Raw genomic sequence first — 288,358 nt, 5'->3', positions numbered from 1 at the left:
AAAGATCAGTCTACATCCCAATACCAAAGAAGGGCAGTGCCAAAGAATGCTCCAAGTACTATACAATTGCACTCATTTCACATGCTAGCAACGTTATGTTCAAAATCCTAAAAGGTAGGCTTCAGCAGTATGTGGACCAAGAACTCCCAGAAGTACAAGCTGGATTTTGAAGGAGCAGAGGAACTCGAGACCAAATTGCTAACATGCACTGGATTATGGAGAAAGCCAGAGAGTTCCAGATAAACATCTACTTCTGTTTAATTCACTATGCAAAAGCCTTTGACTGTGTGGACCACAACAAACTATGGCAAGTCCTTAAAGAAATGGGAGGGCCTGACCACTTTTTCTATCTCCTGAGAAATCTCTATGTGGGACAGGAAGCAACAGTTAGAAGTGGATATGGAACAACTGATTCGTTCAAAATTGGGAAATGAGTACGACAAGGCTGTATATTGTCTCCCTGCTTATTTAACTTATATACAGAATACATCATGCAAAAGGCTGGACTGGATGAATCCCAAAATGGAATTAAGATTGCTGAAACAAATGTCAACAACCTCAGATATGCAGATGATACCACTCTGATGGCAGAAAGTGAGGAGGAATTAAAGAACCTCTTAATGAGGGTGAAAGAGGAGAGCGCAAAAAATGTCTGAAGGTCAATATAAAAAAAAAACGAAGATCATGGCCACTGGCCCCATCACCTCCTGGCAAATAGAAGGGGAAGATATGGAGGCAGTGACAGATTTTACTTTCTTGGGCTCCATGATCACTGCAGATGGTAACAGCAGCCAGGAAATTAAAAACACCTGCTTCTTGGGAGGAAAGCGATGACAAACCTAGATAGCATCTTCAAAAGCAGAGACATCACCTTGCCGACAAAGGTCCGCATAGTTAAAGCTATGGTTTTTCTAGTAGTGATGTATGGAAGTGAGAGCTGGACCATAAAGAAGGCTGACCACCGAAGAATTGATGCTTTTGAATTGTAGTGCTCGAGGAGATTCTTGAGAGTCCTCTAGACTGCAAAGAGAACAAACCTATCCATATTGAAGGAAATCAACCCTGAGTTCTCAGATCCTGAAGCTGAGGATCCAATACTTTGGCCATCTCATGAGAAGAGAAGACTCCCTGGAAAAGACCCTGATGTTAGGAAAGAGTGAAGGCAAGAGGAGAAGGGAATACAGAGGACCAGATGGTTGGACAGTGTCACTAAAGCTACCAACATGAATTTGACCCAATTCCGGGAGGCAGTGGAAGACAGGAGGGCCTGGCATGCTCTGGGCCAGGGGTCAAGAAGAGTCGGGCATGACTTAACGACTCAACAACAGCAATATGAGATACAATGGCATCAGATTTTTGAAAAATTTATTCCTTTGAGAACTTCTCCTAAAATTCCCTAGTCAACATGGTCAATAGTAATGCTGGCTGGGGGTCTTCCAGGAATTATAGAGAGAAAAATGTAACTTTTGCAAGCTCTAGAAAAACATTGTATGGCCATTGTACTCACACTGTCACATTCTTTTTGGAACTCTATCTGTTTTAGAAGACCACTAAATTCCAGATCTGTTTTTCAGGGGGAACATCAGCCTGTAGCAGCTGAGTAGCTAAAACAAGCAGGCAGACAAAAGGTTAAATAAACTTTTGAGTGTAAGTAGAAGCTCTGCTCACAGCTATTTTGGATTCTGTTATTTATTTTACTCATTTAGGCAGGCAGAATTAAATGGTTGTCATCCAAGGGGGCTTTTAACTTGCTTCTTATGTTTCAGTATAAACATGAGAGCGGCACAATCTAATTTGTTAAGCTCTTCTAATGAACAAGAGGTAGCTAGTTCCAAGAATCCAAGGATAGATATTAGTGAAATCTACCCTATCGAATAAGATAATAGGTGTGATACTGCTAAGATAAAATTTGAGGTTTGAAATTACCTTGGCCTCTCTCCTGTTAACAATAGGAAGACATAATGCAAGCATGCTTTTTATAATAAACAAAACACTGAAATGTTGCTTGACAGTCAAACTTGCAAAAAATACTGAGTGCCAGTCTAAAAGAATCTGTGTATGTGTGTCTTTCTGCCTTTCTCACTCACCAGATTATGAATCTTGGTCATGGTTAGAAAAAGCAATGAGAAAAATGCTGTTTTACTCAAAACATCTGCCTTAAAGTGTTTTATATACCGTATTCACACCCCATCAGAACATATATGCCTGTTTAGAAATATTAACCCTGTTGTTGCCAATTGGCTGCCCTTCCAATTTTATCTTACAGCTCCATGTTGGCAAGGAAGAAAGGGAATTATAGTCAAACACACTTGCAAAATTCCAGGTTGAAGAAAGTTTGATTAGTTCATTTCCTGAAGATGGCTGGCTAATTAAGTACTCTTAGGATACATTTTATGCACCAACCACCAATACTGAAGAGGCTGAAATTAACCAATTCTATGAAGACTTACAACACCCTCTAGAACTGACACCAAAGAAAGATGCTCTTCTCATTATAGGGGACTGGCAAGTTAAAGTAGGGAGTCAAGAGATAAAAGGAACAACAGGGAAGTTTGGCCTTGGAGTTCAAAACAAAGCAGGACAAAGGCTAATACAGTTTTGTCAAGAGAACAAGCTGGTCATCACAAACACTCTTTCCCAACAACACAAGAGGCGACTCTACACATGGAAATCACCAGATGGCAATATTGAAAACAGATTGATTATATTCTCTGCAGCCAAAGATGGAGAAGCTCTATACAGTCAGCAAAAACAAGCTGATTGTGGCTCTGATCATCAGATTCTTATAGCAAAACTCAAGCTTAAACTGAAGAAAGTAGGAAACACCACTGGGTTAGTCAGGTATAATCTAAACCAAATCCCACACAGTGGAAGTGAAGAAACAAATTTAAGGAACTAGATTTGGTGGACAGAGTGCCTGAAGAACTGTGACTGGAGGCTTGTAACTTTGTACAGGAGGCAGCAACAAAAACCATCCCAAAGTAAAGGATATGTAAGAAAGCAAAGTGGCTGTCCAACGAGGCCTTACAAATAGCAGAGAAGAGAAAGGAAAGAAAATGCAAGAATAGAAATGGAAAAACCAGAGATCTGTTCAAATAAATTGCAGCTATTAAAGGAGCCTTTTGTGCAAAGATGGACATGATAATGAACAAAAATAGTAGGGACCTCACAGAACCAGAAGACATCAAGAAAAGGTGGCAAGAATACATAGAGGAATTATACCAGAAAGATCTGGATGTTCCAGATAGTGTGGTGGCTGACCTTGAGCCAGACATCCTGGAGAGTAAAGTCAAGTGGGCCTTAGAAAGCATGGCTAGAAACAAGGCCAGTGTAGGTGATGGCATTCCAATTGAACTGTTTAAAATGTTAAAAGATGACACTGTTAAGGTGCTACACTCAATATGCCAGCAACTTTAGAAAAATCAGCAGTGTCCAGAGGATTGGAAAAAATCATTCTACATCCCAATACCAAAGAAGGGCAGTGCCAAAGAATGCTCCAACTATCGTACAATTGCGCTCATTTCACATGCCAGCAAGGTTATGCTCAAAATCCTCCAAGGTAGGCTTCAGCAGTATGTGGACCGAACACTCCCAGAAGTACAAGCTGGATTTTGAAGGAGCAGAGGAACTAGAGACCAAATTGCTAACATGCGCTGGATTATGGAGAAAGCCAAAGAGTTCCAGAAAAACATATACTTCTGCTTTATTGACTATGCAAAAGCCTTTGACTGTGTGGACCACAACAAACTATGGCAAGTCCTTAGGGAAATGGGAGTGCCTTGTCAGCAAACACGGGTTCGAAAACACACGTGTAAGCCTGGACAGAGAGCAATCAGGAGTTTGCACATGCTAAAATGGGCTGAGTGAGTCCAAACTCAGCTAGCCATGATACAACACTCCTTCTCACAGGTCTGCCCACATAAGAACACCCTGGTACTCTCAGATATTATTATGAAAAGGTCAAGTGGGCTTTGTAGTCCTTAGACTTAACTTGCACCACTGACAGGACTCTAAGTAAGCTAGGCCGAGGCAGCACTCTCAGATGACCCTATGACAAGTGTACTGTTCAGGAAACCAATTGAGTTTTATAATCTTTATTTTATTAAAGAACAAGCATGTTACTAGGTATCAAAGCCAAATAAAACCAAAGCAAATAAACTAGCATTGTGCTGGTTAGTTACAAAGATGTAGTGAGGCAAAGAAAACATGAAAAATAGAAAAGTGTTCAAAAACCTTACAAAAACACAAAAAGCCATTAAAAAGAATAAAAACAGTTCCAGTCCAGGAAATCATTAGTAAAAACAAAATAATCCAAGTAGGATATAAAAAGGCTATAGTCCTCAGTGATACTGTAGAACAAAAATCCTGTACTAAAAAGAGAAATTCAGTAAAAGTCCCATTATCCTTAGAAAAGTCCAAGAGTATAGTCCATATGGAGTATCCCAAGACAAGAAGTCCATAAAGAATATTCCATAGGTAACAGTCCATAGAAAATAGTCCATGCATAGTCCTTAGGAAAAAGCCCATAAATCCATAGGTAATCCAGTATAGTAAAGGTTAGTCCCATGTGTCACGAATGAATGAAGAGTCGGTCTTGAAAGACAATGTCCATAGGCAAAAAGTTCTTTTTTCAAGAGTAACTGGCAAGGGCTTATCGCACCTTCCCACGATGTCATCCAATCAGAGTTCGTTACTAGGCAAACAGTCCTGTTACACCACATGACTTCTTTCCCATACACAGCAGATGTTATTTGGGTTTACTGTGGTTTATCAAAGAGTCACAACAATTCCCATCTAATCATACCGAGTCCTTTTCTCAGGCTATCAGAATAACATTCTTTCTGCTCGCCTAGAAAACAACTTGTCAGCATAGCAAAGATACTTTATACAAAGAAACAATGGAACCTCTCTGGCTCATTTCTTAATTACAAAACCCATATGCCTTAAAAGATTTTAACTCAAAATCCCATCTCATCACATGCCTGACCACCTCATCTATCTCCTGAGAAATCTCTGTGTGGGACAGGAAGCAACAGTTAGAAGTGGATATGGAACAACTGATTCGTTCAAAATTGGGAAATGAGTACGACAAGGCTGTATATTGTCTCCCTGCTTATTTAACTTATATACAGAATACATCATGCAAAAGGCTGGACTGGATGAATCCCAAAATGGAATTAAGATTGCTGAAACAAATATCAACAACCTCAGATATGCAGATGATACCACTCTGATGGCGGAAAGTGAGGAGGAATTAAAGAACCTTGTAATGAGGGTGAAAGACGAGAGTGCAAAAAACGGTCTGAAACTCAACATCAAAAAAACTAAGATCATGGCCACTGGTCCCATCACCTCCTGGCAAATAGAAGGGGAAGATATGGAGATAGTGACAGATTTTACTTTCTTGGGCTCCATGATCATTGCAGATGGTGACAGCAGCCATGAAATTAAGCGACGCCTGCTTCTTTGGAGGAAAGCAATGACAAACCTAGACAGCATCTTATAAAGCAGAGACATCACCTTGCTGACAAAGGACTGCATAGTCAAAGCTATGGTTTTTTATGGAGAGCCTGCCGTCCATGAGGTCACGAAGAGTCAGACACAACTTAATGAGTAAACAGCGAACAAAGAATATATTACTATTTTTACATTTCTAGAAGTAAATCCCACAAGACTCCATAGGATATACTTCTGAGTTAGGAATGCACAAAATCGCACTGCAAATGGCTCAGTGTAATTCTGCTTTAAATGTTATGCCTTGAGTGTTTTACTCTCTTGTATGATGAAAAAATCCAAAGATTATCTGAAGCATGTGTGACGAGTGGGGTTACACTGTCACCTGTGGGAAGCCGAACAGTCCCGGAGAGCCACCAGAAGGAGAAACTAGTAAACCAGTTTATATTTTGAAAACTCTGGGAGGATTGTTGTAAGTTGGAATTGGTTTGAGAGCCAATAATTATTTAATGAACTTCTTCTTATCTTTGAGCTGTTGATAATCTGTGGGAAATGGAGGCTGCTGGGTCTATTTTAAGGACCTCTGCCCTTTTCTGCCTAGACAAAGTCACACTAGAGTGCAGAGATAGCTAATATTCTTCCCAATTGATTCTAGAAACAGGTATCCTGCATAATGCTGTTGATCTAGTTAATTTAATTTAATTGATACTTTTCTCTCCATAAGGGGCCCAAGACAGCTCACAATAAATTAAAGCACTCTCCCAATCTAACTGATATCTCAGTACTTTAGAAGTTTTCTTTAGTAAGGGTGATTTCAGTGAGAAAAAGTTCTTTTTCGGATACTCTTCTGCCATTAAATATAACACTTACCATGGGAGAGATGCACTATTATAAGGAATGAGAGAAAAAAAGACTGCACCTTGAGTTATGTAATGGCCTCCCAAACTGGTCTGTGCCTGAATAAGAACACACAGAATGCTGCCTGCCCTGCCCAATGCCCTTTTGGAGACATTCTGACCTGATCCCTCTCTGTCAGTATTTGTATGTTTTTGGACCTCCGGTGGGAGGTCAATGTGGGAACAAAGCCTGTATGCCCAGGTCATAGATGATGTACTGCACTAGGCCTGCACCAGACTTCAGAGTTTTGGGAGCCCCCTCAGGTCCAGGCAGGGCAGAAAAACTTCTGGACAGGGCAGTCACAGTTTGCAAAGATGGATTCTCTGTTTCATTTTCCCTTTTCTTTTTACCAGACTCTGGGAGAAAGCCCTGATCTCACCAGACAACATACTGTAGATGCTTTCTAAGGCAGCGAAGGGAAGGGAGTGAGGGAGGGACTTTAAAAAGGCAATGGGCATGGCCCTCTCTCATTCCTTCTTAAAACAGCAATGCATGGAGCCTACTCTACTTTCATACTACCTAGGATTTCACCTCATTCTTCCACATCTCAAGTCTTCCCTTCCACCATCTGTCAGTACAATAAATAGGTTTATCTGAGGGAGGAAACAGTTTGTTTTTGTTGAAAAAAGAAAAGAAAAGTGGAAGAAACCTCTTAGTCCTCTTTCTACACGTGCCATCCTTTCTTTCCCCGCTATTTTCTTCTTCCTCTTCCTAGAATCTGAAATTAATTTTCCCCCTCCTCTGCCCATTGCAGCGCTGTGTCTGTTAGGATGCAGGATGTTGGATGGATACAGGAAGAAAAAAAAATCTCTAAACAGTATAGGCTGTGATAACTTAATCACTGACTTGATAGCAGGAAAGACAAAGAAGGTTCATTTCCAAGCCACACAGTCCTCTGATCCTGTCATTAATTATGTACCTACAGTTGCTGCTATGGGCTTTATAAGCATGTAAATGGGCCTGTGCAATTGATGATATAATTTTTATTGCTTTAAAAAACAGTTACCCATTAAAAGGTAAGTGTCACATATCTGGTGTTGCACTACAGGCAAGAGTGTTACCCTTTCTGCAGAATATAAAACAGCAATTCATTGGATTGAATTTGGGAACACACATTTAGTCCTTCTGGAATTGGAAGACGATCAGATGGAAATATAGCTCACATTTTGAACCATTTCTGTCACAGTCCAGTGTGAGCTTTTTTCTGGTGATCAGACAACATACAGGAAATCTTGAACCAATCCACACCTCTTTGGTCCAGTGTCAGGGTTGCTTTTATTTATTTATATATATATTTTAGCTAGGCTTTCGCAATTCCTGTGTTCATGGAAGAGTTGCTTTAAGAGAGATTGCTCCCAGCAAAGTGACTCTTTCTAGTGTGATCAAACATGATCCTGTGTCACTGTCTGATTTGCACCCTTACTCTCCCTACAAAATGTTCTTTGTGTATCCCCATTAGAAGCCTGAAACAGTGCTGTTCTATGTGTGAGTGGCTGGAACTTACTGGCAAACATTGCTTTCCTGTGGTATAACAGCCAGAACAGGAGCTGGAGCTAGGGCTGGGTACAGGTCTAATGGGGGACCCGCTTTCCTTTGAGCATCATTGTACAAATAATGGTAAGATATTGATTGCATTCTAAACTTCTGTTTCACAAGAAAGACTGGTTCATATTCTTTCCCTGATTGCAGTGCTAGCAAATTGTCCACTTAGTTCATCATCTCTTGTGTTGTTATTATCACCATTATTTGATATTCATCTGCACTGGAGTCTTTGACTTGTGGAAGTCTGTGGTTAGACGAAACAAAATATTTCAAAGTACAGCTGCAAATGAATGGCTTTCTTGCCATTACCAAAAGACGCTACATATTTATAGAGCTCTGAATGAATATAGCTTATTTCCAAACACCATATACATTCTTCTGGAAATCTGTAGAAAAATCTTGTCAGATATGCCCAGGGCCAGCTTGTGAACCAAGATGGTGGTGCACCTCACCTCAACATTTCCTCAAGGTTAAATCCAACAAAAATTGTGCTTACTGGAAGAACTTTCACATAGAGACCTGGCTGGCACTATGATGCCGACTTTTAAGAAACAGAAAGCTTGTATTCAACACGTATTTTCTTCCAAAGAGTTCAAGGAGGTCTGTGCCTCTTGAACTGTGTTCCAGCTTTCGTATTTTAATTTCACCGCAGTACTGTGTGGTAAGTTAGACCAAGAAACAATGACTTGTTCTTGTTCATCACAGATTCAACTCCAAGGTTACCTGCTCTATCTTCAACACTGCATCGATTATCCTACAATCTGGTTACAGCACCACCCTAAAAATCCAATCTGAGATTTCTCAATTCTTATGTACCCTTTGGATGGCTCAGTTTAATTAAGTGGATTCAGCTGTTTTGGGAAGAGCTAATAAGGCAAAAGAAAAAGAGACCAATGTCCACAAGAAACAAAGTGGAAGTGAGGAAGCTGCAGTCTTCAGCAGGAATAAATAAATAAATACATTATATTTATGAAACTACAAAGGCATGGGGTGTGTGCCAGCTGTTTTCTTTCTTTCATAGATCAAAGGCAGCAACCTTTCTGCTTAGTATTTGACATGACAGCTTGGAGAGGAAGTTATTCCCTAAGGATTGCTAAGAGTTTGTCCAGGAGGCAAAGAACAGCTTGTGGACACACCTAGTGGCAAGCGCCATATGTAGTGTTTGTCCGGGTGCTCTGGGAAACTTCAACGTGTGACAGTTCACAGCATTTTTGTTTAGGTGTGGCAGAATACTCTCAAGCTTCCCAAACAAGACTTTGCTGGCCCTGACAAAATTGTGCTTTGCAGGTACCAGAGGAAAGTCCTAGATTACTAAACTTTAAAAAAAAATAGTATATTCTTATTCTGCAAGAAGAATAAGATGAAAACTCTTGATGGGGCTGAGGAAAGACATTGCTTATTGAAGGTTGTATTGCAAAGCAGCCTTCCCTAACCTCCTGGTGTTTGGAGTTACACATTTCATCGTATTTGGCCATGAGCTATGCTGGCTAGGCCTGATGAGAGTTGAGGCTGGGGAAATCTGCTCTGAATCTTTACTACTTGGAGAAAATCAAGGCTTGCTATTGGAAATAACTGTGATTGAATGGATCTACTACACAACAAATTGAAATGAAAATGAAGTGGAAGGGTCACAAAATGGTAGAAAGGATTGTGATTCCTTTTCAGGTCTCCTGAAAGATTTATAGGTCTGATGTCATATTGTGTAGTATCCTGTTGCCTCTTACTCAAAATTATTTATTTTGGTTTTATGATGAAATTAAGACACACAGATAGCTCTGAGAGCTTTGTTAGTACATTAAAATTCAAAATATAAACATATGAATGAATGAATGTATTTATTACGGTCAGGTGACCAGCTCATAAAACATATTTATGGCCAAAATATACAAAATGCATTAAAAATGTACTGTATAGTCAGTTCAAAAAACATATGTGGTTAAAATATACAAAATGTAATTTAAAAAGTGTACAACAAATAATTAATTGTGTACTGGTTGTAAAATATGGGGAGAATAAAATGCAGCATTTTTATAGCTATCCTTTGAGCCATTGTCCCTTTGGTTGGGACCACAACATTTCTCTACGCTAGACAATAAACCACCCTCATGCTAAAACCAGTCAACCTGTGAACTCAGGAGACTCTTCCCAATTTGAAGAGACACTTGTACAGCAGACCGAGGCAAAGAGGCAGTCCCGAAACAAGCAAAACCAGAGAGCTGGACAGGGAACAGATTGGATTTGTCTCCAATGTGGAAGGGATTGTCACTCTCGAATTGGCCTTCTCAGCCACACAAGACACTGTTCCAAGACCTCCATACAGAGCACGATACCATAGTCTCTCGAGACTGAAGGATGCCTACACACCATAAGGGAGTGCTGTGCCATTGATCCTGCACAAAATTTTGCTGCAGAGCATGTAATAAGGGAGTCTTGATCAGAAAGCAGTAGCTTGATGTAAAATTCATCAGGTCTCCCTGGATATCTGAGTATGATTGGGCTCAGGAGGTTGGTGTGCGGATCTCTATAGAAAAGGCAGTACAGTAAAACATGACCCATGGTTTCCACTTGACCATCATTACATGGACACAATGTTGCCTCTTACAATGACTTGTGCCCATGAGGGTTTTGCTAGCAGTGCACCAGGGCCAGGCAAACAAAATTGATATGTGAAGGAGCTGAGACAGGGGTCAAATTGCTGCACGTCCCTCATTCATCTCAGCAGGACTGGCCCCTTTAAGAAGCATTTGAATGTTCCCTTAGAAAAAGAATGCACAGCGTGACCCCAACCCCCAGTAGAAAACTAGCATAACATCGAGAGGGCTGGACAAGGACGTTACTTCTGATGTCCTAGTCTCGCTGTGATGGCCTGCCATAAGAGGATTCAGGCTGCCCGCTGCAAAGATGGCTGCTGCAGCTTCCCTGCCCTAAAAGAAGTCTCAGCCACCATCTTTACAAAGGGAAGCCAGTGTCCCTTATGGCAGGCTGTGGCTGTGGAGGCCACTGCAGGGGGAGGCAATGGATGGCAGTGGTAGTGGGCAGCAATGGGTGATGGTGGTGCCAGGCAGTGGCAGACGGTGGCAGTTGCTAAGGTGGGGAGGGGAAAGGGGTGGGGGATAGGCTGTGGGAGTAGGTGGCTGTGGGGCTGTCTGGCTGCCTATTGGCCCACCAATCACCTGATCAGCAGGCCCATAGGCAGAATGAGAAGGCCATGGGTTAGCCTTCCCTCTCTTTGTGTGGGGGCAAATAAAATGGACAAATATTCATTCTTTTGTATTTGTCTCGGTCTCTGGAACTCATGAATACAAAGGGACAAGTATTTAATGAATCAGTGATTTTTTACAAATATCGCAATTTTTTTTTCAATTTGTCCCCATGTCTAATCATGAGGTTAATGCCTTACAAAATGAACAGCACTTTTGCTTTTCTTTTACATGCTTATCAATTAACAAACTGCATAAAATAATATTCTTTTTTTTTCTCCTTTTACAATATTCTGAAACACTATTTTACGATATACAGTATTAATATTCTCATTTGTTTAATACAGGTTTTCACTTCTATTTTGTGTTATTTATTTGTTAATTTACATTATAGGTAAACAATGCATTGAACACTATTGTAGGTTTGGCTGTCTTTCTCACATCCATGTAAATGCTGTGGTTGTGTTTTCCTGATATTTCTTTGCAATATCATCTTTACCTGGAGTACAATGAGCAAGGAACTTTGATTTTATATTTCACCCTTGTTCCATATACTAATTTTACAATGGCTTTATTTTTTCCCAACTTGCGTTTTAACTTTAATTGAACTCTTTTACGTTTTTATGTTCTGCTCTCTTTTTTTTCTTGGATGTGTTTATGTTCCTGTTTGGTACTGTTTTAAGGCCCTGTTTTATCTTACTTTATCCTAATTGTATTATTATAGTTTTAATTTGTTACTTTTAGTCCACAAACCACTGAAATAATGTTTTGCTGTAGGGAGTTTTAAATAACAAGTACTGAGCAATGTAAGCTAAATGGCTTTCAGGACTGTGAGTGTAACGCAAGGCAGGGTGAAGTTACTGTGACACAGTTCATTTTAGAAATTAAGCTAACCTTCCCATCTTTATGGAGAAGAAATGAAGCGGGGATCATGCTTTGTAATGTATCGACCAGAATGGGAGTATGAACAGGACAGGTGACACAGATTTAGGACACAGGCTGTACTATAAGTGAGTGGAAAAACAACAATATTTAAATGTCTATAAGCTTCTCTATGAGCACTCAAGGTGGCTTCACTCATTGGCTGCGTACACGGAAAGGCACGTTTTTTTCTCACAATACAATTGGCTCAAGCTTCATGTTTTGCCTTATTATCTCTAGATCTAGAGACGTACCCTTTTTTATATAATGAAAAGCTTAGTATCTAAGTCAACTAATGGACTGAAAGAAGAACTAGACGGTATGCATAAAATCCATGCAAAACCCAACCAACCAGGTAATATAACTTCCCTAAGCTTCACAGAGCTAGCTGCATAGCTCACTGAGTGAGGTATGAGCCAAGCTTTGGGAGTCTGATTCCCCACAATGTATCTCAGGAGAAGAATCAGCCTGTGTAGGCTTGGGGAACCTGCACAGTCCCAGGATGCCCTCCCAGAAGAAGGGAATGGTAAACCAAGCCTGAGTACTCTCTACTTAGAAAACCCTGGAAAGGATTGCCATACTGTTGACACACAGTTGTTATTATTATTAAGCTTCATAGATTTTACCATCTGGCTACCTCCAAATCTACATAGCTATATTGGCTGACCTGGCAGATTTCGGAGTGCAATGCCCAATGGACAATTCAGTATCTCACTTTGGACATTTTGCTATAGGAACAAAGTATTATGTTCTAAGAGCACTTGACTAATTTAATTTAGTAACTAGTCAGAGTAAGAAATTAAACATTGCAAGCAGAATGGCTTCTTATCCTGGCTTCTCACTCAATGTAGTGAACCAGAAGGTTAGCTGTGCAATAATAATCATGCACCAGCACAGATTTACTGGACCTGGTGTTCTCCAGATATACTGGAGTGCAAGTTCTATCATCCCCAGCCAGCGTAGTAGCTATGTTTTCTGAGGATGAGGACGGTTTTAGTCCAACCCATCTAAAAAATAAGCCAGAGAAGATTGTACTTCATCCATGTCTGCTAGCAAATCAGACACCTAAATGTGAAGAATCTCTCAAGCATATATGTGCCTTTTCCTTGTAAGGGCAATGTGAAAATACAGTTATCAACAGCAGCCTAGAAACTGTGGTCTTGATTTAATGTAATTATAGGTCAGAAGCCCATTCTTGGGAATATATACTCAGCAGTGCACAAGGAAACAATGACTAGGTTTAACTTATTTGAATACCACACCGTATATAATGTTTGCTATTTATGTTAATTGTATGTATAGTACTTTAAATGATCTAATGAGAAATTTTCTCTCTTTTCCCCCATCTATCTTTCTGCGATCTGATTCTCAGCAGCGACCAGTCAAGCAGTCTTTGAGTTCCTCCATGTGCCGAGACTCCCAATGGAAGTGCCTCCTCCTCTCCATTCTTATGTATGGCTGCCTGGGGGCCGTAGCTTGGTGCCAAATCGCACAAGAAACTAAGCTCAGCTTTGATAGTTCTTTCAAAGGCAAAACTATGATTTACCATGACAGCCCTTGCTCTGATGGATACATCTATATCCCGTTAGCATTTCTCGCTATGCTTTATGTGGTCTACTTGGTGGAGTGTTGGCATTGCCGTGCCAAAAGTGAACTTCAGTACAAGGCTGACGTTGAAAGTGTTTACGACCGGATCGCCAAAATGAAGCAGGCTACGCCATGTATATGGTGGAAGGCCATAAGCTACCACTTTGTCCGACGAACCAGACAGGTGACTCGATATCGCAATGGCGATGCTTATACAACTACCCAGGTCTACCATGAAAGAGTGAACACCCATGTGGCTGAAGCTGAGTTTGACTACTCTCACTGCGGATTCAAGGATATCTCTAAGGAGCTGATGGGCTTGGAATTGTTTTCAGCTACAAAACTAAAATTCACCAAATGTTTCAGTTTTGCTAACACAGAGTCTGAGAACTCTTACCTGACACAGAGGGCTCATTTCTTCACCGAGATTGAAGGGCTGGATGACTACATGGAGATCAGAGAAGGAATGAAACTCAAGAATGTAGACTTCAAAGAACTCATGATGGCATACGGGGACCCAGATGATCTCCCATGGTATATATCCCATTATGCTTTCTGGGTGGCTGCTTTGATGATGATCTCGTGGCCACTGAGAGTTTTCATAGAGTATCGGACTGCGTATGTACACTACCATGTAGAGAAACTTCTTGGGGTGGAGTACAGAGTGCCTACTGTAGCAGAGGAGCCTTTGTTCCGATATCGCATACCCAGGGTTAGCACTCAGGATAGCACAGAACTTGAGTGGCACATCTGCACCAATCGCCAGTTGATTCCCAGCTACTCAGAGGCTGTGCTCATGGACCTGGCAAATTCTTCTATATGCAACGGTTACTCTATATGCAGATCCAGTGAGATCACTCGTGGCTGTGAGCATTGCCACCATGCCTCTAGTACCTCTTCGATCTTCTCTCGCCATGCCTTCCACAGCTGCAGTGGAAATTCGCAGCTCTCCCTTAATACCAGTCGCTTCTCCCTGTGTCGAATTCATGGCTCTCACAGGACAGGCCTCTGGAGGAGTCACAGCAGCAACATCACTGACCGCGGCTGCCAGGATGACCAGTGCTGTTCTCATTCTAGCCAACTGGCCATCAATGAAAATCCGCCTACTTATCACGATGCTCGTTTTTTCCCTGTGCTAATTGTGCATCGGCCAGAAGGGCAGGAAGGAAGGCGCTTCTATTTGCGCCGTGCATCCTGCCTGGAAACCTCCTTATGAAAGTGCTTCCTGTCACACAGTTACAAAAGCCTGACTATCTGAAAGTTGTTTGACAGTTAGAACAACATCATGTCATGCAACAGATTAAAATCCCCAGCTATTTGTTCCTCCTGCTAGGAATCATTTCCATCAGGAAACCTAAGGGTCAATTCTAAATCAAACAATTAACATGTTTATGAGTTTCTTTATTTCACTAATACCCTGCGATTTCTCAAAATACAGTCTTCATGAAGTTATCTTGTCTTACAACATTAACTTTATTATCAGGTCTAAGGTGAGATGGCTGACGATATCGCCAATCAAAGTCCCAAATATTATATGTTATACTACACCACACTCGCAGTAATACCTTTTTAGTTATGAGGTTGTAGAACCCAAATACTCTGTATGGCTTCTTCAACGTGGTTCTCCATGAATCCACACTAATGGGTTAAGTCAGCACTTGTGCTGGCCTCTCGGAATCTTCTAGAGCTGCAATAGAAAAGTAACAATGTTCAGGTTGCCCTGCACTGAGCATGCTCAGCCCGCCAACGGCTCAGTTCCTTTTTTCCGCTTGTGAAAGTTGGAACCTCTCGGATAGAGCTCCTGTTTTTGGCTGATTTCTTCTGTATTTCTTCGTCTTCTTGAAATTGGACTGGATTTTGACCTTTCTCTAGCTTCTGGCGTTTTTCTTCAGGCCAATTTGGCCTAATTGGCCTATTAGGCCTCCTGCTGAGGCGCCACGCGCCAACCGGACTTGTTCGATTGCCGCTGATTGACCTCCTACTGTGAGGCGCGCTGAACACATTTCTTCACTTCTGACTCCTGGTCTACCGGGCTTTCTATTCCTGTGGAAGTCTGGTCTACTGCGACTTAGAGGTTTCGTCTACCGCCCTATGCCTCCGAAGGAAAAGCCATCTCCCAGGAGAGGACCTTTCCGTCTCTGCACCGCGTGCTCTAGAAAGCTACCCTTTCAGGACGGGCATTCGCTTTGTTTGTACTGCCTGGGCGAATCGCATTTGGTATCCCAGTGCAGACACTGTAAACAATTCACCAAAGTTACCCTGAAAGCCCGTCAACAGCGGTTGAAGTATTCACTGTGGAAACAAACTCTTTCGGCCTCTCAACCATCTGCTATGGAGGTAGCGCCTTCCTCTTCGGCTGTACGTTCAGAGATCCGGGTAGTCCCGTCTACCTCGGCTACCACTCCGGACAAGCCCTCTAAGAAGATCTCTAAGGGCAAGTCTAAGAAGAAGTCTTCTTCCAAGACCATGGTTTCATCGGCTTCAACTGATACCGCAGTCCCATCGACGTCGGAACACCAGAAAAAGAGGAAAGAGTCGGTTAAAACGGGGACGAAGTCGAAGGAGATTACCTTGGTGGTCCCACCTATCTCCACTTCGTTGCCCTCACCGATCTTGGAAGACTCATCCCGCGATCGGGAATCCATGTCGGAGCCGGGAGCCTCTCTTCCACACCGACAGGAACCGCTGGTCGTTGTCGAGAGGTCTCCTACGGTCAGCCAGATTGGAAGAATTATCTCTGGCCTGACCGACCAGCCCGACAGCCCTATTCTAACCGGACGGGCATCTCGATCCCGGTCGTCTACACCGGGATCGCCGACCGCTAAGTCGCCCGTGTCCTCCCCAAGGAGACCGGTGAAGCCCGTCGAGTCCGATCCTCCTCGACGACCGGACCCTCCTCGACGCCCGGACCCTCCTCGACGCCCGGTGTCAGAGCCTGAGGACGAACCACCGGCGAAAAAGAACAAGCGCCATCGTAAGCGCAAGCGGGCTTCCGACGCCGATAGGCGTAAAAAGCACCGACGCCGGGATTACTCCACATCGGACTCTGATGATAGTAGGGAGAGGCGACGGTCGAGACGGCGACATCGACGTCGGAGGGATTACTCTACCGACTCCTCCTCGACATCGAGGGATGGAAAGAGACGCCGGAAGAGGACCTATTATTCCTCTTCTTCTTCGTCCTCCGCTTCGCCGCCGAAAAAGCGACGACATCGGAGACCGGTGCCCCGTAACGAAGATCGAGCTTTATCTCCGGAGGGGCAGTCTACTAAATCGGTGCCTTCGACACCGTCGGCGCCGGAGAAGCCTGTGGCTCCCCCTCCTGTTCCTGGTAGACCACCCCTCCCTAAACCTTCGAAGCCTGCAGGAGGGTCTCTACCTTCGCCCACACCTCGGTCTTCTGAGGATGACGAGGAACAAGATTCTCGCCCCTCTTCCGACCAAGAGGATGGTGATGCGTCTGATGCTTCCCTTGACACCCCTGTGCCAGGGGAACCACTCCCATCTGATGCAGCAGACATTCATCCATCGTCTCCATCCGAGGACTTCTCATCCTATCCACAGATGGTTTCCAGGATGGCATCAACTCTACGCATGGAGGTTGAGAAGTCTCCTTCCAGGGAGGATGACCTCATTTTTGGAGACATTCATAAGGACAGGTCTCGTCCGGTTAGCTTGTCCTATGTACCAGAGCTAATGGACCTTATCACTGGATATTGGGAACATCCAGCTGATTCACCGACTTTCTCCAGAAGGACTGAAAACATGTATAGAGTGCATGGACCAAAGACTGAGTGTCTTTTGAAACATCCTGCTCCTAACTCTCTCGTGGTAGAGTCCAGTGCAGGACGTTTACCTGCTAAGGGTCATCCAACCCCTACCAATAAAGAGGGTAGGGACTTGGAAGTGTTGGGGAGAAGGTTATATTCTATGACGACCTTTGCCCTCAGGGCCCTCAACTACCTTGTTGCTATGGGGGCTTATCAGAAACAGTTATGGGCTAGAGTACTCCCAGCACTTCAGGTAGCGCCAGAAGACATAAGGCAGACATGCCTTGATGCCCACGCTGAGGCTCAGACCGTCTCCAAACATCAGCGGTTAGCCTCACGTCATGTGGCGGATGCTAATGCCAGGAACTTGGCATCCATCATCACACTGAGAAGACATGCTTGGCTGCGCTCAGCAGACATAATGGAGGACATCAAATCCAGGATCAGAAATCTGCCCTTTGATGCCTCGGGTTTGTTTAGTGAGAAAACGGACGAGAACCTAGAGAACTTGCATAAGAGTAAGAAGACGGCCAAGTCTTATGCTGTACATCAGCAACCACGACCTTCTAAGTTCCACTGGCGGTCTAAGGTACAACAACAACCTTACCAGCAGGCGACATCCTCTACATTTCGCCAGTTTAAGCCTCCACCACTTGCAAGATCATCTCAGGCCTCTTCTTCAGCCTCCAGCTTCAGGCCACAGAGCAACAAGCGTCAATCCTTTAAGCCCCCCGGCCGGAAGTCAAGACAATACCTTTGACTTCCCAATGAGCATCCAGGCCACCCACCATTCTACTCGCCTGTCTCCTTACCTCCAGAGCTGGTGCAAGATCACTCGAGACAACTGGGTCTTGAAAATTATCAGCTCAGGCTACCGCCTGGAGTTTACAGAATTGCCTCCTCTAGGATGGGTCAGGCATACATCCTTCGACCCCATCCTAGAAGAAGAGATTCTCACTCTACTTCAGAAGCAGGCTATTCAGAAAGTGCCTTACAGAGACGTCCTGAACGGGTTTTACTCCCGGTACTTCACTGTACCCAAAAAGGACGGCGGTCTTCGACCCATACTGGACTTGAGGGATCTCAACACCTATCTCGATGTTCGGAGGTTCAGGATGGTCACTCTGGAAGGCATCATTCACCTGCTAAAGGAAGGAGATTGGTTTGTGGTGGTGGATCTGAAGGATGCTTACTTTCACGTGACGATCCACGAGTCCCACAGGAAGTACCTTCGCTTGATATTCAAGGACACTGTTTACCAATTCGTGGCTCTCCCCTTCGGCCTTTCCACAGCTCCTCGGACCTTCACCAAGTGTATGGCTCCGGTGGCAGCTTATCTTCGTCTGCAAGGGATCCAGATCTACCCTTATATCGACGATTGGCTGATTGTGTCCACGTCCGAGCAGCAGGCACATCGAGACACTCAACAAGTTCTACACACACTTCGGGCTTTGGGCCTATCCATCAATCACGAGAAGTCACATTTGCACCCCTCTCAGGTGATGGATTATATAGGCGCCAGACTGGATGCGGTACAAGTTCGCATGTTCACACTTCCAGAACGCATCAAGAAAATAAGGAGAGCAGTCCTGAAGTTCACATCACGCAGGACAGTTTCGGCAAAACTAGCACAACATCTGTTGGGACTCATGGCCTCAACAACGGCCACTCTGCCCCATGCGAGGCTCAAAATGCGTTCTCTCCAGTCGTGGCTACTAGCCTTGTTCAATCCGGCAATAGACAGTCAACACAAGCGCCTCAGGGTCACCCCAGAACTTGCGGCCCAACTCCAGTGGTGGTTGTTTCATCCGCACTTGTCGATCGGCAGACCCTTTCGCCCCCTGCAACTTACCATACAAGTGACAACGGACGCCAGCCCAGTGGGATGGGGGGCACATTGTTTACAACACCAGGTTCATGCTCTGTGGCCACCCCAAGAAGCATCTCTACATATCAACCATCTGGAGATGCTCGCAGTAATAAAGGCGTTCAGAGCCTTTCTCCCTCTCTTACAAGGCAAAGCTGTGCAGGTTGTGACGGACAATACCACCACGATGTATTACCTGAACAAGCAAGGGGGCACAAGGTCGAAGTCCCTTCTGTTTCTGGCAGTACACTTCTGGGAATGGTGCTACCAGAGGCACATATTCCCAGTAGCCATCCATGTTGCCACATCAGACAATCAGTTGGCAGACGAGCTCAGTCGCCGTCCTTTTCAATCTCACGAATGGCAGCTGGACCAGACGGTCTTCAACGCCCTTTGTCAGCGATGGGGTCCTCCACTGGTGGACATGTTTGCCACACAACACAACAGGAAGTGTCCACAATATGCTTCTCGGGCCGGCAGGGGAAAAGACTCCCTAGGGGATGCTTTTATGATACCCTGGGACAGAGACCCCATCTACCTTTACCCTCCTCTTCCACTCCTGCAGAGGGTCATAGTCAGACTGTCGCAGACGAGGGCAGAGGCCATCCTGATTGCCCCTTGGTGGCCGCGTCGACCTTGGTTTTCCACGCTGTTTCAAATGTCAGTGGACAGAGTAGCACTACCATCACTTCCCACCTTACTCACTCAGAGCGGAGGGAATGTCCTTCACCCGGAACCGGAGACACTCCACTTAACAGCGTGGAGGATTTTCCAGCGTTGACAGAGGTCATTGACAAGGCACGGAAACCTGCAACCAAGTTGCTTTATGGTTACAAGTGGAGGAACTTTCTTCGCTTTGCTAAGGAACGTGGCTTGCAGTCTTCCCCTGTTTCCTTATCATCTCTTCTGCTGTATCTGAGACATCTCTTTGATCTAGGTCTGTCTCTGTCAACACTAAAGGTTTATACGGCGGCTATTGTAGCGTTTCAACCGTCTGGTTCGGAGTCATCCCGGTGGTTCTCTCACCCAACCTTCAAGGCCTTCCTCAAAGGACTTTCCAATATGAGACCCCCGGCTAAGAAACCAGTGCCTCAGTGGTCTCTGCAGACTGTCTTGCATTGTTTGACCAGGCATCCTTTCGAGCCTATGGCTTCTTGTGACTTGAAGTTTTTATCCTTCAAGACTCTATTTTTGGTGGCCATTACTTCGGCCAGGAGGGCAAGCGAGTTAGCTGCCCTCCGCGCTGACCCCCCTTATTTGCAATTCTTTAAAGATAAGGTTGTTCTCCATCCAGACGTTACGTTTTTGCCCAAAGTCGTTTCAGATTTCCACGTTAACCAACCTTTGATTTTACCGACCCTTTTTCCTAACGCTGTTACAGAAGTTGAGCGCATGCTCCATTCTTTGGATGTTCGTAGGGCCCTGGCCTATTATGTTACCAGGTCTAAAGACTTCAGACAGACCCACAGACTGTTTCTTTGCTTTTATGGGCCCCGTAAAGGTTCTCCAGCTTCCTCCTCTTCCCTCTCCAGGTGGCTAGTCTCTACTATTTCTCTGGCATATGAACTGCTGCAGAAACCTGTGCCGGACGGTCTCAAAGCCCATTCCACCAGGGCCATGGCTACATCTACGGCCCTGCTAAGAGGAATCGACATCCAAGAGATTTGTCGGTCTGCTACTTGGTCCAATGCTTCTACCTTTGTTACCCACTACAAGTTGGACCTTCGGGCTAAAGCAGAGACCAAATTTGGAAGGGCTGTTTTGACTTCACTGCTTCAGTGACGGCCCACCATCCTGTAAGTGTGCTTGCTAGTCACCCATTAGTGTGGATTCATGGAGAACCACGTTGAAGAAGGACAGGTTACTTACCTGTAAACATGGTTCTTCAAGTGGATTCTCCATGAATACACACGTCCCGCCCGGCCTCCCCACATGTTCGTCACTGGTGGATGTAAGACGTTGCAACTTTCACATGGCGGACATGTGGAACTGAGCCGTTGGCGGGCTGAGCATGCTCAGTGCAGGGCAACCTGAACATTGTTACTTTTCTATTGCAGCTCTAGAAGATTCCGAGAGGCCAGCACAAGTGCTGACTTAACCCATTAGTGTGTATTCATGGAGAATCCACTTGAAGAACCATGTTTACAGGTAAGTAACCTGTCCTTCTTTATTATCCCATCTCTGTACAGAAGCACTGTTGTGGATGGCTCTGCAGACAGAATAGAAGCATATCTGAAACCTCCTTCATTTTCTTTTCTCTCCATTCACTTAACCTTCCTCCTGCAATTTCCTTTCCCTTTTATTCCCCATATGCTATTTCTTTCTAACATTTCCCCCTCTTTTTTTTGCAGTCCCAAAAGCATATTAATTTGAGGGCACACAATTACTTAGGAAAAATATAGCATGTTTGACATCTTCCATCCATCATAAAGAGAAGAGAATCAGTGCCATGGGGGGGGGGGTGGAGGGTGGAAATCATTTGTTTCTAAAACCATGCATTTAGGATAGGATCTCTATCATGTCACATACTAAAAATAAAAGCTGGGATTAAAAGCAGACAGGTGAATGGGTGTTCACCCTCTTTTACCCTGTATTTAGTAGAAAAACTACTTCACTTCCCAGTCTATACTGATGGAAATATATAGTCAAAGCAGGTTTAACTGTTATGCTGAGTACACAATAGTTGTCCAGCCTAGCCAACATTTCTGCTAGAGTATTGTTATCTAAGCATGCCTATTAAAAAGCACACCTAACGTGGCGCCTGCCCCCACTTCACTCTTGAAAATTCCTAGTGTTTGTAAGGAAACAATTTTCTTTTCAAATGACAAGGGAACTGTGGTCATTTTCACAATTGTCTGGAAATTTATGAGGTCTTCCTCATCGCATGAAGAATAGTATAGCAATAATCTATTACTTGCATTCATTTTCAGGAACAGGAAAAAGAGAAAGAGCTCCTAATCTATTTTTGTGTCGTTAAAACAGATACGAGTAGCATAAATGTGGTCAGTTCCCTCTAAGACTCAACCTAATAGCTGAAATCAGTCATACTAGATTGAGTCTGTTGAATCAGTGGAGATTTGATGAGTCAATTCCTCCATAAGTTCCATCGATTCAAACCAGCCTACTCTAGTCACAACTGATTATGCTAAAGTAAGTCACAACTACAGTAGACCCATTGGAATAAATGTAATTTATAGTGGAATTGACTCACCAAATCCCCACTGATTCAATGAGCCTATTGTTACATGGTTTACTATGCCAAGCAATAGGATTTCAGCCAATGCCTTTCAATCTTACCCTTCCATATCCTTGTCTTCTCTTACCAGAGTTTTGTGCTATTATTCCCGTTTTAAAATGTAAAATAAACCCTGTTTCTTCTATTCCTTCATCAACGTTCCATTCCACTTTTCATATTTGAATCCATCAAGTGTCTTTGCTCCTTCCAGCATTATAATATATGAACACCTGTGAGTTAGACCAAGTGCTCTTTATCATTTTCAGGATATCATCAGCCAGTATTGCTTCAACAGTTACAATTCAGCATGCATTTCAATGGGCCTATGAGGCAAATACTGTAGGTTGAATACAAATTAGTGTTAGCAATAATTTATTCTACTGCACATTCAGTCTTGTGCTGCCCAACTTTGCACAACATGCAAAAAACTTGCTCAACTCATGCTGTTCTTATTACATGCCATCATGTTGCTTCCACCATTTGGCAATCTTATGAGTTAATAACCTCCGTAAGGTCGTACTATTCAGATCTTGCAGGATGCTACATATAGCTGCCATAGACAAAATGAGGCTCTATAACTGATTTGGGTGCTGATTGCATCATTGAAATAGCTTCTACAGAATACCAGAACAAAACTATACATTGTTCCTTTGTGTCAGTGCTGGGATGAATCCATTCTTATTATACATGATTTCTATGCTACTTCTAGTGAGCAAAATGCTTTACACATTTCCTGTCTTTTGACCACAGAAGACTCCAAGAAGGAGTAATTGAAATGGGTAATTCTAATTCCTATATTTGCAAGCTGAAGTTTCATTCACACATGTCTTTTTTTAATTACCAAACATTTAGGGAGTTGTGATCAAATATATGGATTGTTTCCACTGACAAACATTGCATTTAAGTTGACAGTAGGTAAGATAAAGAATACTTCTGTAGTGATTAAGCTGTGAGAGCTCACTCATTAGTGCAAGTCTGTTCTTGAAGTTTCAGTCAATAAGTAGCAAACACGAATGCATGAATCAGCCTTGACTTGTCCAGGACTACCCAGTGCTGAGCAGGGAATTCACCTCAGGCCATTATCCAATACTTTACCAATAACACCATACCAGTACCTTGCTTTGTTCATGCAGTGGCTCATATGTAGAGTCAAGTAGTTAACAAATAGGCAAGGCTTTTGTTTCTGTAATGTGAAAGCATAGCTGTCCATACTTTTCTTTGTATACATGGGGCGGGAGAGATCAGCTATCAACAGCAGATAGAAACAGGACGTACTGCGAGCTGTTTCATCATGCACACCTTATCGCAGCATAACATCCATGACAATCAATAAGAACGTGGGAATCTTCCATGCTGCAAAAAACAAACAAAAAACAAACAAACAAAATACCCAGCAAGATGTGTAGCTAGAGGGAAACATGAGGTGGGTTTTTTAAAAGCTTTTTTGAAACACAGAAGAAACTGTGTGACCAATGAGGGCAGTGGTGAAAGTGTCCCTTCATTCTACTGAGACTAGATTTCTGCTTTCATTTGCCCTTGTATTCCTGTTTAAGAAAAGACCTACAATCCGTCTCCAATGTGGTAAGAAGCACTATCTAGATTCCCTCACACTCTTTAGATTTGTTGAGTGGCACTATTGGAAACACTAATAACTTACATTTTTGTGAAATGTTGTTGACAGAAATGCAGTGTAATTAAGGAGGAATATCCAAATGCTCTCTTTCTACACATTGTGTTTAAAATCCACTTAATTCTAAGCATCTTTTAGTACTAATCAGGAGCTGATTTAGAATCCTGCATTAGAGCAGCACTGGGCATTTTAAGTTGTGCTTTCTTCTTGTCTTCCAAAACACAGAAAGCTGCATTTTAAACAAGACAGTATATGGCTGGCTACAGAGGAGTTTATCCTGCTCTCTAGCCCCCTGCTGGAACAGTTGGGGGTGCATTAAAAAAGGTTGACTGCTCAATGTTCTTGTTAGAGTGTTCCAACCCATCCCTAATGGAGACCAATCCACCTCAGATTGGTCTTGGACTGGAGCCGACAGTTTAATTGGAATAATTAGGATTGGTCCAAATAAACACCATTTTCTTGCTGTGCAATTACCTAGATCACTCCAGTGTGGCACACTGATGATGATGTGTAGAGGTGGGTGTGATCTGGCTGTGACGACAATAGCACCTTCCATCTTATTGAAATGAAATGAAAAAAGGCATTTTGTTTTAATTTTTAAATTGTTATTAAAATACTTTTCCACTATAGTGGTGCATTACTTAAGACATAAGACATAAAAAATTTATTTGTCATTGCACTCACAAGTGCGTGCAACGAAATGAGGTGCTCTTCCCCAAGGTAAAACCGGACAACACCACTACAAAAAAAGTTAAAATATACGCAACACTCACCATACAAATACAGATACCGTTTCTCCCAGCAATTAAAATTCCACCACCAGGTGCTATATCATCTTCACCTGGAGTACAATGAGCAAGGAACTTTGATTTTATATTTCACCCTTGTTCCATATACTAATTTTACAATGGCTTTATTTTTTTCTGTAGTGGGATTTTCACATATGTTTTGTACAGCTCCAATTGTCTTACAGAGGAGGGACAGAATATCTTTCTCAATCTTCCCAGAGTGCAGGTCGCATAATAATAGGATCAAGTTATAGGAAGGCAGCTTTCAGTTGAATATCTGGAAAAACATCCTAACTGTGAGAGCAGTAGAACAGTGGAACCAATCACCTCACTGAGTGCTTCAACACTGGAGGAATTCAAGAGAACATGAGGCAACAATCTGTCAGATATACTTTGATTCTAGATTCTGGCATTGGGCAAGGGGTTGGATTCAATGGCCTTATAGACCCCTTCCATTATTCTATGATTAATCTTTGGAGGGTTGTTTTAACTGCTCTGATTATTTATGTAAACACAAAATTGGTGCCTCCATTTATATTTCCCCCTGGATATGATGTGAAGAGAGAGAAGGAACAAGGGCGATTTAGATATGGGCCGAATAGAAATAAACAATGGCAGGAAAGTATCAGAGAAATAATGGCAGGAAGATCAAGCAATGAGAAGGAGCAAGTAGAGGGAGGGAAATGGGAACTAGAGAAGCAGAATGTAAAATGTGCGAATATAGTTAAGCAAGAGTACGACAGACTTAAGAATAGCTCATAGATGCAATGGAGATTATGAAAACAGAGTAGTATGAAGCCTATGTGTACTTGTATTCTACTTTAGGATTGCAGTTCTTGAACTTAAGCATCAAGGGCATGCTCCTCTTTTTTTTTTCACTTGCAGGCTTTGACCAGTGTCATCATCAGAGATGATACTCTTTGATTATAGACAAGTATATTTGCCAGAGCTCATGTCAGTGATGACCTCTATTAAAATTCCTAATATTTCTCTCTCTCCATTTATACTGCCTTGTTGGTCCATGCAATATTTTTTTTATCAACAAAGTATTCTGTGCCTTCTTAGAGAATGGTGGCAAACATACAGTAAGATGCTTCATTACCAAAGTCAAAGAACAAAATGGTGCCTCTCTCGTTCCATTATGATGACAATAATACCAGAAATTCCAGTTCTAAAGCTGCTGTTCCAGTAGACTTATAACAATGGGGCCACACTGGCAAGTTAAATAATCCTCCTGAAACAAGAGGCTTCACACCAGAAGTGGTAAACAAATGATGATTGATGCAAGTGAAAGTATTTTATTAGCATGCTCATTAACTTCTAACGATTTGTTCTCAGAAACTCTTTTATCAGTTTTGGGAGGTAAAAATCATTTGTTCCTCATATGTAGCAAACCTGACATAAAGTCCTGTTGCACTTCATGCTGATAGATAGGGGAGATTTAAGTTATTATATTCTGCTAAAAATAACAGTAATTGATATTGTGCTTGCAGTGGGAATCCGTTTCAGGTATGGGAAATGGAAGTTCCATTGTTTCAAGTAAAATGGATTTTTTTTCAAATCTGCTGGCCTAGTTTTTGAAATAGTTTTTAAAAATCCTGAACCAATAAGGCCTTATGTTCCAATGCTGCTTAACAATTCAAGTAGTGAAAAAACACATGGATTCAGATCATAAATTCTCACATGTCTTTCCAGTATATGGCTCATATGGTGAAAGTCTTATTGGTTGCCAAACTTAATGCAGTAAAGGAATTATTTATTTCAAAGATAACTATCTGACAAGCATGATTTGAAGTTGGCTCCAGCCTCATTTCATATTATTCTGAATTGGCTGTTTTAAAGAGTTAACAGAGATTTCCAAAGGATTTCTTCATTATTTCCAGAGTGGTTTGAAATCTGGTCTTGTGGGGATTACACTCCCCTGGAAGGATCAGTCCTGCAGTTTGGAGGTACTTCTGGACCCAGCACTTTATTTAGAGGTTCAAATATCGGCTGTGGCTAAGAGTGTCTTTTATAAACTTCAGTTGATTGCCCCTACCGGGATAAGAAATGCCTAGTAACAAGGGCCCACACATCGGTAATCTCAAAAATAGACTAATGTCTCTCTTCATACGACTGCCCTTGAGACCAGTAGGGAAACTTCAGCAGATCTAAAATGTGATGGCCAGACTCATTTCTGAGACTAGTAAGTTCAATCATATATCTCCAGCCTTGGCTCCCTGTCAGTTTCTGTGCTCAATTCAAGATGCTGGTTATCACCTTAAAAGCCCTTAACAGTTTAGAACCTTGATACTTATCAGAATGTCTCTCTCGGAAAATCTACCCATGGCCGCACCGAGGAAGGCCAAAAAGGCAACAACAAGGAATTATACCTTTTAGGTAGTGGCCCCCCAATTTGTGGAATAATCTCCCAGCTGGGGGACACCAAAATTCTTCTCTACTATCATTCAGGAAATTAGTGAAGACAGAGCTGTATAAAACTGCCTTTAGTAATGTATCTCCCAGATGTTGTTAATATTAATTTTAAATATATTTTCTTGTGCCTTTTTGTTTTGTTTTGTTCTAATTTTAGATTTAGATTGTCGTACCACCATATTGATGTACTGTATCACTATTGAGACTCTGTGGGGTTCAGAGTTTTTAAATAGTAAACTGCCCAGAGTAGCGTGTTCACTAGAGGAGTGGTATATACATCAAATAAATAAATAAATCTCAGGCAAGATTATTTGGAGAACTACCCAAAAGCAGACCTGGCATCTCCATGACTCAGATTATGGAGTCCCAGTTTAATGGGGTTCTGCTGTGAGTACAGGGTAGGTTGACTATATAAAATATGTAGCATAAGAATAAGTTAACATTTCAATGTGGATATGATGATTACATTTCAACACTGCAATGCAGCCTAGATTCAGAACCAGCTTTGATCATGTGTAATAAACCCTTTCTGCAGCTACCATTGGATGACTTGCAATGCTACAGGCTCGCCATATTTCCTTCACATATCCATGTAACTTATAGAAGGCAGAAATTACATTTGGGTCTTCTGTTAAAATATGTAATGATTGTATATACTTTCACTCAGTTTTCTTGTATACCATGCAATTATACTCTTCTATATATTTTCTGTATTAATTAATCATGAAGGCAGAATTAATAACCAGAGCTAATATTCAGATATTGCCTTAAAAAACAGTTTCAACTGGGTACTTCAAAGAAAAGCTGCTAGCTCATTTGAACAGCAATGGGACATTATGGAGCCATCTGTTTTTTTAAAAAAAGGTTGTTCTGCACCAATCAACAGCATAATAGACAGAGGAATTGCTGAAAAGACTCTTTGCTTGAGGTACTGCCAGCCCATATTGGTCTAATTGATCATGAAGCACAACGTAAAGCAACTTCACAGTGTACAAGCCATAGAGTTAAAATGTACCCAGGGATCAGCAAAACTACATATGTATTCTGTAAATATATAGTACATGCGTCAGAAAACAAGTCAGAACACAAACTTTGGTCTCAGCTGTTTGAATACTAACGATAGTACTGGATAGAGTCATTCTGAATGCACGCAAGTGTGATCACTTCCCAGCCCTAAGGTTCCTTGAGGCTGCAACGACACTGGCAAGCCAAATCGGAGCAATTCAGCTTTGCTGCAATTTGAATTATAGCCTATCTTACATTACAGTCTCGTGTTGGTGATCATACAGCGCTGCGGATTAGTTTGATTAGTGTCCATACATGGATGGAGTGCAATTGCATTTCAGCACTCAGCACACAGCTCTCCTTCCTTCCTTCCTTCCTTCCTTCCTTCCTTCCTTCCTCTGTTTTTGCCTCTGCTGAGCCTTTTAGGGTTTATTCCCAAGCCATTTAATTCTTAAAGGGTTGCACAGCATTATGGAAAATGCGGCACCTTTCCAAAGTTCTTCTTCATAACATACAAAGAAACACATACAACAGGAGTATTTCATCAGGAGTATTTCTATTTCTTAGCATTTTTTTAAAATTCTGTTTTTCAGACATGGAGGCAGTCTACCATTAAATTAGTGTATCAGTGCAATGACTCAGTGCTAGACTTATTTATTCAATCAAAAACCAAAACAAAACACAGGGATACCAGGGGGAAAGATTATGGGGGTGGGTGTTCCTGCAGTCCCTAAACATCATGCTCGATTTGCCTATAACACCACAACAACACCCAGCCCTATTGCAGAAAGAAACAATAATCACACAGGGGAAAGTATGTTTGAACCATTCTGGCTTGAAAAAAAGGAGACGCCCTCTGCGTCTGAGAAAAAACTCCATGTTGGAGGCAAAACAGGGCTGGACTGATGTGAATTGGCCTTTGTGTCATGTGATCAGATTTTATAAAATATGGATTTGGCCATTTTATAATATCCTGCAATATTTGATTGTGCAGTTGCAGCCTGAATCAGACACTGACAGAAGGTAGTCTGGGCTTTTTGGTGGATTTCCATGAAGTATGCAGAAGGTCAGCAAGGGTGTCTGACTCTGAGTGCTTTAACAAGAATAAAAATGCAATACATTCTGTGAGAGGCTACCCTTGAAGATGACACAGATGCTGCAGCAAATGTAGTATGAAGCAGCTAGACTGCTAACAGGAACATCTTTCATGACCTATGTGACACCAGTTCTAAAGGATTTGCACTGGCTGCCAGTCTGAGTTCAAGGTGTTGATGGTGACACACACAAAAAAACCCTAAATGGCTTGAGACCTGGATATTTGAAAGAGCTCCCCTCCCTATATTAACAAACCGGATCACTAAGATCTGCTGAGGAGGCCCTCCTCTCTGTGTGTCTCACTATTGAGAACAGTTCGTTTTGTGGAGACCTGGGAGAGAGCTTTCTTGGCTGTAGCCCCCCAAAGTGTGGAATGCTCTCCCTTCAGAGGTTCAATTACAGTCAACAATGACATCGTTTTCGGGCCAAAGCAAAACATACTCATTTATTGGAGGTCTGTGGTGCTGAGTGTTGCAGTCTGCATATATTTTACAATGGTTTCAGCATTATAAATGTTTTGATTTTGCTTTAAAGTGTTTTATCTTAAATTGTTTTTAAAATCTTCCGCTTTTAAAATCATTTTATATGGTTCAGTAACCCGCCCTTTCATCCTGTGACATAGGGCAGGTTATCCCATATACCAGGCTGGGAATCCAAATCATACGTTAGGAATTCAGAAAACTTGGGGTTGTCAGGCATAGACATATTTATGAAAAAAAGTGTGAGTACTGTTCAGTTTTAGGGCTGATTAATATTAGTATTAATAAGAAAATAGGAAGATAAGTGCTGAGCTAAATTAAAGATCTCTCTAGCCCAACATTCTGTTCCCACTGTAGCTAATCCACACCTGCAAGCCACCCTTTCCCACTTATAATTCCAAAAAGTGGTATCCAGGGGTAAGCTGCTTTTGATCATGCAGGTAGGATATAGCCATCATAGCTAAAAAGCAATTGATAATTCATTATTATGTTTCATAAAATCATTTCTGACATTCTGTGACTCCCACATCCAAGACTAAAATACTCAGAGGTGGTTCCTTCTGCTGGTGCTCTGGGACCTTGATGCTTGTCCAAGATAATACACAGGACACCCTCAGCCACACATGCTACGGATTATCCTGGCTGGCCCCTTTCCTGCAAGATGCAAGGATGATTCAAACTCCTGTCTCCAGCTCTATAGCCAAGCATTCCAATCCATGGATCTACACCAATTCTGATTTGATAGTTTTAGCTCCTATGAATTTGTCTAAACCCCCCTCTATTAAAGCCATCTGGTTTGTGGCCATTGCTATATCTTGTGAAAGCAAATGCCATTGTTTTAAACATCCACTGTGTAAAGAAGTACATACAGTACTGATTTTTATCTGTCTGAATGGTTGACTATTCAGCTGCAGTCAATGGCCCCAGGTTCCAGTAATGTGACATAGCAAAAAACTTTCTTCACACTCTGTATAACTTTATACAACCTGATGACATCTCTCCCAACTTGCTTTTTAACTTTAATTGAACTCTTTTACGTTTTTATGTTCTGCTCTCTTTTTTTTCTTGGATGTGTTTATGTTCCTGTTTGGCACTGTTTTAAGGCCCTGTTTTATCTTACTTTATCCTAATTGTATTATTATAGTTTTAATTTGTTACTTTTATTCCACAAACCACTGAAATAATGTTTTGCTGTAGGGAGTTTTAAATAACAAGTACTGAGCAATGTAAGCTAAATGGCTTTCAGGACTGTGAGTGTAACGCAAGGCAGGGCGAAGTTACTGTGACACAGTTCATTTTAGAAATTAAGCTAACCTTCCCATCTTTATGGAGAAGAAATGAAGCGGGGATCATGCTTTGTAATGTATCGACCAGAATGGGAGTATGAACAGGACAGGTGACACAGATTTAGGACACAGGCTGTACTATAAGTGAGTGGAAAAACAACAATATTTAAATGTCTATAAGCTTCTCTATGAGCACTCAAGGTGGCTTCACTCATTGGCTGCTTACACGGAAAGGCACGTTTTTTTCTCACAATTGGCTCAAGCTTCATGTTTTGCCTTATTATCTCTAGATCTAGAGACGTACCCTTTTTTATATAATGAAAAGCTTAGTATCTAAGTCAACTAATGGACTGAAAGAAGAACTAGGCGGTATGCATAAAATCCATGCAAAACCCAACCAACCAGGTAATATAACTTCCCTAAGCTTCACAGAGCTAGCTGGATAGCTCACTGAGTGAGGTATGAGCCAAGCTTTGGGAGTTTGATTCCCCACAATGTATCTCAGGAGAAGAATCAGCCTGTGTAGGCTTGGGGAACCTGCACAGTCCCAGGATGCCCTCCCAGAAGAAGGGAATGGTAAACCAAGCCTGAGTACTCTCTACTTAGAAAACCCTGGAAAGGATTGCCATACTGTTGACACACAGTTGTTATTATTATTAAGCTTCATAGATTTTACCATCTGGCTACCTCCAAATCTACATAGCTATATTGGCTGACCTGGCAGATTTCGGAGTGCAATGCCCAATGGACAATTCAGTATCTCACTTTGGACATTTTGCTGTGGGAACAAAGTATTATGTTCTAAGAGCACTTGACTAATTTAATTTAGTAACTAGTCAGAGTTAGAAATTAAACATTGCAAGCAGAATGACTTCTTATCCTGGCTTCTCACTCAATGTAGTGAACCAGAAGGTTAGCTGTACAATAATAATCATGCACCAGCACAGATTTACTGGACCTGGTGTTCTCCAGATATACTGGAGTGCAAGTTCTATCATTCCCCAGACAGCGTAGTAGCTATGTTTTCTGAGGATGAGGACGGTTTTAGTCCAACCCATCTAAAAAATAAGCCAGAGAAGATTGTACTTCATCCATGTCTGCTAGCAAATCAGACACCTAAATGTGAAGAATCTCTCAAGCATATATGTGCCTTTTCCTTGTAAGGGCAATGTGAAAATACAGTTATCAACAGCAGCCTAGAAACTGTGGTCTTGATTTAATGTAATTATAGCTCAGAAGCCCATTCTTGGGAATATATACTCAGCAGTGCACAAGGAAACAATGACTAGGTTTAACTTATTTGAATACCACACCGTATATAATGTTTGCTATTTATGTTAATTGTATGTATAGTACTTTAAATGATCTAATGAGAAATTTTCTCTCTTTTCCCCCTATCTATCTTTCTGCGATCTGATTCTCAGCAGCGACCAGTCAAGCAGTCTTTGAGTTCCTCCATGTGCCGAGACTCCCAATGGAAGTGCCTCCTCCTCTCCATTCTTATGTATGGCTGCCTGGGGGCCGTAGCTTGGTGCCAAATCACACAAGTAACTAAGCTCAGCTTTGATAGTTCTTTCAAAGGCAAAACTATGATTTACCATGACAGCCCTTGCTCTGATGGATACATCTATATCCCGTTAGCATTTCTCGCTATGCTTTATGTGGTCTACTTGGTGGAGTGTTGGCATTGCCGTGCCAAAAGTGAACTTCAGTACAAGGCTGACGTTGAAAGTGTTTACGACCGGATCGCCAAAATGAAGCAGGCTACGCCATGTATATGGTGGAAGGCCATAAGCTACCACTTTGTCCGACGAACCAGACAGGTGACTCGATATCGCAATGGCGATGCTTATACAACTACCCAGGTCTACCATGAAAGAGTGAACACCCATGTGGCTGAAGCTGAGTTTGACTACTCTCACTGCGGATTCAAGGATATCTCTAAGGAGCTGATGGGCTTGGAATTGTTTTCAGCTACAAAACTAAAATTCACCAAATGTTTCAGTTTTGCTAACACAGAGTCTGAGAACTCTTACCTGACACAGAGGGCTCATTTCTTCACCGAGATTGAAGGGCTGGATGACTACATGGAGATCAGAGAAGGAATGAAACTCAAGAATGTAGACTTCAAAGAACTCATGATGGCATACGGGGACCCAGATCATCTCCCATGGTATATATCCCATTATGCTTTTTGGGTGGCTGCTTTGATGATGATCTCGTGGCCACTGAGAGTTTTCATAGAGTATCGGACTGCGTATGTACACTACCATGTAGAGAAACTTCTTGGGGTGGAGTACAGAGTGCCTACTGTAGCAGAGGAGCCTTTGTTCCGATATCGCATACCCAGGGTTAGCACTCAGGATAGCACAGAACTTGAGTGGCACATCTGCACCAATCGCCAGTTGATTCCCAGCTACTCAGAGGCTGTGCTCATGGACCTGGCAAATTCTTCTATATGCAACGGTTACTCTATATGCAGATCCAGTGAGATCACTCGTGGCTGTGAGCATTGCCACCATGCCTCTAGTACCTCTTCGATCTTCTCTCGCCATGCCTTCCACAGCTGCAGTGGAAATTCGCAGCTCTCCCTTAATACCAGTCGCTTCTCCCTGTGTCGAATTCATGGCTCTCACAGGACAGGCCTCTGGAGGAGTCACAGCAGCAACATCACTGACCGCGGCTGCCAGGATGACCAGTGCTGTTCTCATTCTAGCCAACTGGCCATCAATGAAAATCCGCCTACTTATCACGATGCTCGTTTTTTCCCTGTGCTAATTGTGCATCGGCCAGAAGGGCAGGAAGGAAGGCGCTTCTATTTGCGCCGTGCATCCTGCCTGGAAACCTCCTTATGAAAGTGCTTCCTGTCACACAGTTACAAAAGCCTGACTATCTGAAAGTTGTTTGACAGTTAGAACAACATCATGTCATGCAACAGATTAAAATCCCCAGCTATTTGTTCCTCCTGCTAGGAATCATTTCCATCAGGAAACCTAAGGGTCAATTCTAAATCAAACAATTAACATGTTTATGAGTTTCTTTATTTCACTAATACCCTGCGATTTCTCAAAATACAGTCTTCATGAAGTTATCTTGTCTTACAACATTAACTTTATTATCAGGTCTAAGGTGAGATTGCTGACGATATCGCCAATCAAAGTCCCAAATATTATATGTTATACTACACCACACTCGCAGTAATACCTTTTTAGTTATGAGGTTGTAGAACCCAAATACTCTGTATGGCTTCTTTATTATCCCATCTCTGTACGGAAGCACTGTTGTGGATGGCTCTGCAGACAGAATAGAAGCATATCTGAAACCTCCTTCATTTTCTTTTCTCTCCATTCACTTAACCTTCCTCCTGCAATTTCCTTTTCCTTTTATTCCCCATATGCTATTTCTTTCTAACATTTCCCCCTCTTTTTTTTGCAGTCCCAAAAGCATATTAATTTGAGGGCACACAATTACTTAGGAAAAAAATAGCATGTTTGACATCTTCCATCCATCATAAAGAGAAGAGAATCAGTGCCATGGGGGGGGGGGTGGAGGGTGGAAATCATTTGTTTCTAAAACCATGCATTTAGGATAGGATCTCTATCATGTCACATACTAAAAATAAAAGCTGGGATTAAAAGCAGACAGGTGAATGGGTGTTCACCCTCTTTTACCCTGTATTTAGTAGAAAAACTACTTCACTTCCCAGTCTATACTGATGGAAATATATAGTCAAAGCAGGTTTAACTGTTATGCTGAGTACACAATAGTTGTCCAGCCTAGCCAACATTTCTGCTAGAGTATTGTTATCTAAGCATGCCTATTAAAAAGCACACCTAACGTGGCGCCTGCCCCCACTTCACTCTTGAAAATTCCTAGTGTTTGTAAGGAAACAATTTTCTTTTCAAATGACAAGGGAACTGTGGTCATTTTCACAATTGTCTGGAAATTTATGAGGTCTTCCTCATCGCATGAAGAATAGTATAGCAATAATCCATTACTTGCATTCATTTTCAGGAACAGGAAAAAGAGAAAGAGCTCCTAATCTATTTTTGTGTCGTTAAAACAGATACGAGTAGCATAAATGTGGTCAGTTCCCTCTAAGACTCAACCTAATAGCTGAAATCAGTCATACTAGATTGAGTCTGTTGAATCAGTGGAGATTTGATGAGTCAATTCCTCCATAAGTTCCATCGATTCAAACCAGCCTACTCTAGTCACAACTGATTATGCTAAAGTAAGTCACAACTACAGTAGACCCATTGGAATAAATGTAATTTATAGTGGAATTGACTCACCAAATCGCCACTGATTCAATGAGCCTATTGTTACATGGTTTACTATGCCAAGCAATAGGATTTCAGCCAATGCCTTTCAATCTTACCCTTCCATATCCTTGTCTTCTCTTACCAGAGTTTTGTGCTATTATTCCCCTGTTTTAAAATGTAAAATAAACCCTGTTTCTTCTATTCCTTCATCAACGTTCTATTCCACTTTTCATATTTGAATCCATCAAGTGTCTTTGCTCCTTCCAGCATTATAATATATGAACACCTGTGAGTTAGACCAAGTGCTCTTTATCATTTTCAGGATATCATCAGCCAGTATTGCTTCAACTGTTACAATTCAGCATGCATTTCAATGGGCCTATGAGGCAAATACTGTAGGTTGAATACAAATTAGTGTTAGCAATAATTTATTCTACTGCACATTCAGTCTTGTGCTGCCCAACTTTGCACAACATGCAAAAAACTTGCTCAACTCATGCTGTTCTTATTACATGCCATCATGTTGCTTCCACCATTTGGCAATCTTATGAGTTAATAACCTCCGTAAGGTCGTACTATTCAGATCTTGCAGGATGCTACATATAGCTGCCATAGACAAAATGAGGCTCTATAACTGATTTGGGTGCTGATTGCATCATTGAAATAGCTTCTACAGAATACCAGAACAAAACTATACATTGTTCCTTTGTGTCAGTGCTGGGATGAATCCATTCTTATTATACATGATTTCTATGCTACTTCTAGTGAGCAAAATGCTTTACACATTTCCTGTCTTTTGACCACGGAAGACTCCAAGAAGGAGTAATTGAAATGGGTAATTCTAATTCCTATATTTGCAAGCTGAAGTTTCATTCACACATGTCTTTTTTTAATTACCAAACATTTAGGGAGTTGTGATCAAATATATGGATTGTTTCCACCGACAAACATTGCATTTAAGTTGACAGTAGGTAAGATAAAGAATACTTCTGTAGTGATTAAGCTGTGAGAGCTCACTCATTAGTGCAAGTCTGTTCTTGAAGTTTCAGTCAATAAATAGCAAACACGAATGCATGAATCAGCCTTGACTTGTCCAGGACTACCCAGTGCTGAGCAGGGAATTCACCTCAGGCCATTATCCAATACTTTACCAATAACACCATACCAGTACCTTGCTTTGTTCATGCAGTGGCTCATATGTAGAGTCAAGTAGTTAACAAACAGGCAAGGCTTTTGTTTCTGTAATGTGAAAGCATAGCTGTCCATACTTTTCTTTGTATACATGCGGCGGGAGAGATCAGCTATCAACAGCAGATAGAAACAGGACATACTGCGAGCTGTTTCATCATGCACACCTTATCGCAGCATAACATCCATGACAATCAATAAGAACGTGGGAATCTTCCATGCTGCAAAAAACAAACAAAAAACAAACAAACAAAATACCCAGCAAGATGTGTAGCTAGAGGGAAACACGAGGTGGGTTTTTTAAAAGCTTTTTTGAAACACAGGAGAAACTGTGTGATCAATGAGGGCAGTGGTGAAAGTGTCCATTCTACTGAGACTAGATTTCTGCTTTCATTTGCCCTTGTATTCCTGTTTAAGAAAAGACCTACAATCCGTCTCCAATGTGGTAAGAAGCACTATCTAGATTCCCTCACGCTCTTTAGATTTGTTGAGTGGCACTATTGGAAACTCTAATAACTTACATTTTTGTGAAATGTTGTTGACAGAAATGCAGTGTAATTAAGGAGGAATATCCAAATGCTCTCTTTCTACACATTGTGTTTAAAATCCACTTAATTCTAAGCATCTTTTAGTACTAATCAGGAGCTGATTTAGAATCCTGCATTAGAGCAGCACTGGGCATTTTAAGTTGTGCTTTCTTCTTGTCTTCCAAAACACAGAAAGCTGCATTTTAAACAAGACAGTATATGGCTGGCTACAGAGGAGTTTATCTTGCTCTCTAGCCCCCTGCTGGAACAGTTGGGGTTGCATTAAAAAAGGTTGACTGCTCAATGTTCTTGTTAGAGTGTTCCAACCCATCCCTAATGGAGACCAATCCACCTCAGATTGGTCTTGGACTGGACTGTTTAATTGGAATAATTAGGATTGGTCCAAATAAACACCATTTTCTTGCTGTGCAATTACCTAGATCACTCCAGTGTGGCACATTGATGATGATGTGTAGAGGTGGGTGTGATCTGGCTGTGACGACAATAGCACCTTCCATCTTATTGAAATGAAATGAAAAAAGGCATTTTGTTTTAATTTTTAAATTGTTATTAAAATACTTTTCCACTATAGTGGTGCATTACTTAAGACATAAGACATAAGACATAAAAAATTTATTTGTCATTGCACTCACAAGTGGGTGCAACGAAATGAGGTGCTCTTCCCCAAGGTAAAACCGGACAACACCACTACAAAAAAAGTTAAAATATACGCAACACTCACCATACAAATATAGATACCGTTTCTCCCAGCAATTAAAATTCCACCACCAGGTGCTATATCATCTTTACCTGGAGTACAATGAGCAAGGAACTTTGATTTTATATTTCACCCTTGTTCCATATACTAATTTTACAATGGCTTTATTTTTTTCTGTAGTGGGATTTTCACATATGTTTTGTACAGCTCCAATTGTCTTACAGAGGAAGGACAGAATATCTTTCTCAATCTTCCCAGAGTGCAGGTCACATAATAATAGGATCAAGTTATAGGAAGGCAGCTTTCAGTTGAATATCTGGAAAAACGTCCTAACTGTGAGAGCAGTAGAACAGTGGAACCAATCACCTCACTGAGTCCTTCAACACTGGAGGAATTCAAGAGAACATGAGGCAACAATCTGTCAGATATACTTTGATTCTAGATTCTGGCATTGGGCAAGGGGTTGGATTCAATGGCCTTATAGACCCCTTCCATTATTCTATGATTAATCTTTGGAGGGTTGTTTTAACTCCTCTGATTATTTATGTAAACACAAAATTGGTGCCTCCATTTATATTTCCCCCTGGATATGATGTGAAGAGAGAGAAGGAACAAGGGCGATTTAGATATGGGCTGAATAGAAATAAACAATGGCAGGAAAGTATCAGAGAAATAATGGCAGGAAGATCAAGCAATGAGAAGGAGCAAGTAGAGGGAGGGAAATGGGAACTAGAGAAGCAGAATGTAAAATGTGCGAATATAGTTAAGCAAGAGTACGACAGACTTAAGAATAGCTCATAGATGCAATGGAGATTATGAAAACAGAGTAGTATGAAGCCTATGTGTACTTGTATTCTACTTTAGGATTGCAGTTCTTGAACTTAAGCATCAAGGGCATACTCCTCTTTTTTTTTTTTCACTTGCAGGCTTTGACCAGTGTCATCATCAGAGATGATACTCTTTGATTATAGACAAGTATATTTGCCAGAGCTCATGTCAGTGATGACCTGTATTAAAATTCCTAATATTTCTCTCTCTCCATTTATACTGCCTTGTTGGTCCATGCAATATTTTTTTTATCAACAAAGTATTCTGTGCCTTCTGAGAGAATGGTGGCAAACATACAGTAAGATGCTTCATTACCAAAGTCAAAGAACAAAATGGTGCCTCTCTCGTTCCATTATGATGACAATAATACCAGAAATTCCAGTTCTAAAGCTGCTGTTCCAGTAGACTTATAACAATGGGGCCACACTGGCAAGTTAAATAATCCTCCTGAAACAAGAGGCTTCACACCAGAAGTGGTAAACAAATGATGACTGATGCAAGTGAAAGTATTTTATTAGCATGCTCATTAACTTCTAAGATTTGTTCTCAGAAACTCTTTTATCAGTTTTGGGAGGTGAAAATCATTTGTTCCTCATATGTAGCAAACCTGACATAGAGTCCTGTTGCACTTCATGCTGATAGATAGGGGAGATTTAAGTTATTCTGCTAAAAATAACAGTAGTTGATATTGTGCTTGCAGTGGGAATCCGTTTCAGGTATCGGAAATGGAAGTTCCATTGTTTCAAGTAAAATGGATTTTTTTCAAATCTGCTGGCCTAGTTTTTGAAATAGTTTTTAAAAATCCTGAACCAATAAGGCCTTATGTTCCAATGCTGCTTAACAATTCAAGTAGTGAAAAAACACATGGATTCAGATCATAAATTCTCACATGTCTTTCCAGTATATGGCTCATATGGTGAAAGTCTTATTGGTTGCCAAACTTAATGCAGTAAAGGAATTATTTATTTCAAAGATAACTATCTGACAAGCATGGTTTGAAGTTGGCTCTAGCCTCATTTCATATTATTCTGAATTGGCTGTTTTAAAGAGTTAACAGAGATTTCCAAAGGATTTCTTCATTATTTCCAGAGTGATTTGAAATCTGGTCTTGTGGGGATTACACTCCCCTGGAAGGATCAGTCCTGCAGTTTGGAGGTACTTCTGGACCCAGCACTTTATTTAGAGGTTCAAATATCGGCTGTGGCTAAGAGTGTCTTTTATAAACTTCAGTTGATTGCCCCTACCGGGATAAGAAATGCCTAGTAACAAGGGCCCACACATCGGTAATCTCAAAAATAGACTATTGTCTCTCTTCATACGACTGCCCTTGAGACCAGTAGGGAAACTTCAGCAGATCTAAAATGTGATGGCCAGACTCATTTCTGAGACTAGTAAGTTCAATCCTATATCTCCAGCCTTGGCTCCCTGTCAGTTTCTGTGCTCAATTCAAGATGCTGGTTATCACCTTAAAAGCCCTTAACAGTTTAGAACCTTGATACTTATCAGAATGTCTCTCTTGGAAAATCTACCCATGGCCACGCCGAGGAAGGCCAAAAAGGCAACAACAAGGAATTATACCTTTTAGGTAGTGGCCCCCCCAATTTGTGGAATAATCTCCCAGCTGGGGGACACCAGAATTCTTCTCTACTATCATTCAGGAAATTAGTGAAGACAGAGCTGTATAAAACTGCCTTTAGTAATGTATCTCCCAGATGTTGTTAATATTAATTTTAAATATATTTTCTTGTGCCTTTTTGTTTTGTTTTGTTCTAATTTTAGATTTAGATTGTCGTACCACCATATTGATGTATTGTATCACTATTGAGACTCTGTGGGGTTCAGAGTTTTTAAATAGTAAACTGCCCAGAGTAGCGTGTTCACTAGAGGAGTGGTATATACATCAAATAAATAAATAAATCTCAGGCAAGATTATTTGGAGAACTACCCAAAAGCAGACCTGGCATCTCCATGACTCAGATTATGGAGTCCCAGTTTAATGGGGTTCTGCTGTGAGTACAGGGTAGGTTGACTATATAAAACATGTAGCCTAAGAATAAGTTAACATTTCAATGTGGATATGATGATTACATTTCAACACTGCAATGCAGCCTAGATTCAGAACCAGCTTTGATCATGTGTAATAAACCCTTTCTGCAGCTACATTGGATGACTTGAAATGCTACAGGCTCGCCATATTTCCTTCACATATCCATGTAACTTATAGAAGGCAGAAATTACATTTGGGTCTTCTGTTAAAATATGTAATGATTGTATATACTTTCACTCAGTTTTCTTGTATACCATGCAATTATACTCTTCTATATATTTTCTGTATTAATTAATCATGAAGGCAGAATTAATAACCAGAGCTAATATTCAGATATTGCCTTAAAAAACAGTTTCAACTGGGTACTTCAAAGAAAAACTGCTAGCTCATTTGAACAGCAGTGGGACATTATGGAGCCATCTGTTTTTTAAAAAAGGTTGTTCTGCACCAATCAACAGCATAATAGACAGAGGAATTGCTGAAAAGACTCTTTGCTTGAGGTACTGCCAGCCCATATTGGTCTAATTGATCATGAAGCACAACGTAAAGCAACTTCGCAGTGTACAAGCCATAGAGTTAAAATGTACCCAGGGATCAGCAAAACTACATATGTATTCTGTACATATACAGTACATGCGTCAGAAAACAAGTCAGAACACAAACTTTGGTCTCAGCTGTTTGAATACTAACGACAGTACTGGATAGAGTCATTCTGAATGCACGCAAGTGTGATCACTTCCCAGCCCTAAGGTTCCTTGAGGCTGCAACGACACTGGCAAGCCAAATCGGAGCAATTCAGCTTTGCTGCAATTTGAATTATAGCCTATCTTACATTACAGTCTCCTGTTGGTGATCATACAGCGCTGCGGATTAGTTTGATTAGTGTCCATACATGGATGGAGTGCAATTGCATTTCAGCACTCAGCTCTCCTTCCTTCCTTCCTTCCTTCCTTCCTTCCTTCCTTCCTTCCTTCCTTCCTTCCTTCCTTCCTTCCTTCCTTCCTTCCTTCCTTCCTTCCTTCCTTCCTTCCTTCCTCTGTTTTTGCCTCTGCTGAGCCTTTTAGGGTTTATTCCCAAGCCATTTAATTCTTAAAGGGTTGCACAGCATTATGGAAAATGCGGCACCTTTCCAAAGTTCTTCTTCATAACATACAAAGAAACACATACAACAGGAGTATTTCATCAGGAGTATTTCTATTTCTTAGCATTTTTTAAAAATTCTGTTTTTCAGACATGGAGGCAGTCTACCATTAAATTAGTGTATCAGTGCAATGACTCAGTGCTAGACTTATTTATTCAATCAAAAACCAAAACAAAACACAGGGATACCTGGGGGAAAGATTATGGGGGTGGGTGTTCCTGCAGTCCCTAAACATCATGCTCGATTTGCCTATAACACCACAACAACACCCAGCCCTATTGCAGAAAGAAACAATAATCACACAGGGGAAAGTATGTTTGAACCATTCTGGCTTGAAAAAAAGGAGACGCCCCCTGCGTCTGAGAAAAAACTCCATGTTGGGAGCGAAACAGGGCTGGACTGATGTGAATTGGCCTTTGTGTCATGTGATCAGATTTTATAAAATATGGATTTGGCCATTTTATAATATCCTGCAATATTTGATTGTGCAGTTGCAGCCTGAATCAGACACTGACAGAAGGTAGTCTGGGCTTTTTGGTGGATTTCCATGAAGTATGCAGAAGGTCAGCAAGGGTGTCTGACTCTGAGTGCTTTAACAAGAATAAAAATGTGATACACTCTGTGAGAGGCTACCCTTGAAGATGACACAGATGCTGCAGCAAATGTAGTATGAAGCAGCTAGACTGCCAACAGGAACATCTTTCATGACCTATGTGACACCAGTTCTAAAGGATTTGCACTGCTGCCAGTCTGAGTTCAAGGTGTTGATGGTGACCAAAAACAAAAAACAAAACCCTAAATGGCTTGAGACCTGGATATTTGAAAGAGCCCCCCTCCCTATATTAACATACCAGATCACTAAGATCTGCTGAGGAGGCCCTCCTCTCTGTGTGTCTCACTATTGAGAACAGTTCGTTTTGTGGAGACCTGGGAGAGAGCTTTCTTGGCTGTAGCCCCCCCAAGTGTGGAATGCTCTCCCTTCAGAGGTTCAATTAGAGTCAACAATGACATCGTTTTGGGGCCAAAGCAAAACATACTCATTTATTGGAGGTCTGTGGTGCTGAGTGTTGCAGTCTGCATATATTTTACAATGGTTTCAGCATTATAAATGTTTTGATTTTGCTTTAAAGTGTTTTATCTTAAATTGTTTTTAAAATCTTCTGCTTTTAAAATCATTTTATATGGTTCAGTAACCGGCCCTTTCATCCTGTGACATAGGGCAGGTTATCCTATATATCAGGCTGGGAATCCAAATCATACGTTAGGAATTCAGAAAACTTGGGGTTGTCAGGCATAGACATATTTATGAAAAAAAGTGTGAGTACTGTTCAGTTTTAGGGCTGATTAATATTAGTATTAATAAGAAAATAGGAAGATAAGTGCTGAGCTAAATTAAAGATCTCTCTAGCCCAACATTCTGTTCCCACTGTAGCTAATCCACACCTGCAAGCCACCCTTTCCCACTTATAATTCCCAACAAGTGGTATCCAGGGGTAAGCTGCTTTTGATCATGCAGGTAGGATATAGCCATCATAGCTAAAAAGCTATTGATAACTCATTATTATGTTTCATAAAATCATTTCAGACATTCTGTGACTCCCACTCCAAGACTAAAATACTCAGAAGTGGTTCCTTCTGCTGGACCTTGATGCTTGTCCAAGATAATACACAGGACACCCTCAGCCACACATGCTACGGATTATCCTGGCTGGCCCCTTTCCTGCAAGATGCAAGGATGATTCAAACTCCTGTCTCCAGCTCTACAGCCAAGCATTCCAATCCATGGATCTACACCAATTCTGATTTGATAGTTTTAGCTCCTATGAATTTGTCTAAACCCCCCTCCATTAAAGCCATCTGGTTTGTGGCCATTGCTATATCTTGTGAAAGCAAATGCCATTGTTTTAAACATCCACTGTGTAAAGAAGTACATACAGTACTTATTTTTATCTGTCTGAATGGTTGACTATTCAGCTGCAGTCAATGGCCCCAGGTTCCAGTAATGGGACATAGCAAAAAACTTTCTTCACACTCTGTATAACTTTATACAACCTGATGACATCTCTCCCAACTTGCTTTTTAACTTTAATTGAACTCTTTTACGTTTTTATGTTCTGCTCTCTTTTTTTTTCTTGGATGTGTTTATGTTCCTGTTTGGCACTGTTTTAAGGCCCTGTTTTATCTTACTTTATCCTAATTGTATTATTATAGTTTTAATTTGTTACTTTTATTCCACAAACCACTGAAATAATGTTTTGCTGTAGGGAGTTTTAAATAACAAGTACTGAGCAATGTAAGCTAAATGGCTTTCAGGACTGTGAGTGTAATGCAAGGCAGGGTGAAGTTACTGTGACACAGTTCATTTTAGAAAGTAAGCCAACCTTCCCATCTTTACGGATAAGAAATGAAGCGGGGATCATGCTTTGTAATGTATCGACCAGAATGGGAGTATGAACAGGACAGGTGACACAGATTTAGGACACAGGCTGTACTATAAGTGAGTGGAAAAACAACAATATTTAAATGTCTATAACACAGGTGTCAAAAGCAAGGCCCGCGGGCCAGATCCGGCCCGCCAGACCTCGTCTGATGGCCCGTGGAGCCGCCGCCAGCCTTGCAGCCTCCCCCCCTTTTTTTTTCAATGAATTTACTCCATGCCTGCACGGAGTAAATTCATTGAAAAAATGGCTCAAGTTAACAAGGCTACGTCCTCCTTCCGATTGGCTGTGGCGCTGTCACTCCTTTCCTCTCCCTCCACCCCCTGCTCCCCCTCCCTCCCGTGCCTGTTCCTCGCTCGCTCTCAGCCTGAGGCGAGAGCCGTTCCCAAGGCCGCGCGAGGAGGGGGCTCCGCGCCGCCTCTGTCACCCCTGAGGGGAAGGGAAGGGGAGCGGTGGGAGTTCCTGGCCAGGCTCCGAGGCGGAGGGAGGTGATGCTGGGGGGATGCGGGAGGCAGCGGCCAGCGTGGCCCTGAGGAGAGGGAGAGAAGAGGGAACGCGGAGCGATGCGCGGGCCCGGTTGGGTAACGTCGGAGGCAGCCGTTCGACCCAGCCGCGGAGAGAAGGGAGGGAGGGCGGGAGGGCTGGCTGGTTGCTCGCTTCCCTTCCCTTCCCGGATGTTCCGTTCTCTCTCTTGCTCGAAAAAGGCCTGATTTCTGTGAGGGGCCAGCGGGCGACATTCCTTGGCAGCAGCTTTTCCGCCCCCGCAGGGAGGTTAAAGGGAAATGGAGTGGGAATGTCTCTCTCTCTCTCTCTCTCTCTCACACACACACACACACAGAGAGAGAGAGAGAGAGAGAGAGAGAGAGAGACCCCGGCACTTTCCCTTCTTCACACACACATACACATTCTCTTCCTTCCTGTAACTCTCTCTGTCTCTCTCTGTCTCTCTCTCTCACACACACAGAACCTGTCACTTTCTCTTCCTTCACACACACACACACACACACACACGTTCTCTTCCTTCCTGTATCTCTCTCTCACACAGAAACACACACACACACAGAGACCCCGGCACTTTCTCTTCCTTCACACACACACACACACACACACACACACGTTCTCTTCCTGTATCTCTCTCACACACACACACACACTTTCTCTTCCTTCACACACACACACACACACACACACACACACACACACACACACACACACACACACACACACATACACACACACACACACATATTCTCTTCCTGTATCTCTCTTTCTCTCTCACACACACACAGGCACTTTCTCTTCCTTCCTTTTCCCACCAAGCCGGATGGGGTCCTTGCAAGGCCATCAGTACAGATACAACCGGCCCTTTGATGGGGACCAAACTGCTGATGCGGCCCCCGATGAATTTGAGTTTGACACCCCTGGTCTATAAGCTTCTCCATGAGCACTCAAGGTGGCTTCACTCATTGGCTGCTTACACGGAAAGGCACGTTTTTTTCTCACAATTGGCTCAAGCTTCATGTTTTGCCTTATTATCTCTAGATCTAGAGACGTACCCTTTTTTATATAATGAAAAGCTTAGTATCTAAGTCAACTAATGGACTGAAAGAAGAACTAGGCGGTATGCATAAAATCCATGCAAAACCCAATCAACCGGGTAATATAACTTCCCTAAGCTTCACAGAGCTAGCTGGATAGCTCACTGAGTGAGGTATGAGCCAAGCTTTGGGAGTCTGATTCCCCACAATGTATCTCAGGAGAAGAATCAGCCTGTGTAGGCTTGGGGAACCTGCACAGTCCCAGGATGCCCTCCCAGAAGAAGGGAATGGTAAACCAAGCCTGAGTACTCTCTACTTAGAAAACCCTGGAAAGGATTGCCATACTGTTGACACACAGTTGTTATTATTATTAAGCTTCATAGATTTTACCATCTGGCTACCTCCAAATCTACATAGCTATATTGGCTGACCTGGCAGATTTCGGAGTGTAATGCCCAATGGACAATTCAGTATCTCACTTTGGACATTTTGCTATGGGAACAAAGTATTATGTTCTAAGAGCACTTGACTAATTTAATTTAGTAACTAGTCAGAGTTAGAAATTAAACATTGCAAGCAGAATGGCTTCTTATCCTGGCTTCTCACTCAATGTAGTGAACCAGAAGGTTAGCTGTGCAATAATAATCATGCACCAGCACAGATTTACTGGACCTGGTGTTCTCCAGATATACTGGAGTGCAAGTTCTATCATTCCCCAGACAGCGTAGTAGCTATGTTTTCTGAGGATGAGGACGGTTTTAGTCCAACCCATCTAAAAAATAAGCCAGAGAAGATTGTACTTCATCCATGTCTGCTAGCAAATCAGACACCTAAATGTGAAGAATCTCTCAAGCATATATGTGCCTTTTCCTTGTAAGGGCAATGTGAAAATACAGTTATCAACAGCAGCCTAGAAACTTTGGTCTTGATTTAATGTAATTATAGCTCAGAAGCCCATTCTTGGGAATATATACTCAGCAGTGCACAAGGAAACAATGACTAGGTTTAACTTATTTGAATACCACACCGTATATAATGTTTGCTATTTATGTTAATTGTATGTATAGTACTTTAAATGATCTAATGAGAAATTTTCTCTCTTTTCCCCCTATCTATCTTTCTGCGATCTGATTATCAGCAGCGACCAGTCAAGCAGTCTTTGAGTTCCTCCATATGCCGAGACTCCCAATGGAAGTGCCTCCTCCTCTCCATTCTTATGTATGGCTGCCTGGGGGCCGTAGCTTGGTGCCAAATCACACAAGTAACTAAGCTCAGCTTTGATAGTTCTTTCAAAGGCAAAACTATGATTTACCATGACAGCCCTTGCTCTGATGGATACATCTATATCCCGTTAGCATTTCTCGCTATGCTTTATGTGGTCTACTTGGTGGAGTGTTGGCATTGCCGTGCCAAAAGTGAACTTCAGTACAAGGCTGACGTTGAAAGTGTTTACGACCGGATCGCCAAAATGAAGCAGGCTACGCCATGTATATGGTGGAAGGCCATAAGCTACCACTTTGTCCGACGAACCAGACAGGTGACTCGATATCGCAATGGCGATGCTTATACAACTACCCAGGTCTACCATGAAAGAGTGAACACCCATGTGGCTGAAGCTGAGTTTGACTACTCTCACTGCGGATTCAAGGATATCTCTAAGGAGCTGATGGGCTTGGAATTGTTTTCAGCTACAAAACTAAAATTCACCAAATGTTTCAGTTTTGCTAACACAGAGTCTGAGAACTCTTACCTGACACAGAGGGCTCATTTCTTCACCGAGATTGAAGGGCTGGATGACTACATGGAGATCAGAGAAGGAATGAAACTCAAGAATGTAGACTTCAAAGAACTCATGATGGCATACGGGGACGCAGATGATCGCCCATGCTAAATATCCCATTATGCTTTCTGGGTGGCTGCTTTGATGATGATCTCGTGGCCACTGAGAGTTTTCATAGAGTATCGGACTGCGTATGTACACTACCATGTAGAGAAACTTCTTGGGGTGGAGTACAGAGTGCCTACTGTAGCAGAGGAGCCTTTGTTCCGATATCGCATACCCAGGGTTAGCACTCAGGATAGCACAGAACTTGAGTGGCACATCTGCACCAATCGCCAGTTGATTCCCAGCTACTCAGAGGCTGTGCTCATGGACCTGGCAAATTCTTCTATATGCAACGGTTACTCTATATGCAGATCCAATTAACATGTTTATGAGTTTCTTTATTTCACTAATACCCTGCGATTTCTCAAAATTATTCAGTAAAGTCTTCATGAAGTTATCTTGTCTTACAACATTAACTTTATTATCAGGTCTAAGTTGAGATGGATGACGATATCGCCAATCAAAGTCCCGAATATTATATGTTATACTACACCACACTCGCAGTAATACCTTTTTAGTTATGAGGTTGTAGAACCCAAATACTCTGTATCCCATCTCTGTACGGAAGCACTGTTGTGGATGGCTCTGCAGACAGAATAGAAGCATATCTGAAACCTCCTTCATTTTCTTTTCTCTCCATTCACCTAACCTTCCTCCTGCAATTTCCTTTCCCTTTTATTCCCCATATGCTATTTCTTTCTAACATTTCCCCCTCTTTTTTTGCAGTCCCAAAAGCATATTAATTTGAGGGCACACAATTACTTAGGAAAAAAATAGCATGTTTGACATCTTCCATCCATCATAAAGAGAAGAGAATCAGTGCCATGGGGGGGGTGGAGGGTGGAAATCATTTGTTTCTAAAACCATGCATTTAGGATAGGATCTCTATCATGTCACATACTAAAAATAAAAGCTGGGATTAAAAGCAGACAGGTGAATGGGTGTTCACCCTCTTTTACCCTGTATTTAGTAGAAAAACTACTTCACTTCCCAGTCTATACTGATGGAAATATATAGTCAAAGCAGGTTTAACTGTTATGCTGAGTACACAATAGTTGTCCAGCCTAGCCAACATTTCTGCTAGAGTATTGTTATCTAAGCATGCCTATTAAAAAGCACACCTAACGTGGTGCCTGCCCCCACTTCACTCTTGAAAATTCCTAGTGTTTGTAAGGAAACAATTTTCTTTTCAAATGACAAGGGAACTGTGGTTATTTTCACAGTTGTCTGGAAATTTATGAGGTCTTCCTCATCGCATGAAGAATAGTATAGCAATAATCTATTACTTGCATTCATTTTCAGGAACAGGAAAAAGAGAAAGAGCTCCTAATCTATTTTTGTGTCATTAAAACAGATACGAATAGCATAAATGTGGTCAGTTCCCTCTAAGACTCAACCTAATAGCTGAAATCAGTCGTACTAGATTGAGTCTGTTGAATCAGTGGAGATTTGATGAGTCAATTCCTCCATAAGTTCCATCGATTCAAACCAGCCTACTCTAGTCACAACTGATTATGCTAAAGTAAGTCACAACTACAGTAGACCCATTGGAATAAATGTAATTTATAGTGGAACTGACTCACCAAATCCCCACTGATTCAATGAGCCTATTGTTACATGGTTTACTATGCCAAGCAATAGGATTTCAGCCAATGCCTTTCAATCTTACCCTTCCATATCCTTGTCTTCTCTTACCAGAGTTTTGTGCTATTATTCCCCTGTTTTAAAATGTAAAATAAACCCTGTTTCTTCTATTCCTTCATCAACGTTCCATTCCACTTTTCATATTTGAATCCATCAAGTGTCTTTGCTCCTTCCAGCATTAAAATATATGAACACCTGTGAGTTAGACCAAGTGCTCTTTATCATTTTCAGGATATCATCAGCCAGTATTGCTTCAACAGTTACAATTCAGCATGCATTTCAATGGGCCTATGAGGCAAATACTGTAGGTTGAATACAAATTAGTGTTAGCAATAATTTATTCTACTGCACATTCAGTCTTGTGCTGCCCAACTTTGCACAACATGCAAAAAACTTGCTCACCCCATGCTGTTCTTATTACATGCCATCACGTTGCTTCCACCATTTGGCAATCTTATGAGTTAATAACCTCCGTAAGGTCGTACTATTGAGATCTTGCAGGATGCTACATATAGCTGCCATAGACAAAATGAGGCTCTATAACTGATTTGGGTGCTGATTGCATCATTGAAATAGCTTCTACAGAATACCAGAACAAAACTATACATTGTTCCTTTGTGTCAGTGCTGGGATGAATCCATTCTTATTATACATGATTTCTATGCTACTTCTAGTGAGCAAAATGCTTTACACATTTCCTGTCTTTTGACCACGGAAGACTCCAAGAAGGAGTAATTGAAATGGGTAAGTCTAATTCCTATATTTGCAAGCTGAAGTTTCATTCACACATGTCTTTTTTTTTTTAACAAACATTTAGGGAGTTGTGATCAAATATATGGATTGTTTCCACTGACAAACATTGCATTTAAGTTGACAGTAGGTAAGATAAAGAATACTTCTGTAGTGATTAAGCTGTGAGAGCTCACTCATTAGTGCAAGTCTGTTCTTGAAATTTCAGTCAATAAGTAGCAAACACGAATGCATGAATCAGCCTTGACTTGTCCAGGACTACCCAGTGCTGAGCAGGGAATTCACCTCAGGCCATTATCCAATACTTTACCAATAACACCATACCAGTACCTTGCTTTGTTCATGCAGTAGCTCATATGTAGAGTCAAGTAGTTAACAAATAGGCAAGGCTTTTGTTTCTGTAATGTGAAAGCATAGCTGTCCATACTTTTCTTTGTATACATGGGGCGGGAGAGATCAGCTATCAACAGCAGATAGAAACAGGACGTACTGCGAGCTGTTTCATCATGCACACCTTATCGCAGCATAACATCCATGACAATCAATAAGAACGTGGGAATCTTCCATGCTGCAAAAAACAAACAAAAAACAAACAAACAAAATACCCAGCAAGATGTGTAGCTAGAGGGAAACATGAGGTGGGTTTTTTAAAAGCTTTTTTGAAACACAGGAGAAACTGTGTGACCAATGAGGGCAGTGGTGAAAGTGTCCCTTCATTCTACTGAGACTAGATTTCTGCTTTCATTTGCCCTTGTATTCCTGTTTAAGAAAAGACCTACAATCCGTCTCCAATGTGGTAAGAAGCACTATCTAGATTCCTTCACGCTCTTTAGATTTGTTGAGTGGCACTATTGGAAACACTAATAACTTACATTTTTGTGAAATGTTGTTGACAGAAATGCAGTGTAATTAAGGAGGAATATCCAAATGCTCTCTTTCTACACATTGTGTTTAAAATCCACTTAATTCTAAGCATCTTTTAGTACTAATCAGGAGCTGATTTAGAATCCTGCATTAGAGCAGCACTGGGCATTTTAAGTTGTGCTTTCTTCTTGTCTTCCAAAACACAGAAAGCTGTATTTTAACCAACACAGTATATGGCTGGCTACAGAGGAGTTTATCCTGCTCTCTAGCCCCCTGCTGGAACAGTTGGGGTTGCATTAAAAAAGGTTGACTGCTCAATGTTTGTTAAGGGAGTGTGCGTCTGTGACTTTATCTTGTCTCTCGCAGAGTAAAGAGCAGATAAACGCACACAACAGCTTCTTCTTTTCAGCAGTGTATTTACAAAATATATACAGGATATACATACATACAGCACTTCAGTATTCAGTATTCAAACCGGCAGCATGACATGCAGACATCAGTGCACAGGAGAAGAGAAAGACTGTACAGAGTTCATTTCTTAAATACAGTTCTGGCATCAGTCTGGTCCAATCACGTCTAAGGTGACTTCATGCACACAGGTGTGGCAATCTTCATATTGCAGAGAAATTGCATCAGCCAGGGATGAAGGAATGATGTCATCTCTATCTTGTTCTGCACACACACATATTATGTTCAGGCCATATAAAAATTATATACCTTAACACTCCTCCTAATTTTTAAATTGCCTGAACCCATTACACATTCCCAATGCATCTATACACTTTTCATGCTTTTGAGCACACAACGGTTTAGTCAAAATGTCTGCAATATTTTCTTCAGTCTTACAATATTCTAATTCAATTAGTTTTCCTTTTACAGCTTCCCTTACGTTATGATATTTAATATCAACATGTTTGCTCCTGTTTTTTACTCTCTCTGTTTTGGCCATTTGTATACAAGTGGTATTATCTTCCATTACTTTTATTGCATTATCTGTTTTACACTTTAAGTCTTTTGTTAATTGTTTATACCAAATTAATTCAGAGCATAAATCTGACAAGGCAGCAAACTCTGCTTCAGAAGTTGAGATTGCTACAGAATTTTGCTTTCGTGATTTCCAACCAACTATATTACTTCCAAATTTTATGACAAATCCAGTCATAGATTTTCTGTCTTTTTCATCGTTGGCCCAGTCACTATCCACATAAGCTGACAGTTTTAAATTTTTTGATGGTTGCAAAGTTAAACGATAATTATATGTTCCCTTTAGGTATCTAAAAATCCTTTTTAATCCTTGCCAGTGTTTTTCACTAGGTTTTTCTATATATCTACTGAGTATGTTTACTGACGCCGCTATGTCCGGGCGCGTCCAGTTCGCTAGATACATTAGGCTCCCTATTGCTGAGTGATATAAATCTTTATTTTCAAAATCTTTACTTATTTCATCTTCCTTTTGAAAATCCACTGTCATGGGAGTACTCACATTCTTGCACTCTCCCATACAATACTTTTCTAACATTTGTTTTATTTTGTGTTCTTGACTTAATTCAAGTCCATGTTCTGTTTTCTTTATTTGTACACCCAGATAATTTTGTATTGGTCCTAGATTTTTAAATTTGAATTCCTTTTTTAATTGTTTTTCAAACAACTCTACTTGGCTCTGATCTTTTGCTATAAAACATAGGTCATCAACATACGCCAGAAGAATATTTAAATCATTCCCAACTTTCTTGGTATATAAACAAGGGTCTGCTAGACCGTTCTTGTATCCTAGTTTCATCAAAACTTGGTGTAAACAATCATTCCAATTTTTAGCAGATTGTTTCAAACCATAAATTGCCTTGTTTAGTCTGTACACTAGTTCTGGTTTAGTACCCTCAAAACCTGGTGCTTTTGCCATATATAACTCTTCCTTTAAGTCTGCATTTAAGTATGCAGTTGTTATATCGTAGTGGTAAATTACATAATTTTTACTGACAGCAAAGGCAAGCGTTGTTCTCAATGTTTCAGACCTAACTGTCGGGGAAAATATCTCATCATAATGTATAAACCTTTTCTGTGTAAAACCTTGTGCAACCAACCTTGCTTTATATCTGTAGTTTCCGTCATTTTGCAATTTTCTTTTGAACACCCACTTACTACCTATTACCTTATGCTCTGGTGGTAGTTTGGTTTCAGTAAACACGTGATGTTCCTTCATGGAATTCATCTCCTCTTCCATGGCCTCTAACCACTTATTCTTCTCATAATCAGGAAGCTTCAAAACATCTTTATAGTTTCTGGGCTCAATATAAACATTACACACTATAATACCCACTCCATATCTATTGGGTGGCACACCCTTATTTGCTCTCTGGGACCTCCTGGGACCATGTGAATTTGTGTGTGTTTCTATCTGACTACTAGTATGTGCTTCCTCCTCTTCGTGTCCTTCCTCATCACTACCTTCTTTTTCTTCTTCTTCTTCTTCATCTGTAGTAGCTCCTCCTTCTTCATCATCAGCACAGGACTCCACGCCATGCTTAAGTGTTCCTGTCTGTCTTAATTGACTTTTTCTTTCGTGTAGAGGGATGTATAACTGTGAGTTTGCATGTACTTGGTCCCAGTTTTCCCCTTCATTAAAACTGGCTGACCTAGAGATTATCACATTTCTATCCCCATCAAAAAACCGGTATGCCTTTGAATTGGGTTCATACCCTACAAATGTCATTTTTCTTGTTTTATTTTTACCTTTTCTTCTGAGTTGTTTCGGGATATGCACCCAAGCCGTGCATCCAAACACCCTCAAATATTTTAAACATGGTTTCTTACCGTATAACAAGAAATATGGTGTGTCATCTATCGAGGAAGAATAAATTCTGTTAACCAAAAAGTTAGAGGTTAGTATCGCTTCACTCCACAGACCATGACGCAACCCAGAGTCTGCCAACAATGCATTTTTCATCTCTTGTAACACTCTGTTGCGTCTCTCAGCAACACCATTCTGAAATGGGCTATATGGGCTCGTTTTTCTATGTCTAATTCCCAGACTTTCTAACCATCTTTGAAACCTAGTGTTTGTAAACTCTGTACCTCTATCCGTTTGCAACTGCGCCACCTTGTGGTCAAACCTTCTCTCTACTGAAAATAACCATTTTCTAAATGTATCAAATACTTCTGCTTTAGATCTTAGTGTATAACAATAAGAAAACCTTGTAAAATCATCCACTAGAACCATTGCATATTTCGCTCCTCCTAATGATGGAGGAAATGGTCCCATTAAATCTGCATGAACTAATTCAAATGGCCTGGTTGTGACTCTGTCACTTTTCCTCCCTTTTGGGGCCACATTTGTCTTGCTACTTTTACAGACATTACAGTCCAAGTAATTTTTGCATTCCTTTATGTTTACATCCCTGGCAAAATGTTCCATTTTCTGTAATGATCTAAAATTTACATGACCCAGCCTCCTATGCAATAAATGTATACAGTTATCATGTTGTGGTTTGTTTGTATGTATCACATGTGCACTTTCATGTGTCTGGCTCTTTAACATGTACAAATTATTTTCTTGCTTCACTTTTGCAACTATTTTACCATTTTTCTTAATTATACACTCCTGTTTCTCAAAAGTGACAGTGAACCCTTGCTCAGCCAACGCTGATACACTTATTATATTAAACGACAATTCAGGAGCGTAAAATACCCCACTTATCTCAGTATTCAACGAAGGAATGTAAACAGTTCCTTGTCCTTCAACGGCCGTCTCTTGTGAATTTGCCATCATCACACTTCTGAGGCTGGTTTCATCTAAAAGACAAAAGAGATCCTTATTATTTGTCAAATGTACGACAGCGCCCGAGTCAATGAGCCACGCCTCAAATGTGTGGCTGCCGGGAACCTTGTCCCTCGTTCCTCTGGTAACCAAGGAGACCGGCCTCATGTCGTTTCTTTGTTGAAACCTTTTGGAGACCTTCTTTCTTCCTTCTCTGTTCCTTGGAGGACTTCCGCTTTTGTCACAGTTCCGTTGCAGGTGATTGGTGGATCCGCAGAGGAAACAGGCTTTCGTCATCATCACTCTTCCTGTTTGTTCTCCGTCTGCCCGCCTCCTGCGCACGCTGCCATCAGCGTAACTCTGTCTCTCATGGTCAGCACGCACGTGGTTTGCCTTTTTGTTCAGCATTCTCTGTTTTAAATGCTGTTCCTCCTGGAGAATTCTGTTTGTCACATATTCTTCTGAAAGCTCTGTTTCTGGCATGCTTTCCAAACTTGTTACTAGCATGGAGTAATCGTCATTCAGAGAACTTAGCAAAATATAAACGCGCTGTTCCTGAGGGAAGACAACATTCATTAATTGCAGTTGATTAAACATGTCCTTCATATTTTTTAAGTGTTCCGAAGCACATTCATCCAGTTTCATCCTGCATTGGAACAACCTCCTGGTAAGAGAAATCTTTGTGCCTGTCGTCTCCCTCTGATAAATGCCTTTTAGTTTATCCCAGACTGCTTTTGCTGTTGTCAGTCCTTGAATGTGGGTTAGAAGCGAATCTTCAATGGCCAAAATGATCGTGGCTAGAGCTCTCTCATGCTCTGCCTCTTCCTCCTCACTGGGCTGCACTGGGGGGGCTGTAATGTAACGAAAAAGACCCTCCTTTCTCAACAACATCTCCGCTTTAATTGCCCACGTTCTATAATTATTTTCATTCAGTCTATTTATGGCCAGGCCACCTATATTTCCTCCCGTGCTGTATGCCATCCTTGCAGCTCTCTGTATCCTTCCCTTCCCCGGGTTTACAGACGAACTGGTTTCACTATCACTGCTGCTTGGGCTCTCCTCCTCTTTCATTTACTCATTTACTCACGTTTGCAGCGCAGCGGAACGTTGCTGGGCCCATAACCTCTGTTAAGGGAGTGTGCGTCTGTGACTTTATCTTGTCTCTCGCAGAGTAAAGAGCAGATAAACGCACACAACAGCTTCTTCTTTTCAGCAGTGTATTTACAAAATATATACAGGATATACATACATACAGCACTTCAGTATTCAGTATTCAAACCGGCAGCATGACATGCAGACATCAGTGCACAGGAGAAGAGAAAGACTGTACAGAGTTCATTTCTTAAATACAGTTCTGGCATCAGTCTGGTCCAATCACGTCTAAGGTGACTTCATGCACACAGGTGTGGCAATCTTCATATTGCAGAGAAATTGCATCAGCCAGGGATGAAGGAATGATGTCATCTCTATCTTGTTCTGCACACACACATATTATGTTCAGGCCATATAAAAATTATATACCTTAACAATGTTCTTGTTAGAGTGTTCCAACCCATCCCTAATGGAGACCAATCCACCTCAGATTGGTCTTGGACTGGAGCCGACAGTTTAATTGGAATAATTAGGATTGGTCCAAATAAACACCATTTTCTTGCTGTGCAATTACCTAGATCACTCCAGTGTGGCACATTGATGATGATGTGTAGAGGTGGGTGTGATCTGGCTGTGACGACAATAGCACCTTCCATCTTATTGAAATGAAATGAAAAAAGGCATTTTGTTTTAATTTTTAAATTGTTATTAAAATACTTTTCCACTATAGTGGTGCATTACTTAAGACATAAGACATAAGACATAAAAAATTTATTTGTCATTGCACTCACAAGTGGGTGCAACGAAATGAGGTGCTCTTCCCCAAGGTAAAACCGGACAACACCACTACAAAAAAAGTTAAAATATACGCAACACTCACCATACAAATATAGATACCGTTTCTCCCAGCAATTAAAATTCCACCACCAGGTGCTATAAATTATAGGGCTGAAGGTGATATCCTGGCTATGCAGCTTTACCTTTGCACACATTTATTGCCTGCCAATTTTGCAAAGTTGATGTTGCTTAACATCTGTCAATGAAGACTACATAACACAATAGTACAATAGGCAGTAATGTTTATTTTTTATTTTTAAAGATGGAAATGTATTTCAGAAATGAAGAGAGCTGAAGCTTACTTGGGGTGCTTCAGTGATGAAACAATACAGAGCTATGCCACTAATTTTTTTAAAAGGTGAAAAGGAGAAACATGGGACTCAAACATGGCACTCAGTACTTTACCCCTTTGTGTACATAAAACCCCAGCATCAATGCCCACCTGCAAGAAAACAGAAGCAAGCTGTTTCCTAACCAGCTGACAGCTATTGCAAAAGAGAAGGTGAGGAGCCAGAAGGGAAGGGCCATGTAGGAACCACACAGACCAAAATGGAGTGATCTAATGGCAACATATGATTGGACAGATCACAACTACTGGGGCTTCAAGGATGATTTCCATGCGAATGGAAGAAACAATCTAATTAAGCCCTGCCATTCCAAACTATTCCAAAGCAACCCAGACTAGATTCTTCCCTGTTGCTAGCCATTCTCTCTTCCTGGTTCACAATGTCCAGCCCATTTATCTTGCAAGGACTCTTCTGAGTACTGCTGCGGTTCCTTTTCTAATCTAATCTCAGGCACAGATATGGATATATGTACTTTAAGACACAAATTCCCTTCCAGTCAGCATACTGTACTGTACTTCATACACAGGAAAATTAACCTTGGGAAGCTATTTGCTTCTGCACCATAAATCATAGAAATATAGCGCTGGGAAGGACTTTAAAGAAACTCGCTTCTAACTTCTGTTCAAAATAGGCTCTGTCATAAAGAATGGAGCTACAGCATGGTGGAGTGTAATTGGACTTCTGCTTAAATAACTCCAGAGAAGAAAATGCATCCACCTCCAGAGAAAGTCGGTTTCACTAACTGTCAAACAGTTCTTTCTGCTAGATAGTTTCTCCCAATGTTCCAATAAAAATTCAGTTCCCTGCAATTGCTAGCCATTCATTATAGTCTTCCTCCATCTCCAGCATGACAGCCTTTCAGATATCTAAAGACTGCTATCACCTGTAGACTTAAGACTTTTCTCCCAGCTAAATACAGCCAGCACTTTCATCTGTTCCTCAAAGGTGTTGCTTCTGAGATAACTTCTATCCTGGTTGCTATTCTCCGGACCACATTTAATGCATCTCTATCCTTTTTTAAAAATTGGGTACCCAAATCTGTCCACAGTAGTCAAAATATGTCCTATGTAGGACAGAGCAGCACTATAGCTATCTATAATCTAGATACTATGCTTCTTAATACAGGCTGTGTTAGATTTCTTATCTGACACAGCCCTTTAAGCTGATGATCCCCTATAATAGAAAGATCCTTCTAACATTTACTGTGGCAAAACCATACTTTCCCCATTCTATATTTGGGTCTTTTGTTTTGTGTACTGTGTACTGTAAGTGGAGTTTCCTACATGCAGGAGAATGCCTGCATGCTTGCCACTTGGAGGATGATAAGAGAAAAAAGAGATGCTTTGTATCAACAAAGCAAAAGGAGCAAAAAAAGAGAGAGAGAGAGAGAGAGAGAGAGAGAAAGAAACGAGAAGAGATGCAAGGCTTGCCCTGAATGCCGAAGAACTTCACAAATCAAGTTAGTGGTAAAGAACAATCACTTTAGGCCTCAAAGCCCCCTCCCACTTATACCCAGTGTTACTGCATGCAAGGTTGCTGTTATCTCAACAGGACAGTATTTGTGTCTGGGCTGATTTTTAAGCACTAGTCCCTCACTGTCCAAAGTCTGGAGTCTAGCCCCAACAACCCAAAATGATGGCTAGCAGTACCAGGCCAATGAGGGTCCTCCCACAGGAACTGGTTTTCTCTTTCCTGGGACAAATGCAGTGTTATCATCACTGCCTCCAGCACCTCTTTGGGGTCATTGTGGGCTTTCCCAATTGAGGGCCAGTTGGATTGTTCAGCTGCTGTCAGAAGAGAAAGAAGATGGGCACTCCCTCATGGTGGTCCCTCCAGGAACAAAGTTGAGCCACTCTCCTGTCCAGGGGTCTTGGACGAGCAGTGGCTGGTCCTCCCTAAGGAGACAGAAACCTGGTGGCAGCTCTTCTTACACATCCAACCAGTCTTCCGATTCCAGTGACCCTCCTCTCTCCTCCTTTATCCCTGTCTCCTGCCACCCAAACCCACCTGTGGCTGTTCTCCCCCCACCCTCACTCCCACCTAGGTGCCCTATTATGCCATCCTCATCCCTGTGCAGCCCCGTTGCCAGCTCCCCCCCCCCCGTCCTCCTTACAGCTACAGAAACAGCAGTTCACACAGGAAAACTGTTCAGAAATTGTGCCGCTCCCACAAGCTGTAAGGTGAGGCTATCAATGGAGGGTTAAAGGGTGTTGATATTACAGATATTAAATGAATGTAATTAAAATATCCACTTCCCAGAAACTAACAAACAAGGGAGAACAGAAAGGTTTTAGATGTCTTGTATTTACTTATTGATAATATCAGGGTGCTGTAAAACAATTCAAAGTAAAACAGTTAAAAGTAAAGGTAAAGGTTCCCCTTGACATTTTCAGTCCAGTTGTGTCTCACTTTAGGGGGCGGTGCTCATCCCGTCTTCAAGCCGTAGAGCCAGCGCTTGTCCGAAGACAGTTTCCATTGTCACATGGCCAGCATGACTAGGGAACACCGGTTTACCTTCCCACCAAGGTGGTACCTATTTATCTACTTGCATTTGCATGCCTTCGAACTGCTAGATTGGCGAGGAGCTGGGACAAAGTGACACAAGCTCACTCCGTTGTGTGGATTCAATCTTATGACTGCTGGTCTTCTGACCCTGCAGCACAGGCTTCTGCGGTTTAGCCCACACCACCACCACGTCCCATAAAACAGTTAACAACATTCCAAATATATGAATTAGTAATAATACAATTTTAAAACATCTAAAAGAACATTAAACCACTAAAAGCAATTTAAAGACCAGATTGAAAATATGTGTCTTCTGAATGTTTGTTGGGAACAACAACAATGCAAGAGCTCTGAGGTGAATCACATCACGGTCAAAGAACATTCCATATCTTGGGATCAGAGCCCCAGTCATCTTTCTATGTCTGATAAATGCACCTCTGCAAATGAGGGTGTCTGCAAAACAGTGTCTCCTGTAGATTGTAATAACAAGATAGGTTCATTTTTTAAAATAGTTAGGGCTTCCATGGTTGAAACTGGTAACTAGGATTGAGCCCTGAAAACAATTGGCAACGGAGTGCAGATTTTCAGGACTGGGGTTAACGTTATCTCAGTACCATGCACGTGATCAGCTCAGCTGCCACAGGGTACAGCAACGTAAGCTTCTTCTAGATATCAATCAAAAGGAGCCCAGCACTGAGCACATTACAAGAACCCACAAGAAATGTTACCAAGACATGAATAAGGTAAAGGTTCCCCTTGACAATTTTTGTCCAGTCATGTTCGACTCTAGGGGGCGGTGCTCATTCCCGTTTCCAAGCCATAGAGACAGCGCTTTTGTCCGAAGACAATCTCCCATGGTCACATGGCCAGTGCGACTTAGACACGGAACGCTGTTACCTTCCCACTGAGGTGGTCCCTATTTATCTACTTGCATTTGCATGCTTTCGAACCACTAGGTTGGCGGGAGCTGGGACAAGTGATGGGCACTCACTCCGTCGCGTGGATTCGATCTTACGACTGCTTGGTCTTTTGACCCTGCGGCACAGAGGCTTCTGCGGTTTAGCCCGCAGCGCCACCACGTCCCTAAGACATGAATAATTATTGCCAAATAAGAACAATTCAGAGAAGACTACAGAGCTGGTGCAGAAAGTGTAATTGTATAAGTGCGCTCTTAGCCCTTGTTGCTACCATCTGATAATCTAGAGGCAGCAGAGAATCAAGAAGTTATGAACCTGAACTTTCGGTGTGAATCAAACCCCTCCCAGTCTCCAGCCATATAGTCTACTGATCAACAAGGGTGGCCAATTCTTCAAACCAAAAAGGAGGACATGGAGGACATGAAACAGTAAAAAAAGAGGATATTCTTAACAAAAAAGATTTGTTTTCATTAAATTTGCTAATTTAAACTAATACTGTATATGTGAATGCCTTCACAATTAGACATTGTTACGGTAATGTAAGTGTAAATACTAACATGTTACCAAAGAGGAGGTCATGCATCACCAAAGAGGAGAACAGCTCTTCAAATGGGGGACAATATGCCCTAAAGGAAGGCATATAGTCCAACAGCACCTCTAATTTATCTTCAAAGTATAAATGTTTTCATAGTATAAAAGTATAGCTAAAATATAAAATTGTGCATAAGCCACAGGGATTCCCAGTGTGGGTGTAGTGGACAGAGTGATCGACTAGGACTCTGGGGAAGAAGGTTCAAATCCCCACTTGGCCATGGAAACTCACTAGGAGGAGTGGAATTGATAAAAACCACTCCTTAAATATCTCACTTACCTTGAAAACCATATTAAGGTTGCTGTAAGTTGGTTCCAACTTGACAGCATAGAACACACAAACAAGCCACAATCAATATAGGTAGCTTGGTTACAGTATACTTGTAGCACAAATAACACTGATGGACAGCTTCAATGTTTCTGCTTTCCCTTATGCTCCACAACTGTTAAATTGGACTTGGACTAGACAGGTCTTTTAATAGAGGATGATTTCACACAAAAACTGTTTCCTAACGGTCCTTCAAATGGGACTCTCTTTCATAAATTAAGATATATAGCCACAGTTGGGGGGGTTTAATTCCATCTCCAAGTTTTAGGTGGGGCTCCTGTTAATGGATATCTAGTGAACGTGGACCACCTGTTACATCAGCGCTTCCCCTGATGGCATTTATTGTTGATGATGGTAGAAGCAGTAATATTACTCCTGTACACCTAGCATTCAGCATTTTAATTTATGACAGTGGTCTGGAGGAACATTATGCTAGTGGTAATTAATGGAAATTTAAATGGTGCCTGGCACCAGTGGAAATTGTTGTGGAGGAGCAGGAGAAAGCCAACTGTTTCCAGCTGACTTTGACAATACACCCACAACAAGACACACTAATCACCCATCTACAGAAAAAGACAAAAGCCCATCTCACAGCCATAAACACTCCACTCCCAAGCCAACTACACCAGAGCACAGAGTGCTGTCCTCTGAAAATGCCGGCCACAAAGACTGGAGAAACGTTAAGAAGAACAATCTTCAGAACACGGCCAAAGAGCTCAAAAAACCCACAACAACCATTAGATCCTGGCCGTGAAAGCCTTTGCAAATACAGTAATGAGTGCCTTTGTAATTATGGGAAAAGGGGACCAGAGCCACCCAGTGGTGAAGGCAAGGAAAAGTTGGGCAAAGGCAAAAGGACAGGGTGAGTAAGAGAGAAAAGGAAGACCAACACCCATCCTGTCAGAACTTTAGTGAGATAGAACACCAGAAGGCAGAAGAATAAAAAACAGACCCCCACCTCTATTCCAGATGGCTTCAGATTCTGGATGGTCCAAAGGGCTGAGATGCCTGTGAGCAGGAGAAGTACATTGAGCATGAGAATGTGCCTGGTGGATGCATGATAAGAGAGGATGAACCTCAGGGCCGGGGGATTCTGGTACAGGTGGATGGAGTAGAGAACATGGTCCTGGTGGACACAAACTGCAGCCATATGTTAACACAGCAATCCTGTGCAGACTCCTACCCAAGTTCTTGTTATATATCAATGATGATATGAAGCCCTATGTTACTTATTGGGCATAGACAGAAGTGGGCAGTGATAAAAGAGAGGGTCTGTATCATCCTTGTCCTGATTAAAGAAGTAGTGGGTAATGACTAGCTAAACCTAGAGAGGTTGACTGTCTGGGAAAGGAATGGGGAAGCCCAGGTAGCCGAGGTGGAATCCCACTTCCAGGTAGTGAAGGTATCAAGGGAGCAGTTGCTGGTGTGCCAGCAGGAAGATCCTTTTCTTACACAGATTCTGGCATCTGCCAAGCTTGAGGAGGGTAAAAGCAGCCCTAGGCTCATTTTTTCACGACGAGAGGTAGCCTTCCCGTACTATATCGGGTGACCCTCATGGGGAAAGTCACCAGGGCTGGACTCAGTTGGTCATCCTGCAAACCTTAGAGAACAGATAATGTATTTAGCTGGTGACTCCCTGATTGCTAGCCAGTTGTCTAAAGAGAAAACCCTAGAGAGGATTTTGCCATGTTTCTATGGCCAGGAGCTCCAAAACAAGCAGATTAATTCTGCATCGAAGGCTCTAACTGCTAAAGGAGCAAGGAGAAGACACCTTTATGGGGCAAAGGTGTAAATAAAGTTGAGAACTTTGATCACTGTCTCCTGCTTTCGATATGTCTGTCCCACTGGGTCAGGTATGGCATCGCACTGCACAGGGAGGGCATTGGGGGAGTCACACTAATACAAAGCATATTTTTATAGAGAAATCAATATCAATGCTGGAGACAGAGAGAGGGACATTTTTCATGTCTCAGATCACTTTGACCGAGGAAAATCCCTAAAGATGCAAGTCTTAAGCTCTAGGCTCCACCAACCATTCAATTTTCACTTCTGCAAACTCTTTGTTTGTAAGAAAGAAGGACTACCTACTGCTTACTCTGCTTGAAGACGTGTGTGAAATCCCAGAATGTAATTGGAAATCGAGTTTCTCATCTGTAACAAATGTTAATTTAGAAGCGCTTTGGAAAGTCTTGGGGATGTGCAAATAAAGACAGATTTCCAAAATAGTCGTACAACTAAAGTTCAGTGAACCCAGATGTGGCTTACTCCACAAATCAAAACTATCTCAATTCCCTTAAAATCCATCATAACAATAAAATGATCTCACCAGCATGTTGGCATGGATGCAGACATATTAGTACCTTCCACACCTGTGAGTTCATAACTCAGTAGTTTCTGTTTCCTGAGTGAAGTACTGTACCATACTTCATGTTTTGCATGAGCATTTAACTTTTAAGCAGCGCTGAATACATTCATGTTTTTGCAACACAGGATATGGAGCAGGGGATTTGTATTTAGGGGTACCTATTAGAGGAGCACGTTTCAAAGGAGTACATTTGTGTTTAGCTCAGTCAAGGGAAGTTTGCCTTTTCATCTTTGATAGTTTTCCTTGATTATGTCGCTAATGAGAACTTATCTCTGTGTGCTCCCTATAGAGGAACTGAAATTTTGGAAAACAAGTTTTAAAGGTTCTTGGAGGTACCTGTTTTAACAAATATGAATTGCTGCTTGGGCTGTATGGCTTTGTTTTATAGTGGTGCTGTTTTGATTACTGTTATTTTTAAATAAAATAAAAAGTAACTGCTGATCTTCTCTCAGAAAATATGTGATATAACCACAAGACTGGCCTCTGTAGTAGAAGACTGGAGTGTGGTCAGTGCAATACAAACGGTTTAAAATAGGAATCCTGTAGTCATGCAAAAATTATAGGCTGGTTAGTTTAAATGATGGAAAGCTTATTTTATCTTTCCAGGGGAGTAGCCGTGTTTAGTCTATAGTCTGCTGCATCAAGAACAAGAAGTTTCTTGTGGCATCTTAAAAAGTAACAAGCTTTTGTGGGCTGCAGCCATTGTATATGAAGAATCAGACTGTATGCCTGTAAAGCTTGACACAGGTTTGTTAGTCTTTAAGGCACCATAAGACTCTGTTACTTTATCTTATTAAAGATAACATTACCAAGGATACCGAAAATAATCAACATGATTTCCCCAAATGCAGGTTCTGTTTCACTAAACTTTTAGATGTCTTCAAGAGTGTCAATAAAACATGTGGATAAGATAATCCAGCAGATTTTGCTTCCTTGGACTTTAGAAAGGAGTTTGAAATTGTCTCTCACTGAAGATTCCGAAGCAAACTTAAGAGTCATGGGGGAGAAGAGATCCTCTACTGGATCAGTAAGTGGTTATAGAACAGAAAGCAAGGAACAGACAATGCAATCTTCCAATGGTGGGAGAATAAATAGTAGAATCTATGTATATCAGAGCCATTGTTTTTCAGCTTGCTAATAAATCACTTAGAGTCTGGAGTCAGAACGTGACCAGGTTTGCTGAGTCTATCAAATTATTTAGGATGGGTAAAACAAAACAGATTGCAAAGAATTCTAATAGTCTGCCTCAAAAGAGGGAATGGCATTAAAGGAAGTATAAAGTAATGTATGCAAGGGCAAAAATTTGCAACTTCACATATACCACTGATGGGAGCTACTGATGACTCACCAAGAAACCAATCTTGGAGCTGAGGTGGTTAATTTGCAATATTGGCTGACTGATGTTAGGTCAGAATCCATTCTTGGTTGCCGATAGCACCCGGGGTGGTCCTTTCAGAGTATCTATCACAGTTCATCGAAAGGAAAAAAGCTATGTGGTCCTTATACACAATCCTAAGGCAATGAGGGATGAATGTGAACAGAATGCTCAGCTAAATAGTGCTTTCATCTGATATAGCACGTCTCTTCTTAGATTCTTGTATGCAAATATACAGTCACGTCTATAGCTACTTCCCATAAGGAAGTTCTACTTTCATCTTATTTAGGATTTCCACCAATAGGTTGGCAAACTATGTCCTTGTTATTAAGACAGGATGTTGTAAATTGACAGGCTGCTGAAACAGGTTCTTTGATTTTTATCGGTGGCCAGAATTCTAAATATTTACAAAGTCATACAGTTGGCACAGAAATGGGAATTCAGCTTTGAACTAATTAATTAGCGGCTAGTCATTGCTCCATGTTATGCCATACCACTTACACCTGCATAAATATTCAATCATTTTCTGGCCAAAGTGCTTTAAATTGCTTTTAATACAGTTCTGTTTTAATATGATAATTTAATAATGTATTTACCATTATAGTTTCTGTGTTTTTAAAACATCTGTACCTACTTTTAATCTTGGGAGACAATCTGAATTCTGGTCAAGAGGGTTAGATTTAGGTCAGATAGATGGACGGATGGCTATATATTTCTGGCAGATTTTTTTGAAGTAAATAGGCTTATAAGATTTCCTGGCTTTCATAAAATATACAAAGTTTGAAGTCTTATTGCACAATTACACAAAGAGCATAACTTTTAGAGGTGAACTGCCATAATTTAAGAAATCTCTGTAGACCTTATTTGTTGCATACAGAGCCATGCGGCTCAGATGCCTATGGAGATTTCTTAAATTATGACAATTTGCTTCCAAAGGTTATATTATTTCAGCCAATGACCAAGAAAAACAGCATTAAATTAAGTACAAGAGCATGCTGTATTTAAATAATTGGTTCACTATCGGTCATTTCACAGACTTATAACAAATATATGCAACTCCTTAATAACCTGAGAGAGTGCCTGAGAAGACTGCGCTTCTTATTTGGACATTTAAAAGGATAACATGTTTCAAGGAAACAGGACATTTTCATTGTCTCACACAGACATGATTTATCAATCTCTCTTATGTGACTCCTTATTGAACAGCAGCAGAAGAAACATATTGTCATTCAATTCATGGAACTTGCTTGGCATTGCTCCAAGGAGTCTTAAAGGAAATGAGTAATATACTGTGACTGCAGAACAGTGTTATTGGGGGTTTGCAGACCAATCTCAGCAACTAGAAGAGCAAAATATTTCTAATCATGCTTCAGTTTCTTCCTTTGGAGGGACAGCATTCTAGAATTTGTCATTTCTGCAAAGAGCTTTTAAAGGCTGATGTCAACTAACTGCTTTAGAAAAAAGACAGCCTTTAACTGCCACAAATTCTCATGGTGTCAGAATGGCAATCTGCTGTCATTACTATATGAAAAGCATCATTCTTTGCTTTCAAGTGTTGAGGCCTTTGACTTAACTGCTATAAGACTAAGTCAGGCAACACTCCATAGATTATACAGTATACTGAAAATCACAAACGCAAATTAGTGTAATGGCTTTTATTCTCAATCATGATGATCTTGTGAGAAACCTAAGACTCAAGAGGCATTGCATTTTTTTAATTAGTCTTCCTGCTACACATGCTGAGCCAATTCCCTTTAAAAAGCCAACAGCTCACAAAAAAAGGTAGTAATTGTTGTTACCACTCCAAATTGGCCCTTGATAACCCACATTTAAAAGCCAATATTTTCTACTTCCCCTTCAGAAACATGGAAGCATTGGTAACCCTGAAAAGAAAAACCTAGGCTGTTTGTCAATATTAGACAACACATGGAGGCATTTTACAGACACAGGGGTTTAAATCCATAGACACAGTAATGTAGCAAAAAGAAAACAAGCTTAATGTTTGAAAAATTGACTTGTAAGGATAGGCTGTAGTTCAGCACTGAAGTACATGCTTCACATATAGAAGGATGCATGTTCAACTATTGGTATTTCTAGACAGGGATAGGGAAGGGTCTTGGTGGAAACTTTGTAGAGGTTCTACCAGCCAGTGTTAACAATACTCGGCTTGATGAACGAATGGTCTGACTCTGTATAAGGAAGCTGTCTATGTTCCTATATGGCATGAAAGGGAAAGAAAAACATCAAAATTTGCTTTCATCCTGGGATGATATGAGAGAAACAATATTTATCCTTGAAGATGTAGAAGATTCTCAGAATTGGAAGGGTACATGTAGAAGGGTGACAGAACTGGAAATGGAAAGATGGAGGTATGGTGCTCCCCACACCAATCTATGAGATAAGTCTGAGAATCTTAAGCTAATGAGAGGGTTGTTCTCTTTATGAATGATGCAGTGTTGAACTCCCTTTAAGTGTTGAGTAGCTAGACAGAGCTGCTTAATCACCCTAAGAACCACTCTGACAGAAATTAGGTAATTCTTCCAAAGCATTTATAAGGCATTCATGGTCTATGGTCTTGGCAAAAACAAGGAGGAAAAAAACTTGGTTCTTGTTGTCATAGCAACCAACAAGAAATACACATGAGAAATACAACAGACTAGTATAGTTAGCTATCCTAAAATTAGATTTGGATCTTGTTAACAATGGAGGTCAGAATGTCAGTCTTCATTATTGTGTCCAGTATAGTTTGTTCACTACAAGCCTAACTTCAAGTCACATAGAAACTTATGTAAATGTAGTTTAACATCTTCTTTAAAACATCTTAAAATATGGCAGCAGGATTTATCATGGAGAAAAGGTAGAGAAGAAGTATCTCTCCTTTACCCTGCCTATCACATCTCTGCTCCTGAGCTCCCCAGGCAGCTTCTTCCATGCATTATGAAAGGTTCCAACATGCACGGGACTCTCAAAGCAGTTTTGAAAAACCACTGTATAAAGTGGAATCTTTCATTAGAAAATGGGTTTATTCTCTCTCGCGATTAATTTCTCTACTTCCAAATTTAGTTTGAATTGTAGGTGGAAAGACTGAGAGCTCTCCATAAAATTTACAAGCCTCATCTCCTCATTCTCCACAAGTACATATTAGCTATATTCTGGTCATGTTCTATAGCTGTGGTTCCCAATCTTGAGTAACCCAGGTGTTCTTTGGCTGCAATTCCCAGAAGCCTTCACCACCAGCTGTGTTCACTAGGATTCTGAGATTTGCAGTCCAAGAACACATGGATTATACAAAGTTGGGAACCACTGGAACTACAGCTTCTTCAAAATGATAGCAAAGTGAACTCTCATATAGAATGAGGGGAACAATACTCTTCTGTTTTTCTATAATTGGAACACTATTCTTCATCTCCATACTGGAACTTTGCTACATGTTTGTTTGTGTACAATGTCTGTAATAATCTACCTTCAAAAACTCTTTTTCACATTCTTCACCAAGAAACTCTTGCATACTTTCAGCTCTGCAGTTTTAAGATTAAGATTATTATTATAATACCTGTCATGGGATCTCATTATTGGCAGTAGATCCTGCATGGCATGTTTAACCTATGGCATACATTTCTTAAATACATGTATGGTTACCTAGTTGAAAGTGCAAAAGGAAGTACAACAGTATCCTGGGACCTGGGTTGCTATTATTAAGTACGTATCACATGGTTGTATGAGAAGCTGAAGTGTCCTCTCCAGAGCACGAAGCCTGGGTAAAATAATATGGAGGATAGGCTGTTACCCAAGCAGCAAATCCCCCCTCTCCACATCGCTGAAATAGTCCAATGGGAAGGCAAGACCCAATACACTGGTTCCAGCGACGTCGCAGGAGTTGCCAGAACAACATGAACTGCCTCTGGGTCTCTGGATTTTGCCTCGAGGTTAACTCCAGATTCCAAAAGATCTTCTGTATGGAGAATTAGTGCAGGGAAAGTGCCCCAGAGGGAGACCACAGCTGTGATACAAGGAACTTTGCAAGTGGGATCTGAAGCCCTTAAGAATGGACCTCAACAGATGGGAAACCTTGACATCCGAGCATTCAACCTGGAGGCAGCCTGGAGGCAGGCATCATGGCCTCTCCCAATTTGAAGAGACCCTTGTCCAGCAGGCTGAGACAAAGAGGCAGTCCCGAAACCAGCCAAATCAGGGAGCTGGACAGGGGACAGATTGTATTTGTCTTCGGTGTGGAAGGGATTGTCACTCTCGAATTGGCCTTCTCAGACACACTAGATGCTGTTCCAAGTCCTCCATTCAGAGCACGTTACCATAGTCTCTCGAGACTGAAGGATGCCTAATCAATCACATGGTTGTATGTATTTATGCACATAAATGCAGCCAAAAGGTTGCAATGCGTCCAATCTAGGAATTGAAAGCAGTAAGGAAGATGGAATGTCTCCAGGTAGTAGAAAACTAGAATCTGATTGTTTAGAAATTTAAAACAGAGATGGTAGATTCTAATAAGAAAAAACTGGAAAATTCAGTACTCCTTGAACAACAGATTTACAGTACATTTATATTTGATTACATGGAGATATTTCCCATGAAATTCAATTGTGCATACATTGCATTCTTATGAAAATTATATCTACATAAGTTTGTGTGTTGCCTGAACTAGGAAAAAATATGTATTTGAATCAATTCCTGATATAGATGTACAACAGTGAACATATCTGAGTTTTGACAATTGTTTCACCTAGTTTTAATAAATCAGAATGTTACTTAATTCTCAACTATTTCAACAATATTGGTGTAAAAATTTTCATCTTTACAAAAAAGAATGGAATCAATTCTTTGTTGAATCAACCACACCTAAGCTGAAAATATCAGGGGTGAGAAGAAGTCAAGAAGAGGTATTGTTATTGTTATCAATAAACAGTTATCTGTCAAACAGCATGGGCTGGCTATACTGTCAGACAAAATGAGGTGACCTGCCTTAATCAGCTGATTTGGGGTAACATGAAAGAATAGGATACTGTTATTTATTGTGATTTTTTTTAACTGTCAGGAGAGTGGCTTGTGTGTTTCAGATGCTACAATATCTTGGTTAGCCTTGGACACTGTACACTTGTACTGGGTTGTTGCACAAGCATACAGGATACAAATTGCACAATGTCTTAGGCAGTTCCTGTTTGGGGGCTGTGCAAAAGTACATATGAGTATCCGAAAAGAAAAAAATGCACCTCTATTGCTTCTTCTTTAACAAGTGCACCATCTCATAAGTGTATTATCCCCCTTTTCTAGAAATAGAGAAGGGCAGCATTTGGAGTATGTTTGGAACATAAATAATTATGCACCACTGCAAATATTTTAAAAATACATTATGTAGTTTTACATTTCTTGAATTAGACTTCCTCATCTGGATCAGGAGCTTATACCTCAACAGAAATGTAGTAAGCTTGAGTGCAATTCTTTTTCCAAAGTACAAAAATGTGTAACTGGGCCTTAGGCTTCAATCTGTTACAGATATATATTTACAGTATATGGAAAGTTCATGGAGCATTGTGGAACTATCAGGTAAATGTATATAGGGTTGGACTATTAATTTATCTCGTACATTTTAGCCCCACCAATATTTTATTTGGTACTTGTTAATACCCCTCTTCCAACATTCTTTCTGTGGCTTTCTTCTCCAGAGAAAACAACTGGTCACCTATATCTGTGCTAGGAACCCTCTGTAAGCAGTGGAGAAAATGTGAGCCTCTCCACCTTTTTTCACTTTCTCTCATAGGGAAACATGACCCATAAACTCCATTCCAGCCATTACAAATAAAAGTGGGGAACAGCTACAATACAACATGCTGTGCACACAGTCGCTTTATTGGCCAAAGTAAAAAGGGACACGTGAACAATAAGAGGGCTTGGGGGTGAAAGGATTGACTCCTCTTACTTATCCCAGCCAGTGTAAATCCATCCAAGTCTCTGCAGCAAATTGCCACTACTTACAAAGTTGACAGTTGTGCTTCCTGTTGCTTATCAGACTTGGCAAGAAGTGCTGATGCCAATTTCTTAACTACTGGCTATTCATCCCTGAAATACACTACAGTATTTGTTTTGTTTGGAACCACACCAGTTATTCAATGGATTCTGGCCAGTGAATATTTGCTGAATGAAATGGATACTCAAGGTAACAAGCCAGTACTGATGTCATGACAGGGGTGACCCAAGGTATTCTACCCAAGGTGAAAAAAATGGTGTCCTTTTCCATATACTGAAACTAACTATGGTAAAGGTAAAGGTTCCCCTTGAAAACTTGTCCAGTCGTGTCCCACTCGAGGGGGAGGTGCTCATCTCTGTTTCCAACCCATAGAGCTAGCGTTTGTCCGCAGACAATCCTCCATGGTCACGTGGCCAGCGTGAGTACAGTGGGGTCTCTACTTAAGAACGTCTCTACTTAAGAACAATCCAACTTAAGAACAGCTCCATTTGCTAAATTTTGCTTCTACTTGAGAACAGAAATCCAAGATAAGAACAGGAAAAAAAACCTTTCCTGCTCTTTTTTTAACCTTAGGTCATCTTAGGTTTAAAAAAAATTCTCCCCCTAGTGGTAGAGTACGTATTAACCAGCTTTGCATTAGTTCCTATGGGAACTAATGCTTCAATGTACGAACACACCTCTACATAACAAAAAAACAGCCAGAACGGATTAATTGGTTTTCAGTCCATTCCTATGGGAAATTTTGCTTCAACTTAAGAACGTTTCAACTTAAGAACACCATTCCAAAATGGATTAAGTTCTTAAGTAGAGGTTCCACTGTAGTTTCTATGGATGGAAAAGAGCAGATACGGATTAAATGGTTTTCAATGCATTCCTATGGGAAATGCAGATTCAACATAAGAACTTTTCAACCTGAGAACCACCTTCCAATACGGATTAAGTTCTTAAGTAGAGACCCCACTGTAGACACCAAATCTTACTTCAACTCTGAGGTCAAAGCCATGTACTCCCTTGTATTGAAGGCACCAGGCTAGTTTAATGAACACAGGCCGGAACAAGGGCTCTGAGTGCCCTTTTTGTCTCTACTGCAGGCCAGGATCTGCCACCTGAATTTGCAGCCTCACTTTGGTTAATGGTAAAACTAGCTCTCCTCCATAGGGCTTCTCCAGCAACTTGGAAGAAACTCTTGAAAAGGACTGAATGAAATTCATGTGGATTTTATCAGAAATGGAGTGGTTTTTTGTTTGTTTGCAAAATCCACATGGTACTACCTGTTGTTTGTTGTTTTTACATGCATGCATTCCTGCATAACCTGTGGAGAGGGGGCGGGATCGCCAAAACATAGTTACTCTTGGTAACTGGCTTGCTTCGGTAACTTATTATTATTATTAAGTCTGGGCCCATTCATTTTTGGGGTGTCAGGCCCGTGATTCCTGTGGGAAGAACTAATCGGCTGGTTTGAGCCCCGGAAACGGCGCGCGGGGGCGCCCCTCTGCTCGTGCAACAGTCGGTTCGCGCGCATTTCTTCTCACCTTAACCCCCCCCCCCATCTCTCTCCCCCGTCCCCGGGAACCACACGCGTCCCTCCCAGGCTTGTTATTTCCCAGGAGGTGGGTGTGGGGGTGGTGGGGAAAGTTCCACTAAAATAAGAAACAGGTATGATCAATATTCATGAGGCCTGTGATGTCATGAGGAGGGTTGCTCCGGCCTCCCGAAAGCGCCATTTCCTGGAGGAGGAGGACAGAGAGCGAAGAAGCCAAGAGGACCTCGCTCGAGGAAAGGGCAGCCGCGAGCGGGAGCGGGAGCTCAGAGCCCGGCCGAGCCCGGCAGCAGCTCTTCTGGTCGACGATCCGTTCTGCCCTCCTTCCCGCCCCGCCTCCGGTGGACTCGCTGCACTGAAGGAGGGAGGCCAGCAGGGGGGGGACCTGCTTCTCAGCTCAGCTGGAGAAGGACTTGGGAGCTCAGGGAAGAGGCGGAGAGAAGTAAGGCGACCGAGCCGTGAGCGGCGGTGTGTGGTGGTTCCGGACTCTGCCACCTCCGCTTTTCTCCCTTTCCTTGCCCGTTTGGATCGGCGGTGAGGGAAGAGCCTCCGCTCTACCAGCCCTTGACTCTCCGACGGGAATTCCTTGCTTAAAGGAGATCGCCGGTTCAGCCTTTTTTCCCCCCCTCCCACCCGCCCCCGTTTCCCCCCCCCTCGCTTCGCCCGCCGCCCATCCTGTTTTTCCTCCTCCTCCTCTTCCTTAACAACAACAACAAAGGTTTTGTGGTGTGTGGGGTTTTTTGGGGGGGGGAGAGGGGAAGCGAGCTGAGGCAGCCGGCTTGAAGGGAGCGGAGAGGATGGTGATAAAGATGATGATGTGGAAGCGATGGAGATGAAGCAGACTATGCAGATCCGGGGACTCCTGTTGCTGCTGCCGGCGCTATGGGCTCTCTTCCTGCGGGACATCGCGGCTGTAACCGGTAAGGTTGCTCAGCTCACGAATCATCCTCCCCCCCCCTTCTTCTTATTCTTCGCGGGGAAGGGGCGAAAGGAAGGCGCCTCTTTCTCTTTCCGACCGGAGGGAGGTGAAGGCAAGGCGGCTGAACTACTGTATTCATTTGAGGGCTCTCCTCCTCCTCCTTCGCTCCCATCCCGACTTTGGCGTTGGCTTTTTAATGCTTTCCAAGTTTGGCCCCGGGGAGACTCCCGGACTTGTCGTGTCGCTGCTCGGCTGTTTACTCGGTTCGGTTCTTCTGTGGTTGATTGGAACAAAAATTGTTTCTTATTTCTGCGAGCCCTTTCGTGGGCTTCCTGTTCAATCTGTTAAAAACAAACCAGCTGCTGCTGAGAATTTACTTCTTGGGAAAAGGACTCCCCCCGACGAAGTTAGGGCTCTCCTGGTGCCCTTAGGAGCTGTAATCACCGTTTCCTTCTTATTCATTTCAGCATGTTGTGAAACTGACCTAAATCTTTTCTTAATTGCTCATTGGAACTAGAAGAATTTACAAAACTTAATTAAGGGATATTTTTATTTAAAAATATATCCCTGGGTCATCTATAACTAGTGATTGGTCATGTTCTTAGTGTTACATTATCATCATCATCTTTGTTTCATATAAATGAATGGCATGTGGAATACAGTCAATAGTTTGTTACCAGTTGTATTATCTGGATTTGACTCTGTCCCCTATCTCCTCCTTGTCTGCAATGGCAGGGGGAAGTAGGTCTCTTTCAGAAGAAGAAACATTCTGTTCTTGGAATAGTCCAGCTCTATTATTGATATTGTGATATATATGATCCTCCTCACCTACGTACCTTGTCGATGAGATGAATGGGTCTGTTTTAAAGTGTCTAGCATAATAAGCTTTTATAGGTCCACTCTAAGCACTTCAGTAGGTGGCCTCCTTACGTTTGCAGATCTGGTAAGTGAGGATGTAGAAGTACTTGATAGCCTCAGGTGCTCCTCTCTATGCTTGTCACACTGGGTGGTTGTGGGAATAACAACATCCAGGTATGGATCTATACACTCAAAAATACGGATGAGCAACCTGTAGTTTTTAAGCTGTTGCCAAACTCCACCCTCAATTATCCCTAGGAAGCCTGGCCAGCCAGAATAATATCTGGAGAACTCCTGCATTCTTTGATTCTTGTGTGAAAGCACATTTTAACAGCTAGACCATGGAGTGTGTTTGCTTTAAGAGGCTTGCCTTTAAGACAACACATGATGCTAGAATTATAGTCATTAGGAGTTCTGACACCGTTGCTTACAAGGGCCCAGCGCTTAAAATGTGTTAAAGGACCTAAGTAGTTTTTATTTATGTTTCTGTTTTGAATATTTACATCAGCTTAGGAAGAGTCCTTCATCCCTATGTGATTTGATACCAAATATTCATCACTGAGTGCTCACTGGAAGGACAGATCCTGAAGCTGAGGCTCCAATACTTTGGCCATCTCATGAGAAGAGAAGACTCCTTGGAAAAGACCTTGATGTTAGGAAAGTGTGAAGGCAAGAGGAGAAGGGGATGACCGAGGATGAGATGGCTGGACAGTGTCACCGAAGCTACCAACATGAATTTGACCCAACTCCGGGAGGCAGTGGAAGACAGGAGGGCCTGGCGTGCTCTGGTCCATACGGTCACGAAGAGTTGGACACGACTAAATAACTAAACAACAACAGCATTCATCACTGTGGCAGGACAGTTGTGAAGCCAACATACATGTGTTTGAAACAGTGATAAATGTATAATTGTTTATACTGGCTTCAAGGAATCCAAGCCTTGGGGAATCTGGATTTACATCTGTAAATCTTTATGCATTCATTTAAGATTTTTAGAATAAATATTCCGAAATATTTATTAACACACGAGAAAGGGGCAATCTAGTGTATTAGTACATTGCATTTACAAAACTTTTGAGTTTAAATTTCCTACTTTAATTTACATTGATAAGGAATGTAAATTACAAGCGAGACCTACTTTTGTATAAACATGAAGAAGATTTTATTGGTAGTGTAAGGTCAATCTATGTCTATCCTCTAAGTTCCTAGCCATTAAAAAGATGCAGCTAAGACTTTCTACACTTGCTTCAACATTTTACAGTGAGAAAATAAATACTTGTCCTTCTGTCAAATTATGCTTGTTGTTGTTGTTTAGTTGTTAAGTTGTGTCTGACTCTTTGTGACCCCATGGACCAGAGCACGCCAGGCCCTCCTGTCTTCCACTGAGTTGGGTCGAATTCATGTTGGTAGCTTTGATGACACTGTCCAACCATCTCGTCCTCTGTCGTCCCCTTCTCCTCTTGCCTTCACACTTTCTCAACATCAGGGTCTTTAAGCTAGCAAATTATGCTAGCTTAAATAAAATACTTTTATACAAAATGAAAATTAATATATAATGGTATAATGTCCCAAGGTGTAGGTTGTCAGTAATCTGTTAAGGAAGGAAACATCTGCATAGGAACGCTGTTGACTATCCCAGTTAGTTCAGGTTACCAATTCCAGACCAGAGGAGAAAATCTGATGACTCCAGTGTTCGTGCTGTGATGATCCATTTGTCTAGTATAGCATCAGAATGAGCATCTTTGTTTCTAAATAATTGATGAATTGAGTCAGAAGTATTATCTTCTGAAGTTTCTTCATTGCATCCCTCTGGAACCAGTTTGCAAGGATAAATGGTTTCTGTGGTAGAGAGGATAAAGCCTGGAGTCGATTTTGAATCAAAGTCATCTATAGACAGAAGGCAAAGAACAGATGCCAGTTGACGAAAAGGAACAGATAAGAAAAGAGAAAGGTAGCCCTGACTCATTGGCATAAGGTTTATAGCTCTGTGTCATACAAGGCTAACAGATCCTTGTGGTATCAGGCAGACAAGACATAGTGACCAAGAGTAGGAGGACTAACTAAGTCTTGCTCCTATCAGGGCATTGTCTCACTGCTACCATACCTGCTCATATTTTAATATCGTGTTTCAGTATCGGAGCACACATATAGCATGTGCTAAGTTCTAGGTTCAACCCCTAGCACCTTCAGGTTGAATATTCCTAGTCTGAAACTCCGGGGAGCCACTGCCAAAAAGTGCCAACAATAATGAGCCAAATGGACCAGTGGTCCCACTCAATAAAAGGCATTGTTTTGTATTCTGAACTCTTGAGAACACTATAGATTTTGGGGATTAAGGATCATGGCTTTAACAGACTCTACTGCAATTATTTTTAAGATCTGCAGCTCTTTATGTTTTAAAAGTACTTAATTGTTTCATATTGCTTTTATTATTGTACTTTACCATGAAATCTCAGGATGTATGGTGGAATATAAATGCCTTAAGTAAACCAACAAAACCGATCAGGATCTACAAAAACAGAAATATGTGCCTTGTAAGACACATCTTGCTAGGCTGTGTGATTTTGGGATGTTACGTGGTCATTTCTGAGTACTCTAATGCTAAGAAAACCCTAAAAAGCCATAATCAGCTTGATGAAAACAACAAAAAATATTATGATTAAGAAAAATCTTTGGATTCTCAGAGTTTGCATGCTGTATAATGGCTGATTCAGTCACGATATAGCTGAACACAAGCTGCTGGAAATGCCACCAGTAAGATTCTACCTGTGTGACAGTTGAAGCATGTTGCTGTTGCTTTGACAGCTTCCACATTGCTACCAGCTCCTATCCATGATAGTACAGTGGAATCTCTCCATACTGAGAGGAGTATGGTCAACATAATGAATGTTTATCATGTGATCACAGATTAGAACCGTCAACTCCGAAATACCATCAGGATCCAAAGAACCTATTCTAGTCTTTTATATCTGACTTCTGAGATAACAGCTTTCTAGGGACTCAGTGACAGCTCTTCATGAAGCTACCTCTCTCTCTGTTTTTTTCCTAAAATGCATTTTAATGTTTTTTTGCCAGCAGTCAAAACATTTTATTGAAACTGGATGTTAAGAAGTTGTGATGCAAAAGTCTCTAACAATACTTAATTGTAATCAAAGCTAGCAGTTCATTTGTACGGTAATAAAATACTAATTCCTAATTGGTTAGCGAAGAAGTGCCTTACCAGCAGTAGGGACCCTTAGGAACATGGCATGGCAGTGCAACTAGGAGAGAGTCTTTAGTGTTGTGCTACTTTTTGCTGATTAGTTTTCCAAAAGGAAGAATACCATACTGAATATCTCCTACCTGATTTTGTCTGTTCCTTTTGTTGTTGGCAAGATACACTTCTCAGCTGGGCAGGCATGTTGAAGGGGGAAAAGAGAATCTACCTCCTGCTCAGAGCCAGAGAGGACCCAGTAGGTGAACTCGACCCTTTCTCATGAATATAGGAGCTCAGATAACTTTCTGTGCTGCCTACCGATCAGGGGGATGTGGTGCCACTGTGGGCTAAACCAGTGGTTCTTAACCTTTGTTACTCAGATGCTTTTGAACTGCAACTTCCAGAAACCCCGGCCAGCACAGCTGGTGGTGAAGGCTTCTGGGAGTTGCAGTCCAAAACTCCTCTAAGTAACCCAAGGTTAAGAACCAGTGGGCTAAACCACAGAAGCCTGTGCTGCAAGGTCAGAAGACCAGCAGTTGTAAGATCGAATCCACGCGACGGAGTGAGCTCCCGTCACTTTGTCCCAGCTGCTCGCCAGCCTAGCAGTTCGAAAGCATGCAAATGCGAGTAGATAAATAGGTACCACCTCGGTGGGAAGGTAAAACGGCATTCCCTACTCACGCTGGCCACATGACAACGGAAACTGTCTTTGGACAAGCACTGGCTCTACAGCTTGAAAATGGGATGAGCACCGCCCCCCTAGAGTCGGACACGACTGGACTAAAAATGTCAAGGGGGGAACCTTTACCTTTACCAGTCAGCTAGCAAACAACATATTATTTATTCACAGAAATAGTAAAATATCTATTATTTCTTTGATGCATAGTTACATAATCAATGTGATTTCTTTATACACTTTCCACCTGCTAATTAAAGTATATAAACAGCCACACTTCTTTTTGAGTGCAGATTCATTAGGATAGTTCAGCTGCTCCACTTAACTGAGCCACTTCTTATGATTCCCATTACCTTTATGTAGTAAAGAGCGATTACTGACTAGGTTTTAATTTCCTCTGTGAGTAAGGGTTTAATAAGTAAGTTATAGCTAGAAATTGGATAAATATGCATATGTATATAGTTTGTGTGGGCGTGTATACATTGTGTACGTGCAAGTAATATATATGTTAATATTAGCTTCTGATCTTTCCAAACCTAGCTGTTTCTTAAGCAACCATTTGTTTCCTTTTATCAGGAGCCAAAAGTGTATCCGCTTGGTCCCATGAAAATCTCTGCTGTTTCATTGTCTTGAAGTTCTTGTACTTTATTCAGTACTGTCCTTTAAATGTGACCTGAGCTTTAGAACCTCAGCAAGGGTGCAGAGCTAAATCTTAAAGTTTCCTCCAAATATATCATTTTTGTTTGTTATTTAATTGGTTTAGTCAAGTGGATTGTTGGAATCTGAGCAGGTGTGGGTTTTTTTTTGTTTGATTGTTTTTTGCTACTAACAAAAAAATTCATAAACTCGCCAGCCTGTCACTGGATGCATGGATTTTATATATAGCATATATATTTATTGTTGTTGGGCTAAGGAATTAATCACACCAATGAGAAACATGCTCTAACCTCTTATTACTTAATTTAGAAATGGCACATTTGTGTGTGTGTGTGTCAGAACACACCCTCCCTCCCATAATGCATAATACCAAAGTAGCAGTTCTTCACAACTTACATAACTAGTCATATATAGGTTAGAGCATGTTTCTCATTAGTGTGATTAATTCCTTAGCCCAACAACAATAAAACATTGTGTCTAAATGCAAACTATCACTTTGCTAGCTTCACTGCTCTTGGCAATTTCTCTTAAGTTAACAAGTACAACAAAAGAGTGAAATACTTAGGGTTTGACATGGGAATTTGTAAATTAATAAGCAGTAAATCCTATAGAAATCCAAGAAAAGCTTAAAATGCTTTTCTATTACAGAGGTTGAGTGTCGCTGATGTTGCACGGATTTATTCTGTTTATTTATTTTCAGTATTTGTGTATTGCCCAGTAATCAAAATGTTCTGTGCAATTTTCAGTAAAAATGTAAAATCATATGAAGAAGTGAAATAGTAAAAAAAAAAAATGATGATGAAGAAGTGTTATCTGCCCTTGCCTTTGTGTAGTGAAGAACAGGGAGGTTAGCTACAAAATTCTTGGGGTTTCTTTCATACAAGAAAACTAAATCAGAGCGAAATCAGGAATATTATAAAATTCAATTCAGATTAAATATTTTAAGATTCAAAAGTGGTGAAAAGACTATAAGGCAGACCCTAGGAGTATTTCTCTCAAAGGGGCATTAAATAGTGGAGCATGTTCTGATAAATGAGCTGCATTATTTGTTTATTCATTTATGCTATATTTATTTGTATCTTTGTTTAATTTATGCCTAGCCCCCAGAAGGTGCTTGAGGTGCCTTCTGGAGGCCAGATGTCCTTCTGCTCTGGACTTCTGCTTTTGGAAAGGGCCCTTTCTATCACCTCCTTCCACTCAGAGTCCCATTCCCTTCAGAATCTTCGCTGGAGGGATTCTTTGCCTTCCAGAGCAGATGTGAAGAGAGGAGAGGATGGAGGGAGAGAGGAGAAATCTTGTCCATTTGTGTTGTGCAATTGGATTTCAAGCACTTTTTAATTCTTGCTCAGCAAAAACTTGCCTAGTCACTTTTGCTGTATTGTGAGGCATTATCAGCAACTGCCAATTTGTCGATGTGATTATAATGCAATTTGATGGCCAAGCAGTGATGTTATGCTGGACAGATACTATGTATGCCTGTGTCTCAGTGACAATAAATCTGTGCCTTTGGTTGTACGAGTACACACTGCTTAGATATTTGAACACTTCCTCCAAGGAAAAAACTCCTACTCACATAGAAAACTAGATGCCAGTTTGCTTAGCTTCCTAACACACCATTTTCAAAGAGAAGAAGCATTGTTCAACCATGCCAGTACACCCCTCCCCCATTTTGAAGTGGTATTGCTCAGATACTAGTGTTGCTGCTTCAGTAGCTAATAGCCAGTAGTCAAAACACTCTGTTAAAACAGTAGTACAGCTAGTATTACAGCAATATTACATGGATAGCTTATTGGAAAGACTGGAAAATGGCCAAATGTCACTTGAATCACTAACCAGGATATGTTGACTTTCCATAGGAAGTGTGTCGATACCCATGAGACCATAGCCAAGCAAGTACTGTTTGATGCTGGCCCTAGAATGGGCCATTTAGTAATGTTGTCAGAGGCATCAGCAACACCATGCCACTATCTCCTTCCATTGGGCCTGGACAGAGTTTTATGGAAGAGTATTACTAGCAGAGTTCATTTTGAAAGCTTCACAACGGAACTGAGTTGTCAATCTTTTTGACTCTGCAAAATTTGTCTGCCCTTGTAAGCAGCATCATAGAGGTTGGAACACATTCAGTGTTCTGTATGACAGCATTTCCATTTGGAATAGGATGGCTATTGTTACATTCTTGTTTTCTGGAAAGGCAAATGAGCCCTGGAGAGGATAGTGGTGACAAGTGAACAAAGATATAACCAGCTTTGTATTAATCACTACTGCTATAGATTTTACTTCACTTACAGTCTTCACTCTGCTTCAAACTGGGAGTGGTGAACATACTTCTGTGCACAGTGAATGGCTGCTGGTTGCTTATGGAAAAACAGGAAGAAAATAAGGAGTAACTGATGCAAGATATTTTCACTTGCATAGGGCTCATTAGGATTTGTTGACTGAACAAAGGGGAAAAAGTGTTAGCACCTTCATTCTTTTCCATCCCTCAGCCTACCTCCTCCCTCTCCCCATAGCGGTTTTGTTGTTGTTGTGTGCTGTCAAGTCACCTTTGTTTATGAATGAGTGACCTCCAAAATGTCGTTGTTACAGTCTGCTCTGATGTCACCTGTCCTTCAAGGGTTTGGAGGGAAAGTTATCATCCAATAGTGGTCGGGAGGCGGGACATCAGGGGGGAGGAGCTGTGTTGTATATATAGAAAGTGGATGTTTGAGGAGAGAGAGCAGGAGTTGGGTTCTGTGTGCCAGAACCTGTATAAGCTTGAGCCTTTCGTTACCTGATTACATGATATTTGTGTTTTACCAATCCATGTGTACCAATCAATAAACATTTAGTTCTTTTATTTTTAAATCCATTCCAGTCTGTGTGACTCAATTCAGGGAATGGTTGGTGGCAGACTACCGGAGGTGTAGAAGTGTGGTGACGTAGCGACCTTCCTTTGATGAGGTGGAAGGAGGACGTTACAGTCGTGTCTTCAACAGCCCTGCTCAGCTCTTGTAAACTCAACCCAGTGGCTTCCTTTGTGGAGTTAATCCATCTCTTACTTGGTCTTTTCCTTTTCCTGCTGCCTTCAACATTTCCCCGCATTATTGTCTTTCCCAAGCAAATCTTACCTTCTCACAATGTTCCCAAAGCAGGACTGCCTCAGTTTCAGAGATCTCTGTTTTTGGAGCATCCCTTATTAGGAAGGAAAATGTAGTCTATACAACAGAATCTCATTCAACTGAGTTAGGTATAGTCCAGATTTCTCCTTCAAATGTGAATGTCATATACTGTAGGTTCTGTTTGTTTTAGTCCATTTGCCTTGGCGCCGCTCCTGCAAATAATAAGCACAAATGTTTGGCCAGCCAGGGCAAGAGCTGGAATTTAATTCCTGGTTGTTGTTCCTGCAAAGACATGGGTGTTTAGGTGTGTGTATGCCCTGTCCCTGCCTCCGCCCAAGTTCCTGCATGCACCACCCTGCTCTCTTGATCTCTAAACTCAGAGCAAATATCTTAAATGATAATCTGGCATATTCAAGTGGACACACTTAGAATTGCTCGTTAGACCTTTGAACATGAATGGACTTTGAGGGCATACTTTATGTGTAACATTCTGCTATCTTTTTCACCTGCTTGCAAAAAATTGCTGCAGCACAATATTAAAAGAGGGTACAGGGAATTTGTGTCACACTTTGAAACTTATTATTTGTTAACATTTGCCATTAGTTGCAATGGGGATAAGCAAGGAAGCTTGTTCTTCTCTTGAAACCGGCCATTAATGGTTATCTTCTACTCTGATGCATATTTACCATGTTATGTTCTTTCTTGCCACATATGTTCATCTTATCTCCTAACTGTGCATAAAGCCTGCTGCAGTATCTACTTCCCAAGGGTTCATCTCTTGTGGAAGCAACTGCTCTCCACCCACCCACTTAAATTCCTTTGAGCACCTTGAAGCACATTCTGAATGCATTTGTCCCTAAGGAAATCTGAGAAAACACCAGACCTGCAATTAACAGTGATAGCCACCCAAATGGGGGATGAGATCAGAATTTGGCATTGAAGACCTGAGTTTGGGGGTTGCCTGGCTACTGAAGTAATCCCACGCTGCTGCACGTTAGAGAGAGAAAGAGAGAGAATCCACCCTGCTCAAAAAATCTATTCTGTAAACTGTTAGCTTCTTTTCATAGCAAAGCTCTCAATCAGTCTTTATTTCCACTGTGTTTTCCTAGTTTTTGGGAACTTTTCCAATAAAGAGAAAGTGCACAGTGAATAGCCCCTGCATGAACGACTTTCTAAAATGTCAGCTCTTTTCATAGCCGTAGATCAAAAGCTGTGATTTCATGAGACCACATGAATATTTCCTAGTAATTGTGGGGGGTGGGCGGGGAAGGAATTTTGGGTGGTACTGCACATGTGTTCAGAGAATAACACCTTCAAAACCATTGCCAAGGCTTTATTGCAAGGATGCTCTCTGCATCTGTCTCCCCCATTGACAGATTGCTACTGTGTGGATTTCACTCTGTTGATCTCCAAATTGGTAAGTTTTGGAGGAAGTCTTGCGTGGGGGATTTAGCCTCCATTGTTATTTCCTAATGGGAATTTCAGCGTTCCTGTTCTATAATCTTACGACAAATATAATAAGGCTCTGATGAAGTGTTTAGTTGGCTGTACTTTTTGTTCTTTAACTGTATTGCTCTGCAGGCTACCACCAACCACAATTAATTTGCTGTACTCCCAACCTCCTCGCTCCCCTTTTGTGGGTGTGGAGAGGAGGGAGGTTGCTTTCTTTCAGGAAAAAAGGTTTCTGGAATGCCAATCAAACTGAAGGTGTCTCAGGGGCAGCCTGTGAAACTGAACTGCAGCTTAGAGGGAATGGAAGATCCAGAGATGTTATGGATCAAAGATGGAGCAGTGGTGCAGAGTGTAGACCAAGTGTACATTCCGGTAGATGAAGAACACTGGATTGGTTTTCTCAGGTATGAGTGGTGTACAGTACAAGGGATGCCAGATCATACTGTTAGCTGTTTTATTGTGTTTTTCAACTGCTTCCTGCCTCAGTCACCTCTCCATTTTATCCTTGAAACAATTAAAAACTGGATGAAAGATGGAAACTGATCTGATGTCATTTAATGAACTGTGCAAACATAAAATTCTCCCTGAAATCAACCCAGTTTTTTTTATTTGTTTAAAATCTTAGGCACATAAACAATTCATGCTGATATTTCAGGGCTGTAGGAAAGCCCTTCTAAATCTTTCCTCATTTTTCTAGTTTTTAATGCTTAACATATACATGTATGGCACTTTTAAGTGTAAAATCTAGTTCTCTAACGCTTACAACAATCTGAGAACTATTAGTATTATTATCCCTGTACTGCAGAAGGGGGTATTGAGGGTCATTGTTTTGTCAAAGGCAAGTTAGAAAGTTCATGGCAGAGACAGGTTTTAAACAAGAAATCTCCTGAACCTTAGTGCAGTCTATTGGCCAAACTAGCCAATAGTACTAAACTAACTTTTCAGTTGGGGAGAAAGGCACGGCAGCAGTCTAGTAAAATATCAAGATTCAGAGATGATTTAGCCAGGGGGCAAATTTAGTGGACTGCTCTCGTTCCATAAGATAGTTGTCCCCCCCCCCCCCAAGATCTAATCACAATCTCAGTTACTTTCATGTCTGACTTCTCCAAAAGGTTAGGGGGGGCAGGGGGTGCTAGTGTCTTAAGACTGATTCCCCATAAAGTTGATGAGTTGAAAAAAAAGGAATTCTGTTGTAGTTAAAGGCTGATAAAGAAGGAGGAGAGGAGGAGAAGCAGCCCAAATTCTAAGACCCAGGAACTGCCTGGATTGCTTTGCTGGGCTTTGAGAGCTTTGCTGTAGATCAACAGTGGAGAATCGGGGCCCTCCAGATGTTAAAAGTCAGCATGGCCAGTGGTAAGGTATGAAAGGAAAAGGAACACCTAGAGCAGTGGTTCCCAACTTTGGGTAACCCAGGTGTTCTCAGACTACATATCTCAGAAACCCCAGCTAGTTGTTCAGGCTTCTGGGAGTTGTGGTCCGAAAACATCTGGGTTACCCAAGGTTGAGAACCCACTGAACTTGAGGATCGTACGTTCACCACCCTTTCTGTTGGTGGAAATGCTGAGGTAAGCTGAAGATTGATAGGGGAGAAAGGGAGAAAGAGAAGGGGAAAGCTGAGGCAGAGAACAAAGCTAGCTGAACAATAAACTTCTAGTTCTTCTATCACTGTGTAATATTGATGTGCTGCCTATTTTAGGTAGAATTGGATATGCTTTGAATGTAATTTTAAATGTAATATCGAAGAGCTTTGAGCTTCTATCCCATAATAACACGACTGGAATAATTATAAGGGATGTTTCTTCAGAGGTCTGTAGAGATTCCAGAGTCAGGCAAGTGAGAATGGGAGACAAAAATGAGATTTTGTGATGCTCAGGATATGAGCATGGTATCCCAGCACTCTTGTCTGGTTTGCACCAAGTTCTTTATTAAGGATAATGTAGCAGCCTTATCCAGAGAGTTAGAAGAGGGATATTTATCCTTTGGAGGGTGCCTCATTATGTTATACCTGCAGACAGTTTAGAGCTTTCAGGTCCAAGAATTTGCAGTGCAAGTAGACAACTGGTAGCTGAAGCTTCCTTTGCTAAGGAGAATTCCCATTTGACCTGACATGAAATGGTATTCACTAATTTCTCAATTAGTGCCAGCCATTCCAGATCTTATTATCATAGAATCATAAAATAATTGAGTTGGAAGGGGTGTATAAGGCCATTGAGTACAACCCCATGCACAGTGCAATAATCCAAATCAAAGTACATCTGACAGATGGTTGTCTAATTTTCTCTTGAATCCCTGCAACGTTGCTCACTACCTCCTAAGGTGATTGGTTCCATTGTTGTACTGCTCTAACAATTTAGAAGTTTTTCATGATATTCAGCTAAAGTCTGGTTTCCTGTAATTTGAACCCTTTATTACGTGTCCTGCACTCTGGGGTGATTGAGAACAGATCCTGTCCCTCCTCTGTATGGTTATCTTTCAGGTATTTAAAAAGTGCAGACAGAATCCTATCTAGAGCCAGGCTTAGAAACAGGAAGATATTTTTACAAATAATTACATTGATAAGATTTTAAACCTTGCACCATTTCTAGCTGGACATCATATGTTTCCTCCATCAAGGATTTTGGACATGTAATATGGGAATCACCTTTCAAAGAAAAAAAGGGAGGAAAAATCCATGGAACTGCCATGAGATGATTTGTTGTAAAAAATAATAATGCAGAATTATCTTCTCATACATATTTATTTCTACTATTTATAGGTCTCATATTTATATTTCAACAAACAAGTGAACAATAAATAAAATGACTAACATAATGGATGATGCAGCATTATAGCAAGAACCATTCAAATCCCATGTATAACAACTTTCCAGTAAATTGACACCTGAACTGGCCAGACCAACATTTTATCACAGTTCGGAGCATTATTAGCAGAGGGGACCCAGAAGGTCTATTCAGCTTTTTAATTCCTCAGTGTGATGCCATAGGACCAGGGCTAAGCAGAATTGGCAGCATGCATTGTATTAGCTGCCACCACTGCTTTCTGCTCATCCTGTATCTATCATTTTAATACAGGGAGATTTTCTCTCTCCTAGCCTCTCCATTTATAACATCTTTTCTGAAAGAAAAAAGAAAAGAAAAAGCTTTCCTGTTTGTTCCAATATGCTCTGCAGCAAAATGGGAGGATTAGATTCTGAAATGTACTTAAACATTTCCTTTTACTCATTTATTCCAACCATATCCTTTTCTTGCTGTCTCCGATGAAAAAGAGATGCCCTAATTAAAATCAGACTTCTGAGACCAGATTTGAATCCTGTTGGGAGAGGAGGATGTGTCATACAAACCAAGGCTTAGTCATCCCCCCACAAGAGATGTTCCAGCACATTTACTCCGTCATTTAGATCAAGCCAAGCATATTACACTTGAACCAATTGTCATAAGGTAGCAAATCCAGGTGTGGATTTACTTGGGGAAGGAGCGTTATATGCACATGCGCATTTGTGCTGGGTAAGGGAAGTGACAGTTATTTTTCTTTATATTATTTGTGAGTTCAGTGAAAATGGCAGTAATTGCCAGACATATACAGTGATTCAATATTCCCAGACACCTCTCTCCTGAGGCCTTTTGAATTAATAGTATCTTGAGAATACTGATCAGAGCTTTCAAAACCGAATTGTGCTCCTGTAAGCACTTGTTTTACAGGGAAAGACTGCATTATTGCTAATAGTGTTAAAATTGCATCTCTGGCAATCGTAATTAAAGGCAATACACATGGTTGCACTAGCAATAGGATAAGTGACTCAAGGGGTCCTAGGAGTGATGCTAGTGCCTCTGATGCCAGGCTTATCTTCAGTTTGAATCATGCTCATTTTACATCATCATTGTGCCATGACCTGCTACAGATGAAAGCAGCAGGCTTTTGTCTTACTGCTGCCACAAGGTGAAACTACGCAGAGAGGTTTTCAGTCTATTAGAAATCTATATAACTTAAAATGGATTATTGGCAACAACACTTCCGCCTGGTGAGGGGTTAAAGCTGTGATGACAACATTTTGCTGTGAATGCAGTCGCTTGCTGAGAGCCCTTGTGGCGTTTGTGCTTTCTTCCCAGTAAGAAAATGCTAGCTTATTAAGAGCCTTATTCAGGTTGAACTGTGTCAAGTAAGGTCAGAGAAGAGATCTAACTCTTGAGTCATTACCTTTATGAGGCAACATTTGATTTTGCCCCACCCTTTTAACTCTCATCAGACCAACATATTTTCTTTCTCTGCATGTTTTCAGACTCTTGTCTCTAGGTTTGGCTGCGTTGGCAGTTTTCAGTTCGAGAACAAATACTGTAAACTGCCTGGAATCACTGATTTGGTAAACTCTCACACTATTATACAGAAACTGCTTAGCACTGACTCAATTAATTTGTGAAGTAATTCAAGACAGACATTTACTCGTATCTGTCATGTACGTGTACCTAAGATATGTGAATGGTTTTCAGAAGTATTTGACCATCTCATAAAACATGTTTTTATCATATGTTTTGGACCAAGTGCTTTGCGATCACTGCTTAATAACTTTCTCTAAAGAATTTCTTTTGCTTCATGATCTGTTTTACACAAACATTTTCAGGTAGAAATATACCAAAACGTAAATTCTCCTCCTCTCCATATTCCTTTGCCAGTCGTCAACAGAAAAGGCTATTTTCCCTAATTTACAATTTAACATGGCCAGTGAAATGCTGGAAACAAGTACTGTACTTCAGGACAAGATAAATTGTGCTCCTACTGCCAAAAGTTTGGATGGATCAACAATTAGTGGTCTTATCCCTCAAGGGATAAACAGGAGATATGCCGAGATATTAGACAGAGATTTTAATCTAAAAAACAAAGATGAACTGGCAGAACAAGGGATTATTTTAGACTGGTGGTCGATAAACCTGTTGAAATCAAGATATGTAAAAGATAAAGCTATAGGGTTTCAGAAAGACAAAATAACCCCTTTGGATGAGGGGTTGCTGAATTCAGAGGAAAAATTGATTAAAGGTTTATATTATACACTTTAATGGAGCAAAAAATGGAAGATGAAATTGTGAAGGATTGCATGGTAAAGTGAGCTCAAAATACAGGATAATATAGAATTAAGTGCCTGGTCACAAATTTGGGAACAAAATATTAAAATGACTAAATCTATACATCTAAAAGAAAATATATACAAAATGTTTTAGATGGTATGTAACACCAGAGAAATTAACAAAAATGTATAAAAATGTTTCTAACAAGTGCTGGAAATATGAAAAGAATGTAGGGAACTTCTATCACATGTAGTGGACGTGCAATAAGGCCAAGGAATTTTGGAAAATGATTAATGAAATGATAGAGAAAATTTTAGGAGGTAAAATTGCTTTGACACCAGAAAGCTTCTTACTGAATATATTACCGCCTATACTTGAAAAAAACAAGACCTACTTGACCTTACACCTAATAACGGCAGCTAGAATTGTATATGCCAGTAAGTGGAAGATGACAGAGATCCCGACAAAGAAGGAATTTATTGAGAAGATTTTGGAACTAGCAGAAATGTATATTTTGACAGATACATTAAATGACAGACTGGATAATAATAAAAGGGGACCTCTTAATACCTGGATGAAATCTACATCAACTTAAGTAGAATAGATTAGATCAATACTATGTCAGAGAGTATAAGATAGGATTAAATGAATGGAATATATTGTAATAAATCACTCTGGTTGCAACGGATCGAAAAGTAGAAAAAAGACAATAAAAATATTTTTAAAAATTAGTGGTCTTTAAAAAACAACAACAAATGCAACATATTGGCACCTTTAGTTATTGTAATCTTAGGTGACAAGGCTTAGAAATGTGTGAGAACATGGAGAGTTGTTGCCAGTCAGAGTAGAATAGTTGGCTAGATTTCAAGTATCTATTTACTTAAAGCATTTTATACCACTATTTTTTTTAGAAATTCAGCGCACATCAAATAAATGAGAATTTAATATTAAACAATGAACAAATTAACTTTGTTTTAAATTATACTGCATTTATAGCACATTTAAATTAAATTGCTTGAGTAAAGAAACATTTATGAATGTGGGATATATGTATCCATGATTAAGAATGCCAGAAAATGGCCTGGTATTCTGTGATGCCAGCGAGAAAACGGAGGCCAGGCTTTACATAGCAAAGGGAAGCCTGAATATTGACAACACCAATGGTAGCAGTCAAGATAGACTTACAAGATACCTTCTTGTGGTCACAACCTTTAACAGAGTGACACCACACAAGGGAAAATCCCAGAAGCTGACTCCTTTTTTCATAAATATACCACTTCTTACCCAAACACAAAGCAATTATCAGGGCTAACGGTGGTTGTGGGTTTTTCGGGCTCTTTGACCGTGTTCTGAAGGTTGTTCTTCCTAACGTTTCACCAGTCTCTGTGGCCGGCATCTTCAGAGGACAGGAGTAGCACTCTGTGCTCTGGTGTAGTTGGCTTTGGGAGTGCTGTATTTATAGCTTGTTGGGCTATAAATTATCAGGGCTGGTTTTCAAAAAGTGTAAATGGAAGTGGGAATCCTATAGACCATATTGACTGTTGCCACTGGTAATGTCAGCATTGAGACTGCCCTTTGCTGTGTCAAGTTTGGCATCCTTTTTCCTGCTGACAGTGTGGACACAATATTATACAGCAATATTTTGCCATTTCTTGGAGTCTTGAATCATGGATATAGATAGAAGCACAATATCCCACATTGACAAACCAGAGGGTTTTTGAAGAATGGCTTTTTAAAAAAGAAGTTTAAATATACATACACGACACACACATTCCAACAGAAACTTCTCTCATGTAGACTTACTCAGGGCTAGAGGATACCAGAAGATGAGCATATGATTTGCAGTATGGTTGCTAGGAAGGAACAGCTAGGATATGGCTGTAGTCCCTGTGTGCCAAAATATTTTGAAGGCCTGTTTTGGACTTAATGAAAAATGGTGAAATAAAGATGTGAGTGAGTACAACATATAAAATGGAAAAACATACACACCCATTAATCTCTCAGGTAAACCAATGTTGCCATGCCTGCAGAATACAAACTAGAAAGTCATGTTCCAATTTCCAAACCATTTCCTTGGGTTAGGCAACCTGTGGAAGAAAAGCTATATTGAACCACAAGTTTTATGGACATGTTATATACATGTCTTCCAAAGGATGTCACCTTGACTTTTGAAATTACAAAAGAGAGAGAGAGCTGGGAGTTAGCAAAGATTGTTACTAGAAAACAAGGTCAAAATCATATTACAGTATGTAAAAAAAAATTGTAAAGAAGGCAGGGACAAAAATCAGCTCTTTGGAAATGTGGTGTTAGAGGACAGCCCTATGGATAACAAAGATAGCCAGAAAAGCAGAAAAATTGGTGCTCAGTCATTCCAAACCTGAACCCTCACTAGACTAAAAATGAGTCAACAGAGACTATCCTACCACGCCCCTATAATGGAAATACAGAAGTGATCAGAAAAGACTATTTTGTTGGGGAAAATGGGATAGAGCAGTAGGAAAGGGGAAGACATAATATGAGATGAGTTGACTCAATAGAGGAAGGCATAGCTGTTCATTTTCAGGTTCTGAGCAGAACTTACAGAAAAAAGATTCCTAGAAAGTAGTGGGGGGCAGTAGGAAGAGAGAACAACCTGAGATGATGTTTTCTTGCAAGAGCTGATCAGAATTCTTAATAACAGGACATTTTGGAAGCCAGTTACTCATATAGTCACTAAACATCAGAAGTGGCTTGATGGCACATAGCATCTTTGGAATTTTTTCTTAATTACTGAACAACAATTTTTCTTAATTACTGGAGGAAAAGCATAAGACCAAATATGAGATGAGCTGACTTCCTAAAGGAACCCACAGGCTTGAGTCTGCAGGGTTATTGAAGACAGGACATTTTGGAAATAATCCATCCATAGTGTTGTCATAAGTCTGAAGTGACTTGATGACACATAACACCAATTTCACTCTATGCAGCCTGGATTCGTTCCAAATAAAACAGCAGCTGGAACTAATGATTATCTTTCAAGAAAAGCTAGATGGGGCATTTCAATTTATCTGGTCGGTTTAAATCGGCAGGCAAAAAAGGTTCCTTGTTGGGGGACGGGGTGTAAATCAATTTTACTTGTTAAAAATCTTAACACAGAAACTCTTTGCCCAGACTTCCCGTAATTTGGCACACATCAGGAGTAGACTGCATATGCCAAATTCAGTGTTGATCCAAAGTCAAGTTTTAAAACTTTTTTTTTGGCCCAGTTTTTGAATTGCTTAGTGATTTGCTATCCTGCACGATATAATCTGCTTCACTTCAGTGCAGCTATAATGTTTTTGCTTGGTACTGAAATAATGGAGACACTAAGGTAGGATGTTCCACTACTGGGGGCCACCACTGAATAGTCCTCCTTTCTCTTTCTTTTTAAATTGAATACATTTCTGAGAAAGGAAGCCCCTTAACGATGGCTTCAGCAGAAGATTTCAGGTCATAGTCAGGAATGGTAGGAACTGTTCAATAGTGGAACACCTCGGAATGGTAATGGGCTCTCCTTCATGGAAGCTTTTTAAACAAAGGTTGGATGGTCATCAGTCAAGGATGCTTAGCTGTGGGATTCCTGCTTTGCAGGAGATTGTACTCAGTGGTTGTTGAGGTCCCTCCCAGCTCTACAGTTCTGTGATCCAAATAAAGGTCTCAGGGCATGTGAGGGGAAAAGACACATCTTCAGATACAGATGGACTTAGTTTTTACATTGTAAGAAGCTTTTTATGTCAGTGTGACTTTTCCTAATACAGTGTTCATGTGAATACTGAAGGAGAAGGACGTCTTATGGTGACACTTTCACTTCAGAGATGGCTCAGAGTGTTTGTAGATTCCTGGATGATTTTGAAATACAGTATGTTTTAATATGGATGACAAATATTTATGTACAGCGTTATGTGTAATTAACAGTATTGTTTATCTTGCTTCTCGTCTCTTTAGCTTGAAGTCTGTAGACCGGACAGACTCCGGAAAGTACTGGTGCCAAGTTGAGATCAATGGAAAGAAGGAGGAATCACAGCAAGTATGGCTTATTGTGGAAGGTAAGCAACCATGTTTTTGGCTTCTATCTGGGGTGTTGGTGATAAATACATCATCATCAGTTACATGAGAGATTGTAAGAAGGAATTGATTGGCTGATACTGGCCCACTGCTGCTGTCTGCAGCTATGACTAAAACAAGGATGCCATCACTGTATAAGCTAAGGGCCAGAAAAGAACGGTGACAGCTGTAATGGCTTTTAGTAATTATTTTAGCTCTGTGTTTAATTATTCAGAGTGTAGAGTACTTCCAATGTTATATTTCCCGACTTGTATTTGAAAACATATATAGCAGTGGTTCTTAACCTTTGTTACTCGGATGCTTTTGAACTGCAACTCCCAGAAACCCCAGCCAGCACAGTTGGTGGTGAAGGCTTCTGGGAGTTGCAGTCCAAATCTCCTGAGTAACCCAAGGTTAAGAACCAGTGATATATAAGATAAAGTTAGAATGTGCCTGTTGGTTGATACCTTTATATTGTTAGAATAATGAGTATGATGTCAGAGGCACTAATTGTGGAGAAGATATAGAGACTTCCAAGACAGATATCTGACCACTGTGGCAGAATGAGGATCTGCATCTTCTTCAGTTTGGATTTTGTGTGTGTTTGTTTCTAACCCTGAAAAGGATCACCATAAGTCAGAATTGACTTGACAGCACACAATTATCATTTTTATTGTGTTTTCCCAAATTACAAATAGGAAAAACAAAGTTGGTAGCAGCTTTGTTAGATAATGTCATGCCTGTGATCTGAACTGGCAACAGGCTTCTATGGAGTCTGGGTCTACCTTGAACACATGGTAGTCAGATGGATGGCTATGCACAGGCTGAAGATCAGGTATTAGAGCAAGCAAAAATTAATGGTAATAAAAACATTCATAGACAATAGACAAGGTAAGAGACAGGCTGGATTGGATCGACATGAACCAAGGGGCCATAGATTTATGCATACTCACAAGGTGTGCAGAAGTTAGGCATTGAAGGAGATGAGGCAATTGACAAGATGCTCAGGTTAAGGGGAGTTGACCTGGGAACATTATTTTGATAAGACTGACCTACTTTGAGACCAGCTTCATACTGAAGCTGTAGGGTAAGCTGACAGCAGGGAAACCATTACTACAGTCTAGAAAGCAGCTTGTATTTGCGGAGTCTAGTCTTCTGACTCAGGGACCAGATTGCTGGAGATATAGGAGATAAGGGACTGGAAAATGACTTCTGGAAATCCTGGGCTGAGATCCCCTCCTGCCTTGAAGAGAATGATTAGTTGTGGTCCCTCCCACACTCACTGACCAGATCTTCAAACAGTCCTTACTTCTAGTGGGAGGAAGGGTATCACTAACCTCCATGAGGTGCATTCATCATGTTTTTAACTCCACTAAATCACACTGGCCATGTGACCACGGAAAGATTGTCTTCGGACAAACGCTGGCTCTATGGCTTGAAGAGCGGGATGAGCGCCGCCCCCTAGAGTCGGACACAACTGGACAAAAATTTTCAAGGGGAACCTTTACCTTTTAAATCTGTGTTGGAGAGACACTAAAGATTCCATCGACCAGTTTTGCTTAGACTGGCATACTATTAGTTTATTTTAACTGCACACCCAAACCCTGAGGACATGTGACCTAATATCAAGGCAAAAATGTTGTCCACACCTATAGGATATAAAGTAAGTGGATGGCTTCCTATGGCTTGCAATGGCTTCTCTTCTTGGAGCTATAATTATAGCAGCTTTCATAAAGCAAGCAGTGTCAGATCTGTGCAGCATTTGACGGGGCCTCTGCAGCTGCTGCAGCCCATCTGCAGCAGGGTTACGTTGCTGATGCAGTCGGCAGCACTCTTCTGTCTGACTCACAGCTGAATCAGTATCCCAGCATGGGCTTGGCGTACTTTGCTGCCTGCTTCAGGTATTTCTCTTTCTGCTTGAAGAACCTTTCGTCTTTTCCTAGTCATTTGTTGTTTTATAGCAGGTTTGGGGGTTATTTTCTCCAGAAAAGGAGAGAGAGCTGTGTTATTTAGTGATGGTTGTTGCCTAAAAATAATAAACGTGGGATGTGTGGACACTGAGCTGTGCTAGAATAAAAAAGGAGCTTATGGTACATCCAGGAGCTTATAGCATATCCTCAAGCTGTGCAGTGAAACCAGCAAGGTTTTCCGTTACCTATTCATGGCTGAAAGTATGAGGTGAGTGGGGAGGCAATGACATTTTTGGAGAGAAGAAGATAACAGAGGAAATTGAAAGCAAATATGGATATGTTTGTATGTAAGTGTATCTTCTCTTCTCTCCAAACATGTATAGTCCCCTCTTGTCAGGTAGATACATCAAAACACATAGGAATAGGCCTATTATCCAGTCTTCCATGTGACTCCCCTTCATCCAAATCATCCTTCTCATCTTGACATTGCTTCTGCCATCCTTCCCTTTTAACTGTTTCCCCTGTTCTGTGTTCCTTCAGCATACGGTACATCTTCAGCCAGCTCAGGGACTGAAAGTAAGCTTTTGTGGAAGGCATTATGAGCTCCTTTAAGCTGTCCTTCATCCCCAGCACTCCTGAAGGAAAAGAAGAAAAGGCTGCTTGGGCCATCATGTTGAGATTATTGTACGCAGGCCTAGATTCACATTCCTGCTTAGCCTTAAACCCAAAGTGTGTGCCTCAGCTTTAATCTTTCTGTCTGTACAAATTGGAATATTGGTGATCCATAATACCAGGATCGTTGCAATGAAAAGCCATGCAATGTTTGAAAACCTTTATGTATAAAATGATTGTGAAAACTGCCATTTTTAAAACAAATTTGGGATTGAAGCTTTTGCACTCGGGAACTGTAGTTTCACAACGTTGGACCTGTTTGTTGTTTATGTTCTGTTCCTTGATAGGGAACAAGCCTTAGGCCAACTTCTGAAAGGCATGGATATATGTTGGACCATCTCTACTTTTAGGAGAGATGAAGAAGCCTGCCTTAAGCAGTAAATCTTAAAAGAAAGATGAGAAATAGGAAAGATAATAAATAATAAATATAGATTATTCAATGTATTTCTGCCAGTGGCCAGTGAGGGCAGGATGCCCTTTGACTGTTCATCCTTAGGTACTGAAATATCTTGAGTCATTTCTTCAGCTTCTTACCTTTCCATTTCAAAGCTGACAGGGTTTTCAGTCATATTAAGACCACCATGCAGCACCTCCTTTCCTTGATAACGATATGTTGGGCCAGACCAGATGGTAATCTTCCCACCTCAGTTCAGTTCATCATATAGAGGGAAGCATGAGCAATGCCCCCTCGTGACAAATTATGGACTTGTTTCCTGCACTGGGTTTTCTATATGTGGGCTGCATTTTGAAGTACTATTTCATTTGGGATGAATGAGAAAAATGTCCTTAGGTGTGTGTGGAGCCAGGTGCACTTTCCCTCTTTTCACATAAGGCACCATATTGAGGGAAAAGTATTGCCTTATCCAGCACATGGTAAATACTTGCTTTCACCATGTATTATTAAAAGTGTTTTATAACTTATCTGGAAACAAAGTTAATTATTCCTGGTATTATCTTCTACTTAGACAGATGTTAACTCTTTCTAATATGCCAAGAGCAGGAAATCAGCTTTGGCTGATGGGTGGGACGATTTTAAGAGCATGGCCGTGCTCTTGATGTCTCGTCTGTAGCTGCTTCCCCTAATGTCATGAGTACTATGGTACTGAAATAATGCATCTGCAGCCAGTGTTGAGGTCTGTGTAGATCTAGCTTTTGCATTTTCCTCCATCAGTGGAAGTGCAGGGCGGACAAAGCTCCCTAGTTTTATGTTTGATTTATGATTAACAATAACAGTGCAGATTTTCTTGAACATCAACTGGAAGCTTTGAGTGGCAGGGTAAATAAGCCCTGCTGCAATAATCAGTCCCAGCTTGAAGATCACAAGGAGTTTCCCCCTACTTGATCTGTTCAGAGGATGTGTGATGGAGCAAAATCCTCACGGGGTGGGGCTTTGAGGAGGGGAGAGGAAATCCTCCATTTATGTGATGGATTGAGACTGTGCAGACTACGAGTTCCTCTCTCCTATACATAGAGACAGAAGGGTTAGAGGGGTCCTTTATAGAGGACAGCCCCCCTGTTTGAAAGTCTCTTCTGTTAATCAGAGTCAGATTTCTCTATTCCTTGGGAGGGCTCTCTGTGACAAATAATGCCTTCCATGAAAGAACCATGGAAAAAGTTGTCAGAGTCCTTGAGGTTGACTCAGAAAGAAGACTTAGCAATGTATAGTTTGTCAGGTCATAGCCATCCCTACTTCTGTGACCTGAATTTTGCTTTTGTTTGAAGTTTATTAATATTTAAATTTGCATCTATACATATGAACCAATATATCACATTTTAATAGAAATCTCCATTCTCTATTGACTTGTTTTGTTGTTGTTTTTCCTCACTGATGCTTTAGCTCTTCTTTGGCAGTGCACAAACGTCCCGGATTAGGGCAATCATAGTTCCATTAGTTTGGCTGACTTATGAATAACTTGTATTCCTAAGAAACTCTCCTTATACAGATTTCTCCTCAGATTTTCTGATTAGTTAAAGATTGGGATGAAAGGAGTTGAGGTTTCCCATCCTTTTCTTTTCAACTTTAGCTACAATGTAATGCATGCGTAGTGCATGTGTAGTTCACCCCAGTTTGCATCAAAATGTATAAAAATACAAACTGTATGAATCTGGAAAATTACACATGTGCCAGTTCCAGCAGTTTCAGAAATTTTCATGTGAAACTCAAAGTCATACACAGCTACATCTCTGCTCACTGTCACCATAGGAAAACAATCTTAGGACAACTAAGGGCGTGTAATCCAATTTTGTGGATTTTTCATATAAACATGCACTTCTGAATCCTCTGCCATGCTAAGGAGAGAGAGGAAATGTTCTGATCAGAAATGTTAAACAGGTAGTGCTGGGTCACCTTATCCTCACTTGTCTTTATGATCTAGAATAAAGAATGATTATCTTCGAACTTTCAATGAGCAGATATTGGTAATAGCTAAGAAATCCTTTTACATTGCAGAATTCTGTACCCTCATATATCTCCTTACTACTCGTTGTGTAATTAACTCAGATCCACAATTGTACAGCACAGGTAACAAATAACAAAATCTATTACAATCTGCCTAAGAGAGTCTTGGGTTATGGGCATGTTGGACTTTATGTAGAAAGAGTACAAAGAAACTTTAACAGGTTTTGACATCTTGATTTTAAAAGCATTTTGTATATACTGTTTATTGAGGGGATTATGCAGATAAAAGCTGCTGCTTTCATCATCTGAAATCTAAAGGTCAAGTCTTAGAAGCTTAACATTACAGTATTTTTAAAAAAAACATTAACTGAATTTAGAACTGACTTTGCCAGGGGGCTCTTGGATTTGGCACTGTGAGAGGCTTCTTGTTGAGGAACTGAAGTTAAATAAACTTTAATTAATTAATTCATTCATTCATTCATTCATTCATTCATTCAGTTTATATACAGTATTAAAATTGATTCCCAATGTTGAAACAAGATACTGGTGGAAATATAATAGTAAATTACAATTAAAGTAGGTCCACTGAATCAGTGCAGAATTAGTGAGTCAATTGCTTTGTAAGTTAAGTTAATTCAGTTAGCCTATTCTGGTTGCGACTCACTATGCATTTCGGCCAACACTTTATGTAAAACAAATGTTATTTCATAGTAAATTAGTAATGGGCGCACTTGATATTACATGGTTGACCTATACAACATCATCCTAACTTCATTTTAAAATAGAAAATACCCTAGTTTGCTATAGGTTTGAGCAGTGGAGTAGTGGGAGAAAGGATTATGTAAATTTCCTGGTTTAGTTTATTGTCTACCAAAAAATAAATCAATAAAAGGGCCACCCAAGAGCTGTTGTTTGTCTTGTTTGGGATAAGATAGAGCTGTGCATGTCTTCTTCATGAGGGTAAAGAAGCAAGATGAGGGGGCAGGGGATTTTGAATAGCTAAAATGCATTAAGTAGCCCATCTCCCCACTACATTGAAAACCTTGTAGTCTTCTGTTTTGTTTTTGTTTTTGATTAAGTACAGTATAAGACTGTTATGTGTGCCTACAGTGTAACATTCACTTTGGCCTTATTTTGTGCAACTCTGAAGTACAAAATAGCATACATAATTTTGTCAAGCTGGAAATGTTATGGCTTGTCTTGAGGCTAAATGTTTAAGACCACACTTGGTGGACCACGCTTGGTGTGGTGAAATTTGCATTGGGAGGTTTCATGATGTGTATGTAACTCACATGCTTGGACCCTAATCCCCCTTCTCTGATTAATAAAAATGGCAGAACAGTGAGCTCTGTTCAATGATAAGTTTGATCAGGATCTTTACTGTACATTTATGTTAATAGTGATAAATTTAAAATGTTTGGGGATGAAGCATGTACCTGTGGTTAGATCACTCTCTGTGTGTCTGAATTTGAGTGATACTGTTAACTCAGCTTATTTTCAAGTATAGTCATCTCCAGGTGCTTATATGATAATAGATTTTGAAAAATATTGACTGGGACAGAGTTGGCAGATGCGGTTGATAAAACGGGACTTAGTTATCTGATTTTGTGAGGCCCATAGTACATATTTAATCAGAGACATTTATTTAGCCATGATATTAATAGTATCTTATTGTGTTTGCCACTAGAGTTTTTGTCTTGTGGTATTCATAGAATTAAATCTGATTGTCCTGTAGTTCATATGGTAATCAGTTTTCAGGATGACCTTGTTGTTCAACATTTTTTCCACGAGGTAATGAGTTTAACATATCCTAGCTTGCCTTGTTATTTCTGTGATCTGTATATATAGCATGGTATACAAACGTGCAGGAGGGGAATGGGGTGGAGTATGTGTGTTCCTGCAGAAACTGTTCATTAAGATACAGTCAACCCTCGACTTACAAACGACCCTAGTTACGAACATTTCGACTTACGAACTGCTCTGACAGGAAAATATGGACTCAGTTGCGAACTTGGATTTGAGTTAAAAACAGAAAAAAAAAAGTGCGGGGAAGGCAGGGAAAGCGGGAAAATTGAACTTTCAGTTAGCAAAGAGGCTGCTTGTCTGCCTCCTCACTTGTCCAAGCGGTTAGAGAGTGGGAAGAGAGACCTGGGACTGCCCGGTATTGTCATTTTTAAATGTAAAATTTAGTTTAAAAGGTGCTTTGTTCGGGTTAAACGGTGCTTGGGTAAAAGGGAGCTCGGTTTGAGTTAAAACCAGCTTGGGTAAAAACGTGCTTATTTGCTTTAAAAGCTGCTTGTTTTGATTTAAAAGGTGCTTGGTTGAAAAGGTGCCTGTTTTGGTGTAAAAGGTGCTTGATTTAAAAAGTGTTCTTTTTAAACAGTGTTCATTCGTTACCTCCGTGGTTTCCTGCCTTTTTTTAACCCACTCCATCTTAGGTGGAGTGCTATGGGAACAAGGGGGGTAATAGAGAACGAAGAACTGAATGTGGAGAAAGAGAAAGGAAGGGAATCAAAGGAGAAAGGGGAACAGATTGAGATACTGTATGCCTGGTGGAAGAGGGGGAGAGAGGAGGAGGGGAGGAGCTAATTTTGTCTGTGTGAGAAGAGGATACAGTGGTACCTCGACTTGAGAACGTCCCTACATAAAAACGATTCGAATTAAGAATGGCTCCATTTGCAAAAAGATGCTTTGACTTGAGAACGGAGCCTCAACTTAAGAACCAAAAAAAGGGGGAAAAAACCTTTCCTGCCCTTTTTTTGACCTAAGTTCACCTTACGTCAAAAGAAGAAATAAAAAAAAAAATTCACCCCCTAGTGGTAGATACAGATTAACCGGGTTTGCATGAGTTCCTATGGAAACGAATACTTCGATTTAAGAACAGCGCCTCGAATTAAGAATGAAAAACAGCACTTCTAGTGGTAGGAATGGATTAACCAGCTTTGCATTGGTTCCTATGGGAACTAATGCTTCGACTTACAAACCACCCCTCGACCTAAGACCCCAAAACAGCTGGAACGGATTAATTGGTTTTCAGTGCATTCCTATGGGAAATGCTGATTCGAATTATGAACTTTTTGACTTATGAACGTCCTTCCGGAACGGATTAAGTTCATAAATCGAGGGTGGACTGTACAGCTCTCCATATCCTTCATCATTGTTTAGCTAAGCTGGTTGAGGCTAAAGAGAGTGACAATCCAAAATTGTCTGGGGAGAGGGCACATGTTTCACACATCCCTGGGCTGGAATAATGCAGCACACTTTTAATGCAGCAACACTCTTTTAATGGGTTTAGGAAACTGAGAGACAGAGCAAGAATGAGAGATTAATCATAACAGCTAATAACAAAAATTGTTGATGCTCACAAGATGTTGGGATTCAGCTGTCAAGTTTTCTGAATTTGAGAAGAGCCTTGAATTCATGCAACTGTGGTATGAAACAGGTATTTTCTACAATGGAGTAGATGTCTTCAAGTGACCCAGGAATGAATTTAGACATTCTGTCCCAGAGCACACTAGGCAACTACAGTTTGGAAGCAGCAAGAAAAAGGCCACGTCTGCTTTAAAACAAGGCATGCAGGAAACATACACCTGCTCTAAAGGAGAATAAGACTTCTGGAAGGTTTATGGGGTGCAACTCTTTCTTAAAACAAGGGGAATGTATCTTGGTGTTTAGAACAAATACGTGTTCTTTGCTGCTGTTTTTCTGTGCTGCCAAATGGCAGCAAGAGATGTGATGTACCACAATCTGCAAAAGAGTTGTAAGAACCTTGTAAATGGTGTACACCTGATTTGTATAACTGAGATCATTGTATAGGATCAGAGAGTAAATCAGAGGATAGGTGACTTAAAAGCTTGAGAATTCTTGCTCAAGGATTTGTTTAATCTCTTCATGATGTCACTGTGTCACCATCAGCTTGTGGCATTATCCAGCTGAAATTAAGCTCTTCTAAGTCCCCTTGAGTTCCGAATTAGAAATGTGTATCATTTTTTCCACATAAAAATGCTTAATTTGTTTGGGTTATGTCCAGTTCATATTTTGAGTACAAATAAGTTGAATAGAATCCAAAATTCATTGCAAGATGAAATGAGAATGACACAAAATAGCAAATGATGGACTATGGTGTGATTTTCCCATGATCTGTGCAGACAATATAAAAACCTAAAATCTTATCATCAGCAACAACCTGAAACAGTAATCTAGTAGTACTGTATATTAGTATCGAAGAGAGAACAAGTAGTTCTGGAGAGAACAAGTGTTTTCTTGATGGTGTAGTCATAGTCACCCAGGATTCAGGCTTTTCCAGTGAAAGTGTGGACATGAGCAGGTAGCTTCACAGAAGGCTTAAAAACACGTAACAAAATTTGTACTTTTTAAATGCATACGTGTTTTGAATGTAGTTCATATGTTCTGGGTGTAAGTTTAAAATGTTGATTTCTGTCCTGTTTCTTAGTTTAATATTTACTTTTCAAAACAAAAGTGGTCTATGCCTTTATTAAACAAATCAAATGTTTAAGAATCATGTATTTTTGATACTTCGGTGGTCTAATAATGGTATTACCCATTCATGTTTTAGAGTTTTGTACAAGGGCTACATGGGGTTTCCTCCTCTTTTCTGTTTAAATATTAACTTTCTGTAATTCAGACATACCTTCAAGCCCTAGCAATAAACAGAGTTCTACTGAGGCTGTATCCATTTTGAGATAATTCTTTTCCTCTTCGATATCAAGAAGCCTTTAGCTGGCACATACCGAAACCAGGAACTGGCATGTAGCAAAGCTTCTGTTTCCCATAGACATTTGGAAATTAGGACAAACATTCCTTCTCTTTCCTTTATTGTTGGTTTAATTAATTTTAAAAAAATCTTTAAAGTAACAAGTTGACAAGTGCATGAGTTTTAAAGTATAGCTAAAGCCACAAGGTAAAGCTCAAAGCCACAACATAAAATAGTAGTATGGTGTATAATTGACAGCTGCTGTCTTTTGAAGATATGTGCCTTGCTTATGAAAATGTTTCTTAGAAGCTATGATGTTTTAATAGCTGTGTGACTAATGAATGTGTCGGCATTATCAAACTTCTCAGATTAGATATAGATATAGATAATACACATCATAGTAGATGCTTTCCAAGCAGTTCACAGTGAAATTACACAATAAAGAATAACAACATTACGTGAAGCAATTATAAAACAGTGGTGAAAGTAAAGCAAGGAAGAGGATTTCATGTCAACAGAAACTGGAACTTGATTTTCAAAAGTTTCACCCCCTTCAGCACAGTAGGTAAAGCTACCCAATTTGGCTTTTATTGACTTGCATTATTTAATCCAGCAGCTAAAATTATCTCCAGCCTTGCCAGCCTCTGCCTGTGCGACTATACTCTGCTTTCAAGAGGCTTATGAGTTTGATACTGGATACTGAGAGTTTTTACGAAACAGAGTAAAATTTTGTTAGGCTTTCCTGTTTCCTGGCAAGGCTGTGGGCCATCCAGGTTGAAAGTTGATAACTGATGAGCCCAGTTTGATAGTCTGAAGAGCCCTTGCCTTTTTATAGTGAAATTGTATGCAGGCTATATAATTTAACCTTAAGGGCTTCTCCTGCCTGATTGTTTTTTGTGATTGATGAAGAAATCTGTGATCTCTGAAGCTTGAACAATTTTTGTGCCTTTCTGCGTTGCCTAATAAAGGCATTACCACAATATGGATTTTGATATGATACTGACCTGTTAAGATATTTTAATACTAATGGGTTTATAGTACATCAATTCAACTGTAGCATTGGTGGGAAGCATGAAAGACTGCATTCTGGCAAGGATGGTCATAGAATCCTAGAATAATGAAGTTGGAAGGAGCCTATGTATAGGGCCATTGAGTCCAACCCTCTACTCAATACAATCAAAGGATATCTGCCAGGTGATTGTTTAAATTTCTTTTGAATGCCTCTAGTGTTGGAGCACTTACCACCTCTCAAGGTAATTGTACTGTCTTTTGTGCTGCAGTGGGCACGATTAAAGCAGCAGTAGTGAAGGCTAGAGCCAAACTCCTGATAATGGGAGTGGGTATTCCAAAGCTGATAAATTCTAAATAGACCTGTTTATTATCCAAGTTCTATTCATTGCCATGGGGACGTGATGGCGCTGTGGGCTAAACCGCAGAAGCCTGTGCTGCAGGGTCAGAAGACCAAGCAGTCGTAAGATCGAATCCACGCGACGGAGTGAGCGCCCGTTGCTTGTCCCAGCTCCCGCCAACCTAGCGGTTCGAAAGCATGCAAATGCGAGTAGATAAATAGGTACCATCTCGGTGGGAAGGTAAACAGCGTTCCGTGTCTAAATCACACTGGCCATGTGACCACGGAAAGATTGTCTTCGGACAAACACTGGCTCTATGGCTTGAAGAGCGGGATGAGCGCCGCCCCCTAGAGTCGGACACGACTGGACAAAAATTGTCAAGGGGAACCTTTACCTTTACCTTATTCATTGCCATAACCTGAAGGAGTAGAATGCTTCTAAATATGAATATAGTTCTATAAAATTTCATATAAAATTTGCTTCTGTCTGTCAAATCCTGCCCCCAATTCTTTTGTCTGTCGTCACTCCTCTATACAGGCTACTGGAGAAGGACAGATCACGTTTGCAAAAAAATCTGAATTCCTTGCCTGCAGATGAAAGCTGCACATGGCCCTAGAACCATACATTGCTTATTCTGAGTATTATCTGCTTTTGTCTTAGTAGCTGAGGAACTTCATATGAACACAGATGCCATGTGTGTTTCTCAGACCAACTCAGTAGCCGGACTACTTTAACCTAGTCCCTTTAAAAACAAACATTTGGAATTTTACTGCTTCAGTGCTTTTGAAAAAGAGCAGAGAACTGAATGCAGCTCCCTCGCTATTCCTGTTCCCCTGCCAAACATTTAATGGTGAAATGTCCCTCTTTTTTTGAAAAAAAGCTGTGCGTATGAAGCTTCCCCTTGCTCAGATTATTTCTGATCAGTACTTTTGAAAATCCTTAGGGAAGTTTATAGAAATAAATCTTCCTGTCAATATACCATCCTGGTTTCATATTATTGTGTATTTTTCTCCTCAGTAAACATGCACAAGACAGCATTGGTCGCTGCAATTTCATTGTCCTGGTCTGTAGGCAGCTCTTACTCAAGTCAAAGTACACAGAAGTACTGCTAGTGTAAAACACCCAGCTTTTAATATGTGTTTTTGAGAGCCCAGGCAACAAGTTTTCTGTAGCTACAGACTATTGTGAAAGAATAAAAAAGGAGCTATTCTGACTCATGAAGATGAATATTCTCCCATGGTTCTGTTCTGCTTTGTTCTTCTAGGTGTTCCTTACTTCACTGCTGAGCCCGAAGATCTGTCTGTCATTCCTAATACCCCTTTTCATATGGTCTGTGCTGCAGCAGGCCCACCTGAGCCAGTGACAATTGTCTGGTGGATGGGCGATTCCAGAGTTGGGCTTCCTGATATCTCCCCCTCCACCTTAAATGTGTCAGGTAAGGCTTCCAGGAAGGGGTGAGGTGGTTGATGAAGAGATGATAAAAATTACACCAGTATCAATTGATGAATTAGGTGAGGTTGTGTTTCAGATGTGTTGCAAGTGTAACAAGTGAATGTAGCAATGAGTATCTGGTATTCAGTCGACGTAATCAAGTATGCAGTTATCTTTGGTGAATATCCAAGAAATGTTGAGGAATGGACTAGATATTAGCAAATACACTTTCTTAACAACAGGTGCACCATTTGTTGTGGTGGTACTATCAAGAAGGATATATTCTTGGTGATAGATTCCTCCACCCCAGCTTATCAACTGAATTGTTTGGATTGCTTCTGGAATGATAACATGTGGCTTCATATACATATATCAGTGTGCAGAAGCTAGAAGGACACAAAACAGAATAAAGGAATAATGGGAAACATGCAGGCACTGAAATGCTTGTCCACCTTTGCTGGACCTTGTTTGGATCCTAGGAATTGTAGCATACTTTGGCTTATAAGGTTTTTTGGATTTTTGGTCCATATGGTTTAGTGGTTCAGACTTAAGTCTGTAGGCTTAAAACTACAGCTATGGGTGTTCAAGACAAAACTGAAGAGTTCCATGAAGTAAAGAGCTATTTAGAGAAAACGTACCTTCAGTGGAGAAGTGTGAGTGGGTTATCCCTTACCTGGAATGGCATGAGCTTGCCTCTCACAAAAAAAGGTTTATGGGACCCAAATGTTACATAGATGATAGCAAACACGTTAGCCCAGATTGGTATATTGAAAGTGATGGCTCTATTCAGTCACTATCTAATTGTGCATACTTATTGTGTGTGGGGGGGGGGAACACCTCAACCCCTCCATTTCTAGTTTCATTGTCCTCCTCCATATAGAGGGTGATAACACTGAAGAGGAAGAGGGTCCATTATCTGTGAGGCCTCTTCCTGTGATTTGCAACTCTATAAAACCAGGACCCTAATTCACATGGGGATCTCCACTTCAGATGTGTGGCTTTGTATGTATAGGAGGAAAAAGAAACCAGAAACAAAGGGGTGGGGTTAGAGGACTCCCCTCTATCTAAGGTAAGTATAGTGATTAGATAACAAAGGAATGGGGGTAGTGTCCTTGGTAGTATCTCATATGCACATACCAAGCATACCGAATTTGTACAAAACAGTTCCCAGCATTATATATCTGTCTTCTAACCATTCTGCCCAATTTCAGCATGATTAAGACACAACCCAGGATGAGATTCTGCAGATAGAACAAGCTTGATTCTGAGACTGCATTTCCTAAGCCCTAAGCATTTGGTGATTTATTTTCTTCTTGCTTTTCTCAAACAAGGAAAACATGAATTCCTTTGGTTGGAAATCTGTTTTCCTCATATGCTGTGGAGTATTCCATTGGCTTTGCATATGGGTTCTTGTCTCTGACAGGAAAAGGAAGAATCTGAGGGTTAGCCTGAGTGTGTTACCACTTGGTCCACAGTTCCTGAGGCTTGCAAAGCCTGGAACTTGCATTATGAGAGAGAGAAAAAGCTAGTGTCGGCAAAAACTAGCATAAATATATTCAGAGAAAGTAGTAATAAACCTGGAAGGAAATGAGGTGTGGCATGAATTTCAGTGAGCCAGCTGATTTCATGTTTAAAATGTAGATTGGATCTTCAGAGTCTGTGTTTTCTGTTTTGTACCTTGAAAACATCTTGGGTGTTACCACAGTTGTTTTTGTTTTGTTTTTTTTAAATCCTAGCAATGCTTGCTCTGCTGTCAGCTAGAATATATCACTTTGAGATTTCATAACAAGATTTTGAAATATCTCTCTTTGTCATCTCTCCAGTCTTATTTTGATCCTCCACTCCTTGTCACGATCTTCATTTTCAGTAAAGATAGTACAAGCCTACTTCAGGTAGGCTTTAATAGTATACCAGATTCCTAAAGTGCAGTCTCAGCTGCTGTTTCAGACTCTGGGCTATGAAACAAACTAGAATCCAGATAAAAACATCAGAGAGCAATTTCCACAGGTACCTTTACTAAGACCTGCTTTCAGTTTTTTTTAGTAATCTGTTTTTCCCTGCATTTTTAAAAATCTTTCTCAAGTTAAATTACAAGTTATCAAAAGTAAACAAAACTGGTTTTTTTGGGGGGGAGGGGAATAGTGTATTGAAAACATTCAAAGTATCATAGGCCCTCAGAGTTTGACTTGACATCCTAGTTTTTTCTGTAGACAACAGATCTACGCTTCCTCTGAGTGGTGCGTTAATAATGCTGACTGAAGAAGATATAACTTCTTAATCTTAAAGCCAAAGGCCTCCTGGCTTATCACTTTGTATGTATTAAGGGGCAAAGTAAGCATTCCAATAAGCATTACCCTTCTTGTTGAAGTAGCCTTCAAGCCTTTTTTGCCTTGTCATAAATACCTATAAGGATTGCTAAGGCAAATGTCCATGTGTCAAGAGCCTCCTGTGTTGGTCACTTGTTGCCAGTGCTTTGTTTGGAAGAAGGCATCCAAACACATATTCAAGGCTGGCTGGAAGTCCCACTGTAGTCTTCTGCTTTTGTTTGGCTCTTTTTGTAGAGTCCTCTGGTCTGAGGATCTGGACTAAGTGAGGTGCTAGGATCCTTGTGGACTTTATTGCAGGAGCTGACCCTGTTTGTCTTATCTGTAATGGTATGTGTGTCCTTCAGTGTCCTTCATTGTCATTTTATTGTCACTCAAATGTGACTCTTGGATTCTGACCAGCTGAAACAGAGATTAGGTAATATATGTTGAAGCAACAGATTTTTAAAAGTTTTTCATAATAATAAGATTCACCCAAAGGAAGTAATGATTTTAAAAATAATTTTAGAAAAACCTAAAGATTCTTGAATTCTTCCCTTCCCTCCTAAAATGACCACTAGCATTGAAAAAAAATGGATCCTATCTCCACCCATAGCTTTTAGTATTGATAAAATATGAATTGAGGAAAAATTGTGTTGTTGGTAGGTTTTAATTTTCCTGCTTTGATTTCTTGAACCTACGAACTAGGTCTGAAAGGTATACAGTACTGTCTATCCGGGACACATACATATATCAACCATTTTGCAAAGCTTAAATAAAAAACAGTAATTGTTCAAACACTATTAGTTTGCCCTTGAAATAGCCTAGTGTGATTGGGTTCGTTAAAGATCTGAAGCAGTTCCTGCTTTTTGGCGGGAAATGACAACTGAGTCTCTTTTTGAACGTCAACAGTTTTATTCAATTTAGCACTAGGTGAACTTCTACAAGTTCAAAACAACCAATTTCAGGTAACTGTCCATATTGTGGTGACGACAACTCTGTCCCAAAACTGACAGGATTCATTGAGGGGCTGGCCTGAAATACTCTTGATCAGTGGGTTTCCTCTTCGGAGTACTCCGAACCATACAAATTGTTCCACAGCAAGGGTGTCTGGCCCAATCTCCCTCCTGTGGTGGATGATTGAAGGAAGAGTCCGGCCAGATCACCTTCTTCAAGTGACCTTGTCCCCATGGATAAACCATGACTGTCCATTTTAAGGAATGTGCCCATGTCCCTTTCCCTGTAGACTCATCCGGAGCAGGGAACAATCCTCCCATCTTTAGGCTCGGGAAGTCTTCCAACTACCCCTTCGTTCTATCATACTCAAATTCTTTCTTCCCTCCTATCTCTTTTTCCTTCTTCTTCCTTTCCCATGTCATCTGTACACTGAACTGTCTCCTCCCACTTGGTTCCCATATACAGTGGTACCTCAACTTAAGAACTAAATCCATATTGGGACTGCATTCTTAAGTCGAAACGTTCTTAAGTCGAAGCACCATTTCCCATAGGAATGCATTGAAAACCATTTAATCCGTATCTGCTGTTTTTCGTTCTTAAGTTGAGGCGCTGTTCTTAAGTCGAAGTATTCGTTCCCATAGGAACTCATGCAAAGCCAGTTAATCTGTATCTAACACTAGGGGGCGAATTTTTATTTTTATTTTTTTTTCTTTTGATGTAAGGTGAACTTAGGTCAAAAAAAGGGCAGGAAAGGTTTTTTGCCCCTTTTTTGGTTCTTAAGTTGAGGCTCCGTTCTCAAGTCGAAGCAACTTTTTGCGAATGGAGCCGTTCTTAATTCGAATTGTTTTTATGTAGGGACGTTCTCAAGTCGAGGTACCACTGTATCCTCTTCTCACACAGACAAAATTAGCTCCTCCCCTCCTCCTCTCTCCCCCTCTTCCACCAGGCATACAGTATCTCAATCTGTTCCCCTTTCTCCTTTGATTCCCTTCCTTTCTCTTTCTCCACATTCAGTTCTTCGTTCTCTATTACCCCCCTTGTTCCCATAGCACTCTTCTGCTTGGGTGTCTCTAGTTGAGGGGATGGCTCACTCTGTTTTTTTTCTCATTTTCCTCGACAGTTACTTCACACCCAGTCATTCCATTTTTGTCTGGAAATGCATATAGATGATTCGTTACTACTGAGGCTTGGTACAGTACTCTTGAGATCCGATTGTGTGACCACACATTTTAAATCGGTGGTTCTCAGTGAGTGGCATGCATACAGCTGATGGGACACAGCTGTCTAGGTGGGACACATGGTTTTGATAACTTTTACAAGGAGTTCCTTTTTTCTTAATCTCCATATCTTCCTGCAAGTATTGTGTACCATCTCTTACCTGCTATCTCTGATCTTCAATGAAATTAGTGGTAACTCTGGCTGTTCATTGTTTTTCCTAATGCCTTATCCTCCCTGCTACCTACTAGCTTGCCATAAATGATAAATATAATAACAGTGTCTGTAGATATATAAATGTTCTTCATGCAGAAGGGAAGTTTTATTTTATACTGTATACAGTGGACCCTCTACTTACAGAATTAATCTGTATTAGAATGGTGGCTGCAGGTCGAAAAGTCTGTAGGTCGAGTTTCCATTGACCTACAATGCATTGAAAACTGATTAATCCTGTAACCGGCTGTTTTTGTTCCATTTTTATTCCATTTTGGTTTTTTCCTGGTCTGTAGGTCGATTCTCCGGCTGCAAGTCAAACCTAAATTTTGCGGCCAGAGAAGTCTGTAACTCAAAAAGTCTGTAAGTCGAGCCGTCTGTAAGTCAAGGGTCCACTGTATTATGGTGGAAATCGAATTCTTTGACAGACAAATAGTGGGACAAGATATGAAAAATTGAGAACAAATAATTCTGTTAAAGCTCAGTTAAAGAATATCAGCTTTTCATTTATTGTTGCTTTTGCATTCAGTGAAGCCTGTGGCTTTGGGAAGGTCATGGGTATATTTCACAAGCAGCTAGAGATCCTGGAACCCCATTTTTGCAAGCATTGTGGAAACGTAATACTAATGGATTGTACACAAGCCTTGACTTGAGCGCAGTAAACAATAGGGGCAGTCCACCAAGGACAGCTGGGAGAGCACAACAATGAAAGAGCTAAGAGCTGAACACTTTGGCTTCTTATATCACAAAGCCCCTTCTCTGCTTGCCTCCCCTCTCATATTGTCTAGAATGAGCCTTGCCACAAACTCCTCTATGCTACATTCTTCCGTTTTTATAAAAAGAAAACCTATTGACATGTTAATTACACTCACGTCCGCCTGATTTTGATCTGTTTCCAGTTCAGCCCCCAAAGTTGCATATACACTATAGAGTCTGAGCTCGGTGTTGAAACATAATTGAAATTCTTGAAGTGGAACTAGGAGATTATGCTGCAGGGTTTTTGTGCTGCTTTCTTTTCCTTAAAAATAAAAATAAAAATCCTTTTCCTCCTTTTCTTTTTTTTGGCTCATCCCCAGGTATTAATCAAAGCACAGTTTTCTCCTGTGAAGCCCATAATATCAGAGGACTGTCTTCATCTCGGACAGCCACTGTGCAAATTAAAGGTAAGACAGAGTTTTCCCTTCCTTTTCAGAGAAGGAAGCGCATGGAGGAAGGAGAGTGGCACATGGACTGGGTGGGAGGCACACGGGGAAAACAGGAAGAGCTGAATTAAAATAGCTTCTGTTTTTCTTTGTCCCACCCCCACCCCCCCAACTTCTGAGCTGTTTTCCAACAGTGCCTGCTCCATGCTCTCAGCAGATGAAATAATCTACTGTGCTCACTGTTTGGTATGCAAGCCCATTCCCCTGCAGTGACATTTGTGATCAAAAACAATTCGCAAGTAGTCCAAGAAGGGAATGTGACACAAGATAACAGATTTTCCTTGAAAAGTTTGAACTTTATTTGGAAAGAAGGTGGGCCACAGTGTAACCTGCAGTAGGTAAATGGGCAAATCTTTTTTTTGGCAGGCACAGAATGGTAGTTTTGCAGCCAAGAAAGTCTTACCCAGACCTTTTGCTTTAATACACTGACATTTCAGTAGTTGCTAAAATCAAGAGGAAGCCAATCACCACTGGAAGCAAGCCTGTTCGGTATATAATATTATGATTGTGTGGATTCCTTCGCTTTGCAGCACCAACACTCTCATTTCAAGCATGTGATTTTTAACCCTTTTAATAATTTTGGTTCCTTCCACAATTGCTGCTGTCATATTGTTTCCTTGCTTTCAAGAAACAGAAGCAATTGCTAGCCAGGAAAAATTCACACCTTTTCTTCTGTTTAGGAAATATCTGGAGATGAATTTTGATTGAGTTGTTTGTTTGTTTTTTAGCAAAGTACAATGACTGCATTGCAAAATAATGATGAGTTCCTCAGTTGACAATCTCAAAGGGTTTCTGTGAGAGGCCTCTTTCTATCTGTTTCCAGAATTTGGGCTCATTGATGGCAGCCTGTCCCAGAAATTTCCAATTATCAATGTAATAAGCCTTCTTTTCCCTCTAAGGAAGGCTTTATATTCCCTCCAAAGATGTTGCAGGAGAGTTGTGGCTTCATCAGTGCCAATCCATTTTGTCAATCTTGTTGCTCTGCTCAGCTCTTTATGGGGGAGAATTATGTGGAGAAGCAGTTAAGCCAAAATTGGAAATTTTGCAGAATTAATTCATGAGGCTGATACTGGGGCTCCCTACAGAAATTCCTTCAGCCCATCTCAGAGCTGAGTTAGGGCTTCCCTCAATTGCCGTTAAAACTGACCTGGCCTACTTTAGATACTGGCACAGACTGAACAACCTAGTGGACCTCTCCTTGACAAAGTGCTGCTGGCTAGAACAACTACAGTTTGGTGGATGGGCCCAATAGTGCTATCAAAAACTAAAATCCTATAACCTCCCACTGGGAAAATTCCTCAGTCTAGGCCCCTGGGACCTTAGAAACTGGATTCTCGACTTTGACACCAGTCAGGACAGGGCTGTTATTGTCTGGTCCCGTTTTTCCACCTGATACCCTCATCTTCAGTCGAATCACACAAAACCGAGTTACCTTGAGTCATTGATTTTTCCTCAGATCTGCAGAGCGTTCACAGAACAGATTTGGGCAGATGACTACAGCATATCTTGAAAGGAGATATAAAAGAATCCCAGCGGAGGAGCGGAAATGTGCCTATGGCTGCAGTCAGATTGAGGACCTAACTCACTACAGTGGTGCCTCAATTTACAACCTAAATCTGTTCCAGTAGATGGGCGTAACTCGAAATGGTTGTAAGTTGAAGCACCATTTCCCATAGGGATACATTGAAACCCCATTAATTTGTTCAGGCCAGAAAAAAATAATAATAACATAAAAATAAAACACTGCAAGCCCCATAGGAACGCGCTGGGGCCGAAAAACAAACACACCAAAACAAAAACACAAAAGACAGCCAGCCCCAGCGGAACGCCATGGGGCTGGGGGAAAAAGCACAACCTCCCCAGCCAGACTGAACGCGATGAGGCTGGGGGAAAAAACACACCAAAACACAAAAAGCATCACAGCACAGAAACATAAACCACCCCCCAAACCCAAACCCAACCTGCAAAACAAAGTAAAAGTACTTACTCAGGAGCAGAAAGCAGCTCCAGGCAGTCCGAAGCTTCCTCCGATCACACTCACTCTAACCATTGGGGCGAAAGAGCTACAAAGAAGCAGCCTCTTCGCCTACCAACAGTTAGCAAATTTGAATTCCCCGCCTTTTCCCCCTGCCTTCTTCCTGTAGCAAGTCGAAGCAAAATTTTGCAGCCAGAGCTGGTCGCAACTCGAAATGGTCGTAAATCCGGATGTTCATAAGTTGAGGCACCACTGTACTTATTACTCTGTCCTCTCTATGAAAATCCCAGAGAAAGATTTCTGTCTCCCATTATTCAGCTGTATCCTAACTGTACTTCAATGGAAATAATAGACTACTCACTGATACCCAGCTGTATGTTACGTACTTTGTTGCACAATTTGCTCTGGCAGCTAAGAAGTTGAAGCTTTGATTTGTTAAGGTTCATAATGTTACATAAATATCGAATATAGTGACTTTGATATTAAACACTATGCCACCATTCTCAGAACGGGTTTATTGACCTCTGAGGCATGCTTTTGTTTTAACAGTTTTTATGTAAGTCTGCCTTTGCAAAGGCCTGTGGCCAGAAGAGAGGGACATGGTGGTGCTGCAGGTTACACTGCAGGAGCCTCTGTGCTGCAAGGTCGGAAGACCGGTAGTCGTAAGATCAAATCCACGCGAGGGAGTGAGCTCCCGTCGCTTGTCCCAGCTCCTGCCAACCTAGCAGTTTGAAAGCATGCAAATGCGAGTAGATAAATAGGGACCACCATGGTGGGAAGGTAATGGCGTTCCTTGTCTAGTCGCGCTGGCCACGTAACCATGGAAACTGTCTTCGGACAAACACTGGCTCTACAGCTTGAAAACGGGGATGAGCACTGTCCCCTAGAGTTGGACACGACTGGACTAAAATGTCAAAGGGAACCTTTACCTTTACCTATGGCCAGAAACCGTAAAGGTACAATGTGTGTGAGTTCCTCAGTTGTGCTGGATTTTCATATATCTGAAGGGTAGTTCCCCTTTTTTTATTGTTATTTTAAAAAGGCCCATGTTTGCAGCCACAGATATATTCTATAGAAACTGTTGCTAATTGCAGAATTTTGCACCTTGAGAATCTCAGCTGCCAGTATGTATCCAGTGTTCAGAGCAACCTTAGGATATAAAGGATGCTTTCTTCTTAATCTTGAATGGGGCTGGTAATAATACCCTATTTTGTTACTGGGTAATAATACTCTCTTGAGTTTTGTTATCAGTGAATATGGCCAGGATAGCTTAAGTAAAATAGTATATGGGAAAAGGGATTCACACATTTTTTTCTTTGATCATTCTTTTTACTTTGAATTATTTCCATGTGTTTCATTGTGACATACACATATGATGCAGACTGGAGGAGGAGGGAGCCAGCATTTGCGCTTGCTCAGGATTCTCAAGCTGATTTGCAACAGCAGTAGTTCCCTCCGCAGAATACCTCTGTGGACCTGCCTGTCATTTGTGCTGCTGACCCAGACTGTTGCAATGGCTTGTTGCATTTGGATTGCAGCAGGTGCTATGTTGTCTGTCTTCAGTGAAGAAATATATACAGCAGGCATAGTCATGAACCACTTGGAGATCAAACAGAAGGTTAAAACTGCAAGGCAAGATGGGCAGGAGGTTGAGGCTGCAGAGTTACTGGTATGGGTTTCTCAGGCTGGTGGATCCAGCCCAGAAGGAAGAACTTTGTAGGAGCCTGCTATCTATCCATTGGTTGGGGATGTCAGCTATAAATGCCACCCAAAGTAGATTATCTGTCTAGATGGGCAGGGTATAAATCTAATAAAATAAATAAAATAAATAAACGTGTTCAGGCCAGTAAAGCAACCTGGAAGGCATTTTTGTCCTAGGAAGTCTATCTAAACTAGTTGGCTGAAGGCCCAAAGCTATTGTGGGGTAGGTACTTGTGTTAGAAACTGACTACTGGAGACTTCGGTTTGACCAATGACATAAGCTCCCTGTTTATGGTTATTTCCATGTGCTTGCCAGGTGAGGAGTGGGAGATAGTTTCAAGAGTCAATGACAGCATGAATGGAAGTTCTGAGCCAAGAATGGGGGCAGGAGATGACAGGAGCAGTGAAGGGGTGGATTGGAAAGAACATATGGAGTGAGAAGATTGGGAGTAAATTAGAGGAGAATGAGCCAGAGAAGTAGAAGAGAAAGGCAACAAGCCTGAAATGACAGCAATGGGAAAGGCAACAAGCCAAGGACAAAACTGCATAGTGCTTAAAATAGCATCAAAATGTAGACGAAAATGTTGTGGCACCTTAAAGACTAACTGCTGTATTTTAATGTGAGCTTTTGTGGACAAGTCCATTTCTTCAGACACCATGAAAGCTCACATTAAAATATAGCAGGTTTGTTTATTTCTTCGTTTGATTGTTTTGGCCTGATATGCTAAAACTAACATGGCTAAATATAAATCAAAATGTAATTTTTTTCCATGTGTAAATTCACCATGTTCAGTGTAGGAAAGTAGCAACCAAAATAATTATAAAACCTCTATACACATATAGTCCTGGCATGGTGATCATGTGCAGTTCTTATCTTCTTTCCTGCCCCCATAAATTCACATAAATTCACACATTTTCCTTGATTTTACTTTGAATTATTTGCATGTGTTTCATTGTGCGATATATTTGCGATATATTCAAGCTGTGACATCATGTTTTTAAATCTCTCCTGCCTTCATACATCAGGTTTATGAAGTACTCTCCTTTAGTTAAATAAGTATGACTATGAAAAGGTAAAAGTCAAAGTGACTACACAATAAAGGACAGGAGAAAGCTTCCCCAGTTTCTCTGTTTTTAATCCGTAATCTGTGTGTGGGGGGGAAACTGGCTTTGATTCTTTTCACCAAGTTTGCCCAGGTTAAAAAAAACAGTATTGCAGCCAGATGGGGTCCTGAATCTGCCATGGAGAGCAGATCTCAGGAGCTCCTATGGCATAAGGAGCCTCATAAAAGTCTTTTTTGTCTTGCATTATCTGCATGAAACCTCAGGAAGATGCTGTTCAGAATTTTGGAGTGTTGTGTCACCAGTATGGAGGTAATACCAAACACTCTAATCATGTTTTTAAAAGGCATATAGGGCATTGAAGAACAGGAACAGTCTTTCTAGGCCTGACATCATGTGCCTAGAACAGTTCATTCTGTGCATTTAGCATTGATGTATGAAGAAGAAATGCTCGTGCAAGGGGATTTCTCTTTATACAGGTTCATAGATCTTACATTCCAGGTTCCTATGCAGTGTTTTTCATTGCAGCATAGGACTTTCCTTTCACTTCCATGCACGTCCGCAGCTGAGCGTCCTTTCAGCTTTGGCCCAACCACTTCATTAGCCCTGGAGCTACTTGTACTTGTCCTCCGCTCTTCCTCAGTATCATGTTGGATGCCTTCCAACCTGAGGGGCTCATCTTCCAGCGTCATGTCTTTTAGCCTTTTGTTTCTGTCCATGGAGTTTTCTTGGCAAAGATACTGGAGTGGCTTGCCAGTTCCTGCTCCAGGTGGATCACGTTTAGTCAGAACTCTCCCCTATGACCTGTCCGTCTTGAGTGTCCCTGCATGGCGCATAGCCCATAGCTTCTTTGAATTACTCAAGCCCCTTCGCCAAGACAAAGCAGCAATTCGTGAAGGAGGACAGATGCTGTAGACCCCTGTAATGCTTAACTATGGTTTAGATATCATTTTCACATGGATTAGAGGAAAGTGTAGATTTTTAAGTATATATTTACTTACTATGTTTATATAATTATCCAGTACACAACTTTGCTAGTCTGGTACTCTGGGAGATCAGCCGTGAACCTCTCAGAGACAGACGCTTTGAGTCTGTCCAGTCCTGGAGACCCTTGATCTCTGCAGCAGAAGAGCAGTGTGAGGAAGCCACTTAAGTGCACCTAATGTTGGACCAGCTCTGGGGTCCATTTTTGAAGACTCATGTCCCTTAGGGCGGGATTTGCATTACACACTCCATGAGAGGTGACCCTAAAAATCATTTTGTTTTGGAAAAAAACCCACATTTTTTCCCCTGCAACAAGTTGTTTGCAGGGAGCTTGAGAATGTGGAAGGAAGGGAATAGAATACAGTGGTGCCTCGCTTAACGATGTTAATTGGTTCCATAAAAAAATCGTTATGTGAAAACATCGTTAAGTGAAACACCATTTCCCATAGGAATGCATTGAAAACCGGTTAATCCGTTCCAATTGGAACAGATTAATGCTTGCAATCATTAGCCCACCTCCTGAAACCTATGCAAACTTAATTTTTAAAATGCTTGCGATCGGTAGCCCACCTCCTGAACCCTATGCAACCTTAATTTCTCTCTCATTGAAAAGCATTGGACTGTCCAGTGCTTTTGAAGTCCTTTCTGATGTCCGTTTTCGCTCATTTTTAAGTGTCTTACAATGTTTGGAACCTGTTTTAAATGCTTGCAATCGTTAGCCCACCTCCTGAACCCTATGCAACCTTAATTTGGTGTTGTTCTGAGTCGTCGTTAATTTTTGGTGATTTTTTGTTTTCTCCATTGAAAGCCTTTGAACGGACCATTCAAAGGCTTTCAATGGAGAATTTTAAAAATCACCAAAAATTAACAACAACTCAGAACAACACCAAATTAAGGTTGCATATGGTTCAGGAGGTGGGCTAACGATTGCAAGCATTTAAAACAGGTTTCTAACAGTTTAAGACACTTTTACAGGAGCGAAAAAGGGACATCGTTAAGTGAAATTCCCCCATAGAGAACATTGTTAAACGATGGGGGAAATTCCTCAAAGAAACCCATCGCTGTGTGAATTCATCGTTGTATGAGGCAATCGTTGTGCGAGGCACCACTGTATTTTGGTTTTGTGCTAAAACAGCAGGATGTGCAACATGTGGTCCTCCAGATTTTGTTGGGCTGGATTCCCATCAGTCGTAACTAGTATAGGCAACTGCGAGGGATTATAGGAACTGCAGTTCAACACCAGTGACTAGCCACAGGTTGCCTACTTCTAATTTAAACACTGGTATAACTTCATGTGTATGTATATGCACCACACTGAATTGCAGTATGCTGAAACATAAGGATGACAAGATTGATCAATAAGTATGAAATATTCAGACTTCATGTTTCTGCTTGGACATTTCTACTCTAAAATTAGAATGAACTTTTCTGGATTCATTTAGATTTGTTTGCTTGTTTTTGTTTGATGGAAAAGCATATATTCTTCCAGTGTTTGAATCCAACATATCAGTTCCCCGCTAAAAGAGCGATGTTACCATGACATGACAGCACCGCCAGAGCTCTGAAAAAGGGCATGTTGTTCAAAGAATATAAGACACTTCAGACTTACATCTCAGATGCTACAACAGAATGTTTTTTTAAATGTGTGTAACAAATGTTCTGTGCTTTCTACGTCTGTTTAGCCACCAAAGAGTGAGTAAAGAGAGCATGTTCCTCAATGTTAATGGGAATTCATAATGTCATGAGCAAATCACCTCTGTTCATCCAAAGCTTGATAAGCATCTCACAGGGATCTTATCCAAATTCCCAGACTGTAATGTCTGCATATTTGTATATAAATGTCTGCTGTGTTCTGCATATACTAAACAGTTTCCATCCTTCTGTTTCAGCTATCCCGTTTCCACCTCTCAATGTGACAGTAACTCGTATCACCAGCAACAATGCCAGCATCACATGGCTACCAGGATTTGATGGCCTTTCCCCACTTCATTCATGTACAGTTCAGGTATATGATTATCCTATATGCCCCACCCTCCAAATACATCAGTCAAATCAAGCATCCAAGTGCCTTCCAGGTGTTATGGATCAATATTCTCCTACAGTTCAATCAGCATAGCCGGGGATGTGTTCAGTGTACAGAAACTTGCTACTCTGGATTGAAGATTTCAACTGGTCTTGGCCTGAATGGCCAGATACAAAGCTTGGAAATTCTCATGGATTCTGAGCTGATTGGGAAGGCAATAATGTACATTGACTGGTTCATTTGGTACATCCGTACAGGCCGTGCTTGCAGAACACAAAGGTGAAGGGAGGCTTCTTAGGCCCATAGGTTGTGTGGGGACAATTGGCAATGTGTTGCCCATCTCTTTTAAATCGTCTCCACTTACCTACCTGTCAGCGTTCTGACATCATCTTCTCCAGTCCTGCCAACATGACCACCCCAATAATAAGGTTTGTGGGCACAGGGGAGAGGGCTTTTTCCATCAGAGATCCCATGTCTGTAGAACATACTTCCTCTTGGTGTGTTTGTCTGATCTCCTCCTCCTTTGTCTTCAAAAGAGTTTTTAAAACAGATTTGGTCTTGCTTGCTGTCTCCTGCATTAATACATTGGGCTATTCCATAGAAACGATTTTAGTTCTATAATCTTTTCTACTGGTTGTTATTTATTTATTTATTTGATTGATTGACTGACTGACTGACTGACTGACTGATTGATCGATCAATACACTACTCCTCTAATGCAAACTGGGTGGTTTATAGGTTAAAAAACCCAACATCATACATTCAAAAAGAAAAAGGCAATGAACAAACAGCAATTACATATTAAATATAAACAACCCTAAAAAGTCTAAAATTTGTACAAAATAATTAATAGCATCCAGGAGATTTAGCTGTTAAAGGCAGCTTTAAATACAGTATATCTCATATGCTTGGCAAAGTTCTGTTGGTAACTTATTCCAGAGTCTGGAGAGCCACCACCAAAAAAGGAACAATTCCTTGTGCTCGCCTCTTTGATCTCCCTTGGTGTGGCCACCTTTAACATAATGGATTGAGAGGAGTGGATGGAATGGGTAGCTTATTTCTTGGATAGACATTCTTACAAGTATTGAGGTCCTAAACCATTTACGGCTTTATAGTTAATGGAACAACCTGCTTATTGAGATCCGCCTGGCACCCTTCCTGGATGGGTTCAAAAGAGCATTGAAGACCTGGCTCTTTCACCAGGCTTTCCCGGAGCATTAAGATCTCAACCTCCCTTTTACCTTCCTTTTTGCCATCCTCTCAAACACCCTTTTAACCAGCTTCATTGCCATCTGTTTTAATTTACCCTATTTGGTTATATATTAATTTATTTTTTATTGTGTTTTAATATTGTTGCTGATATTGCTGTTAACCGCCCAGAGTGGCCTGGTTGCCAGATGGTGCAGGATACAAATTCAGTCAGTCAGTCAGTCAGTCAGTCAGTCAGTCAATCAATCAATCAATCAATCAATCAAGGTCCTAACTGGCACCTTGAATTGAACATGGAAATAGGGAGCCAATGAAGTCATGCCAGGACGGGATATATGATCATTTTTATTATTCCCAGTAATTATTTGTATTTCAAGATCTTGTTCTTACTATATTTTGTTGATTTTTTGGAGTGTTTGAGGGTTCCCCTTCCTTAAGAAAGGATTATAATAACTAGCAAACACACATGCAAATCCACGGATGCCTAAATGCTGTCTGGAGGGCAATTGTGATGAGGTTTGTTGGTTTGCTTAAAATATTTTTACCCTACCTTTCTCCCTTAAAAAGGACCCAAGGCAGCTTACAACATTAGAAAACCATTCATGGGAGGTGGGGGAGAGACAAAGCTTCCTCTTTCCAGTTATGAACCATCAGATCCCACCCCTGAGCTGTAATTAAGTTTTTGGGGGGGGGGGAGTTCCCACTGACACCAGCAGAAGGGTTCTCCCCCATCGCCAAGTTTAATTTAAAAGAGGTAATTTTAGTCAGGGGGCGGTTACAGGATATTGGAATGGAGATTGTAGCATTAATCAAATGTTCTGCATGCAGTAGCTTTCCTTTCCTTTAATATGCCATTTCTGCTGCTGCTCTTTTGGGGCTTTTGAGAGACCAGAATGAATTTTCTCCTGTATGTTGGAACGCTGAACCTTCCTTGCTCTCTATAGCTTATTCTTCCTAGTTAGCACGTCCGCCAATCACTATACAATGTTAAACTGTCTGAGTTCCAAGCTCCTCCCCAGCTTTTTTCTTCCCTTTCCTTTTCAGTTCAGATTTCATTCAGTTTGACTAGCCCTTTTCACAAAGCTTCAGACTTTTCTATCCCAGCCTTGCACAGACAAACAGGAATTTCCAGTCCAGTTTTATGCGACATCTGTATTGCAATACATAAAGCATTACCTGGGGCTGGCACATTTTTAGTTTCTCTTGCTTTGATTATTATGTACAATAACCATTGTCTGTTGACCCATATTTCTGTACAGGCAACTGTGCATGTCTCTAGCTGCTACAGAATGAATAGTTGTCATTGTTTCAGGGCTGGAGGCAAACAATAGCTTTTTCAAAAAATTGGCCTAGTAATGGTATCGTTCCCTATAATATGCTTACTCACTCATTACTCACTGCAGTTGTCTGTAGTCATAGGTTTTGCAGGTTGTAATGTTTTACAAACCTAAAAACCTGTTTGATGAAAGCAGATTGTGGGACAAAGGTAACATGCATATCAAATAGAAAGCAATAATGCTGTGAAACAATTTTTCTTCTCTTTTAAGAACAATTTAGAAGTTTTTGGTGAGGTTCTTCTTGAAGTTAAAGGAGCAGATTCTGTTCAAGTGTAACCAGTGTTTGTCTCTTTAAAAGATGTAACCCAACATTTTAGATATTCCTAGGCCTGGTATTGTTCAACATCTTTACAATTGACTTTGGTGAATGAGTAAAGTGGATTGTCATTAAAAAAAATCGTAACATTGTAAGACATTTGTAAAAATGTTATCTTCATTTTCCAACAGGTGGCTGAGCCAGAAGAATCGGAGGAAATCTCTGTGGAAGTTGTCCCTGTGCCGTACTTTACTAAGACTTTGCCAGGTTTAAAACATTCTTCCAACTATAGTGTCCGGGTCCAGTGCACTAACGAAATGGGCAGCTCTCCTTTTACAGACTGGGTCTATTTTCAGACCTTGGGATTAGGTAAGAATATAGCAGACTGTGTTGCATGTAAATTTTGAAAGAATTTCCTCTTGAATCAAGTAGTTTTAGAGCAGAAAACAGTAATTCTGCTGAATCACAGAACAGCTCTACAAGGTGTCTGACCAAAAGCAAACAGATATGCCATGGAGGCATTTCAAACCTCCTTTTTGCTTTTTGTCCTAAAATATAGTTTGCTTATAGCAGATAGAAAATGCTCTTTGTTCATACAGGTATCAAATTGAAATTGCTGTTTTACATTTTCCACAGTCTATAGGAGACAAGAGGGTTGCTGAGGAATATTTTCTTTCCCCTGTTTTTACCAAGAAAATATACACATTGTGACTTTTCTTTCTGTTACAGCTCCCAACAATACTCCACAAAATGTACACATTATCCAGAGAGATTCTTGCCTGATCTTGGAATGGGAAGCAATGGTTCCAGAAATGCTTAGGGACAACACCATAGACAGTGCCATAGGATACAAGTTGGAATGGAGTCAAGATAACATAACTCAGGTGAGAGAGGAATAGGAGTCTTGCACTTTTGTAATTCAGTACGCGATCTCTAGGCAAGCATAACATGATAATAAGGACTGCCATCATTTGTGTGTCTCTGGCATCTGGTTTGCTGCAATGTCTACATGTTGTGGGAGCAGAGACAGCTTAATCCATGGTCATCTGAAGGCAAAGGTACCTGAAGAAGAGTCTTTCTTCCTCCAGTCAAGATTTGTTTAATTGTTTTGCTCAGAGTCAGTGACTAACTTATCTCTCATAAATTTGTCCAATCTTCTGAGAAATTCAAATAAGCTGGTAGCTATTGTCACATCGTGTGGCAGTAAATCCCAAAATGTAGGCTCACCATAAATTGGTGAATTGAAGAACACATCATTAATTAAAATATTTTAATTACTTATTTCACTCTGAGCCTACTTCCAATATCGCATATTATATAAGGCTCACATTGGTTTGTGGTTGTATCAAGCCCTGCTCAAATGTTAGCAAATAGGACGTACTTAACATGGATAGAAGTGTAGTCTCTGGTCGGACTGCACCCTAGAAAATTAGCATTCCAACTTACATGGAGGGCTGTCATGGCTAGTGGGGGCTCTCCTCTTCAGAGGCATTGTTCTCCATATCTAGGAAAGTGACAAAACTGGAAAGGGAGGGATGGCGTGTTCCCATGCACCTGTAATAAGTATACATATTTTGCTAACACCTGAATAGGACTTTTTTTAAAAGCGAGTCATCTATAATATGAAAGAAAAATCTGTATGAATTACATTTGACTTCTTTTTTTGCATTCTGTTAAACATCTAACAACATCCAGATATGGCGGGAATAGCAGCAGAAAGACTTTTAGTTTTACATGTGAAAACAGAATCAGAACAATTTGAACATTAGGTCCTTTGAGACAAAGCTGAGGAACACTAACAGTGGCTTTGAAATCAATCAAAACCATTATTTTGTCAAAGACTATTATTTGTTTTCCAAAATGTGCTTAGCAATATCCTGGGCTGTATCCCAAATTACCATGGTTCTGAGATCAAAATTCGTCTAGGGTAAGAAACAATTGGAATTCAGTGTCAAGAAAAGTTCTAGATCCGCAATGCTGGAAACACGTGCTGCAAATTGTACTTCATTCTTATGAATGTTTTTTACATCAAACTAGGAGGTATGACATCCAGTCTCTCCTACCACAGTCTATTCTGGGTGTGTATCTGCTTAAGCATGTTCACTAAAAACAAAAATTTCGACATCTTGCACTCCGAAACATAGATGGCAGAGAGTTTAGAGGCACCACATTTATCTCTTCAAGTATATCTTGCTCTGTCACAGAAAGGCTTAGCAGTGAAGCCTTAGTTTTACTGTCATTCACTCCAAGCTATATTCCTACATTAGGTAGAATTGTTTTTGAACTGCATTTTATCAACGCTGCCTGCCTTGAGCACCATTTTTGGCTGAAGGAGAGATGAATAAATAAGTACATTAATAAATTAAAATAAAATATTGAATCTGATAGATTTTGCCGTTGTTGTAGTGTTGGAGGTACATCCTGCATTGACTCAAAAGGCTGCAAAATCTGGATGCTCTTTGAGCAAGAAAGACACTGTCTGCTCCTGTATAAACCTGGCCATTCTTGAAAGACAGTTGAGAGAGGCTTCTCTTTCTGGACCTGTGCCTTTTGAGGCGAGGCAGGTTGTGAAGGCAGCTCAGGCTTGCTCTGTTGTAGGCCCCACTCTACAATGCTTGTCTAGTGTGGATGACAATTTAGTGCCAGGTGGAAATGCTTTTTCATGTCTAAGTCATTGAACTGGTTGGACATGTCGTTTAACCTGCCTGCATTAAGATGTTTTATTACTGTTTCGGCTGTTACTGTTCTTTTTTAAAATTATAGCTTTATATTGCCCTGGGTTCCCCTGACTCCAACTCTGTTATTAAACTGTCTTGAAGTTCTTTTTGGTAAGATAGGATCTACATTTATTAAATAAATAAAAATCAATCCAGGAGTAAAGGATCTCCGGGCAAAGATAAATTATTTATATGAAATGTTTTTAAAAAGAGAGTGTGGCTCTCATTTCAGCAATTCTGTGCCTATAAAGAGTCAAAGAGGTATATGTTGAGACAGGTGGCTCAGACCCCCACAAAATAATGCCTTAGCATGGCACCAAATGTAGAAGGCAACTAATGAAGCAATATAACAAGTTTCTGTGCAGAGGCAACCATAGGAGACTTGATTTTCAACTTGTGAGCAAAAGAGGTCACTTTAGTGAAAGCAACAGTTACATCATGAAACTAGGAGGTTACACAGTTGGAGACGATTGGAGGGCCAGTTGCATGTTGGAGAAGCTGTAGAACATAGGCCCCCAACCCCCGGTCCGCGACCCAGTCTGTGGCCTGAGCTGGATCGGGCTGCGAAGACATGCCTCTGCCCTCCCCGCACGCACTCACCCCCGCACAGCCTGTTTGCACCTGCCTGCATGCTCCAGCCTGCGAGTGCTGTGCTGCCGTTTGCGCATGAGCACATGTGCACCTGCACAAGTGCCATGCCACCATTTGTGCATGTGCAGTAGCACATGCTCAACCACACAAGTGCCACACTGCCATTTGCACATGCGCATGAGCGTGCTCACGCACATGAGAGAAAGTGCTCATTTGCGCATGAGCCCGGGGGGGGCTTGCCTTCCCCAGCCGGTCCGTGGGGTGAAAAAGGTTGGGGACTCTTGTACAATCAACCTCTGCATTGTCCACAAATCAGCCTTTGTGTGTCAGCCCACAATATCTGATAGGTAAGAGATATGTGCAGCACAGAATATGCTTGAGAAACAGATGTATTAATATGACTCAAGAAGCAAGCCAGTTCACATGGTGCAAAAAGGACAGGAAGACAAATGTGCACTGTGATCATTAGTTTGGCGTGGATGAAATTGCTTTATGGTACACAGAAATAGCAAGTGGCATTTGACTGCTGATTATTCATCTATGGTTTTCTGATTCTAGGGGGAGATGGTAGTGCAGGAGACAAGAGCAAACCTGACTATGTGGAACCCCTTAAAAGACCTTCTCATCAGGGTGTGCATACTGAATTCAGCTGGCTGTGGACCTTGGAGTGAACCCTTACTGGTTACAGCTGAAGATTTAATAGGTGAGTTGTGTATGTGGGAAATTTTAACCGCTGTGGTTTTCCTCAAAAAGAATAGTCTGTTGTTAGGACTCTGCATGACGTAAGAGTTGTGGGTACCATTGTGCCTTTCTGGCTGTGTTCTTCTCAGCACTCACAGCTGCATCTCTTGTGTGCTTCAGCTAAAAGCTCTTAGCCCCAACTATGGTCACTTTTCTTTTATATTGCTGTGAATTGCAGCTGGCAAGGGGAAATGAAATACAGTGAAAGGAGCCTTGTGATTGGTGTGTGTCAATATAATTTGTTATAGCTGAAGAGAAAATCTGTAGGGATGGTATGTTGCATATTATTCTTGAATGAGACCACTCTGAACATCATTTTCTGCATCTGAGAAAGACTCTGCAGTGTGGGGTGTTTTTCAGACCTGTTGTTAGGGAACCTGTTGTTTGCAGTTGACATCATTCACAGGACATCCTCGCTGGCTGCTGGTATTTATGTTTAGAATTTCATCCATGTACATGCCATGTTATAAAATAAAATTTAAAAAAGAAAAGAGGTGTTCTTGTCCAAATGGAAACATGGAAGGTTTTTTTGTTTGTTCCTCCTGGTGCCTTTCCCTCAGTATTTCCATTGTGCCCCTGTTTTCATCAGATCGCCTACCAGGACATGGAAAAAGGGGAATTAGGTAGCAAAAAACAAAAACAAAACAAAACCTTCAAAATTACATGAAGAAAGAAAACAGAGTCATTTATATTAACTTCACTTTTGAATATGATTTAGTTGCATCTCAAACACTTTGAAGGTCTTGATGTCCAAACTGGTTTTCGTTTTCATAGAATGTAAAATGTTTTGGTACATAATCCACACACACCTGTTTATAAGGGTCATTCAAGTCCATAGGTTGCTTGCAATAGAAAAAAACAATGTCTTTATGATTTTACAAAATGATTTCTTGTAAAAAAAAAGCTTTGACTGTATTGTCATGCAATGCAGAAATTATTTCTGTGCAAGTGTTAAAGTGAAATCTAGTGCATGTTTTAGCTTGAAATCTCAAATATAAATTGTTGCTGGTTTGTTTGTTTGTTTTACTGGTGGGAATGGGATCCTTGAATACACAGTGAAAAAATGCGTATAGGAGAATTGTTCTGTAAGAATTAATGTTAAATATATATAAAACTGCAATAACAATACTTCATGTTGATTATTTATTTAATGTGTGGAAGATATACACAGGATGAATAGACATAGTCAGTAATAGCTTTTCAAGCTGATGTTATGCTGTATGTATTTTTTAAAAAACTAGCATAGTTTCCAGTCTACAGATATATTTCATCTTAATTCTTATTCACTCAACTAGCTATTATATTCCTATCTATGAATTGAGAATGACTATCTTTAATAATGTCTGTATATATATATTATGTAGAAATATCCATACAAAAGTGTCTTCTTGCATGTAGGAATTCTCTAATACATAAAAGAAGGCAAATGCTTTTATTTTATTCCAAATTCTATACCCTTCATATATGTTTTTTGTTGTTACCTTACACAGCTTTGTACCTCCCACCCCCAAAGAGGGACAAGACATTGTTGACACAGGAACTCTTATACCACATTCTCATGTTCTGCTTACTGTTTGTTCTCCAGCCCCCACCTACTGTTTTTCCCCTCTCAGATCTTTGTATATTTAGGATAGGATCCTATTAAGTTCCCATTAAGCAATAGGTTCCACCCCCATAGTAATGTGGGATTGCACTGCTAGCTCAAGCATTGCTAATTGGCAAGTGGACGGTGTGATTTTTTTTCCACAGAGATCACTGCTTGTGCAGTGGCAACATTTGTGCAAGCTGTGCAGTCCCTTGTTATTATACTGGTGAGACTTTATTTTTATTTATTTTATTTTTATTTATTTTTATTTATTTATTGTAGTTATACCCCACCTATCTAGTCATTTTGACCCCTCTAGGTGACTTTGTGTTCAGCACTAGGTTATGGGTCATTAGCTCTTTTAGGATCAGATTTTAAATGAAAAAAATAAGATTGAAATAAGAGAGAAACTTTAATTATTGCAATAGTGTAGATTTTAAAATACATTGTTTCTTTATTGTTAATTATGACCCTTTTTGTAGCGGAAATAATAGTGAATAAAAAGTACATGTTATATTATGCATCACTAAGTGGTTTGTGACTTACGGCGACCCTATTGTTTACCATTGCTGCACACACCCAGTGAATTTTCATGGCAAGTGGATATTTGAACTCAGGTCTTTAGAGTATAACTCCAGTGCTCTGTCCAATACACCACACTGGCTCTCCAAAACTGTATACAAAATTGAAAATGTGATAGAGCTCAAAATATGGACAAGAGATTGTAGATCTAGACCAGCATTAAACACATTGTCAAATCCAGTGATTTCAGGGGGGCTTAAGCAGGCTGACTACTGGATTATATCTGATACATTTGAGTAATTACTATTGTGTTTAAACAAAGTCTTGAATGGCAGTGTGTTCCATAAACTCTGACAAACAACACTATTGATAGATAACTTATCCTTTTTAAAACAATTGCCCTGAGTAAAAACAAACATACGTGTATTCTTCCTCCCTCTTTTCCTGTTGATATAAGGCTTGTTGTGTCCAGACAGGGGCCATGCTTACCAAAGTATGGAGCCGAGCCTATAAATGCTTGTAAATAAAGCTTCATTGCAGAAATGCTGAATGAACAAAACTATACATCTGTAAAAATAATTAACTGCTGTTCCAAGCCTGAGCCTGGTGGAAAATAAAAATTGCTTACTTTCTTGAAATAAGTAGCTAGTACTGAACAGACATCTTGTATATTCCACTTGCCTGTGATATATCTGGGGCAATTTGTTAGTATCCCTCAGTGTAAGGCGGGGGGTTATACAAACATATCCTTTGGGGGATCACTTGCAGGCTTGTGAGAAGAGTGTGCTCAGTCTGCAAGAACGTTTATATCCCACTGTGTCCTGGCCTTTCAGGATACAGAAAAGATCTGGAACGTTCATAATTGTTGGTCACTGATATCACACTCTCTTGGGTTTTATTTCTTGCATAATCCACCAGAAGTTCTTCTTTTGGCCTCAAGTGCCCTTCTGCTCACTCACCCACTACAGATAAAGCAAAGCAAAATGTGCTGCTTCAAGCACTTTCTGGGTGGTTTACAATTTAATTATGCAGGCTACACACGACTCCTCATGATCTGACAGTGATGAAGGAAAGCAATGTGGTTTCCATAAGGACCCAAGGATAGTAGGTGACTCAACAATAATGTGCCATTCAGTTGTAGCTTTTAAGAGTGATTGTGGAGTTGGGAATGCAAAAAGTAGAAGATGAAATAGCTACATGTGTAGGACATTTGCATAAATATAACTAGTTGCAAGAGATAATCGGAGAATGTTGCGGTGCTTGGAAGAGTTACTCTTTGGAATAACAGCTACCAGAATCCAGCCCTGATGCCTGTAGGACTCTGGGAACAAAAGTTCAAGAAAGTAACTTTTTCAAGTTCTGTAATGTTGCATAAGGACCACTATAATGCCTCATGTGAGAGCACAATTGGTTGAAAGATGCCGGTTGTTTTGTTTAAAACATGCAAAATTATTAGAGTTTGTATTAAGTTCATTTTATCAGATTGTTTCTGAACTGATGATAGTGAATTACACGGACGTGTATGCTATCCCTTTAAAGACTTCCGTTTCTGTTCTGTTGAGTTCTTGCATGGGGTGCCTCTTTTGTTTTCAGGTGTTTTGTGCACCGGTTCTTCCATTTACTACAGAATGGAATGGCGGGGTTTTACCCTATTTGCAACTTACACCTATCCTAAGGTTTCAGACTGTTGGTATCTTCTGGTATCTATCCCTGCACTGGTCCTTAAAGCTCGGCACTCGCCACCATTGGAACATTCCCCAAAGGCTCAGTCAGAAGCGGCCTTTTCTCCTCCTGCTGCCACCACCCTCACTGCAGGTTGAACTACACAGTGGTGGCCCCACTTCCCATGAGCTAGTAGCAAGGAAATGAGAAGGAAGCAGCTGCAACCTTGGCTTGCCACCCCAGTACCTATGCTGCTCCCAAGAGCAGCAGCTCAGCCTCTTTAAAAATAGACACTTGTTTGGTACCCACTGTTGCCCTGCACCACCACCATGGCTTTCTTTTCCTTCTTCCCTTCAGCCTCTTCTCCATCTTTCTCCTGTTCACATTGCCTGCCCTGCTCTGCTTCAGACAGAAGGGCTCTCCCCAACCTGCCGTCTGTAGGTGCAGAGAAGGAGCATTCACTCCTCTTCAGTGGGTTCCAAACTCCGATTCAGGCCCCTTTACTGATCCAGCATTCTTACTTTCCTCTCCTGGATTTTCTGATTTGCTCCTGACAGCAGCCCTCACATCACTATGGTTTGAAAAATTTCCCTTTTCATTAATATGGACTGTATGAGTTTAAAAGGCTCTCTTTTGGGAATCAGTGAAAGAACCCCAAAATATATTAAAAGATCCTTTTTTGGTGTTTTCTTGTTTTACTGTACTTTTAAATGTTTCATCCATAGTAACTGATCTCTTCTAGTATAATGTTCAACAAGCTTTCACTAGAAGCTGCCAGTTTAAATACTGATTTTACTTTTTTTTAAAAAAAATCTACATATCAATCTGTAAGTATACAAAATATAAACGTGAATCAAATGTCTCTTGCAAAAATGGCTGAAAGCAGCAAAATCAGGGAGCTGGGCAGGGGACAGATTGTATTTGTCTTCAGTGTAGAAGGGATTGTCACTCTTGAATAGGCCTCCTCAGCCACACTAGACGCTGTTCCAAGTCCTCCATTCAGAGCATGTTACCATAGTCTTTCGAGACTGAAGGATGCCTAGTAGGATTAAGAACGCAATCATTTTTCTATTTTGGACATGGAGCAACACAGCAGGCTAGATGGATAATTGTGTCTAATATAGTAAGTGGGCAGTTGCATATTAGTGAGTAACGTGAATTGACTTCAAGAATCACTTTCCCCCTGTTGTCTCAAGGTCTAAGATTGTTGTAGGTTTTAATCTAAGTTTGCGTGCTCAGAAGTAAGCAAAAGGAGGTGGACTTCAAGATGAAGATTTTCTTCTTCCCTTATGTTCTTGTTCAGGAGGCCTCTGATGATAAGTTTAGGATAATAATGGAAAAAACAAATAATGCTTGATAATATTAATAGCAGTCCGACATGTCCACACAATATTGTGGGCTCTGTGCCATGCATACTGTACATAAACAGATGGGGAGGGAAGTTTCTAAATATTCCCATCCAGTTTTGCAATTAACAGATTATGCTGACACAAGCACATTTTGATAGGGAACCGGCTGTGCCCTGAATGAACTGTATGATTAGCACTGTAGAGCTCCTTGTTTTTCCAATAGGGACCATTTCTAAAGGCTAATAAAGTTTATTTTGGGGAGGTTGACTGAGAGCAAGTTTGATAGGTGGGAGAGTCGGCACAGATAGAATTATGTACTTCTTTGTGGAACAGACAGTTAAACTGAAGTTTGCTCTCACATGATGTGACGGTATCCCATTTGGATGGTTATACAAAAGAGGACTTTACCATCATCAGTAGCTGCTACATATGATGGCTATATGTTATGTGTATTAGCCAAAGCAAAATACCTTTCAATACTAATATCTTGGGAATGCAAATGGGAATGTGTTTATAACAAGTGCCCATCACTGGCATCCCTTCTTGTGTGCTGCTTCTTCTCTGGACTTGTGTGCCTTCCTACGGCTTCCAAGTGACTCATGTCTTGAGCTGCTGCCTTCTGTTTAGAACTACAGTAGAATGAGTAGAAGTTACATCAAAATGTAAATTTTAGGATGAACGACAGTAAGGTGCAAGAGCTTCTGAGAATAAGAACAAACTTTTAAAAGTTTTCTTCCTAAGAAGGAAGAAAGCCTTCTTGAAAAACCAAGCGTGAGTCTTTGTGCATGAAACTACCATGAACTCCATCTTAGAAAATGAATTATTGGAGTAAACATGCACTGGGAGATACTGATCGTGAGTTCCAAGGGGGCTAATATCCTTCCCTAACTTTTTCTACAACAGACTACCACTTCGCATCTGATTGAATTGGTAGACCTTAAGAGAGATTAGGAGGAACCATTAAGACTGAAGTCTGCCTTCCACTACATGAATGTAAATCCACCATTCTTGTACAACATTTTGCTACTCCAGCAAAAGCAATTTAGTAGCTATCTTATTCACTTAGTGAAGGAAGCTCAAGGACAGGATAAACTCAGCTCCACAACCTTAACAATGGGTTCCCTTTCTTTAGAAAATGTTCTCCACCAGTTTCTGGAATTGGTATTAAGTAATATTTAGCTGGTGGCTTACACTCAGATGCCGGAATCACACCAATAATGGGTTAGCCTGTTTTGCATCTTTTCAGATTCATTTGGAAACTGACCACAGGGGTTCCTCCTTCTGCCAGAGTGGAAAATGCTTATTACAAGGCTGACTGTTCTGGGTGAATGTTACTAAATGTGTTCTCTTGATTTTTCTCTTTTACACAGAAGGACAGAGACAACCCCCTTATGGGACATCCTGGGTTCCTGTGGTTTTAGGAATTCTGACTGCACTGGTCACAGCAGTTGCCTTGGCATTAATCCTCCTACGGAAAAGAAGGAAAGAAACTCGTTTTGGGTAAAATCTTTGTTGCTAGAATTTATTGTTATCTCTGGATCTCTTGCACAACTGCCTTAATATCACCTCATTGAATGACAGAGCTGCTAGTCATTATGTAATGATCCAAGGATGAAGGAATCTTATGATTTTACAGGATAAATCTTGCGATTTCTTTTTTACAAGATAAAGGAACTGGAGGTGGGCGGTATGTGGAACACAGAAGACTGAACATTTTAAGAAGCCGTGCTTCAACTATCAGGTTGTCACGGCGGTAACAACGTTTATCTGGGACAGTGTAGCTTGTACAGGCCTGCTTATACAACAGCTTTCTGTTACAGAGATTTAGGTAGGGGGAGGGAAGAACAGTAGGAGGAGGGTGAGCTATTTTGGAGTCATGATGAAGGAAAAGCTGCAATTTGTGCAGTTGAGCAACTCTGTTTTTGCTCTCAAACACTCTGGGGAGAGTGGGCGGCATATAAATTAAATAAATAAATAAATAAAACTACTAGGGTACTGTTTCGTTACTGCAATCTCCATTGTTTCTCTTGCTGGGGGTGAGGTATGAGACAGGAAGGCCTGCCCTGGTGATATTAGACCTTTCAGTAGCAGCCCAGAGAAGAAATAGCAATTTAAGGTGGCTCTTTTGTAAGCTACCATCTGTGATAAGTGTACATAAGTGATCAACATTATACCTCTGTAGCAGTCACACATGTATTGTTAAATGTGATTTTTTTTGTTTCTTTTTTTTTTCTTACCCTCTAGGCATGCCTTTGGCAGCATGGTGGGAGGGGATCCAATTGTCCATTTCAGAGCAGTGAGATCTTTCAACAGAGAAGTGCCGGAACTTATTGAGGCAACATGTAGGTAAAATGTTCTAAATTACTCTTGCTTACAGATCCCATTCCTCAAACAAATTTCCACATCTCTCGGCGCAAAATGCTATTCTATCCTCTATTACTATTAATGCTGTTACCTTTCCCTCATTCCTCTGAGTCTTCAGCACATTTCTAACACACACACACAAAATAAAGAGCCCAATTATTTCATGGGCATATGTTTACAGAAGAACCGTGCAGAACTGGCACTTCAGATGTAACTTTCAAATAAACACTCATGTATCCCCAAAAAAAGAGGGCAAAGGAGGGCAGTGATTTTCCTAAAATTACATATGCTACTTGATATGTATAATGCATTTTATAATTGAAAATGATTTTATAACTGAAAACAGAATTACAGTACATCTCACCATGGAGAGAAGGGAGTATCTAGGTGACATGGGCCTTATCTAGGTGCCCACCGTGGCTCGGCTGATGCCAAGGCCCTTGCTCTCCCTCTCTGATGTTCTTTATTTTTAAACTACCAGTGCCACCCACCTTCTGGGGGCTTTCTGGGTCTGTGCCACTTGCCCGATCCTACACAGGCTGGCTCTTCTCCTAGGAGGCATAATAAGGAATCAAAGTCCTGATCTCTGGGTCCATAGCCAGATGCCCAAATCCCTGAGCTCTCCATTCAGCTGACTACTTCCAAGTAAACATACCTAGGCTCAGACTTCATAGTCCATTAATTTCAGTGAGGCAATTCCAAGATAAGTATGCATAAGGCAAATTTGTAAAGTTACAGCACTGGTTTGTTTTCCATTACATATTGTGTGTAATGATATGATGTAATGATGTTATCCCACATCTTATATAATTGGGATTTGCCCTACTTTGAGTTTTTTTTTTCTTTTCTCATTTGGAAATGGCCTTTAAGGAGCACAGCCCTCTCAATAATGGTGCCCACTTTATAAAATTCCTTATTGAGCAAGCCTTAAATATCTCCTTATTTATACAGACCTTTGATTAGTTTCACTAATGTCTTGAGTTCATTTTTCTTTTGTTGTTGCTAATGGAGGGCTTGGTCTGGATTTAGTTATATGTACAACAGAATTTGGTGCCTGTGAAGTAGGCGGCAGTCCCCAAATTCTATGCCAAATAAAACTTGTTAGTCTTTAAGGTACCACATGACTTCTAATTGCTTTCATAAAAGCTTTGGCCACAAGACTAATTGTTTCCATAAGGCTTAAACTTAGTAATGACTAAGTCCCAATGATTACAGTGCATGTGGTTTAAGTATGACTGTGTTTGAATCTAAATATATTTTAAAGTAGATTCATTTGTTTCTATATTGTGAAAAGAAATAACAAATATTACATTTATGGTTAGGTTTCCTAGAAATTGAGGGATGTGGTGGTGCTGCGGGCTAAACTGCAGAAGCCTGTGCTGCAAGGTCAGAAGACCAGCAGTCGTAAGATCGAATCCACACGACGGAGTGAGCTCCTGTCGCTTTGTCCCAGCTCCTTGCCAACCAAGCGGTTCGAAAGCATGTAAATGCGAGTAGATAAATAGGTACCATCTCAGTGGGAAGGTAAAACGGCATTGCCTAGTCATGCTGGCCACATGACAATGGAAACTGTTTTCGGACAAGCGCTGGCTCTACGTCTTGAAAAACGGGATGAGCACCGCCCCTTAGAGTTGGACACGACTGGACTAAAAATGTCAAGGGGAACCTTTACCTTCCTAGAAATTACTTCATGAGACAGGATGTAGTTTGTAAATGAGCAAATGAACACCTTTGTATTTTGTCTTAAATAAAATACTGGATAGAATACTGCTGTATATTATTCTGTAGCAATCAGTCCATGGATGATTCACTATCCATGGACTGATTTTCATATTGGTCATCTGTGGAACTGCCTGATAAGAGTTTCATTCATCTCAGTTGCTTAAACTAGGTTATTATTTTTCCTTTATTAATTGTTCAGGAGAAAGGTATCATAGCATTTTAAATTATGACATTGAAATAAATCACATTTTAATAACTTCGGAAATTCTAGACATCTTATATTTAGTAACACTGGAAAATTGCAGCAACCTTAAGCATTCCTCTAGGAGTAATTTACTACTCAAAAGAAATGTTTGCAATTGGACCATTCGTTTTTCATGCTGTCTGTCTTCCTTGTTCAACAAATGTTGTGGCTAAGATTAATGACCTGTGATTCTAGAAAGCAAGAGTTAAGATTCTGAGATTCTTTTTTGAATTCCTTCATCTCTCTCCAGTGGATAGTATAGGAATCAGTGATGAACTGAAGACTAAACTGAAAGATGTCCTCATACAGGAGCAGCAGTTTACGCTTGGAAGAATGCTAGGAAAAGGTGAGTACAAAACAGGATCTGGTTAGAACTGAATTTTCCTTATTTAAGGTTTATAGATCAATCGATGCAGTTATGTATGGCTAAATCCCATTGTGATAAATACAGCTGTTAATCCAAATGAGAAGAGACCTACTGTATTAGTGGGATTTACATTAAATCCCATGGACTTGATGGATCCAATTCATCTAACATCTCCATTCTTCATGATCTTTGAAATAAAACAGAATTACATTGTGTTTGACTTATTACTTTGTTCTGTTCTCTTTCTGTTTTCTTAGGAGAATTTGGGTCTGTGAGAGAGGGTCAGCTGAAACTGCCAGATGGCTCCCTTCAAAAGGTTGCAGTGAAAATGCTAAAAGGTGAGTAAAATGTAAGACAATTGAAGTGCTGCCGGTGCATTCCTCTTAGCCAATTTTCTGTGCCTGTGAGCTGTCCTTCACCGAAGAGTATGTGCTTGGCTTTTCTCTTCTCTTCCCTTCCTTCCTTCCTTGATACTGTGTGCCTTCTACTACAGATGTGTCATGGTGTAGGGGTTAGAATTTTTGCTCTGATTCCCAGAATCCTCCAAGAATTCCCCAGGCAGGATTCTGGGAATTCTAGCTCAAAGACCCACACATATAGACACCTAGCTCCAGCCTTGCTTCTCTTGTTAACCTACAAATAAATAAATAAATAAATAAGGAAAGAAAGAAAAAGAAAGAAAGAGAGAAAGAAAAGAAAGAAAGAAAGAAAGAAAGAAATGCATGTTGTGTTGCTTTCCTGGAGTGTAGTGTTGGTGACCTTTAGGTTCTGTAGAGCAGTGGTCCCCAACCTTTTCCGAACTGCAGACTGGCTAGGGGGCTGGGACCGTGCGCAGGGGGAGTGACCCCCCTTGTGCTCACAGGTGGGCGGGGGGCGCTTGTGTGCATGCGCACGTGGATGGGGCACTTGCAGGTGGACGGGGTGCACCCTCACGCATGCACAGGTGGGCGGGTGTGCTCACACACACATGCAGGTGGGCATGCATAGGGGGAGTGCATGGGGGAGCGGAAGAGCTGCTCTGCAGCCCGGTCCTGCCAAGGCCATGGAACGACACTGGGCCACAGACTGGGGATTGGAGACCCCTGCTGTAGAGGGTGACTCTGTAAGAACTAGGAAGCACTACAGCTGCTGCTGCTTCTTCTGTATACATTAGCTCAAGTGAACAAAAAAAATTAAAAATAATAAATCTCAGTATTCCTTTATTTTAGCGGACATCTTCACTTCAAATGACATTGAGGAATTCCTGAAAGAAGCTGCCTGTATGAAGGAATTTGACCACCCACATGTTACCAAGCTGATTGGTGAGTGTTTTTACAATGCCCATTCACTTCTAAGTAGAAGGACTCCATAATCATCATTCCATAGTCCACAGCTTACTTCCAGCAGGCAGTCCTGGAAAATGAAGCAGCAGTAATTAAGTACCACACTGCCCTAATAGGAGTTGTTAATATTTTCTGTGCAGCTTTATGCACTCAGTTCTAAAGAACTTCCAATATTAAACCAGTCCTAATTGTTCTTCTTGATAGCTGTGATTTCTTCAATGTACTTTACCCCATAAAAGTACGTATCTTAGAATAGTAAAGGCAAGATAGTAAATTAGTTACACTGTTGAAAGAGATTATGATGTGGGTAGGTTTAGAAACGTAACCTCAGAGCTCAAACCATTCTGTTACTTTAAACTGGGTATTTTGAGTTCAGAAAGAGAATGACATTGGTCTTATCCTATGGCACTGTAGAACGTTATGTGGTGCAAAATTGACCTCTTCCTAAGTACGCCAAGTAGAGTTGAGAATACTTTGGAGGTTACTTATGCATGCCAAAAATAAGAATAATGATTTCTGCATATTCCTTATTTTGGGAAAAGTGGGCTTCACAGGTAAGGAGGATTTTATGGCCCTTCAGAAAGCCCCCTAAGAAAAATGTATTTGTGAAGGCTTTTACAGCTGGGATATAATGGTTGTTGTGGGTTTTTCGGGCTCTTTGGCCGTGTTCTGAAGGTTGTTCTTCCTGACGTTTCGCCAGTCTCTGTGGCCGGCATCTTCAGAGGACAGGAACGGCTCTCTCCTGTCCTCTGAAGATGCCAGCCACAGAGACTGGCGAAACGTTAGGAAGAACAACCTTCAGAACACGGCCAAAGAGCCCGAAAAACCCACAACAACCCCTGAAAAAAGTTGGTTAAATCCTGCTCCTGGAGGTCTCCAGGAACAACAGCTTTCACATCAGGGGCCTTGGGAAAGGGAGTCCATTAATGTCTCTCCCTCTGTACGTGTGCGCACACAGACACTAATTTCTATCTGAGCCCTGCCTGTTTAATTTTTCTTATCTGGTGATAACTGACAATTTCTGGGTTCTATGCAGTCCAAAGCACTCTGATGTTACCCCCCCCCTTCCTGAGGCCCACACATTCTAATGAAATAAATAAGAACAAATATATATCTCTTCCTAACCACTCTTTTCTTTTCTGCTGTGCCCTACCAGGAGTCAGCTTGCGTAATCGACCTAAAGGTCGGCTTCCAATCCCCATGGTCATCCTTCCCTTCATGAAACATGGAGACCTTCACTCCTTTCTACTGATGTCCAGGATTGGAGAAACCCCCTTTGTAATAGTCCTTTTGTTACACCTTTTTACAGAAGAATATATTTGCAGAAAACATTTTGAGCTTAAATTGCATTCAGTGAACAAACATTTACATGCCTCATACTGGGCATGGGATACAAACCTATTTTGTCCTTTGTTGGGTTCAGCAGTCCTACTCATTACTGGTAAATGAGAAAAAATTGCAAGTTCTGGCTGCCTTTAAGCATTTAAACATTGAATCCATACTATAGTCAGATCTCAGGGCTAACTGAGAGTGCACAGTTACATGAACATTCTGTTAGTTAATTGGCAAATCAAATAGTGAAGTAAAGTCAATAAATTACATGGGTTCTAACTGCCTCTCATTCCTAGAACCAAGTTACACAGCCAGAAAATTACATGATGCAGCTTTTGCTGTATTACACAATTCCATACGGTAGTTAGATAGAACAGTATGTTTTAATGTTTCCCCCAAGTACTATTTTCTGTGTGCAGGGAATTGATGTTGTGTAGTAGTGCTCACGAACATTGGTCCATAAAAATGCCAGTGAGCAGGACCAGCTGTTCCCATACCATGTTTTGTGTGTGATAATGCTTTGTTTTGTTTTGACATATTGATGAAATAACAGTGCTATTATTGCTGCAGTGGAATTAGCCACTAGGATTTCATAAAAGATAGAAGATTACAGTCACTTAGAGTGACTCTGCTAATTGTGCTAAATGCCTGAACAGAGAGGGCATGATGAATCATTTGTTCCTTTTCCATAACTGACCTTTCCTTGTACTTCTTGTTTTGGCAGAACCTGCCGCTCCAGACACTCTTGAAGTTTATGATTGATATTGCCAGTGGGATGGAGTACTTGAGCTCCAAAAACTTCATACACAGGGACCTTGCTGCTCGGAACTGCATGTGAGTCCATAGTGGCAATGTTTGCTAACTCAGGCCTTCACAACAGTTAAGAAAATAGTGGAGATTGGTAGAGGAAGACTGGGGGTGGACTGCAGTTGGCTACCTTCAGAAGAGAACCCATGTAACAGAATTTTGTAGGTTTTTTGCAGATAATAAATTAATGCAGTGCTAGCTAAATTCTTGCAGATCTCTTTCCTTTGCTGGTGTGCTCATTGCAGGAGAACTGCATATTTCTAACATTCCAATTTGCTAATGCAGAAGAAGACCTATTTGTTTCCAGGACTCAGATCATTTTTTTAATTGATGGAAAGTTGGCCACAAATATATAACTGCTGTTTTCTGAGTGCTGTGCAGATGGTTGCACTGGTGTCATGGACACCTATTCAGCTTTGCTCCATGGCATTAACGTTACACTCTTCCAGCTCCCTGGGAGGCTCTTAGCAACAAAGGAACTTGGACACTGAGGGGCAAAGTTTGTAACAAAGTTGTAAACTAAATCAGATAATAGCTGAGGGCAGAGCCTTGGAGTTGATAGAAGTCAGTATGAAATACTGTAAAATACATGGCTGGCGCTCTTCAGTCTCCTAAGCCATTAATTGCTACAGAAATGGAGTATGCTTTTTTAAAACCTGTTTTTCTACACTACCTTGAAGAACCTTTGGCAAGTTAGCAACCGTAGGGTACGCTGAGAAGCTTAAATTTTTTCCCCCGTTTATCTCCTTGGTTGTTGTTGTTTAGTTGTTAAGTTGTGTCTGACTCTTTGTGACCCCATGGACCAGAGCACGCCAGGCCCTCCTGTCTTCCACTGCCTTCCGGAGTTTGGTCAAATTCATGTTGGTAGCTTCGATGACAGTGTCCAACCATCTTGTCCTCTGTCGTTCCCTTCTCCTCCTGCCTTCACACTTTCCTAACATCAGGGTCTTTTCCAGGGAGTCTTCTCTTCTCATTAGATGGCCAGTGAGCACTCAGGGTTGATTTCCTTTCTTCAGAATGGATAGGTTTGATCTCCTTGCAGTCCAGGGGATTCTCAAGAGTCTTCTCCAGCACCACAATTCAAAACCATCAATTCTTTGGCAGTCAGCCTTCTTTATGATCCAGCTCTCACTTCCATACATTGCTACTGGAAAAATCATAGCTTTGACTATGCGGACTTTTGTTGGTAAGGTGATGTCTCTGCTTTTTAAGATGTCGTCTAGGTTTGTCATCACTTTCCTCCCAAGAAGCAGATGTCTTTTAATTTCGTGGCTGCTGTCACCATCTGCAGTGATCATGGAGCCCAAGAAAGTAAAATCAGTCACTGCTTCCCTATCTTCCCCTTCCATTTCCCAGGAGGTGATGGGACCAATGGCCATGATCTTAGTTTTTTTGATGTTGAGTTTAAGACCATTTTTTGCACTCTCTTTCACCCACATTACGAGGTTCTTTAATTCCTCCTTACAAGGTTCTTTAATTCCTCCTGCCATCAGAGTGGTATCGTCTACATATCTGAAATTATTGATATTTCTTCCAGCAATCTTAATTCTGGCTTCGGATTCCTCCAGTCCAGTCTTTCGCCTGATGTATTCTGCATATAAGTTAAGTAAGCAAGGAGACACTATACAGTCTTGTCATACTCCTTTCCCAGTTTTGAACCAATCAGTTGTTCCATATCCAGTTCTAACTGTTACTTCCTGTCCCATGTATAGGTTTCTTAGGAAATAAATAAGGTGATCAGGCACTCCCATTTCTTGAAGGACTTGCCATAGTTTGCTGTGGTCCACACAGTCAAAGGCTTTTGCGTAGTCAATGAAGCAGAAGTAGATGTTTATCTGGAACTCTCTGCCTTTCTCCATAATCCAGCGCATGTTAGCACTTTGGTCTCTAGTTTTTCTGCCCCTTTGAAATCCAGCTTGTACTTCTGGGAGTTTTCAGTCCACATATTGCTTGTAGGATTTTGAGTATAACCTTGCTAGCGTGTGAAATGAGTGCAGTTGTATGGTAGTTGGAGCATTCTTTGGCACAGTCCTTCTTTGAGATTGGGATGTAGACTGATCTTTTCCAGTCCTCTGGCCACTGTTGAGTTTTCCAGATTTGCTGGCATATTGAATGTAGCACCTTAACAGCATCATCTTTTGAGATTTTAAATAGTTCAACTGGAATGCCATCACCTCTACTGGCCTTGTTGTTAGCCATGCTTTCTAAGGCCCACTTGACTTCACTCTCCAGGATGTCTGGCTCTATTTGGTATGATGGTCTTTTTCTACTTTAGTGGCAGCTTATCACCCAGATATTTGAGGCATTTCCCCTTATTCTAATTATATGTGTAATTTTTTCATTTCTGAGAATCTGCTTAATGCATTTCAGAAGCATTTAATATTGTATAATGAAGTTTTCATTTTATAAGTAGATAGGTACAGTAGGTAGGTAGATTTTGTTCATTTTTGAAAACTTATATATAATTGCTTTTTCCCAGGAATAAGAAAGGCAAGAATAGCGATTCTAGGGGCAGAGGGTACATTATCTGCTTTGATGTCCATAGAAATAAAAGGAGGTCACATAAAGTGCTCACCCAGACCTCAGATTCCAGTGCTTTTATGGGGAGAAAATCATTAGGCACTACCATCTCTTTTCCGTGTGAACAACTGGTGAAACTGGTATTGTTGGAATGAATTACTCATTCCCCCTACCCTTTCTTGTCTTCCTATTTGTCAGAAGAACAAGGAGACAGGCTGTTTTGTGACTGACATGTGGCAGCAGCACCACCACTGTTCTTTAAGGCCATTCAGTTTAGTTCCTGGAGGATGAAAAAGGAGCAAGCCTAGTGGTACTATCCACTTGTGCCCTTGGGCTAGAGCTTGCTTTTTTGTAATCAGCCTTGCTGGCTGGGAAATTTAGGGACTCGGGAGGGGATACCAATAACTTACTTTAGCTCTTTTTCTAGCGTGGAGATCCAGGAACGCAACATTGCTATAATTCAGTTCCGCAGCTTTCTTAGAATTAAGAGATGTGCCTGCTTTGATCCAGTCTTTAACAGCTCCTTAAGTACAGCCAAGAGCTCTCTCTCTCTCTGATCCTGTGGTCCTGCATAGATAGCATATTATAGGAGTAATGGGGGCAAGGGAACATAGTACTGAGTGTAGATAGTGTTGTTTATATATAACAAGAATTATATACATATACAGAGGGAAAGAATATTATCAGGTATGTCACCACCATGTGGACAGTTCTAGTCTTTGCTTTCCAGGGAAGAATTACTGGTTTTAGTTGCTGAGTTGCATTTATACCGTACTGTAAATGGTTTTTCTACCAGTGCAGTCAAAGCAGTTTACAGTGTTAACAACTGTGCTTTAAAAGATCTAGAAGACAAAACTCAGAGTAGCAGAATGTTCTCAGGGTACAGGTGGTCTGAGTGTTTGATAACAGGAGCTCTCTTCGTTGTCCTATCTGTACACGAATTATTGGAGGATGCTAAGTGAGATGAATCCCTTATTCAGTTTGGAATCAATATTCTGCCCTTCCTCAGGTCATACCAAACTCATGTCAGCTATAAAGCAGCCATTATATCAGGGGCTGGCAAGTTCTGGGGGGATGGGGTCAGTATTGTTCCCCAAGGACTCATTCTGGGCTTCACCCTTTCCAAAAGTTCTATCTTGACCCAAATTTTTCAATTCTGCAAATTAGCAGAAGTTCGACTATTGTGGGCCATGTGTTGTCTGTAGTGCACTAGGGTCCTGATGACTTTGGCTTCCCAGTAGACTGAATCATAATTGCTCTTGTGAATTGCAGCTGATGTTGACATCAGACTATGGCTTGACACAAAGGACCAGGCAGAGATTGAATGAAGAAACCTACGGCTTCTGTTTCTTCCTGTTATCACTTGGATAAGCCACATTGTTTCAGTTCTTTATCAGTCACTTTTTTGTTTTCCTTAGGTTGGATGAAAACATGAATGTTTGTGTTGCTGATTTTGGACTTTCAAAGAAAATATATAGTGGAGACTATTACCGCCAGGGCTGTGCTTCTAAGCTGCCAGTGAAGTGGCTTGCCCTGGAAAGCCTGGCAGATAATCTCTACACAACACACAGTGACGTGGTGAGTCCTTTCTTTTGCTCTTTTCATTTTTCCTGTCTACTCATCTGCTTTGTGTAACTTTCTCTCTGACTCCTCGCTTAAAAATATTAATTACATGGTCCTAGCTCTGTATGACTTGTAGTAATCTGGCACATACATTTCTTTTTACCTGCACAACTATATCTTTGTGAGTGTACAGGTGAGGAATCCAGCTTACAGTATGAAAAAAACACACCACTAAATCAATTTCAGTTCCTGGGAATAAGAAAATGCACCTCAAGCCATCTGGGACTAAGATTACTGACAGTGAGCCCTCCAGACCTTTCCCATGTGTATCACACCTCTTCATTTTCTGATGGCTCCTTCTATGTTGTGCCACAGATTTCTTTCAAGTTCTGCCCAGCCCTTTAAGTTCAAACTAATTTCAATCTGTCAGCATCAATACCACCCCGCAGTACCATGGATCTGCATTTTTATATTCACTCGATGCATAAGATTAATATTTTACACATTGCTCCATTCCTGCGAAATCAGTACTATTCCTACACAGTATTATTTATTATTTTTTATTTATTTATTTTATTTATATCCCGCCTATCTAGTCAACTCGGACCACTCTAGGCGGCTAACAGTCAACAAATAATAAAAATAAACATATATAAAGCAACATAAATAGTAAAAAGCTTACAAAGATAGGAAACCAGTGAAGAAGGAAAGAAGAGGAACATCAGGAATTGTCTGGTGGGAAGGCCTGCCGGAACATCCATGTCTCCAATTGATTCTTGAAGATACCCAGCGAGGGAGCTCCGCGAATCCCAGGAGGTAGATTGTTCCAGAGGCAAGGAGCCACCGCCAAGAAGGCCCGATTTCTTGTCTTCTCCTTCCGGGCCTCCCTCGGCGTTGGGCTCCTCAGCCTCACCTCCTGACTCGCACGAGTGACACGGGTAGATCTTGGTGGGAGCAGGCGTTCCGCCAGATATCGAGGCCATAAACCGTTTAGGGCTTTATACGTAAGCATTAACACTTTGAAGTCAATGCAGAAACGGATGGGCAGCCAATGCAATGTGGCCAGAGTGGGTGAAATATGTTGGAATTTTTTCACTCCACTGAGTAATCTGGCCGCCACATTCTGCACCACCTGTAGTTTCCGCAGCAGCCTCAAAGGAAGCCCCACGTAGAGCTCATTACAGTGGTCTAATCTTGAGATTACAAGTGCATGTACCAAGGTGGTGAGCGCCCCCACATCAAGGTAGGACCGCAGCTGGGCTATCCGCCTAAGGTGAAAAGAGGCGGTGCGGATCACCGACGCCACCTGTGATTACATGGTTAGCGCCGGGTCCAGATGGATCCCCAAGCTGCGGACCCCATCCTTGGCGGGCAGAGTCACCCCCCCCCAAAAGAGAGGGAGTTTCCCAAATCCCCAACTGTGGGAGGGCCCACCCTCAGTACCTCTGTCTTGTCCGGGTTCAGCCTCAGCCCGTTTTCCTGCATCCACTGCTGTACGGCCCCCAGGCAGTGCTGGAGGGACAAGATGGCATCACCTGCAGTTGGTGAAAAGGAAATATAGAGCTGGGTGTCATCAGCATATTGATGGCACGATGCTTCACATCCCCTGATGACCCCACCCAGCGGCCTCATATAGATGTTAAACAGCATTGGGGAGATGATCGACCCCTGTGGAACCCCATAATTGAGACTCCATGGGGCCGAAATACTCTCCCCAAGCTGCACTCTCTGGGGGCGGTCCTCCAAGAAGGAACGGAGCCAGGCTAGAGCCAAGCCACTGATACCCAACTCAGAGAGCCTCCCCAGGAGGATACCGTGGTCGACGGTATCGAAGGCCGCTGAGATGTCGAGGAGGACCAATAAAGAAATTTTACCGCTGTCGGCCTCCCTCAACAAGTCATCGTACAGGGTGACCAATGCAGTCTCTGTACCGTGGCATGGCCTGAAGCCCGACTGAAAAGGATCCAGGGCATCTGTTTCATCCAGATGTGCTTGAAGCTGGTCAGCCACCACCCTCTCGACTACTTTGCTCATGAAAGAAATATTGGCGACGGGCCTATAATTGCCAATTTCATCCGCCACCAAATTAGGTTTCTTTCTTATGGGCCTAATGAGTGTTTCCTTGAGGGCAGAAGGAAACCTGCCCTCAAGGAAAGACCCATTTATTATTGCAGTGGCCCATTCTGTTGTTATCGGCCTGGCTGCTTTGATTAGCCAGGCCGGGCAAGGGTCTAGGGAGGAGGTGGTGGCTCGACAGCGGTGAAGCACTCTGGGCACAGAATCAGGCGTGACAGGCTGAAAGGAGTCAAGGGTTACCGGGCAAGACGGAGCGCTGGACAACTCTGCTCGACTTAGACTGTGTTCAAAAAAGGAGAGAGGTCCCGTCGGATGGCCTCCACTTTAGATTTTTAAAAGGCTGCAAACTGGTCAGGTGAAAAACTAAGGGGAGGCCTATCATCCAGACCCTACCAATAGATTTTATCTAAAGTAAAATTTGAAAAAACTATAAAACTAGAGAAATCGTGGTAGGGCAGAATCAGAAAATTGCAAAAAAGGGTGCTCAGTAAGAAGACGTGTATGAAGAGAAGCATCTCAACTGTAAAAAAAGAAAAGCCTGGTAAATCTCTTCCATCAGAGTTGGTGACAGACTGGATAGGGGCCCCCTTTGGGGGAATAAATTAATTCAGTGCCAGATCCCAGTCAAGAGGTCCCAAATGAAAAAAAAGTGAGGATATAATTGTCCTGGCTCTGAACATAAATAGCTCCACTACCTTAAATTCAGCAAGGAAATACAGTATATTCACAATAGCTTAGAGAAGACTTTCCATGTTGTACTAATTGCATAAAATAAACATTTTATCTGTTCTGATTTTATAAATGTATCTGGTGATAGTAATGTGGCTCTGCCTTGTATTATTTTTATTATTACTTAACCACCTTGACAGAAATAACTACACTAGTTAAACAGGGTGACCAATGCCGTTTCTGTACCATGGCGCAGCCTGAAGCCCGACTGAAATGGATCCAGGGCATCTGTTTCATCCAGATGTGCTTGAAGCTGATCGGCCACCACCCTCTCAACCACCTTGCTTAAGAAAGAAACGTTGGTGACGGGCCTATAATTGCCAATTTCATCCGCCGCCAAACTAGGTGGGCCTAATGAGTGTGTCCTCAAGGAGAGACCCATTAATTATTACCGTGGCCCATTCCATTGTTAACGCCCTGGCTGCTTTGATTAGCCAGGCCAGGCAAGGGTCCAAAGAGGAGGTGGTGGCACGGCAGCGATCAATCGCCCTGGCCACACAGTCAGGCGTGACAGTCTGAAAGGAGTCAAGTATCACCGGGCAGGACGGAGCGCTGGACATCTCAGCTCGACTCACTGTATTCAAAAAAGGAGAGAGGTCCCGGCGGATGGCCTCCACTTTTGATTTAAAAAATGCTGCAAATTGGTCAAGTACAAAGTTTGTAAAATTTCTGAAGTTTAAAAGAACAGTATGTGAACTTGATTCACATCAACAGGGTCATGATGGGAACAACAATAGCACTGCTGGGGTATTATTTTTGATTTATATCGTACCATTAGAGTGCATAGTGATTTACAGAGGACAAGAAGACAAGCTTAAAATTTAAATATCGACCCCAAAAAGCAGAAGAATTGCGATAGAGGAATTTAGCATGGGGAGACAGCTTAAATACCTAATTCTTTCAGCTGCAAATACTTAAAGTGGCTTAAAAAGTGAGTTATAGTATGGTGTGGGAATTCAGGTCTTGTGCCAAAGACTCTTATTTTGTGGGAAACATCCCCTTTTCTATGAAAGGGGAGGAAATACCAATGTTAACAGTAACTTTCTGACATAATTAGACACAAATATTATTGATTGCTCAATTTCACCATAAAGGAAAGTGGGAACATAGTCAGGGACAGTAGAGTGTAGTGGATAGAGTTGTATGTGCAGTGCAGAGACTTCCTTGACCATCATTAGCTTATTGGATAGTTTTGGCCAAGTCACTCTCCCTAAGCCAAAGTGCTTAGTATATACATCGCCCTACACTTTGTTATCATAGCATGACTGGGGCTTTGCAAAGAGGATTGCTCCCTCTAGTGTAATCTTATTGTAGCTTTAGGCCAGAAAGCCTTGTGGTCTGGTACACATTCAGCTGTCCAAAGTATGTCAATTCTCCTGCACAACCGTCTCTCCACATTTTCAGGATCGGTTGTGTAGGAGGCATGGACTTCTTTTTTTAATTGACATTGTTGATGTGTACTCTTTTTCATGAGATGCAAACTTTGCAGTTGCACTGAATGTTGCCCTCTAAGCTGTAACCTTACATATCTGACCTGATACAACAGTCCCTATTTTGAAACGTGCTTTAAACAGAGAAGCCTGGTCCCATACATGGCTATGGCTTTTGGAGCTTTTGTTTTTGCTGCTCGGTGGTGCCCAGCCTGAAGAAGACCTGTCTGGATCAAAAGCTAGCTTCTGTTTATAATTTTTAGTGATGTAATAACAAAGGTATCATCCATCCCTGCCTTTGGTTCACTTATCAACCTATGGTTCCCCTACATTACTATTTCCTATGTTCAGATGAGATGGGAAGTTGCAGTTTTATTGCAAACGGTGAACTATGTCATTTCATCTCATGGAAATTGCAGCCCTGAGGCTTGTTTCAGCATGCCAAGCCATACTGGTCTTTTCTGTCAATTGCTACGGCATGTAGAGAGCTTGGGAAAGTTATTTTGTACCACAGCTCCCGGAATCCCCCATTCAGTCTGGCGCATTTTCTAAGCTCTGGGTTTACAGGGCTTCCACTTCAGAAGTGGTTGTAAGCACTGTTGTCTTAAGAGTTTCCAGTAATGGAATGACTGTTATAGATTTGAGCAATTTTAAGTTCAGCCACACACCTGAAACCCCACCACCATTCTGAAATTTAACTGTTTCCACTAGAGCTGCAGTGTGGGGGACAAATTATATTGAGCCAACCATTATCACAAGAGGAAAAGTCTCAAATGGAGACTTCCCTATATCAGCATCCATCCACAATTCCTAGTTGCCCAGAGTATTCACGCTGTTTTCACTTGCACAAACGTTGCTGTTTATAGCCACAGGCCATCACAGTCTAGAACAGGGATGTCCAACCTTTCACCTTCCCTGGGCCACATTAGAAGATGAAAATTTGGTTTGGGCCGCACATACATTTGGTTTGGGCCGCATGGGGGGGGCAGCCCTAGCCATCCTCTGCAGCCCCGCTCCAAGCGCGCTTACTGGCAGCTGCGATCTCAGACAGAAGAGGCTGCCAGCTTCGAGTCCGGCGGCTTTATGGGGCCGGGAGGGGGTCCACCTATTGACGGGGACGGCACAATGCAGCCATGCAGCCCCCCCGTCCCCTCCTCTCCCCCTCCTTCCTTCCTTCCCTCTCTCTCCCTCTACTGTTGAGACATGCCTCAGCCACATTCCGGCCGCAAGTGCTGGCAGTGTATCTTGAAACTTTGGGATTTCTTTAAAAATAAAAAATTGCACTGGGCCGCATTACGAGCTGACCTGGGCCGCATGCCGCCTTCAGGCCGCGGGTTGGACAAGCCTGGTCTAGAAAGAAAAAAATACATCATATGGAAGTCATTTGTTCGACTCAAAGTAAATGCTGAACTATTTATCTCCCCCCACCCCACCCCACCCCGGTCACTGTTCTGTTTCAGTGGGCATTTGGCGTAACAATGTGGGAAATTGTGACCCGTGGGCAAACTCCTTATGCAGGCATTGAGAATGCAGAAATTTACAACTACCTCATCAGTGGGAACAGATTGAAGCAGCCCCCGGAGTGCCTGGAGGAAGTGTAAGTAATTCATTAGTCCATCCTGTTACCCAAACATGGGCATGCTATCTTCTTTACAGGCCACACTTTGATAAGTAGAAGATATACAAAAGCACAACCATACTTTCAGCAGTCTTAAAAAGATTTCAGTACAAAGTCCAACAGCACAGTCCCATGTCCAATGAGCTTTTAATGTAAGACCTGACACAGGGGTTATAGAGAAGTGGAGGACGCAGGGATAAATAGGAAAATAATAGTATATTTTGCATTATAGGTAGTTGAAAATGGTTTATTATCCAATCCTGTGCATGTTAACTTACTTCCATAGAATGAATTATTAAGTATGTGCATAGGATGGTAGAACTGAAGAAGAGTTACCATCAGTTCGTTTAGATCTTGCTGGGGATGGGGAGACACAATCCTAGGACAATATGCATTGCTTGCACATGGTGCTCTATAAACTGAGTTGGAATTCTGTCAACTAGTAATGGCCTGGGAGACGTTCCAGTAAACCTGTGAATACAGATGTGGGACAGAACTTTAAAGCTGCTTATTTATTTTTTATTAGTGCTTGTTAAACAGAGACAAGGTGGCATTGTGGGTTAAACCGCCGAAACCTCTGTGCTGCAAGATCAGAAGACCTGCAGTCATAAGATGGAATCCACATGACAAAATGAGCCCCTGTCGCTTGTCCCAGCTCCTGCCAACCTAGTGGTTCGAAAGCATGCAAAATGCAAAAATGCGAGTAGATAAATAGGTACCACCTCAGTGGGAAGATAAACAGCGTTCCACCGACCAGATAGGCGGGGTATAAATTAAATTAAATTAAATTAAATTAAATTAAATTAAATTAAATTAAATTAAAATAAATAAATAAATAAATAAATAAATAAATAAATAAATAAATAAATAAATAAATAAATAAATAAATGTCTAGTCATGCTGGCCACGTGACCACGGAGGATTGTCTGCAGACAAAATGCTAGCTCTGTGGGTTGGAAACGGAGATGAGCACTGCCGCCTAGAGTCGGACACTACTGGACAAATTGTCAAGGGGAACCTTTACCTAGTGCTTGTTATCTGAGATGTTCTAAGTTGTTTGTTTATTTAAGATAGGTTTAGTTAGTTACAATAGTTTTACTGTTTTTGATACTCATTTGTACATTGTACTGTTATGTTTTTTATGTCATTTAGTAAGATTATATTATGAGCTGCCCAGAGAGTGTTTCTACTATGGGATGGTATATAAGCTGAAAGAAAGAGACAGATAGAGAGGGGAGAGAGAGAGAGGCAGCAAGCCAGGTTGCCTCAGGAGGTGGATCTGAAGAGAGCAAAAGATAGGAAATGTGTTCAGTCAATGATATAGCTTGTTGCAGGAGTGGGAAAATGGGTCACCCATTTTCTCCCCAAATATATGAAGAGTTACTCCTAGAAGCTTCCAGAATTCACCTTTTCAATAATCTGCAGTCCCCATCCCCCTTGGCATTTCCAATTACTTCCATTTTCATTTTTTGTCATTTTGGGTGTTTTTTGTGGTCTGTGTCAGCTTCAGAAGGTCTAGGGACAGAAAAATAGCCCCCTGATTACTAGAGTTGCCCATTCTTATATAGAGAGGCATTATATAATAATGAACTGGAATTATTGTGGATCACAAGCTAAATATGATCAAACAGTGTGATGTGGCTACAAAAAAAGGCAAATACTATTTTAGGCTGCATTCACAGAAGTATAGCCTCCAAATCACATGGTGTATTTATTCCCTTCTATTTGTCACTGATTAGGCCTCATCTCAAGTACTGTGTCCAGTTCTGGACACTGCACTTCAAGAAGGATGCTTACAAACTGGAACAAGTTCAGAGGAGGGCAATAATAATTATCAGGGGCTTGGAAAACAAGCCCTATGAGGAATGACTGGGAATACAGAGGGGTCCCAGAATCTGTTCTCAGTCATTCTAGAGTGCAAAACACATAATAATGGGTTCAAGTTACCAGAAGCCACATTTCAGTTGGATATCAGGAAAAACTTCCTATTAGAACATTATGGCAATTGGAACCAATTACCTTGGCGGGTGGTGAGTGCTCTAACTCTGGAGGCATTCAAAAGAAAGATAGAAAGCCTTCTGTCAGATATTCTTTTAAGTTGGATTTCTGCACTGAGCAATGGGTTGGATTTGATGACCTTATAGTTCCCTTCTAACTCCATTATGCTATTAGAATGACATTTGACTTTTCTTACTAAGTTACCATGTGACGGCAAGAGGAGAAGGGGACGACAGAGGATGAGATGGTTGGACAGTGTCATCGAAGCAACCAACATGAATTTGACCCAACTACGGGAGGCAGTGGAAGACAGGAGGGCCTGGCGTGCTCTGGTCCATGGGGTCACAAAGAGTCGGACATGACTAAACGACTAAACAACGACTAAGTTATCAAGATATTGTGGGCCGTCCCAACTCAGACTCTTGGTGGACATCCACATCCATTAAGGCAGTTCTGGTTTTGTGGTTTTGAATGGTGCTTCTATCTCCTGTCAGGAGCACCATTCAAAGCCACAAAGCCAGAACGGCCTCAATGTGTTGTACGAAGTGTGCTGCTACTTATATACCATCCCATAGCACTTAAAGCACTCTCTGGGCGGTTTACAAGTTAATTATGGAGGCTACACATTCCCCCCCCCCCTGCGAGCTGGGTACTCATTTTACCAACCTCGGAAGGATATAAGGCTGAGTTAACCTTGAGCCAGCTATGCGGGATTGAGCCCCGGATTTTGAGCAGCTTTGGCTGCAGTACAGCAGTTTAACCACTGCGCCATGAGGCTATGAATTCACATGGGTGGTTATACAAATGGGTGGGTGGTTGCTTCAAGGCACCCTTTCCCAGTGCTTTTTACTCTCTTTGCCTTGCAGCTATGATCTCATGTGTCGATGTTGGCATTCAGAACCCAAGCTTCGTCCCAGCTTTGGAGCACTGAAATTCCAGCTTGAAATGATATTGGCAAGACTGTCTTTGCTCTCATCCAGCCAGAATCCTCTTTATGTTAACATTGGGAAACCACAAGAAGCTTGTAGGAATGACGCTACAGTTAATTGTCCCTTTGGAACCTTGGACGATGAAGTGAACATTGCAGGAGCAGCTGCTGCTGTTACTAGTGACTATCGTTACATCATGAGCCCCTTGTGCCTTGGGAATGATGCTGAAAATGAAAGACATCCAGATGCCTCTGATGGGGAGGCCAGGAGCCTTCTTTATGATTTGGAGATGGGAGCAAAACAGTGTTAGCCTGAAAGGAAAAGCGACTCTTCATTCTCCTCCAGTGAGATGTGCTTATCATCATATGGTACTGCTTTACAAAGACAGCTGTAGGCTGCTTTTAACCAGCATGGGTAGGTACAAGGCGGGCTACATCTGTAGCTTCCTACTGCTGTTTGGGCTGCTGTGACTGACAGCCCAAAATGACCATAACTCTTAATCACCTCTTAGCCTTTTAAGAGCAACTTCCAACAATGGTCAGTGATATCCAGTGGGAGCGGCCCCAGTCTCTTACAGCTAGTAGATGTCTGTTGTCCACAGAATCGCCATTAAGCAGTGAGATCAGAGGGTGTAACAGCAGTCTCTTTTTCCTAGTCCTGCATCCCCTCCCCGGCTCTGAGTATGGAAGTTTGAGACCAGCGCATATGGGGAAAGACCAAGCTGCCTGGTATTCAGATCCATTGGTACTATCTTTCAGGATGTGAGAAAACAGCTTCATTTAGCAGTATGCCTACACTTTTTGTCTACCTCAGTGATTCTCAAACTGGGATCTGTATGGCTGCTCCTGTAAAATGAAGAAACATTGCACTTTTTCTCAGAATAATATTTGGTTACCAGATATAAGCACTCCTCAAGGCCTACCCAGCAACTAAGCAACACAGTGTTAACCCCTTTCATCCTTCGTCACTGGAGGCACCTTTCTTGCCTCTTTTTTGCTTTGTATTTGATGTAAAATTGATTATGAGCAAAACTTGGGAGTGCACATGCACATGGGCGTAACCAAGCTTCAAACAGGTTAAGAGGAATAGCTTGTGGATATTAAGACTGTAATCCTATACTCACTTACCTGGGACTCAGTCCCCCTGAAATTTAATGGGGCTTATATCTGAGTAGATATGTATAGGATGGAGCTGTGCAATACTCAATAAATTATACAAAAGGCATACTCATACAAGGAAAGCTAGAAGCAGCACTTTAAGATCAGATTATCCTTTTATTTCCCCCACCTCAACACCTTTATACTAATAAATATTAGTGGCAAGAAAGAAACTACTCAGTGGAAGTCAAAAGGAAAAATAGATGCCAATTAGATGCTTTTAATGTACAGTAAAGAAGTATTTTTAGTCACAAAAGTTTGAGGATCACTGGCATGTCTAATTAAAAGGTCCTCTGGCTTGACACAGAAGTTTAGATGCACTGGAACATAACTTCTTCTTTTTCAGTTTTGGCAACGTTCCAGACAGAAATGGGCCATTTTAAGCTCTTGTTAGGCTTGTCTGACAATGTGATTAATCATAACTGAAGAAGAATATGTCCTTGGAAGAGGAAGAAGATAACAATGTAGAGTTCTACCAGACTGTTGGTGTTTTCACTGCAGCTCCTAAATTATACTTCTTGTGGCTACCTGGATCTTTAGCAAACTAAAATTCTTCCCCTCTCAGTAGCAGATTTCCCTGATGCAGGGATTTTCAATTTAGATACCACATAGAATCACAATGGATGTGATGCAACTAAAGCTAAATATTTTTAAATCTGATTTATTTCCAAGTGTGAATTTAGCACAGGGGTGGAAAGCCTGTGGCTCTCAGCTGTTGGGTTTCTAACTCCTACCGCTCCTACACAGCATGGCAAAAGGTAGCTGGTGATGGTTGGAGTTGTAATCCATCGGCAGCTAAAGGGTCATAGAGTCTATACCCCAATATAACAAATGTTAAAATCTATGGAAGTTAAAATGTTTGGTTGGATCACAACTATAGTTTCTTTCCGGGCTTCAGATCCCATAAAGGCTGTCTACAAAACAAAACCCCAGAAGACCCTAAGGGAATACCACTAATAGTGTGTTTATATAGGGATATTAACCCTGAACATCCCCCCCCACCATATCCCTGACAGACCTATGCCAAACACCTGGAATTTGAGGTCCAAAACAGCACGTAGCTAAGGCTTATACTTAACACAGCCTGTTTGTATAATTAGTCATGTTTTCTTTGTTGCTTCTTTCAGTTCTCACCGTCAGTTCATAGAACCAGATTATCTAGAATCTTGAGAGCTCAGATCACCAAACAAGTCCTTGAAATGGATGCTGACAAAGCCCCTCCTATCAATTAGCTTACACTTTATTAGGTCTTACCTTCTTTTCTTCACATAATAGGATGTTTAGAGAAGATATCTTTGGTCAGAATGTTTAAAGATGGGAGGAATCCTTCCCATGTCTAAATAATATAGCAAAGTAAATGGTTCATTAAATCCATTCAGTCTTTCCCAATGTGGTGCTTCTATATATGTTTTGGACTACAACTCCCGTTATCACTGACCAATGACAGATTGCTGCCATTTGTAGTTCAAAACATCTGGATGTTATCTAGTCAAGTATTGTAGCAACCCTACTCAACATAGCTAAGAAACAGGATCTAGAGTAGGGCTGCATCTGTGTCTTATTTTCAATTACTCATATGTTTTATGAGATAAAGTAAATGGGTTGCACCACATTTGGAGAGAATAAAACCTGCTTTACAGTTCCCTTTGTGTCAGAGGGCAGAGCAGATTTAGCCTGTCCTGCAAACACGTCTAAATTCACTTTCTTTCATGTTTTCAAGAAAGAGTGCTCTTGTTGTAGTGCTTGGTGGCTTGACAAGCACCACAGGCAAGGTAAGATATGATGGGGCAGCCATATTTGTCTTCCCTATTGTCATATAAAATGGGTTGGCATATGACCAGTTTTTGCAATCAAGGATGTATGTGTATGAGGGGATCCAGATGGTATTATTTCTCACCTTAGCACACTCCTTTACTTCAGTGGTAATTCTCTCCAGTTTAGCTCTAATAAAACTGAGCTGAGCTGTGTCTGAAATGCTGGAGAATCAGAAGTAGCAGAGAGTTCAACTTCTTTTACAAATACCTTTTGTTGTAAAAATTAGATCCCCATCTATCTGCTGTTCTCTTTGTGAATAGGGCCTGGCCAAGAACAAAAAGGAAATGAACAATAGTAGTCAATTTTCCTCCCATTTTCAAAGATTGTCCCTAAAGAGGGACATCGTGGGATGGGAATGATGTAGAGTAAAACCTACCATGATGCAGCAGGGATGGAACATCAGCCCTCTGCCATTTCCGTCTCAGACCCTCCGTTGTTTCCATTCTACCAACCCAGCAGTGGTGAAGCTTGTATGTTGCTGTCCTGGATGTCAGCCTTGTGCCCCTAAGCTAACATACTATCCACAGGGAAGTGGAGGATGTTGTACCAGTGCCCAGGTGGAGCAAAGCTTAAACATAATTCATTTAAAATTAAATTGTTGCTTTTAATTCACTAAAGCTTTGAGTGACAAATTTAAAATTGGTTATTTTAAGCCACAGATGGGCACAGTGCCACACTTCAGATACTACTGGCATTCTTCATCATTAACTATTCTGGCTGGAACTGATAAAACTTGCAGGGCAAAAGTATCTGGACGACCCTACTTTGCCCGTCCTCATTGAAAGTACTAAATGCAAGCAACATTAAATTCTGAATATTGACTTGTGTTATTTTTAAGTCATTACTTTGGGGAATAATGGGGGTTGAGATAAGTTTAAATGATTTTTTTAATATAAAAATAATTTATTTAAATAATTACTTTTTCATTAACATTAACATGTTTAGTATTAATACTAGTGTTTCCAGGCTCTGGTTGTTGAGGGAGTATTCATATACCCATGTGGGTTGCCTCCTGAACAGGGAAAGGTGAGAACAGTAACTTTTCTTTCCCTCAGGTGTCTGGCAGTGGCCCTGGGAGTAAGAGGCACAATGTGTGTGCACGTACATGGGTTTCTGCAACATATGAGCACACTATTCTGCCCTGCTTCCACCCAAATCAACACAGTATTCTGAGGACCACTCATAAATATCTCATGAGAAATTAAGGAATAGCCAATTAACATATTTTAAGTGGGATAATTGTATGAATTAAACAATGGTTAATTTGTATTAAACTGTAGTAAAAATAAGAGGAGAAGCAGTACAGTATCAGAAATATTAACCCATTTATAATGAAATAGCACAATCTACAAAAGGGGTTTGTTTTGTTTTGCAAAACATCAGTTTTGCACCTTCACCACCAATGATATTTGATGTGCATACGAGCATCTCACTGTCACAGTACTATACTGCAAAAAGAACTGATATGGTGCTCAGCAATGTTTAAAAATCCTGACAGAGGTCAGTAAACCTGGCGGTAATACTAATGGTATTAATCATTATAAGTAAACTGATTTGGTACAGTAAGAGCAAAGAACTTCATACCTGACATTCTAGAGTGAAACATTAGGAAAAGGCCACATGGTTGTCGAAACAATACAAATGCAGCAACAGGTGATACCTTTATTTGATGCATGAAGAATGTCAATTTAAACAAAAAAAAAAACTAAACAAAAATTCATTTTTCTTAATGGTTAAGTATCACCTGTTCCTGCATTTGTATTATTCTAGAATGGAGTAACAGATTTGGGGTCAAGCAGTAACATTCAAAACAACTATCCCGTGATGTCTTGTGAGAAAGACCCACATTTCTAAGTGTAGATTTGAAATAATTTTTTTTTAGTTGCTTGAATCTGTAGCTTTTACAGACCCGCCACCTGATTCCATTAAAGCCCTTTCCATAGCCTATGCCAGTGGTTTCCAATCTTGGGGTGCCCAAGTGTTTTTAGAATGCAATTCCCAGAAGCTTTCAGCACTAGTTGTGCTGGCTGGGGTTTCTGTGAGTTGCAGTCCAAGAACATCTGGGTTACCCAAGATTGCAAACCACTGGCCTGTGCTATAATTCAACATGGGAACAGACTGAAATTCATTGAACACTAGGGCTCTTATTTAAATGGGGCAAAGGAGACTGGTGAGAGAATGTAATTCTTAACAAACCATTCTAAATTGCATTTTATCTGTCATCTCATAGGATGCAGTTATTAAGACTTAATAACTGGCTTGGTCATACTATGTTTATATACTAATAGGGAAAAGTCAGTTCTCCAAATGCCAGTCCTCACGTAGCCAAAACAACACTATCCATGCACAACAGAAAGCAAACTTGGAGAAGCCCTGAAGTTGGCAAAATTTCAGAAACACTTAAAAAACTAAGTGGGAGTGAGGATGAATCTAAAGCAGCCCATTGAGGACTGGGCATTTTAGGCAAGTACAGAATACTGGCAGTGTGGGAGAGGGATTGAAAGCTGGGAGGCGTGGCAGTGGAATGGAATGGCAGAGACCTTGCCAAGGGCCCAGTCCACAAGGTAATGTTTCGCTGCAGGTCCCACCTGTGCCTTTTTATTTGGAATTAAGTCTCAGTGATTTCCTTGGGATTTACTCCTAAATAAATAAGCATAGGATTACAGCATTTGTTTCCTGCAGCAGCGGCTTAAAAAGAAAAGCAAGTGTACATATAAAATCTAATTTTCTGAAGCATGTCATTAGTTTCTATGCTTTTTTAAAATAAAATATGTACTGTGTCTTAGTGTGTGCCTTTTGTTAACTTCTGTGTCACTACCCCTATGGTTGATTTTTAAAATTTGCTGCCACATAAATTGAAGATTAAAGTGCACTGAGCCAAATGACCAGAGCCTTTGCAAGGCTGAACAAGCAAAGGACAAAGGAACTCAGGGGAACATGGGTATCTGGGTGATTTTCTTCCCCTAGGGGTGCTTAATAATACTGTATTAGCATAACCATTGGTTCAAAATTGGGAAAGGAGTACGACAAGGCTGTATATTGTCCCCCGGCTTATTTAATTTATATGCAGAATACATCATGCGGAAGGCTGGAGTGGAGGAATCCCAAACCGGAATTAAGATTGCCGGAAGAAATATCAACAACCTCCGATATGCAGATGATACCACTCTGATGGCAGAAAGTGAGGAGGAATTAAAGAACCTTGTAATGAGGGTGAAAGAGGAGAGTGCAAAAAACGGCCTGAAACTCAACATCAAAACTAAGGTCATGGCCACTGGTCCCATCACCTCCTGGAAAATTGAAGGGGAAGATATGGAGGCAGTGACAGATTCTACTTTCTTGGGCTCCATGATCACTGCAGATGGAGACAGCAGCCCCGAAATTAAAAGACGCCTGCTTCTTGGGAGGAAAGCGATGACAAACCTTGACAGCATCTTAAAAAGCAGAGACATCACCTTGCCAACAAAAGTCCACATAGTCAAAGCTATGGTTTTTCCTGTAGTGATGTATGGAAGTGAGAGCTGGACCATAAAAAAAGCAGACCGCCGAAGAACTGATGCCTTTGAATTGTGGTGCTGGAGGAGGCTCTTGAACAGTGGTCAGGGAACAGGGTAAATGACCCCAAATGGGGTAAAAATGAAAATCTTGGGGGTAATGAGGACAGTCGCAGCAGGCATTTTACCCCCAGGCATTTTATTTCCAACGATGCTGTGTGTAGGCGGGTATTCTGTCGTGGGGAGAGAGGGCCCTGGTGAAGAACTGCACACGGCACCCGCCTGCCCTCCTCACCTTCAAAGTGGGGGGGGGGGGGAGATGGCGTACCAGGCCAGCTGAACTCTTTGCCCAGCAGAGCCCTGGCCGGGGCTCTCCTTTCTGCTTTATTTTATTTTATTTATTTATTTGATTTTTACCCCGCCCCTCTAGACCATGTGCACCCACCCACCCAGTACACTGATGAGGAGACCCCCTTCCCACCCCGTCTCACCTGAGTTCATGGACCCTGCCGCGCCCGCTTCCCCTCACCAAGGACGCGCTTTCCCAGCGGTGTGGCAGCTCCAGGCTGGCTGCCCAGGCGGTGGCCACAGGTCCCAGGTGAGCACAGAGGCGGGGGGGTCGGCCACGGACGGTGAGAGCCAAGGGGGGGTAATGTCAACATATATAAATTTTGGGGGGGTAAAAGGTAAAAAAGTTCCCTGACTCCTGCTCTTGAGAGTCCCCTGGACTGCAAGGAGAACAAACCTATCAATTCTAAAGGAAATCAACCACTGGAAGGACAGATCCTGAAGCTGAGGATCTAAAACTTTGGCCATCTCATGAGAAGACTCCTTGGAAAAAACCTTGATGTTAGGAAAGTGTGACGGCAAGAGGAGACGGGGACGACCGAGGATGAGATGGCTGGACAGTGTCATTGGAGCAACCAAGATGAATTTGACACAACTATGGGAAGCAGTGGAAGACAGGAGGGCCTGGCGTGCTCTGGTCCATGGGGTCACGAAGAGTCGGACACGACTAAATGACGACGAGCATAACCATGTGGACAATGCAGTGTCTGTCTGCATTAAAATGAAAATAGAGTTTAGGATTGAGGGGGCAAGTAAACTCTGCTTCCATGAGAAACTATATCAGATTCTGCAAAATGTAATATCACCTCATATTGGCGAAAGCCCTTTTCGTGTTCATACCCCACTCAGTAATTAGTTATGTATGAAGCCTAGTACGGGCAGCACATCTTACCATCCTAACATGGAATATTTAATCCTATGGAGAGGTACAGTTTGCTACTTTATAAGGCTGCTGGATAATTTAAAATCCTTTCGATATTTATTTATTTATTTATTTATTTATTTATTTATTTATTTATTTATTTAATATCCCACCTATCTAGTCGATTAAGACCACTCTAGGTGGCTTGACTTTTCTACAATGGCAATCTTACATGTATTGTCTAAAACACAAAAGAAGTATAACATATCTATCTACACATACACAAACATGCACACACACTTACATATATACATAGAAAATAGTTCTATCAACATAAATGTGATGTTTGTTGCTTCTCCTTGTGAATTAAAAAACACTTTCCTCAACACAAAAAGTAGAGCCTTGGGATACAAGAATGGACTAACTTGCTTGAACATCATCATCATTTTCTACTGCTGCTATCCTGGTAGCTACCCTGCTCACACTTTCACCATTTGTAATATTTGTTGATTCCATAAAATAATCATTTTATTCTGTAAAACTAGCTTAAACTATTTTGCACCCTTAGTGGAACTGGGAACACTCAAGCAGTGTAAAAGATAAACCAGTTGCGCAGTGAACAGAGTGTTGGATTTGGGCTTATCTCTGTCAACCTCTTTTAGCTAGGTTAATTGAATTACAGACTAACCGAGAGGTGAAAATTATTAATCTAAAGGTTTATATGAAATAGAGAAAGAAAATGATTTGAACATTTCAACCCGAATAGCTTTTTTTTTAAAAAAAGAGTGGGACTGTTCCACTACTGTAGAACTAGAAGGCTATAGCTGCACCGCAGCAGGTAGCAGAAAGCATCAAGTGAAGATTCCCAAGTAGAGATGAGTATGAACTGTGTGGTTCAGCCCAGCACCCGCTTAGGTGTTCTGCAGGCACCGTACACTTCCCTCCTCTGCCCACTCGCCAGCAGCAGTGTGCTTCCCTCCTCTGTGTGATTGTCCACTCATTGGCAGCACCAAGGGCTTTCCCGCTCCACTTCCTTGCCTGAGTGGGCAGCCACTGGAGGAGGTTAAGTGCAGGCTGCTGCCACTGAGTGGGTGATCGTATGAAGGAGGTGGGGGAACATGTGTGTGAACGTGAGGCTGAGCCACTGAGCCATGGTTTGTGTCCATCTCTATTCCACAGTAAAAGTTAATACTGTAATGAGAAATACAAATTGTATGAAAAGTATTTTTCAGCAGTACTGTATCAGTTTCTGAAATGCACCCTAATAAATAATATTTGTTTTCTTAATACTGTACTTAAAAGATACATAAGCAGGGCAATCTGAATCCAGGTTGGAGTAGTCTTAACACTTTCTAGGCCCTGCCAAACAGGGCAGGAGGAGGGAAGAACAGCATTCGCTACTATTTCCTCTGGGGTGCTGCTCCTTTTTTAATGTTCATTGATTCATTCAATATATATATCCTGCTTTCTCCCTGGGCCTGAAAGGAGTTCCTAACATTAAAGAGGGGAACAGAGTCTTATGTGGCGCCTTATAAGATTTACCCATTTACAGTCGCAGCAGCTCAGGAAAGCTCCTACCGTATGACTGCGCGCTGTCTGTCTTACATAAGGAAGGGTCGCTCTAAGCCCACGGCGCCTGAGAGGCGCTCTTCGGCTTGGCCCTGCTCCCTCCCACCCCACCCCTTCCTCCCTCCCTCCCTCCGCGGTTCGGCGCCATAGAGGAGATGGACAAGAGGGCGGCAAGGCACCTGGGAAGGCGTTCCAAACGCGCCCTACATCCCAGCCTTCGCCCCGCTCCGGAGTTACGCAGGGCCACCGGACGTGGCACACCCACTTCCCAGCTGCGCGCCCGCCTTCTACACAAGGAGACTCCGCAGGGCGGGGAAAGGGGAAAGATACGTATCACGTGCTTAGGTAATGCCTCGCAGGATCATTTCACCTGGCAAAACGCAAAATACGGAACGGACCACCGTTTTTCTGTCCGGAGAGGGACAACCAGCCTCCAGATAAAACGGCCTGGGGGGGCCCAGGAGAAATGCAGCTTTCCCGCTTGCCTTTGGCCGCCTTCTTGCGGGTGAGGGACTGGCGGGGCAACGTGAAGGCATTTTTATGGCCACGTTGTCTTTGGCACAGTTTTCCCAGGACTGCTGCCTTCTTCCTCAAGGGTATTAAGGAGACAGAAAGCCCCAGGTTGGCTTTGCGAGGCAGAAAGGGCGAATCTTATCGGATCAGCATCGGTGCGGTGCGGAGCTGCCTCTTTGATCCTTTGGATGGACCGTCGGAATGCAAGTTTCCCACACCTCACCATATGGAGTGGATTAGTCTCTCTCATCTTATTAAACAAAAAGTTTTGTGGCAACACGAAGACTAACAGGTTGATTTCACTGTAGAATTTCCTGCCTGGCAAATCCACTTCCTGGAATCCATGAAAACTGACGTTGAACTAAAACTGTGGGCCTTTGAGGTGCCACAATATACAGTACTTCTGTTCTTTTGTAGTTTGAAAGTGTAGTCAGGTCTAACTCTAGACAATATAAGCCATTTTAAGTTATACTTGCTGACTTGTGAATCAAACTGATGATTTATATAAATTCAAACACAGCATAATTTTTTGTCTCCCTTATAATGTGCAACTTAGCTTCCTGGCACAAGTATCTTTCCCAACACATTTTTCCAGTTTTACCATCCAAACTGATCTTTGGCTTCCTTCATATTTGGTCTTTATCAGATAGCGTGGTTCCTATTGGTTATTTAGCATACCTAATCTAGGCTTACATTTCCCTATGATTTCTTGTATCTTCTGGAAAAGATTCCATTTGCACCTTTTGTTGTTCTCCGTTTCTGTTCACTAGCTATTGCAATCTCTTTTTTTCTGACAGTGGCAGAAAAACTTCATTCAGAATTCTGACCTTATTTCTTTCACCTTTTACTTTTGCTTGCCTGCGCTTTACAATTTTTAGTGTTACTTCCATCTTCCATTTAGGCTTTTCTTTTCTTTCTATACAGGAATTGCATTTTTCATCGTTCCCTAATTATATCTGTGGTTTCAATCCACTGTTCCTCTGGTTCATGACTAATTGAGTTTAGTAACGCAAATTCGTTCTATCTGTGGACTTTAAATTCATAAGGAATGATGTTTAAATTATATTTTGGCACAATGATTCTTTAAGTGCTTTTTTCAGCTTTATTCTAATGTTAGATATCAACAAATTATTATCAGTACGTACTGCACTATATTCTGATGATCTTGTTTTGTCAGAAGGGATACAGCTTCTCCATCACCTGTTTCCAGTTATGTAGTATATTTTGGTTTCTACATTGACCATCTGGCAATGCCCATGGGTACAGCCATCTGTTTGATTGTTGCTCTCCTGCCTCATTTCTGTCCCCTAGGCCAAATTTTCCAACATTTGGTTCTTGTTCGTTCCCGTCTTCAGTATTCCAGTCACCTATGATTATAAGAAGAGATGGGGATGAAGATGACCTGCACAGGTGGACCTAACAAGGGCCTGGCCCCTCATCCTGCCAATGGCACCCAGAGCTCCATTCTCTCCCTGCTCAACTGGTCACTCCAGGCAGAAGGCACACACAGCTGCTGGCACTGTGGCAAGACACATGAGTGGACAGTCCGGTCCTGGGGGCCGGACCATTGTTAGGTCCAGCTTAGATAGATAGATAGATAGATAGATAGATAGATAGATAGATAGATAGATAGATAGATAGATAGATAGATAGATAGATAGATAGATAGATAGATAGATAGAAAATTAGAGATGAGGATATTCATATTTGTATATCAATATGAAAATCCCTGATGCAGCTGAAATTTTTTCAGCATTCATAGTTGGAGCATAAACTTAAATGATGGCTATGCTGATGGATTTTCCATGGAGTCTGTTTGATAGGACTTGTCTAGATCTTGCATTATAGTTCCTAACTGCTTGTGCTTTCCCTGTGTTTCTCCAAAAATAAGACAGGTTCTTATATTTTTGCTCCAAAAACACATTAGGGCTTATTTTCAGGGGATTTTTTTTCATGTACAACAATCTACATTTATTCAAATACAGTCATGTCATCTTCTGGTTGCTGCACAATGGTGGAGGGCAGGGTTTCACTTAACTAGGGCTTATTTTGGGATAGGATTTATATTACGAGCATCCTGAAAAATCATACTAGGGCTTATTTTCAGGTTAGGTCTTATTTTCTGAGAAACAGGTTATAACTTGCCTCTATATTAAAGCCACTCAATTTCTTCTGATTTTGTGATTTCCAAAGTAAAATGTTGCCATTCCAGTCCACTTTTGTTAAATAACATCAAGTACTGCAATGCTTGTTTTCCAGTTTCTCCTTTACCTTGAGTCGTACTTCTCACAGTCCATGTTCTAATTGTACAGCTTCTTTTTACTTCTGTGTACATCAGCCATGAGACATCCTTTTGGCTTTATTCTAGTTCCATCATTAGCAACAGAGTTATTTATACTTGTACTTTGTTCCACAGTACTTTCTGACCTAGGATTCCTACCTTATAGCGCTATCTCATTTTATTTTTGGTCTGTCTCATCATAAAATTTTCACGGTAAGGGGGTTTACCAATGCCACCTATTGTGCACTACAAACAAAAGCAAGTTTGAGTACCACTGCTGTTGCCTCCTCCACCAGTGTTGCCTTCAGCAACTGCTGCTGCCCAGAAGCTGCCACTCCCATCAGTATTAGAACTATCCATTTTCTTCTGCTTTTGCAGCCGTTACCTCAGTCTGCCCTTTGGAAGGCCCCAGTTATGACCTCTTGTACAGTTCCATTGTCTCTTGCAATAATTATATGTGTTTTCCATCAGCTCTATCAGTTTTTTGCTTTGCCCTTCATAATCTGTTTCACAACAGTCACATCCAAACCAGACAGTGCTGCATTATTTTCAAAAAGGCTTCTGGCTTTGTCTTTACAAGCTGCAGGGTTGAGAAGTATAGTTGCTTTCTTTATTTGCATCCTGGGAAGAATAATCCAGTTACCAAACATCCAGGCTTCTTGGTAGTCAGCTCTTCTTTGGTGTTTTCCATATAGCCAGTTTCCTCCCCAAGTGAGGTATCTCCTTCCAATGATTTCTAAGGATGTAAAACAATTTGATAACTTTGGCTATTTCTTGGATCTTGTTCAGGAGCTCGTATTACCTGGCACATCGAGTCTCTAAGCTACACCTTTTCTTGGCTTCATTGGGTTTACCCCCATGGTGATGCCCCAGTGGCATACCTTTCCCCAGGAATACCGCTTCTGACTTACTTTGTTTGCCTTATCTACAAGCTTGGTACGTTTAGTCGTTTAGTCGTGTCCGACTCTTCGTGACCCCATGGACCAGAGCACGCCAGGCCCTCCTATCTTCCACTGCCTCCCAGAGTTGGGTCAGATTCATGTTGGTTGCTTCAGTGACACTGTCCAGCCATCTCATCCTCTGTCGTCCCCTTCTCCTCTTGCCTTCACACTTTCCCAACATTACGGTCTTTTCCAGGGAGTCCTCTCTTCTCATCAGATGGCCAAAGTATTGGAGCCTCAGCTTCAGGATCTGTCCTTCCAGTGAGCACTCAGGGTTGATTTCCTTTAGAATTGATAGGTTTGTTCTCCTTGCAGTCCAGGGGACTCTCAAGAGCCTCCTCCAGCACCACAATTCAAAGGCATCAATTCTTCGGCGGTCAGCTTTCTTTATAGTCCAGCTCTCACTTCCATACATCACTACAGGAAAAACCATAGTTTTGACTATTAGGACTTTTGTTGGCAAGGTGATATCTCTGCTTTTTAAGATGCTGTCAAGGTTTGTCATCGCTTTCCTCCCAAGAAGCAGGCATCTTTTAATTTCGTGGCTGCTGTCTCCATCTGCAGTGATTATGGAGCCCAAGAAAGTAAAATCTGTCACTGCCTCCATATCTCCCCCTTCTATTTGCCAGGACGTGATGGGGCCAGTGGCCATGATCTTAGTTTTTTTTGATATTGAGTTTCAGACCGTTTTTTGCACTCTCCTCTTTCACCCTCATTACAAGGTTCTTTCAGAGTGGTATCATCTGCATATCGGAGGTTGTTGATATTTCTTCCGGCAATCTTAATTCCGTCTTGGGATTCCTCCAGTCCAGCCTTCCGCATGATGTATTCTGCATATAAATTAAATAAGCCGGGGGACAATATACAGCCTTGTCGTACTCCTTTCCCAATTTTGAACCAATCAGTTGTTCCATATCCAGTTCTAATTGTTGCTTCCTGTCCCACATATAGGTTTCTCAGGAGATGGATAAGGTGGTCAGGCATGCCCATTTCTTTAAGGACTTGCCATAGTTTGCTGTGGTCCACACAGTCAAAGGCTTTTGCATAATCAATGAAGCAGAAGTAGATGTTTTTCTGGAACTCTCTGGCTTTCTCCATAATCCAGCGCATGTTAGCAATTTGGTCTTGAGTTCCTCTGCCCCTTCGGAATCCCGCTTGTACTTCTGGGAGTTCTCGGTCCACATATTGCTGAAGCCTACCTTGTAGGATTTTGAGCATAACCTTGCTAGCGTGTGAAATGAGTGCAATTGTGCGGTAGTTGGAGCATTCTTTGGCACTTCCCTTCTTTGGGATTGGGATGTAAACTGGTCTTTTCCAGTCCTCTGGCCACTGTTGAGTTTTCCAAACTTGCTGGCACATTGAATGTAGCACCTTAACAGCATCATCTTTTAAGATTTTAAATAGTTCAGCTGGAATGCCATCACCTCCACTGGCTGTGTTGTTAGCCAGGCTTTCTAAGGCCCACTTGACTTCACTCTCCAGGATGTCTTGCTCTAGGTCAGCAACTACATTGTCTGGGTTGTCCGGGATATCCAAATCTTTCTGATATAATTCCTCTGTGTATTCTTGCCACCTCTTCTTGATGTCTTCTGCTTCTGTGAGGTCCCTACCATTTTTGTGCTTTATCATGTCCATCCTTGCACAAAAGGTTCCTCTGATATCTCCAATTTTCCTGAACAGATCTCTGGTTTTTCCTTTTCTGTTATTTTCCTCTATTTCTTTGCATTGTTCATTTAAGAAGGCCCTCTTGTCTCTCCTTGCTATTCTTTGGAATTCTGCATTCAATTTTCTGTATTTTTCCCTATCTCCCCTGCATTTTGTTTCCCTTCTCCTGTCTGCTATTTCTAAGGCCTCGTTGGACAGCCACTTTGCTTTCTTGCATTTCCTTTTCTTTGGGATGGTTTTTGTTGCTTCCTCCTGTACAATGTTACGAGTCTCTATCCAAAGTTCTTCAGGCACTCTGTCCACCAAATCGAGTTCCTTAAATCTGTTCTTCACTTCCACTGTGTATTCATAAGGGATTTGATTTAGATTATACCTGAGTAGCCCAGTGGTTTTTCCTACTCTCTTCAGTTTAAGCTTGAATTTTGCTATGAGAAGCTGATGATCAGAGCCACAATCAGCTCCAGGTCTTGTTTTTGCTGACTGTACAGAGCTTCTCCATCTTTGGCTGCAGAGAATATAATCAATCTGATTTCTATATTGCCCATCTGGTGATGTCTATGTGTAGAGTTGCCTCTTGTGTTGTTGGAAAAGAGTGTTTGTGATGACCAGCTTGTTCTCTTGATAAAACTCTATTAGCCTTTGCCCTGCTTCATTCTGAACTCCAAGGCCAAACTTCTCTGTTGTTCCTTTTATCTCTTGGCTCCCTGCTTCGGCATTCCAGTCCCCTAGAATGAGAACATCTTTCTTTGGTGCCAGTTCTAGAAGGTAAATCTTCATAAAATTGTTCAATTTCAGTCTCCTCAGCAATTGAGGTTGGTGCAGAAACGTGGATTATTGTGATGTTGAAAGGTCTGCCTTGGATTCGTATTGACATCATTCTATCATTTTTGAGATTGTATCCCATTACAGCTTTACCCACTCTTTTGTTGACTATGAGGGCTACTCCATTCTTTCTACGGGATTCTTGCCCACAATAGTAGACATGATAATCATCTGAGTTGAATTCACCCATTCCTGTCCATTTTAGTTCACTGACGCCCAGGATGTCTATGTTTATTCTTGCCATCTCCTGTTTGACCACCTCCAGCTTCCCAAGGTTCATAGATCTTACATTCCAGGTTCCTATGCAATATTTTTCTTTGCAGCATCGGCCTTTCCTTTCACTTCCAGGCACGTCCACAGCTGAGTGTCCTTTCGGCTTTGGCCCAACCACTTCATTAGCTCTGGAGCTACTTGTACTTGTCCTCCGCTCTTCCTCAGTAGCATGTTGGACGCCTTCCGACCTGACGGGCCCATCTTCCAGCGTCATATCTTTTAGCCTTTTGTTTCTGATCATGAGGTTTTCTTGGCAAAGATACTGGAGTGGCATTGCCAGTTCCTACTCCAGGTGTATTGCGTTTAGTCGGAACTCTCCACTATGACCTGTCCGTCTTGGGTGGCCCTGTACGGCATAGCCCATAGCTTCTCTGAGTTGCTCAAGCCCCTTCGCCACGACAAGGCAGCAATCCATGAAGGGGTACAAGCTTGGTAGAGCAGGGCAAAACTGTAGATATATGTTGTATTCAGATTTCAGCAAGAGATTAACAAGCTTCTCAGGATTTTCTTGTAGCTGATAAAATGTGGGCTAAGCAGCGCTAGTTAGGTGAATTTGTAGCCAGCTTATAGATTCTACCAGCATAGTCACCAATGCCTTCTTACCAACCCAGAGTGAAGTGATAACTGAGAAATCATAGGGTCCCGTTCTGAGACTAGCATTGTTTAACTTTGTTACAAATGACAAAGAGGTAGAAGGGGTGGCAATCAAGTTTGTGATTGATACCAGATTGGGAGAATAGCTAGATGGAACACAGGATCAGGATTCATTATGAACTTAATGGAGTGGCGAACTGGAACAAAATGGAGAAAATGAATTAATAATTATTAACTAATTAATGAATTAAGTGTAAATGTAAACAAGCAACCTTGTTTTCTATGGCTCCAGAAGCCTCTGAAAATGTAAATGTAAAATTTACACTTAGGTAGGAAACTTAGACCACAAGCAACATGAGTCAACAGTGCATTGTGATGGTGGGGAAAGCTAATGCAGTTATAGGGGGCATCTGTAACATTCAGCCCTGCCCTCACCTGTCCATCACAGCTGGGCAGTGGAACAGCAGCCAATGAGGGGACGGAAGGTGGTGCTAAAGGGGGAGGAGCTAGGATATAAAGGGGTGTATGGTGTTTGAGAGTTCAGTTTTGGGAGATAGAGTTTGAGATGAGAGTTTGAGCTGAGGGTTTAAAGTGATGTTAGTTATAGTGAGTGAGAGAGCCTGTCAGTGTGAAATAGTCTGTGAGAGCCAGTGATTTATTTACAATGATTGACTTATTGATTCTTTACCAGTGATTTATTATTTATTTTTCTGTAATCAATAAACCAGTTTTTGTTTTCAAAGTTACACTTGTCATTTTATGATTTTTTTTAAAGGATAAGTTGGTGGCAGCAGAGTTTTAAAGTGAAGTAGCAACCACTCATTGAGGTTTGAGGGTGGCTGTTACAGCATCAACAGAAGTGCAGTGACTAGACAAAGAGAAGTAATAATACAACTCTGTTCCACTTTGGTCAGACTACACTTGGAATACTGTGTCCAGTTTGGGGCACCACAGTTTAAGGATACCAGCAAGCTGGAATATGTTCATAGCTTGGCACCCATGATTTAAAAAAAAAAAGCCAGGAAACCAAACCTTAAGAAGAATGATTAGTAGAGAGTTTAGTATATTTAGCCTGAAATGCAGAAGATTAAGGGGTAATATAATACATATATCTTCAAATGTCTGAAAGTCTGTCATGTAACTGATGGAGCAACCTTGTTTTCTATGGCTCCAGAAGCCACTGAAAATCCCCAAACAAGGGATTTAAACAACTGAAAGGATATATTGACTAAACATTAGGACCAACTTCCTGTTAAGCTATTTATTGATACAAGAGTATCAGTGTGTGGGCATGTGGAATCTCTAAGCTGTGCCTTTTCTTGGCTTCATAAGAATATATTTAGGCCACAGATTGGAGTGTGTTAGGTTTTAATTAATGTTATTAATACATTAATTTATTAATAATGGCTGCTAACTCTTAATTATTTAATATTAATTGCATGTCATTGCATGCAAGTTGCATTCACCCTGAAATTAAAAAATTATTCAATTAGTGGCAATCTGATGTTGCCAGTGAGGTTAATCTCATTGTACAGATGGAGCTATGCATCAAGATATTGGTCACCGATAATTAGAAACATTAATTTCTTGTTAATATTGTGCTGAACTGAATTTAATTTATTGTGTTGAATGGAATTTAATTTATGGATATTAAATATTAAATAATTAATATTATGGTGAATAGAATTTAATTTGTGATGCATTGCAGATGCCAGAGGTGTTTAGTTGGGATGGTAGGCTCTGTAGTCCAATGCATCTGAAAGCTAACTGGTTGGTGAAGAATATACTGAATCATGCCATCTAATGATCAGTCCAATTAAGTTTTTGTCAATATTCTTTCTTCCACCCTTATGCTTCATTCATTCTTTAGACAATGTGCTTTGTCTGGATTGTAAAAAAAATGAGTAAGAAATTGTGCTCATTCTATTTAGAGAATACTGACCCACTGCAATATGTAAGCGCAACACTTGTGTGGCTACAAAAATAAGTTGGTGAATAAAAGGTTAAGAATTCTAAATCAGAAATATTTTGAGTGCCTCTGAGCAGAGGCAGAATATTCTTCTGTGCTACTGAGTAACTGCATCCTCTAGCCTCCCACACTATATAAGTCAATAAAACAACTTGTTATTTAGAACAGTGGTTCTTAACCTTTTTGAAAGAAACGCCCCCTTGAGCCATTGAGGAAGTTATCATCGCCCCCCTCGCCATGGTGATGATATCTTATTTATTTATTTATTTATTTATTTATTTATTTATTTATTTATTTATTTATTTATTACACTTAAATCCAATGATCCCTGGAAAAAAAATTCAATTCCAAGAAAATGAAATGCCCCCAAAAAGTAACATTTAATGATTTAGTTGCAAGCGAATTTTAAGACGCAAAAAGAAATATAAAAAGGGCATAAAAAAACGCAATGCAGGAACTAAATTTTTCAAGACAAAAACTCTGAAACTAAATTAAGATTGGAGGAAAATATATATTCATGCACATTGTAAAAAGGCTGCAGCCATCTTCACAGGTTTGGCTTGCTCCAGCGCCCCCCTACCGCCCCCCTTCTGCTCCAGCACCCCCACGCTGCCCCTTTTCGTTCTACTGCCCCCCTGAAAAATGAAATCGCCCCCTGGGGGGCATTATCGCCCACGTTAAGAACCACTGATTTAGAATCAAGAAGTGTGATCTGCAAAGATCAATGCCACATCATATGATTTTCAGGCAGGTGTCAATGTTCTCATGTTTAGTCTTGGTCAACTCCAGTTTCTAACAGCCCCAGGTACACTCAACCCATTCTTCTCAAGACAAGCCACAAAACACAAGACCATGTACAGTGGAGTCTTGACTTAAGAACGGCTTGAGTTAAGAACATTTTGACTTAAGAACCGCTCTCATAGGAAAATATTGACTTGACTTAAGTACTTAGATTTGAGTTAAGAACTGAAAAAAAACCACGTGGGAGCCAGGGAAAGTGCAAAATTTGAACTTTCAGTTAACTGTTGGCCAGTGAAAAGGGTGCCTGTCTGCTTCCTCACTCCTCCCAGCGTTTAGAGAGTGGATTGGGAGACAGTCTTCGGACTGCCTGGTACTGTACTGCCTGGACTGTATTTTCCCTGCCTTCCCTGAACCTTTCTTGACCTAAGAAAAAAAAGAAACAAAATATCCCCCTCTAGTGGTCGAAGGCGGAATAGCAGCTTCCCATTAGTTTCTATGGACGGAAAAGAGCAGATACGGATCAAATAGTTTTCAATGCATTCCTATGGGAAATGCAGATTTGACTTGAGAACATTTTGACTTGAGAACTGCCTTCCAATATGAATTAAGTTCTCAAGTCAAGACCCCACTGTATTCAGCAGATCACAGTGAATGCTAGTAAGCAACACATGTACCTGCTTATCTTAGTTGTGGGAAGAGGCATCTAATTAGCACACAACTGATGCTGTGACAACACTGGCCCTTTTGAAGAGGGCTAAACAGGGTTGCTTGAAGTTGGAGGGACCAGCAAAATGCCGTTTGGAGCCATGAGATCAGAACCAAATGGCATTCTGACCTTAGTCTAGCTCCGCATTGTCAATTTCCAATATTGTCAAATGGCTTATAAATGAGCTACTTCAGGATATCAGCAGATTGAACACTTCCCTGGTAGTGTGTAGGAACAGGGGAATTTAAGTTATTAATTTTTTTTTGCCTCTGCTAGCCCACCCCCACAGCGCACTTAACAGCCAGACAAGTGCCCATCTGATGGAGCTCTAATTTAACTAGTGTAGTTACTTCTGTCAAGGTGGTTAAGTAATAATAAAAATAATACAAGGCAGAGCCACATTACTATCACCAGATACATTTATAAAATCAGAACAGATAAAATGTTTATTTTCTGCAATTAGTACAACATAGAAAGTCTTCTCTAAGCTATTGTGAATATACTGTATTTCCTTGCTGAATTTAAGGTAGTGGAGCTATTTATGTTCAGAGCCAGGACAATTATATCCTTTTTTTTTTTTTCATTTGGGACCTCTTGACTGGGATCTGGCACTGAATTAATTTATTCCCCCAAAGGGGGCCCCTATCCAGTCTGTCACCAACTCCGATGGAAGAGATTTACCAGGCTTTCCTTTTTTTACTGTTGAGATGCTTCTCTTCGTGCAGTCTTCCTACTGAGCACCCTTTTTTGCAATTTTCTGATTCTGCCCTACCACGATTTCTCTAGTTTTATAGTTTTTTCAAATTTTACTTTAGATAAAATCTATTGGTAGGGGAAATATTAAAAAGCAAGCTACACATCTCTAAAAGTAGAAGCCAGGATTGATGCACGTGAAGAGAGAGGGAATACGCTGCTGAGCAGGGAAGAGGAAGCAGCTCGAGGGCTGTTTCTGAGGAAGGGCACCCCGTGCAGTGGGGTGAAGACCGGGGGAAGGGTTTCCTCTCAGGCCCCTCGAGGGTCGGCCGAGCAGCGCAGCGTGGACAGGTCGGAGTGCACGGATGCAGGCCGGCGGAGGGTGGGGGCCAAAAAACGGCAGGACGGAAGTGCCCGGTGTCACCGAGAGGCGCACAACGCCGCCCAAAGCGGCAAAAACAGCGCCCTAGACGAGGCAGAGCGGCTTCTTCCCCAACCGTTGTGTGGAGACCGCCTTCGTCCACACGGGAGGCGGGCAGAAGTCGCGGGGAGGAAAAGTTTGCCGAGACTCCGAGGATTTCCCCTCAGAACTCTCGTTCGGGAAAACCAACAAGCGCCCGGCCCCCCGCGTCTCTGTTGGGCTCCGCAGACGGCAGGCTGGGCAGTGCCTAGCTGGATAATAGCCCAGTCGGCCGAAGGAGGGGAAGGGATGGGGGGGAGCTGCACTGCCTACTCCTGCTGGCGGGGAAAGCCACGAAGGCGCTTGGCGTCCAGGGGCTTCGAATGGGCGGATTGCGGCGGCCTGGCGGTGGTGGTAGCAGAGGAGGAGGAGGAACCTAGTCCTTCCAGCTGGTTACACAACGGCAAGAGAACAACAGACCTCGGTCTTTACCACCGCCCGCAATTACACGTACTGTAATGCGATAAGTAACGAAAGGGGCCCAAGTCCAGAAAGTTCTGTGGCGTAGCCCCGGGCTCTCCGAAGCAAAGCCAACTGGGCAAGCGCAAAACAGACACGGGAGCAAAAAAGGGCTCGGCGGGGGGCAACAGAAAGGAAGGAGACACGGGCGGCGGGCACGTGACAGCCGGCAGGCGAGTAGGAGGAGGAGGCGCGCGGGCAGGCTCCGCGCCTGCGCCAGTTGAGGCGCGCCGACGACGTCACATGGGTGCGTGCGCACGTTCTCTCCACAGGGTAACACACGATTTGACTTAATGTAGGCGGGGGGGGGAGGGGGTCCTGTCGCCTCACGAGCGCACGGTAAACTGGCGGGGCGCGAAAAGGGGAACGCGGGGAGGCGCCTCGTCCGATCCCGTCTGATCCGTGGCAGCTCGTGCTGGTGTGGCTCGCGAGCCGCTTCCCGCGTGGCTCACACACACCTCCTGCCGAGGTTGGTGCCAGCTGAGAAAATTAACACCCGCTCGCGACGGCCATGAGCGGGGTGGTTCGAAGCCCTGGAGGGGGAGGGGCGACCGCGGGCGCGAGCGCGCCGTTCCTCGCGTGTCAGGGAGGTTCCTCACGCCGCGCGGGGGCTCAAGACTTCGAGGCGCCTCAGCCGCGGGGCGTCGGAGGCGGCGTCACGGGTGGTGGACTCGAGGGAAGCGTTTGCGGTTAGGCAGCTGCTTCGGTCAGGACGGCGGGAAACGAGGGGGGGGGAGGGGAGGCTGGCTTTCACGGGCGCGCACGTGCGTGTTGTGCTCGGAAGAGGCTGCCGGGTCTCTTTAACACGCGTCGCTCGGCAGCAGGCCTTGGGGAGTTTTTCTTGACTCGCGACTTTGCGGGAGGAGGGCGGCGGAGGTGGAGGTTTCTCTTCTCTTCTCCCGCCCAGCTTGCCTTCGCCGGCCTGACCGTAACGGGTGGTGTGGTTTTGCTCGGCATGGCGCGGGCTTTACGTCCCTTGGTTTACTGTTAGCGGGCGAGAGCCGTTCTCGGAAGGCAGCCCTTAGGCTTCCGACGGGAGCACGTGACTCTCCAGGGTGTGCAAGACGGAGAGTCAACAAACGGGAGCGAACCACAATTCCATTCACTGAACATTTAAACCAGATTTTGCCATATTATAAGTAAACCTTAGACTTTGCTCATGTTTGATGCAGATTAAATCAACCGTACTTAAATGCGCCTAGGTTTGTATCAGGTGTGAAATGATGCCATGGAACTTGAAATATTTCAGTTCATTTATTGGTGTTGAAAACTGTAGATTTCATGTTTGTATGCTTTTCGCCCTGTTCGTTAATATAACGGAGAAAGAATTTAAAACACCTATGTATTTCCTTCATTTATTTACAATGCAACATTAATATCAGGCAACCTCCAGACTAGGAAGCAAAAACAAAAGTAAACAAAGACATTATTCTGAGTATTGTCCTATCCCTACGAGTGCATTTACTGCGTATAATTGTTTTATATTTATATGCAGTAAATAAATAATAATAATAATAATAATATAGTATTTGACATATTATTTTTTGAAAGCTAGTAGTGCAGTTCTAGGGGTGTGAAAAGGCTTTGTAGTTTTAGATAGTTTATTAAAGTTACATTTTATGTAGAAGTACCCACAAACAGGCTGAGAATGATAATATGTTGCGAATATCAATGGTGCATGCAGAGAATAATACAGTATAGTTAGCAGCAAAGGACCTCAAAGATGGGGTCAGCCAGGCCCTCTCTTGTGTCCCCACCAAATGCACCTGTAGGGGTGGTAGGGCCAAGAGAAAGGACTCCCCTGATCTTAACACCTTGGCAGTACACACTGTTCTTACAATAGTTTGGATCTAAGCTGTTTAGGGCTTTATAGGTCAAAATCAGCACTACAAATTATATCCAAGAAATGGATCAGCAAACATTGGAGCTGCTCTAACAGGGAGGTTAAGTGATCCCTGTAATCGGCCCAGTTAACGATCTGGCTGTAGCATTTTGGGCCCACTGCAGTTTCCAAACACTTTCCAAAGGCAGCTCCATGTAGGCTGTGTTACAGTAATCCAGCTGGGATGTAACTAAGTGTGTCTGATCTGGCCATGGTAACACATGGTTTGTAGATGCAGGAGTACCTTTGATCTGAAGTAAATCGGAAATCCTACAGATCTTTGATAATACGTCACTAGCTGCAGTCAGTAATTTATGATTGGGTAACGTGCTAAATTCAGTGTAAAATTATGTAGGATTTTCTCATGGCTGAAGGGAGGAGAAGGTTGTAATGTGTACGACCAGAAGGAGATTATGGTTGTACTTTTAATGCTGTGGTTTTCTGTTTAGCTTGCTAAAATAAGAATTACAGAAATATCAGATTGATGGAATTTGATGAAAAATTTGAGAAATCAAGCACGTGTGTTGAAATTTAGAAGGAAAAAAAATTCTTGCTCACCTGCCTCAGCAGAATTATAGTTTGACCTTTTGGTGATTTCTTGTGTTCTTCTTTGTTGACATCCATTTCTTTCTCCACTTGCTAGTTGTAATAACCATAGTTTCCATAAATTTGATATGGCAAATTATGGTTATAGTGAATTGGATGGGAGGAGCACTTGAACCTGTAGTGCATTCATAACTTCCAAACCATGGTCTGCAGTGGCAAAAAGTATGCTCCTTAATGAAATTCTATGGTTTTGAATTTGTTGTTTTGATGGACTGATAGACTGTATGTTGTACTTTAGCTTTTTAGCTTATGTAGAAGATAAGTCTATTCTGCACACGAGTAGCTACACATCATGTTTGTGTCACTATACCTTTCTGTTACAACTACTGTAAGAAACTTAGATTGTAATGTTCTGTTCATTTTTGCTGAAAACCCTGAAAAGGATCTCCTTAAGTCAGAATTGACTTGATGGCTTGTGATTATATTATTTTATACACAAATATATTATTTTAGCAGTGGTGCATATTTTGAAATTGTTATTTTAGGGATACTGTCTTAACTGAAGTTTGTCTTTTTTTTGGTGGTGTATCTCCCCCCCCCGGCCCAATTCACTAGGCTGATCCATTGAGCCTTAGTTACCAGTAACATTATTTAGCAGTAGTGTTTAGAAATATTTCTGAGCTTGCCTGACAAGCATTTTTGTAAACTAATTACGAAGTATAATATTTTTCTGAAGCTATAATTATAGGTAATCCAAGAAGAAAGAATAAAATAAATCATTAAAATATTGATTTGCATTTGATTTTGCACTTGTGGCCCCTATGAGAATTTTGATTCTTGGGTCACAGAAAAAGGTTTTTCTTAAAATAAGTAAATAAAAATAATTTAATTCAAAATAAAATTTGTATGTTATTCTTACCTTCAGATTTAGGATCTGTCTCAAGTGAATTTATGATCCCATCTCATGCCTGTGATTTAGATGTTATACCAAACATTAATTTGTACTAACTAATATAGGATTCAAAACTTGGTTATAACTTCCAGGTGCAATCTGTGGTTTAGATCTATTCATCTTTTTTCTTTTTTTCTGGTTTCATGTCACTTGACTTCATAAATTGGTCTGTGTCTCCATGTGCTCAGTAACATGACCAAATAATAGGTTGCCTATAGAGGAATCATAGCAAAACAGGGAAAACGCTGTGGTTCCAAACAGTGTTTTCTCATTTGGGTTTATTAGCCCATCACAAACAGTGATTTGCCAATTCAGACATTGAGCTAAGCCATATTTAAGATTTCTTTTGGTTTGGCATAATACCCAAGTAGATTAACTTCTGTGCATAAATATTCCTGAGGAAAAGAACTTTTGTTTTGGTATCAGACATTATAAAATGTTACATTAAATCTTCATTTTAAAGTTTTGCTATAATCTAGTCAAAGTTAAGTACTTTAAAGTTCCCATGTTTTTCAGTATAACATATTAAAAAGGACTCCAAATATAGGTAACCAATTGACTTCTGGAAGTTTTGGACCACAGCTGTCATCCAGAAATTACTGGAGTTGAAAATATATGATGGGCCCAGGTTACCCATCCTTTGGTTAGACTGTACTTAGTAACATTCCTGCCAACCTAGCAGTTTGAGAGCATGCAAATGAAAGTAGCTACCACCTCAGCGGGAAGGTAATGGCGTTCGTGTCTAGTCGTGCTGGCCACGTGACCACGGAAACTGTCTTCGGACAAACACTGGCTCTGCGGCTTGGAGACGGAGAGTGTCGGACATGACTGGACAAATTGTCAAGGGGAATCTTTACCTTTACCTAGTAGCATTACATTTATTATGGATTTATTAAAGTAAACCAGTGTTTAAAAAATCATTACAGGTGTTGAAACTTAGTTAATGTAATCCTAGCACTGGGGCATTATAATAGACTTTAACAGGATTTGCATTCTTTTTTCTTTTAGTGTTTTAAATGTTTTGTTTTGTTTCTTTATTTATTTTTATTTATTTAATTTATATGCCACCCACACTACCCAAAGGTATCTGGGCGGCTTACAACATTTAAAATACAATAAAAATCAGAAAAATTAAAATACAATTAATATATATATAAAAATTGCCATCGGACCCACAGCTAACATTATCTTAATTAAAAGCCTTCTTTTTTTGACCTGGCACCGAAATGTCATCAGCGTTAGCGCCAGATGCATCTCAGTTGGGAGGGCATTCCATAGTCTGGGGGGAGCTGCTGAAAAGGCCCTTTGTCTACAAGCTGTTCCTCTTACCTCCTTAAGGGACTGCTCTTTCAAAAGGGCCCCCTGGCTGGATCTTAACTGCCAGGTAGGTTCATATGGAAGGAGGCGGTCCTTCAGGTATCCAGGGCCCAAGCCATTTTAATCTTATGCTTATATTGTCATGCAGTTGTTAAACGATGATGTATTTTAACTGTGTTATTTGAACTGAAATTGGTAGTAGTATTATATTGGTTATTATGTACAATTCACTGTTCTGAAGGGGTCCTTTACAATGGGTGAGTGCATTAGAGCACTTGTGGCCCCTATGAGAATTTTTGCAGCTCCCATGGTCACCCAAAAAAGTTTGTTTAAAACAAAATATAGCTGGGGTGAGGGGGGAAACCACATTATATTTCTTTAACTCTGGGTGGGGTTCTCCCAAGATTCTTCCATTACACTAAAACCAACCAATATAAGTGTCTTAGCTAATTAGATTTTCTCGATCCAGTATTTTTAAAGGCAGTTTCCCCCATTCCCAGGTGTTGTGCAGCCATTGATGGGGGATTGAGGGCTTGAATTTGCTCTGAAAGATTGTATATCTTTATAACACAACGAGTAATTGTATATATTGTATGGATATTTGTTATATTAAGGTGATTTTCTTTTCTAGGTTGATGAGTATGAAGAAAAAACAGTCAACATTGTGAATACAGTCAACATGGAGAACACTGGAGAAACATCAGGAGTTCCCAAAATGGAGAATCTGTCAGTTGTGTTAGGAAAGCAGAATGGTGGAACAGCATCAAGTGCAACGCCTGCATTTTATGTCCTTGTGAAACAGAACACTGGGAAGTCAGACCAAGGAGCCTGCATTTCAAATCAGATTGATTGTGGTCTCACCAGCAGTGCATCAACACCAGTAAAATCAAAAGTAAAGTCCTACCTTCCAGCTGATTGTACATCAGGAAGTGTTACTGTTACACTTGACAATAATAATATGTGGAATGAATTTTATCATCGTAGCACAGAAATGATCTTGACTAAACAGGGAAGACGAATGTTTCCATATTGTCGATACTGGATAGCAGGTCTTGAATCCAACTTGAAGTATATCTTAGTCATGGATATTTCTCCAGTGGACAATTTTCGCTATAAGTGGAATGGCCATAGTTGGGAGCCCAGTGGGAAAGCAGAACCCCATGTGCTCGGAAGAGTGTTCATTCACCCAGAATCTCCTTCTACTGGTTACTATTGGATGCACCAGCCAGTGTCTTTCTACAAGCTAAAACTTACTAATAACACCTTGGACCAGGAAGGACATATAATTCTGCACTCTATGCACCGTTATCTACCTCGACTACACCTGATTCCTGCTGACAAAGCTACTGATGTTATACAGCTAAATGGTCCTGATGTCCATACTTTCACTTTCTCACAGACAGAGTTCTTTGCTGTGACTGCATATCAAAACATCCAAATTACACAATTAAAAATAGACTACAACCCATTTGCTAAAGGTTTCAGGGAAGATGGTTTGAGTAGTAGAGTTCAGCGTGATGTGAAGCAAAATAGTAGCTCAGAGCAGGAAGAAAGTAGTGTAGCTAATTCTCCAAGCAATCACAGGCATTCCAGCGAAGGTGATACTTTCAGTCCAGAGCAGAGGAGTTTAGATACATCGTTTAATGGGATATGTAACACAGATATAGAGAGAGAATCACTAAGTCCATATCATGACTTACTGGATTTTGTGGAAACAGATACGTGTATGTCTCATGACCCACTATTAAAGCAGGAAGCATCTGAAAGGTAAAACTGTAATTTACTTTCTTTAAAGATATTCAGTATTAAGGTAATATTTTCAGATGTGTTATTGTCTCTTAAATACCACTCTTTATTCAAAATACACTTGTGATAAATCTTTGCTGTTTCTGGAAAAATGCATATATTATAACACATTTTGCAGAATAAGTAATATGATGCAGGTTTTTGATTTTTAGCAAAGTATTTCTCATGATTGCTATGACCATATATTTTATTCCTGCCTGTAACAGGGGTTGAAATATTAGACTGTGATTCAGTTTTATGTCCTGTACACTTCTCAGCTGAACAGCATATTGTTCGTACAGTTTGTTTTTAAAATGAACTGGATAGTTTTATTTTTGAAGATTTTTGTTGCTTATTTTATCATCAAGGCGATTTATAGAAAAACCTTCTCAGGCACTCATGTTGTCTTGCATTACTCTGGAGAAGCATGTATAAGCCACTTAGCTATTCAGAATTAAATATAACTAAACCATTTGGGGTGCAGTTCTTTACAGGTTCTTATGATGAATATGTAACACGAACCTTTCCTTATTGGTTTTAATATAATTCCTTTTTTGTTGAGGGCTATGTTTCCTCAGCAGTACTGCAGTGTGGATGCTAGTAGTGCATGGAGCTGAAGCCAGCAGTGAATGAATGAGTTCAAAAGGCAATAATTATTTCCCCACAAGTAAAAGGCTATATTTCTTGTAGCTGGGAACACAGCAGTGTTACTTCTGAGGAAACATACTTAAGAGTGTGTGGTAAGATTCCCACCTGCCTGTACTATCATATGGCATTTCTATATGCCTTGTTTGAAAATTTCTATATTTTCATTGTTTGAAGGAAAGAACAATTGGGCCGATTATAGGCCAATTGCTAGCACATCCTGCTCATAGAAAAGCTGGTGGTTAGACATTCTTGTGTAGACATTCTTGGAAGATACTGATAGTCTATTATTTTTATTTATTTATTTATTTATTTTATTTATATCCCACCTATCTGGTCTTACGACCACTCTAGGCGGCTTCCAAATACAATAAAATGACATGTAAAATATTAACACAAATTATTACGTCGGCTAACAGATTCTTCAAGATGGGAAAAAAGAATCAAATATTAGCTGGAGGGAAGGCCTGTGTGGATATCCATGTTTTTAATTGGTTTTTAAAGATAACCAGCGAAGGGGCCGCACGAATCTCCAGAGGAAGATTGTTCCAGAGGCGAGGAGCTACCGCCGAGAAGGGCCGGTTTCTTGTTTTTTCCTTCCAGGCCTCCCTCGGCGTCAAGCTCCTCAGCCTCACCTCCTGACTCGCTCAGGTGATACGGGTAGACCTTGGTGGGAGTAGGTGCTCCACCAAATACTGTATCGAGGCCCTAAACCGTTTAGGGCTTTATAAGTAAGCATTAAAACTTTGAAGTCAATGCAGAACCGAATGGGCAGCCAGTGCAATGCGGCCAGAATAGGAGAAATATGATGGCATTTTCTCACTCCACTAAGGAGTGTGGCCACCACATTCTGCACCACTTGGAGTTTCCGCATCAACCTCAAAGGTAGCCCCACGTAGAGCGCATTACAGTGGTCTAATCTCGAGATTACAAGCTCATGTACCAAGGTGGTGAGTGCCCCCATATCGAGATAGGGTTGCATTTGGGCTTTCCGCCAAAGGTGGAAATAGGCGGTGCGGACCACCGACGCCAACTGTGTTTCCATGGTGAGCGCCAGGTCCAGATGGATCCTCAAGCCATGAACCCCACTTTTGCGGCAAGGGTCCCCCAAACAAGAGAGAGTCACCCAAACCGCCAACAATGGGGGCACCCACCCTCACGACCTGCATCTTGTCCGGGTTCAGCCTCAGCCCATTTTACTGCATCCATTGCAGTACAGTCCCCAGGCAGCGCTGGAGGGACAGAACGGCATCTCCTGCAGTTGGTGAAAAGGAGATGTAGAGCTGAGTGTCATCAGCATATTGATGACACGGTACCCCACACCCCCTGATGACCCCACCCAGCGGCCTCATCTAGTTGTTAAACAGCATTGGGGAGATGATCGACCCCTGCGGAACCCCACAACTGAGGGTCCACGGGGCCGATAACCTCGCCCCAAGCTGTACTCTCTGAGGACGCGCCCCAAGGAAGGATCGGAGCCATGCAAGTGCATGGCCACCAATTCCCAACTCGGAAAGCCTCCCCAGGAGGATACAGTGGTCAACGGTATCAAAGGCCGCCAAGATGTCGAGAAGGACCAACAGAGATGTTTTGCCCCTGTCAGCCTCCCTCCACAGGTCATCATACAGGGTGACCAATGCCATCTCTGTACCGTTGCACGGCCTGAAGCCCGACTGAAATGGATCCAGGGCATCTGTTTCATCCAAATGAGCCTGAAGCTGGTCAGCCACCACACTCGCGACCACTTTGCTGATGAAAGAAACATTGGTGACGGGCCTATAATTGCCAGTTTCGTCCACCGCCAAATTAGGTTTCTTTCGGATGGGCCTATTGAGTGTTTCCTTGAGGGCAGGAGGAACCAAGCATTCTTGGACCCTTCCAAGACTCCCCCCACCATCCCCCCACTGGGCCCTGGGGAGCGTTGTTTTACAGTATTTGCTCCACTTTTTTGGGGGGGAAGTCCATCTTATAGAGCGAAAAATACGGTCATTCTTATTTTAAAAGTAACCTTTGAACTATAATTATCTTAAATAGAAAAAATAGATTTTTCCTCAAAAAAGCACTTTATTTTAAAAATCTGATTTAAATTTTTACAATCTTATTTTTAAGTTTTAAAAAATTTATATATTTCTATCCATCGTGGGCAAGAAATCCCTGGGCACACTTATTTATGTGTTGTTAATCCCAACAATCTCTTGCTGCAATGCTTTCTATGTGGGGCTGCCTTTGAGGGCAATTCAGAAACTGGAGCAGGTGCAAAATGTGGCTGCCTGGTTGATCGGGGGAGTTTCTAGATACACGGTAGTCATGATTCCTCAGTTCTGGAAAGCCTGCACTGGCTTCCTGTCTGCTTCTGTGCCAAATTCAAAGTGTTACCATATTTTTCCGCATATAAAACGGCACTTTTTCATAAAATAATTAAAGGAAAAATTGAGGGTCCTTTTATACACAGAAGTAAGAAGGGGGGAAGGGATCAAAGCGCTTTGATCCCTGCTTTCCCCCTCCACATTTTGCAAAGACATAGAGGGGGAAAGCTGCTTTTTGCAATGAAAATGTAGGGGGAAAGCAGGAATCGCTTTCCCCCTCCACTTCCTTGCAAAGAAAGAAATTTTGGGTTAGAAAAGTGGAAGGCTTCTTATACACGGAAAAATACAGTACAATGGTGCCTCGCACAGCGAGGTTAATCCATTCCAGATTAACCCTCGCTGTGTGAAACATTGCTGTACGGAAAGAAAAAAGCCATTGGAATGCATTAAACTTAGTTTAATGCGTTCCAATCGGCTGATTTACTCACCGTACAGCGATGTTCCTCTATGGCCGGCAGCCATTTTCGCGCCCACCCCTCGCTTAACGAGGGCGTGAAAGCGCTGTGCGTGGCCATTTTAGGGCTTCCAGCGGCCATTTTGTAGCCGCGGAACAGCTGATCGGCGGGTCGCAAAGCGAAGGTCGGTAAGTGAACCGCTTACCGACCTTCGCTCTGCGATTTTCGCCCATTGGGGACGTCGCTCTGCGATCACATTAGCGATCGAAAAAACGTCCCTGTAGAGCGAATTCATCGCTCTACAGCATGCTCGTTGTGCGAGGCACTACTGTAATTCTAATTTACAAAGCCCTGAATGGCTTGGGACCTTAGTACTTATCAAAGTGTCTCTTCCTAAGATCTACTACCTGTGCCACTTGATTATCTCAGGATGTATTGTTGTGGGTAGTCATCCAAGAAAACATTAACCAGAAACCAGGCCTTCATGGTGGCGGCTGTGACTTAATGGATCTCCCTGCCTGCTCATGTGCACCAAGCTCTCTTCCTTCCGTCCTTTAGGAAGCTGGTGAAAATAGTGCTATTCAAACAAGCCTTCAGGTCCATCCTCCCACATGAGAGATGTTCCAGTCCATTCTGTGTAGTTTTCGGTTCATCCGTTGTCACCATCTGTGGGATTTTCTGGTTATTTTTTGTTTGTTTTTTGTTGTTATGCTGTATTATTTCATGCTTTTGATGTTTGATTTGTTATCTTTAAAGGGACATGGTGGGACTGCGGGCTAAACCGGAGAAGTTTCTGTGCTGCAGGGCCAGAAGACCAGCAGTTGTGACGGAGTGAGCTCCCGTCACTTTGTCCCAGCTCCTTGCCAGCCTAGCAGTTCGAAAGCATGCAAATGCTAGTAGATAAATAGGTACCACCTCGGTGGGAAGATAAAATGGTGTTCCCTTGTCACGCTGGCCACGTGACAATGGAAACTGTCTTTGGACAAGCGCTGGCTCTATGGCTTGAAAACGGGATGAGCCCCTAGAGTCGGACAAAACTGGACTAAAAATGTCAAGGGGAACATTTACCTTTATCTTGTTATCTTTATGTGCTGTTTTGTATTGGATGTTGTGTTACATATTCTTTCGTAAGTTGGCCAGAATAGCTGCTTGCCACTAGATCAGGGGTCTCCAAACCTTTGACCATGAGGACCACATAGTAAATCAACATTTTTTTAGGGTTGAAGGAACATGTACTCGCAGGGATGTCCTCTGCCCCCCCTGCACGGACGCCCACCCTTCTTCTGCCAGTTAATATTTCTTTCTAGTGTCATATGTGCATTTTGATGACTATCCCTGTGCTTTTCTCTCTTTTTTTGTCCATGAGGAAACTAATTGAGCAAGTTAGCAGAATCCCCCCCCCCCAAGAATGGTTGTTGTGAGATCTAGTCCAATGGTGAGCAGTTGGGCCTGAAGTAGAGTACAGTGGTGCCTCACACAATGATGTTAATTGGTTCCAAAAAAATCAACGTTGTGTGAAACATCGTTCTGTGAAACACCATTTCCCATAGGAATGCATTGAAAACCGGTTAATCCGTTCCAATTGGAACGGATTGCCGTCTTTAAGTGAAAAAACCCATAGGAAACATCGTTGAGTGAAACAATGTTTCCTCCATTGGAATGTATTGAAGCAGACTCAATACATTTCAATGCCTTTGCGAAGTCCTTTTTCGCTCCTGTAACAGTGCCTTACAATGTTTGGAACAGGTTTTAAATGCTTGCAATTGTTAGCCCACCTCCCGAACCCTATGCAAACTTAATTTGGTGTTGTTCTGAGTCGTCCTTAATTTTTAGTGATTTTCTGAATTTTCTCTCATTGGAATGCATTGGACGGAAAGTTCAATGCATTCCAATGAGAGAAAATTCAAAAAATCACCAAAAAGTAAGGACAACTCAGAAGAACACCAAATTAAGTTTGCATAGGGTTCAGGAGGTGGGCTAACGATTGCAAACATGTAAAACCTGTTCCAGACATTGTAAGACACTTAAAAATGAGCGAAAAGGGACAACGGAAAGAGCTTCAAAAGCAGGAAAACGGAGATCAAAGAGCCCTTTCCGATGTCCATTTTCGCTCATTTAAAAGTGCCTTACAATGTTTGGAACAGGTTTTAAATGCTTGCAATCGTTAGCCCACCTCCTGAGCCCTATGCAAACTTAATTTGGTGTTGTTCTGAGTCGTCCTTAATTTTTGGCGAGTTTTTGAATTTTCTCTCATTGGAGTGCATTGAACTTTCCGTCCAATGCATTCCAATGAGAGAAAATTCAGAAAATCACTAAAAATTAAAGACGACTCAGAACAACACCAAATTAAGTTTGCATAGGGTTCGGGAGGTGGGCTAACAATTGCAAGCATTTAAAAGAAGTTCCAAACATTGTAAGACCCTTAAAAATGAGCAAAAATGGAAGAGCTTCAAAAGCACTGAAGCCGGCTTCAGTGCTTTTGAAGTCCTTTCTGATGTCGCTTTTCGCTCATTTTTAAGTGTCTTACAATGTTTGGAACATGTTTTAAATGCTTGCAATTGTTAGCCCACCTCCTGAACCCTATGCAAACTTAATTTGGTGTTGTTCTGAGTCTTCGTTAATTTTTGGTGATTTTTTGTTTTCCCTATTTAAATGCATTGAACTGTCCATTCAATTGATTTAAATGGGGAAAATAAAAAAATCACCAAAAATTAATGAAGACTCAGAACAAAACCAAATTAAGTTTGCACATGTTTCACAAGGTGCACTATGGAATCCAAGCATTTAAAACAGGTTTCAAACATTTTAAGACACTTTTAAATGAGCAAAAAGGGACATGGTTAAGTGAAATTCCCCCGTAGAGAACATCGTTAAACGATGGGGTAAATCCCTCAAAAAAACCCATCGCTGTGTGAATTCATCGTTGTATGAAGCAATCGTTGTGCGAGGCACCACTGTATATCATGTAATATGGGAAGAAAGGATGCAATATGTGTTGTATAGAAACAATTTTTCATCTTGGTTGGAGAAGACTCTTGAATTTGGGGCATATGTCTGTATCACTCTTACAAAAGCAGAATTTTGCTATTGGCATTTAACCAGTAACCTGGGTGGATAAAAATCAATGATTTTTTTTGAAATAAAATTGATTTAAATCATGATTTAAATAAAAAATGCTTTTTGATTTAATTTGTATCATAAATCCAATTTTAGATTTAAATTTGATTTAAAACAAATCCTCCCTGCCAATAGCATAAGAAATATTTTACTATGCAGTTAAACTTCTGTTTGTTTGTTTATTTATTTATTCGATTTATACCCCACCTCCCTAGACAGCGTCTACTCGGGGCGGCTTACAAAATTATAAAATATCATTAAATAACAATAAAAACATCACAATAAAAAATAAACAACATTCATAATTGTAAAAACATTTGAACAATAATATAGCGTGATCAAGATGGGGGATTAAAAAAAAAGAAAAATAGAATTCAAGAATTGACAGGAGGGAAAGAGCCTGAAGAGCCAAGTTTTTAAATGGCTCTTAAAAACACCCAGCGAGGGAGCCAGGCAGATATCTGATGGAAGGCCGTTCCATAGTCGAGTTCTCTGTTCTAGTTCTCTTACAGAACCTTCATCATTCTTTTTAGTTTACTGTGTAATATGTTTCCAAGGAGGGTGTTTTGTTGTGATCTCTGCTATAGTGCTAATATTTTTGGGAAGCTGAGCTATTGGGTCTTAAAGGAAATATACCTAATTGCATTGTTTGTCTATTTAATTATTGAAATTCCTTGATTAGCATTTTATTTTTATTTTTTTGTCCAGTCCAGTAGATATACCTTACCGAAGCATTTCTCAGGCGGATTCTCCTCTCAGCACAAATGGAGATGTCAGTGTTATTAAGGAGGAACCAGTTGATGACTATGATTATGAGCCAAATAAGGTTACGGACGGTATAAGTGTGAAGCAGGAGGATGTTGATAATGTGACGGAAGAATATTCTAGTAGTGGTGATTCCATTCTGGAGCAGAAGTTGAAGAAACACAAGAAAAAGGAGGAAAAAGAAACTGAAATCACATCCCGGAAACGACTACAGACCAGCCAGCTGGGTGTGGCTAAAGCAAAAATGTTAAAATCAGACACTAGGAAGATGCCTGTAGTGTATTTAGAACCTTGTGCAGTCACCAGGAATACAGTAACAGTCTCAGGAGTTTCACAGCCAATGTTGTCATCTTCTAAGAGTGAGAAATCTTCAAGTCACTCAATGGATTCTTTTCCTAATAGCAGTATATGTAGCTCATTGGCAAAACCAGAAACAGATGAGAGACCAAATGGAAACCAGACATCTGAGAGTAACATGTTACAAAAAAATTCTTCAAAGAAAGCACAGCAGGAAAATACTGAAACAAGTAGCAGTATTGCCACAACAAATAGATTTTCTAGCTGCAATCTTAAAAGCATTACATGCAGTGCCCCTTTCCCATCAAAAGCTGTGTCTGGGGGGGAAAAGACAAGTGCACTAAAAAAGCATATTTCCCATAAGAGTGTTATTGGTGTCCAACATGTTGAGTTGTCTGGCCCACGTAAAAGAGGAAGACCACGGAAAATAAAGCACCCAGGAGTTGGAAGGCCACCTAAATATGCTGGAAAGCCAATTGTAACACGTACTTATGCCTCGCTGTGTCTGGACAGTACCAGTTTGGATATTAAGCCTGACCTTGTGGATGTGGATGGAGTCCTCTTCGTATCCTTTGCATCCAAAGTAAGCCTATGTTTGAATCAAATTTAGAGTTATCAAGAGAATGGGATACTTTATGAGCTGTGTGTAAGTTTTAAACATAAAATGTGTTATTTGGCACTGAACTATAGGAGAATTCAGTGTTTGCTAAACCTTGACAAGATTGGTCTTCTGTTTTATAACAGGCTTAATTATTGATGTGTTCTAATAGTTGTGGCCCTTAAGTGAAGCCGCATTTGGGAATTACTCAAGTTGTAAAACTCAACAGGTGAGGAGAGATGACTCTGCACTGATTGGTCCTATTCCCCGCTTGGCGTGTGTACCAGGTAGCTTTGCTTCAGGGATCCAGTTTCACAGTGAGAAAGATTAAACTGGGAAGTCTTCACGAATATCTCTCTGTGTAGAGGCTTTCATATAATTCACTGCTCTGTGCAACTGGGATTCCAAGTCATGGAAGCCTCTGCACATTTGGCTATATGTGAGAAAGGTTCTCCAGGGTAGAGCTCCTTGGCAATGGAACTGTGTGATGGTCTTGATGTAAGGGATGGAGAAGCTTGGTATGGCCCTTGCCCTCCTTTCATACCATTTTAGTAATGTCTGAGTACGCTTCAAGGGTTGTGTTCTAGTCTTTATCTAGGTCAGTTTGTTTGAATTCCTGCCTATATGTAGTTTCCTTAGGCATTTTGATTGACTTCAATATCAGCCTAGAATACTGTTTTATCAAATATTTACATTTTAACCCTTTTTGCATGCAGGAAGCTCTTGATATCCACACTGTTGATAGATGTGAAGAAAAAGAATCGCAGAATACACAGACTCCTTCAGTGGTTGTGGGTGATCGATGTAGTGATCAAGGTAACAGTGAGATTTATGTTAGTTAGGTGACGTTTTTCAGAATGTTGATTGTGCAGAGGTTGTGTGTGTGATAGCTTCAGAAGTGGTAAAGAGAGGACATTTAACCCTCCTTTTCTGAGGAAGTAGACTTGTCACATTAAAATATAGTGGTTAGTCTTTAAGGTGCCTTTTTATCTGTGGCTGTTTTGGCTAGTGAAGGACCAAACCAAATGAAATGTGTAGCTTTAGAAATATCAATTATATAAATTGGCTTGACAGATGATTAGTAGAATAAGATTCTGAGTACCCCACTCCAGTCTTAAAACAGGTAAAGGAATGGGAAAAAGGCCATTAGTTGCTCCAAAGCTTTTAACCACACACACTGCTCAAGAGATTCACAAATGATTTAAGGAAAACAGGGTGTATAAAAATCAATATTTCTAAAAATCAAAATGATTTAAATCTCAATTTAATTTTTTAAAACAAATATTCAAAAAGTCATTTTTTAAAATTTAAATTGTGATTTAAATCAAAATCGGTCCTGAGGCAAAAAGGAGCAAAATATGCTTATCTAACTCCTCTGTGAGGTAGCTAGCACATCTTGAAACCCAAAGGAGATTTGCAAGCATGCCAAACACCTCAGCTATGCACTACCACTGTCTTTGGGTTTTTTCTTAATGTAAAGTCCCAGCACAGTTCAGGTGTGTCCTGCTGTTCTATTGGCTTTCTATTATTTGCCAAAATGTTGTTGCCATTAGTGTAGACGTGTATGGGCAGAAGTTCCTGGGGAGTTAAGCTGAGAAGTTATACAGTGGGGTCTCGACTTACGAACTTAATCCGTATTGGAAGGTGGTCCATAGGTCGAAAAGTTCGTAGGTCGAATCTGCATTTCCCATAGGAATGCATTGAAAACCATTTAATGTGTATCTGCTCTTTTCCGTCCGTAGAAACTAATGGGAAGCTGCTTTTTCGCCTTCTGCCACTAGAGGGGGATATTTTTTCTTTTTTCCCCTTAGGTTCAGGAAACGGAGGAAGGCAGGGAACAGTTTGCAAAGCGCTTTAGAAATCTTTTTTTTTCACTGAAGCCAATTTTAAATCATGTTTTAAAGCGTGTTGTGCTGATTTTTTCAGCACAAAGACACACAGGCAGGCTTTTTAGGTGCTGAGGAAGCCTCCCCAAGCCTCTTCAGAGCCAGCTGATCAGCTGATAGGTGGGGAGAGGAGGGTGCAGGAGCAGGGGGGGGGGAAGCACAAAATGGCTGCCAGGCTCCCTTCTAGTGTGGGCTTTTAGCTGTTTCCTGCTCTTTTTCCTGCTGTTTGGGGGCTACCAAGGCCTGGTAAGTGACTTTCTTTTATTTATTTTAAAGTTTCTGACCCCTTTTCCCCTCCAGAAGCCTCTAAGGGGAGGGAGGGGGCACTTTTTTTTCTGTTCGTAACTCGAGGGAAGTTCGTATGTCGAGTCCTTATTTCCCCTATAGGGCGGGTTCATAAGTTGAATTGTTTGCAAGTAGGGTAGTTCGTAAGTCGAGACCTCACTGTATCATTCTATGTGTTCTTCAGTGGATTGTACAATCTAACATGTGGCAAGTGTTTGTTCAACATCACTCACAGAAATGGTTGCAGGATATGGTTTCCACAATTAAGTGGATTCCATAATTGCTTGCACAAGTTCTAATTATGCCAGCATAGTTATGTAATAAGATTTTGGCCATTAGTTCTTTTAAAGATTTTTTCCCCAATTGAAAACTGATTGATTGACGTAAGTATTTTAAAAAGAGACTAAAATAAATTTTATAAAAAATTTATGTTAGTATCTTGGATGTTTGACAGGATTGTAAAGAGGGCACAAAGATCTTAGAAGAAGGAACACTTAGTTGAAAATCACAGAAATGAGGAATATTTTAAGGGCAAATCACCCATTTATTCCTGTTCTGTACAGACCTTCACATTCTGACTGTGATTTGCGGGAAGAACCATAAAATAATACAGGAAACAATAAATGCTACCCTGTTTCCTTGAAAATAAGACCTAACATGAAAATAAGCCCTAGTATGATTTTTCAGGATGCTCGTACAGTAATATAAGTCCTACCCCCAAATAAGCCCCAGTTAAGAGAAACCCCGCCCTCCACCATTGTGCAGCAACCAGAAGAAGATGACATGACTACATTTGAATAAATGTATATTGTTGTACATGAAAAAATGAAACATCCCTGAAAATAAGCCCCCAATGTGGTTTTCTGGAGCAAAAATTAATATAAGACCCTGTCTTATTTTTGAGGAAACACACTAAGTTGTCTGTGTTTTAATCCAAACCCTTTATAATATTTTTTGACCAGATGATTCTGTATTACTCCATAGTCAGAAAAGGGCAGTTCAGAGTTAAGTTCTTATTTTCAGAAAAAAAAAACAATTCAAAAATAAGCTCTTATTTTTAAAGTTTAATTTGGGAAACTTTTAGGTGCTATGCCATCATCAGACATTGTTGATCTTGGCTTGAAGCAAAATTGTATGTAATATTTTTTTCAGCGTCTTATGGCAGTAGAGCAGTGGTTCCCAACCTTGGGTCCCCAGATGTTTTTGGACTGCAACTCCCAAAAATCCTGGCCAGTACAGCTATAGTGGTGAAGGCCTCTGATAGTTTTAGGCCAAGAACATCTGGGGACCCAAAGTTGGGAACTATTGCGCTAGATTCATTCTCCTAGAGTGTCTAACACACCACCCTAAAGAACACATGCTCAATCTTTCCTTATGTTAATTTAAACGAAAGAAATACAGTGTTCTGAACTAATTTCCTAGCTCATAGGAAATGTAGGTCTTTGTGTCTTTTTCTTTGTAGCAGTTCTGAGCTTAGGAAATGAGTTCAGAAATAATACCTGCCATTGCTCACTTGTTGAGAAATTACAGCTTTTCATTTTAGTTCATCCTTCTTTTGGAAGCTGAAGTATGAAAGCATGCAGTATCTTCAACAGTAGCCCCACTCTGTGTATTGGAATTCAAATAAGAAAGGTTAGTTTTGAGTGAATTGAAAATGCTAAAGAAACTAAGGGTTTCTAAAACATTTTTTGGCAGAGATTATAAAGATACAAAAGCTTGAAAAAGAATTGTTGGAAGATTTGAAGTCCTTTAAGTACAAGCAAGTCATACATCCCAGTCTTCAAGAAGGTAGGTATAAGTTCCATAAAGTAGCAGTGTTTCTGTGCACCTACTGTTCCTTGCCATGAACTGCACACTTGGGAAATGTCAAGATCCCATGCTGATTGTTCTTTTTTGAAAATCAAACATATCAGATCTGGTGGCAAACTTCTTTTTGACACATTCTTAGAAATACTACTCCTGAATTGCATGGTGTATATCTCCTCATAAGTCTTACATTCTTAACACCAAGTCATTTGTTTTCAGCAGTCTGGTCTTCAAAACTATCAGTATGTAATCTTGATAGAAACAGAATTTTTAAAAAATTCTTTATACCCCTCCTTTTTTGCACTGAGTTCATAGAGAGTAAGCATTCAATTAGAACCACACAAAAAACAACAATAACCCACAATTCATAAATGTTCTTAATAAGGGGAAAGCAATGACCAGTATTCTATTTGTCTGCTTGTGCGGACAAACATCCCTTGTACTTGTGCTTTTTCTGAATCATTGCTTGTATGCCTCCATAGTACAGCTGCTTTTAATTTGGCTACGTGGATCATGCCTGGCTTCAGGTGTTGTTTGGGCCAAAACGTTTGTTTAAGGACATAAGAAGAGTCAAGGTGGATCAGGCCAAGGGGCCATCTCATCCAGTTTCCTGTATCCCACCAGATAGCTCTGGGAGCACATGAGACAACTAGATACCTGTCTGTTATTACCCTTCCCCTGCATCTGGCATTTTGAAATACCTTCCTTTTAAGCCTAGAGATTATACATCCCCATCATGGCTTGTAACCTGCAATGGACTTTTCCTCCAAGAATCTGTCCAATCCCCTTTCAAAGGCATCTAGGCCAGATGCCATCACCACATCCTGTGGCAAGGAGTTCCACAGACAGACACATGCTGGGTAAAGAAATATTTTCTTTTGTCTGTTTTCATTCTCCCAACACTCTATTTGAGTGGATGTCCCCTGGTTCTAGTATTGCGTGAGAGGGAAAAGAGCTTCCCTCTATCCACTTTATCCATCCCCTACATAATTGTATACGTCCTAGTCATGTACCCCCCCTAGTTTGTGTGTGTGTGTTACCTGTCTTTCTCCTTAAAGAAGACTCAAGGTGGCTTACAACAAAAGACAATACAGTGGTGCCTCGCATAGAGAGGTTAATCCGTTCCGGATTAACCCTCGCTATGTGAAAACATCACTGAACGGATCAAGAAAACCCATCGTTTAATGCGTTCCAAATGGGCCGAAAACTCACCGTTCAGCGATGTTTTCCTATGGCCGGCAGCCATTTTCGCGCCCTCCCCTCGCTTACCGAGGGCGTGAAAACGCTGCGCGCGGCCATTTGGGGGGCTTCCGGCAGCCATTTTGGACCTTCGCTATGCGAGTTTTGCCCATTGGGGCCATCGCTTTGCGATCGCAGTTGCGATCGAAAAAAAACCCTCGCTATGCAGATTCGTCGTTCTGCGGTGCGCTCGTTAAGCGAGGCACCACTGTATTTAAGTAAGTAACAATGAGTATGCAATACTAAAAGGAAACAAAACAAAACAAAAAACAAAACAAAACAAAAAAAGCAACACAAAAATACGCTCAGTGCAGTAAGGTACAACAGTCTGATTGTTGTAGGTTTTTCGGGCTGTTTGGCCATGTTCTAGAAGTTTTTCTTCCTAATGTTTCTCCAGTCTCTGTGGCCGGCATCTTCAGAGGACAGGAGTTACAACACTGTCTGTGTTCTGGTGTAGTGTGTGGGATAGTTGAATATTTGTAGCCGTGGGATCAGCTTTTTGTACTTTTTCAGGAGATTGGGAGATTATGGTGGTCAGGGTGCTTTTTGTTATGGGTGTATTGTGATAAGGGCGGAGATGATCTGTCAGTGAGATTGAGGGTTTTTAAAAGTTAGCTAGTGTTTTGTATGCAGTGATCACCAGTCCTTGTGGCTGGGTAGAGTTCGTTGATCTTTTTGCAGGCTGTATTTTTCAGTGCTGGGAGCCAGGCTTTGTTGAGTTTTAGACTTCTTTTTTGTTGGCGCTGTGCTGATGTTTATGGATTTCAGTGGCTTCCCTGTGAAGTCTAACACAGTGGTTCCCAAACTTTTCCCAACCGTGGACCAGGGGGGGAGTGGCATGCTCGGGGGGGCCTGCTCACAGGATCAGAACACGCTCGCACGCCTGCGTAGAACAGCGCTTGCGGGGGCTGCTGTGCATGCATGCGCACGGCAGCATTTATAGGAGAGAACAGTCCTGGCTAGACTGCGGACCACTGCTGGGTAGCAGACTGGGAGTTTGAGACCTCTGGTCTAACATAATGATTGCTGGTGTTGTCAAGTAATTAAGTACTAGACAGGTACTTAAGTACTGGACAACACCAGTTGTCTAGCAAGTACGGGACAACACTGGTTGTCCAGCAAGTATTGGACAAGTATTTAAGTACTGGACAACACTCCAGCAAATCGTTAGACTACACAGGGAAGCCATTGAAATCCACAAACATCAGCAAAGCTTCAACAAAAAGGAAGAACTTCTAAAACTCAACAAAGCCTGGCTCCCAGCACTGAAAAATACAGCCTGCGAAAGGTCAACAAACAAACTCTACCCAGCCATAAGGATTGGTGATCACTGCACACAAAAGACTAGCTAACAATACCCATCAATCAGAGTGAGATTTTACCCTTATCACAACAATACACTCATGGCAAAGACACCCTGATCATTATAATCACCCAATCCCCTTAAAAAAGTACAAAAAGCTGATCACACAGCTACAAATACTCAACTATCCGACACACTACACCAGAACACAGACAGTGTTCTAACTCCTGTCCTCTGAAGATGCCAGCCACAGAGACTGGCAAAATGTTAGGAAGAAAAACCTCCAGAACATGGCCAAACAGCCTGAAAAACCTACAACAACCATCAGTTCTTCAATCAGGAAAAGCTTAGTGAAGAGGGAGCAGAATCATGTTTGTCACCTCCGCACAACCCGGTGGTCCCCAGAGCCAAGGATTAACCACACATTCTCCAAGATGCAGCTGTGCTATCGGAACTCATCTGTGTGGGTGATCAGGGAAGCCCGTGCTGCTACCAGTTACTAAATGCTGAATGAGGCAGAGGAGGGAACCATGCTCCTACCAGTGAGTAGGTGATTCCCCCAGAGGAGGTGGGGGAGAGAAGTGTGTGGTGCTCACAAAACATCTTTGCAGGTGCTGCTCTGAACATGGCAGAATGTTAGAGTACGTCATGATTAGAGTAACGTCATGATTAGAGAAGGGTGACCCTGCCAGCAGCACTGAAGAGGAAGCCAAACAAGAGGAGGGTTAAAAGAGTTATGGTAGGAGAAAGAGGGGAGGGGGAAAATAAAGGCAGGGCGAGGGGCTGGCTGGCGGGGTCCGGAGCTCCAAAATTGCCTCCCCCCCCCCCAACCTTGTGCTTTGTTAGCCTCACTTGGGCGCATGCTGGAGGGGGGGAAAGTGCAAATATTGCAGATGCGCAAGCAATTTCCTGCAAAAAGCTAAATTCCCTGCAATTGGGAACTTCGGAGCCAAGGAGCAAGTTCCTGGTGACATGCATCTCCTTCCTCCCTGGCTGCCCAGCCCCTTTGCAAGCGAGGGAAGTGGGAAAGGAGAGGAAGAAATTTTAAGTATCTCTCATGAGCTTGAAGGATCCTGGTAAGTCCCTGGTGGAGGGCATGGTTTTACTTAACTAGGGCTCATCTTGAAAAATCATACTAGGGCTTATTTTCAGGGTAAGGCTTATTTTTGGGAAAACATGGTAAATGCAAACAAGGACAACATTTTTTAGCCATAAGTGATAGAGATAGGGGTATTCATATAGGAATTCAAATATTCCCCCACAGGTGCAGATAACGAGGGTCTGGCCCCCTGTGGCCAGACTGACCACTCACGATTCTACCGCTGCTTCAAGCTCCACAGAGCCTTCCTATTGCTCCGTTGCTTGTAATAGATTAGCCAGTCCTGGCAGAAGGTGGGATGACGAGCCTCTCTGCCAGGTCATAGAGTGGCTAATCCATCACGAACAAAAAAGAGCTAGGAAGGCACCGCAGATCTTGCAGCAGTGGTGGAATTGTGAGTGGTCAGCCTGGCCTCGGGGCTGGACGCTCGATAGTTTCAAGTATGAATGATGATTACTGTCATGCATCATCTAATTGAATTTCTTTTCTCCTTTTAATTGAATTAGTTTTCAAGAAGATAAAGGAGTCTGTTGTTTTGCAAAATTTCTTTCGTTGTACAAGTGAAAGACAGTTCAGTCCAGGGATAGGTGAATTGACACTTGGTTGTATATAGAGGGATAGCTGAATGTTATGTATTCCTGTTGCTTTTCTCCCTCCTTGGAAATCTGCATTGAATGTTGATGGACAAAACCAAAATAAGGAAAATAATCAAAGGACAGAAAGCTGCCAGAGAGAAATAATTGTCAGTGTCTGAATCATTTATTTTATGCACTATGTTTATAGTTTTATGCACTACTTTATGCTTCAGAGCTTTCTGGAACACAAAGAAATATGTAAAATGTCTCAAGTGTGTATTATGAATCAATTTCCAATAAAAAGGTGTTTTATAAGTTTATGGAGCAGTAGATTGTAGCATGTTATTTTTAGAGAAATAATGGAAATAAGCTTATAGAATACATTACTGGATCAAAATAAAGCAGTGACTACATCTTAAAGACATCATAGTGTACAGTGGTAAAATTGTATATTTCTTGTCTAAATTTGAACAGTTATGATGACAATATACTTTTTCAAGGCAAACACTATGTAGCTGGTTAAACTAGGAAAATGCAATTTTTGCATATTTTAATGTTGTGAATGGGTTTTAATGTTAGTATTTTTATTAACACAGTTGGAGAAGCATATTTACATATGTTTTAATATGTCTCTGAAGAGTGGATTTTATTTCTAAGCAAACTAAATACAATTAGTTCCTTTGAGAATTTTTTCTGCCTGGTTTTTCTCTGAAGGCCAAGAGATATGGATTATGAAAGTCTGTGTAATGAGGTACAGTAGTCCTCAATGGGATAAGGAAGTTGAGAAACCTTGGAAAGTAGACATTCTATTTTTTACAATCATTTCTCCTTTTGAGAAAAATTAAGGATTTAAGTTATAATGATAAATAGGAGGTTGAAGAAGTAAAAAAAATGAAGTTAGTATTAGTGCAACCTTCAGTGTGGTCATGTTCAGAGACCACATGGTGTCTGTAGGATTATTCTCTCCTATGGTGTCTATAGTACCAATTACTGTTATGATGTTGTCATCACCTTTGGCCAACGGTAAGCCCAAAAGCCTCTTGCAATCCCTCGACACTATTTCTGCATATATTGTATTCATTAAAAAAAATACTCTGAGAAGCTTTTTTTATTCTGAAACCCAATGTTATCCTCTAAGGGGCATGGGAACATTTTTGCTGTGGTTGAGGGGTTCTTGACCCCACTGACCTCCCCAAATCCAACCTTTTTTTAATTGAAAAAGAAAACTACCGACCTCTGCATGATACAAGGGGACTTTTTTCAGTTGAATTCCTCCTGTTTAGTTAAACCCATTTTTCAGCTTAAAAAGCCTAAATGCAGCCCACTTTATAGTACACAACTGCTGCTTTTTTTAAAAAAAGAAAAGAAATTGTGACCCTTAGATTACTGAAAATGACTCTCAGTCCTACTGAGATCATCTGTCTTTGCCTTTAATGATGCATATGTGCTACACCACTACAATTATTAGCTTGGGATTGCATGCTATCCAAGCCACACTTAATGCCAACCATTCTTCTTCCTTAAGCTATATTTGAAGCTAGAGTTTTAAGTTGTTTGGCAAAATTTCCTTAGCTTCTCTGTAGTTAAGAAAAAACTGCATCGGTATTAGTTCTCGCGAACAACCTGCTAATGTCATGAACAATGTACCCTCTGATTTTCAGCCCTGCTGGGTGGGCCTCCACCTCTCTCTCTCTCTCTCTCTCTCTCTCGCACGACTTCAGCCCTGCGTGTGCATGTGACTCTGCCCCCCCCGGGTTCCGTCGTGTCTGGAACCTAATGCGATCACTACATGGAGGAAGAAAACAGCTGCACACAGGGAGCAGAGACACGCTCATCCAGCTTAGAGGGAACCTTGGAATATTTATAGTCAAAGCTGGTGGGAGAATTCATACTAGGGAGAGTGGTATTTGGAGAAGTGTTTATTTTGTCATATTTGTATTTGGTGAAATGGAATATTGGCCCAGAAAATGAATTGTAGTGATTATTGGTTTACACACAAGTTTTCTATTTACACGATTATTCATTGTTGTATGATACTTATTTTTGAGACATTTTCTTCTTGCAGTGGGACTAAAGCTAAATTTTGTGGACCCAACAATGAGCATTGATTTAAAATACTTGGGTGTCCAGCTGCCATTAAGTTATTCAGATGACTGTACTATGTGGAAAAACTTAGGCACTGGTTCCATTTCTATTGGTAAGTCAAGATCTGTCTCAGTCCAGTGACGCTTATAGCTTTTGTTACAGAACAAGTCTTTTTTTTTTTTTAAAGAAGATATTTGATATACAGTATTTCTCCTGTGTGGAAGCAGTCTGTGAACATTTCATTGTTAATTCAGCATCATTCACAGAGGTGCTGACTGCAATATTGTAGGACAGTTTTCTAAGGTTAAAGTTTTATGGATGCTGTAGCATATGTTAAAACTATTGCTTCCAGTTGCCTTAGATACAGCTAACTTTGCAGATTATTGTTTCCTAAACTCCAAACAGTATTACCAAGTCATGTTTTCAGGAAAAATTTCATGTATGTGACAGTGTTAGTTTTGTAACTGACTTAAGCAGAGAGATGATGATTTTTCTAACTCAAAAATTAAGAAAACATAGCTTTCAGTAATCAGCCTCTGGGCTCAGAACTCTCAGACATTAGGAGTCCCTGTTGAATCTGAGCCTGCAGGCTCCACCTTCTACGAGGTGTGTTGCAATTGGTTTGTTCAGCATCAGTTGACATCAGTTCCATGATGCTCAGGATTGGAGGAAGCTAATTGACTGTATGAAGCTAAGCCTTGTGAATGAACGAAGCCTACTTGCATAGGCAAAGTATGGGGCATTTTGTTCTCTCCTCAGCTATCTCAGCTTCTGTATATAAGATGCACCTCAATTTTTAGTGTCATGATTTTAGGAAAAAGAAGTGTCTTATAACAAAATATGGTAATTTTCTCTAGTTCATTTAGATTATCAGCTGATTACATTGTTTATTTATTACTCTATCTTCTACCCACCCTGGCCCCAGATGCTGGTCTTCCCTTTGTTTCCAGGACAGGAAAGACAAATGATTTCACAAAGATAAAAGGATGGCAAGGAAAGTTGCATAATTCTTCCAAAAATGAAGGTAAGGGGAAAGTTTTAGGTTGTGTTTCTTTACTGCTTGCTTTCCTAGAGGTGGAAGAAATACGGGGGGGGGGGGGAAGGAAAGCACTGTAATTTGCTCTTCCTTAATTAGGCTGTTTAAAATGTTCCAATATTTAATTTTTTCTATCATTTCAGTAGGAGGAGAGGTAAATCATAGCATTGAATTGATCAAATGAGGGAACAAAAACTTGGGATTTCTGATTCCTTTTTGTTTAGTCGTTTAGTCATGTCCGACTCTTCGTGACCCCATGGACCAGAGCACGCCAGGCCCTCCTATCTTCTACTGCCTCCCGGAGTTGTGTCAAATTCATGTTGGTTGCTTCGCAGACACTGTCCAGCCATCTCATTCTCGGTCGTCCCCTTCTCCTCTTGCCATCACACTTTCCGAACATCAGGGTCTTTTCCAGGGAGTCTTTTCTTCTCATGAGATGGCCAAAGTACTGGAGCCTCAGCTTCAGGATCTGTCCTTCCAGTGAGCACTCAGGGTTGATTTCCTTTAGAATTGATAGGTTTGTTCTCCTTGCAGTCCAGGGGATTCTCAAGAGTCTCCTCCAGCACCACAATTCAAAGGCATCAATTCTTTGGCGGTCTGCTTTCTTGATGGTCCAGCTCTCACTTCCATACATCACGACAGGAAAAACCATAACTTTGACTATTCGGACTTTTGTTGGCAAAAGTTGATGCTGTCAAGATTTGTCAACGCTTTCCTCCCAAGAAGCAGGTGTCTTTTAATTTCGTGGCTGCTGTTTCCATCTGCAGTGATCATGGAGCCCAGGAAAATAAAATCTGTCACTGCCTCCATATCTCCCCCTTCTATTTCCCAGGAGGTGATGGGACCAGTGGCCATGATCTTAGTTTTTTTGATGTTGAGTTTCAGACCGTTTTTTGCACTCTCCTCTTTCACCTTCATTACAAGGTTCTTTAGTTCCTCCTCAATTTCTGCCATCAGAGTGGTATCATCTGCATATCAGAGGTTGTTGATATTTCTGCCGGCAATCTTAATTCCGGTTTGGGATTCCTCCAGTCCAGCCTTCCGCATGATGTATTCTGCATATAAGTCGAAAAAGCTGGGGGACAATATACAGCCTTGTTGTACTCCTTTCCCAATTTTGAAGCAATCATTTATTCCATATCCAGTTCTAACTGTTGCTTCCTGTCGCACATATAGGTTTCTCAGTAGATAGATAAGGTGGTCAGGCACTCCCATTTCTTTAAGAACTTGCCATAGTTTGCTGTGGTCCACACAGTCAAAGGCTTTTGCATAGTCAATGAAGCAGAAGTAGATATTTTTCTGGAACTCTCTGGCTTTCTCCATAATCCAGCGCAAGTTAGCAATTTGGTCTCTAGTTCCTCTGCCTCTTCGGAATCCAGCTTGTACTTCTGGGAGTTCTCGGTCCACGTACTGCTGAAGCCTACCTTGGAGGATTTTGAGCATAACCTTGCTAGCGTGTGAGATGAGTGCAATTGTCCGGAAGCTGGAGCATTCTTTGGCACTGCCTTTCTTTGGGATTGGGATGTAGACTGATCTTTTCCAATCCTCTGGCCACTGTTGGGTTTTCCAAACTTGCTGGCATATTGAATGTAGCACCTTAACAGCATCATCTTTCAAGATTTTAAATAGTTCAACTGGAATGCCATCACCTCCGCTGGCCTTGTTGTTAGCCATGCTTTCTAAGGCCCACTTGACTTCACTTTCCAGGATGTCTGGCTCAAGGTCAGCAACTACATTGTCTGGGTTGTCCGGGATATCCACATCTTTCTGATATAGTTCCTCTGTGTATTCTTGCCACCTCTTCTTGATGTCTTCTGCTTCTGTTAGGTCCCTCCCATTTTTGTCCTTTATCATGTCCATCTTTGCGCGAAATGTTCCTCTAATATCTCCAATTTTCCTGAACAGATCTCTGGTTTTTCCTTTTCTGTTATTTTCCTCTATTTCTTTGCATTGTTCATTTAAGAAGGCCCTCTTGTCTCTCCTTGCTATTCTTTGGACGTCTGCATTCAACTTTCTGTAACTTTCCCTATCTCCCTTGCATTTTGCTTCCCTTCTCTGCTATTTCTAAGGCCTCGTTGGACAGCCATTTTGCTTTCTTGCATTTCCTTTTCTTTGGGAGCATTTCCTTTTCTTTGGGAGGGATTTCTGATAAATTGGTGTAATTCGGGAGTTTGTCTAGGGTTGGTAAGTCATGGAGGGGACATAGAAGGTGTTTTAATTTCAGCTGGAATATTTGTGATTTTAAATATCTGATAAGATTCACACATGCACTTACGATCAGACACAATTTAATAGGGTGAATTTGATTTAAATCTAATTGGTGGATTTGATTTAAATCAAAATAGATATTTTATTGCTTTTTCATTTAAATCATGATTTAAATCAATTTTATTTTAAAAAATCAAATTAAATATCAATTAAAATTGATTTTTATCCACCCTGCAATGCTTTCTTTCTTTTAAAGGGATATTTGACAATGGCCTCTCATATAAATCCAGTCAATTTTGCAGTAGCAAGATACCTCTCCAAACAGGCCAGGTCTCCCTTTTAGAGTGGTTTCCTTATTTGGAGCCTATATTTGCCCAGAGACCTCTGGGTAGTGTGGGCGGCATATAAATTAAATTAAATAAATAAATTCTTTCTGACAGGACCTTTCTGTTTCTTAGCAGTTTTAGTCACTGTTCCAGTGTTTCTTCATCTCTGCATTGTTTTATTGCTGTTAGTATATGTTGTACTTATTTTTACCTTGCAATTGGAGTTTATTATTGGGTTTTTTGTGCTTTAAGACACTTGCAAATTATAATGATCCTATGAGTTAGTGGCCTCCAGATGATTCTATCATTAATAGCCTTGCTCAGCTCTTGCAAACTAAAGGCCATGGCTTCCTTATTTAGGGCAACTCAACCTCATATTTTGTCCTCCCATTTTCCTCACATTATTGTCTTTACCAGCACATCTTTATTTTTATGTTATCTTCAAAGTGCAGTAGCTTTTGTTTAATTGTTCTATCTTCTAGTGAGAGTTCAGACTAGATTTGCTCTAGAACTGACATACTGTATCTGTCTTTCCATTGGTTCATAATATCCATAAAGCTGTCCTTCAACACCACATTTTAAATGATCTGTTTCATGTCAGCTTTCTTCATTGTCCAGTGTTTACATATTGTGAATACCATTATATGAATAATCTTGGCCTTGAATTCCACTAGCATCCATATACCGTATTTTTTGCTCCATAAGACGCACCTGACCATAAGACGCACCATAAGACACCCCCCAGGTCCCTTAATGTTTTAAACATCTACAAAATTACTTGTATTTAGGCTTAATTTATGGGGAAGCGATGCAGCTTCCTGCCAAGCTCTGAACTACAGACAGCTATTCTAGCCGCCTTTCCCCCATCCAGCAGGCTCTCAGTCGTAACTTTATCTTCCCCTTGCCAGTCTCAGGACTATTAAACTTACCGGTAATTGGTTTCAGAAGCTTTTGTTCTTCCTCCGTGGTGCTCTCCTCTCCTCTCTCTCTCTGCTTCCCCCGGTCTCTGGCTGGTCACATGATCCGACTGTCCAGTAAGTGGTGCTGGTCCTACAGTGCTGCTACGGCCCTGTAGTACCAGCGCTACTAATGAGTACAGAGCCCAGCCGCGTATGACGGCGGCATGGTTTCTGGGGAATTGCACTATTTTTTACAGTATTCTCTCCATAAGACCCACACACTTCCCCCCCCACACTTTTTTGGGGTTTTGGGGGGGAAGTGCGTCTTATGGAGCAAAAAATACGGTACTTAAGGGTCCTTTCTGCTTCTTTGTTAACTGCCTTTCTAGATCTTAGTCTTTGGACTTTTTGGCTGCAATCCCCATTTAGATTGATGGCTGAACCAAGGTATAAAACGTTTTCAACCATCCTGACGCCTTGATTGTCAGTATTAAAGTTATATAATTTGTATGTGGACACGGTTTTGGTAATCTTAATCTTTAGCTGCAATTCTGTTTTTGCATGTTCTTTAACTATCCTGGATAATCATTTCAAGTAGTTGTTATTTCCTTTCAGTAATCTGTTGTCCTTTGCATATTTTAAATTGTTAATATTTTTTCCATAAATGTTCAAACCTTCTTCTGAATCTAATCCAGCTTTCTGGATGCTATATTCTGCATATAGATTGAACTGCTAGAGAGATGAAAAGAAGAGTAAAGTTACCGTCCTTGTATGACACATTTGTCAAGGGGAAATCATTCTGTTCCTGTCTTCTGACCTAACGGTAGCTTCTTATCCAGAATATAAGTTATGCAAGAAGACAATCACTTGTTGTGGCCAGGATGGATTTGATTTAAATCAAATTAATTTAAAAATTGATTTTTTAAAGATTTAAATTATGATTTTATTTTTTAAAAAAATTGATTTTTATCTACAAGGCCATGGCTTCTTTATTTGAATGATTTTTAGAACGATTGGTAGCTTTTCATTATCCACTCCCTCAGAGGCTTTCCTGTAATCTATAAAGCATAGACTGATTTTCTTCTGAAATTCTTTGGTACACTCCAGTAGCCAATGTATATTTGCAAGATGTTTTTTCATGTCTTTTCCTTTTCTGAATTAAAATTTAATATATGCATTTCTCGCCCCATATGTATTAAAAGTATTTGGGGGTGAAAGCTTAAGCATCACTTTGCATGCATGGCAGATTAATACAGTGGTCCTGTTTATACTGCAAACTGTGGCAATTCCTTTCTTTGAGATCGGTATGTATATTAAATGTTTCCAGTCTGTGAACCATTGTCCATCTCCCACCTCCCCAAATATTAATTGACATATTCTTATTTGTATTTTGATACATTGAAACAGATCTGTGGCTATCCAGTTTATTCCTGGTGATTTATTTCTTCCAGTTGCTTGGAGAGTAGCTTTCCTTTCACCTTCTAAAATTGTAGGTTGTTCATCAAAGTGTTCTTTGAAGGAATCTATCATCCATGCCTCTCTTCTGATTAGTTCTGCCTTAAATTATTGCCATTTTAGAATTTTATCCTGAACAGATAATACATTTGCCTCCTGATCTTTTAGCATCCCTAATCTTAGTTTAAATTTTTATTCAGTGCCTTATGGAAAAGATTGCTTCTTTTTTCTTGTTTGCTTCCCACAATTATAATAATTTTCTGTCTCGAACTGCTTTCAATATGTCTTTCCTCACTATTAGAGCAGCACCATTTCTTCTCAGTTTGTCCTTTCCAGAGTATGACACTTTATAATCATCTGATTGACAATGTCATAGAACAGTTTGCAATATTTAAAATTTCTATTCATTTTTCAATGATTTTGAGCCTATTTTGAGTCATATTTCTCACATTCTGTGTTCCAGTTGCATGTTTAATGCAGCATCAGATCTTGTTTTTACTTTTCTGCACATCAGGAACCTCATAACTTTTCAGCTTTAATCCACTGCTTTATAACAACATATTTCTTGTTTGTTGTTCTCTAGTAATTGAATATAGTTTGTCCTGGAAGTGTCACTGTCTTTTGTCTTTTTCTGATTTTGTTTCATCATAGGGATTTTGAGATATAAATATTCAAAAATTGATTTCTGATGCCTTCTTCCATGCAGTATTAAATTGGGTTGAGTGTTGCTGTTGTGAAAGGTCATCTCCCAGTGTCACCTTCCATTATTGCTGCTGCCCAGTAATTGCTGTTCAAAGTGTTTTTGTTCTCCATCATCTTTGGAATGATCAATTTTCTTCTTTGATGTGAGCTTCAATTAATACACCTTAATTTGGAAAGTTACCTCTGACGTTTCTTATTTGTGTAAATCACTGCTAAGAGTCTAGACTTGTAATAGAATCCCCTATCTGCATTGCTGACTTGTTCTCTGACACATTGAAGCCTCCTCCCCAAATTAAGATATATTTCCAAGAAGATGGGTGGTGCTTTGCCTTATTGTATTTTGTGCTGTTTTATTATTGTTCTAGTATGATTTTAATTTTTATAGAGTTTTTAAAATAATTTGATTATTATATTCATAACAAATAAATTATATTTATTAGTTCCAATATATCCTCTTTTTCTTTGATCTAAGAAAAGTTAGGCTAGACTCTGGATAATTTTTGTATTCTGAAAGAGGTGGTTAGAGTTTTGAAAAACAAGACATAATTTTGTGCTTGCAGGCCTAGCCTAGTATACAGAGACTAGTATAAAAATACTACTTGTAAAATGCAAACAACAGCAGCATCCCAATTCATAATGAGATATTTAATTGCAGAATTAAATTGTAGCAGTTAATCCTAAACACTAAATTTTAGCTATTCTATGGACTACCTCTGAAAGCTAAAACTACTAGCGGAGTCTCATGACAGTCACACATGCACTGGTAACATCCCGCATAGATTACTGCAATGCGCTTTACGTGGGGCTGCCTTTGAAGACGGTCCGGCGGCTGCAACTGGTCCAGAATCGAGCTGCATGGCTGGTGAGTGGTGCAGCCGCCAGGGAACATATCAAGCCGATTCTGTATAAGTTACATTGGCTACCAGTTGCTGCCCGGGCCCAATTCAAAGTGCTTGTTTTGACATATAAAGCCCTAAACGGCTTGGGCCCTGGATACCTGAAGGACCGCCTCCTTCCATATGAACCTACCCGGCAGTTAAGATCTAGCCAGGGGGCCCTTTTGAAAGAGCCGTCCCTTAAGGAGGTAAGAGGGACGGTTTGTAGACAAAGGGCCTTTTCGGCAGCTGCCCCCAGACTATGGAATGCCCTCCCGACTGAGATTCGTCTGGCGCCGACGCTGATGACATTTCGGCGCCAGGTCAAAACCTTCCTGTTCCAGAAGGCTTTTAATTGAAATAATATTAGCTGTGGGACTGATGGCAATTTTAATTGTATTTTAATTGTATTTTAATTATTTTATCTTTTACTGTATTGAATTTTAATTATTGTAAGCCGCCCAGAGACCTCTGGGTAGTGTGGGTGGCATATAAATTGAATAAAATAAATAAATAAATAAATATTTTTGTAGTTCTTAACAGATGTTCTTGAAACCTTGAGAGAAATTTCTACGAACTTGTTATAGTGGAGTTGGCAGTTCTCATTAACTTAAATTGGTTTGTGCATTACTCAGGTATCATTCTGGAAGGCTCCTTGAAGAATCGATCTGCTTTCTGCAGTGACAAGCTTGATGAATATTTAGAAAATGAGGGAAAGCTGTTAGAAACAAGTATGGGATTGTCTCCTAGCACATCCAGTTGTCCTGTGGTTTATCAACTTCCAACCAAAAGCACCAGCTACGTACGGACTTTAGACAGTGTTCTCAAAAAGCAGTCCACCATTACTGCTTCTGGCTGTTATGGTTTCAAGCCTCTTTCTATGCCTTCGGACTCCAAAAAGAAAAGAGAGAGAGTGAAAAATAAAAAACAAACCATATCTAAAGGCAAGGAAAAGTTGTTCTCGAAGCCTGTAATAACTTTACCTGTTGTATCAAAACAGAAACGGACATTATCAGTGCTAGAGGAGAAAGTTACTAAGGTTCAGACAGGTAGTCAAGGATCTAATGATGTAGGCACTTCCATGGTTCCAGGCACAGAAGAAAACCTGCCTGGAAAACATACTGCTGTACGTCAATCACAACAGCCTCTGCAGCAGAGTAGTCGATTACCATGTTTATCTAAAACTCAGTTGAAGCTGATGAATGTGGAGGATTATGCACTGTGGAGTGGTAAGCCACGAACCTACATTACTGAAGAACGGGCAGATCTATCACTGGCAGCTTTGCTCACTGCTCAAGTAAGTTGCTTAAGTGATGCTATTTCTTCTGCATATTTCTCAGATTTTGTAAAGTTTTTGTTGGAAAAGTAGCAAGTAGATTAGGGTTGGGGGTTAAAAGGAAAAGTGCCCTGAGTAAAGGTGTTTGAGTCAACAAACAATTGCCGTAAACAGCTACATGTTGTGTTTGGTAAATCTAAAAGGTGGAGAAATGAAGCGGTCTTTTCTTGGCACAAAAGGGATTATAGGGGACAATGCAAGGCAGGGTTGTGTAACCATCCACACCACCACATTTGGTGGCGGAACCTGGAGCAATATCTGTATACGTGGGTAGAAGAAGTCCTTAGGCTGCTAAAATTTTTTAATTCTTATGCATCAGCTGTAGTCCATGCTGGGAAGGCTGATATGACTACTGTCATGATGCCATGGTAATGTCCAAGTTAGGTTATTGCATCACTCTCTATGCATCTGCCTTTTTTGGATGTTTGGAAACTGCACTTGCTATAGAAGGCTACTGCCATGCTTCTTTCAGAAGCCCAGTACTGAACACACTTACCTCTATTGTTCTTTGAACTAAATTGTCTTCCAGTTTTATCTCAGCATGGTTCAAACTGCTGATTAATAACATCAGAGGTTTTAGTGATTGAAGACCAGAATTTTATGGACCAAGTGATTTAATACAGTTTTTCCTGACCAGTATAATTGTGGGTTTCCTCTGCACTCTACCATATTTTTAAATGTATAGGTTGGTAGATCAAACAGACATTCTCATGATGGGCCTACCCCTTCACTGTTAATGTCTGGATGTTAGTTAAGATTTTCTTGTTTCTCCTTCTATTTTCTGCCTTTTAAGAAAAGCTGAAACTTGAGTTATGGATGTTGTTCTTAATTAACAAAAATCTGATTTGTGCCTGTGGAGGTTCATGTATGCGAGCGTCCTTCTCTTTCAATAAACCACGAGACTCAGTTTTCTCAAATGGATTTGTATTATTTATTAACTCAAATAACAGGTCTTCAACATTAACAGGTTCACTTGGGGGAATCTCTTGTTCGAGCAACAGCTCTCACAAGGGCGACCATAAATTCACTTCAAAGGGGTTAACTGGTTTTAAGTTCCATGGTCCAGCAATCACTCGCCCGGGGTCTACGATTTCGGGTTCTGGCTCCGTTTGGCTCAGAAGCAGGAAGGTTTCTTCATCCCCTGCCCATCCCCATAACAGGGATCCCTCTCCCTCTGAGTTGCCCCAAGGTCCAGAAAACACCCCTTCTTCCGCAACTCCTCCAGATGCCATGCCCGACGTGCTTCGTTCTCCCTGGCAATGGCTTCATTTTCTTCTCTAAGCTGCCTCCTCCATTCCCGGGTTTCCGACTCACCCCAGCACGAAGGTCTTTGAGGTAACCCTTTCCTTCTCTGGCTCTCAGCTTCAGCCTTGGGTACCCGAACCTGCTCCCACTTCCCTGTCCAGGGATCCTGCATCCGCACAGTCTCCCACCCCCCGGGATATTGTCTCGTGTGGTATTTATATCCTCCGTCCCCACTTCCACCAGAGCCTGCCCCTTCTCTTTTCCCGCCATCTCAGACCCTGTCGGGATGGCCATGCTTAACCCTTTCATCTCTCTCTCTAGATCCGGGGTGTCCACCGCACGAGATATATTCTTTTCCCTCTTGTTCTTTTTTCCAAATCCCAGGTATCTACACCCTGGTCTTTCTTTCTGGGTAGGGTAGGAGGTGGAGTAGTCTCTACATGTCTTATGGAGAGACGGCACTCCCAGAAAGACCTCTTGTCCTTGGTCTTTCCCTTCACAGTGCCAAAGTGTATTCTGTTTAGACTGTTCACATTCCAGTTTAACCATTAACAGCTATACATGTCTCCCTTCAACAATGCTGTTGTTAGAGTAGTTCAAAATGTAACTTAAGCCTCTGTCAGAGGGAGAAAATGGAGGCATGATCTCTTCTGCTCCGTCCAGTGGAAGACCATGCTACTGTGACCTCCCCCAATTTGTGTCAGCCTCCTGGCGTATCCCAGCACCCTTCCTGGCTGCCCCATGGAATACCGTGCTAGGAGAGGAGACTGCTGCTGCATCGCCAACAGCAGAGGCCTTAGTATGTTCAAGACCCCACCTTTCTCAGGCTACTTCCTGGAGATGAATTGTTCTTTGTACCACAGTATTTACTATAATAGTACCACACTAGTTATTCAGTATTTTTAATCAAATATTTATTTATTTGTTTTTTTAAAAAAATCATGGATTTCTAAAACTCTCCTGCTTAAACCCATGAAATTCAAAGGAGAGATGTATACTGTATTACGAAATCTCCCTCAGGCTTCAGGCAATTTAAATAACAAAATTTGCTATCTAATTTGCAATAAATAAATACCTTGTTTCTTACTGACATTTGAGTAACTCTCCATATCACCATATAGTACTACTAAGGGCCTGATTTCAAATATTTATGCATGATTATTTAGTATTGTATTTTGAAACATCAGGTTCCAGACTGGCATGGGAAGCCAACTGATCGTAAGAAGCCACTGGGACAAAATCTGGAAATATTTTCCTTTTAAAACAAACTCAGCAATTATGCAGGAAATATATACGTACAAGGTGACTTAGAGGTGGCAGCACCTAATTCCAACGCCCATGCCACATTTTTTTCTGTCATTTTCCCCAAATGGTTTGAGTACTAGTAGGGACAGAGTAGTTCTTTGTCATGTATGGCTTGAATACTCAGAAGCCTCCAGATTTCGAACTGATGTTCTAGAAACAATTAACAGAATTACAAGGCAGAATTTACAAAAAAGGGATTTTTTTTTCTTTTCCTAAACTTTGCAAGGGCCAAATCCTCAGTTCTCCATAAGTATGTGTTCTCCTTGCTAGCCATGATCAGGTTAGAATGTGTGGTGCTGGAAAAATGTGGATAACCTTAGCATTTGAATTGACTTGATTCAAATTGATCAATGTCTCTTTCAGAAAAATTGACTCACAGAGTAAGAGTGCTCAAAGGCTTTTAGAGTCATTAGATAAATTTATCAAGACTTGGTTACCTTCTATCCATTATGAAAGTAAGAATCCTCTGGAAACCCCCCCTTTTTTTTTTTGCTGTTCTATTATTTTACACTGTAGAAATAGTTATATTAATCTGCTACAGCAAAACAAAAGTTTTTTTCCAGGTTTTTTATTAATTATCTCTTTAACATATTTCCTATGAAAACATAATAATAATAATAACAACAACAACAACATTTTGTTTCCTTTTCAACCGATCTCTTATATTTTAATACACAGTAACATAGCACTCATGTTCATCTTGGATCCATTATCTCTATAATTTTGATCCTAAATAAGCAAATGTTCAGTAGTAGAGCAGTAGCTGTATTATCTGCTACAGCAGAACAAAAATTGGTTTTTTTCATTTCTTTATTGATAAAAATAAAATGAAACAATTTAAAGTGAGATGATTTAAAATCATTCTGTGACTTAAATATACAGTGGTGCCTCGCACAACGATTGCTTCATACAATGATGAATTCACACAGCGATGGGTTTTTTTGAGGAATTTACCCCATCGTTTAACGATGTTCTCTATGGGGGAATTTCACTTAACCATGTCCCTTTTTGCTCATTTAAAAGTGTCTTAAAATGTTTGAAACCTGTTTTAAATGCTTGGATTCCATAGTGCACCTTGTGAAACATGTGCAAACTTAATTTGGTTTTGTTCTGAGTCTTCATTAATTTTTGGTGATTTTTTTTATTTTCCCCATTTAAATCAGTTGAATGGACAGTTCAATGCATTTAAATAGGGAAAACAAAAAATCACCAAAAATTAACGAAGACTCAGAACAACACCAAATTAAGTTTGCATAGGGTTCAGGAGGTGGGCTAACAATTGCAAGCATTTAAAACATGTTCCAAACATTGTAAGACACTTAAAAATGAGCGAAAAGGGACATCGGAAAGGACTTCAAAAGCACTGAAGCCGGCTTCAGTGCTTTTGAAGCTCTTCCATTTTCGCTCATTTTTAAGGGTCTTACAATGTTTGGAACATGTTTTAAGTGCTTGCAATTGTTAGCCCACCTCCTGAACCCTATGCAAACTTAATTTGGTGTTGTTCTGAGTCGTCTTTAATTTTTGGTTATTTTTTTAATTTTCTCTCATTGGAATGCATTGGAGAGAAAGTTCAATGCATTCCAATGAGAGAAAATTCAAAAAAATAACCAAAAATTAAAGACGACTCAGAACAACACCAAATTAAGTTTGCATAGGGTTCAGGAGGTGGGCTAACGATTGCAAGCATTTAAAACCTGTTCCAAACATTGTAAGGCACTTTTAAATGAGCAAAAATGGACTTCGCAAAGCCATTGAAATGTATTGAGTCAGCTTCAATACATTCCAATGGAGGAAACATTGTTTCACTCAACGATGTTTCCTATGGGTTTTTTCACTTAAAGACGGCAATCCGTTCCAACTGGAACGGATTAACCGGTTTTCAATGCATTCCTATGGGAAATGGTGTTTCACAGAATGATGTTTCACACGTTGATTTTTTTGGAACCAATTAACATCGTTGTGTGAGGCACCACTGTATAATGAAATAATAAATTGCTGAATAAGAATATAAGAAATAAATTGGGAAATAATTGATCTTTATAAAAGCAGATACTTAGTAAAAAGGAGGGAATTCATGGAACATATTGTTACATAGAAATGTCTGGAAGGAGGGTACAAAGTACAAATCACAAAACTTATAAAAGAGAGCCGCAGGGGAGATCTCCCACCCCTGCTGTATTTGCAAAGATGATTTGGGTCCTCCTTCCCTCCTTCGGTCCTCGAAAATGTGTAAAATATATGATGTGGCCCTTATACTGAAAAGTTTGGAGAACCCTTCACTTTGTATTCTCTCTCTCTCTCTCTCTCTCTCTCTCTGTGTGTGTCTGTGTGTGTGTGTGTGTGGAAATTTTTAAGAGGGGTAAATACTGTGGTACAAATAACAATGATATATCAATTTAATGTTAAGCTCTCTAATATTTGAGGAGTGAAGTCTTAAAGGCCTGTTTTTCTAAGTCAAATCAGGAACCATCAATTGACTGAAAAACCAAAGTCTTCTTCCCTTACTGATTTTGTGCCTCAAATGCCTTTTATATGTGGTATTATAAGTCATATAGGGTAAACTTTTGCTCCCTTCTTTGGTTTGCATAGTAAAGTAATAAAGGTGCATGATTTGAGCTTTAACAATATAATTTTAAGCTAGATAAATAAGCTGATATAGTTGCATTTGAGAAACCATATTTGATCAACATATGCCCACATTTGAAGTTCTGATTTAGGATCGTAGTCGTTTAGTCGTGTCCAACTCTTCATGACCCCATGGACCAGAGCACGCCAGGCCCTCCTATCTTCCACTGCCTCCTGGAGTTGTGTCAAATTCATTCTGGTAGCTTCGATGACATTGTCCAACCATCTCATCCTCTGTCGTCCCCTTCTCCTCTTGCCTTCACACTTTCCTAACATCAAGGTCTTTTCCAAGGAATCTTCTCCAAGGAGTCTTCTGATTTAGGATAAGGGCCTACAAATAGATCTTTTAGGTCTAATAGGTTGTCCAGCCCTTAAATTGGCAAGGTTTATTCTTCTCAGTAAATAAGGAATGACACAAGGAAAGAATCATGGATGAGGTGGAAGGGATCATTTTTTTCTGCCAGCTAGACCAGATTATAAATATGTTATATAGGAAAATTGCTGATGCTTTTTGTAGCAGAGGTGGCAACCATTAAAACAACAGTGTATTTTACCCTCTCCAGTGTGTTTTTACCTCTCCAGTATTTTGTTGCCTCAGGTAAATAAAAGCTAGAATTTCTGGATTCTAAACAAGTTGCTGAGCAAATTTCTACTTTGCAGAAATCATGTAAAAATGATGTTACTCCAGAAGCAGCAGTTGCAGCTGCATATATTTATCTGAATATATATTTTTCCAGGCTTCACTGAAAAACAAACCGATCCATAAAATAATCAAATGGCGAACACCACCATGCAACAATGATTTCTGTCGGCTTGGATGTGTCTGTTCTAGTTTAGCCCTTGAAAAGCATCAGCCTACACATTGTCGCAAAACAGATTGTATGTTTGGCTGCACTTGCCTAAAGAGAAAGGTGGTATTAATTAAAGGAGATTCCAAGCACAAGAAAATGCTAAAGAAGCCTCAGCATGGAAAACATAAGTTGCATTGTGGGGAAAAATTGGAAAAACAGGAAGAGATACTGGAAAAAGCGAAGGAACAAGATGATCTGAAAATTAAAGATAAGAAGAAGAAGAAGAAAAAGATGGAATACAGTAAGTATTCATCAGTCATTATCATAGTAAACATTTGAATAATTATATTCCATTGGAAGAGGTGTTTATTCTGATACATACCTGAATTAAGAACTAACGTATAAGAGAATTCCTAAATAAAATACTCATGTGAATTCTAGTTATGAAAGTTTAAAGTAACAATTTAGATGGGTTTTAGTTCAACTAAAATAAACCAGGTTAGTTTATATGTAAAGGAAGTTCAATCCAATTATGTGAGATACTTTCACACTTAAAATTTGGCTTCAGATTTATTTGAAATCTATTTTTTTAAAAAGAGCATTTGTTAAATGAAAGTTCAAAGGGAAAGTAATCACTTTAGAATGGTTTGGTGTTACTGAAGGCCACAGCCATAGAGGCTCAGTTATAATGGGAGAACCTTGGGGTGGTTTCTTATGAGTCATGGGACTGGGAGTTTGTTTCCCACCGCAAAGAACTTCCAAATCGATCTGATTTTTTTTTATTTGCTAACCATCTTTTTCCAGTAAAATTATTTGTCTTAGGGTCAGTTTATACCTATATGAGTGTCCTTGTAATTTGTGTTACAATAGACCTGCTTCAGAGAAAAACAACAATCTTAAATCTTTCTAGCTGTCTGTGATACAGAGCCAGAGAAACCTGTTAAGAATTTTCCATTGTGGGTAAAAGAAGATGGTGAGATGGACCCAGAACCTGTTTACATCCCAACACCATCAACTTCAGAACCAACAAAACCTACAGTGCCACCAATACTGGAGGTCTTATGTGATAACAAGCCTGCAGACAGTGACATCAGGCTATTGACAAATGGTGTCAAATCACCGCGAGTGCATACCCCTAGAACCACTCCAGTGGTAAGTAAAGAAGATAAGACTTTAAGATTTTTTTAAAAACAGAATTACGGTAAGTAGCTTTAATAATAATAACAATAATAACAATAGTAGCTTTATTGGAGAACCAACATATCAGGGATGTCAAAAAAGAAAGAAAAGCAAGCCTCTGAGTCCTTTACTTGCTCCTCTTTTTAGTAAAAGAAACTTGCATAAAAGGAAGCTTTTATTTTAAGTTGTAAAGTGTCTCTTGGTGATGTTTCCTTTTTTGAATTTACATGGAAAAGGATTATTCAAAAATAAAGTAGAAAACCCTTTTTTAAAAAAATTAATTCATGACAATCGTGTTACAAGTAATAAATACAAGGCTTAACATAGTAATCTATCATCTTATTTATTATGTAATTTAACTGTTGACCACCTGCTTTTCGCCACATTTCACGAAGTCACATTTACACCATTCCCCATTTCATCTTAAAGAAATATTGACCAACACTTAAATATTGAGAACACTTAAAGTAGGGGTGGATAGTTGGATGTTTATGGACTGTAAATCCCATCATCCATCTCAGTTGGTTTTGTGGCAAGAAGTGAGGAAAGTTGCAATCTCCCAGCCATTTGGAGTTGCTGAAATACAGTTCAACAGAAGTTTTTGATTCCTACCAGTTTGTATTACAGGACTGTATTTTAAATGAGCAATTACTTTTTCATGATCGGTATACTCTGATAGCTCTGTAAACCTACCTGGAAATAAGTAAATGAAAATAAAAATGCAAAATTATTAATCATTTCATATTGTTATTAAGTCTTTTGTATAATAGTTTGAGACTTATGTGAAAATTACATTTCATCAAAGAACTGATAAGTGCATAAATGAATTAAGTAAAATTCATCAGTAAACTACACAAATGCCAAAATCCTGTTGCTTACTAGAGTTGTTTACTAGAATACTCCCACTAAATAACTGGAGATTTCGTGCATCGACACTTCCTTAAGTTCCATTGCTTCAAATGGGCCTACTGTAACTGCAGCTTATTGTGCTAAAATAAGTCACAGTTAGATTTTAATCAATGAAACTTATGAGTGCTTGACTCATCAAATCTCCAGTGATTCTGTGTGCCTACTCTAATGTAGTTTAAGCAAGAGGACTTTGGCCTCTGTGTAGTTCTTGTCAGTTCTTGGATTAAATATATTTTTTCACATATTTCTCAAACAGTTATGCAAAAGACTTAATGAATGACAGGTTTAAACAGCAGAACTTTGGCCAGGTATTTAACTTGGTAGATGAATACCTAAACTGTGAAATTCCTTTAAAACACAGACCTTAAGTGAGAGTGGGCAAACGTTGACATTTGAGAATATTTCACAAAATGACTACAGTGGGGTCTTGACTTGAGAACTTAATCCATATTGGAAGGCGGTTCTCAAGTCAAAAAGTATGTAAATCAAGTCTCCATTGACCTACAGTGCATTGAAAACCGATTAATCCCGTAACAGGCCGTTTTTGTTCCATTTTGGTTTTTTTCTGGTCTGTAAGTCAAATCTCAGTCTGCAAGTCAAACCTAAATTTTGCGGCCAGAGAAGTCTGTAACTCAAAAAGTCGGTAAGTCAAGCCATCTGTAAGTCAAGGGTCCACTGTAATGTAGTGTGGTGTAGCCGCTCACAAATTGGTTGCCTTAGTGTTCATTCTGACTTAGTGTTCAGTCTGAGTTTTCATTACTATTGTAGCAGAATTTCTGTTTCACAGAAGATTATGTAGATGAAAGACAAGCTGCTATTGATTTTATTATCAGCTGTTTGGGGTCTCATTTTTAACAAAACAGTTAGGTATAAATCTGGTAGGTACTATAGCTTAGTAGATAGCTACATTAACTTGCCTTAAAGCTTAACTGTAAGTTCAAATTGGGGTCTGGGCCTCTCAAACAGAAAACTTTTCCTTCCTCAGTTTGTTGTGGTCTCTTTGTACTCTTCTATGTGCATCCTGTACCTGTAGAATTTTTGATTTGCCAGCCCCTTGTCCAACTAAATACTCAAAGGGTATGGTTCTTGCTATCCCTCTCAGTTCTGACCTCCAAAGCACAGCTAACAAACTCACAATTTTTAAAAATAATTTTCTTCAATTTTGCTCTCTTGTTCTTTCTCTTTCATTGTCAGTTCCAGCTAAAACTAGTCCATTGAATAAGTGAGACTTATCTAAGTGTTGATCCAACAGTCATTCAAAGTGTCTGCTTTAGTTTGGACTAGGTAATAGATTTAAGCCTTGATTCAGGGCTTTTCCTGCCCAGCATCTTGACACATACTAATTTTGGATCTTTTATGAGGACATATGGCCCATACATCAGTTTTGTCACACAGGTACACATCTTGGAGTGTGTGTTGTTACTTATGGATCGCTACTCACTTTCCCACTTGTATTCATGTGAGATTTACATTATGGACTTGGATAGCCTGGAAATACGGAACTGTCATCAGGTTCAGGCAAGGTTGAGATGCCTGGAGGCCATTTTTCAGTTCCCAGGAGACTTTGAAAGATTGTGCCCCGCCTTGCTAATGCCAGAGGTATCTAGAAATCTATTTCTAGTTAGACTTGTCCCATATTTTGGAGGGAGTGGGCAAAAGAAGGCATAAGGAATTTTTCCCCCTGGAGCAGAATTTGGCATTATCCTAAAATATTTTTCAGAAGTAGTGGATTGAAGGTTCTTCTTCATGGTCTCAGTGAATCACACATATGGGTTATGCAGCATGCATGTGTGAAGCCTTGGAATGTTCTAGAACTTAGAAACAGAAACATTAGTTGCCTTCCCCTCTCAGAGTGCATGTACAGTGGTGCCTCGCACAACGAGTGCCTCACACAACGATGAATTCACACAACGATGCCTTTTTCTGTTAAATTTGCTGCCTCACACAGCGATGTTTCCTATGGGGGATTTTCACACAACGATCTCCCTTTTTGCTCCTGTAAAAGTGTCTTACAATGTTTGGACGCTGTTTTAAATGATTGCAATGGTTAGTCCACCTCCTGAAACTATGCAAACTGATTTTGGTGTTGTTCTGACACTTCGTTAATTTATGATGATTTTTTGAATTTTCTCCATTGGAAACCATTGGATGGTCTGTCTAATGGTTTCCAATGGAAAAAACAAAAAATCATCATAAATTAACGAAGTGTCAGAACAACACCAAAATCAGTTTGCATAGGTTTCAGGAGGTGGATTAACCATTGCAATCATTTAAAACAGCGTCCAAACATTGTAAGACACTTTTACAGGAGCGAAAAGGGAGATCGGGAAGAACTTTAAAAGGCAAACGGAGATCAAAGAGCCCTTTCCCGATCTCCCTTTTCACTCCTGTAAAAGTGTCTTACAATGTTTGGAAGCTGTTTTAAATGATTGCAATGGTTAGTCCACCTCCTGAAACCTTTGCAAACTGATTTTGGTGTTGTTCTGACACTTTGTTAATTTATGATGATTTTTTGTTTTTTCCATTGGAAACCATTAGGCAGACCATCCAATGGTTTCCAATGGAGAAAATTCAAAAAATCATCATAAATTAACGAAGTGTCAGAACAACACCAAAATCAGTTTGTATAGGTTTCAGGAGGTGGACTAACCATTGCAATCATTTAAAACAGCGTCCAAACATTGTAAGACACTTTTACAGGAGCGAAAAAGGACTTCGCAAAGGCATTGAAATGTATTGAGTCGGCTTCAATACATTCCAATATAGGAAACATTGTTTCACTCAACGATGTTTCCTATGGGGATTTTCACTGAACGATGGCAATCCGTTCCAACTGGAACGGATTAACCGGTTTTCAATGCATTCCTATGAGAAATGGTGTTTCACAGAACGATGTTTCACACAACGTTGATTTTTTTGGAACCAATTAACATCGTTGTGTGAGGCACCACTGTATTGGCGTGAAGGAACCTAACCCCCTCAGTTCCTTTTTTGGTGCCACTGTGTGAGCTTATAGGGATGCTTCTGGAACAAAGCTTTTGGTTACCTTTCTTCATCTCTTTCTTTCCTGAGAAAGATACCTGCAAAATACAAGGTTAGTTCATTGTTAATTTTTCTTTTTCTTCGGGATAGGCAGTTTTTATCACATTTTCATTTCCCACCTTTCCCCTCTCCTTTCTACAGCTTCTCTCCATTCTCGTTTATTTTATGGGCCCTAGAGGCCTCTTTAAGTGGTGCACTTGCTTTGGGAATAAAATCCCATTATCAGACAGCCACTCCCAAGTGCTGTCTGGGAGACTGCACAAGACTCAATCTTGCATTCATTGTCGCAACAGTTCAGCAGTAAAAGCTAGACAATTCTGGCTAACACCTTTTTGTGGGGAAAAGCTCTTAGACCTCCTTCCTCTTCTATAGATCCATCCACTTGCATAACTTCTGCAGAGCTTCTGTCCTCTTGAGGTTGGGATTTGCCTCTCAGTCTTGGACCTGAAAAAAACCCTGGAAAGAGTCTTCAGATCCAACTAAACCACACAGTGATCAGTCTGCCAGTGGTCAGCCCTTAGCTTCAACCTCCGCTCCAATGCCCAAGTTTGTACCAGACCTTACTGTTACAAAAAGGAAGAAAGTTGCCTCCAAAACATCAAAGAAGCTTAAGTATAAAAAGACTGACAAGCACAAGCCTGACAAGTCTCAACCTCCACAACTTGCCTCTCCTCCAATCCACCCCGTGCTGGAGCCAACTCCTCCCCACCATCTGGAGAGTGGCCCTGTGGACATCGTATGTCTGGGCCTCCTGCCCTCGGTTCCACAAATCTCTCTTCCTTTGCCTGCCCCCAGTGTTTGCTCAGATTATACCAAGTCTCTTCCAGAACCCCTGGCCGATTTCTCCCTTCATCAGAGATCTCATTCTTCATCGCTTGAATCTCTTCACTCCCAATCTCCTGCTCCCACTGTGCAGGATTGGAATCCAAAAGAGTTTCCCACAAGCATCAGAACCATCACATTTCTCTGTCGAGGGCCAGGCTACTGACTAGCCATGCCGCAAGCACCACTGGCTTTGGCTTCTGTTCTTCCACAGGCAGTCTTTGTTTCTGACTTCTTAAGTAACAATCTCTGTTCCAGCTGAAGCCCCTGCCTTCCCACAGATTTTGTCAGTACCAGACACTTCAGTGGACTCAACAATGCACCAACAGCCACCCATTTCTCGGGCTGTTTCCTTGCAGCCCTTCAGGAACCAATCAACTCAGTTCTATCCCACACGGTACCCTCCGTCCTTCCACACTGAGCTACCCTCCAGTTCACGGGGGGGGGCACTTTTTCCCTGATGCAGTATTTCCATGCTCCAGCTCCTCTGTAGCCTTCAATTCTGGCGAAGGCTCCACTACTACAGTTGTCATTCTCAGGCTAGATACAGCTGCCCCTGGACTCGCAGGCTTCAAATTCCTTGGCAATGACTGTAACTGCTTCCAGCCAGTCCCTGAGGTTTTGGAGAGGCCTCACTCCATCAGCAGTCTCTGCTTGCCCCTGTTGGCCTTTATGTCCAGTGTGGCCCCAGTGAGCTGTTTCCACACTTGGCTCTGAGCAACCTGGTTCAAGACCCCCATGGTTCCGAGGCATCGCCGCAAGCATTGCCGCCCGCCTTCAGCTTCACCGCCTCCCCAGAAGCAGGTCCGTTACTTCAGCCCTCGATCTTGCCTTTCCTTGGATTTGATGAGGGCCAACTGCACTTGAAACCAGTCTCCTTTGGTCTCCTTCACCCCTTGCACTGACAGGAGTGTTGAGGCTGACCACCAATATAAGCCCTACCCTAAAAATAAGCCCCAGTTAAGTGAAACCCTGCCCTCCACAATTGTGCAGAAACCAGAAGCAGATGACGTGACTGCATTTGAATAAATTTCGATTGTTGTACGTGAAAAAAATAAAACATCCCCTGAAAATAAGCCCTAATGTGTTTTTGGAGCAAAAATTAATATAAGACCCAGTTTTATTTTATTTATTTTCAGGGAAACACGGTATCTATCATTCAGTGGGATACGCTATCAAGTTCCATTTTACCCCCGCAATTGGAAATTTTTGTTGTACCCATACCTACTTACAGCTTACATCCTTTCCCAAGAGGTCTTCCCCTCCTTCGTTTTGGACAGCCATTGCTCTTGATATTTCACAGTCCTGCAGAAGAACAGTGGCTTCATGCCAAATCTCTACCTTTGTGGGGTAAAAAGATACATTACTACCAAAAAGTTCTGGATGGTAACTTTAGAAACTGTCATCCCACTCTTATGTCGAGGAGATTGGTTCGCAGTTATCAACCTACAGGATGTGTATTTCCACATTTCTGTCAGGCCCAACCAATGCTGCATTCTTTGTTTTGCAATGGGCTCAATGATCTACAAATTCAAGGCCCTGCCCTTTGGCCTATCGATAGTCTCAAAGATCTTCACAAAATGGCTGGCTCCCGTGGCAGCATATTTATAAACACAGGAAATAATGATCTTCCCATGTATAGATGACTGGTTGGTGGTAGCAAAGTCGAAATCCCAAACCCTCAACGTGTTCAGTTTACTCTTAGCCTGTTGGAGGACCTGGACCTGCGAGTCAACCTCAACAAGTCTATTATCAGACCTTGTTGTGTCATTTATTATATAGGAGCATTTCTGAATTCCAACAGAGCTCAGGTATACACCTTTCCAGATTGCTGTTTTAGCATTATTCTTCTAGTAAACGGTTTTACTCCTAGGACTCTTTATCTCTGCTCACCTTGCCCAAAGACTGTTAGGCCTCATGGTCTCCACTACTTCTGTTCTCTCTCATGTGACACTCAGAATGCACTCCTGGCTTGGTTCTTGACTTTCTGGGACACCACCAGGAGCCACTTCTTATACACTGGAACTCAGCTTCCAGCTCTGCCAGTGGTCTAACTCTGACAATCCTACGCTGGGCAGAACCCTTTTGCCCCCTCACACCAATTGTTCAAGTTGGAACTGATGTGAGTACTCATGGCTGGGGAGCATGCTGCCTCAGTCATCAAATAAACGGCACTTGGACACCTCAGGAATCTGCCCTTCATTTAAACGAGTTAGAACTACTAAGCAGTGTTCAAAAGCATTCAGGGCCTTCCAGCCTCTTCTTGCAGGCAGTGTAGTATAGGTGGTCATGGACAATACAACCACTTGTTGTTGTTGTTTAGTCGTTAAGTCATGTCCTACTATTCGTGACCCATGGACCAGAGCACACCAGGCGCTCCTGTCTTCCACTGCCTCCTGGAGTTTGGTCAAATACAACCACTACATACCGTATAAACAAAAAAAGGAGGAACACACTCCCTGCAGCTTCTTCTTCTAACAGTGCACTTTTGGGAGCAACATGTGTTTCCCATCTAACAAGACAAGAGGATATTTTGACAAACAACCATAGCAGGAGGTCTTTGCAGTCCCATAAGTGGGAACTGCAGCCGCCTAGAGTGGTCATTTCGACCAGATAGGCGGGGTATAAATAGAATGAGTGAGTGAGTGAGTGAGTGAGTGAGTGAGTGAGTGAGTAAGTGAGTGAGTGAGTAAGTAAGTAAGTAAGTAAGTAAGTAAGTAAGTAAGTAAGTAAGTAAGTAAGTAAGTAAGTAAGTAAGTAAGTAAGTAAGTAAGACCAGAACACTTTTCATTCCTTCTGTTATCGATGGGGAACACTTCAAGTAAACCCCTTTGCCAACTATCAGAACTGCAAGTAACTGATTCTGATCCAGGGCAGGTGGTGGTCACAGTTCAAAGGGAGATGCTTTCATGTACCACTGGAGGCATTGTTTCCTGTATCTGAACATAAGAAGAGCCTTGGCTAGATTAGGCCAAAGGCCCATCTAGTCCAGCTTCCTGTATCTCACAGTGGCCCCACTAAATGCCTCTGGGACCATACCAGACAACTAGATACCTGTCTACTGATACCTCTCCTCTGCATCTGGCATTTTGAAGTACATTCCTTTTAAGCCTGGAGATTATGCTTCCCCATCATGGCTTGTAGCCTGCAGTGGACTCTTCATTCAGAAATCTGTCCAATCCCCTTTTAAAGGCATCTAGGCCAGATGCCATCATCACATCCTGTGGCAAGGAGTTCTACAGACTAACAACACACTGGGTAAAGAAATATTTTCTTTCGTCTGTTCTCACTCTCCCAAAACTCAATTTGAGTGGATGTCCCCTGGTTCTAGTATTGCGTGAGAGGAAAAAGAGCTTCCCTCTATCCACTTTATCCACCCCTTCATAATTTTATACGTCTCAATCATGTCCTCTGTCAACCACCTTTTTTCTAGACCAGGGGTCTCCAAAGTACGGCCCATGGGCCAAATCCAGCCCGCCTGGCCTTTTTATCTGGCCTGTGTGTGTGTGTCCACGGACAGGGGGGAGTGTGGCGGGAGTACAGGCAGGAGGGAGTGCCCACGTGCCCATGTTCCTTTGGACCTCAAAATATATCATGTGGCCCTCTGTGTGAAAAATGTCGAGACCCTTGCTCTGACTAAAGAGCACCAAACACTGTAGCCTTTCTTCATAAGGAAGGTGGCCCAGCCCAGTAATCATTTCAGTCATTCTCTTCTTCACCTTTTCCAGTTCCACTATGTCTCTTTTGAGGTGTGGCAACCAGAAGTGTACAATGGCATTATAATGTTGGCTGTTTTATTTTCAGTCCCCCTTTTAATGATCTGTTTTCTCCTCCCCCACAAATATACAAAAATTACAACAGGAGAAGGCCAGAGCCATCCTTATTACACTGTGGTGGCCAAGACAGGCTTGGTTTGCCCCTCTGCTTCAGATGTCTTGGTCACATGTTCATCTGCCAAAAATCCCAGATCTGTTGACTCAACACAAGGGCACAGTTCTTCACGCAGATCTTCCATTTCCCAACCTGACAGCATGGAAGATTCACTGTCATCAAGGCGGTCTTAGCTGCCTACAGGAAGCCCTCTATTCTCTGCTCATACAGTTGTGAATAGCGTTCCTTCCAGCATTTTACGAATGTGAAGAGATAACTGTTGCTTAACCCCTCCCTCCATACGTTTCTTTGCTTCCTGCTTTATCTGAAGACACAGGTATTACTCAAGGTTTATCTTTCTGCAGTTGTGTCAAAGCAGCTGGAGGGTTCTGTGGCTGCAAAACTTTTCAAGCAAACCAAAGCTGAAGCTGGTTGTTGTGGGTTTTTCGGGCTCTTTGGCCGTGTTCTGAAGGTTGTTCTTCCTAACATTTCGCCAGTCTCTGTGGCTGGCATCTTCAGAGGACAGCACTCTGTGAAGCTGAGTGGCACAGTGGTTAAAACGCTGTACTGCAGCTAAAACTGTGCTCACGACCTGGGGTTCAAATCCCAGGTAGCCGGCTCAAGGTTGACTCAGCCTTCCATCCTTCCGAGGTCGGTAAAATGAGTACCCAGCTTGCTGGGGGGGCAATGTGTAGCCTGTATAATTAAAATTGTAAACCACCCGGAGAGTGCTTGTAGTGCTATGGGGCGGTATATAAGTCCAATAAATAAATAAATATAAATAAAGCTCTTCCTTAAGGGTCTCAAACATACTCACCTGGATGTCTATTCCCGCCTCACCCCACGCACCATAGTCATACAGTGGGGTCTTGACTTGAGAACTTAATCCGTTTTGGAAGGCGGTTCTCAAGTCAAAAAGTCTGTAAGTCAAGTCTCCATTGACCTACAGTGCATTGAAAACCGATTAATCCCATAACAGGCCGTTTTTGTTCCATTTTGGTTTTTTTCTGGTCTGTAAGTCAAATCTCAGTCTGCAAGTCAAACCTAAATTTTGTGGCCAGAGAAGTCTGTAACTCAAAAAGTCTGTAAGTCAAGCCATCTGTAAGTCAAGGGTCCACTGTACCTCTAACTTGTTCTTAATCACCTAACAAAGCCCCCCTTTGAACCTCTCGCAACAGTTAAGTTACATTTATTTACGTTGAAGACTGCATTCCTTGTAGCCATCACATTGGCTTATAGGGCAGGCAAACTTTGTGCAGAGGCGAACTGTCACAGTTTTACACTGATAAAGCTATTGCTTACCCATACAGTGGTGCCTCGCATAATGAGCGCACTGTATAACGACGAATCCGCATAGCAATCCCTTTTCCGGGATAGCGTCGGTCCCTATGGAAAAAACTCGCTCACCGAAGACGGGTGCCAGGAAGGAGCCACTGCTGCCGCAAGAGAGTGATGCGGGGCCGCACTGGCTGGGGAGGAACGCAGGCAGGCAGGCAGGCAGATGGAGGGAGGGAAATGGCACTCACTCGCTCACCCGCCACCCCTGCTTTCCCTCTTCCTCCTCGTCCTTGTTCTTTTCCGCTTTCCCTCTTCCTCCTCCTCCTCCTCCCTCTCCTGCCGCTGGTGGGGAGAAACACAGGCGGGCAGGCAGGCAGATGGAGGGAGGGAAACGGCGCTTGCTTGCCCGCCACCTCCCCGCTTTACCTCTTCCTCCTCGTCCTTCTCCTGATGCCCCCGGGGAGGAAGGCAGGCGGCGAGGCAGGCAGGCGAAGGGAGGGAAACCGCGCACTCGTGCTTCCTCCCCCCCACTTTCCCTCTTCTCCTCCTCTTGCCGCCGCCCCCCCAATCCTCCCACAGAGTCAAGCGATCAGCTGTTCAGGCCGCCGGACGCCCGAAATGGCCGCGCGCAGCGTTTTCACGCCCTCCCCTCGCTTACTGAGGGCGTGGAAATGGCTGCCGCTATGGAGGAAACTTTGCTGAACGGTAAGTTTAAGGCCCATTGGAACGCATTAAATGGGCTTTTGCATTCCGTTTAGCGACGATTTCACATAGCGAGGGTTAATCCGGAACGGATTAACCTCACTATGCGGGGCACCACTGTATTTCTCTTCCTACCCAAGGTGGTGACACAGTTCCATTTAAATCAGACTATTATTCTACCAAACTTCTTTCCATCTCAAACATCTGAAGTAGAGAAGTGTCTTCACATCTTGTACATTAGAACAACTCCGGCATTTTATACATCTCAGACATGTGACCTTTGTAAAACGCAAAGACTTTTCATCTCTTTACAGTCTCTTCTAAGGGTACATCAATCTCTGCCTAGTGTTTCTCCCACAGGTTTATTTCTGCATGTTCTCTGGCTTATCAACTGATTCGTATACCATTGCCTGTCAAGGCTCACTTGACCAGAGCACTGGCATCTTCCACTGCCTTCCTTAGAGGAGTGCCATTACTTGACATCTGTAGATCGGCTGTGTCTCAGCCTTCAACATTTGCGAAGCACTACAGACTAGATGTCTGTGACAAGTGAACTTCAGCTTTTGGCAGAGCTGTTCTGTTCTCCTCACATGACATTCCATCAGCTTGTAAGTGACGGTGCTACTCACCCATATGTGTGATTCATGGAGACCACGAAGAAGAAAGATGAGTTACTTACTTGTAACCATTGTTCTTTGAGTGGTCATCTGTGAAGTCACCCAACTCGTCTTCTTCCTCTTGGGCTATTGATTCAGTTTCTCAGGAGTGGCCTAGGGGAACTGAGAGGGTTGGTGTTTTTTTGCACCAATACATGCATATTGGGAAGGGGAGGTGACTAACTGTGCTCTGTTTTTAAGCTCTAGAACATTCTGAGGCTTCACATGTGTGTTAAACTACCCATATGTGTGACTTCATGGATGACCACTTGAAGAATCACAGTTACAGATAAGTGACCTGTCTGTCTTGGAGGCACCTAAAATCCGATCGGGGATGCAGTTTGCCCACTTCAGCTTAATTCTTCAGCCTATGTAGTGTTACATCTCCTAGAATCTTAGACTGTTGGAGGACCACAGTTCTCCATTTTTGTTGTAGGCTTTCTCAAATGTGAACTTGGCATTCAAGGAGAGCTGCACACCTAATGAAAGAAGAGGGTGAGGTATTTTATGCATTTTGCAAGAAAATTTACATATTTTCTGTGAATATTTAACTTTTTTTTGAAATACTATAAATTTATTGTCATTGTAAGTCTATACATCGTTATAAGCATACAGCGAAATTCACACAGGCACCCAGAGGCCAGACCCACATGCCCACATGCACGCACAGACACAAATCCCCAAACAATCCCCACCCACTAAAAATCCCCCACTAAAAATACATCTACACCGCAGGCTAAAAAACACTGTCCAACTGTTCATTACTGGTGGTCTTTACATTCATTATTAAGTGCAATTACGTCTCTGGGATTAAAAACTATTCAGAAAATGTGTGGTCTGAGTCTTAATTGTTCTGAATCTTCTGCCAGACAGCCACAGTTCAAAGTAGTAAGCAGGATGGGAAAAGTGAATGTTATCTATCTTGAAGGGTATTTATCTTGGTTTATAGATTCGAGAAGAAGACAAGGACCCTATTTACTTGTATTTTGAAAGTATGATGACGTGTGCTCGTGTTAGAATGTATGATCGCAAGACACAGGAGAAAAATCAGCACCAGAAATGCCTTTCAGATAATGAAAAGTCAATTGAAAAGGTGAGCTCCTATTTTCAATTTTCTTTTAAAATTTCATCTTGTTGTTGTTTAGTTGTTAAATTGTGTTTGACTCTTCATGACCCCATGGACCAGAGCACGCCAGACCCTCCTGCCGTCCACTACCTCCCGGAGTTTTGTCAAATTCATGTTGGTAGCTTCGATGACATTGTCCAACCATCTCGTCCTCTGTCGTCCTCTTCTCCTCTTGCCTTCACACTTTCCCAACATCAGGGTCTTTTCCAGAGAGTCTTCTCTTGTCATAGGTATTGGAGCCTGAGCCCAGTGAGCACTCAGGGCTGATTTTCTTCAGAATGGATAGGTGGTTTTGTTTGTTTGTTTGTTTGTTTTTTGCAGTCCAGGGGACTCTCAAGAGCCTCCTCCAGCACCACAACTCCAAAAGCATCAATTCTTTGGCGGTCAGCCTTCTTTATGGTCCAGCTCTCACTTTCATACATCGCTACTGGAAAAACCATAGCTTTGATGATACAGATCTTTTTCGGCAAGGTGATGTCTCTGCTTTGTAAGAAGCTGTCTAGGTTTGTCACTGCTTTCCTCCCAAGAAGCAGGCGTCTTTTAATTTCGTGGCTGCTGTCACCATCTGCAGTGATCATGGTGCCCAAGAAAGTGAAATCTGTCACTGCCTCCATATCTTCCCCTTCAATTTGCCAGGAGGTGATGGGACCAGTGGCCCTGATCTTAGTTTTTTTATGTTAAGCTTCAGACCATTTTTGGCGCTCTGCTCTTTCACCCTCATTAAGAGGTTCTTTAATTCGTCCTCATTTTCTGCCATCAGAGTGGTATCATCTGTATATCTGAGGTTGTTGATATTTCTTCCGGCAATCTTAATTCTGGTTTGGTATTCCTCCAGTCTGGCCTTTCCCATGATGTATTCTGCATATAAATTAAATAAGTAGGGAGACAATATACAGCCTTGTTGTACTCCTTTCCCAATTCTGAACTAATCTAGGATTTTGAGCATAACCTTGCTAGCGTGTGAAATGAGTGCAGTTGTACGGTAGTTGGTGTGATTAATCTCTGGTGTCAAACAAATTACTGGAATTTTTTTTTAAGTGAGAATCCTGGGTTGGGGCTGATCGCAGTACTTTTCTAGAAAAAAAATGCATGTGATTTTCATTTAGTGCCTGCTGTTAGTCTTTACATGATCAGCAATTTTACTGCTGTTATGTTTCTTCTTGAGTGTTGTAGTTTGTGTTGTGTTTTTAGATACGCATTATTGGAAAAGTTATCTCCCCTCTTTTTTTATTTTTAATCTTATTTGCAGGAATGTGATTCTGAGCCTCAGTCTGATAAAACAGAAAAAGATAAAGAGCCTGAAAGTAGAACAAAAACAGAAGAGGATAAAGAGCCTGAAGGTGGAACAAAATATTGAACTTGTTCCTCAGTTCTTGGGTTGGATGTTTGGTGTGAAACATTTGAAATTTGATCACTTTATTCCTTGCACCTTATTGTTCAGTGGCATTCTTTGGATACATGTCAAACACATGGATGGTAATGTTTTGGTGAATGGAGAAAATGGGCTGAAGTTCAGAGTATTTGAGAAGCACTTGCTTAACACTTGGTTTGTCTCTGTTTAAACACTCTCATTGAGGCATCAGACAAAGGGCTGATGCAAGCACTCTTAAATGCTTAGCTTGTTTAAGCTATAGGGAATTGGCTTTGAAACAAAGCTTCCCTGAAGTTCATCCCCTTCTTTTTGTAATGCATAAAGTAACAGCTGAACTGTTCAGTCTAATTATAGTGCGTGAATTGATATTAATCTCACCCATAACATTTTCTGTTAATTTGGAATCTGAAATTACATTGGGAGAAAATAGCAATTAGGAGCATCCTATGTGTATTTCCTTGAGGTATCAGAGGAATACAACTTCATTACTATTTTTGCAGCTGCTTTTTTTTAAGAAGTACACATAATGTATTTTTAAGCGCCCAATAAGTTACATTCTGAACTTTATTTCTATATAATTTTATGGGTGCATACCATTTTGCTGAGATAAAAATAAATCCAGTTTTTGATCTACCGTAAGATAATTTAGAACATTAAATTGCAGTAATTAGAATAAAGTTTTGTCCCTTTTAAAAAGAAATAGTGGGAAAAGTGTGGGACTTATCAGTTGCTACTTTTGACAGATGATCAATTTTCTTTTTAAAAAAATTATTCTCATTACGTGGAGTAAGAAAATAGCCTTTATATATGTAAAGGTCTTAACAGCTCTTGGAATCTAAAAGAACAATTTCTAAAGTAGTTTTCTTGCCTTATAAGGTGATACATCTTGTACTGCACAGACATATTAACTCTGAAACCAAGTATTACAGATAGATAGCATGATCCAGTCTTCAAGCACATAGATTGACTGGATATTGTTGTATTAGGTGATACATGATTGTTTAGAAACTGTGAAGAATTTTGAATGCTTAGAATGTTCAACCAAGGTCTTTCTCAAAACTGCCTTATGAATAGTAAACATTGCTTGAAGTCTATTTGGTATTTCTGTTTCTTATATAAGGTAGCAGTGAAGAAAATATTGAAGTTCAGTGTCCCAGTTGGTATAAAGCTTCAGTATAGCAGAAACGTATTTCCATTCTTTTCCTAGAGGAAAACTGGTGGTTTTCATGTAGTGCTGAGGATCCATCCACTTCTTATGTACATCATACTACTCCAGGTGGAAGAACGAACCTAATTGAGATTGTTTCAGAGTGCAACTGGGAGGAGGATCGCAGTGAGATCCTGACCATTTTGTCACAGCACATCAACAATAGGATGCCCAAGTCCTTCAAAGTAGGAAATTTTACTATTGATCTAGAATCTGAAAGCAATACTTGGGATGAGAAGAATGCTGCCATCCATTCTTCCCGAGTGAAAATCTCCATGCCATCCTGTCAAAACAAGAGTGAAATGGCTCAGATCTCTGTTTTGGAGGCTCCTAATGATAGATTGTCATCATGCAAAAGGAGAGAACAGATCAACTTGTTAACACCTGGCATGTTACGGGAACATAGAAAAAAAGGTTTACCCTTTTATGCTGGGCTTTCTCCTGCAGGAAAGCTGATTGCCCACACTTGCAAATCTGATTTGGATCCTTCATGTTTGATTCAGGTAGGTTTCTTTGTCTTTGTTGTAAAGTTCCCTCCTCTACCTTTTTTTTAAGGTCTGCAACTTTTTTAAAAAAAAATCCTCTGAAAGAGGGGAGCTTGCAAGGATATGAAAAATGGGCCCCTTTTTCTATACTGGGGAAGTTGTCTGGGAACTGAGCAAGAAGAGAGTGGCATGTTTCCTTAGCTGCCTGACAACTTCACAGATTTAACTTAGCTCTCATTTGTAAGAGTTTAGTTTTCTTTAAGTGGCATAGACATTACTCTTTTGATGAGAATGGTGAAAGAGATCGCTTCTGTTTGTTTTTGGCTGGTGCAGATCATGGCCATCTCAAAGCGGAGAGCTAATACTTTTCATGCAACCAACTGATGGAGGGGTCACTATCTAGGAGTTGGTGGGAGCCCTCCCTCTTCCTCCAGAAGAAATGTCAGAGGGTTGCTTTCCAGATAAATAGGTGTTTCACAATATAAATGTTCTTGTTCACTCAAGAAAATAAAAATTCATTGATAAATACACAATTTCTTTATCTGTTTGGAAAAAAGGTAGAAGTGTCAGATACTTATATTGCTGGATTGTACTCCTTTGTGCCATTCAAGTATCATCCTCTGTGATAAGCTGCTTATGTCAAGGAAGTACCAGGCAAATCTATTGTGGTGTTCAGGGTCTAAATCCAGATCAGTGTGCCCAGCTCACATAAACATTTTACTGCAAATCTTACTGTAATCTATCAGAAAAATTAGTTTAATTGTGACTACAAACCATAGAGTAGCCTTTCCCAAATTAGTGCCCTTCAGATACTGTGGACCACAACCCCCTTGTTCCAGCTAACATGGCCCGTGATGAGGATTATTGGACTTAGCCGGAACATCTGGAAGATACAGGTTTGGGAAAGGCTGTCCTATCGTTATCTATAAATCTCATGTTGATTCCAGAATGCTATTATTGGAGGATGAATAGCATCAAAGATTACTCTGTAATTTAAGGACTGGGAAGGAGTTCAGATATGCAGATATTTAAGGGTTTTTTAACATTGCTCTGTAAATTAGAATTGGATTTTACTTGGTTACCTGTTACACTGGAGGTGAGACCTCTGGAGTGTAATTACAAATAGCAAAGTGGGAGGAAAGTGGATTTTCAAAGAATGGTATGAATCTTTCCTTTGAAAGTCAAAGTTATGTAATTATAGGCTTTTTATTGGAAATGAACTAGGTTCAACTATAGGGAAATATGTTCTGTCAAGTCACTTTTAACTTTTAGTGACAGCACTAATATAATGTTTTAAGATATGCAAGATGGTCCAAGAGTGCTTTGCCATAGTTGCCACTCAACAACAATGGCCAAATGAGGATATGAACCCAGGACTTCCAAGTGTTAGTTTTAGCCAATATAGCACACTGGCACTGAGAAACATTAGGAATGTTTTTATTATAGATTAGCTTGTTTAAGGTGGAAGCACTGTCTAAGAATCCTAAGTAGAAAAACTGGGGAGGGGGGAATTGTAGAAAACGAAATAATCTGCTCTTTCATGGTGTCTGTGAGTGCACACCAATGGACTGCTCTGTGCACACACAGACAATCTTGGAATATTCTGGAGCTGTGCTGAGGTGTTTTGACTGGGGACCCACCCCTTCACAGAATAGGATCCACCCTTTCTGCCTGGTTGAGCTCAGTTTCTATCTACTGTCAGCTTCAGGCATCTTGGACCTGCAGTCTTCTCCATCCTGCTGTGCTTTCCACAAACTGATGGATCACTTTACGTATTTTCTATATACATAGTTCTTCTCCCTTTTTTTGCCTTAACAAAAATAGTTTATTGTATATTGTCCCCTTTGGGGGGCACCCAATTTGTAGTATTGTATTGGCACTGCAACTATTTGAGAAATGTATCTCCTGTCTCACCAAAATAATTCTCTCAAATGATCGCTCTAAGTATCTGCTTTGTTTGGGGGAGATTCATAATACATAGGTTTGCAAACATTGCAGAGACTTCACCTCTCAAGAAGAAAAATCCAGAAGGCCAGGCTTCAAAAAATATTTTGGGACAAGGCGGTCTTGGCTTCAGATTCTCTAATGTAACATCTACTCCAGTCCATCCCAGTTACTATTACATCTACTCTGAAACCTGCCATGACATTGACATTGGTATGGACAATACCCATGGCTACCTTGGTACCAACCTTGTTACTCCACAATCAATTTACAGGAAGTCTGTTTTTACATTTCCATCCGCCCGTCTTACAAATGGCAACAGTACCTACCAAACTGCTCCAAGGATATTCAACAAGTGTAAGGCTGTCATTGCAGTGTATGTCTGACTTCAAGGTATCATAGTGTTACTCCTATATAATGGTTGTTCATCACACCCTGTGATGCATTGCTTCAAGGAGGTTTTTCAGCAGCCATATCTGTACTACACAAGCTAGTTCTCAGAATCAGTCTTATAAAAGCTCACCTCATGCCATCACCTATGATAGACTTTATTGGTGCTCAGCTATACTCAAGGTCACTCGGAAGAATTTTGGTATATATTCACAGCCTTTTATTATATTTGGTATATATTCACAGCCTTTTATCTACCAAATCAGCCACAGCAAGGCAGGTGCAGGTGCTTCTAGGGACCTAGGCCTTTTTGCCTCCACTTCAGCAGTCACCCTGGTGGCCTAACTTCACATGCACCCACTGCAGCATTGGGTCCTCCATGTCTTTTAACATGCAAAGGAAAAACTGTTAGCCCACCTGTCGTCGTCGTTTAGTCGTGTCCACCTCTTCGTGACCCCCATGGACCAGAGCACGCCAGGCTCTCCTATCTTCCACTGCCTCCCAGAGTTGTGTCAAATTCATTCTGGTAGCTTCGATGACATTGTCCAACCATCTCATCCTCTGTCGTCCCCTTCTCTTGCCCTCACTCTTTCCCAACATCAGGGTCTTTTCCAAGGAGTCTTCTCTTCTCATGAGATGGCCAAAGTATTGGAGCCTCAGCTTCAGGATCTGTCCTTCCAGTGAGCACTCAGGGTTGATTTCCTTTAGAATTGATAGGTTTGTTCTCCTTGCAGTTCAGGGGACTCTAAAGAGCCTCCTCCAGCACCACAATTCAAAAGCATCAATTCTTTGGCAGTCAGCTTTCTTTATGGTCCAGCTCTCACTTCCATAAGTCACTACAGGGAAAACCATAGCTTTGACTATGCGGACTTTTGTTGGCAAGGTGATGTCTCTGCTTTTTAGGATGCTGTCAAGGTTTGTCATCATTTTCCTCCCAAGAAGCAGGCGTCTTTTAATTTCGTGGCTGCTGTCTCCATCCACCACGTCCTAGTTAGAGGCTAATTGTAGGTCTTAAGGGGCCCTGAAAAACTAGTGATTTGTCTTATCTTGTAATCTGTGACCTAGGTGCATGGATGTGGACACTTTCAGTTTATGCTGCCATAGAAGCAGGCGTCTTTTAATTTGTGGCTGCTGTCTCCATCTGCAGTGATCATGGAGCCCAAGAAAGTGAAATCTGTCACTGCCTCCATATCTTCCCCTTCTATTTGCCAGGAGGTGATGGGACCAGTGGCCATGATCTTAGTTTTTTTGATGTTGAGTTTCAGACCGTTTTTTGCACTCTCCTCGTTCACCCTCATTACAAGGTTCTTTAATTCCTCCTCACTTTCTGCCATCAGAGTGATATCATCTACATATCGGAGGTTGTTGATATTTCTTGATTCCGGCTTGGGATTCCTCTTATATGTATTCTGCATATAAGTTGAATAAGCAGGGAGACAATATACAGCCTTGTCCTCCTCCTTTCCCAATTTTGAACCAATCACTTGTTCCATATCCAGTTCTAACTGTTGCTTCCTGTTCCACGTATAGGTTTCTCAGTAGATAGATAAGGTGGTCAGGCACGCCCATTTTTTAAAGGACTTGCCATAGTTTGCTGTGGTCGACACAGTCAAAGGTTTTTGCATAGTCAATGAAGCAGAAGTAGATGTTTTTCTGGAACTCTCTGGCTTTCTCCATAATCAAGTGCATGTTAGCAATTTGGTCTCGAGTTCCTCTGCCCCTTCGGAATCCAGCTTGTACTCCTGGGAGTTCTCGGTCCACATACTGCTGAAGCCTACCTTGGAAGATTTTGAGCATAACCTTGCTAGCGTGTGAAATGAGTGAAGTTGTCCGGTAGTTGGAGCATTCTTCGGCACTGCCCTTCTTTGGGATTGGGATGTAGACTGATCTTTTCCAGTCCTCTGGCCACTGCTGAGTTTTCCAAACTTGCTGGCATATTGAATGTAGCACCTTAACAGCGTCATCTTTTAAGATTTTAAATAGTTCAACTGGAATGCTATCACCTCCACTGGCCTTGTTATTAGCCGGGCTTTCTAAGGCCCACTTGACTTCACTCTCCAGGATGTCTGGCTCTAGGTCAGCAACCACATTATCTGGGTTGTCTGGGATATCCAAATCTTTCTGGTATAATTCCTCTGTGTATTCTTACTACCTCTTCTTGATGTCTTCTGCTTCTGTGAGGTCTCTCCCATTTTTGTCCTTTATCATGTTCATCTTTGCACAAAATGGTCCTCTAATATCTCCAATTTTCCTGAACAGATCTCTGGTTTTTCCTTTTCTATTATTTTCCTCTATTTCCTTTCATTGTTAATTTAAGAAGGCCCTCTTGTCTCTCCTTGCTATTCTTTGGAAGTCTGCATTCCATTTTCTATAACTTTCCCTATCTCCCTTGCATTTTGTTTCCCTTCTCTTCTCAGCTATTTCTAAGACCTCGTTGGACATCCACTTTGCTTTCTTGCATTTCCTTTTCTTTGGGATGGTTTTTGTTGCTGCCTCCTGTACAATGTTACCAGCCTCTATCCAAAGTTATTCCGGCACTCTGTCCACCGAATCGAGTTCCTTAAATCTGTTCTTCACTTCCACTGTGTATTCATAAGGGATTTGGTTTAGATTATACCTGAATGGCCCAGTGGTTTTTCCTACTCTCTTCAGTTTAAGCTTGAATTTTGCTATGAGAAGCTGGTGATCAGAGCCACAATCAGCTCAAGGTCTTGTTTTTGCTGACTGTATTGAGCTTCTCCATCTTTGGCTGCAGAGAATATAATCAATCTGATTTCAATATTGCCCATCTGGTGATTTCCATGTGTAGAGTTGCCTCTTGTGTTGTTGGAAAAGAGTGTTTGTGATGACCAGCTTGTTCTCTTCACAAAACTATTAGCCTTTGCCCTGCTTCGTTTTGAACTCCAAGGCCAAACTTCCCTGTTGTTCCTTTTATCTCTTGACTCCCGACTTTAGCATTCCGATCCCCTAGAATGAGAAGAACATCTTTCTTTGGTGTCAGTTCTAGAAGGTGTTGTAAGTCTTTATAAAATTGGTCAGTTTCAGTCTCCTCAGCCCATCTGTACCTCCCAGCAAACATCCAACACACTTTAACATGGTGAATCTTCAGTTCCCACATCTGGAAACGATTCCACTTGCCCCACATGCCTCATCCATCATTGTGACCACAGATGCTTCACCCTAGAGGTGTTGGTATCCACGCCATCTGGACTTCATACCAAAGGAAATTATACATAAATGCCATGGAGTTCCTTGCTGTTAGATACACCTTCGGATCTTTCAGAAAATTGGATTAAAGGGTGCATCATCCACCTCACAACAGACAACAGTACTATCATTAATTATGTGAACAAACAAGGAGCACAAAGTCTCTTTATCTGATTTCCATGACCATAAAACTATGACATTAGTATGCCTGAAAAGAAGTCCACTCCATTATGATCTATGTTCCAGGAACAGAAAACATCTGTATGACTCAGTAGCTTAGCTATCTGGCTGTGGAACCAGAAGTTGGGAGTTCGATTCCCCACTGTGCCTCCTTGACAAGGGCTGGACTCAATGAGCCATAGGGTCCCTTCCCGCTCTGCAGTTCTAATATGATAATGACTAAGCAGAAAATCAGCTACGATTCATGAGTAGAGATTGCATTCTCTCAAAGCAAATTGTCTCTTCACCAAATGAGGTCGTCCTCAAATGACCTTTACAGCTGCCACCAATACTACAACCAGTTCTACTCTAGAAGTCTGAAGTCCTTCAGCTCTCTATACAATGTGTTTCTTCAGTGTTGGGATGGTTCCTTCGTTTATACATTTTCCCAGTTTCCTCTAATTGTAAGCGTCATAGCAATGATCTGTTGCAACAAAGCAAACTGCATTCTGATAAAACCATGGTGGCCATGCCAGCCATGGTTTGCCCCTTTTCTGCTTCTATCAGCATTCTTCCACTACAGCTAATCCTCATATCTCTCCATCATGGCATGATTCTCCACCTTGATATTTGTTCATTACTTCTCACAGCATGGAGAATCTATCCAGCACATCATCACAGACATTTTTGAGAGTCTATAGACAGCTCAGGAGGACATCCAAACTTCGAAACTCATCCTTAGAAGAGAGAGAGTAGCTTCCCCCCAAAGTAAGGTCCCCAATCTACAGACAGCAGGAAACCCTGAAGAACCTCAGTCTTACACAAGTTCAGGTTCAGCCTGCTAGCCCCCATCCATCCCAGGACTGCCTCCAAGAAGCACTCAAGGGACGCAACACCATCCACTGCAGAAGGGTGGAAGGCAAGATCGAGTTGGGTGTCATCCGCATATTAGTGACATGAAACTCCAAATCTCTGTATGACCTCTCCCAGCGGTCTCATACAGATATTAAACAGTAGCAGGGAGATGATCAGTCCCTGGGGTACCCGACAATTTATAGTCCAGGAGGAAGAAAGCATTTCACTCAACGGCACTCTAGGGGCTTAAGTGTTTTTCTACCACAGGCTTGTGGCTTGTATCAGTGTGATATTTTTAAAAGGTAACTAAGAAGCATCAATTTTCATTCTGTTTCTGAATTTGATATTTACATAGTTTTTCTTAGAATTTTTTAGGAGGAAACAATGGCTGGACTTTTGTTGCCGTGCATAAGGCTGATGACCTCACGTGCCAACAGTATTCTGGTCGTTGTGTTCCAGCTTCAAAAGTCTTATAATTCATTCTGTGAACCCAAGAATGACTAAGAATTGTTAATTAGTGAAACAGCTGAACTGTGCTGCATGGTAAAATGTTTTTGAAACTGAAGGAAGCAGTTTGTGTTTTGGGGGTGATAGTCTGCCGCTTGAAGAAGAAAGTAAAACATATCACTACAGCGGTACTCTTACGTGGACCTTATCAGCTCTTTAGGTCTTAAGCATTGTTGAAAAAAGGCAGAATGGGCAAATAATATTCCCCTTTTTTTCCAGGTGAATGGCAAAAATTACCCTCAGGCCAAACTGCTTTTGGGACAAATGGGAGCACTTCATCCAACCAGTCGACTAGCTGCTTACCTTACAGGCAGGCTGCGACCAGCAATGCTTGATCTCTCAACAATCAGTATGGTGATATCCAAGGTAGCATCAAGTGCTAAATGTACTGGTTCTGAGCCAAAATCAACTGAAGTGCCGACATCAGAAACTTCCAAAACCACATTTTCTAATAGTACATCAAATTCCACTGTAACAGGACCAAATGTTCGTGTCACAGCACATAGACAGATAGGTAGGTTGTAACTTTATTTTCTGTGTTACAAATATTCACAAAATGATTCATGAGTATTATTAATGTTTGCTTTTATTATGCACCAAAGTGTCACTTGCAGTGTTCATACAAAAGCAAAGTTTCATTCAAGGGACTGCAATCCTGTTCCACCCTTGATGTCATCAAGTCCCTAGACTTGATAGGGAATAAGCTGGGAAATGGGGGGGGGCTGGAGGGGTCTCTGGAGCAACCAATTGAGACTGCAGTATATATGACAGGGGAAGATATGGTGGTGGGAGTAGAGCATGCCCGCGTAGGAGAAAGGAGGTTAGATACCTTACACCTATCCCCTTTTCTAGCTCTATTCCGAGCCAAACGATACTAGGTGACTGTAGCGAAATGCCGACAGGTGACATCATTCCTGCCTGTCCATCACAGAAGCTCAAGGGGGAGGAGCCAAGGATAGGGCAGGAGGGGCAGAGTTAGAGAGACAGTTGGAGATGTGGAATGGCAGTTAGGGTTTAGGATAAAGAAGGAGAGGGTTAGTGAATTCAGCTGAGAGTGTTAGGAGAGGGAATTGAGAAGTTTAAACAATATTGTACAAGCAGAAATGAAAGTATAAGCACTACAAGAGAAATACTGATTGAAAGTGTACAGGAGTTTGGAGTAAAAGTGATTGCCTACATGATCCAATACGTGTTAATACCTGAAACAGTTCATATGTGATTTACCTTAATTATTAGTTTGACAATAAAAGAATAACTTAATTAAATCTCTGATTCTTAAGTTCTATAACCCTTAGTTTTGGTATTAGGAGAATATCTGGTGGCAGCGTGAAGGAAGAAGGGTGTGATCCTTTGTGAGGGCCAAATAAATAGGGGCAACAAAAGTAGATCTCCACAGTGACCATATCAGCCACACACACCCAGGCCACATGGTACTGTTGGTAATGCCAGGTCAGCAAAAAATAAGACCACCCTCATCCGTGATTTAATTTTGAATGAGGGAGCCGACCTGGCATGCATTACTGAGACGGGTGGGAGAAGAAGGTGGAGTTCCTGTATTTCAGTTGTGTTCCCTTGGGTACTTAGTCCAACACCAGGGTAGCCCAGAGGGTCAGAGAGGAGGCATGGCAATAGTCTACAAGGATTCCTTCCACTTTTCCAGACTCCCTGTCCCATTGGGAAATGGTCTAGAGGGCCTGTATTGTGTGTTGGGCTTAAGAGACAGACTGGGGATTCTCTTGGTGTACTGCCCACCCTGTTGCTTACCAACAGTCTCCCTATCTGAGCTGACGGAGATGATCTCGGACCTGGTGGTAAGGACCCTCAGACTTTTGGTACTGGGGGACCTCAACCTCCATGCTGAGGCCACCTTAACAGGGGCGGCTAAGGACTTCATGGCCGCCATGACAACCATGGGGCTGTCTCAACATGTCATCAGCCTGACTCATGAGAAAGGCCATACACTTGATCTAGTATTCTCAATGGGACGGGGGGGATGATGATCCAGATTTGGTGGGTTTATCTTTGACCCCGTTGTCATGGTTGGACCATTACCTGGTGAAGTTTAGACTCTCTGCCACTACTACCCTCTGCAGGGGTGGGGGGATCAAATAAAAGTTACCCCGAGAGACTTATGGATCCTGAACGATTCCTGAATGCTCTAGGGGAGTTTCCAGCTGATATGGCCGGCACTCCTGTCAAAGCCTAGGTCACTTTGTGGTACAACGAGATGGCCCAGGCAGTTGACACGATCGCACCTAGGCACCCTCTCCCTGTCCGCAGAGCCTATGTGGCTCCATGGTACACAGAGGAGCTTCTGGCTATGAAGTGACTGGGGAGACAGCTTGAGTGCAGATGGAGGAAATATCGCTGCGACTATGACCAAACACAGCTTAGAACCCATTATCGGGCCTGCTCTGTGGTGATATGGCTGGCGAAACACCAGCATTTCTCCAGTCGTATTGCTTCCTTGGCATGTGATCCAGCAGAGCTATTTCGAGTGGTCTGGGACCTTCAGCCTAATGGTTCAGTGGAGGTCCTGGACTGCTCAGTGGCTCGCTATAACAAATTTGTTACACACTTTGAGGGAAAAATTGCTCAGATTCGCAAAGAGTTGGATTCCACTGTTGATGCAGAACCTATGGTTGTGTCCAGTGCTCCTGACTTATGTCATAATTTATTGGATGAGTTACAACCCAAGGATATGGACAGGGTGCTTGGATCGGTTCGTGCCACCACTACACAACTCAACCCCTGCCCATCATGGCTAATAAAGGAATCTGGAGGTCATCAACTGGAGGTCATCAACTCCTCATTAAGAGAGGGAGTGGTCCCACCTCATTAAAGGAGGCAGTGGTTTGCCCACTCCTAAAAAAAAGCCTAATCTGAACCCAGGCCTAGTAATCAACTTCTGACCAGTGGCAAACCTCCCTTTTCTGGGCAAGGTTTTGGAACATGTGGTGGCTGAGCAGCTCCAGGCTCTCCTGGATGAAGCAGATTATCTAGATCCATTTCAACCGGGTTTCAGGCTGGGTTATGGGACAGAGACTGCCTTGGTAGCCCTGATTGACAACCTCTGCCAGGAGAAAGACAGGAGGAATGCATCCCTGTTGAGTCTCCTGAATCTCTCAGTGGCTTTTGACACCATCGACCATGGTGTCCTTCTGGACAGATTGGCTGGGATGGGAATGAGAGGCATCAATTTACAATGGTACCACTCCGACCTGGCTGATCATGTCCAGAAGGTGGTGCTGAGGGACAGTAGCTCTGATCCATGGTGGTTGTGTCATGGGGTTCCTCAGGGCTCTATACTGTCCCCCATGCTATTCAATATCTACATGGAACCACTGGGGGAGGTCGTTAGAAGGTTTGGGCTGAGGAGTCAGCAATATGCTGATGACACCCAGCCCTACCTCTCATTCTCTACCAATCCAGGTATAGCAGTCGCAGTTCTGAACTCATGCCTGGACTTGATAATGGACTGAATGAGGATCAATAAACTGAGGCTTAATCCAGACAAATCAGAAGTGCTGCTGGTAGGTGCTCTGCCAGATAGGTTAAAGGGTCATTTCCCTGCCTTAGACTGGGTTACACTCCCCCTAAAGGACAGGGTCCACAGCTTGGAGGTGCTCCTTGACCCGGATCTGACCTTGGAAGGTGGACTTGGTGTCCAGCGGTGCCTTCTTACCTGGATGAGTAGAGCCTGACAACAGTTGCCCTTACCTGGATGAGCAGAGCCTGACAACAGTCACACATGCAGTGGTAACAACCAGACTGGACTACTGCAATGGCTGTATGTGGGGCAGCCTTTGAAGACGATCCAGCGACTGCAACTGGCACAGAACCTGGCTGCATGGCTGGTTCTGTGCACGGACTCATATCACGCTAGTTCTGAAAAATTTACACTGGTTGCCACTTGCTGCTCGGGCCCAATTTGAAGTGCTTACTTTGACATATACAGTCCTAAACGGCTTAGGACCTGTTTACCTAAACAACTGCCTTCTTCCATATGAGCCTGCCCATCCTCTAAGATCAGGCCAGGAGGCCCTTCTGAAGGTGCCATCCCTGAAAGAGTTGAGGGGGATGGCATGCCGAAATAGGGCCTTCTTGGCTGTTGCCCCCCAACTTTGGAACACCCTCCCTATAAAGATCTGCCTGGCTCCAATACTTTTGGCTTTTCAGCGCCAGGCAAAGACCTTTCTGTTTAGCCAGCATTTTAATTAAATAGTATTTTTTAGCTGGCCATATGAGGAGCAGGATTTATTAATATTAATGTTTTAATGACTTCTTAAAATATATGGTATTATTATAATATTGCCTATTTTTAATGGTTTTAATGTTTTTAAAGTTTTAATATTGTTATACGCCACTCAGAGACCACTGGTAATGGCATGGTTAAAAATCTTGTAAATGAATAAATAAATAGACAAAATGCCAGCTGGGAGTCTTACAGATAGTACTTTGATCAGGAAGCTTGCTTCACTATGTATGAGCTTTCTCTGGGCTATTTGAGGGTCCACCCTGTTACATAACAGCACTGATGTTACCTGTCTGTCATGGGTTTGGAGGGAAAGTTCCATCCTATGGGGAGTGGAAGGCGGGACATCAGGAGGAGGGGCTGTACTGTATAAATATGTGATGCCTGTGTGGTGAAGAGGAGATGCTGAGACAGACTGTGAGACACTGGGTTGGGACGAAGCAGCAGCTGGGGAGAAGAAGCTGTTGTGGGAGTCTGGGTGTCTGACAGGGTACTACTGTGTGTCAGAGTACCAGCCTGAAAGGTTCAGGGGTCTGTTGGTTAGCCAGAACTGATGGGTTCAGGGTCTGTGCTTTAAGTTAAAGGTTCTAGGTGAACCAAACTGTATGCTTGTGTGTGTGAGAATAAGCCACGTTACTTTATTTTATTCACCTGATTGTTTTATTTACCCTGTTTGTATTTAAAATAAACCTTATTCTTTTATTGTTTAAAAATCCATCCCTGGTCTGTGTGACTTATTATAGGGAATGGTTGGTGGCAGCTTAGTAACTGTGTGATAGATCCCAGTAGGTCTGGGTTTGTCACATTGATTGGTGTCCAGCGTGTGGGATACGACTGGTCCAGTTGTCCAGCGGTCCAGCAAAGCCTTGGCAGGTGTGCCCAGAGCAAGGGGGGTCTAGTCAGGGACAGTCTGAGGCGCGTAGGTAATCTTCTAGGTGTACCTCACGGGGAGGTGCGCTAGTAGAAGAACGTGCCAACTGGGGAGACTTAGATTAAGGTGCTCTGAGGCAGCCTAGTTTTGGCGGGAAAACGCTGAGGCAAAACTGCGTAGCAACAGCGAGCTAGCTTGCCAGCTGAGAGGCCCAGCAGAGGGGGGTAGGCTCTGACTCGATACTGTTGCAATTTAAGTGCTGAAGAACAGCAGCAATCTCTAGGGAGAGCTGGTTCTGAGGCAAGAAGGAAAAAAAGTGGTCGTTTTATTTTGAGGCTTGACTTTTTAAAGCAGCCTGTTCTGAGGGGGGGTATGCCCTTGACTCGAAGCCAAGTAGCAGACATGAGTGAAGTGAAAGACCCCCAGATTGACCAAGGTTCTGAGGATGAATTTGGCTCAGTGCAAGGTGACAGCACAGGAGAGCAGAACCCAGAACTTAGAAAATTGATCCTAGCCCAACAGCATGAACTGAGGGTGAGGGAAATGGAGGAAAGATTAGAGAGAGAGAAAATGGCATTTGAATTAGAGCGAGAGAGAGAGAGAATGGAGAGAGAAGAAAGAATGGAGAGAGAGAAGATGGCGTTTGAATTAAGAAAACTGGAACTGATGAACCAGAACAATAATAATAATAGGGATTCTGAGGGAGGCCAACTGTCTAAGGCTGACCTGAAGAAATTCCCTGTGTACCACAAGGGAGATTGTCCTGAGGTGTTCTTTTCCTTAGTGGAAAGAGCGTTTGTGGACTTCTCAGTGAGGGAAACTGAGAAGATGACCATCATGCGATCTTTAATCAGTGGTAGCCTGGCTGAGGTTTATGCCGAGATGCCTGAGGGACTGATGAAAGATTTTGCAGAGTTTAAAAAACTGGTTTTTGCCAGACATGGGATAAATGCAGAGCAGCTGAGACAAAGATTCAGGTCCCTTACCAAGAAGCCAGAACAGACTTTTACCCAAGTGGGGGCCCAATTGGTGAGGCTGCTTGAGAAATGGCTATCGCAGGAGGGGACAGAGACCTATGAACAGCTTAAAGACTTGATAGCCCTGGAACAGTTCTATTCAGTTCTGCATGGGGAATTGAAATTCCAGGTGAGGGAAAGGAAACCGAAATCTGTGGCAGCAGCCGCAGAAATCGCGGATTTTATCTCCCAAATAAGAAAGCCCTTGGGTGAGGGGAAATCTGTAGGTAAACCCAAAGAAACCTACAGCAAGTACTCTCAGGGACCAGGGAAAAGCCAGCAAGGGGGAGGGGCCCATGGTGAAGGGAAGCCCTCAGGCATGAAACCAAGCCCTCAGAATTTGGAGGGAAAACCGAAACAAGAGGAGAGAGAATCCAAATACACTAGAAAATGCTATTTCTGTCAGGGAAAGGGTCATCTGATCTCAGAGTGTGAGAAATTGAAGCAGCTAAAAGGGATGGTGCCTCAGAATTCTAGTGGGACCAAGCCAAAAGCTGTGTTCTGTGTCCAGAAAGAGCAAGGCTCAGTGTCACAGAGGGAGCCTGTTGCCATGACTACTCAGTCTGGGACAGCTACCTCTGCTGAACAGGCTGAGGAAAATGGTCCTCTTGTGGAGGTAAAGCGCTGCTTGCTGATAAAAACAGATTCTCAGTTGTTTGAGACGGCAGGGGTGGACGTAGGAATACTTGACCGTCAGTATAGGGGGCTGCGGGACACTTGTTCCCAGGTAACCCTGTGCCATCCAGATATCATCCCTAGGGAGTTTATAATCCCAAATGAGAGCATGAAGGTGGCAGGGATTGAGGGGCAGATAATCTCTCTGCCAGTAGCAGAGGTACCTGTCAACTTTCAAGGCTGGAGGGGAGCTTGGCGGCTAGCGATTTCATCGACTCTGCCAGCAGCCGTGCTCGTGGGAAATGACCTGGCTGAACATGTGAAACGGGTGCTAGTGATTACACGCTCACAAGCCACCACAGGGACAGTTCAGGGGGGTAATGATGAGCCAGAGACGGAAGCAGAGGGGAGTTCAGAAGCTGTGGTGGAAACCTTAACCACAGACAGCAGATTTGGACAGGAGCAAAAGGCAGACGCCACTCTCCAAAAGTGTTTTGAACAGGTGACTGACGCCCAGCTAACACCTGAAACCCCAGTGAGATTTCTGGAGGAAAAGGGGATTTTATATAGAGAGACCCTGAGGAATACCTCAAAAGGGGGAGATGGGATCAGAAGTCAGCTGGTGGTACCTGAAAAGTATCGCCCCATGATCTTACAGAGAGGTCACTCTGACATGTTTGCTGCACACTTAGGAGTGAACAAAACACAGCAGAGAATCACACAGAATTTCTACTGGCCTGACATAGGGAAGCAGATCAGGGAGTTCTGTAAACAATGTGATGTGTGTCAAAGGCAGGGGAATAACCGCGACAGGACCAAAGCAAAGTTGTGCCCTTTGCCTGTGGTTGACACTCCGTTCAAATGCATAGGGGTGGATATTGTGGGACCTTTGCCCAAGGCCACAAAGAGGGGGAATAGGTTCATTCTAACAATTGTGGACCATGCCACAAGGTATCCTGAAGCCATACCCTTGACAAACATCGAAACTAACACAGTGGCCGATGCTTTGGTGGGGTACATGTCCAGGATGGGATTTGCCTCAGAGATAATCACAGATTTGGGCACATCGTTCACGTCAAAGCTCATGAAACGCTTATGGCAAATCTGTGGAATTAAGCTCAGGGAAGCCACTGCCTATCATCCTGAAAGTGATGGGGTAACTGAGAAGTTCAATGGGACTCTAATGCGCATGATTAGGGCTTTCTTGGCAGAGAATCCAAACAATTGGGACCAGGAGCTGCAATCCCTTTTGGTTGCTTATCGATCAGTGCCACAAGCCAGTACCGGGTTCAGTCCATTTGAACTTTTATTTGGGAAAGGGGTGAAGGGGCCCCTTGATTTGATCGAGCAGGGTTGGGGGCAGATCGCCCAGGGTGACCCACAAGACGTTGTGACTTACATAGACACCTTGATGAATGACCTAAGGAGAAACCTAGAGCTAGCAGCAGAGACCCTGCCAGCTCAAAAGGTCAGAAAGAAAGCTTGGGATGACCAGGAAGGCAGGGAGAGGCGCTTTAACCCAGGGGAGGAAGTGCTTTGGCCTAGGCTCTGCAGAGAGAGCAAACTGCAGCTGGGTATCCCAGAAAGAAAATACTTGGGTCACAAGGTAGGGGGAGGAGTGATAAAACCCCTGGAGGCCAAAATAGAAGCTGTTCGTGATTGGCCCAGACCCAACACCAAGAAAAAAGTCAAATCATTTCTTGGGTTGGTGGGCTACTACAGAAAGTTCATCCCGAGGTTTGGCGAGATTGCGGCTCCGCTGACCGATCTGACGAGGAAGAAGGCTGATGACCGCATCCCGTGGACCAGCGACTGTGAGGCGGCGTTCCAGAGGTTGAAGAAGGCGTTAATCAACTATCCTGTCCTGCGTGCTCCAGACTTCGACCGGGAGTTCATCATCTACACCGATGCGTCTAACAGCGGGGTAGGAGCAGTTCTGTGCCAGGAGGATGAGAATGGTGACCAGCATCCAGTGTCCTACCTGAGTAGGAAACTTCAAAAAGGTGAGAGACATTTGGCAACCGTGGAGAAGGAGTGTTTGGCCATAGTCTACGCGATCCAGAAGGCCAAGCCTTACATCTGGGGAAGACATTTTATTCTGTGTACTGACCATTCACCATTGCAATGGTTAAAGACAATGAAAACCCACAATAGCAAACTTATGAGGTGGGCTTTAAACCTACAGGACTATGACTTTGAAGTGAAGGTGGTCAGAGGGTCAGTGAACTGTGTTGCTGACGCTTTATCAAGAAGACCTGAAGACTGAAGACGGCGAAAGAACATGGACTATATGTATATAATGAAAACAAAAAGTTAAAATGTACCTGGTTTTGAATTTGGTTGGTATTAATAAAGGTAAATTGATGTACTGTATATGGTAAAATGTTTAAATGCATATTTGCTATGGTTAACTTGGAGTGTAAGTATATGTAAGTATTATATGGTATGTATAAATGTTGTTGTGTATTTTATGCAGGTTGTTTTTTTGGTGAAAAGCACTTTTAGCTTTCCCCCTACAAAACAACTTTTAAAGAGGGGAGGTGTTACATAACAGCACTGATGTTACCTGTCTGTCATGGGTTTGGAGGGAAAGTTCCATCCTATGGGGAGTGGAAGGCGGGACATCAGGAGGAGGGGCTGTACTGTATAAATATGTGATGCCTGTGTGGTGAAGAGGAGATGCTGAGACAGACTGTGAGACACTGGGTTGGGACGAAGCAGCAGCTGGGGAGAAGAAGCTGTTGTGGGAGTCTGGGTGTCTGACAGGGTACTACTGTGTGTCAGAGTACCAGCCTGAAAGGTTCAGGGGTCTGTTGGTTAGCCAGAACTGATGGGTTCAGGGTCTGTGCTTTAAGTTAAAGGTTCTAGGTGAACCAAACTGTATGCTTGTGTGTGTGAGAATAAGCCACGTTACTTTATTTTATTCACCTGATTGTTTTATTTACCCTGTTTGTATTTAAAATAAACCTTATTCTTTTATTGTTTAAAAATCCATCCCTGGTCTGTGTGACTTATTATAGGGAATGGTTGGTGGCAGCTTAGTAACTGTGTGATAGATCCCAGTAGGTCTGGGTTTGTCACACACCCTTTCCCATATAAATTAAACCATCCTGTAAGCCCTTCAGCATGCACGTAGATGCAAGAACTTCCTGTTTTATAGCTAGTGGCAACATAGGAGGGCGGGTTTTTTTTGGGGGGGGGTGTCCTAGCAGCACCATGCATATGGCGGCTTTTCATCCGTAAATGTAGAACATTTTACTGGTGTTCCACTCTACATTTTTTTCTGGCACCTTTTTTCTTGTAGTGATTGTAGGGGTCATATATTTTGGGTTTCAGTAATACAGATTAATGTTTAATTTTGACTTATTGTTTTAATTGCCTTGATATTTATGTGAGGAAGAAATGCAAATTAAGATTTGGATATAAATAATGATTACACAGGAAGCCATTACCTCAGTAAATAAAGGGGTGTTTTACATGGGATTGTTGAAAGACATCAGAGAGAATTATGTTGTGCCTGTGTACAGGACTAATCATTTTTCTGAACCTTTGCAGTTTTGTTGTGATTTTGTAGCCTTGTGCTCTGCTCCAAGGACTTGATATTAAGGGGTAGGACTTCTGCTTGCTTGAGGAGAGAAGTAAAAGGTCTTGAGTCATTGACTTGGAGATGGAGCTAGCAGTAGCCACGTCTGTAGGAGCACCTAGAGTCTTGGTAAGGTTTTGAATAAGCATGGCTGTTTAGCAGGAAGTTTGAGGGGAAGGCCCGGAAAGATGTACCACTTTTTGGATAGGACAGAGGGACATGGATTGAGACAGAGCGGTTGCAGTACCTTGCATCATCTCTGACTGATTTATTTCTCCTTTGTGGCCTCTGTGAATACACATTAATGGGTTAATCTGCACTCGAGCAGAGCAGTTTCAGAAACTTCACAGCTTTAAGTACTTAGTGCTGGGACCTCCCCTACACCGGCTATATAACTCCGCCCCCAGCAGTTGTGCCTCAGTTCTAAGGAACCAACCGCCGCTGCCCAGCATGCCATGACACACGTGATGGACAGCAGGGAGGAGGGGCTGCTGCTACAGCCGCGGTTGAAAAAAGAACTGGTAGGGTCATGTCTTCCAGACAGAAAGCTAATGAAGAGCTACTTTAAATTACTGTAAGTCTTCCGGACCAGATAAACTGCATCTAAGGACACTGAATGAACTTACAGCTCTGATCTCAGAATCTCTGTCTATAATTTTTGTTTTAAAAAGAGGATCTCGGGATCTGCCAACCTGTTAGCTTGACTTAGAAACTAAGAAAAGTTCTAGAACAGTTATTTAAAAACTATCATTCTGCCGGGATTTAGAATAGGATGTGATAATTATTGTGGTTCAGCATGGATTTCTCCAAAGAAACTGGCCAAACAAAGTTTATGTCTTTCGTTTTCAAAGTAAAGTTACAAATTGGGTAGTTGAGAGGAGTGCTATGGGTGTAGTGAACACTGATTTCTACTTTAATGTTCTTATTATTAAGCTGGTACAATGTAGGCTAGATAATGCTAGCGTTCTCTGGATTTGTAGCTGCTTGATATGTAGATAAAGGTGGTTCTTCTTCGTGGACTCTGTGAACCATACCCTGGGTGATTCACGCCTGTGCGAAGCCTCATCGGAAGATTCTAGAGCTGTGGTAGCAATAAACACCTTAGAATATATCTCTCCCCACCTGTATAAGTACCTTGGCACCAGGCATCTCCTTTCAGTTTCTTTCAACTGCCGCGTTGAGAGCCTCATTCTGCTTCTGTGAGTAAAAGAAAAAATGTTTATTCTTGATTCCTTCCTGTTATAATCTTTTTTTCCTTTAAACTAACAAATCAAATTCATTATCATCAGAGATTTTTCCTTTCTACCTTGCTCAGCCTCCAGCCGCAGCACCCCCCCCATCAATCATCGTTTTTTCTCAAATTATTTTCTCCTATTCATGGCCCCTTTGGACCTGTTTAAGCACTGCATTGCTAAATAGTCTAAGCCTACACAACAACTCTGAATCAATTTCGATAAGATCTCCCTCAGATGATGACAGACCTCCATCTCATCAACCCTGTTCTCAGTCTCCAGAATGGGATGATAGAGTTGTCCGACTAACGTTCTGTCCCTCCAGTCCACAACTTTCTATTCTTCCAGTAATTCTTCAGTTATTTCATCACCTGAGGATCTCTATCCCGAACAGCTCGACACAATTCCATATTCGATGCCCTCAGATTGCCCACCGATCCTTAATCAGGACCGTCGACATCAACAATCTCAACATCTCGCTTCATCGCGTGTGTTTAAAATTTCATGCTCAGCACGCACATTGGGTTGCCATTTGCCCTGACCAGTGCTCTACTCAACAAACTGCACCAACTAGTCAACCAGGTGTTTTACCCGTTTGATAATACCATCTTGCAGTCTGCCTGCCTCTCGACAATCATCGGTGTCGAAGCAGCCACATCACCAAGATGTTATGCCTCAACCTGCTCCCCACTTGGTATGGAAAAAACCTCGAACGGTCAAGCAAATTTCATCCACAGTGAGGCTTTTACAGCTCCAGCCTCCTGATACTTTCCTACTACAATAGATGACAGAAACCACTCTTCACGCTCAGCATCTCCAGTGTCCATTTATTCTGCTGCTGTGCCATTGCATCAGCAACCTCTGTTTCGACATCACAGACACAGGCTCTGATATAAACAGTCCTTGATATCTATCCTGGTCCATGGACACACGCTCCATTCCATTGCCTCAACACAGTTCCCTTCCTCCAGTAAATCCAAGTCATCAACCTCCAACACCATGTCTAAACAGATGGATAACCCCTACAGAATCCATGACCCAGGAGCCATTTTCCTCCAGAAACAACCAGCTCCAAATTCTATATTTGTCAAAGCCTCTCAATCGAGATCTCAACACTGACAATCTCTCATACCACCAAATAAAGACAGCCGACAAATAGACTCCATGGGTAGATGGCTTTACTCTTCCGCAGCCTTCACCGTGCGAGTCACTAATTATCAAGGAGCCATGGGAGCTTACCAACACTTCCTCCGGGATAACATGTCTACCTTTATTTATTTATTTATTTATTTATTTATTTGATTTATTTGATTTATTTGATTTATTTGATTTATTTATTTGATTTATATCCCACCCATCTGGTATATTTATACCACTCTGAGCGGCTTTATTGAATCCCTGCCAGAGGATAAAAAGGTACTAGCTCAAACCTTCCAAAAAGGTCTCTCCATTGTTAAACAACAGATGCTTTCTGCCCGCCACACCGTATACGCTACAGCCAAGTCCATGGCAACTTCAGTAGGCCTATGCCATTTTCCTGGCTTAGAATGGCCGTCTTAGCCAAAGATGCTCGGGCACATATTGAAGACCTCCCCTTCGATGGAGCAACTCTTTTTCATGTTGAAACTGGTGATATACTAGAGAACGTACAAAATAAACGTCCAGCAGCCAGATGTTGGAGAGTTTACCCTTCCTACCAGCAATGTCCTCAACAAAATCAATGGAAACGACCTTAAAACTAGTACCAGAGATTCCAGCGAGACCCTCCAAGACAAACCTCTTACAATTCGTACTTCGAAAACCAAAGAGCCAAACCCCGGCAACAGCTTGCCACTATGTGGAATGACCGGAAACCCAAACACCATGTTTGATGTTCCTCTGACCAAGATCACCACCCACTCCACCAACCTTGCCCTCTGGAAACCCTTACCTGCATGGGAATCGATCACCTCAGATTCCTGGGTACTCTCCATCATCAAAAATGGCTACCACATCCACTTCTTTGAACTTCCTCCGACAACACACCTTCTCCCACCTAGATCTACCCGAATTACTCGGCACAGCCAGGAGGGAAGGTTGAGGGGCCTAACGCCGAGAGAGGTCCGGAAAGAAAGAACAAGAAATTGGGCCTTCTCGGCAGTGGCTCCTTGACTATGGAACAGCCTTCCAACAGAGATCCGCCTGGCACCCTCGCTGGGTGTTTTTAAGAGCCATCTAAAGACTTGGCTCTTTAGGCGGCCTTCCCTTCTGTGAATTCTTGAATTCTATGTCCTTGTTTTTTATTATTCCCCATCTTGAACACACAATATTATTGATTTAATTGTTTAATGTTTTTGAAGTTTTTATTATATCTTATGATATTTTATGATATTTGCAAGCCACCCCGAGTAGATGATGTCTAGGGGGGTGGGGTAGAAATCTAATAAATAAATTTTAAAAACACATTTAAAACAACAGAGCACAACAGTCCATTAAAAACCCCCACAGACGACAATTCATTAAGGAAAAGCCTGCCTGAAGAGAAAGGTCTTTACTTGCTTGTAGAAGGACAAAAAGATGGGACCAGCCTAGCTTCTCATGAGAGGGAGTTGTAGAGTCTGGGAGCAGCAAAAGAGAAGGCCCTCTCCTGACCCCACCAAGCACACCTGGGAGGGTGGTGGGACCGAGAGAAAGGCCTCCCCTTTCTCTCAGGGATCTTAAAGCCCTGGCAGGCTCATAGAGGGAGATGCGGTCTTTTAGATAGCTTGGATTCAAACTGTTTAGGGCTTTATAAGTTAAAAACAGCACTTTGAATTGTGCCCAGAAATGGATCAGCAACCTGTGGTGTTGCTGCAACAGCGGAGTTACAGGTTCCCTGTAATCAACCAACATTTAGTCAGAAAAAAACAGATGCAGACATTTAAGATGAGTGACAGCTGCAATATATGTGAAACAGATTTGGGGACTTGGTTTTATTGGACCAGCAGTAAGATATGTTCATAAAGAAAATGGAAAGATGAAAAAAAGCTACTGCAAATCTAGGCTCAACAACAGAAATAAATATAGGCTCAATCTCAAAGGACTGGATAGTAAGTACTATTCTATTTTACTTTTGTTAGACCTCATCTGAAGTACTGTGTCCATTTCTGAGTGCCACAATTTAAGAACAATATCAAGAATATTGGGCAACAAAGATGGTAGAGTGTCTAGAAACAAAGCCACCCAACAAATGTTTCAAGGTGTGCTGACCCTAAGGAAAATTGAGATGATAGCCGTCTTGATTTTTTTTTATTTCTATAAAACACTCATACATTCAAAACAAACAAAAACATATGAAACAATCAAAAGACATAAAAAACAAACAAAACATAGGCAGGGAGGTATTTCACCTTCAAACTTACTATTATATGATTCTGACTACAACAGACCTTATGCCCTACTTCCATACTGAATCGTACTATATCCATATGTATCTCTGCATACTATATTTCATATCCCTATTTCAAATATTTAGTTCAATATCTAACATCCTAAATTTATAGTAATTTTATAGATTCTTTCTCCTGTATTTTCATCTATCCAATTATATTTCAGAGTATCATAGTTTGTGTGTGTGTTCAGTCGTTTAGTCGTGTCCGACTCCTCGTGACCCCATGGACCAGAGCACGCCAGGCCCTCCTATCTTCCACCGCCTCCCGGAGTTGTGTCAAATTCATGTTGGTTGCTTCGATGACACTGTCCAACCATCTCATCCTCGGTCGTCCCCTTCTCCTCTTGCCTTCACACTTTCCCAACATCAAAGTCTTTTCCAAGGAGTCTTCTCTTCTCATGAGATGGCCAAAGTACTGGAGCCTCAGCTTCAGGATCTGTCCTTCCAGTGAGCACTCGGGGTTGATTTCCTTTAGAATTGATAGGTTTGTTCTCTTTGCAGTCCAGGGAACTCTCAAGAGTCTCCTCCAGCACCACAATTCAAAGGCATCAATTCTTCGGCGGTCAGCTTTTTTTATGGTCCAGCGCTCACTTCCATACAACACTACAGGAAAAACCATAGCTTTGACTATTCGGACTTTTGTTGGCAAGGTGATGTCTCTGCTTTTTAAGATGCTGTCAAGGTTTGTCATTGCTTTCCTCCCAAGAAGCAGGCGTCTTTTAATTTCGGGGCTGCTGTCTCCATCTGCATTGATCATGGAGCCCAAGAAAGTAAAATCTGTCACTGCCTCCATATCTTCCCCTTCTATTTCCCAGGAGGTGATGGGACCAGTGGCCATGATCTTAGTTTTTTTGATGTTGAGTTTCAGACCATTTTTTGCACTCTCGTCTTTCACCCTCATTACAAGGTTCTTTAGTTCCTCCTCACTTTCCGCCATCAGAGTGGTATCATCTGCATATCGGAGGTTGTTGATATTTCTTCCTGCAATCTTAATACCAGCTTGGGATTCCTCCAGTCCAGCCTTCCGCATGATGTATTCTGCATATGTTAAATAAGCAGGGTGACAATATACAGCCTTGTCGTACTCCTTTCCCAATTTTGAACCAATCCGTTGTTCCATATACAGTTCTAACTGTTGCTTCCTGTCCCACATATAGGTTTCTCAGGAGATGGATAAGGTGGTCAGGCACGCCCATTTCTTTTGGGACTTGCCATAGTTTGCTGTGGTCGACACAGTCAAAGGTTTTTGCATAGTCAATGAAGCAGAAGTAGATGTTTTTCTGGAACTCTCTGGCTTTCTCCATAATCCAGCGCATGTTGGCAATTTGGTCTCGAGTTCCTCTGCCCCTTCGAAATCCCGCTTGTACTTCTGGGAGTTCTCGGTCCACATACTGCTGAAGCCTACCTTGTATGATTTTGAGCATAACCTTGCTGGCGTGTGAGACGAGTGCAATTGTGCGGTAGTTGGAGCATTCTTTGGCACTGCCCTTCTTTGGTATTGGGATGTAGACTGATCTTTTCCAGTCCTCTGGCCACTGTTGAGTTTTCCAAACTTGTTGGCATATTGAATGTAGCACCTTAACAGCATCATCTTTCAAGATTTTAAATAGTTCAACTGGAATGCCATCACTTCCACTGGCCTTGTAGTTAGCCGGGCTTTCTAAGGCCCACTTGACTTCACTCTCCAGGATGTCTGGCTCATGGTCAGCAACCACACTATCTGCGTTGTCCGGGACATCCAGATCTTTCTGGTATAATTCCTCTGTGTATTCTTACCACCTCTTATTGATGTCTTCTGCTTCTATGAGGTCCCTACCATTTTTGTCTTTTATCATGTCCATCTTTGCACAAAATTTTCCTCTAATATCTCCAATTTTCCTGAACAGATCTCTGGTTTTTCCTTTTCTGTTATTTTCCTCTATTTCTTTGCATTGTTCATTTAAGAAGGCCCTCTTGTCTCTCCTTGCTATTCTTTGGAAGTCTGCATTCAATTTTCTGTAACTTTCCCTATCTACCCTGCATTTTGTTTCCCTTCTCTTTTCTGCTATTTGTAAGGCCTTGTTGGGCAGCCACTTTGCTTTCTTGCATTTCCTTTTCTTTGGGATGGTTTTTGTTGCTGCCTCCTGTACAATGTTACGAGCCTCTATCCAAAGTTCTTCAGGCACTCTGTCCACCAAATCTAGTTCCTTAAATCTGTTCTTCACTTCTACTGTGTATTCGTAAGGGATTTGGTTTAGATTATACCTGAATGGCCCAGTGGTTTTTCCTACTCTCTTCAGTTTAAGCTTGAATTTTGCTATGAGAAGCTGATGATCAGAGCCACAATCAGCTCCAGGTCTTGTTTTTGATGACTGTATAGAGCTTCTCCATCTTTGGCTGCAGAGAATATAGTCAATCTGATTTCGATGTTGCCCATCTGGTGATTTCCATGTGTAGAGTCGCCTCTTGTGTTGTTTACAATCTTCAAAACCAACATTTCGAAAAAACAAAAGGTTATATATGTCTAACCTTATCTATATGCACCTGTTATAAATTCATATATGTTAATATCTCCATATGGGTACCTCAAGATCAATTTCCTCTAAATATTATGTTCATCATAACCATTTCTGATTACATAGTTAAATATACTTATCTACCAATAAAATCCAAACATGGTCAATAAATAATCAGAAATCAACATTACTAAAAATAAGCATATACGTCTAATCTTATCTGCATATTCAATATTTTAATTCACATATGTTTAATAGAGTGCCTTAGAAACAATAGCATCTAATATTATATTCATCATAAGCATTTCTAAGTTCATAGTTAAATGTGCTTGTCTACCATTAAAATCCAAACATGGCCAGAATTGGTTGTTGTGGGTTTTCGGGCTCTTTGGCCGTGTTCTGAAGGTTGTTCTTCCTAATGTTTTGCCCGTCTCTGGCTGGCATCTTCAGAGGACAGCACTCTGTGCTCTGGTGTAGTTTGCTTGGGAGTGGAGTATTTATGGCTGTGAGATAGGCTTTTGTCCTATTCAGGAAATGGGTGATTAGTGTGTCTTGTTGTGGGTGTATTGTTGTGCTAAGGTAAGGAGATTATCTGTCACTGTGGTTGAGGGATGTCATTAGCTGGTCTTTTGTGTGTAGTGATCCCCGGTCCTTATGGCTGGGTAGAGGTCGTTGACCTTTTGCACGCTATATTTTTCAGAGCTGGAAGCCAAGTTTTGTTGAGTTTCAAACTTTCCTCTTTTTTGTTGAAGTTCTTGCTGGTGCTTGTGGTTTTCAATGGCTTCCCTGTGCAGTCTGACGTAATGATTGCTGGTGTTGTCCAGTATTTCAGTATTTTGAAATGGAATTTCATGTCCAGCTTGTTTTAGGGCATGTTCAGCTACTGCTGATTTTTCTGGTTGTTTCAGTCTGCAGTGTCTCTCATGTTCTTTGATTCTGGTGTGGATGCTTCATTTTGTGGTTCCAATGTATACCTGGTCACAACTGCAAGGTATCCGGTATACTCCTGCAGTGGTGAGGGGGTCCCTTCTGTCATTTGCTGACCGTAACAATTTTTTTTTTGTGGTGGGCTTGAATACTGTTTGTAGGTTGTGTTTTTTCAAAAGTTTCCCCATGCGGTCCGTGACCCCTTTGATGTATGGCAGAAATACTTTATTTGTGGGTGGCTGTTTTTCTTCTTCAGTTCGGTGTTTTCTTGGTTTGATAGCTCTTGTGATTACATTTTTGGAGTAGCCATTTGCCTGTAGGGCCCAATTCAGATGGTTGAGTTCAGTGCTGAGAAACGGAGCTTCACAGTTCTGATTTGCATGGTCTACCAGTGTTTGATTATGCCTCTTTTTTGTTGTGGTTGGTGGTTGGAGTTTTTGTGTAGGTACCGGTCTGTGTGGGTGGGTTTTCTGTAGACCTTGTGTCCCAGTCGGGGGTCAGTTTTGCGTATGACCATGACATCTAAGAACGGGAGTTGGCCCTCTGTTTCTTTTTCCATGGTGAATTGTATATTTGGGTGGATGCTGTTGAGATGGTTGAGAAATTCTTCCAGTTTTTCTTCACTGTGACTCCAAATTGCAAAGGTGTTATCCACATATCAGAACCAGACTGTGGGTGTGAGAGGTGCCAAAGCCAGGGCAAGTTTTTCGAAATGCTCCATGTAGAAGTTTGCTGTAACCAGGCTGAGGGGGGTCCCCATGGCCACTCCATCTGTTCATAGAATTCATTATCCCACTGGAAATAGCTGGTCGTTAGGCAGTGTTGGGAAAGGGCCTTGATGTCTTCTGGAAAGATCTGCTGGATGAGTGCAGGGTGTCCTTTATCGGTACCTTAGTGAACAGGGATACTATGTCAGAGCTGATCAGTCTATCCCCAGGTTTGAGTTTTAGGGTGCTGATCTTGCTTATGAAATGTCCTGAGTCTTTGATGTAGGATGAGGTTTGTCCAATGTGGGTCTGTAGGAGGGCTGCTAGGTGTTTGGCTAATTCATACGTTGGGGAGCTGATTGCACTTACAATGGGCCTGAGTGGGATTGAGTCTTCGTGGATTTTGGGGAATCCGTATAGTCTTGGTGGGAGAGCTTCTGTCCTGCAGATTCGCTGAAGGACGTTGGGGTGCAGGGAGGAACTCCTGATCAGCATGTTCGTTTTGGGATTTTGTTGGTTGGGTCCCGTTTCAGTTTTCTGTAGGTGGTGGGGTCTAGAACTTCCCTGATTTTGTCCTTGTATTCTTCTGTTTCCATGATTACTGTGGCATTGCCTTTGTCTGCTGGCAGGATGATGATGTCCGGGTCTGAGTTCAGGGATTTGATGGCATTTCTCTCCTTTCTTGTTATGTTGGTTTTGGGGGTTTTGTTTTCCATAGGATTCTAGTCACTTCACCTCTTATTTCCTCTGCTTTTTCTTCTGGAAGATGATATAGTGCTGATTCCACATTCGCAGTGATGTCTTCCACAGGCATTTTACTGGGTGTGACTGCAAAATTTCCTCCTTTGCTTATAAGAATTGCTTATAAGTATATTAACCATATTGATTTATATGTATATATGTGTTTCTCAAACCAATGATTTCTATTGTGTTCAGCAAGTAACTTTCCCCATTTTAAATTGTGCTTATCTGCTCCAGTGTCATAAATCCAAAATTAGCCTCTTGCCTTCTTTTTACCAGTTTTAAAATGCCATCTATAAAATCTCTTAAAACCATTTTCTCTCTGGTTTACTAATTTCATCCCAATTAATGTCTTGTCTTCGGAGTCATGCATATGTCTAATCTATGGTGAGAAATTTCTGCCCTATCCAGCTTCGCCCTGACATATTCTTCCTCCTTTACATTCTTTCCCATCAAGATAATCTTAATGTACTTTCCCCACTCATCCACCTGCCCCTCCCTTTCATACAAATTTATTTTTTTACTCTCCTTTTTTCAGTGTTTCATCCTGCTTTCTAAGGAAAACGGTCTCTCTCTCTCTCTCTCTGATGATATCAGTTATTCAGTGGTTTCTCCAATTGGTTTGTCTTCGGTCTCCCTGTTCTTTCCCTTGGGATACGATCCAAAAAGTATCTCCTTAATTTCTGCCTTAACTTCTGAGATCTGGGCCTTGATTTGATTAATAATGTTCAATTGGAATTCCTGAATACAGTTCTTGAAGTAATTTTCCATTGTTGGTTTAATTATGAATCTGACACTCTATCTCCTAGATGTGGCTTTCTTTCCCAGTCCAGAGCCAAAAAGTCAAACAAGCTAATTATTCAGTTCACCTCATAATTTATTTGGCCAGCTTGAACTCAGACTCCTACAGACCACTCCAGTCATAACTCCAGCGTAATGAGGATGATGTTTGATTTATAATCCGCCTTTGCAGTTCAATGCAGAGTCACTTGAGCTAAATTGTTCAGAGTTATTCGGACTTCTCAAGCCTCTAATTTATAGAAAGCCAATTTTTCCACTCGTTGGAGGACAGGAGTTGAGAGAGAGAAGTCTCTCCATTAAAGTCTTGAGCTAGTTTCATTTTCCACTCCTCTCAGATGTGACACAGTAAAAAAATTCCGGTATTTTAGGATTACCAAAGTTCTATACCACTTTAAGTTTAGTCTTTCTCCTTGATATCAGCCTCCAAAAAAAGTCTGATCTATTACTTGCTGAAGCTAAATAGCAGTTCTTTTAGTCTCTGTTCATGCAGTCAGATCATAAATCTTCACACCTCCCCTCTCTCCGGGCAGCTACTCACCATAATGGTGACCTTCTCGAGTCAGTTGCTTGATAGGAAGGAAAACTCTTCCGAAGGCAGATTGCCGTCTGAACTTCGGCGGTTTCCAAGTCCTAGTTACTGCAAGTCCACTCTCCTGTGAAAACTTGCCCTCCCTCTCCTGGAGGGTCTGTTGACTCAGAGTAAAACTCAGGGGTTCCCAGAGCCCTAGGAATTCCCTTGTTCTCGCTGCCTGTTGCTCCACCCCTCTGTCTTGAAATATTTTATGTAGTATCATGTGGCAGATAGAGCAAGTTTGTTGTCTGCAACTCCACAGAGTAGGATCCAACTAATGAACTCAGATTACAAGAAAGAAGATTTTGAGTGAATGTGAGGAAGATCTTCCTGATAAGACCTGTTTGACAATGGAACAGACTACCTTGAAAGTCAATGGACACTCCTTCACTGAGTTTCTTTTACACAGATGTCAGAATGTTGTTTCTCAGGAACATTTTTGCTGGGGATTTCCTGCTTTGATAGGGCTACACTTAGTAATCTTTGGGGTTCCTTTCAGGTCTACAGTATACACACTGCTCTCTCCTGCTAGACATTCTTTAGTTTTCAGGGGAAATCATTTGGGGAGTCATTTTGAAACCTGAGTCTCAAATCCTGTTGTGTATCTTTGTGTGTACAATGATGGTGACATCAACAGGTGCAGCTGATAAAGGATTCCTTGGCAGCTGATAAAGGATTCCTTCTCATTGTATTGTTTTCAAGCCACCTGCACTCTGAAATCACCTTTGATCAGCAATCTGATAATGATGATGTCATCCCCATCGCACATGCAGAGATGCACAACAGGATTTTAGCCTGTGCATTGGGCAGTAGCAGAACACTTGAGGTACTTAGTTTCTTTGTTACCCTTTTGACTCCATATCTGAAAATGCCAAGTTTTGACTGCTAGGAAATTAATTTTACTTTGGCAGCATACATCGAAGAACATCAGATCCTATTACCATTAGTCCTTTCAGAACTGAGTTAAACTGGTTTTGTTACACTGTCCAATTTTCATTCTTGTTATACCTAGTCGTCTTTATAGATGAACAATAGAGATGGGGGCTTTGTACAGGTGGCCAGCCTGATTACCTCCCACCCCACCAGACCACTTACTGCATGGTGCATATGGCCAGCATCATCTTTTGCAGCAGCCACACCTCTCTGCTCACCCAGCCACACTGGCAAAGGGGTGGGAGGATGAATCTCCCTGCTCAGCTGCAGAGTGGCTGGGCGAGCAGGGAGGCATGGCTGTGGCAGCTGAGTTACTGCCATGATTGGGGCACAGAAGATGACGCTGGCAGTAAGTGGTCTGGTGAAACCTGAGGGTGGGAGGTAATCAGGCTGGCCCCCTGAGCCAGCCTGATTACCATCTGTAGTGCAGATTTGTTGTTCCCATTATTGATATTGTTCTGTGTAGACATGCAAGAGGATAACTTAATATTCTTACCTTGAAATTCTTCCTTTTCAGCTGCTCGGCCATCAACAGAGGGTGTTACCTCTCAACTGGTTGTGAGTGCAGTTGGGGCCTTACAACAAAAGATTCCTGGAATTAGAACACCACAACCTTTGACAGGGCCACAGATATTTAATATCAAATCTTCACCACTCTCTTTTGGGACAAATGTAGTAACCACTACTATGCCATCAGTTCCTATAACTATTCCTAGCCTGTCACCATGTAACAATGCTACCTCTTCTTCTGGCATCGCTATAATGAATGCTCTTGGAAAACCAGAAAATACCACTGGTTCTGCCACACCTACTACAGCTACTGTTAAAATAACTAAATCAACGGAAATAGCTGCACCAGTCGCAACCATTGCTTTTGCCAAGTCTGTAGTAGCCACATCAACTCCAGGGTCTTCAGCATCTTTGTGTACAGTCATACCGGTAACTGCATCAACAGACACAGTGACTACACCACCTTCACCAGTTGCCTGTGGTGGTCCTGGTCCTTCAGGAATTTCTTTATCTAACCAAAAACCAGGTAAGGCTTATCCTTGGTACATACATTTGTTTGAGTCTCAACAGTGGATTCTTAACTTAGTTTGCTGTGTAGGAGGGGAGAATTTCACAGTTTAAAAGGAAACAATCATTCAGCATTTCTAGAATAGCAGAGCCTGGCGTGCTCTGGTCCATGGGGTCACGAAGAGTCGGACACGACTAAACGACTAAACACACACACACACAGAATAGCAGTTGTTCAGTTGCCAGATGTTGGGGATGGGGGGCAAACAATCTGAAGCAAGTCAAAACAGCTGTCTCCAGCTTTCAATTACCAAATGGCTTCAGCAGTTGGGAGCATGAGCTGTTTGTATGTGTAGGAGCCCCTCCTCTCTGCTGAATAATACATTGGGACCCACTACATTGATTTCGACAGGGAGATGTAGTATCTGATGAAGCAGGCTGCAGTTCCCAAAAGCTTTTCCAAGTAAAATCTGTACATTTTTATGGTGCTACAAGACCCTTTTCTTCATTTATCTGTCAGTGGACTAGAACTTGGAAGTCTCACATTTTGAACTGCAACTCTCTTAATGCCTTAGTTGTCATGACCACTGGCCGTGCTGGCTAGAGAATTCAGGGTTGTAGTTGAGAAAATTAATTTTTAAAAGCTCTATGTAGGACAAAAATACTGTTATTAAGTGGCCAGACCTATTCAGCAGTTGTTTTGCTGCAGCACAGGGACAGGCTTGATACAGACTGATTGTTGAGCCTTTTCAGTTGCTTCTATTCAGCTACTTTGAAGGTAATATTACGGGTAGAAGTTCCTGTTGCCAGAGTTGGAGTTATCTTTTTACAGACAGTTTGAGCAGTGGTAGAAGAGAGGCAAGGAAGGTCAGTTGATGAGATGTTAAGAGCAGTTGATTTGACTGACAGAATATTAACAGTGCAAATATACGTGTTTCCTTAAAATAAATCCCATTAAGATTAATGGATTTACTACTACGTGTAATTGCTGATGCAGTAGTAGTGTTGAGTAAAAGTTCAAATACTTCTAAATACAGCCATAGACTACAGTTTGTGTCTTAAGAGTAGATTTTATTCGGCTTATATGTCATTGCCACCCTGCTTGCAGTTTTTTCCCCATTTGATAGAAGGTGCTCGATTTAATAATTTTTTTATTGAAAAAATACACATAGTGTGACAGGGGTTTTAATGTTAATGTGCCATCCTATATTTGTGAGGACTGGGACAATTATTTCCCCTTTAAAAAGCAACTTCTGTTTGTACAACAGGGCTTTCCACCCACCCACCCACCCCCAATTTTTTCATAAGGTCTTCAAAACTACAGCAAATATAGTTTAGAGTTTTCTGCCTCAGAACGTTTCTGGGAACCAAACGGCCAGCCAGAAATGTGAAAAGGAAAAAAAGGTAGATTACAAGTCCTCTTTTGCCAGGTCTTTCAACTCTTGTGAAAAATGGTATTTGGGCGCTGTGGGCTAAACCGCAGAAGCCTGTGCTGCAGGGTCAGAAGACCAAGCAGTTGTAAGATCGAATCCATGCGACGGAGTGAGCGCCTGTCGCTTGTCCCAGTTCCCGCCAACCTAGCGGTTCGAAAGCATGCAAATGCGAGTAGATAAATAAGTACCATCTCGGTGGGAAGGTAAACAGCGTTCCGTGTCTAAATCACACTGGCCATGTGACCACAGAAAGATTGTCTTCGGACAAACGCTGGCTCTATGGCTTGAAGAGCAGGATGAGCGCTGCCCCCTAGAGTTGGACACGACTGGACAAAAATTGTCAAGGGGAACCTTTTAAACCATAATAGAGGCGTACGTGAAAGGTGCATTATCTTTTAGGGAAGCTTCTAGACAAAGGAACTGTCTTTTTCTTGAATGCAGGTGAGGAGCTGGGGGCCATACCTAACCCCAGGGCCACATTTGCCAACCCCTTCTGCTGACAGAGACTGTTTTATTGGTGAGAGGGGTTAAGTTAGGGTTAGAGTTAGGGTTTTTTAACTGGTTATTTAATATTTTCAGCACTGTTAACTCCGGTTTTTGTTCTTTAGAAGGCTTGCAATTCCATGTTGGGAAAAGTATTTTATGATTTATGGGAACAAGGAGGAAAACATTACTTCCTGTGTGCCATGTTCGAAAATCTTCCAGGCTTGGAAACAGAATTCTGGCACATAAGACTGATAATCTTATCCGTTAGGTCTTTTATTTCGTCATTTTATAAAACGGTCTATAATTCTTGCTGTGTAAAAATAGGTTAGGAAGAGAGCTATTTCCTAACTCTACAGGTACTACAAGTCCTCCAGGTTTGCCTCCTGGAGCAGAAAAACGTATGGGGCCACGACTACTTTTGATTCCAGTACATCCAGGTTCTCCTACTTTGCGACCTCCACAAAACATGCAACTTGGTCAAGGGAAGAGAATGATTTTGCAGCCTATAAGGAATCCTGGTGGTGCAAATCTCTACCGACATCCCAATGGGCAGATTATTCAGCTTGTTCCTCTACATCAACTCCAACCTGCTGGTTCCCAGCCTAGTTCACAAACTGTAATGTTCCGTAATCCAGGTAAAAATATAATCTTTCTTGTTTGCATTTTCTGAGATTGGCCAGATTAATATTGTAAGAAACACAACTTCTTATAATAGTGCATCTGTTTTTTATTTGTGGAATGTTAACATTTATTTATTAATAGAGTTTATATATAACATACATAGAGAAATAATGGCACAGAGCAGCTGGTGAAGACAACATGTCATAAAACAAAACAGTAAAATTGACAGAACGTTCAACACATTATATAAATATTATTTTAAAGTTTTCAGATTAAATGTTGGATAAACACACCTGAGGATAAGAGTATAGTGTTCTCTATGGTCCCAAAGACCATTTTTCCTGTTGCCATCTCTCTTAACTTCAGATGGCAGGTTTGCTGCAAAAAATAATTATTTCTCTGTGTGGAGAAGCATACAATGGAGAGCACAGTCCTTCAGGTGCTAGGCACCGAATTATTTAGGACTTCAAACACATTTGGTATTGTATCGAAAATGGGCTGGAAACGGTGTAGTTGTCTAAGGCCTGAACAGCAAAGTATGTCTTCAAAAGCACCTGGCGTGTGTTACAATAGTCTAACTTGGAGGTTAACATGACACTGATAACTATAGACAGATAATCTGGCAGTAAAGGTTTCTATTAATGTGTCATTCACTGCTGGTGCTGTACAGACTGTGCCACAACGACCATTTAATTTTCCAGTGTCAGCTCAGTGTTTAGGAGTTTCTGTAAACTGTGCAAACCTGTCTCTTCAATCCCAGATAGAATAGACTGAGGCAAACAGGCCTAACCATAACACCCCCATGTTATCTGGGAATTTCTTAGTCCTCTTCCAGACTGTTAGAACTCCTTAATTTTAATTCAGTACTTCTGAATTAAGTATGAAAAGGAACCTCCCAATAATACCTCACTCCAGATCCCCAGGTATTTTCACTAAACAATTTGTATAGACATTAAATAACACAAGAACTAGATAGAACCCTGTAGAACACCATAGCACAGATTATATTGCTATTATAGCTATTTTGATTGTTTATTGCCTTAGTGAATGATAATTGCTTACTGTATGTTTTTATTATTGTAATTATGTTATGGTTGTATTTTAACTGTTTTTGACTGTTGGAATGTCCTCTGGTATAGAGAGCAGTATTAATAATAATAATAATTGTTGTTGTTGTTGTTATTATTACATGTGGACAGCAATGTTCTTCTGACATCCTTTTCTTAAATAATAGAAAATAGATAGAGATAAGGCCACATTTGTCTAATAGGATTGGATTGGAGCCACAATTCCTGTCTCAAAAAGACTATCAAGGAAGACACCACTAGTCATTAATATTAAAAGCCACAAAGAGGTCTGGGAGAATTCACTAAGCCATATTCTTCCTGTTGTCTTTCTAGCAAAAGGCTAGAAAGTAAAATTAGGATTACCAGGGCATTTGCTGTATCAAAATCCAAGCCAGAAACCATGTTGAAATGGGAGATAGATGAAGATAAATAAGACCATAGGATAACAACGATGTGTCTCCCACATGTACATGAAGAGAGGATGTCACGTATAGACATAGAGCTGGCACAGTTGTTAAAAGTTCAGGGAAAGCAATGTCAGTTTTGTACCGCCTGCTACTAAATGTCGATTTTGTTTGTGGCACCTTCTGTTTAATGCAAGCTTATTAATTTCATTTTCAATAGCTGTTAACATTGGTACATCTCTGTGCATTACACAAATGTATTAACAATTCACATGTAACTATGCACAGGATCCAACTGTGGATTTTAGTTGGTAGAGTTGGCAAGAGTTTATTTCTTCCCTCCTCATTGCCCTGCAACGAATCCCCAAAACCATCTCTGTGGAGTGCTCAGAAACCTTCAGTAATAGTCTTTCAGCAGCCCAGAAGTCTGTAGGGGTAGAGGAAGAAAGTACCATTGCAACCTTCAGTGGAATGCTGGACTTAGCTTTATGTATTGAAGTTGTGGTTTCATATAACTCAAGTACTAGCATTGAGTTTCATGTAACTCAAGTATGAGTATGAGTAGTAGCTCATACAGCTACTACTTCTTTTCACTTACATTGTTTCTACCAGCAGCTCTTGCTTGAGCAGTAGTGTCCCTACCCCATAAGATCTCTTTCTACTTTTCTACCTTGCCATGTTTATTTGGGTTATGTATTGATTTTCTCCAACCAGCATTTTCTAAAAAATAGCAGGAAAATTATAATCTGTATATAGCTCTGCTTGCTACAGAAGTTGTTTTTGTTTTGCCATCAATGACTATTTCTCACTTACCCCACTAGATTTGTTAGAGGATGTATGTAGTATAAAGTTACTTTATTAAACCAAAACTAGTAATTATGAGACAAAAATAATAATAATCATGTTTCTCACTTCATTACAGGGTCTGTTGTAGGAATCCGGTTGCCTGAACCTTCTAAGACTTCTGAGACACCCATATGTCAGCCCTCTGCAGTTTCATCTGTGATCTCAACTACTCTTACTCCTACTACTCCTGTTCTGTCTGCAACTACTTCTTCTCCACCCACAAGCACAGAGGCCACTACCATTTTGTCTGAGACTTTAACCACTTCTGTTTCTTCAGTATTACCCAGCACACCTTGCAAAGACTTTCCTTTAATATCTTTGCCCCCTGCTGTTTTGCCCACACCCCCTGCTGTTGAAACTTCTTCAACTCTTTCTGTGCTGTCTTCTATTAGTACCCCTTTATTAACAGTATCTCCTTCTGCTGCACCTGTGCTCCCTACTGCTAAAACTCAGTCTGCATCCCCTTCTGCTTTTGCACCATCTGTATTACCTGTATCCTGTTCTGCTGTGTCTGTGTCCTCTCTCATTGATGCCCCTTCTACTTTACCCAAACCTGCTACTACTGAGGGTTCATCAGTTTTGTCTGTATTCAGTACTGCTGAAATGTTTATGAAAGTAGCTGAACCTTCTTCTACTTCACCTCTTATCAGTGAAACAACTTCTGTTTCTCCCACACACCCCACCATAAGCTGTACATCAGAGACCATTAGGTCTGCACCTGAACTTCCTATTTCAGTGAGTCAGGCAGTATCTGTCATGCCTCCAGCATTTGTTCCTGTCTCCCAAGCTGGCACTTTGACACTGAGAATTTCTCCATCAGGAATAAGAAGTATGAATTCAGACTATAAAATAACATGCAGCAAGAGTGAGCAGCCAAACAGCAAAGATAATCTAATATCTCTTCACTCTGGTAGTTTTGCCTTGCTTCAGTTTCCAGAGCAAAATAATGCCCCAAGTTCCATTGTGAAACAAACTGTATCCCTTCAAGTTAAGAACAATGAGATCAGTGCCGTTAGAGTAGAAGAAAAGACTGCGTATTCACAAGCGCTAAAGAAGGTGGTGGAATCAGAAGAAAATAAGTTGTCATCCTATCAGTTACAGTCTAATACTGAAGAAACTATGTGTGAAAGATTAAAGAGGGCTGAGAAAGGTACCAAAATGTTGGAACAAACATCAAATAATGTTCCCATCGTGAAATCTGCTGTGTCATCATTGGACTACTCCTTTATCTGTGAGAAGCAAACATGTGAAAGGAAGGAAGTGATGGTTAAGAAGAAACAGCATGCAAAAAGTCCTGAAGATAGTCCAGGTGTCCTTTCACATACTCCTGATGATGTGCCTGAAATATGCAGTCAGAGTGCAGCCCTTGCACACAATACATTAAAACAGCAAAAAGGCACACAGTTAAACATTTCTGAGGGTGAGCAAACAACTGATTCTGACCACACAAATAGTCCACCTCCTGATTCAGAAGAAGTTGAGCCATTACTGTTAGATGCAGAAGATGGAATTATTCTTGAACAGTCGCAGAAATCAGTGAGTAAGCACAAAGAAAACATAAATTCTACAGAAGGTCTACCAAAAGACATTAAGCCTCTTCTGAGTTCATTTGAAAACCAAGATCCAGAACCAATAATAAGGAATGTTGAGGAAAAGAAAGACTCCATGACAGGAAATGGAGAAGAGGAACATATTGCAGGGAAGCCTAAGGTTGTTAGTAGAAGACTCCAGAGTGCACAAGGAGACAAATACGTGGACAGTGCACAAGAATCTTTGTCTAAAACAAATCCCAGTTGTCAGGATGACTGTAATACTTCTATGCATAAAAATGCTAATACTCATATACAGGAAGATAAGCTATCTATTAAAAACAACTTTGCTGAAATCAGCAGAACTAGGAGCAAATCATCTAGGCAGTCAATTGCTTTGGAAAATAAAACTAGCACAGGGACTGATAAGTTTCTGGAGAAATTTGCTAAATGCACAGAACAGAGTGAACAAAAAACTGGCCATCTCAGGAATTCTCCACTTATTATTGATATTACCACAGATGACACAGAAAAAGAGGAAAAAACTGATGATTCTGCAGATGAAATGATGGATGAAATATCTGGCTATCAAAGTGAAGATATAGTAAATACTGAAATGATGGTTAGTATTTAATTCTTTACAGGAGGAACATATTTAGTTAATTATATTGTACTGTCCCATTAAGTTACCTGATTAACCTTCTTTTAATAAAATTAACTACTAAACTGTGTTTCATAGTGGTAAAAATTCCAGTGGCTTAGTAAGCATTGCTTTCAGAATGTGTTATTAATTATTGGAAAACGTCGTGCAGCCCTGAGTTCAGCCATTTGCTAACAATATGATGGCTCTAAAAGAGAGAATACTTGGCTATATTGTTCCAGGTGCATAACAAAACTAATCACTGCAGTAGCAATTTGTTTCTAACAATTTAAATATAAGTAACAAGTAAATTATGTAAGAGAATCACCCAAAAATGTGTGGATGTATTCTTGGGAGAGGACAAGGTAATGTTGGCCATGGCTCAGTACCTCCCAAAAGATGGGAAACTGGTCCCACCATCCCAGATTCCCAGGTAACCCTGGCTATGTGCATGCTACTCCCATAATCTTTCAGCACTGGATTTGTTAACAGACAGATGCCAACTGGGAATCTAGTAACACTGATTCTTTATACGAATAGTGAGACGTACACCATTACTTGTAAAAAAAATTCTATGTAACAGCACAGGATACCATTGGAAATAACAACAAACCATGAGATAATTGTTTTCAGTTGTGTAATTGTCATAATTATACACTGAAAAATTCAGTGTATAATTATAAATTCAGATTTTCAGAAGTTAAACATTTGTTGTTGTTTTTTCTATACTGCCCATCTGGTGACCCAGGCCACTCTGGTCAATTTACACAGTACAAGAAAACAAAATATAAAGACAAAACAATACAATAAGAGGACAATAATATAAATAATCAATACAGTATAGACAAATGAAAATAATCGCAGGAAGACATTAAAATAAAGCATTGAAAGCATGGCAGGTTGAACATTAGTCTGGTTGTTTAAGCGCCGTAGTATCAGGGTATAATAGAGTCTGGGAAGTCTTTTCTAAATAAAAATGTTTTTAGTAATTGCTTAAAATTTTGTTTGTATATATATATACTGTATGTTTTTCTTTGGCTAAGACAACTGTCACACAATTATAGTAGTTCAGTGGATACACCAGAAGAATATTTTCTGAGACCTTTATCATCACTTCTTTAAAATGCAGATGTTTGTAGAGGAAAGGGGTTCCTTAACTTGCTCTTCTGATTTGATTTTAAAATTCAACAGATTGCGACCAGAATCTTGCTGGGGAAAAAAATCCTTCAAACACAGTGGTAACCATTCAGGTAGTTCATGCCGTTCAGCACAACCAAATGTACCCAGCTAATTTTTGTTTTTTGTTTTTTAACAAAGTGAGACCATGATTTCTCTACAGAAGCTTACTGCTGGATTACTCTGTTTTAGGATGAAGATCAGTCCAGTGAAGCTGAAGAGACTGTGGACGTTGAAACTGTGGAGGAACTTTCGGAGAAAATTAACATTGCTCGTCTGAAGGCTACAGCTTCCTACACTCTACTTTCCAAACAATTGTAAGTATGTTGAATGTAGCCTCTGCAGTCCCCCCTCCAATAAATCAAGAATGCAAGGAAGACTTCTAGAGTGAGTTTTTAGGCAAAGTAGAGGGCTACGTGGGATGAGGAGGAGGCTCCTACTGAGACTACTATGTTTAATTTAGCACACTGTTTTTCCCAAATGTTCTGCTTCTCCTGTGGTGGAAGAGGATGTCATTATCACAGGTTCTCCCATCCACTCCCTCTGATAGGCATGACTTTAGAATCAGTTTGAGTGGACCCTGGTTGGCAAAGGTAACTCCAAAAACAATCTAGTTCTTGTTTCCACTCTAGTTAGGCTGCCCAACTTGTTCTCTATCATAACTGTTTTAGTCCTCTCCATTTTGCATTGATATCAAGAGATAATTGAAAGGCTTGATCTTATTTAAACCACCCATGGTGCATAATACCCAACCTGGAATATGCATGATTTCAGAGGTTGCACTAAACCTTTTGAACCATGTTTTAAACAGTCTCATTTAAACATTTATCTTGGCAGGTCTTGTGCCTAACTACCATTGCATTGGCCCATAAAGTGTCTGAACTAGGTATGTTTTTTATTAGACCAGAGCTGTGTTTGATCCAGAAGGACTCTCTAGTGCTTGGATTTAATTCCGTCTTTCATAGGAGGTAATATTGCCTTTTCTCCACCCTTCTAGACCATGTTTTATATACCGTATTTGCCGGCGTACAAGGCGACTGGGCGTGTTAGATGACCCCCCAACATTTCCACTCAAAATATAGAGTGGACGGCTCTGTGGCGGCGGCTGCCCAGGGCTCTGCCCGGGCCCGCCCTGGAAGTTCATGGCCAGTGACGAGGAGGGCGAGAAGGAAGGGGAAGCGAGTGGGTGGGCGGCGGCAGCAGCGGAGGAGGAGGAGGGGAAGGAGAAGCAGCTCTCCGGTGGCGCGTGGGCGAGCTGGCTCAGCAGCGCGGGGCGGCGGGCTCTGGCCGCTCAGGCATGGCTGGCTCTGCTTCCCTCCCTCCGTCCAGACTGCCCGCCTGCCTGCCCGCCTGCCTTCCTCTCCGGCTGGCGCGGCCCCGCGTCACTCACTCAATGGCGGCGGCAGCTCCTTCCTGGCCCAAATGAAGTGCACCCAGCGTACAAGACAACCCCCCCCCCCACTTGGAGGCATCGTCTTGTACGCCGGCAGATACGGTATGTGTAGGGCTATGAAGATTTATCTAGAAATGATGCAGTACTTTAGAATCCTTCCTTATTTATTTCAGGCCACTAGTATGGGAAAGAAAGTGGCCAAATCCACTCTAGTGAGATGGATTAAAAGTTTTAATACGAAAAATGTAGTTTCGCTGCCTTTAGGGGTATTACTACTGCACCAGTCCTTTGGCTACTTTGATCATTCAGATCTAGGGCTCTTTGAGTAAGATTGCCACATAGCAGGCCTCCTCCTCTTTCATGAAACACAATAAACTGGATCAGTTTGCACCCATGGAATCTGCTTTTGGACACAGAAGGCTCCAACCCAAAGTATAGCCTTAAGCATCATATCCCAGAAGTATAGCTCACTGGAGCTCAGGGTGAAAGTCAGCCACATTTTTTTCAGCTTGGAACAAGCAGAGCTTTATTATTCTTTTCTTACTCCTGACTTTCCTTGTTGCTATTATCTTGCATGATAATAGCAACAAGGCTGATGTTCCTGTTGTCCTTGCCCACTAGAGGGCTCACAGGGTCCACACAGTGGCTTGTGTATTATGTTCGTCTGAGCAGGTGGGAGGGGCAACTTGTAGTAAGGATGTCTGCCTTCCACTACAGAGAATGTTGGTAAGTACCAACTGTTACATACAGCACTGATGTTACCTGTCTGTCATGGGTTTGGAGGGAAAGTTCCATCCTATGGGGAGTGGAAGGCGGGACATCAGGAGGAGGGGCTGTACTGTATAAATATGTGATGCCTGTGTGGTGAGAGAGAGATGCTGAGAGACACTGGGTTGTGACGAAGCAGCAGCTGGGAAGAAGAAGCTGTTGTGGGAGTCTGTGTGTCAGACAGGGTACTTCTGTGTGTCAGAGTACCAACCTGATAGGTTCAGGGTCTGTGCTTTAAGTTAAGGGTTCTGGGTGAACCAAACTGTATGCTTGTATGAGTGAGAATAAGCCACGTTACTTTATCCTATTCACCTGATTGTTTATTTTTCCCTGTGTGTATTTAAATAAACATTATTCTTTTTATTGTTTAAAAATCCATCCCTGGTCTGTGTGACTTCTTACAGGGAATGGTTGGTGGCAGCTTAGTGTAACTGTGTGACATGTCCCAGTAGGTCTGGGTTTGTCACATTGATTGGTGTCCAGCGTGTGGGATACGACTGGTCCAGTTGTCCAGCGGTCCAGCATAGCCTTGGCAGGTGTGCCCAGAGCAAGGGGGGTCTAGTCAGGGACAGTCTGAGGCGCGTAGGTAATCTTCTAGGTGTACCTCACGGGGAGGTGCGCTAGTAGAAGAACGTGCCAACTGGGGAGACTTAGATTAAGGTGCTCTGAGGTAGCCTAGTTTTGGCGGGAAAAAGCTGAGGCAAAACTGCGTAGTAACAGTGAGCTAGCTTGCCAGCTGAGAGGCCCAGCAGAGGGGGGTAGGCTCTGACTCGATACTGTTGCAAGTTAGTGCTGAAGAACAGCAGCCTAGAGAAGGCTGGTTCTGAGGCAAGAAGGAAAAAAGTGGTCGTTTTATTTTGAGGCTTGACTTTTTAAAGCAGCCTGTTCTGAGGGGGGATTATGCCCTTGACTCGAAGCCAGATGGCCGAAATGAGTGAAGTGAAAGACCCCCAGATTGACCAAGGTTCTGAGGATGAATTTGGCTCAGTGCAAGGTGACAGCACAGGAGAGCAGAACCCAGAACTCAGAAAGATACTCCTAGCCCAACAGCATGAACTGAGGGTGAGGGAAATGGAGGAAAGGGAAAGGGAAAGGCAAAGACAATTTGAATTGGAATTGCAGAGAGAGAAGATGGCGTTTGAATTAAGAAGACTGGAACTGATGAATCAGAACAATAATAACAATAGGGATTCTGAGGGAGGCCAATTGTCTAAGGCTGATCTGAAGAAATTCCCTGTGTACCACAAGGGAGATTGTCCTGAGGTGTTCTTTTCCTTAGTGGAAAGAGCGTTTGTGGACTTCTCAGTGAGGGAAACTGAGAAGATGACCATCATGCGATCTTTAATCAGTGGTAGCTTGGCTGAGGTTTATGCCGAGATGCCTGAGGAACTGATGAAAGATTTTGCAGAGTTTAAAAAACTGGTGTTTGCCAGACATGGGATAAATGCGGAGCAGCTGAGACAAAGATTCAGGTCCCTCACCAAGAAGCCAGAGCAGACTTTTACCCAAGTGGGGGCCCAATTGGTGAGGCTGCTTGAGAAATGGCTATCGCAGGAGGGGACAGAGACCTATGAGCAGCTTAAAGATTTGATAGCGCTGGAACAGTTCTATTCAGTCCTGCATGGGGAATTGAAATTCCAGGTGAGGGAAAGGAAACCGAAGTCTGTGGCAGCAGCCGCAGAGATCGCAGATTTTATTTCCCAAATAAGAAAGCCCTTGGGTGAGGGGAAATCTGTAGGTAAACCCAAAGAAACCTACAGCAAGTACTCTCAGGGACCAGGGAAAAGCCAGCAAGGGGGAGGGGCCCATGGTGAAGGGAAGCCCTCAGACATGAAACTAAGACCTCAGATTTTGGAGGGAAAACCAAAACAAGATGAGAGAGAATCAAAATACACCAGAAAATGCTATTTCTGTCAGGGAAAGGGTCATCTAATCTCAGAGTGTGAGAAATTAAAGCAGCTAAAAGGAATGGTGCCTCAGAATTCTAGTGGGACCAAGCCAAAAGCTGTGTTCTGTGTCCAGAAAGAGCAAGGCTCAGTGTCACAGAGGGAGCCTGTTGCCATGGCTACTCAGTCTGGAACAGCTACCTCTGCTGATCAGGCTGAGGAAAATGGTCCTCTTGTGGAGGTAAAGCGCTGCTTGCTGATAAAAACAGATTCTCAGTTGTTTGAGACAGCCGGGGTGGACGTAGGAATACTTGACCGTCAGTATAGGGGGCTGCGGGACACTTGTTCCCAGGTAACCCTGTGCCATCCAGATATCATCCCTAGGGAGTTTATAATCCCAAGTGAGAGCATGAAGGTGGCAGGGATTGAGGGGCAGGTAATCTCTCTGCCAGTAGCAGAGGTACCTGTCAACTTTCAAGGCTGGAGGGGAGCTTGGCGGCTAGCGATTTCATCGACTCTGCCAGCAGCCGTGCTCGTGGGAAATGACCTGGCTGAACATGTGAAACGGGTGCTAGTGATTACACGCTCACAAGCCACCACAGGGACAGTTCAGGGGGGTAATGATGAGCCAGAGACGGAAGCAGAGGGGAGTTCAGAAGCTGTGGTGGAAACCTTGACCACAGACAGCCGATTTGGACAGGAGCAAAAGGCAGACGCCACTCTCCAAAAGTGTTTTGAACAGGTGACTGACGCCCAGCTAACACCTGAAACCCCAGTGAGATTTCTGGAGAAAAAGGGGATTTTATATAGAGAAACCCTGAGGAATATCTCAAAAGGGGGAGATGGGATCAGAAGTCAGCTGGTGGTACCTGAAAAGTATCGCCCCATGATCTTACAAAGGGGGCACTCTGACATGTTTGCTGCGCACTTAGGAGTGAACAAAACACAGCAGAGAATCACGCAGAATTTCTACTGGCCTGACATAGGGAAGCAGATCAGGGAGTTCTGTAAACAATGTGATGTGTGTCAAAGGCAGGGGAATAACCGCGACAGGACCAAAGCAAAGTTGTGCCCTTTGCCTGTGATTGACACTCCGTTCAAATGCATAGGGGTGGATATTGTGGGACCTTTGCCCAAGGCCACAAAGAGGGGGAACAGGTTCATTCTAACAATTGTGGACCATGCCACAAGGTATCCTGAAGCCATACCCTTGACTAACATTGAAACTAACACAGTGGCCGATGCTTTGGTGGGGTATATGTCCAGGATGGGATTTGCCTCAGAGATAATCACAGATTTGGGCGCATCGTTCACATCAAAACTCATGAAACGCTTATGGCAAATCTGTGGAATTAAGCACAAGGAAACCACTGCCTATCATCCGGAAAGTAATGGGTTAACTGAGAAGTTCAATGGGACTCTAATGCGCATGATTAGGGCTTACTTGGCAGAGAATCCAAACAATTGGGACCAGAAGCTGCAATCCCTTTTGTTTGCTTATCGATCAGTGCCACAAGCCAGTACCGGGTTCAGTCCATTTGAACTTTTATTTGGGAGAAGGGTGAAAGGGCCCCTTGATTTGATCAAACAAAATTGGGAGCAGATCACCCAGGATGACCCACAAGACGTTGTGACATACATAGACACCTTGATGAATGACCTAAAGAGAAATCTAGAGCTGGCAGCAGAAAACCTGCAAGCTCAGAAGGTCAGACAGAAAACATGGTATGACCACAAAGCTAGAGAGAGGCACTTTGACCCAGGGGAGGAAGTGCTTTGGCTTAGGCCCTGCAGAGAGAACAAACTGCAGCTCAAATGGGCAGGACCATATAGGGTCATCTCCAAGATGTCAGACCTGAACTACCTTATAGAGCAGGAGGAGAACCAAGCAAGGAGGGTGGTTCATGTGAATGCCCTAAAACCCTACTACAGAGGGGAACAGAGGGTTTTATTCGCGATAAAAGCAGCTGAGAGTGAGGAAGCGGAATTACCCTTCTGGGAGGGTAGAGGGGAAGTAAAATACAACCCAGAGGAGGTAAAGATCAGTCCTGCACTCACCCAAGACCAGCAGCAAGAACTAAAAATGCTGCTTAGTAAATATCAACAGGTGTTCTCCAACAAGCCGGGGATAGTGAAGGGAGTGATGCATCGGATCCACACAGGGGATGCACCCCCGCAGGCAGTATCCCCATACCGAGTAACGGGACCCTATAGGGACAAGGTGCGGAAGGAGCTGGACGAGATGCTGAGGGAGAACATAATCGTCCCCTCTTCTAGTCCTTGGTCCTCTCCGATAGTCCTTGTGGACAAGCCTGATGGGAGCATTAGGTTTTGTGTCGATTACAGGAAATTAAACCGTGTAACCACTCCTGATGCCTACCCAATGCCCAGGCTGGACAACCTGATTGAAACCATAGGGGGTTGTCGGTTCATCTCATCATTGGACCTGGTAAAGGGATATTGGCAATTAAGAATTGATCCCAGGGATCAAGAAAAGACTGCCTTTTGCAGCCCTTTTGGTCTCTATGAGTTTCGAGTCCTGAGCTTTGGTCTCAGAAATGCACCAGCCACATTCCAAAGGCTGATGGACCGGACCTTGGCAGGGCTCAGTGACTTTACAGTGGCCTACATTGACGACATAGGGATCTTCAGTAATACCTGGGAAGATCACCTGATACACCTGGAGTTAGTGCTGCAGAGGTTAAGTGCAGCAGGGCTAACAGTAAAGGCCAGCAAGTGTCAGCTGGGTAGCCCAGAAATAAAATACTTGGGTCACATGGTAGGGGGAGGAGTGATAAAACCCCTGGAGGCCAAAATAGAAGCTGTTCGTGATTGGCCTAGACCCAACACCAAGAAAAAAGTCAAATCATTTCTTGGGTTGGTGGGCTACTACAGAAAGTTCATCCCGAGGTTTAGCGAGATTGCGGCTCCGCTGACCGATCTGACGAAGAAGAAGGCTGATGACCGCATCCCGTGGACCAGCGACTGTGAGGCGGCGTTCCAGAGGTTGAAGGAGGCGCTAATCAACTATCCTGTCCTGCGTGCTCCAGACTTCGACCGGGAGTTCATCATCTACACCGATGCGTCTAACAGCGGGGTAGGAGCAGTTCTGTGCCAGGAGGATGAGAATGGTGACCAGCATCCAGTGTCCTACCTGAGTAGGAAACTTCAAAAAGGTGAGAGACATTTGGCAACCGTGGAGAAGGAGTGTTTGGCCATAGTCTACGCGATCCAGAAGGCCAAGCCTTACATCTGGGGAAGACATTTTATTCTGTGTACTGACCATTCACCATTGCAATGGTTAAAGACAATGAAAACCCACAATAGCAAACTTATGAGGTGGGCTTTAAACCTACAGGACTATGACTTTGAAGTGAAGGTGGTCAGAGGGTCAGTGAACTGTGTTGCTGACGCCTTATCAAGAAGACCTGAAGAATGAAGACGGCGAAAGAAACATGGACTATGTGTATATAGTGATGACAAAAAGTAAAATGTACCTGTTTTGAATTGGTTTGTATGAATAAAGGTAAATTGATGTACTGTTAATGGTAAATGTTTAAATGCATAATTGCTATGGTTAACTTAGAGTGTAAGGATAAGTAAGTATTATATGGTATGTATAACTGTTGTTGTGTGTTTTATCAAGGTTGTTTTTTGGTGAAAAGCACGTTAGCTTTCCCCCTACAAAACAACTTATAAAGAGGGGAGGTGTTACATACAGCACTGATGTTACCTGTCTGTCATGGGTTTGGAGGGAAAGTTCCATCCTATGGGGAGTGGAAGGCGGGACATCAGGAGGAGGGGCTGTACTGTATAAATATGTGATGCCTGTGTGGTGAGAGAGAGATGCTGAGAGACACTGGGTTGTGACGAAGCAGCAGCTGGGAAGAAGAAGCTGTTGTGGGAGTCTGTGTGTCAGACAGGGTACTTCTGTGTGTCAGAGTACCAACCTGATAGGTTCAGGGTCTGTGCTTTAAGTTAAGGGTTCTGGGTGAACCAAACTGTATGCTTGTATGAGTGAGAATAAGCCACGTTACTTTATCCTATTCACCTGATTGTTTATTTTTCCCTGTGTGTATTTAAATAAACATTATTCTTTTTATTGTTTAAAAATCCATCCCTGGTCTGTGTGACTTCTTACAGGGAATGGTTGGTGGCAGCTTAGTGTAACTGTGTGACATGTCCCAGTAGGTCTGGGTTTGTCACACCAACATATTTTCCTTCGCATATTTTATATATATTACTTGCTGTGAGCCTCTAGACAAAACAACACACAAAACCCACAAAACTAAAGCAGTTTATTTTTATTCCCTAGGTACCTTGTTTGTGATCCTTCAAATAAAATGATGGCCAAAGCTCCTAAGGTAGTACATGTTCACTTATCTGTTTTATCTTTATAACATGTATTGTCACTCCAGAGGTGCACCAGTTCATCCTGCCATAGACTTCCCTCTAAAATCTAAGCCAGTTTTCATGTTCTTACTGCCTCCATAATATATACAGTACAAGCCATATCCGTGTTTTCACTAATAAGAATGTTGCTCATATGTAATGTGGTCTATATTGATAATCTTTATCATCCTAATTCTTTTGCTCCAGTTCTTGCATTTCCTTCCTTTTCAGTACAAAACTGCAGTATCTGAGAGCACTCCAACCATTAACCCTTTAAAGGTTACTTAGTTGTATTGGCAAGGGGAGTTATGTAAATTCTCAAGTTTTATGTATATTTGGTCACTGCTTTAGTTGCTTTTTACTTTTAACTCTTACAAGGGCAGTTTTGCTTTTTACTTTTAACTCTTACAAGGTCAGTTTTTTCTCTCATAGCAATCTGAATCCCCAAACAAAAAGCCAAAGAATGCAGAAGAAGCCTTTGCTAACTATCGACAAACCCACACAGCAAATGAGCGTCGCCGTCGGAAGGAAATGAGAGGACTCTTTGAAAAACTGAAAGCAACATTGAAATTAGACAGTCTCCCAAAAGTTTCCAAGTGCTTTATTCTCAAACAGGTCAGTATTTTATAGTTCAGCACCACTTGCTGAGATACAGTAAACAGGACTGGATATTGGGGATGGGGGGTGGGAATTGAAAACTATTGTAATAATAGAAATAAACTTATGAAGGCAGTCACCTAATTAAAAAATCTTAGTTCAATCATGTTTCAATTAATGTCTGTTGATTGGTTTATTAGTAGTTTTAATTTACATAGCATTTAATTCTAGAGACATTAAGAGAACAAGTTTTTTTGCATTTATTTGATGCTTGTCTATGGCACAGTGAGTACCATCTAAGAGGCATTTCCTCTGGTTTCTAAAAAAAGAGGGAATGCTTTGTTAAAACCTACAACTATCCATAGGTGTAATTTATGATTACTGGTAAAACAAATAATGATCACTTTTAAAAAAATCAGCCCACTAATATTTTAATTAATCAAAAAGTTTAATCATTTAACAAGTATTGCATCCCTACTTGGTACACAGTAGTTAAAATCCAGTAGTAAGTCACAATTGGAGTAGGCCCATTGAATCAGTGGAGACTGGGCAATGTAAGTTCCATCTATTCAGGGGACCTACTTTAGTTGCAGTTTAGTCCTGGATTTCAGCCAGCAGATTTAAAAAAAAAGATGTGAATAACAATGAAAATATTATGAGATGCTTAATCTGCATCTGCCTTAAACTGAGACAGGAACTGAAATAAGGAAAGCAAAGCTGCCAGATATGCACATTATGAGAGGTGGAGCCATCACCAAAATACTGCTATAGACATTTCATGAAGGTCTCTGCACAGGCACAGTAGAAGCCATTAGTGTGAGTTCACAGATAACCATTCAAAGAACTACATTTATGGTTAGTAACCTGTCCTTCTTGGTCTTTTCCAGGCCCTTGAAGAGATCCAGGGTCTAACAGATCAAGCAGACAAGCTCACGGGTCAGAAGAAGTTGTTGATGCGTAAGCAGGACACATTGATTCGTAAAGTTTCTGCCCTCTCAGGTGAGATAAATTCCAAATTAAAAGAATCCTGAGGTTTGGAGGACACCAAGACAGATTGTTAAGAATAGGGGAGTTTTGGTCAAAGTAAAATACTTTGATTTTCAAATACATGAATACTACAGAAATAAAAACGTAATCCATTAGAACCACATATGTGTCAGAAATACTATCATTTTTGTGTTGTAAAATGTTTTAATTTTAGCTTATCTTTTATCTCCTTTTAAGTTTTTGTAACAATGTTCAGTGCTATGGAAAATCTGACTGCTGTTTTGTTCAATAGGCAAGACACAGGAAGTAGTGCTGAAAAAGCTAGAATACATTTATGCCAAACAGAAAGCAGTTGAAGCCCAAAAAAAGAAACAGCAGCTGGAAGAGCCTCTGAAGATTATTGAAACTACTGAGACAGCTACAGAGACTGTTCAGCCTCCTGTGGAAAACAGTCCTCCTTCTGTCACTAAGGAGGTGAAACCGGTGGTTTTATCCAACAGGCGTACAAAACCATTGATACTTTCCAGGAAAGGAAGCCACATTATAGGTAGGTTAAAGGGATTAATTGATCTTCACCCAAAGAAAATCAAAGTCATAGGCCAGAATCCTATTGCTGCAAGTTATGTAGCAGAGCTCCAGTGATGTCATCAGCTTCATCTGCTTCAAAGGAATTAAAAGCTTTTAATTCCCCCCACCCCACCATTGGCCAGATTTCTTGGATCCCTAGGGTTCCTCTTCATACTAGGAAGCCTCCAGGAAATGGAAACAATGTAGGGAATGAATTAAAGCATGTGAAGGGGAGGAAAAACATTGTGACATGCCTGCAGCAAATGACATCACTGAAGTTGCACAGGATAATGTATGAAAAACATCATTCCAGCCTTAGAGGATTATTGGATATGTTGTGTTTGCATATCTTTATTACTCTATGCTGTTACAGAAGATTAAAAGTAAAAACTTTTAGCCAGTATGCCTATTTATAGGCCAATATTAATTTTCAGAAACTACCATAATTTAGTCTATATATGAAATACTACATTGTTACTTCCATAGCGCTTGAATTTTTTTTACTTCCAGACACTTCATTTGTTTCATAGTTAAATGTTTAAAATTTGTGGCACACTCTGAAATTGGGTAGCATGGAAAACAGTATGTTTCTTGAATACCGAGAGGCTGATTATTGAAGTGAATGCAAAGGGATTAATGTCCTTTCTTATGTATCTCTATACTCCTTTGGTTTGGCTTCCTTGCAGGAGACACACCTTCCATGGCATTAACAAATGCTAGCTTAGTAATGACTACAGATGGTCAGGTTCTTGCAATCAAAAGTCCCCTGGTGCCAGGACAAGTCGCTTCTTTGCCTTCTACACTCTTGCAGACTGAACTCATGTCAGAAAATGACAGTAACAACAGGACAGTGCAGCAAGGTAATTTTAAAATTAAGCAGATATATTCTATGGTAAATTTGAATATTTGTCACTAGATGAAATGAAATGTTCATGTCTAGTGTGTTAAGTTCCCATTTTAGTCAATATATATAAGATAAAAACATTTCCTGTAACAAAGGCTCTAATACTTATTTCAACATGTAGTCTTTAGAGATGTCTTTAGAGATGTCTTTGGTAAAAAAAACAAACCACCAGAAATAAATGTTAAAAGAAGGCATGTAGGCTATATCTGTAGATTGGAATGTTATCACACTAGATCAGTTCAGTGTTCCATTTCATCTAGTATCTTTTGTTAAAGTTTACCATGGAATTAGAATTATTCTGCTTCATTTTTCCTTGATAGCATGAACATTGTTTTTTTTTCTATTTTCCCCTTCTTAAGGTATCACTTCTGTGATGATTCAGTTGCCAAGCTCAGCAGTGCCAGTGCAGGTGAAAGGCATCCTCCCTGCCTCTACAGTTCCCATTGCCTTGTCTGCTGTGGCCAGTAGTTCTGCTTCTTCCGTTGCAGAAGTAGCTCCAGAGTTAAGTTCAGGTAGATTTTACAACACAGGGAAGAAATATTTTGGGTTGGTTTGATTTTTGGATTGGTATTTTTTTTTCAGGGTGTAATAAATATTGTTTCTTTACTGCAAAGCTTTAAGCACAGTGCAAAATCTGACTTGGGCAATTTTTAGGTTATTCTTTGGCTAAAGCGCCCTGTACCAAGGCAGGATGTGGCCTCGATTATATCATATTTAGTTTCAAGTGAAACTGGGGAACATATTTAATATGGAAAATTCTATTTAATAATAACATTGTGTATCAGGCTGCAACACCAGAAAAACATTGAAGTTAACAGTGCACAACAGATGTGAAAGTATAACCTACAGAACCTCCGTCCTTGTTGTGCTTAGCCATATCAGCTGATTCTTCCACTCTGGAAGCATTGTTGAATTGCTTCTGACATGAATTAAGAAGTCAAGATTCCCATTGTTCCCTGTCTTGTCACATTGTCCAGATTCAGTCACTGGCTTGGATCCAGATTCTTTGTTGCATTTCTATCCTTTTTTGATCAATTGGATCTGAGTCATGACTACTTTGCTTGGTGGTAATCTATGTTAAACTAATTAAGATTACAACTACACAGTAAGAAAAATGTGAAATGATGTGGTGTGAAGTTGCACCAAGGAAATTAGGTTTCCTGGATGAATTCACTTTACCAAATTACACAGGAGTCAGCAGAGCAAGTCAAGGAAATTGCCAGTCTGCATTTGTTTTTACCTTGTTAAGGTAATTCTACTGTAGCTGCCCAGATTCGCAGGAAGTAGGGTGACAGTCAACCTACCTTAACAAGCTACAAACAAGGACTGGCAGCTTATTTCTTCCCTTCTACTGATTACCTTCTCAGTTGCATTTTTCCCCTTCTAGCTGCTCTAGCGCATCAGCACTGGCACCAAGCAATCAATGAACAAATTAATGAATGATTTGGAGACAAAAGGCTCCTTGATTGAGAACTGACACCCACATGAGTGCCTCTTTGCTTCCTTTCTCCCCATCTTAAACTAGGAAGCTGAGAGAGCCAGCTTCTGGCCACCCATTGCATTGGTCAAGTTGAATCAATGTAAATGTGTTTAATTTTGAGAAATAATAAAAGCCCTACTGGTGGAGGGGACAATTGGATTGGAGGGGAAAGCTCCAGGCTTATTTGTATTGAATGTTATGGGGCCAATAGATAATAATGCAAATTTGACTGTCCCAGTCCTGGAGCATTGCCTGTATTGTCAATGTAGTTGCCCCCTTATCCTCAATCCACACTGTTTTGCTCATATCCTATGTCTGCAGGATCAAATACTAAACTAAATATTTAGACAAAATAGATTATCAAAATAAGAAAAAGAAAAAGAAAGCCTCATGAGTCTATCCAAGCAGATATAGAAAATGTGCAGTGGCCTTACTCTTTATCAAGTCTTTATTCTTCCATCCTGTTTTGCTGTTGATCGGCTGAATGCATAGATTAGTAGTTACAATTTGAAAAAGCAGGTTGGAAAGTGAGGAATCATTTCCAATTATTTTCACCAGTATTTTAACACATTTTGCTATGTTTGGATTTTCAGAAAATGAAGATTCATTCATGATGCCCAGGATAGTAAATGTGACATCACTAGCTACTAAAGAAGCCACACATTTAAATCTGGGTGTAAATAAGAATCCCTATTTGAGCCTCCCTGGTGATTCCCAGACATTTCAGCCTTCCTTCCTGTCACAGGAAACAACCAGTCTTCATTCTGAATTAAAATCTCAAACTTCTGGAAAAGCTAGAAATAACACAGGAACAGCACAAGATTTTCATGAGGAAGATATTATTCCACAAATAGTGAATGTCTCTACTTTAAAGGGATCTTCAGCATCCTTTGCAACAGAATTCTCCATTGAAGAACCTGTTGGAAGTCAAACAAGAGCAAAACTGATGGACAAGAAAAATGATCGTCAAAAGTCAAAGGATTCTTCATTTCAAACGCTGCAGCAACCCAAGGATTCTGGATTAGAAATGGAACTGCAAAAAGTAGCCTCTCTGATACATGAACCATCACTGGATACAAGTGACTTTATGGACATAGAGGAAAACGATGACACAGATGAAACTCTCACCTCACTTCTAAATGAAATTGCATTTCTTAATCAGCAGTTAAACGATGATGCATCAGACATATCAGAACTTCCCAGCTTTTCTCTAGGAAGTACAGAAAATCGGCGAGAACCAACTACTGCAGGTAGCTCTCCCTTTCAGTTTGGCACAGTGGGTGGGAACTTGAAGGACCTTTCTGTAATTAGAGGGAATAGTGACTCCATAACTCCTCTCTTACTTCACTTGGATGACGATGATCTACCTGATGGCAACAAGAACTCAGAAGTGGTTTCATCTGAATCTGAGTCTTTGAAATTCATGCTGTCCTCAAAAGTGAAGGACCAAAATCCAGATCTTCCAGCAGTAAATAATGCTGGAAATAAGAAAACTGTCGTATCTCTGTCAAAACCAAGAAATGTGTCACCTCCCTTTCTGCAAATGAAAACCAACCTTGAAACTGGCAAAACTGACATGACGTGGAGGCCCATGCCCAAGCTGGCACCACTTGGCTTAAAAGCTGCTAACTTTTTGTTAGATTCTGAAGGGCAGAATATCAAAGCAATGCCTTCATTGGCACATGTTCCTTCAAAAGAAATAAAAACTTCACAGCCAGTAACTAGCCCAAGTCCAGACCCTAAAGCGATGCTCACATTACCACTTGTACCTAAAAAATCAAAATAGTGTTTTACTTCATAAGCCTTTCGATAATTTGTTTTTAGACTTTTTAGAGATGTTCACATTTAATCTGAAACAAATGATATGCCATATGTATAGGTTTCATTGGTTACATGTATCAGCTTGGTGCCAGATAATGAAGAATCAACTAGTAGTTTGGTCAGATAAATTATGTAGTATCTAATTTGTCTGTAATTTTTATAGCGTCCCTGTGTAATAGAATGAGGCCATTTAACCAATTACATTAGCTTTCTTTTTTATAGTTGTTTTAGAGGAAAGTAACAAGATAAAATCAATTTCATTCTTCTATGATAAAAACTAATTCAGTGGCAGGCCTAACAGCCTTGTTCAAATTCTAGAAATATTCTTAAATTGCAGCAAAGATATCTTAGTTCACCTCCCTCTTTTCTGACTCATTCATAGGAAACATCCCTTTAAATGGTTTAAACATGTTTTTAGCATTTGAAAAAATCTTCAGGAATTAAAAGATTTGTATACAGATTTCTTACACATTTGAGTTCAAAATAAGGCATTTGAGCACAAGATGTATTTTTCTCTAATATGTCTCTTAATGAAGTAGTTTGGGGAAACTTTCTTTTTAAGCTAGTCAGTGTGAATGGGTTTCATACTATAAAACTATTTCTATTTTTGTGTAGAGTTTTGTAAATATGTAATGAAATTTTTCATCTGCAAAAAATTATGATTCTCTATTATAATTGTAAATATGAATTTTTGAGGACTTGTGATCTAAACAGATTAATCTCTCTAATAAGTACTTTTAAAATGGCTGCATTTCCCCTCATTGTATTATGAAATTTTGCATAATTGTATTAAGAATGTATCTCTCTGTTCTTGCTGCCCAGTATGAAAGGTTTTAGCGCCCCTCTTTTTGTTCCAGTTTACAATAGTGCCCCGCATAGCGACGATAATCCGTTCCGAAAAAATCATCGCTATGTGGATTCGTCGCTATGTGGGGCAAAAAAGCCCATAGGAACGCATTAAAACACGTTTAATGCGTTCCTATGGGCAAAAAATTCACTGTTATGCGGAAATCCTCCATGTGGCCGCCATTTTTGCTGCCCGGTAAGTGAGGAAAAGGCGCGAAAACACAGCGGGCGGCCATTTTCTTTACCTGGCAGCCATTTTGGAACCGCAGATCAGCTGTTAAAAAAACATCGCTATGTGAAAATCGGTAAGCAAAACGCTTACCGATCATCGCAAAGTTATGTTTTACCATTAGAAACATCGCATGCGATTGCTTTTGCGATCGCAAAAAACATTGCTATGCAGATTCGTTGTTAAACAAATCGCTCGTTATGCGGAGCACCACTGTACTCATATTAGAAACTTCCATCTGCTGTGACTACAGTTGATGAGAAGCAGTCTTCTGCATAACTGTAGAACATATACATCATTTCCAGGTTTCATGCTATTCATTGAACTCCTCACTCTTTCCATCTTTGTTTGTGTTAGCTATATTTGATAGAACAACATGTAATAATAATTCCAGTAGACTTTTTGTGACTTTTATTTATTTATCTCTACAATATAGCAACTTAGACTGCAACTAGAACTGGAAAACGAGTGTAGAAGAAGTGAGGCTTCTGACTCTTTTCTTCCTTGTACTGTTCTGACAGAAAATCATGGCCAGATGTTTTTTCCTCCATTTACTGTTATCAGGTTAAAATCCCAGAACGTGTATTTTCCCCTTTTGAGGATATATCTGTGCTTTATATTTTCCTTTCTTCCTGACTCTGCAAAGAAAAAGAGCTGTTGAAGAGAATGTAGACTGTATAAACAGTATGATGAAGAAAACAGTTCCATTTCTCCTGTAGTCTTCCATTGCTACACTCCCTATCTTGACCTATATTTAAGTTTATTGTAATCACTGATATCTTGTGTGCTTCAGAATGTTCATTCAGTGCCTTAGGATTATGAAAGAAACCTCAGATCTTACTGGATTAAAATCTATCCACTTCTGTTTCAGAGATCAGATTTTGATGCAATAGCATCAGGTTGAATTGCATTAGTAATTTAAATAAATTGTACTGTTTATTTCTGTTGAAGTATAATTCAGTCAGCTACATACAGCTCTATAACACCAATATGTTAGAAGCACCATAAAAAAACAAGGTATTCAAGTGCATTTTTATTTGTTTTTCTTTATTTCTCCCTATCTTCTCTCCTGGCTTTCACTTAAGCAACTCTTGATTCTTCTTTGTGGTCTCTATAATTCACACTAATGGACCTTTCTGCTCCTGCACAGACATTCGTGATACCTTCTGGAGCCTAAAAAGTAGTTAGCCCCACCCTGTCATATAAAACCCAACGGCTGTATCTCAGTTCCATTTTGATTGCTGCTGAGGCAACCACTTGACAGTCTTTAGGGAGTTTAATCTAAAATGATATTGTGAATAGTTTACTTGTTTTATTCTTGGTTAACTCCTTACAGTTAGTCCTTCTTTTCTCACCTCATAAAAAAATATTTGTTGTCTTTCTGTTCCCATCATTTATGGCCTAAACAGGCCCTTTTAAGAAGTGCATTACATGCAAAAATAAAATTTCTTTTACAACAGACATTATAAGTGTGTCTGTTGTTTAAGAGAGGGACACCAGACACAGACCTGCTGAATCTGCAAAAGTAGCCATCAAGAAAAGGCAATCAAGATTTAAGTTTTGTTTGTGGGAAAAATAGAACACCAACATCACCTGCTAAAAATGCTTGTGGGGTCTATGCAAATTGATATAAAACTAATACTTAAGAAGAATCACTTCCATAGATTTTGGCGTCATTACAGCAGTCACCATCAAAAGAACCAACTTCAAAACTTTGACATTGACACCTTTGGTTTCAAAAAAGAGAAAGAAACCTCATACTAATCTTCCTCAGACTAAGAAAGTTAAAAGTAAAAAATAACCCTAAACAGAGGACACAGCTACCACTCATTGTGATTTGACCTCCAGCTCCATAACCAACAATATCACAAAGCATAGAACAGGATGATTTTGTTTGTTTAGAATTGGTGTCAGAAGATGAGGCCCATGTCACTCACACAGTGTTTTGCTGTTGTTTAGTCGTTAAGTCGTGTGTGACTCTTCGTGATGCCATGGACCAGGGCACGCCAGGGCCTCCTGTCTTCCACTGCCTCCCGGAGTTGGGTCAAATTCATGTTGATAGCTTTGATGACACTGTCCAACCATCTTGTCCTTTGACGTCCCTTTCTCCTCTTGCTTTCACACTTTCCCAACATCAGGGGCTTTTCCAGGGAGTCTTCTCATGAGATGGCCAAAGTATTGGAGCCTCAGCTTCAGGATATGTCCTTCCAGTGAGCACTTAGGGTTGATTTCCTTTGTTCTCTTTGCAGTCCAGGGGACTCTCAAGAGTCTCATCCAGCACCACAATTCAAAAGCACCAATTCTTCGGCGGTCAGCTTTTTTTATGGTCCAGCTCTCACTTCCATACACCGCTACTTGAAAAACCACAGCTTTGACTATGCAGACCTTTGTCAGCAAGGTGATGTCTCTGCTTTTTAAGATACTATCAAAATTTGTCATCTCTTTCCTCCCAAGAAGCAGGCGTCTTTTAATTTCGGGGCTGCTGTCACCATCTGCATTGATCATGGAGCCCAAGAAGGTAAAATCTGTCAGTGCCTCCATATCTTCCCCTTCTATTTGCCAAGAGGCGATGGGACCAGCGGCTATGATTTTTTTTTTCTGATGTTGAGCTTCAGACCATTTTTGGCGCTCTCCTCTTTCACCCTCATTAAGAAGTTCTTTAATTCCTCTTCATTTTCTGCCATCAGGGTGGTATCATCTGCATATCTGAGGTTATTGATATTTCTTCCGGCAGTCTTAATTCTGGGTTGGAATTCATGCAATCCTGCCTTTCACATGATATATTCTGCATATAAGTTAAATAAGCAGAGAGACAATATACAGCCTTGTCATACTCCTTTCCCAATTTTGAACCAATCAGTTGTTCCATATCCAGTTCTAACTGTTGCTTTCTGTCCCATTTATAGATTTCTCAGGAGATAGATAAGGTGGTCAGGCACTCCCATTTCTGTAAGAACTTGCCATAGTTTGTTGTGGTCCACACAAAGGCTTTTGCGTAGTCAGTGAAGCAGAGTTCTCGGTCCAGATACTGCTGAATCCTACCTTGTAGGATTTTGAGCATAACCTTACTAGCGTGTGAAATGAGTGCAATTGTACGGTAGGTAGTTGGAGCATTCTTTGGCACTGCCCTTCTTTGGGATTGGAATGTAGATTGATCTTTTCCAATCCTCTGGTCACTGCTGAGTTTTCCAAACTTGCTGGCATATTGAGTGTAGCACCTTAACAGCGTCATCTTTTAAGATTTTAAAGAGTTCAGCTGGAATGCCATCACTTCCACTGGCCTTGTAGTTAGCTGGGCTTTCTAAGGCCCACTTGACTTCACTCTCCAGGATGTCTGGCTCATGGTCAGCAACCACACTATCTGCGTTGTCCGGGACATCCAGATCTTTCTGGTATAATTCCTTTGTGTATTCTTACCACCTCTTATTGATGTCTTCTGCTTCTATGAGGTCCCTACCATTTTTGTCCTTTATTATGTTCATCTTTGCACAAAATGTTCCTTTAATATCTCCAATGTTCTTGAACGGATCTCTGGTTTTTCCCTTTCTATTCTTTTCCTCTATTTCTTTGCACTGTTCATTTAAGAAGGCCCTCTTGTCTCTCCTTGCTATTCTTTGAAGTCTGCATTCCATTTTCTGTAACATTCCCTATCCCCCCTGCATTTTGTTTCTCTTCTCTTCTCTCCTATTTGTAAGGCCTTGTTGGGCGGCCACTTTGCTTTCTTGCATTTCCTTTTCTTTGGGATGGTTTTTGTTGCTGCCTCCTGTACAAAGTTACAAGCCTCTAGCCATAGTTCTTCAGGCATTCTGTCCAAATCTAGTTCCATAAATCTGTTCTTCTCTTCCACTGTGTATTCATAAGGGATTTGGTTTAGATTATACCTGACTAGCCCAATAGTTTTTCCTACTTTCTTCAGTTTAAGCTTGAGTTTTGCTATGAGAAGCTGATGATCAGAGCCACAATCAGCTCCAGGTCTTGTTCTTGCTGACTGTATAGAGCATGGGTGTCCAACCTTTCACCTTTCCTGGGCCACATTAGAAGATGAAAATTTGTTTTGGGCTGCACATACATTTGGTTTGGGCCACATGGGGGGCAGCCCTAGCCATCCTCCGCAGCCCCACTCCAAGCGCACTTACCGGCAGCTGCAATCTCAGACAGCAGAGGCTGCCAGCTTCGACTCTGGCAGTTTTATGGGGCCAGGAGGGGGTCCACCTATTGACGGGGACGGCGCAATGCAGTCACACAGCCCCCCTGTCAACTCCCCTCCCACTTCTTCCTTCCTTCCCTCTCTCTCCCTCTACTGTTGTGACATGCCTCGGCCACATTCTGGCTGCAAGTCCCGGTAGTGTAACTTGAAACTTTGGAATTACTTTAAAAATAAAAAATTGCACTGGGCCGCATTACAAGCCGACCTGGGCTGCATGCGGCCCTCGGGCCGCAGGTTGGACAAGCCTGGTATAGAGCTTTTCCATCTTTGTCTGCAGAGAATATAATCAATCTGATTTCGGTATTGCCCATCTGGTGATGTCCATGTGTAGAGTCACCTCTTGTGTTGTTGGGAAAGAGTATTTGTGATGACCAGCTTG

At 41.4% G+C, this 288,358-nt stretch overlaps 5 protein-coding genes and 1 pseudogene across 13 annotated transcripts; all 6 read left to right on the top strand.

Annotated features, from left to right (window-relative positions):
* Window positions 1-5,803: 5,803 nt before the first annotated feature.
* Window positions 5,804-15,208, top strand: LOC110071627 (transmembrane protein 151B). The gene is made up of 2 exons (XM_078391382.1): window positions 5,804-5,886; window positions 13,387-15,208. The coding sequence occupies exon 2, from the start codon at window positions 13,420-13,422 to the stop codon at window positions 14,815-14,817; it is 1,398 nt and encodes a 465-aa protein (XP_078247508.1). The 5' UTR covers window positions 5,804-5,886; window positions 13,387-13,419; the 3' UTR covers window positions 14,818-15,208.
* A 3,278-nt stretch (window positions 15,209-18,486) lies between these two features.
* On the top strand, window positions 18,487-21,409 carry LOC144587344 (uncharacterized). The gene is made up of 3 exons (XM_078387434.1): window positions 18,487-18,596; window positions 18,932-21,034; window positions 21,296-21,409. Exons 1-2 carry the CDS (start codon window positions 18,487-18,489, stop codon window positions 21,018-21,020), a joined length of 2,199 nt encoding a protein of 732 aa, XP_078243560.1. The 3' UTR covers window positions 21,021-21,034; window positions 21,296-21,409.
* Window positions 21,410-28,901: 7,492 nt separating this feature from the next.
* On the top strand, window positions 28,902-36,506 carry LOC144588442 (transmembrane protein 151B-like). The gene has a single exon (XM_078391380.1). The coding sequence runs from the start codon at window positions 32,629-32,631 to the stop codon at window positions 34,024-34,026; it is 1,398 nt and encodes a 465-aa protein (XP_078247506.1). The 5' UTR covers window positions 28,902-32,628; the 3' UTR covers window positions 34,027-36,506.
* Window positions 36,507-46,442: 9,936 nt separating this feature from the next.
* On the top strand, window positions 46,443-48,143 carry LOC144587343 (transmembrane protein 151B pseudogene; annotated as a pseudogene).
* Window positions 48,144-73,041: 24,898 nt separating this feature from the next.
* Window positions 73,042-157,466, top strand: TYRO3 (TYRO3 protein tyrosine kinase). Of its 6 annotated transcripts, none has more exons than XM_020793740.3 (19): window positions 73,042-73,555; window positions 83,712-83,895; window positions 92,512-92,612; window positions 104,918-105,088; window positions 110,849-110,935; window positions 118,586-118,701; window positions 121,713-121,890; window positions 122,251-122,405; window positions 125,388-125,532; window positions 132,059-132,188; window positions 132,933-133,030; window positions 135,269-135,364; window positions 135,643-135,723; window positions 136,594-136,686; window positions 137,864-137,985; window positions 138,764-138,873; window positions 142,785-142,944; window positions 148,625-148,761; window positions 151,647-157,466. In XM_020793740.3, exons 1-19 carry the CDS (start codon window positions 73,462-73,464, stop codon window positions 152,017-152,019), a joined length of 2,631 nt encoding a protein of 876 aa, XP_020649399.2. In that variant the 5' UTR covers window positions 73,042-73,461; the 3' UTR covers window positions 152,020-157,466. The 6 variants fall into 6 exon arrangements, with proteins under 6 accessions (XP_020649399.2, XP_078247492.1, XP_020649400.2 ...); XM_020793739.3 differs by having other exon boundaries at window positions 73,284-73,555; window positions 83,688-83,895; XM_078391366.1 differs by lacking the exon at window positions 104,918-105,088.
* A 15,717-nt stretch (window positions 157,467-173,183) lies between these two features.
* Window positions 173,184-284,802, top strand: MGA (MAX dimerization protein MGA). 4 transcript variants are annotated; one of them, XM_020793728.3, is made up of 25 exons: window positions 173,184-173,318; window positions 178,400-179,535; window positions 186,785-187,721; window positions 188,453-188,552; window positions 191,603-191,695; window positions 197,995-198,126; window positions 198,940-199,038; window positions 206,151-206,812; window positions 212,764-213,118; window positions 213,728-213,969; window positions 226,225-226,368; window positions 227,651-227,741; window positions 228,981-229,483; window positions 236,747-237,041; window positions 259,201-259,719; window positions 261,976-262,254; window positions 264,634-266,708; window positions 268,095-268,219; window positions 276,265-276,313; window positions 276,774-276,956; window positions 277,826-277,937; window positions 278,218-278,472; window positions 279,179-279,352; window positions 279,756-279,908; window positions 281,470-284,802. In XM_020793728.3, the coding sequence occupies exons 2-25, from the start codon at window positions 178,448-178,450 to the stop codon at window positions 282,660-282,662; spliced, it is 9,858 nt and encodes a 3,285-aa protein (XP_020649387.3). In that variant the 5' UTR covers window positions 173,184-173,318; window positions 178,400-178,447; the 3' UTR covers window positions 282,663-284,802. The 4 variants fall into 4 exon arrangements, 3 of the variants coding, with proteins under 3 accessions (XP_020649387.3, XP_020649385.3, XP_072842338.2); XM_020793726.3 differs by lacking the exon at window positions 173,184-173,318 and adding an exon at window positions 173,404-173,540; XM_072986237.2 differs by lacking the exons at window positions 173,184-173,318; window positions 279,756-279,908 and adding an exon at window positions 173,404-173,540.
* The last annotated feature ends 3,556 nt before the right edge of the window (window positions 284,803-288,358 follow it).

This window comes from Pogona vitticeps, chromosome 1, assembly GCF_051106095.1.
Source record: "Pogona vitticeps strain Pit_001003342236 chromosome 1, PviZW2.1, whole genome shotgun sequence".
NCBI classification, from domain to species: Eukaryota; Metazoa; Chordata; class Lepidosauria; order Squamata; family Agamidae; genus Pogona; species Pogona vitticeps.
The sequence above is the reverse complement of the archived record's forward strand: the minus strand, read 5'-3'. Positions and strand labels throughout refer to the sequence as shown.

What these genes read in the sequence shown, in the direction of transcription:
- LOC144587344 (XM_078387434.1), top strand. Translation starts at nt 18,487, where the DNA reads ATGGTCACTCTGGAAGGCATCATTCACCTGCTAAAGGAAGGAGATTGG. An exon ending in ATCCACGAGTCCCACAGGAA is followed by an intron (nt 18,597 to 18,931) that starts GTACCTTCGCTT and finishes TCACACTTCCAG; the next exon opens with AACGCATCAAGAAAATAAGG.
- LOC144588442 (XM_078391380.1), top strand. Translation starts at nt 32,629, where the DNA reads ATGTGCCGAGACTCCCAATGGAAGTGCCTCCTCCTCTCCATTCTTATG.
- MGA (XM_020793728.3), top strand. Translation starts at nt 178,448, where the DNA reads ATGGAGAACACTGGAGAAACATCAGGAGTTCCCAAAATGGAGAATCTG. An exon ending in CACTGGTTCCATTTCTATTG is followed by an intron (nt 198,127 to 198,939) that starts GTAAGTCAAGAT and finishes CCCTGGCCCCAG; the next exon opens with ATGCTGGTCTTCCCTTTGTT. An exon ending in AGAGGATAAAGAGCCTGAAG is followed by an intron (nt 227,742 to 228,980) that starts GTGGAACAAAAT and finishes TTCTTTTCCTAG; the next exon opens with AGGAAAACTGGTGGTTTTCA.
- TYRO3 (XM_020793739.3), top strand. Translation starts at nt 73,462, where the DNA reads ATGGAGATGAAGCAGACTATGCAGATCCGGGGACTCCTGTTGCTGCTG. An exon ending in AGTATGGCTTATTGTGGAAG is followed by an intron (nt 92,613 to 104,917) that starts GTAAGCAACCAT and finishes TTGTTCTTCTAG; the next exon opens with GTGTTCCTTACTTCACTGCT. An exon ending in GGAACTTATTGAGGCAACAT is followed by an intron (nt 133,031 to 135,268) that starts GTAGGTAAAATG and finishes ATCTCTCTCCAG; the next exon opens with TGGATAGTATAGGAATCAGT.
- LOC110071627 (XM_078391382.1), top strand. Translation starts at nt 13,420, where the DNA reads ATGTGCCGAGACTCCCAATGGAAGTGCCTCCTCCTCTCCATTCTTATG.